We start from the raw sequence: 232,675 nt of genomic DNA, 5'->3' as shown, positions 1-232,675 counted from the left end.
AAGCGAGAGGAAGTCAACAGACTGAAGGAGGAAATGAAGACAAAACACAGAATCTCCCTGAGGGCAGAGTTCACTGAGAGGTTCATCACTTTTGAGGACATTTTGCCGGGCTGTTTTCACATCTTCAGTATACGGCTGCCTCAACTTTTCCACACTCTTGGCTCACTTTAGCCATCACAAGAAGGGAATGAAATCTTTATTCTCATCAGCTGCTTTTACCCTGGTAGAACATGGATGTCTCCATTCAGGCTGGTGCCTGAATCTGACTAGAACTTTGAGCAGCCAAATGAACTGGACCTTCTGTGTGGGGCTGTTCCCTCCAGCGCTGCTGAACTTGGACTGAAACCTGAACCTATAAGGCTCCTCCATGTTGTATCAGCAGAGAAGGAAGAGTCTTGTCTACGTGTGATGCATGTATTCATGTTCCACTCAACCCTGAGTTTTTAACAACCGGTGGCAACCCTAAATATTTCCACTATCCAGGGAAAGCTTGACCTCAGTTGTGAGATCACCATGTTGGGAGCAAGTGTAAAGTGCTGACGCAGAATCGAACCAGACAACTGTACCCCCTTTTCTACCTGTAGAGGGCAGTGCAGACCCAGTTTTCTGTTTCAGCCGACTCTTCAGTTCATTTCTCCTACGAATCCAAATATTTGAGGGACTTCAAGTCAGTAATCTGCGGTCAACCGAAATGAGGCCTCCAAAACATTTGCTCAAATATATTTTATTCAATTTCTCTCAGCACAAAAATAATTTCTACAGTTACATAAACTACAAAAATTGCAATTGGGAAAATAGTAGCACAAAAGGAATGTCGTACCTTACAGAAAAGACAAACTAAAGTGAGATGAATATCAACGCGGTATAGGATGTGTGATAAGATGCGTGTGAAGCCAGCTGATCATGAGATCGCATGTGTAGAAGCCACCAGGATGTGAGTCTTTTAGAAGCTACAGGCTTGTTTTCCTAGTGTCAGCTGTTGAAAGGCAAAAGGGGGGAAGCAGACATGAAAGTCAAAGGCTGGAAAAATATGTCTCGCAATTGAAGAATTTAAAAAGATGAGGCTGGATTGTTGTCAAGGAGGCAGATGTTTCCGCTGGTGAAGCCTCCTCTGTAGCGGCTTCGATAAGTCTGGCCAGTGAGTTTGGTTCACCATCAGAAATACGGTTAAAAGTGTGTTTTAAATCATTGTGCACAAAAGTCTTGGAAATTCCTTGAAATATTTCCAAGCCATAAAGAATTCAAGCATTTTCCAGGCAAACATTTTTGGCAGATTGCGTGGATAAACCAGCAGATTACTGAAGAAATGGAACCATTGAAGCTGTTAGATGGAAGGTTCTGGAATCTTTTGAAGCATGTGACGACAAAATTGTTTGCGGAAACTTTTGACAGAGTGCAATGACCATGAGAGTTACCAAGTGCCACAACGGGACGACGGTGAGGCTGCTGATGTGCAGGAGGAGCCAGGACAATGGAGGCTTGGTTACAAACGTGGGATGTGACTGCATGCATTTCAAGTTTAACTTCAGGGAGATGAACAGTCATTCAAAACAGCTCTCAGCATTTTACGCTTTTCAACCAACCTCTAATACTGAAAGGCACACAACACGCATACAAGTACGCACACACAAGCACACGCACACACACGCACACGCACACAGGTGGTCCTCAGTGGTCTGACTGCATTCCCATATGTGCTTCCCCATGTGTTTAAGGCCAGTAGGAATGAGAAGACAGGCGACTGAGGCAGGGCGCAGGCTCAGACATGTAGACCTGCAATGAGAGGATATTCAGATTTCTGCAACATAAAGGGCCCATATACTGTACTTTCACAGTGTTAGCAAGACCACCTGAGCATATACTCCAGTGTTTCCCATGTAAAAGTTTTGAACAAGGCTGCTCCACTGTAACACAATGCCACTTGGAAGATACATTTGACAGTTTCTTTTGATCTTTTGACACGTGCACACGTTGGTCTTCTGATCTTGGAGAGTACCGCCATTGACATACATTGACGTAACCCTATCCCCAGCCTCTCCCCCTAAAACTAACCATCTAAAACAAATGGCTACATTTAGCCTATACTCTTAACCAAACCAAAACCCAATTATAACAGGCAGGTTTGTATTGTTATCCCTGTGGGGACATTGTGAGGTTTCTCACATAACCCTTTCCCCAGCCCCTCAGCATAAACTTAACCATGGCTAACCTGAACCAGGACTCTGAACCAAACTGAAGCCTATTTACAATGACCCAGTTATTTTGAAGTCTTCATCCTCATGACATATGATCCTCACAAGGACCCTGTTTTGTCAAGAATTGGTACCCACAAAGAAGGATGAACACGCACGTATCGGCACACACATGTAAAATGACTGTGTCCAGTATGGTGAACTGAATTCCATATACAATATGAATTTCCCCACTGTGGTACAAATAAAGTACATCTCATCTATGACTGTTACCATTTTTAGGACTTAGGAGATGAAATATTTCTTCCAAATAACCATATAGACAGAAAAAAAAAATCCACTTACCTTTCTCACTCGTCTCTCCCTGCTTTTCTTGAGCAAAATTAAGGCGGTTCTGTTCCGAGGCCGTCTGTGCCACAGTGTTGACCTCTGGGCTGCTGCTTCGAGATGGGCTTCCCTCCTCAGTTTGGTAGGCAAGGTGCAGTTGCTGCTGCGCAAGCTTGAGGTGCCTCCTCAAGCGCTCCAGCTCTCTGGACGAATTCCCTTCATCCCCTAAACTCTCCCTTCCAGAGTCGCTCATGGGCAAATCCCTCAGGTCTCCCTTTTGCCGCTCCTTCTTCATGGTGGCATGGTACCCTGGCGGAGCAGTGGGCATGGACCGGGTGGGCAGGGGCACAGCGGAACGTGCTCTCATGGAGGGTCGTCTCCGAAAGCTATCTTGGATGCCGCCGATGCCCAAATGGAGGATTTCGAAGAGGGTGAGGAGCAGGCACAGGAAGGACACCACATACATCACCAAAAGAAAGATGGTCTTCTCCGTGGGGCGTGACACAAAGCAATCCACCGTGTGCGGACAAGGGGAGCGTGTGCAGACGTAGAAGGCCATCACATCGAAGCCGTAGAGAACATACTGGCCAAACAGGAAGGCCACTTCAAAAGCAGCACGCCACAGAAGCTGGCACACATACACCGTCATTAGACCATCCCGCAGGATCCGCCGCCGACCGTCGTGTTTCTTCACAGTGCCTTAATGGAGGAGAAAAAAAAAAGAAAAGCAAGTCTTATAAACTACCACTGCAGCATCTCACAAAGCATGAAGGTACCTATTACTGGCTTGTCGGGCTCGATCTCCTCAGCGATCATGGGGTCCTCTTCACCATTGTCTTCTGCCTCCTCATAGTCTCGCACCGCCCCACGAGTGACGATGGGCATCCTCTTTTTCTGAGGCCGCACCTGCCGATAATCGGTATCTTCCATGCGGGCAATTCTGTGCATGGCAAAGCCCAGGTACATGATGGTGGGTGTGGATATTAGGATCACCTGGACAAAAAGCCTGATAAGAGTGCGTCACATGGAACTACAGTCAAAAGCGTTTGGACGACTGACCCACCTGGAAAATCCAGAATCGTACATGGGAGAGCGGTGCAAACGCATCATAGCAGACGTTCTCACAACCAGGCTGGTTGGTGTTGCAGACAAATTTACTCTGCTCATCGTAGTAGATGGTCTCACCACCGACAACCGTCAACACGATGCGGAAGATGATGAGCACAGTCAGCCAGATCTTCCCCACGAAGGTGGAATGGTTTGAGATCTCATCCAGCAGGCGGGTGAGGAAGCTCCAACTCATTTTGCAGTAGCGACCAGGAAGCTAACTGGGCTCTGAAGCAGAGACAGGAGTGAGAGGAGTTAGCAAACAACAATACCAGCCTACAATATGTTCCAGTCCCTCCGAGCAAGACATTTTAATACATTTTTTTTATTATTTTGGTCTGGTGGTTGGACACGGCCAGACATTTTTAAGACATGGTTTGTGGGAAAGTGTTTTGCTGGTTTTATGTCCACTTCCAAACAATGTTTTTTTATAGTCAATTGAAGCCATAAATTCCTCAGTTGGAACTATATTGACCAAGAAATCGCTGACAGAATTACTTCTCTCAAGCCGCAGGCCACTTCACCTTTTAAACAAAGACTCAGAGGACTCTGTCCTATTGTCACATGAGAGGGAAGCTGTGCTTAGATGGCATCCCTGACAGCTAAAAGGATGACTGTGAAACTGCACTTTTCATGGTGCACATTAAAACGAACACTTTTCTCACTTGTACACTAGAGAATGATTTGCTTCTGGATAGTGATGGGCTGATGAGGCTTCATGAAACAGTGTCCTTATTTTCAGAGGCCACCAGATGGCACTCTCTGCTCCAAAATCTTTGGACTTCAACAACCATTCCAATGAAACCGCCATCTGGTGGGCTCTGAACGTTAGGACACTGTTCGTCTTGTCCCCAACGCAAATGAGCCTCACCTCCTGCTGCATTCAAAATTACAAGAGATTACAATTGCATTCTGACTCAAAGGATGAACAAAGTAGACAGACATGAAAAGATGCATCGCGCACAAAAGTCTGCACAGATACAGCGGATGAAAACAAAATTAGGAAGGAGTCATTTCAATGGAAAATCCAAATGATTTTTAAACCAGTGGATGGAAACAGGAGTTGAGACAAATGGGAATGTGGAGAATCCATCCACACCAGAAGAAAGCCAAGAATGACTTCCCATTGTAAACAAAGAGCTCAACAAGCAACCAAAACATGAATCGCGACATCTGGCAACATATTTATCAAAGGGTTTTGACTCCAAAAGGACAGAAGTGCAGTGTTATTGGTTTGAGATGTCCAGGTATAATGTGTATGAAAAACAAAGAGGACTTTAACTGTGAAGAGAACGGAAACTCACATAAAGAAGCAAGAGTTTCCATCACGTTGGCAGCAGGAAGAGAGCTTGAAAGTGCTACTGGCAGCAACAGAACAGAGGAGCAGGGAAAGTCAGCCCAGTGCCAGGTTTACATTTCTTAATGAAGGACCAACAGCAAGAGCGCGTGAAGACGCGCGCGCACACATACGCCGACTGGATGTTGACCCCACATGTGAACGTCAGTGGACTTGGGCTTTGACAGTCGTGCAAGCAGCAGCCTTGAGAAAAAAAAAAAAAAAAAAAAACACTTGGCAGTGATTCCCGCGTGAGCTCCTTAAACATCAAAGTTCTGGCTGGCATGTCTCAGCTGGCTGTGAGGAGACTTGGTGGACCAAGAGCCTAAACACAGTTTATTTGCTGCCATGCTGCCAGAAAAGCTCCCATAAATTCCTCTCTGCCCACAGTGAGATAGGTTAACATGCAAACAACAGATAACATTTCAACAACCTTCAGAGGTGCGTTTCACAGCAAAGAAAATCTGGATTCAATCAATTGGAGTTAGAGCATCCCACTGACTTCTGTGTTCCGACTCGTACAACGTTCAGTCTGAAGCTCAACAGCACAATAAAACACCAGGAGAAAAAGAACAAACACTGAAACTGGGTGGAGCTCTGAAAGTGGACAGGATTTCATGACTCACTTCCACACGGCACAAGAACTTAGAGGCACTGCCTACCCTTCAGGTTACACATCCTTCACCACTGGAACAGTGGATGACCCATTTATCCAGACATGCACGCCGGCGTCTACCGGCAACCTTTGGATGAAGGACTTAGGGTGACTTCCAATTCCTTCCTTAACCCTCAGACCTCAAAACCAAGTGTTGAGGAAGATTTTGTTCCTTAGAAATGGGACACTCCTTAATGCAGGTACGCCCTTAGCCTGGCCAAAAGGCTAAGGCGGCATTCCGTCTGTCAATTCAGAAGAAGAACAAGAAGCATCTACAGCAGAGGTGGGCAATTAAATGTCCCAAGGGGCCTGGTTATATATTGTGACCGTTGAGAAGGGCCGTCAAACACAAAGAGAGGAGAACAAGAGAAAATTGAAAATAAAAATCATGTGTGATTATGAATCTACACTGTAAAAATGCATATAAACTGTTGGTTTGTTGTGTTTTATTTAATGTAAACCACATTCCATTTAAAGATTGTCAATGTGGCTCATACATTTCAAAATTTACTTTCAATTCTGATGTATTTTAAGGGACAAGAAATACTCCTAAAATAGCCAACAGAAAAGATTTAGAAAAATAATTAAACAAGAAGGTTATGTTTCAGTTACATCATAATAAACAAAAAACAATCCATAAGACAAAATGTCAGAGACAACAACAATGTCAGTTTTATAGTTTTGCTCTGACTCCAGGAGGGCCACATAAATACAGTCAAAGGGCCGCATTTGGCCCCCGGGCCGCACTTTGCCCAGGTCTGATCTACAGGATCAGCGACAATTGGCTGCAGCTGTGTCTGTCTTTTGACTTATGTCTATGAGCAAAGAAAAAACATTTGTAGCTTGGTCTTTGTTTTCGATGGCATCTTTGATACTACGCAAAGGATTCTGGGTATTCCTCAGTACCAAGGGAGGTCGCAGAGTTTCTCAAGATTGTTCAGTTTAACTTCCTACTTCTCATTTTGTAGGAATGAGGTTGAGGATTAGGAGGAATTAGAACATATGCTCAGTTTGGAACAAAATAATAAAATGCAATCCTAATTATCCTGGGCTCTGGTCTGGCACTACTTGGTACGGTTGAAAAGGACTGGTCAGCTGATACGAGTTTCCTCATTTTGCATTTCTCATGAGTCAAGAGAGCCACCACTGACACTCTCCGCCCTGGCTTGCTTTACTTGACCCGCTTCAAATGCACCATGGTGCGTTCACTGAGAACTGTTGTGTTGAAAGAGGCGACTCTGCTCCCTCAATGACTTGTTTCTGCTTTGCGGGACTTGCATATTGGGATCCTCTTCGACTGCAACTCCAAATTTATATGCGATTCCTGCGGCCAGCAGTCGCATCATTGCTGTTTTTTTGTGACTCGGTTTTGGTCAGCTGCAGGTCTGACTCGTTTCAACTTGTCGCTACAACGCGTTTGCTGGAGTGTGCAGCAGAGAGTTGGGGCAGATGAGAACAGTAGATGGGATCGGCTTCCAGAAAAGGAATAGTTTTAGAGAAATCGGTGGTGAAGGTTCAGTCGATCGATCAACCAGCACGTGCCTGGTAAAACGGAAGCGTAAGGTCAGTCTTTTAAGAGCCTCTGTGAGAACTTAAAATAATCCTATAGTAAAAAGGGCTGAGGAAGAATTGCTGGCTGATGTAAAAGTAACTAAAGCGTGAGATGAGCATTTTTCTCAAGAGTGAAATTCTCCGGAGATGTTTTTAAAACTGGAGGGTATGTACAAAATCTCAACAACACTTTCCATTAAGTGGGTGCTGTCAGTTTCTCTCATTGTTTGTCAAGACACCCCATAATTTTTTTTGTGTCAGCAAACTGTTTTAGTTATAGCAATTCATTTTAGACTGATCTGAACAAAGCAGAAGGCTATGCTCCATTGACCACTTCACTACATGACTCAATAGTTGCTATTTTTGGACAGGACCTTCGTAAAGACTATACTGTAGACATTTAAAAAAAAAAAAGTTTATTTTGAAATTGTACACTCATTGTCAAGACTACAGGTCCCAGTGTGCTCCGTTGGGGACTGTCCTATCAATATGCTTTCTGCCCCCGACATGCGCACCACAGCTCATCACACACTGAAACAAATCAGACTCAGGAGAGCTCGGTCCTATTGAAATACAACAGTTCTTTCAGCGGAAGATACTTTCAAACCCACAGGTGGGGCACAGCCAGACCCTTCTTGTCCAAGTTGCCACTCGCCAGGTGTCAGTGCAAGCACAACAAAGTGTTTCCCCCACTTGCAGCAGCAAAAACTACTGAAGGCTTGAAGACGTTTCACGAAACAGTGTCTTGATTATGAGAGGCCACCAGATGGCGCTGTCTGCTGTAAAAAGTTTGGACTCAAACAACAAATTCAATGAAACCTCACTTAATTTCTAAACCAAGAGCGCCACCTTGTGACATGGTTTCATCAACCTGACAATACCGTTTCATGATGCCTCATCTACAAAGCACTCGTAAAGACATCTACTTGAGCAGACCGGAAGACTGTGTAATGTTTCAGTTGCTCAGTCGAAATGCATCCAACAAGCAACAACAAGGCACAGGCTGTTTCGATTATATACCGACTTTCATTTCTTCCAACTACCCCTTCTTACTTTCAGGGAAGGTTTGGAAAGCCTTTAAATAAAATGGGTGGTGAAACAATTGCTCCATTAAAATTTACTATCGTTTTATATTGGATATCGTCATCCAGCCAAAATACTGCATATCGGGACACGACTAACATCGAGCCCTCGCACACTGCTACAGCTGTAGTAGGGCGACTTATTGAAAGTGCAACAGCAAGAGAGTGACTTCACAGCCAGGAGGTTTCAGTGGAGCGGAATGTGGCACCAAGACACCCACACACAGTCATTCATCTGATCTGAGCCCTCATAGAGGTATCACCTGCCGGACAAACACGGCAGGCCCGAACCTGCTGTGAGGGGACCCTGGCTGCGTCTGGAGTCTCCTGCCAGAAAGATGGTGGGTGCAGGACCATCCCCTTCCCTCAAGGTTTATGGGAGTTGCAGCAGGTGCCCCTGCCACCCAGCCTTGAAGAGAAGGTGTAGAATGGAGGGATGGATGTTGCGTACAGCTGCTTGATGATTTCCTGAATTCAATCCAAGTAGCACTTCGATCCCCCTCCAGACCTTGAACTGTGGCATGTGGTCAGAGCTCAGTCATTGTTAGTGTGATTAACATATGTGGCCAAACACAGAATAAGAAATGTGTTTGTTACTTTCACTATTGTTTGAAATATTGCAGAGACTTTCCCAATGTTAAATATTAGATAATTAATGTAGGCTACTATTAAAAGAGGGTAGAATAATTTTTATACAAGTTTTTCAAAGAAAGTAAATGTTTCAGTGAGTATTTTGGGTATTAAAAAACAAATAATATCCAAAATACTCAGACAGATGAATGAATTCTTGCCTGCTGCTTAGCTACAGTGAGCATAATGAATCATATAAACAAAGGCTCTAGATAGTTTGGTTGAACACTCACTGTAAACTGCAATTCTATTCTCGCTCTCCAACACGCCAAGACTTTGAATCACACTTTGCACTGAAGCCGACCCTTTGTCACCAGCTGAATGTCACCAACGATATTGGGAAACAGACTCGGTGCATTGCTAACTGATACTGCAGTGAGGTCATGTGACTAGTCACCTTGCCGTACCTCCGCTTTGTCTGATGGAATCTCCCTCAACGCCAGCATCACCGTACAACCTGGGCTCCAGTTGCCCAAGTGAGAAGTTGCCACAACTTGCTAGCTTTCAGCAGCTAATAGCAGCTCCTGGACCCCAGAAACTCCCTGGACATGTAGTCGATGAAAAGAGGAGCTGCCTGTCAGGTTAGTGGGAAACATTCCGCTGTTTAACAAGAGGCTTTGATCGCTTCACCGAAAAAGGGAATAAAATATTTTACATTAAACACATTGCCTTTTATACAGTTTATTTTGCTTTTAAAAGTTGCAATGTTTTCTATGCAGTGCTGTTCAGTATTGCTGGTATTTCGCAGGAAAAAAATTGTAACTTTTGAGTGATTTAGTTGTGAAAAAAGGCAACACACACACACACACACACACACACACACACACACACACACACACACACACACACACACACACACACACACACACACACACTTTATTAAAGCGCCTATTGGCTGAAACCGGTGTCATCTTCCGCATTGAATGAAAGCCACGTACAATACAAACAATTACAGGCAATGTATTTACACTCGAGGTCAAGTTCTCAGTGAAGCTGGAGCTCCATCAGTGCAACTCTGACAGCTGATGACACATATACAGCATTTCCCAAGCACCTGACATTTGTACAGTAGAAAAAGGAAGCACCTTAATGAGGGCTACACTCATTCTATAACTATTGTTCTACAAGTCACAACTAAGACCATGAGTCAGAGAGCAATGCATCTGAGCAGAGGTCTAACACTGAGCCACAAAAGGGCAGCGCTGGGCACAAGTTACGGTTCCAACTGATCACGATGACACCCCATTTTATTTAGGCCCATTTGAAATTTTTTGAAAATTATTTGAGCGATCTGGGGATTTGCTCACATCAGTGCGAGGAAAAACAAATATAACCCAGGGTGAAACTGCCCATTATTTGAGAACAAATGTGTCTTTCACCACATGGAAGTTTGAGATATTCTCACTTGGGAATCAGGTCAGGAAATGTGGACAATTTGACTGGAAATGTAAGTGAACGAGAGGTTCCGTTTCACGACTCTCAACACCAAGATCATTGACTAAAACTACAAAGGAACTCAGTTCTGTACTGGATGGTTCCTAAACAACATGGGGTTACAGCAGGCAAAGGCAGATCACATCCTAAGACCAATGGGGGAAAGGTGTGTGAGAACAGTAGCGTTCTCTCTCAGCTCCACTGAATCCACGGCTTCTTTGCTTCAGGAGTCACCGGCCTCTCGGAGGGGATGGAGGGGAGGAGGGCCTGAGAGGTTTCGGGCACAGGATCAGGACAAAGCAACAGCCAGTTGAACATTCCTGCCTAACCAAAAGCAGAGAGCTGGATTTCAAGGTTCAGGGAGCAGACGCGGGGCACATGAAGCGGCCAGTCCCCGCTGAAAACTCGGGTCACGGAGGGAAATCAACGCCCCGGGTGACAATAAAGCACAGACGGCAGGGGCGGCGTGAAACCCTCCGGTGGGCTGTCGGGTCACTTCGGCTGACTCAGTGGAGTTCTTGAGCTCTGACGCGTCAGAGACGCAACGAAGTGCAAGAAACAAGCACCGGCAGAAGTGTCTTCAAACTATTTACCGGCTCATTCGATTCATGAAGCCTTAAACGCAACATGTTGCACTTGGTCCTCGGAAACGAGGGGTAGCCGAGCGTTTAGTCGAGTGTGAAGCAGAGGAAAAAACCATGGTGCCAACTCACCGTGCTCCACGGCTGCGCCGCGCTGCGTCTGACGCTCCACCGCCGCCAAAACTCTACTGTCCGGGGCAGAAAAACCTGACTTCGTTACAGACTCAGGGGCAGTAAACGTCACTTTTTTCTCTCCTAACACTGAGCACTCGGGTGATCTTCGACTCGCGCTCCTTCTTCTTCCTCTTCTTCGACTGTCGCGCCGCTTAATTGCTTCACCAGGTTTTCCTAATTTGTGCGCGCTCTCGACGCGTCCGCGTCCCCGACAGTGTCGATTCTGACCCCGGACCAGGGGTCTGCGAAGCTGAAGGAGCTGCGCGTCCCACTCTCTCGGTCTCCTCCTCCTCCTGCACCTCCCTCCGGATCATCTGAAACCTGAGCTGCAGAACCACTCGGACCACGGGGCTGCCATCAGAGGGTCCCCTCCACAGAAGGGCCCCTGAGGGGCCGCACACTGATCCACACTGCGAACTATTGAAGAACCTTTGGTCATAAATCCGACATCTTCTGCTCTGCAAACTCTACATTTTTGTGTACTAGTCATCGATTTTGTTTGAATGGTGCACAAGTTCACCTCACTACCATAGAGTAAAACAACACTCACTAGTAGCACTAGTAGACATAGTTATAATAGTAAAAATCTACTTGTTCTACTAGTGAACTAAAAAAAAGTTCTGCCACTTGTAACCCTTGTATGGTGATAAATGGGCAACTACTTGTAGTTCTAGGAAACCCAAAATGTCGTACTGCTAGTGAACTTTTGTTGTTGTTGTACTAGAACTACTAGGAAACAGTTTTACTAGTGGAAGAAAATACCCTGAAATAGTTCTACTCATGAAATGTTTTGCGCATTAGTGTGAGACTAGGTGACACAAGTGAAGAAATATGGTCTACTAGTAGACAGTTTTGTGTCTTGTAAAGGTTAACAATGTACTACTACTACTTCTACTACGACTACTACTACTAATATAATACTAGTTTCACTTCAGTTAAAATTAAGTTTCCTCTCCATTAAATTTAAGAGCGATGGATGTTTTTTGAAATGGAAATGTTTTTGCGCGTGGACTAAACGTGACAGGAAAGTGTAGACTAACTGATATGATGATGACGATGAATGTTAGAATTTTGTTTGTATGTATAATTATTTTATTGTTTTTTTTGTTTTTTTTTGTGGAAAGGCGGTGTGACATTGGCGAGTCATGATAAGATCCGGAGCACTCATCATTTCAAAGGAGGACCAGAGTGGTCCGGAAGGTGAAGGGCAGAGGAGGAAGTGTTGGGCAGGTATGGAGTCATGGGCAGAAATTCTGAGGGTCAGACGGTGCGAGAGGATGGAGATCATGTACATCCAGATGTAAACATGAAGGCAGGAGCAGGATGCTGGATAAAATCTAGACAACTGATGTGGAAATCATTATGTTGACAAGTCACAGGTTCCTGGGATCAAATCACAGCTCGGTGGGAATGTGTGTCTCTCACAGGTGAATGCGTAACACAGATGGGAGTAATGTTCTTTCAGTTTGGCTGCTGCACGGCTGACAGGAGGTGACAAGACCTTTGATAGAGTTTCTGAAACTCTGGGAGCCAAGCTGGCCCGGAAGACTGCTGAGTAACTGAAGCGCTGCGGTGGAAAAGAAGCGAAGAAAAGGCCCATGGTCGAAGAATTCCGCTGCCTTCAACACTAACCAAAACAACAGATTTCTTGCTGTCGTGCACAGAACAGCTGTAGCATTCCGGATTTACTGGAGGATGCAAAATGTTTGGAGGAGACTGTGGGAAGTCAGAGCGGGCCAGATGTCTGCACGGGCCGGATTCATGGCAGCATCCCAGCCTTCTCTCATCGCATCACTCTTCCGTCTACTTAATCACCTGCAACTTTTATCACCGATACAAATGCTGAGACTCGAACTTTGTGGGATCAAAGCCACAATTCTGTTGCTGGATTAGTGGAATGGAAAAAAAACAAGATCCTGCAGTTGTCGACAGAAATGAGGTGAGCGCGGGGCAACGCTTCCATGGGGGATCAAAATTCCTTCCCGGCCTCCTTTGGTGAGGGACTTAGGTAACGGCTTTAGTCATGGTGAAAACTTCTCATTTCACTCACCTGCTGAGGCGGCGGTGCTTCGACATACCTGGGCAGATTGTTTACTTCCTCCCCAACATAAACCGTGGTGATATGAATCCAAGGCGTGCGGTGCCCATGACTCACATACTCTCAGGGTTGGTTTCTGGCCTCGTTAATTTTGCCATGTTTTCAGCCAAAAAAACAAAGGGATTCAGAATTTCCTCACGAGGAGTTTATTTCTGGAGGGAAGGGGAAGGAGGAGGCTGCAAAAAGAAAAGAGCCAGAATACAACTTAATGACAAAAAGGGGAGTCTATTCGCTCCAGCTGTCTGAGGAAGCAGAAATTATTTCGTGACCATGTTCTGTGACAAACCTATGGAAAGGCGCCATCTACTCTGTTCTGCTGTATAAGTACTAGATTTTTGTGTACTAGTCCGCAATTTTCTTCGACGAGTGCGCAAGTACACCTTACTAGTGACACATGTACATTTCCAGTAGAGATTAACAGTGTTCACTAGTAGCTCTAATATACATACATTTAGACCAGTGCTACTAGTGAACTAAAACAATTGTACTTGTTCGACTTGTGAACTAAATCTTCCACCCTTACATGCTAATAGATGGGCAAGGAAAAGTAAATTCTGGCTTCCTATTGGCTTTTGAGAATATTTTAACCAATCAGAGAGTGGGATTTAGCAACATCCCACAGTTCTGTGTCAGGAGTATTACTAGTAACGCTCAAAAATGTACTTGAATAGACAATATTGCTTCACTTGTATCACCTAGTCTCACACTGGTACTCAAAAAAAAAAAAAAAAAAAAACTTCTCTAGTAAAACTATTTTATGTTTGTTAGTTCTAATACATTTCTAGTAGTAGTACGAGTCAACAGTTTTTGGTGTACTAGCACTACTTGTAAAACCGACCCCTACGCTAGTAGCACTAGTAGACCGAATCCAAATGGAGGGTCGGGATATTGGCAAATGCCGCTCTCTTAAAATATTTTCAACAGCCAATAGGAAGCCACAATTCAATCCCATTTATTAGCATATAAGCACAAGTGTGACACTTTTAGTTCACCAGTATAAATGTATGTGTATCAGTGCCACTGCTGAGTATTGTTTAGCGCTGATGGAAGTACATACGACACTTATTACTAGTAAGGTATACTTGTGCACTAGTCAAACAAAATTGAGGACTAGTACACAAAAATGTAGTACTTTCAGAGCAGAACAGGGGAGATGTCGAATTTATGACCAAACGTCTTTCATACAAACCGTCTATTGTAAGAAGACAACTTCACTCTTAGTGCCACACACATTCACCGGTTGGTTTGGAGGTGGTCACTAGCAGGTGGCACAATGAAGCGATGAGTCCAGCGTAACCTCATATCTTTCAGCCGCGTGGCTTTAATAGGTGTTTCTGGAGGTCGCAGGCATATGGCGGACACCTGCAGCACACTGGTGGCTGAAGAAACACAATGTTATAAACATTTAAAGGGACTTCGTTGTTGGTTCCATATACATTTGTAACACAGCGCTTTTCAGAAATAACAGGTGGAAAGATGGAGCTTTATGTTGACATCATGTCAGAGGAAATACTGTAGAGAAAGACAGTAGTCAACAGGTGGTGAAGAAAGCTCCTCCTCATTTCATGATGATTGACAGCTTTATATGAGAAAAAAAAATTATGCGAGTTTCTAACTAGTGCAAGAATGTAAAGAAAAAAAACCCTGCTGCATCAAAGTCAAAACCAATAGCTGAGCAGTAAAAAACATCTCTTGTTGGCTGGGAAGGCAGACGTTTTGCCTCAGGTTGTACCCCTCCTCTCCAAGGTCACATTTTTCACATCAACCTTTCCACAAAGCAGACGATGTGGAAGTTAAATGTTGTAATGAATAGTGACGTGTCACCTTCTCTTGTTCACAGAGTTCCCTCGACTCCCTTCCATTTAAGTGCTTGTCGAACTGTGTGTCTGGAACTCGACTTTAACATTTCTTTTCTTTCCTCTACAAAGCTTCGACACAGCTCGATGACTCCCTGAGCAGCGCATGATTGACAATATTCAGTTGACTACAAAAAAACACAAGCTGTTTCAAGTTCCTGTTTTGGGAGGCTTTGTTGCTGCCAATGTCTTTTTGCCAACTAATGCACTTAAAGCGATGAAACAGAGCTGCAGACAAGTCTTTGTCATTAGTCAAAGCGAGTCAAGAAGAAGAGGCATCAGCAAAAGCAAAAACATTTTATCTACCCAAACACACAGCCCATATTCAAACATCCGTATGAAAATAAGAACTTTATGCAAAAATAAGATGAACAGTACATACATGAACACTTGCCCATTATACAAGTTTAAATAGCAGATTTAATTAGGTTCCTATCTTGAATGTGAAAATGCATTTCCAACGGAGCTCGTTGCAAGTATTGCGGGCTCAAACCAGGTGAGGAAACTCACAAAGACTGTTGTGTGTTGAGCATGTGACGCCACATCTCACTGCACCCAAAACATTTGACTTGTTCAGGGTCTAATGTGCTGGAAATGCGCCGCTCTTGCAGTGAACACTCCAGAAACACTCTGTTTCGACCAGGACCAACGCTCAGATCAAACAGCAGGAATTCCCGGAAAGCAAGCAGCGTGTTCAGAGAATCATGTGCCACAAGAATGAACCATTTCCAAGTTTGGCTAACGAAAACCAAACAGAGACAATCAAAATGCTGCTCCATGTGTCTGCGTTCCTCCTGTTGTTTTCCCGCATCATTTCTCCTGGTCTCGCACGCTCGTGTCCAGTTTGACGCCAAACATAGCCTCCCACTGTGTTCGGATCCACACCACAAGCCCCTGCAGGAGCTCGCTGCTCTCCGAGCGCACACACCAGCTCTTCTCCTTTTTCTCCGTCTTCCAGACAAAACGGTGGAATGGAAAATGGAAGAATAAGGTCAGAAATGAGGAGTGAACTGCGCTTGACATTACTGAAAGTTGCTTGAGGCTGTTGAATGCTTAGCAGGTGCTCACCTCGTCGTAAAGCAGAATCTCCATCCTACAGGGGTCAGAGGTGAAGAGGTTGATGGAGCTGACGCAGCTGACTGGCAGTGACTCCCGCATGGAGAAAGCTCCACTGCTCGGTTCTTTGTCGTCATTAACTGTCAGATTCTTCGGGCTCTTCCTGCGGTGGTGATCCTCTTTCAGCAGATAGAGAGTTTCTGTGGTGGCCAACAACGTCAGCGACTCCCAAAATTGACCTGTGCAAAAAATAAATCTGTGATTCATTCTCCTTATTGTCATAAGGGATACTTATACTATATACATACATAAACTTATATATATATATATATATATATACAGTATATCTAGTCAATACTGGAATCAACTATGTGACTTAGAGCAGCATTGGTCCCATCAATCTCAATGATAAAGTGGCCTAAACAGTTCCCATGTTGCTTTGCAGTCCATTCCACCAATCACAGTGGTTGTTTGCTCCAACATGGCTCCGCCTCCACAGCCGGTCAGCTGACAACGCCCGTAAGTTCATTGGTCTGATGTGACAAGGCTCAATCTTGATGGCATGAAGGTCGTAAGCAAAATTCCATGTTGATGAAAGGACTGTGATTGGTTGACTGGGCTGCAGAGCACCATGGGAAGTCACCGTTACTGAGCTGCCTGTTGAGGGTGATGGCATCTTCACGCGCTACTGCCGTACAGGATGGCTAAATTGGAACGAAAGCAGGGAAACAGCAGTCAGTTGTGATGGTATTTCCATTTGTGATGTCACAGAGCCGTTCAAAGAGCCACATCTGGCTCGCGAGCCATAGGTTGCCGACCCCTGGGCTAGAGGTCATGTGTCTCTGCACAGCGTTCTTTCTGTATTGAGAAAATACATTCATTTCATCAGTGCGGGGATACAGTGACTGAGGAACAAACTTCCGTGTGGGAAAACTACCGTGTAAATATGACACACTTTCTATCAAATAAATCATGGCTGGGCTGGCTGGGAACTAGCAGTGGAAGTCGTAGATCATTCTCCATGAAGACCTCTTTACAATTCACACACCGTTTCAAGAGCCGATACATACAATCGTAATACGCACATGAATGGTTTTTAAGACAACACCAAGCTGTTTCCTATGAAGATTAGTGATGGTGACGGACAGGGAAGAAGTCAGCGAGGATTAATGCTAAATGCAGCAAGTTGGTATCAAGGAGGAATTCAGCCTGTTGGGTTTCATGACAACAAACTGCAGAAAAGGCAACAGAGCGAGACAAAAGGCAGCTCTGGACATGCTCTGAATTACAACCCCTGGAATTCGACTGATGCGCACACTTGTGCTGCCTGAAGGCACATGAGTGCAATATGTGGAATGAGTCGAGGCAGAGAAGTATCCTGCATATCAATGCAGCGAACAGGTTCATGACAACTGAAAATCCTTAAATCTGTCACGTGTCTTGTACAGCTTCTTCACGTTCCTAAATCGTCATGTTGAGCGCTCAAAGATACACCGGGACACAACCTTTATTCTCTCATAATATACACCACATATCAGGTATGGCTGAAACATAACTGGATTTATCCATGAAGAGATTAAAAATGATGAGCCACAGCACTACCTCCACAAACTGACAGACTGTGTTACCTTGCAGGACATAGAGCAGAATGTAGAAGAACTGAAGTTGGCCTTCCTCGACATCGGCCTGATTTTCTCCACAAACCAGTGGCCTGAAAGACAGAGAGGTTGTTGGACTACAAAAGTGTTTAAAAACAAGAAACATTGCAACACATCACAAACAGTGACTGTAACAGAAATAAGCAAATAACATCATGATGTCAAGCTTTTAGCTAAAAGGGTGTCTGCAAAACACGGAAAAATGAACGTCCAGTTTGCCTCAGTAGCCCTGAATGTCCGAACATTAGTGCCCGTATAACGCCCTACTCATAGTGTTTTCACACTGGCTTCCATGAAAAGAGTGTTTCCGTCCGGTACTTTCACAGAATATGACCAAAATTCACAGATTTTCAACCCTTTTGCAGTTGGAGCTTGGCCATCGTGGGCGCCATATTTGTTTACTAGCTTAATCTGGCAGGTATCCACACCTGGTGAGTCACCGCACTTGCAGCATGGAAGCGCTGTTATTGATGGGATTCTTGAAACCGTGGACAAGTTCCTAACTTTAAACGACGATTGTTTACAAAAGTAACTCATAGCTTTTCAATTGGAGGAGTATTTTGGCGTTTTTCTTTTGGCACAAAGCTCCTCCCCCAGCTCCCCCGACTCCCCAGAGCTGTGCAGCGAGCTGCACTGGGGAGCATTGCAGTTTACTGCACAGCACACTGCACTTGTCGAATGCGAGCAAAATAGCGTAACAGGGATCAAGAATGGGCTGGGGGCGGAGCTTTGGATGCCCTGTTTCAAAATCCTAGATAAAAGCCTGATGGTTGTGGCTCAGATGGAAGATACCACAAGGTATCGCAGCACAACGTTTCAGCCCAGGTAATAGTCGAAGAAAACATTTCACCTTCTGTCCAGGAGACTTGGAGTTCAGGCTCCAGAACTAAGGTGAAACATTTCCATTATTCTGGTCCGGATAACTGAGCTCTCTCACAAGAACCTTCGAAGAAGGCGTTAAATAACTTGACAGCTGACGGGTTCTGACCGGACAGCGACCATGGGGCTCACTCCGACAGGTTTATATACTGAATTGATCAGCTGCGAAGCACCATTGCAGAGGTACTTGTCTAGGGGGACAAACATAACAAATAAGGGTGGCAGGCTGGCTGCACCACAGGTCCCACTCGCTGCCGGATTCTGAACGCGACACATGTAACACATTAAGATGTGGTTCACCAGCTAATTTAGCGGGGCACGTTTACCAAATGAAGTCTAAGAAGAGCTGATTGTAATTGACTTAAGATGTGTCAGATACGTGTAACAAGCCTTTCCTCCACCACACACTGCTTACAAACATTTGTCAAGTCTGTTTCACATCTAAAGGTTTCAAGTGTGAGAGTTACTTGGAGGCAGAAAAAGGGTTGTAGAGAGCCTACCAGAGGTGATGTTGAGGGTTGAGTCTGGTGGTAGAAATGGACTTCAGTTTGCTCTCTGACTTATGGGCCATTTCCCGCACAATTCCTTTAGAGAGACAGAAAAAGACAGAGAGAGGGGGAGAGAGAGGGAAATCTTCATTACATTTTGCTGATGAGCCATGCCACAGCGATGACATTATTACCATTGTACATCATCATGAACACGTTCAACAAGTGTCTAACACATGCTCTGACTCGCAACTCATTATTGTGAGGTCGATGTGGGGGAAAAAACAAAACGGTCCTGTCATTTTTTCAGATGTGCCATTTGAGTTTGATTGATTTGATTCAGGAATTTTACGTTCATTCATATTCCAAATAAAAGAAAACCTGAAACTCACATTTCCCGCATGAATTCCAACAATTTAAGGATTACATTTCAATTCATGCCATATTTCTGTCGTTTCTTTAGACATGTAAATGAAACAGTCCCTCTAACCTCTGCAGTACAGATCAAACAACAACAACAACAATAATAATAAAGTGAAGTCTGGTCTTAGCTACAAATGCAAGATCCCATCGGAGCCTAAGTTTGTTCCTGTATCTGCTGGGAGAATGCCAAAATATTCTGTACCTGTGGGTGTTGGTGTAAAATTGCAGCATTTAAGTATGGGACAGTGGGAAACTTGAGGGAGACACAATGAGCCACATCATTGTGTACAGAGAATGCAGTATGTCACAGAACAAGGCTATACATATATATACAATATCGGACACAGACAATACATAAGGTCAAGTTTGAATAGCAAGAGCCTGCATGGAAAAGACGAGTTGAAGTTGAGGAGAACTTGACAATGGCACACAAACCCTTTTGGATCAACAATCTTTTGAAATGGGAAACTGACTGAAAGAACTGAAAGATGACCATTGTGAGAAAGACCTGTCCTATAAACACTGATACTTGTAACTAGCAAACACCACAGTCATCATATAGTACATAGCACACTCACATACCAGTCATCCTGCCAGTGTTTGGTACATTCCAGCTACCACTCTGCTCACCTTAACTTCTGACAACCAATCCCCCTCATCCCCCCCACTTGAGAACAAGACTCTGAGATAATTAACCTTCTCCTGTTTAAGGTTAGAGCAGCTATATGACCTTCAGTTTTGGACCTTGTATTTTGGACAGTGATCCATCAGCCTTAATATGGGTACTCGTGGTGAATCGTGAGGCCCTGTGTCATTATCATGGTCATGCTGAAAGGCAGAAATGGGGTTCGAACTCTGACCTTCCGTGCAGACCCAAAGCTTGTGACCCACAACAATGGTGTGTCAATACCTTACTTAACAGTTTTACTTCTCACACGCTTTGTTCAGACCGGTTGCCGTCATGTTGGGGCCGAGAAGCTGCCTGTAATGTGACGTCATTTCATTTTCATTGTGTCTCACACAGACTTGCCCAACAAAACCAGTTAAGTACTACCCTGGAGGACTGTCATCAGAATTGGCAAATAGGAGAGTTAAAGTGGATTTTCAGTGACTCTACGTCAAACCCCGGCGATAAGAAAAACTGCAGAAGGTTCGAGTTGAATCAATAAAATATTCCTGCTATAAGCAACAACCAAATACTTGTGGTTCCGGAATAACAAATGCTTTTATGAACCATTATGCAACAGCTGGAGGAAGTGAAAAAGACTGTATGAGCATGCTGTATGAGCCAGTGTGTGCTAGTGCACACTGCTCAAGGATTCCTTGGCAAATTTCGCCACATGAAACATTCTGCTCTTCAGTAAACAAGAATTTCCACAAGTCCATGTGCAGAATAGGTTCAAGCACGAAAGGCAACTTTTACACTCAGTTACATAAAGTGCTCCCTTCCTTCCTCCCCTTGAGCTCAGACTGCCATTCCCAAGGCAAGAAATCCCACATGGTCCTGTGTCTGTCCTGGTGTTTCCTCCCAGTTTAATATGCCTCATAAAACTTTCAAAGGAAAGCGATCACAAACAGAGATACCTTTCAATGTGGAGAAACAGTAGCTCTCCACTAAATCTGCCACATGTCAGAAGGCAGGAGTTCTGAGTGGACAACCTCAGAAAACCAAGTTCAGCAACTTTTAAATAAATATTTACAATAAATAATTGCAGCTTGACATGCAAAAAAATGTTTTTTGAAACACCTGCAGCAGAAACGTCAGGAAACTCTCGAAATTAAGATTTGTGTTCCAATGTTTTATGGCAACATTTAACATCTACAAGCTCACACTGAGTCATTTTCACAATAACGCACCATACTCGCTCAAGTCATGATGCCATAGTTCAGATATTTCATTACAAGCAGAGCCAGGCTTTTTAATCAACAGCAACACAACTAGAAAAGCACTGAGGCATTTCAATGGCTTTAAAGAAACAGCGTACAATCAGATCAATAAAAAAACTATTGAAGAGCGATGTTGGCTCATGGCAAAAGTCGAGTTCCTGAACTCAGGCAGCTTGTGTGAAAGTGCACTGTCCTCCAACCAAGGCGCCAGATACACATGGTATGCTGCATTATTTTGCCCTCAAATCTCTGAAAACAACACCCATTCCATATCACAATTCTGGCTAATATTGTGATTCTCCGTCCCAATCAATTTATATCGGGATTATGGTTTATTAATTTAATAAATAAATAATTATACAAATACATATCACAGGTTCCTGCAGACATTTGGTAAAGAAGTGCTCGTGAAACGCTGTGAACGCGATTTAAGTCCTTGGTGGAAGTAATAAACTGCCCAAAACATTGCAGATCGTGGCCAGAGACATATGAGGCATTGTACAAGTGGTGCACACTAGTTATGAGCTGATGAGGCTTCATGAAACAGTGTCCTTATTTTCAGAGGCCACCAGATGGCGCTGTCTGCTCTAAAATCGTTGGATTTAATTTCAACGAAACCTCACATCATTTTTAAACCAAGAGCACCATCGGGTGGGCTCTGAAAATAAGGACAGTGTTTCATGAAACCTCATAGGTCCATCAATAGTGCCCACCACCCACATGGTTGTGAATTAGAATATGAAAGGTGAAGAGCACAAACACTATGCAAATGCTATGTAAATGATGTCCTCACAAAAAGATCATGAACCCACCACTGGACGCGAAGGGGTGAAGCGCACTGTTGAGGCTCTGCTGCAAGTGCAAGCTGGGCAAAAGCACTGAGAGCCACAGCTGCCATGATTTCATCGTGAAATGACTGCAAAGTGCATTTATGGTTCTGGGTTCTGTTGTCCACATGTTGCCTCAGCTGGAGATGTTCCACGTGTCAACAGGCAGCCATAAAACAAAACAGAGTTGTTGAATTGAAGAAAGATTCTTGGCTAACAGGTTTGAAAGAAATTGATATGCTAAAACCATTTTTCTTCAATTGGTAGAAATTAGCATTTCCATACATTTTCGAAATACTGAACTGTGATGAGAAATTGTCTCGACTATTCACAGTATGTTAGGATTTATCTTTCAGTTGTATACATGTGCAATGTGAGCATGAACATAAATGTACAAAACATGAATTGGCATCATAGGTGTTGTTTTAACACATTCTGGATGCTGATTCTCTGTAAAATACCTCAAGGTTTTCAAAACTTTTCCTGAAAACAGAGCTATTTTTCTTTCTCTTCAAAAGACTTATAATCAGTTTCATATTTGTTCTCCAAAATATCCTTGCCTTATCTCACTTGTTTTTCTAAAGTTGCATCACTTTGTTGATGCAAGCTGTCGTGAGCTCCAGAAAACAGCTCTCAACGTCCTGTTTCACTTACAGCCAGCTCATTTTTTAATATTCAAACTTGGATCTGCGCCCACATGCTCTAACTACATTTTCTGTTCGAAAGATATCGATGCATCTGCTTTGTGTTAATAGGGGATATGACGACAGAATGTGCCAAAGCAACTACTATTTCCTTGCAACATTCAGACGATAAGGTATGGTACTTTTTGTTCAGATGCACCTGGAATTACGCAACCAGACACGACCGAAAGCAATCTGGAATCATTTTTGGTGGTAAAGCTGTCCATGAGCCCAGTCACAGAAACAAGAGAAGAAGAAAAGATTCAATGCATGAAAAATATTGCATGACGACGACAAAGCAAAGAGAAAAAACAAAAACATCCATTCGTTTGGATGGGATTCAGTACTCTCTTTCTTTTGGTTTATTTGAAGACACTGTCAAAAAAAAGCCTTTTAAATGCTCTATATTAACAGACTTCTTAATGGCTGAAGCGACAGTTAACTGGTAAAATCATTCATAGCACGTCCCATGGAGCCTCTTTTTCCAGACTATTGAAATAAAATAATAGGAAAAAGAGGCTATAACATAGAGTGTGAAACAGTATGTGCGTTTGTACGGTGGCTGAGAAGTGCAAAACACATTTACAAACTTTTGAAACAAATTTACACATTTAACATTTAAAAAATGTATATTTAAAAACTCCTACAGCAAACAAATTTTTGTCCTAGTTTTGGTAAATGTCTTTCCAAGTTTTCAGCGTTTGAAAATGTGTTTTTTGTGTATGCAAATTTTCTGAAGAATCGTACAGAAAGGGAGGGGACAAAATTATGGTTATTATGGTATTAAGTGGTTGCTGGAATGTTCCTAATGTACCATTCGTGGGGGAATCACCATTGGGAGTTGACTAAATGCAGAAAGACGTTACAACAAATTTACTATGAAGATACATTTACAAAGTTGGAAATGCAAAAAATGTGTTTGCTAAAGAAGTAAATTTGTTTGAAATGTTGTCAATGTGTGACATGATTTTTTTTTTCCCCAAGAGTTTGTAACTTCATTTAGATGATGTAACTTGAAATGTATAATACATTACTTGAATCCCAGCAACAGAGTGACTAACAGCATTAAGTAAAATGCAAGAAAAGCAGCTGCAGCAGCAGACCGCCATATTTCATGTGTTTTCTTCTAAATGCTGGCTGCAGTCACATACGTTTCCCAGAGGATGGCAGAACCCCCTGTCTGCAGACTCCAAACTGGAAGCATTTAGCTCAAATCCATCTTTTATGTGCGGCATGCTATGAGTCAAACTAGCAAATAAACAAAACCATGACAAGCAAAAATACACCAGCTCCAGAATTGGTAACAATGTAAGGCTGGGTTATACTTGATTCTCTATACATGACCCCCAAATTGCTTTCAAATGTACTACTTTGGGACAGGGTCTCTCTTACCGGTCAAGCAGCCAAAGAGGCGGCGACAGCGGGCACTGTCTCTCACGAGCAAGGTGTATGCCACTTCACCGTCGTTGAATTCCATGTGTATGCTCTGAGAGCCGAGGCCCACCTCCAGGTAGCTCAGCTTGATGACTGGGATGCTCTCCGTCTTCTGCAGCCAGTCAGAGAGCTGGCCCTTGCTGGAAAACAACAGAGGCACCGTCACAAATATCCTCTACAGTCGGATGAAAAAGTAGATCAACGTGTATCTAAGGCTAACTGGGTTGGGGGCATGTCTTCTACAAACATTTCAATGAAAACTAACGTTCCAGTGAGTTGGCTGGACCATAAACTTAGTTGTACTGTACTCTTACAGATAAGAGACGGCAGGGAAGAAGGCTTTTAGTTAGGATTTTGAGACAGGGGGTCCCAGTTTAGTATTTTGCCCCAGTTTAGTATTTGGCAGAATTTGTGGTCTTAAGGCAGTCCTCCTCAAATAGTGGGATGGACCCCCCTATGGAGGCATGGAGCGATGCAAGGGGGGCATGTGTGACCTCAGGGAACATACTGTTTTTGCCGTACTAGAAGAAAGTGTAATTGCACATCAACTCATGATTTTTTTTATTTATTTCAGGCAAATTGATGCACTTTCCTCTTTTTTTCTCTCTTTTCTGTTCAAAAAATTAACATGTTAATAAAGTGATTCTTTATTGTAAATTGATCCATATGACTTTTTTCTTTTCTTTAGTGTTAACACGGGAACAATGTTATGTAGAGGTGTATTTATAATAATTCTATAGACAAATGATACTATTTACAGTGGCAGTGTAGAGTTGGGGAGTACGAAATGTACAATATAATTCGGTCAGTATATGGTCACCAAATGACCGGAACTTCCATGGTCTCTTGAGCCAACATGTCCAAGTCTGGTCTCCCTAACTTGTCTCCAAACCACCTCACATGTGCAGCCCTTCCTAAAAAGCATATTCAAAAACAGCACAAATTTACAAGTAGATTTTACTCAATAAGTATCATTTAATGAACATTGAATTGCATGCTTGACTTTCAGTGTCACTATCTTTAAAAAGAATCTGCAGCCCATCCACTCTGGGACAGTTTGTCCAACCGAATTGATTTGTCACGCACAGATGCCACTACAACTAACAACAATGGCATATCGTAGTAATCGAACTGCTAAGAACACAGAGATATCGCTGACATTATGTCAAACGTTCAGGATTGGGAAACAAAAAACTTTGAGATGAAAACTGATAAATTCAGAAGAAATTACTTACTGATCATTTGAAGTCATCTGCAAGATGTACACACGCTTGTCGGACACAACCAGAACCGATGGAATTTCATCCTGTACCCCAAATTTGACAGCGGATATCTGAAACCAGACAAAACAGTTTCCAGTCCCAAAAGGATTAAGACAAACAGAGTCGTAGCCACAGCTTCCAGCTAAATGTTTGGAGCTAGTCCAACTCCAAGATCGTCCAAGGTGAAAAAAATCTAACAACATCTATCTCTTTCTCTTTCTAAGAGAAACTCCAATGAGGATAAGTAAGCAGCACAGTGACGACAGGAGACACTGTTCCACCAGAAGAGAGTTGAATTGCTTCCAGGCAAACATACTTGTTTGGGTGAAAACACATACATGGCTTATAGGTTCGTTCATCCACTCAGTTAGAACTTGAAATCACTCAACAGTTCATACTGTTACCACTATACTAAACTATAAAACTCTTCAATTAATTTTGAGGACCAGCAACATAAGAGAAAAACGTTAGATTGGGAAATTCCAAAACAACATACACGAAGACACAAACCATCAATTTCTGTGATCACTTGTAAATGAGCAGCCTCACGTCTCCAAATCTGTTCACCACATTATGATGTAATGCATGCAGATTTCACATATTTCATAAAACTCACCCAAATGCATGTCAGAGTAAAAAAGTTTGCCATTCAAAATACACAATAGTGGTGACGGATATATCACTTGAGGTCTTGGTAAATATCTTGCAATACAAGACAGTTTTAAAATGGCTATGAGAGAAATACAAACCAATTCCCTGCACTTGCTTCTTGGGCCTTGCTCTGTCACTTCTCATCGCCTCTGTATTTACTACAATCTCATTAGATAAATGATATACGACATAGAAATCTGGATTGTTTCCTGACCACTTTTGATGTTAACGTTTATCGGCACCTTTATAATATTGAGGTTAAGTCAACAATGATGCCAATGTAAAATTCAGATTCTAGCAAGGACCTGGCAAAGAGCTCTCAGTGTTTGCTATATTTATTTGAGGGATTGGCGCCTGCTTCCTCAAGAATAAGTCTGGCGAGCATTTGGACGATATTGTGCACCAATTTGTTGTTGGCAGTTTCTGCTTTAGTGTTGTTCATTGTTCATCATTGTTGCAGTCATGTGGCAAACTCCTGGAACCAGTCTTTGAACGAGTCTTACATGCGTCACACTTTTAAAACTGTGACTCAATAGGTGGAACAGCACTCCCTCTTTGCTCTTTGGCACAACCTACCTTAATAAAAGAAATAAGCTGCTCTTCGTCCTCTTCTTCAAAGACTTCCACATCCAGGAAAAGCTTAAGTCGATGGTCCACCACTTCGTAGACGTCTGACATAAAATCCAGTTCATCTGCAGACATACCACCAAACAGTATCCCTTTAAACGTTTTTGCAATATGATGGACTACATTGCCTGTCCTTTAATGGTAACCTTGAGTTTTCTGCTAGCAGAATGAACAGCTTTTAAATGGCTTTTTATAAAAGGGTATGTTTAGATTTTACTGCCCACAATCCTCATGCAACACACCATTTAATAGCAATAAATCCCGCTGCATAGTTTAGCACAACAATAATGAAGGGTTATGGCTCATGAAAAATGACAGGGAGCGACCTGCTGAGGCAAACAATCCAGACATCTCTCATTTTGAATAGAGCAAAAACAGAAATGAAATTAACAGAACAGAGGGCTCCTTCACTGCCCCTGGTGATGTGGTGTACTCCTCAACAACAGCGAGAGCACAAGGCCAAGACACTATATTTGGTGTCAGCTGGATGATCATATCGAGCAAAAAAACATGATATATGTATGAAAGCGGGCTGTTATTACGTCTCTGCCTTCGCCCTGTTAAGTGTTGCTCTACCATCACTTCCAGTAATGATTTCAATCTGTCTAAAAATGGCAGACAGATGTCGTGGGCTGAAATCAAACAGTCGCAGGGATACACTGCACTTCTGACAATTGCTTAACAACACAACGCTTTCAATCTCAGCTCTCTTTCAATAAGCATGTGTATTGAAAGAGGAGCAACCAGCCGTCTGATACACTCGCTGACTTTCACACTCACTGTGCGAACTGCAGAGAGGGAGGTATGGTTAGTATAGCACCATTTATATTGAGCTACTGTTCCCATTCCTCTCCAGTAACAGTACACACAGGGGTGTTTGCTTTTTTTAATGAGCAGAAATAAAAAATTAACTGCTGCTCTTACAGAGAAATAACATCAATCGGCATGCGTTTGTAAATAAAGCAACATTAAATGGTGCCAATACACAGCACCACAACACACCTTCAGCAGCTGATGGTCCCACATAGTAGACCTGGGGTGTTGAAGTGATGGTAGAGTAGTGGTAACTCCCGGCCAAGCCCTCTCCATTTTGGCAGTCCGTGCTGTAGTTTGAGACACCAGGAATGCGCGGATCATCGCCGATATAGAAGGACGTTTCCTGAGCGCTATAAAAGCCGGAAGCCTCAGCAACACTTGTGGCATCTGCATAGGAACTACTAATATTGGCTCCCGAATCATTGTACTGTAGAGACAATAAATCAGACATTGAAATCTTACATCATCTACAGTAAAAATCATAAAAAAATGGTCAACCTTTGGTGAACTCCCAGTACTTGGGGTCATTTCGGAGCGGTCATCTGGTTGTGAATAGGGTTGGTTTGGAATGCTTCTGGAGGGGCTGGATTGGGTGACGACTTGGATAACATGGTCACTGCTACATTTTGGACAATTGCTACTTTTCCCTAAAGAAAAGAGAAGAATAAACAGATGAATCTACGTCTACTCCTAGCTCTAATTATTCAAGTAATCGAGCTCCAGAAGTTGATCCAAATATATGCAACAACGTAAGTGCTGACCACAGCGAACTCTAAATGCCACAGAGTTTCAATTCCAATCCACATCATCCTATGCCAGATGCATGTTTACACACTTGGAGGACATAACACATTGCAACATCAGTGTACTTTGGCTGCAGGCAACTACGTAGCAAAAATAACAGCGTTGAGATTCAAGACTGATTGAATATTGTTTTATAAAAATAGAACATTGCCCAGAATGTGAGCTGATACTAAAGAGGGTCATGTTGTGAACATGAGCAAGATTAGCTTCAACTCCCGACAAGTAATGCTAAATAATGAAATTCACAGAAAGAAGGTGTCGATTTTCTTCTGAAGGCCATCTATTAAACCTGTGAATAAACAAGGTTGAGCGCGGCTATGGAAGGAGGAAAAAAAACATGTAGCCTGCAGTCACTGTCCAGCAGCAGGACTTGCATGTAAACAAAGAAGCATGAGTCAAAAAAAAAAAAATCTGTCGAACATACCAAGCACCCTGTTCATGCGTGTCAGTACAGGACCTAATTTCAGGTGTCTGGAATCAGTAGGAGGAGTTCACCATATTGTGGGGTATTATCTGTCTTGAACGGATTGCAGAGGTGGGAAATCTGCAGAGCAAACTGTTTGGAGAAAATAACTCCGGGGATGTTTCAGTGAAGCTGTCTAAATCCAAACTCAAGGTCTGGGAAGAAATCCCTGACCAGATACTGATAACCCTGTGGAGGTCAATGAGGTAGGAAGGAAGTACTTGTATTGCATAAAAAAATGTAATTTTGAGAACGTATACCTCACTTTGGCTTGACAAGAGATTCTAGCTAACTTTGACCTAGATAGAACCAGAGACAAAGTATAACAATGTCATGTTATCCAAAGGCCCAGGCGTGATCCCACATTTGAACGCTTGTTTTAGAAGAATTTGGATTCATTTAAATATTTCCTCTCATTTTAGTAGCTGGAAAGATTTTTTGTCAAGCAAAAACGCTTGGCAGACTTTTGTTTTGCTTGACAAGACAATTTGACGGTATATAAGAATATTTTACGTCTTTCTTAGAAGGGCTGATTTTGCGGTGAACTTCTATAATGGTACAGAACAATTGAAAAGGCCCCTCGATCAACAGATATACAGTTGAATACAGTACGATGATGAGGGAAATGGCCAGAAGTACTTCTTTACTGACCACCACATAACTCCCTATGGTATTCCAAGATGACACCAAAACTAGAGGAAACAAATGGAATGAAACCATCAGACTTACTTTTGTAGATGTCATCAGGCTCGGTCGTCACCTCCTTGCTGTCTCCCTCTACTCTGGTCGTGCAGGATGCGCTCCTGACTATCTGTCTTGCCTCACTATCCGTAGGTCCTTCATGAAGGCTAAATTCCGACCGGCACCGAAGGCACTGTAGACGGACACAGCTGGGACGGAACTCAGATTCCCGATGCTCGTTTTCCTCTATGACCCGAGTTAAAATCTCTTGCAGAGCCTAAAACAGCAAACAACACAAACAGCAATCTTCAGTTCCGCTTCAAAACCGACTTGGATTGGGCTGGACTTTCCAACAAACACTAAGCAAGGGCAAGACTTTGATGCTGCTCAATATTTTGATCACCCTTTAAGAGGAAACAAAATGTCGAACACTTTCTTGTGACTTTTCTGAATTCAAAGTTAGTCTAGCTTTGAGGTCCTAAACCTTTTTGATCTCCCAGATGCAAATTTTAGATGAGCTCAGATAACCATGACTGGTACCACAGTGGGGACAGAACTGGAGTGGTTGTCACTCTACATTTATTTGAAGTCAGTAACTATATCGATGTGCGGTTCTGGAAAAACTAAAACCAGCATCACATCAAGACTTGTTCATCAAATGTAAATAAATAAATGAATACAATTTTGAATGGATAAAATAAATACATTCACATAACATGAACACAAAGATCAACACCGAGTGAGAAGCTCATCCACACCACAAATCTCACATGATCCCATGTCATGAAATGATGGCAGAAAACACAACACAATACATATATATCTAGTTCACTCAGCCATTTCTTTTTTATTATATTTCAGCTAATTTCTGCGACCTTTAGATGAAAGCTCAAGCCATTTACTCAAGAGTTTTGATGGTAAAAAACATTCATACAGTCATATCACAGCATGTCCAAAAGAGAGCCTGGAGAACCTTTTTCTATTTCTATAACAACAGATGGCCGACGGTGATGGTGTTAAGATGAGTAGTCATAAATCTTACATACATTACGTACATTTCATTAGCTTTAGGAGTCAATGTCCTTTTAAAAGGAACCAAATTTCTGATTCATATTACAAGCACTAGATTAATTAAAAATGCTGTGGGCAATATTGAAAGAGTTCCACCTGCACTTCTGCACATTCCTCATTGATTTCTGCGTGACTTCTTACATATCACATACTAACCTTGAGCGCCTGCTGTGGGTCATCATCCAGCAGGATGTACCTCCTGTTCTGCCTCTCTTTGCTGATGTAGTCGAACTGCAGCTCCACAACTGGCAAGACCTCCTCATTTTCCTGAGGCAAAAAAAACAAAGTACACATTTGAATTTAGCACAATGAGAGAGGCCACAAACATGGAACAGGACCATCACTGATCACAACAATATGAGTATACTTATTGAACTCATGGAATGAAAGCTCATAAAGATATTGGCCTGGATTTTGTTCACAGAGTTCAACACCTTTTCACTTCCTTTGCTTGGAGATCACAGACAAAGCACCATGATAAAGGGCCGCCTGTAATGTTAAGCTAATGCGTTCGAACAGCATGAAAGAAAGAAAAAACAAAACGCATTTGGAATTACATTGCTCACCGGAGGATATCCAGCACACTGCAGCCTCCAGGACCCAGAACAAGTTTTTCAAAGTATTTCATTTGTTCATTATGTCATTCACTCTGCCACTGTTCTTCCCTCTCTCACGTCACTCTTTGACAACATTTATTTTTCTTTTCAGTAATTTCTATTTAAATGTATTTTAGGTGCCAACAGGCTCACAGAAGCAGCTGGTGAGGGGTTTCTTCTCTTAAGTTAAGAGTCAGATGTGGAAGACCTACTTATAGGATCAGATTAATGTGGAAGTACTGTGGCGAGCAAATAGCGGTCCACGGCCACCGTGTTTTTGTCTTTGACCGATCACTATAAAAGGGGCAGGTCAAGGGAACAGAAAGTCTTGTTAAGACGAGCAGAGAGAAATGATGAACTTGTGTCTAAATATGCCTATACTATTTGATCAAACAGAGGCTACTACATTGCTCCGCTGTGATCTAAGAACTTTAAAAGCCTAATGAAAGTAACGCAATATGAGGCCCTAAACATAGTGTCAACACATTTCCCCGTAGTGGGACAAATAAAGGATTATCTCAGTTACCCCACGCTTCCAGGGAGCTTCGGATGTTATCACCCTGGTAAGACTGTCCAGCTCCAGACGACACCTTTCTTGCCCGTGCTGCATGTCCACTTCAAGCAACAGATGGTGTTTAACGCGCAGAAACACCTCTCTGCCCCGCTCATCCTTCTCGTCTTTGGTCCCGTCGTCTGAATGAGGCAATACACTCACCAGCAGGGGGAGACAAAGGTCCACTGGAAAGACAAAAAAAAACTCCTTCATTGAACCGCATTGATGGTAACTTTGTGTCCAACCCATGTCAAGCTGCTTACCTCCGAGATCATCAGTCTCTTCTTCCTCCTTGCTATATCCACCCTCTGATTTTGGTGAGTGTGATGCCGGTGATCTGACCTGCACGTTGGCATCTGTTTGACCATTCAGCACACTGTCTTCCAATGTGGACTCTGTGTGTTGAGTGTTCTGAGAGGACCACTGCAAAGTGGAATCTGCATCCACATCTATGGTGTCTTTGGACATTAGAGGGGGGTGGGGCGGCAGTCCTCCAGGGACTTCAACGGAGGATGTAACTGGTTGACTGCCTCCACCTGTGGGTAAACCTGGGAGGATGTTCAAACCTTCATGGAGAGCTTGTGGACAAGGAAAGGCAGGCAGCTTATCGCTGACACCTGCAGTCATGATGGAGGGAGCGCTTCCATCTAAGTGGTGTTCATACCGCAACCAATCCTCTCCAAGCAAGTCTCTGAAGCTGGACATGCGCTCAATTTCCTGCTGATGGGGAAGAACTATCTCTAATTGAGAGACAAAAAATATGTTTGTTAAAATGAGCTAACTCACACAGCTACAAACGGAAAGTCTATTCACCCATGGACGACGAGAAGCCTCTTGGTTCATTATCAGTATCACTGGGCTCAGTGATGCTGGCTCTCCTGACTTTGACCTTGCCCTGAAACAAAGCAAATGACTGCTACTTTAACACAGTAAAAGATTTGAATATTGCCTGTCAAAAACCACAACCTTAGATTTCTTCCTGGAAATCCGTGACACTGCCACTTCTCCCACTGACACACTGTCAGTGAGCTCTCCTGCTCCACTGGACATGTCTTGGTTACTCCGTTCAGGTGGCAGAGCAGAAAACTGGCTCCTGTTCAGCTGCCCAGGTTTTGGCAAAACCTCGATAAGGAAGGCAAAATGAGACTTCGGTGAAGCTTCTGCTGAAATGCTTACATGGAATTGATCATATTTTCAAATAACAAATAACAAGACAGTAATAATTTGTTATTATTATTATATAAAGGACATCTAAGAATAAGAATAAGAATTTGAAATTGTCTTTTCTAAAATCAAACAAAAATATGAATATAAATGTTTCAATGACGGAATGTATAATAATAATAATAAGAATAATAATAACAATAATATTTTTTATTATTATTACTATTATTCGGGCTGTATTCTTGAGCATAAAACAGTGGTTTCTTGTTTCTGGTGCAATCGATCCCTATCAGTTAAGGTGAATGTTCCTTTTTATCTGTTCTCATTGTGCATAGAGTAGTAATAACACAGCCTTGGAAACTTACTGACAACTCAGGCGACGACAAGTGAAAGCCATCAAGCTTCGGCTGAGGAGACAAAAAGGACAACATTTGAATAGATCATATGAAGGATTGTGATGATTTAGAAGCCATGTATTCAAGGTTCACAGTTCACTCATTGCGTGCATCTTATTTTTAATGGTGTCGTACAGGGCTGGGGTCCAGCCCAGCAATAGTGGGAGGGAATCAGAGTGCAAATATACAAACCAGAAAAAAAAAGCCAGACAGAAATCTGTTTTTCCAGGCTACAGGTCTAAGCCTGATTCAGAGAGCTGCTCCACAGTTACTCACTCTGAGGTGAACAGTCTTTGGAGACAGATGTTGGACGGTGCAAATGCGATGATTCTTTTGGAAGTACAGGGGGTTCCCCTCCAGGATTAGCTTCAATCAGAAAACATTAAATCAGTGAACTCATTTCTGCAAACATTGATGATGATGCCGGTCTTTAAATGGCACTATTCAATTCAATGTGCTCTTACTGTGTTCAAACAGTGCAGGAGGGACAAAGGGGCAAGCTGGGAATGCTCCATCAATAAATTATAGGCCAAGTCCAAGTGCTGCAGGGAAGATAGCTGCTCCACACCTGAGTGGCAAGAATATTATGAGAATATGAACAAAGGCAACTACTTCTCATGTACATGTCATAACAAGGAATCATGCACTTGGATTATAGACGGGCAATGTTACTTCCTGATCCCACTAACTATTCCTTAACAGACTGGCAGAAACCATAACCAACTTGAAAATGCATGACAGGATTCTGTTCCGCCAGCACTCAATAAACACACACTAACTGTTGTACACATATGGTACATACCCAGCTCTTCTAAAGTGTCAACTTGTAGTGCGATCAAAACCACGATTACATTTAACAGTAGTGTAGTTTAACCTAAGTAAAGTAAGTCTTCCTCTAGCCTTCAATTTATGTTTCCAAACTGTAACCTAACTAGAAAAAAATGTGTGACCTGAATCTATTATCACTTTAAATTCACTTCTTCCTCTGTACCATTAATGGTGTCCAGCTCGTTGTTCCTCAGGATAAGCGTGACTAACTTGGCTCTTGCACCGAGGCCAAGCGAAGGTGCCCTTTGTAGGCGGTTGTAGCCAAGATTGAGGTGCTCAAGTTCACTCAGAGGCTGCAAAGAACCACAGAGACATGAGCAAAATGAGCGTCATACATAACACTATCATGACACAAAGCCACTGACAACATACAACAAACAGCAACATGCAAAAGAGAGGGGAGAATATAGTCAAACAATGTTTAAAATACCTTTAGAAACTCTGCACATTCTTGAATCTTGTTGTGGCTCAAGTCCAAGGATTTTAGGACATTTAGTAAGCTCTATGAAGAACACAAAATATATTTACTGTCTTTATATACATTAGTGGGACCAAGAAATACTTTGTTGTAAGCGCACAAGTGACTGGTCGAGGCAGACAATGGAGTTGTAGCTGAAGTTGAGAGTGTGCAGTTCCAGCCAGGGCAAAGCAGAGCTAAGGTCCCCTCCACACAATGACAGCAGCTCCTGGAGAAGGGCAGAAACAAACCTGAGTCGTGCTTGTAAACAAATCTGGACAAACATGAGCAAATTCAAAGACTATACCCCCAATGAACTTAGGCTCTTTGAGCATGTAAAGACCTCCAGCTGAGAGTAAACCACACGAAGGCCCTCCAGACAATGAGCGGGGATACGTTTGAGCTGAGGATAAAAGCAACACGGATAAGAATACACTTTCACATGCAGAGCGACGGCAGTGATACACACATACCTCTAAATACTTCAGCGATTTGAAGGGAAATATTTTGACTACTGACTGCAGCTTTACTCCGGGAGGGTTGATGAGCTGCACGTAAGAACAAAAACATGGTTTGCATTAAAATATGAATAGACAGTCATTATCACAAAATATAGAATCAGCATTTGTGGTTGTTTTGTGGACACCAGCCCTGTATTTATTAAAGGGGAATCGCAGTGCAGTACATAAAGAGGAGCTAACCTTCAGGGAGACCGTCTTCTGTAAAATGTCAAACAAAAACTGAAGTTGCAGGAGATAGGAAGTGTCGGCAGGATGAGAAGGCAGAGCCAGGAACCCATGCAACTGGTTCCGAGACTGCAGGTGCTGTTCGAATAGCCCGACGAGCTGCTGCAGGCTGGTCGCGTGAAGCGTCAGTGTGCTCCTGCCGTCCAACACCAAATCTCCTGAAGATGCGGTAAAAAAAATTGGCATCCTCGTAAAAACTGAGGCACATTTTAGAGTCGGGAGCTTGTTCCCCATCACACAAGGTTAACGCCAAGTTAGCTGAAGTAGACAGGACAATGCAAAAATACAATTCGATACATTTGTATTTTAGATCAAGACGTTACATCCTCATGTTCAAACTCACCATCATTTCGCAGGAGTGTTGCTAAACTGTTGACAAGTGAAGACCGACCACAATTGGAATCACCCATTATGATGGCAGATAGTTCTCTACGTGTGTGTGTGTAAATACATATGTATATGCCTGTACACAGACATGTATTATCGAATATAACAGTCGTATACAACTACGTTATTCGAAGTGTGCTCGGTCCACACTTCCTGGTAGCTATGCTAACGCAACAACATGTCTGCCAAGTGACGCAAAAGAGAAACAATGTAAACATCGACTGCTGCCTCACTACGTCACAAATATAACGCAAATATTCATTAAACGAGAAAATGTTTCGGCGATTTAAAGGTTTTCAGTTGTAGGTCACACTATTGTTGACGTCCAATTAATCACATGACCACGATGTTGTCGTAGTCACTACGGTAGCTCTAATGGGTCGAAACTGGAAAACCACAACAATAAATGGAATTGGAGAAGTGGCCCATGTCCAGCTGCCCAATTTCAGAATCAGAATCAGAATCTGAATCTGAATCAAATTTATTGCCATGGTCAGTGGGGAGCCCACCAACTAGGAAAGTTGTGTGTTTTGGAATAAAGTGCTGAAATAAAATGACATAAAATAAAATAAAATAAAATAAACAAAGGCTGTTCACAAATTCAACAGTCTGATGGCCGTTTGTCGCATATGCTTATATGGATATATATGAATATAAATAAAATATGACTTATTTTCTTCAATCAAACTGTGTCCAAACATTATATCTATTTAAATGATGAATCACATTACAGTAATATTATAACACCGGTATGTTAGTTCATTACATGACACTTAATTGACTCCAGAAAGGAAGAAACATCATTTTATTTTTTTAATGATTTATTAGAATTTTTTCGAAAAAGTGCTGCAAATCATAAATATGGTACATTTGTCCACTTGAAACCGTTGAAAGCCATAGAGTGCACGTGGCATTTCATCTGCACGTGACATTCTCAGTGTTTACAAGAGCAACAACAAGTTTATCTCGAGCAAAATGAAAACTTAATCAGAGATGTTTGTGCGGATTAAAGACTAGCTTCAACAATTATGGGTCATTGCTGAAAACAACAAAGACATCACAGAGCAGCCAGAGATGGTTGGTGCTCATGCTCTGTGAGCAGCTCTTGGGTTGGTCCCTTGCCACACAAAACTACTGCATGAAAGGCTCTATTACAGGGCATACAGCTCAGTTCTGTGTTTTATTTGCACTTCCAGGAAGCGTGGGAAATAACGTTTGCATTTGTACGTTTTACATAATGTAACACATAGAATCTATTCAGTAATAATAGTAATAGCAAAGTTAAAAGTGAATGACCAATAAAGACTTTCGCGTATGAAGCAAATGCAAATGCGGTTCATTTTGATCAAATGTGGTTGTGTTCCTCAATATTATTTTGATTCATTTAAAAAGAGCGCTCATGGTTCAATGAATACCAGTCATTGCTCCCATCCAGAGACACACATAAAAGTGTCTCTATCTACGTGGGACATATATAAAACGCGTGTGTTCTCAGTACCTCAGTGTTCCGATGACTTCTATCAATGTGAAGTTTATCCTGAGTTTGTGTTTACCCAACAATTCCACTGGGAGGAATTTAAGTGAGTGACCTCGCCTGGGATTACTCCGCACACATGGGCACCTATGTGGCCAGAATGACCTGCAAGCCCTCGGCCACCTCCAGGCTCGACCTTCAAGTTGTATTTAGAAGAGAGTCTGGGCCCTGTTGCTTTCCATCCACAGAAAAAAAAATGACACATGTGGTTCAGTGTGCAAACAGCCTCTCTGGGCATTCTTGGACACACAAGCCAGGGATGCATGACAGGTTTAAATGTGCCATTATTCATCTACTACCACAAGGTGAGTTGTCACATGAATAGCCCCAAACAGTATCACGTGTGTGGAGACTCAGAAAAGGACAAAATGAAATATTTAGCTGATGTTAGAGTAACATCAAGCTGCATCTATTCCTAATTCCAACATTGAGTAAGCCCTGACTTGATATGTCACTTGGGAATATGACTGTATAATGACACTGATATTACTGCAACTGGAGTCTCACTGGACACCAGACCAGGTCCTTTCGCTTTGTGAACATGATTTATGAACATTGTTTGTTGATACATCTAAAAATTAGAGGTGGCCATGACTAAAATGAACTGCGCCCAGAATTCACTCCTTAATAACCACCCTGTTTCACTAAGTATTTCCTTCTCATTTACCACGCATGAAATGTTAATGCCTTTGGGTCAAGAGCTGGAAAGGAAAGGTTTACTTGACAAAACACCATTTCTAGACACTGACGAATAACTTAAGAAACAGGTGTTGCTGATGTTGTCTAGATGCTGTGAGGAGTGACACTTGCATTTTAATACATCAAATATCAACATGACATAAACAACTAAAAATGTGGAAAAAGGCAGACAATTGTTCACTCATTCAGTCGATGGATGTACTGAAACATTTGCCACTTGATCAAAGAAACGAGAATCCTTCTGATTTTTCAATTTTCAGAGAATTTCAGTTCTGATGTGAGAAATGCACTAAAGTGACTGAGAAAAACTGTAGATGCATGTGATGCCAGGACACCGTTGGCTGCTGTTTGAGAAACAACTTTGATTTAATCTCCTCTGTGGACACATCAGAGACACTCGAGGGACAGCTGAGCTTTCGACTGATCAACAACCAGTGATGAACTGGATCAGATGGGGAGAATGCTGCCGCACACATCTGACAGACACAAATGCAGGTTTGTTGGCTGTGTCTGGTGGTGCCCCCTAGCTGTAAGATTTCCAGCTTTCACTTCTAGCAGATGTTTACGCACATTAGCATGGGTCACTGAGTCCGATGGGCTGCCCCCATAGTTGTGGTGACTAGTCCTAGCAGAGGCCATGAGGTAGTTGATGCCACCCATGATCTTAGTGGTGGGGCCCTGCTGTGTGACCATGGTTCTGGCTCCATGGGGGACAGAGCGAGCCCATTCCAGGTGGAAGAGTTCTCGTGCCCTGGAGTCTTCTGAGTGAGCCCCTGATCCTGAGTGTGTTTTGCATTTTGGCAACTACCCATCTCTTTCCTGTGCTTATGTGATTATCAAATTTCATATTGCTTCAAAATATAGCTTGGTGTTTGCCTAGCTCTCCATCTGAGAGCAGTTAAAACACACCTGTCAATTTTGACCGGGGCCACTGGAGTAAGCGGAGTGGGGTCAACTCCAGAGGAAGTTTAATTGTACTGTATGTTTTGCATGTCCACCTTAGGGTCACTCTGTTTCCCTATGTGTCACAGTGCCATTAAATACTTGGTATTCATTTGGAATGAATCCTATTTGTGGCAAACAAATATTTTTTTCCAGTTCAGTCAGTCTCCTCATTATATACTTACTGAATACTTAATAATGGTGAGGTCGCCATGCCATCATTCAATGAAAATGAAACACTCAAAAGACCATCACCAGCTGCACATCAGAATAATGAGGTCACAGTGTTCCTGTCGTATGAGAAATCGAATGACTGTAACCTAGTGATGGCCAGGTGAGGTCTCATGAAACAGTGTCCTAAGTTCGTGGTGCTCTTGGTTCCAAGTTCAAATGGTTGTTCAAATCCAAATATTTTACCGCAGAGCGCGCCATCTGGTGGCCTCTGAAAATAAGGACACTGTTTCATGAAGCCTCATCTGCCCATCACGGCTATAACCCATGTGTTGGACGTCTGCATGTTTCGTCAATTAACCCATGAGTTTGATTCCAAACGTTTGATTGGGTCTCTGGCTCTTGCCTTGCTTCTGCAGCAATAAACCACAGGACACAGAGAAAAAAAAAACTTGCAATTTGAGTATGTAGTTAATTTAGATTTTTAGAATGGACAGATAGAGCTAGAAACTACCTACTTCTGATGCACAGAGAGCAGACGGCTGCGCGTAATGATGATGCTGTCCAAAAGGTTTGCGGTTATTTCGTTCTGTGTCCATATTTAGAGGCAACATTTAAGTGTATTCATTGAAGGAGTGGACCAAACCTGGGAACTTGTAGGACCCAGCAGCGCCCTCAGCCCCCTCTTCACCTGTTCCACATTTCAGCTCCTTTTTTTTTTCTTTAACTTGGGAATGTCTTCCATCGGACACTGACCGAGAGTAACAGCTACTGCCTGACAAAATGCGCTCCACGCTGGTGTGTAGTTTGCTCATCCTTGCCGCCGCCGGTGCCTCGATGGCCTCGATGGTCTTCCGTTGCCCGGTCTGCACCGCGGAACGCCTCGAGCTGTGCCCGGAGCCCGCGGAGCCCTGCGCTGAGATGGTGCGCGAACCCGGCTGCGGCTGCTGCCCCGTGTGTGCCCGGCAGGACGGCGAGGCGTGCGGCGTCTACACCCCGAGATGCGCCACCGGGTTCAGGTGCTACCCGGCGCCCGATTCAGAGCTTCCTCTGGAACAGCTGGTGCAGGGTCAGGGCCAATGCCGGCACAGAGTGGACCCAGAATCCAGCAGCAGCAACGTGGAGCAGCGGGAGGAAAACAGCGGTCAGTGCCTCATTTATTACATTCACACATCACCAGTGTTCAGACTGTGGTCAGAGGTTAAATCTCAAGTTGTATTGACTGACAATGGCAGTGTTGGACGTGGTTGCATAATATGAAGTATCTTATTTTTGACAGTATAAGTCAGTCTCACCCACATTGGAAGGAAAATAATGAAACAACTCTGTGGCTATTGTGTGTCTTACATAGCTCCTACTTGTGAGGGCCAGTTCTTGGAAACACACCTTGTGGGGACCTTCTGGCGGGCCTCATAAGGCTAAACCATAATTTGAGGATTGATACTTCTAAATAAATGGGTCATTTTAATTGACTTAAAGTTTAGTTCAGAGTTAGGTTTAGGGGAAGAGGCTGGGGAAAGGGTTATGGCAATGAGAAACCTCACAATGGCCCCACAAGGATAGAAATGCAAATGGTATGTGTGATAGAAATGCAATGTGGGTGTGTGTACCTGGTTGACGCCATATGCCTTTGTGGGGACATTTGGCTGGACCCCACAAATCGAAGCTTCAGTTTGAGGATGAAGACTTCAAAGTAACTGGGTCATTATAATTGGAGGTAAGTTTGGTTCAGAGTCCTGGTTACGGTTCGCCATGTGTTTTGGATGGTTCGGTTTAGTGGGAGAGGCTGGGGAAAGCATGATTGTCGGTCCCCACAAAGATAGAGATACGTGTGCTTGTGTAGAAATTATGGTCTGAAAAAAGCATAGTGCACTTGTGCTTTGGATCCTCCCAGTGCACACGCAGAGAATGGAAACAAAGTACTACCCTTATTGTAAACAGTAGCTCCCAAAAAAAAATCTGCCTCCAAAAAAGAACAAAGTCTGCAAATTCCCAGAAGCCAGCGGGACACACACTACAAACATACCGTCGTATTGATGTTGACAATTCCCTGTGGGAGCGGACAGAAAAAAACACAGAATTGAATTGAAAAGTAGACTTTAAACTTCGACCTGGAGTATTGGTGACTAGATGAGCTGATGTCCCAGTCTGTCCCAGTCAGCTCGGATCAGGAGGTTGACAGGCCACACAAACCAAGATGGTTCCGTGACTATAAATGCTCAGCGAGAGTCTGTCCCGTAAGCCTTGTTGTGATTTCTACTTGTGTCCAAATCCTTGGCTGACATGTTGATTTTGGCTCCCTGCGCCAGGAACGTAGCAAAACTAACGGAGATGGCATTTGGAGAGACGCTATTCTCTGTCAGGACATCACGGCAGACCTGACCACCAGGACACATTCCTGTGCCCCTCGTGTATCGACAAGAGACTAAAGCACTAGTGCTTCCCTGGATGCTGTCTTGTATTGTATTTAAACATGAGGTCCGACCTTAATAAGGCAAGAAGGGTTATTGACTCATTTCTGCCCCAAATGTTTCTTAGACATTTTACATGGCAACATTTTCCTAAAATATTTAAAGCTCCATAAATGAAGCTCCTCTAACTTGACATGGAACAAAATTGCCCAATTCTTTTCTTTGTTAGGCAGTTATGGAAGGAGTTGAGATTTTTTAAAATCTTGAGATAATACATCAGTCAGGCATCAAGTTTGCCTGCTGGTGACAGATCACAGATTTCACCATTTCCTGAGTGTTCATCATTTAGAAATATGGTGTTGCGCAACAATTGCATTTCTTTAAATGCAAGTAAATTTCACTTCCTCATAGATGGAAGATTGACACAGATGGATGGATAGATAGATAGATAGATAGATAGATAGATAGATAGATAGATGATAGTTGGATGATAGATAGACAGACAGACAGATAGATAGATATACAGACAGACCAACAGACAGACAGACAGACAGACAGATAGATAGATAGAAAGATAGATAGATAGACAGACAGACAGATAGATAGATAGATAGATAGATAGATGATAGATAGATAGATAGATAGATAGACAGATAGATAGATAGATAGACAGACAGACAGATAGATAGATAGATAGATACATAGATAGATAGAAAGATAGATAGATAGACAGACAGACTGACAGACAGACAGATAGATAGATAGATAGATAGATGGATACATAGATAGATAGAAAGATAGATAGATAGACAGACAGACAGACTGACAGACAGACAGACAGATAGATAGATAGAAAGATAGATAGAAAGACAGACAGACAGACAGACAGACAGACAGACAGACAGACAGACAGACAGATAGATAGATAGATAGATAGATAGATAGATAGATAGATAGACATACAGACAGACAGACAGACAGACAGACAGACAGATAGATAGATAGACAGACAGACAGACAGACAGACAGACAGACAGACAGACAGACAGACAGACAGACAGACAGATAGATAGATTTTAATGCAACTGGAACATAGAAGTAAGTAAACCAGTGAAGTCTTCTGGATCGACACTGCCATCGAGGTTGTTGAATGGGGTGGAATGAAGCATCAGGGAAAGCCGAGTGCCATCTGAAACAACATTGTGATATAGTCTGGGGCATTCCTCTGTTCCTGGTGTCCTGTGCCTTCCAGATTGTTATAGCTCAGGCATAATCCCAGGCCAAGCTCCTCCAAAAACACAGGCATTTGTGCCATCTCGCCGCTGGACTCCAACGTCAAGTGTACTCCGCCCCAAAATAACATGATAGACAGCCTGCGTTTTGGCCAGGGATCAATTGAAACAATAAATTATGCAATGATTGACTTTCTAAATTTAGCCTTTCTATCGACAACGTTTTGGAACTTTCTCATCAATGTTGCAGACTTAAGGCGTGGTCGACCACATTACTCTAGCGTGGTCTTATTTGGAGACAGAAGTGTAAAGCTAACTGAAGCCATACAGGGTTTTCCTTCCTTATTATACTAGCTCTCCACAGTATTCACAGTTTCTCCACAGTATTCATGCTGTTATAACACCAAACACAAGAGTTTCATGTGGACACTTTGGGACCTGGCAATCCAACCCCCTACTTCAGCAGTAACAGTGCCTTCCTTGCGGCTCACTGCATGGTCTGTGGATGAGGAGCGATTCAACACCATCAAACATGTCCAACCACTGTCCAACCCATGTATCTTACCTACGTTGGTTTTTATTTCATGACTGTCTTCGTTGGTGTCAAGTCTCAGGCTTGACCTGCACTGTCCTCATGGTGATGCTTTACGGTAAGTGTGAGTCAAAGCCTGCAATCACTTTGATGTCATGCGTGGACCTTAGCCTTCATTTAAGCAGAATTAAACACATGCCATGTGCCATGTGAATGTTTTGACTTCTCCCTGTGCGTTCTTGGTCTTTTCAGATCTTGTGCTCCCTTGCTTCTGTTTTATCCCCAGTTTGGAGGATGTTTTGGTTTTCTGGACTTGTCAGATGAGATTAGATATTGGAGTCCTTGTGTTTTTGGATTGCACAATTGTGTTTTGGATATTAAATTTGGGTATTAAAATTGTCAGTGATTGCTACCGGTTCTGGTTGTCATTTCAACATCCCGGCTTGGGTTCCGACCTCCTTGGTGTCCCTCACACCACGATGCTTTTGTAACGTCCATGGTGTGTACCTCTGGTGCTGACCATGCTTCAGCGTGAGCTCAGTGTGTTCACCTGTGACAATGACTTTTTTTCACGCGCAGGTGTGACTGTGGAGCAGCTGCCAGTTGAAGGTGTCAGTGACATTCCGCTGATCCACAAGCCGAGCAAAGACCACACCTGGCTGAGTCCCAAAGAGAGCGCTGTCCGTCAGCACCGGCAAGAGATGAAGACAAAAATGAAGACAAACAAGGTTGAGGAGGTGAAACCTACGCGACTCAAACAAGTGAGACATCTACTGTAAAAGAAGATAACAAAAGATAAACATTACATTATGACCACACTAGCAGTGATTTGTAGTGCAGGATTTTAGCTACATGAAAAACAGGATGTCCAGTTGTTCTCAGCAGGACGCCATAAATGTCTGATCGTTTTATCTGTGCCTGTATAACGCCCTAGTCATAGTGTCATCGCACAATCGTGTGCAAAACTAACTCCAAGCTTTTTAACCAGGGGAGTATTTTGGTGTTTCTTTTGGCACGAAGCTCCTCCCCCGCGCTCCCTGGTGCCATGCTGCGAGCTGCGCTGGTTAACGGTGCAGTTTGCTGCATGGCACACTGCACTTGCTGAATGCAAGCAAAATAGCTTAGCAGGGACAAAAATGCATGTGGTTTTATGTATTTAATCAAGAGTCAAGCCTTCATATATATTTTGTTTGAATGTTTGAATGTGTGAAAGTTTAGAAAACAGATGCACAGCTGATACCACTGTTGCTTATCTTGCATACATAAATAAAAGAAGATAGAGAAAGCTGTATTCAGCTTGTTGTAAGGAAAAGAATCATGATAAAAATATGTATTTTTCTTTATGAATCAGGGTCAGCTCAGTGAAACAGCTGCCCAGAAGACTCCTGCATCTAAAAGTGTTACCGTGGCAACAGCGGCTGAGTTCATCTCTGTTAACCATTACTTGATTCTGGTGTTTGAACGAAAAGTAGATGTTTGCAGCTTGTTTTTTACAAAGCAAGTCAGACGTTGACGTGGCGTTTATGGAGGGGAATGGGCTGCGGGCAGAGCTTTGGGCGCCCCGTTTCAAAATCCTAGCTAAAAGCCTGGAGTGGTTCAAAGACTGTACTATGTAAACCAGCTGTGTCATCAACATAGAGAGGCGTTTGATATCAATCAAAAAGCTGGTCCTGCGGAGGAACAGAAGAGGTGCAGTCAGCCAGGTCAAGTATGTATCAGTCCGTGGAAGCTGGTCTGCTGCAGGCTGGAAGAGAAACACAAACAGATACAGCACACACAGTCAGTGCTGTGCCATTGTTCAATGCACATCTAGATGTTGCACAGCTGTGGAGAGGAGATCTTCATTCAAGCAAGGGAGAGGCAACTGCTGTACCTTCAACAGCAGAGGCAGAGTATTTGACACTCAAGAAAGCACCACACTGAAGGACAATCAACCAGCCAATGCAATTGCAAAAAGATGGTGTTAGTCAGCCAAGGACCAAGCATGTAGACATTTGTTACCACTAGATTTGTCAATGTGTGGTGAACAGACAAATAGGAGTGTATTGTTGACCACCAGTGAATGTGAAAGCCGATATCTTGACATAGCCACTGACCAAATACAAGTTATCTTCGTAGAGGTCTTGGACTTTGCCATGTTAGATATGCTTCTTTTTATGTAAAAAGAAAAAGACTCGTAAGTTTTAAGTTGAAATTATTTATTGTCATTATCGGACTTATCATATCTGGCAATTGATTTTAAAAAAATTAAAATTCATTTAGCACTTCCATGCCAGTGTACGATTAAGTGGGAGAACGTGAGGATGTGTTATACTGCCCTCTATTGGCTACATCTAGGCCTGAATTAAAAAACAGTAAAAAGACAACAGTAAAAAGAGTAAAAATTAGGGTTTAGTTATTAAAGACATTTTAGTTACGTATCCATAGATTCTTTTTTTTTTTATTTTACATCAATTTTTTTTACAACACTTTGCAGTGTTGGATGGGCAAAAAGAAAATTAAAAACCAAACATTGAATGCAGCCACCGGAATGTTGGCACACAATAGCTGTGACTTGTTGTGAGGTAATGCGTATATAGCCACATAAAAACACTCAAATATACAACTGCAAATTCTGTCCTCCGAGTCCTTCATTGATTTGAAGGTGATGTAACTGATCTAAAACATAGTTCAGTATCTGAGGATGTGATAATGTCCTGAACCATTACCATGTTACATTTTTAGTGTTTTTTTTTTTTACTTTTACGACACATTTTAATGTTTTGTATGACGCATTTGTGGGACTCTGCTGACACATCGAACCTTAATCGAGACCAACTCTATTTCTGAAGTCGGGTATCATGACATGACCGTAACGTATCTTCTTACTGAGCAGCAGATTGCCTCAGCATTTAACACCCACTGTGGTGGCCTGACACTGCACCCACGCAATTTCTCCTGTGACATGAGGGTCACTGAAAGGGCCCAGTTCCTCCTGAATAGATCATTTAGCACTGAGGTTACTGGGGAGGAGGATGACTGAATGGAGTAACCCCCTTGTTTCTTGTGCATGTGTGTGTTTACAGACTCAGTGTCAGCAAGAACTGGACCAAGTCCTGGAGCGCATATCCAAGATGCCCTTCAGAGATAATCGAGATCCGTTGGAAGATTTGTACGCCCTGCACATTCCCAACTGTGACAAAAGGGGGCAGTATAACCTCAAACAGGTGAAAGACTTTTTTTTTTTCTATCTGAAATGCATTTCTCTAAAAAGAAAAATCATTATCCATCAACATACAAAATTGTCTTTTAATATTGATGTTTAATGTGGGACTGAAATAAACTTCTGTTTTTATTAAAAATCAAGTGTCAGTAACAACTTATAAGAATAAACAACAAATATCTCCACAATAATTGGTGAAGGTGAATGTATACGTTTTCAAGAGTATTAAGAGTAGAGTGCATGTATATGAACCCAGCAGTAATAAAGTTGGTACCAGTCAGCCTGTAACACACGGCACTATTTCCCATGCATTCACTGTCTTTATGACCACACTGCAACGCTGCTTTAGCAGAGTAAATGACACAAATACAGCCATGAATGGAAATTAGATGCAAGTTAAAGCAGAAATCATTTTACCATATCTATTTCAATGTCTATGCAAACGCCATCAATTAAAATAATAAATAAATAAAAAATAAATCAGTTCAATATGAGAGCACCAATAAAAATACAGCACATCAAATAATGATGGATAAACAAACCAGAGACATTCATTTTGTTGTCTGCATGCACCTCAAAAAGAGTGACAGTTGGCAGAGTAAACAAAGCTAACATTTCCCAGACCACAGCCCCCCACCATCTTCCCTCCACTGGTCCCTAAAACAGCCTGCGTCCCAGTCCTCTGGCCTCCCATTAAGCCTTCATCACACACTCTCAGCTCAGACGGTTCCTCGACATCAATGAGGGGGATGTTTACAAAACAGGAAAGAAAGCCACCACACACTTGTTGACTTGTTGACATCTTCTCCACCTCACTGGAGACCTGTACCATCAAGCCTTCCACCGTCACCCTGGACGGACTTCATGATTACAGACCTTTTCTACCGACATCTGTCGTCATGAAGTTTGCCGTCCCACCTGAGACAAATGTCACACCTTCTCATGGACCCTCTGCAGTGAAGTGACTCAGCAGAATCAGCAGATCTGGACTGTAGATGACGTTTAAAGATGGGCCTGTCTGACGTCCTGCAACACAATGTGTCTCTGTCCCACTGCTCCTTTTCCGTTCATCGCTCTTCAGTTTGTGGATGACATGAACAGGTGATGGATTGATTGAGCACAGTTGAGTCCCCCCATTGCTCACAGGTGAAATGACTTGTGAACTGGTAAAGGCAGAACACCATGGAGCTCAAACCTCAAGTCATTTGTGGAAATGCGTGTAGTGCTGACCTCAGCGATCTGCTTCAAGAGCTCCCCAAACATATACATTAGCATGCACCACAACTCTGTACTCTGTAGTGAACATTTTTATATGACCCTGTCTTTCAGTGCAAGATGTCCCTTTATGGTCAACGGGGTGAATGTTGGTGCGTCGACCCCCACACCGGTCGTCAAATCCCCTCATCGCCGACTGTGAGGGGCGACCCCAACTGTAGCCAGTACCTGAGAGAGCTGGAGCTGCCGGACATGGTCCAGATTTAGATCATCAGAGAGCTGAATTGTGACCGAAAAGAACAGCTGAGTTAAGCTAAACATGATCTGCCTGTGTGTATGTGTGTGTGTGACTCAAGAGTGGTCATTTAAAAAAATGATAGAATCCAGTTTGCTGTGTAGAATAAGCTTTGGATTGTTTTGAAACGACATGCTACAGGAGGTGAATGTTCCTAGCGTTACTAACAGAGACAGCAGTGTGTTTTGTGAAGTAGAATGGCTTGCATACATGCTTGTGTTAGGGGTGTTTTCCTGTCCTGACTACTTTAACGCCTGTTAAACTATGAGCTAAAGAAATGTTATATTGTCAGTAGAGTCCAAACAAATATGTGTCGAGCATCTGAGCACAGTTTTAGACCGAATCAACTATTAAAGGGATTTTCGATCTTAACATATTTTGGCGTCTTCATTTGGGAGTTTCATTCTCTAAATGCAAAAGGCATTGTCCACGTAACCATCACTTTGGCTTTGAATGTCTTCTCTCTCATGTCTGTTGTCATTGTCATGATGTTTTTCTTGCCCTCTACCAGTCTAGTTTTCAATGTCCTTGCTAATCTCTTCTGAATCAACTAGTCACCACCTGAACCATGTGATTTTGCCTCACGTCTCTTCGCTGACTCTATTGACACTGGCTGTACTGAACACGGTTTGAAATTCTATCCACAAATACTGATTGAAAAAATAATGGTTCTGCAGAAGGGATACTTCCACTTTGTCAACACAAGAGACTGTGAATCATGTAGTTCAGAAAAGTACGGATAAATAGAGTCTCTTCTGAAACTATATTTCCAGCAAGCATTGCATTAATAACAATGCATCATATTACTCAGATTGCTTCTGGAACATTACAGAAATGTAGGCTTTATTTCATCATACATTTCAGAGTGTTTGAAAAGCAGCCGATGGAAGAGCAGTTCTTGTACTCAGAACAGTCCGTGTGTGCTCGGTATTCTACCTTTGTCTAGACTGAAACCCAGAAATTCCACCTCTGATACTTGATCTACTCTATTTCTGCAAATTCCCTTAGATACGATTTTGCGGGAAAAAAAGGAATCAACATTTTGTTTCTAGCTACTTTTTAATTATCTGCCTTTTTGAGTGATCTCAGTCAATGTCTGTGAATCCTAATCCTGCACCTCAGGGGCGTGGGGCCACAAGATGCTCAGTTTGAATACATCTGCCACATTTGGTGGCAGTGGTGCGTCATTCAAAGAAAAAAAATTATAAAGAAAACTGTTCATGACAGAACCTGTTGACGCAGTTTTTAAGATTTTGTGGTGATAAATTAATATTGTAAAGAGATTAAATACAGTAATTGAATACAAATGAAATGAAAAGCAACACTATGAATTCAGTTCTATTACTTGAATGGGCCCATTTGTTCTGGAAAAGGTGGGTCCGGGGATTAAAAAGGTTCAGAACCCCTGGTCGAGACTATGGCTCAGCTTCCCTTCTCAACAGGTGCAACCTTCAACTGACTTCAAAGGGAGCAATAACTCTTTGGGCCCCAAAGTCGCAGCATTTAAACCAAGCAAGCTGCAAATATGAAGCCTGATGTCGACCTCTAACTTCAGTTTAAGCAACATTTGTTGGCCTATTTATTCATTCGCTGGTGAGGATATTCAGTGGTGCTGCCAGACAGGAAGTGATGCTGCTTCTGCACGTGGTCGCAGCACATAAGGTTGTGGCAACAGTCCACGAGGAGGTGATGGAGGCATTGTCAAAACAAAACACTGCTTGTCGGCCATTCAAAAAACAAACAACATAAACAGCAGGCAGAAATAGCAGCAGATGTGGTAGAAGGCACTAATAGATTATTCTCAGCCATCATCATTGTTGCTTGAGAGATGAGGAAGAGTCACCAGAACAACATCAGCAAAATTCATTCATTCACAATGGGTGCCGCCTGGTGACATCATAATATACAAGTTAGATGAGTAAATTTCGTCCCATTCCAAACTTTGGCTCACACTGAAGATTTTGCTCATTTACCCTTTATCTCCAGCCGTCAGAAGATGATAACCAGTGGCCATACATGTCAAAAGGTAGAACGGCTACGGCATCGCATGGCTTAGTACGCGAACGGTTTTATTGGCCACAATCAGCTTCTGGCCCACATCACCATTTGTCAATATTTGGAGGAAGAAGTTATGTACTGCACTATAAGTCTGAGAGTCTGTTGGTTTGGAAATTGACAAACTTGGAAGCAAGTTCTATTTGGCCGTGTGCTATCCATCTGAATGGATTTACGGATGTTGGAAAAATCCTCTGTTGATTCTGTGAGACAAAAGGCCTAGCTGGTCTCATGACTGGCTCCAGTTAAAACAGGCCGATTCTGGACTTTTTGACTGGATAAAAACCAACATAAAATCTCCAGAAGAAATAGACAATAACGTGGCAATGGTGAATTACAATGGATTGACCCAAGTTTTGGAGGTTATCTAAGCTTTGTGACTCTTGAGCTGTGAATGCACAGTTCTGGTCCATTTTGATTCGCTTTTTCACTTGTGTACTATTTTGGGGACGATTTTGGCTCAGTCATGCGTCTTGCAACGTGCAGTGTTACGAGAAGCGATAAACACCTCACAATTGATCAGATGAAACTCAAACCTGTGTGTCGTCCCTTGTGAGGTCATCGTACCGTTGAAGCAGAGTCACGACCGGTTTACCTCAACCAGTCACGCTACATATGTGCGAACATGCGTATAAAAGGGAGTAGAGTTTAATTTAGGAGGTTCTCCAGTAAAATAAAATAAAATACAACAATAGTAGTAGAGGTAACTAATAAATAAATAACCCGCAAACAACAAGGGCTGTTCACGAACTGAACAGTCTGACGGCCGAGGGGAAGACTGTGGCGGGAGGTTCTGGTCTGGATTGACCGCAGCCTCCTGTCAGAGGGAAGAGGGACAAACATATACATGTAGCGCCACAACGACCAGCTGCTGTGCCTTCCAAATAACATGAAGCAAAAGCAACACGATCACACACCTCTGAGTTCAGCTTTATTTAAATAGTGATTTATCAATACAAAAACAGATTACACATCTGATAAATATTTCTCACATATTTTTCACATCATCATAATTCTTTTTTCTAAAGGCGCCAGAATGAAATGTGTCATTTGACCAAGATACATACACACATAGGTAGGAATGTTGAAACTTTTCTTCTGGACAATAATGTTATCCTCCGCAATTTCAGCCGATGAGACAAAAAAGAACCACATGCAAATGAGAATTCAAAGTGTCGTGGAGCAAAAGGCACTTGAATTTACATACAAACTCAACCAGCAACCTTGCTCTTCGCAGAAGGCTGGACACTCACTGCAACCCCAAAGGTCAACATTTGCCTGTGGTGGCAGTGACGACCGAACATGCTCAGAACAGGGGCAGCACCGGGGAGACTTTGCATACAATTTGTGTGCCAAGGAAAATGGGCTACTCACATGTACAAATATCACCAGAGGTTTGTTTTTGACACTTCAAGATGCACACAGATTCAACCAGATATGATGCAACAGCACATTTACACTGACATGAAAGCCAAATGCCTTGAGTTGATTTTACAGTTTGGTCCTTTTCGCTGACCTTCAACGATCCTGTTCAGAGCAAACACATGGAAACTCGTGCTCTGATGTGGGTACGCTACCTCCATCTGAACTGCAATATCAGGTATGCAGACTATAAAAACACCACAGTGGCAAAGTGGGCACCACGATAACTGAGATCCCACGTGTTGATGTCGTACATACAAGAATCCTGAGGAAATACCATTTTTTAAAACAGGTTTCACTGCTTAATAAGTGATGTTAAGTTCCGTATTGTTGCGCAAAGCTTCCTGACTTTAAACACAAAGAAAATAAATTGTGCTGACAAAACAGACACATGCTCTTTTTTTCCCCATCTAGTGAGGACATCCTCCTGATGGGAATCTTGAAAAAGCCACAGAAACCATAAACAGTGGCAGTGTTGATGAGTCAGAATATACAATGATAGGAAGTCACATTTTAATTATGCCTTGTCATCTATATATGTATGTATATATATATGTTCTTAACTGATGTTTTGACGAGGCATGAACTTACAAGTGAGGTGCTAGTATCCGACACATTTTCAATTCCAACATTGTTATCATTCATTGTTGTTGCTATTGCTGTCCAGATCTTTGCACTGAAGATCGCCACTAGCATAGTTGATTCCAGGGACCTTCACTCCAAATCGGTCCACACACCAACAGATGCCCCTTCGGCGACCGCGAGATGGCTTACACTGAAACATGACACAAATGAATTGTTACCGTCTGTGAATCCATGGTTTTTGTTTTCGTCCTTTTTGCTAGCTCTCTGTGATTTCAGAGAGAGCAGCTTTGGTGCAGTGCAGAGGACAGAGGTGGGGCTGGAGCTGGTGTGGTGATGAGGGCAACTTTGTGGAGCTACTGTTTTGGAGATAAATGGAAGTTTTATTTATTCATTTTTTGAGGTCACCACAGGAGAGGGACCAACGGGCTGGTGGACAGCTTCACTTTCAGAGATCAGAATTATCAGAGGAGAAGCTCAAAGGAGCAAAAACAACAGGCTGATGGAGGCAGTTCTGGCAACATGGCGCATGGGATTGAGTCTGAGAAGCTTCATGAAGCATTGTCATTTCAAGAGATCAGTAGGTTGATCAGAGGTTATGAGCAAAGCAGAAGGTGTGTGGAACACCTTCATGAAGCCTCATCAGCCCTTCACTTCTTGATATGTTGGTGGCTGTTTTGGATTTTTTTTCAACATTAGGCTATTCCAGATGGGGAGTACAGGTGAGATAGAAGAAAGTCCATGAACCCTATTAGTAGAGATGGGTTGATGAGGCTTCATGAAACAGTGTCCTAATTTCCAGATCCCACCAGATGGCGGTCTTAGTTTAAAAGTGATGTGAGGTTTCATGGAAATTGTTTAAATCCAAAGATTTTAGAGCGAAGAGCACCATCTGGTGGCCTTGGAAAATAAGGACACTGTTTCATGAAGCCTCATCAGCCCATCACTTCTTATTAGACTTACATTCGGGATTCAATTTGTTCACTCGATGAAACCAAATAAATTATAGGTCAAATATATTGTCAGGAATTCCTACCTGTTTGCGCTTGAAGAAGCCTTTCTTGTCACAGTTGGGAATGTACAGAGAGAGAGCCAGGACTCGAGAGGTGTCCTTCATGCTCTGAATCAGATTATCCAGTCTCCTCCTGCAGGGGCCCTGCACACACACAGAGCCGTGGATGAGTGCATAGTAACAGCAGTTACAATGGAGCAGCTAAAGGCTATAGTCAAGAGCAGCCTAGCTGCAGAAATGGGACAGAGAAAAAGCTTTGAGGAAAGTGTTCACAATCCTGGCACACAGTCATATGTGAACGGGGCCCTGTGGGGCAGCTCTGCTCATTTGTCACAAATCATTTGCTTCGTGGTTAGAGAGACAAACGCAGCCTGGAGCTACAGAATCATATTTAGACATGCCTCTATAATCCCATCAGTCACTGCTGAAGCAATGTGTACAATTAAAGCCAGTCAAATGCTCTCCACTCACAAACTCGGGCTCCAGCTTGTCCAGCGTGTGCAGGGGGAAGTCCAGGTTGCTGCTGGGTCCCAGTCTGGCCAGCTGTTTCTTGCGGTCTTTGGCCTGCTTCATTGCCTGAGCCTTCCGACTACTGATGTGGTCTCGTCCGTATAAGGGCACTTTGGTTTGGGGCATCATGGATTCTGGGCCTGGCAGCAGGACGTGTGGCCCCACATCTGAAATGAAAAATGGAAACCAGTTCATTATGAATTGATTGCAAAATCTATTTGCAGTGTCACCAACAAGTAGTGGAGCATGCAGGACTGAAATGATCATACTGTGTATCGTCTAGAAAGTTGGTTCTGTTGAAATTGAACAGTAAATATTGTGTGAAACTCAATTCAAATTCATTGCAGTGTTGCACTAATGGCAAGAACCCAAAACATGCTTGGATGACATCACTAGAGTCGGATCCTGTCCACTTATCCACTAGGGGGCAGGCAAACAAGCCCACCAGCGTCAGAAAGCACATCCCAGATTCACCGCTGGGTCTTCCAATCATGGCTCTGAGCTTGTGAGCCTGTTCTCCTCCCCAAAAAATACAGAGTGTCATCGGAAATTGTGAAGCAACTACGTCAGCAGTACAATGCTACGATCATATGTATGTACATTGGTACGATAAAGGAACATTTCGGCCCCAATTGAAGATAATTTTTTGGTCCATTCGTCCACACATGACACATTTTGTACAGATGACCCATCTAAAGAGCATTTCACACCCAGCTCATCTTCATTTTAATTTAACTGACCGATCTTAGAAGTGGAACCTCCATCCTCTGAGACGGTTAGGTCGTTGCTTCCAGAAAGACACACTTTCAGCAAACATGTACAGGCTCTTCTTCCTCAAAAAACGTCGACAAGTCACTCAAAACATTGCTGATATCGCACACGATTTCCTCCGCCTCAGTGCATTCAGCCAGCTTTTCCAGTTACTTCTCAAGATGGCGGCGTGTTTGACCCAGTTATGACAGCCGAGCATTGCACTCGTCTGCATCATTCGTCTAATTTATAATATCATATCAGTTTATGGCTGAAGCCGAAAGAATTTGTGGCCCAATAATATGGAATATCCAATGTTCAAAACATTGGATATTCCATATTTGTATTTTTTATATATTTTTAAATATTTCAGACAAAAAAAATCTTCTATATAATTGATGCTTAAGGTAAATAGAATGCTCTACATAGGTTGAACACTCATAGCAAACTCCAATTCTATTCTTGCTCTCCAACACTATAAAAGAAGCGAAAACTTCAACACTGTTAAAAACATTAACTCCAAATTAAGATGCTCGACATCTGTTTGTTGCCTTGATACGTATAAGCGAGCTCGAGTGCCGCTACAATGTGATGACTAGTAGTATATTTATTGAAATGTTTTGTACACATAAGCCAAAAACGTTCTTTAATTATGTGTTGGTTGATATCATGTCAGTGAACCTGAATACATTTTTGTAATTAGAACAAATAGCTATGCAATAAAATACAATAATTCAAAATCTCACTAGCCTTGTCATGAGGGATGCACCCAAAATTCAGCTGCCAAATTCTTTCGGCTGGAAATGGTGGTAAAGTGCATGTGTTTCACTGTTTCATGAAAAACTTTTGTTATGAAATTGACTTCGACGTCATTTATTTGTCCAGCAGTGGAGAAGTTCAACGTGTCACGGCAGCCAATGACAACAAAGACTAAAAACAAGTCATAAAATACTAATATCATTCTGCATTCATTGCACCATTCAGCAGTCGCATTTTCAGAAGAGCTGTCCAAGGCTCCAAATGATGGGGAAGTGTGCACGCTTCCCTTGCCCATGCAATTCCAGTTAAACACCTACAAACCACCATCCAGTGCACACAAAGGTTCACACAAGGATCTTTGTGAATCACCTTGTTTGTGTTCTTCAAGACAGAGTGGGAAACGCTTGTGTAAAGAGACACTTGTGCCAAGGTTTAACTGTTCAATCATACACTGCAGTGCAACACGAAAGAATGCTACAGACAAGAATAAACAGGTAAATGATGTAGTCACCGAAACCTGATTCCAAGAATTACCATCACCCTCCTCTGTGTCTTCCCCAAAGCATGTAGAGTAATTTTACCTCTCAACTTCACAAATTACCAACATGGCAGGATTAATGATACAAGGGATACACCAAACTGGAAATTGGCTGAAGCCGAAAAAAAAAAAAAATCTTTATCTTTTATATCTTGGCCGAATAATACCAAATATCCAATGTCCACTTACACTATTTAAAAAAAATGCATAAATAGTTGAGAACACATTTATATATGTTTGTCAAAGAAAGTTGATATTTGGATATTTTTTACATATTTTTTTTAAATATTCCAGACAAAATTCTCGATCTCCAACAGTATAAAAGAACCCAAAATTTCAACACATTAGCTCGCGTGTCGCTACTACATGACGCTTGTGATGCAGCGCAGCACATGATTTGATTTATTATTTGGTTAGAGCATGTTCTGAATGATAAATGTTAAAAAAACGTCAACAAAGATGTGATGTTTGGAATCTCGTGGCTGCTATCCAGTCTTGATGCACTGGTGAGGCTTCATGAAACAGTGAAACAGTGTCTTTATTTTCAGTGCCCACCAGATGCTGCTCTTGGTTTAAAAATGATGTGAGGTTTCACTGAAACGGTTGTTTAAATCCAAAGATTTTAGAACAGAGAGCACCATCTGGTGGCCTCTGAAAATAAGGACACTGTTTCATGAAGCCTCACCAGCCCATCAATACTATACTAGGCCATATCGCACATCACTATTACGTCCAGGGCTGGAGCCCTTGCATCATCATACTCTTCTTTAATGGGAACATTTGCAAACCGATGTTTTTCCGGTCATGGAACCGATGATATGATATATCTGCAGGTTATGCAAATCCTCATGAAGTGAAGCTAAACGTTCCATGTTCCATGTTTTTTCATTAAAATAACTCTGGACTCTCATTTAAAAGGAAATCTCATGATAATATGTGGCCAATTTGAACAGACAATGAAAATGTGAATTATTTCAGGAGTCCATAGATCCCACTCCACCACCACAAAACTATTTTTGGATTGTGATTCATATTGCATTATTTTTAAAAACAAATAAAACCCTGCATTTCCATAAAGTTTTAAAACAGAGCACTGCTCAATTATGGGGAACCCTGATGTTCCTTTGATAGCTCTGACCCCAGCCTCTCTTCCAACTGGCTGCGACTCTGAATCCCAAAAGCACTTTGAAACGCTCTTCCCCTTTATTTCTCGCTGCCTGCATTACCCTGGTACATGTCCTAAGCCAGCGCTGGCCCACTTCCACTGCTGTGTCACGCACTATTTCAGCTTCAGTTTGTCAGATTTGCAAACTCTACATGTAAACCCCTCTGTGTGCAGTACTGACGTGATCACTAAGCTACTAAGCTAACTGGGGAAACAAGGTCAACACTTTGTTGAGAATGGTGCTTAAAATCTCACGAGCCCCCCCCGCCGGGCCAAAGCCCCTTCATAATGACAGGAGTGATGATGTCATATTATTTCTGCAATGACAACTTCTTGGAAACAGATGAGATTTCCTGCTCACTTTCTCCCTGACAGATTTTTTTCCTCCCCTTTCAGGATCAACCCAAGACAGATCAGCATTATCAGTGGCAGCAAGTCCTCACTTGCTTATCCTTACTCTTGTTAAATCCTGCATGTACTGAAAGAACCTCCGCCGTCTTCTGTTTCCACTGTGAATCACGCTCATCTCTGAGAGCTGAATTCATACAGGAGGATGAAAAGCCTCTCAAACATGCTTGAGAACATCACTTTCAGTTTTAACTATTACAGCAGTGTAACTGAAAGGGCCATTAATCTGGTTTTCGTTTTGTTTGCAAACCAATCTGACATATATTCATGGAGTGAATATATATATATATACCCAGCAACCAGTCCATAGTTGGTGTTTGGAAATAAAAGTCTGTCAACAATATTAAACTTGTTTGTTTGATCGGCTGCTCTGTTGAGCAGAAGTGGATATGACATGACTATATGAGACAGATATCATGCTTATTATGCAGTCAATATGTGTTTAAAAATATTGGCACTTCATATTGTCAAGAAAAAAAATTTGAGAAACTTTTTTTTTCCACCTCTGTGAGCAGAATTTATACAGGAGGATGAAAAGCCTCTTAATTCTGTGCTTGAAAACATATATATATATATATATATATATATATATATATATATATATATATATATATATAAAATGAGGCACATCCGTGTGAATCAAAATACCAAGCTAACAGGGATGGGCGATAACTTATCGCGATATACCGATAAGTTATCGCCCATCCCTGGTATACCGCCAAACACAATCTCCACGATGACAATTCTGCATCTCACGATAAATTTGATAAATACACGGCTCACTCGCTGCATTTGACCTGCATACATGAACATGACCAGACCGTGATGGCGCACTGCCCTCTCCGGCTCTGCTGTGTTTGACGGCTGACACCGGCGTGTGACAGTTGTGGAGAGTGTGGTGTTGGTTCATGATCGTAGTTTTAAACTTGTTTTTAATACAGGGAACCTTTGATCATCACATTGGTCGACTCTGAGCCTCTGGATCCCTGTTTATTTTATTATGGAGTGGTCCTCATAGGTTCTCTGACGCACTCGTCTGCCTTGGTTCACACCAACACATGCAGGTCTCCTGCTGCGCTGGAACCTCGGCGAAACACTGTGGTGAAAATAGTTGGATATTGGACAGAGCTCCGCCTCGGTATTGGCGGCCGCATCCTCTTCTGCGTCCCCATTAGGGTTCACTTATCATTGACACACTCTCAAAGGCAGCGCTAATTCTACGACCATCAACAAATACTAAGACGGTCAAAGTATTTGTGAAATCTTCAATAAGGCAATGAAAAACAACCATTTTAGGAGCGAGAATTGCAAAAAGGCTTTTCATCACACAAGACAAAGGACAGTTTGTATGATGATTTGGAGAATAGTATATGACTAAATGATCATTTATTCACACTATTTCTAATGTTTCTTCAATAGCATCTAGGGAATGTGTCCAGACTGGTCCATAGTTAAAGACAACTGTTAAGAGGCATGAGATACTGCAGACATACGGCTCAATTTAACCCTAAATAAAGCCGGCAGAGCAGTCTGTCAGACACCAGCACCTTCTACCAGAGACTTGAAACATTTAATTATTATTATATTTAAACATAAACAAATAATGATGCTGGAGACAAACTCCAGTAATAAGTTTTATCCCAAAACAGTTCCAAAACAGCTAGAGGAGGTCTCTGGGGACAGGACAGGCTGGGCCTCTTTGCACCAGCTGCTGCCCGTGCAACCCAACAGCTAAGGGCCGGCCTTTTAGCTAGGATTTTGAAACAGGGCCCCGCCCCAAGCCCATTCACCTCCCTACACACCATGTCAACGACTGACTTAACAACTTGCGTTGCAAAAAACAAGCTGCAAACATCCATTTGTACAAAAATAACATTTTATAAAACAAACACTTGAGTCAAATAACGGTTAACAGAGATGAACTCAGCAGCTGTTGCCACAGTAACACTTTCAGATGCAGGAGTCTCCTGCGCAGCTGTTTCTCTCAGCTGACCCATTCATAAAAAAAAATACATGTTTTTATCATGACTCCTTCCCTTACTACAAGCTAAATGTCTACAGTTTTGTTCATCTTCTTTCATATATTTAAGCAAGATAAGCAACAGTTGTAACAGCTGTGCATCTGTTTTCTGAAGTTTCACATATTTAATCATTTATTAATTCAAACAAAAATATATATGATGGCTTAACTCTTGATTAAATAAATAGATCCACGTGAATTTTGATCTCTGTTAAGCTATTTTGCGGCAAGCGCTTTGCGCTGGAGCGAGTGGAGGAGCTTTGTGCCAAAAGAAACACCAAAATACTCCTCCGATTAAAAAGCTCTGAGTTACTTTTGTAAACGATTGTTTATAGTTCGGAACTCGTGGTGTCTTCCTGTCACCAGCGTCAGACATCCCACCAATCACAGCACTTCCATGCTGCGAGTGTGGCGACTCACCAGATGTGGATAACCGCCAGATTACGCTGGTACACAAATATGGCGGTCAAGCTACAGGTCGAGGATCAGCGAATTTCGATGTTATTCTGTGAAATTACTGGGCGGAAACACCTTTTTCATGGAAACCAGTGTGATGACACTATGTGTAGGGCGTTTTAAAGGCACTGATGGTCGGAGATTCAGGGCGTCCTGCTTGGAAAAACTGGGCGTCCATTTTTTCAAATTCAGCAGTTCAGTCCTCACGACGTCCAGACGCCCTCCCACCTAAAAGCCTGCATCGGGGGTAAGTGGCTAGACCAAGGCCACTGCAGACATAGCAACACTTGTGAGCCAACAAGGAGCCTCAAAGATTACCACCTATGATCTTCTCCCTTGTTCCATGAGGAATGGGGCCCTGGGGCGATGGGCCACTCACGCAAAACCTACTGATTTACCGCTCCGTCTTTTTAAACCTAGATGACAGGTTGATCAGCACTCTGCACCAATTGTTGAGAGAGTTCACGGGGTCAGACGCAGGTGGGCTTTTGAGTCGTGCGCGCTGGTAATTACAGGTATCAGGCCCTTGAAAGAGGGCTGTGACCCATATTAGTCTGACTTGCTCCCATCAGAGAGGTGTCACCGAGGTTGCCATGATTCATTCCTGTCTGCTTCAAGTCACAGACAGCTTCATTCCCGAAAATACAATAATCATATGGTTGCCAAACTATTGAAGAAATTAGTATGATAGTCTGCTTTTCATTTGGTTTTATTTTGTGAACTTCCTTCAGCTCTCGTCATGTAAAGTTTGCATCCTGCAAAACATGCATGGGAAAATGCTGTGCAGGGAAGCACCTTTAAATTCAATACGGCATTTAAAGCACCAGCACCTGACGGTGCACGGAGAGTTTTCCAGGCTCATGAAAGTGAGAGCGCTGGTTCAGCAGGCTGTTAGTGCAGCTAACGCTTAGCAACACCCGCCAGTCCGGGCGGGACATTCAGAGCGATAAACTAATTGCCAAAGAAATAATTTTGATTGATTTCACCGAGGTAGACGACCAGCCTTTCTCGGGTGTCGATTACGGGGTGACGGAAACGACCGAATCCGTCGCGTTTTGGAGTCGGGTGCAGCATTTGTTGGCCGCCTGAGTCAGTAACTTTTGAAAATGTCCGGAGTGGAAACTGTCATTGATGCAGTGCTCTCTGTCTCGGTGTCCCGTTACAAGCGGCCAGTATGTCAACTTCTCACGGACATTGCAGAGTCTCTCGAGATTTACCACACCGCGACGTCTCACATCGAATTAAATGTTTTTCATTTGTCGTTCTGACAGAATAGTCGCTGCATTTTGCAAGGTTTTTCTACTTTTTTTTTACCTCCTGGAAGAGGTGTATAAAAACCTGTTTGAATCAAAACAACTTAATGGTTCGTTTTTTTTTTTATCTTGTATGCAGAAGGTTTTATCATTTTCATTACAAATTCATTGACAATCCATGTGACCGATATCGGTGATCGGCATTCCGGCTGATCGGTATCGGTAATTGTGAAATATATTCTATTTCACATAATTTCTTGGTTGTTTTATTCATCCAAACTTCCGCTAAAAGTCGTGAAAAATGAAGACTCATGACAGCCCTCAACGTTTGAGCATGAGGGACACTGAATCATGCAACATTAGAGGAGCGTTAACAATGCACAGCCTCTACATTGACGCAGGGGTTCAGGCGTGTTACATTCCAAACTGGAGTATTTTAGTCATCTCTACATCACATACTACCATCAGCCAGAAGTACCGACGGGCATGACGAATGTGACAGGTTTAAGTGGACCTACCCTTGGAGGGATGCAGCAGTTTGTACAACTTCTCGTTCCGACACACGCCGCGGCCGTGCAGCAGCGCGTGTAGCGGCTTCTCCTCCCCGTTCTTGGGCAGGCACCGCAGTCCACGCGTGCACGGCCCCGTGTACACGCCGCACGACTGTCCTTCGTCCAGGGCGCAGGTCAGGCAGCAGCCGCAGCCCGGTTCCTTGACGACCACCTTGCAGCTCGCCGGCACCGGCGGGCACATGGCGCGGGCCTTGGAGTCGCACAGCTCGCACGGAACGTACGACGACCCGCAACCGCTGATGCTGAGAAGAGCCATCATCAAGACGGAAATAATGAACGGCATGACGCCGGCTGGTGGATGGAGCTGCGACTTATCAACTGGATTCTGTCTGAGCTCCGAGTCCGAACATCAGGGGGCTGCGTGACGCATCCACAGGTGCGCGATATCACCGCATCCACAGCCAACAACCCAACCGAGCGACGCCGGTGGAAAATCACCGGCAGAGCGACGGCGTCTAACGATCCAGATACTTTGCGTCGCCTCCTCTCGCGTCGACAGCGCGGGATCTCCACAAAAAGCCAGCAGGCAGTTTGTCCTCTCGCTCCCGCTGCGGTTTGACCCTCACGGCGTGCGAGCAGAATGCACGATGTGCGGCTTCGAGTTTGCCTCGTCAAAAAAAGAAAGAGCCAGAGGCGAAGCCTTTAACGATGGGTACATGTCAAAGAAGGTTTGGAGGGGGAGGCGCGCTTGTGATGCTGATGTCTCAGGGCGGGTGCTGGCATGTCTCCAGACTGGACCGCTCGCACATCATCTTGCTCCGTCGGACACACTGACACTGATGGAGAGGAAATGTTTCAGTGGTAAAATGAGTCATTCAGTGATGTTTCCCCGACACTAGTAGGGGAGCAACCGAAATCTTAACAACGATTAGTATCATGTTATGACATTTTTTTTTGGTCGTCTATATTCAGGCTCGTGGTTTGAACCTTAAAATTCTAACCGGTTAAATAAAAAGTGAAATAGTGACCCGGATACTCGACCAGTGCTACCCAAAAGGATAGTGTTTTCCTCCAGATGTGACGAGAAAATAAATGTGTAATTCAACGTTTAAAAAAAGTCTGTGCTTTTTGTGAAATAACAGCTGTAGCAATAACCCTTATGTATTGAAACATGAAATGCTATTTGATGCTTGAAAAGATTCAGATTAATGGCTCCATATTTGACTGGTTTAGAACATTAACATAAAGTGGATATGAAGCATAAAATGATGAATTCAATAACAATGTTTTAAAGCCCACATCATTTCAATATCATATGATTGTTTTTATTCTAACCTTTTTTTTTTTTTATCAGAACATCACTTTCACCACAGTAGTTCTGATTCTATGTCAGTGAATGCGCCACAAACCCAGGGGTGATAATTTGCTGTCAAGAAAGTCTATGCTTGTGTTGGCTAAGGCAAACTGCAACATTAACCACATGATCAGAGAGAAAAAGGGAGACCTATCCTGACTCTCCATTCTAATCATTAGCCTCAACCCAATCAGGAACACGAATAGCACCAGCTGCAGACCCTATTGTTGGAACAGCACAGCATCATTACGCCTCAGACTCTCTGAAAGGATACGACACTGGGTGAGGACGGGACCTGGAAATTATCTTGCCCATTATCGCCCACAGTGGGCGCAGTTTTTGTTCCCACTGTCACTGCCTGATGTGGGCCAGCAGAAATTCTGGTGCCGTAAAATGGAAGTTGGTCACAGACGGCTATAACACATGGCAGTTCTAATCACCCCAGTTATTTTGACGTCTTCATCCTCACATTGAAGCTTGGATTTGTGGGGTCCAGCCAAGTGGTCCCCATAAAGGCATAAGGTCCTCACAAGGAGGTGTGTTTCCAAGAAAGGGTCCTCACAAGGACAGGTTAAAAAGGTACACACACACAGACGCAAACCCAAAAAGGGGCAGATTTATTAGTATCCCTCTGAGAGTAGAATTTGGAATAGGAGCTCCCAGCAATTTCTTCTCATTTGTCTTTCACCATTTTGCATTGGACCAGAAGGATGATCCATGGAGATCAAGATTTTCTGTGGCTGGTGTCTGACTGTGAAACAGCCTCCCTCTAACTGTGGGAGCGGCAACACACTAGGCCTCTTAAAATCCATGAGGTCTACGTGCAGTGTGGACTGGTCTTTAGAAGCTTTTCGTTCATCGTGGTTTTAGTGAGGCATATATTTAGGATTTTAATCAGGATATTTTAATCCTGTTTAACTGATGACTTTTTAAAATGAATAATGTGTAGGTGTTGAAAAGGTTTGAGTCGAAACCAGAAACCTGGTTCTGATCTTGTTCTGGTGAAACCACGTGACTTTTAAGACCAATGGGGTATTTGAATTTGTATTTGTATATATTTATATCCACTGACTATATTTAGTTTACATTGAACATCAATGATATGTTTAATGCTTTGGATTGTGACATGTGCAGCAGAGATAACTGAAAAGCAGAAAGAAGGACAAACCAGGCAGGGCTTGGGGAAACGTTTGTGTAAATAAATTGGTAAAATTGTGGGCAGGAATATTGATATTTGTTTTTCCCTTAACTTTTAAAAAAATATATAATTCATATGCAGAAAAAAAAAGTCATACGGGTTGCTGGACAAGACTGGAATGCAATATAAATAAATAAAAATAAATAAATAAATAAAAAAGCAACGTGAAATGAAGACAGTAAATGTTAAAAAAGCCCAAGTAAACATGCGGATGAGTGGATTGTACACTTGTTTCGAGATCACATTCCTCTCACTTCCTTTTGAGAAGGGGCCCTGTGGTGAGAAGAAAACAAGCTGGAGGTCACCTGCCTGAACTTACAGGACTCAGTCACCGTCCGCAGACTGCACAATGGCACTCTGACAATGGGTGTGTTACTCAGGTGAACCAACCAGTCAAGAGACTTCTGCAACACTGCGAGCTCTCACTGCAACAGTTTGCAACATCTGGTTTTACTTAGTGAAAGCTTTTGTACGTTTTCAATATGAGTCCAGCTTTAGTTGCGCCTCCGAAATGATCCAAAATGATTTCAGCTCAAAGTTGCACCTGCAAAGACAGAAAACACTTCTGGAGACGGTTAACAACATGTATTTCTCAGAATTGCAGACTTGTGTGTGGAAGTCGTAAGAAAATATGAACACATTTGGCAGAAGGGAATCCTCAATGGGATGATTTGGATATTCTGCGAATCCTCAGCCTCGTGGAGAGTTGATGCTGCGGTCACGCTGTTTTTTGTTTCTGGCTTCCCCAGAGGAGCAAAGAGCTGTTTGCAGAGCCCAACTTTTATGAAGCACCTTCCCTAGAATAAGTCCAGTTTGCTGCTACAGGGTCAGTATGACCTCTTGCTTCTAATGTGACCTTGCAAATCATTCGCGTGACCGTGTCAAAATGTCAAACAAACATTAGCTGCTGCTGCTGCTGACATCCTTAAACCAGAGTGTTTACACAGATGCACTTGGGTGGATGGAGCAGAAACATCTTTGTGGATTTTGGTATGCCAGATCATGTGATACTTGATGTATTTATAGAGACCAATGTTCACATTTGAAAACTGTGAGAATTAGAACGATCGGCAAACGATGTTGATGGTAGCAGTGAGGAGGCTTTGTGTTTTGCGGCAAACTAGTGGTCTGGAGTACACAAACACAAACATGTGCAAATATTTTCAGTTTTTATTAAATGTCGACACTGTTCCCTTGAAATATTGATAAAGTATTGCGCCCAGTCAGTCCCGCTGTTGACCTAAACGAGTGATACGTTTTGTACTGCTGACCCTTTATGTTCCATTTACGTTAGCATTCGGTGTTTGATCCATTCAGACACTTCACCCTCTCACAATAGTGTGAATCATTGCTTCCACAAGGACGTGGTTGGCATCAAAACAACTTCTTGGTTCACATAAACCTGCTCTTCTTCCCCAAAAACATTTGACAAATCCCTCATTATCGGCTGATATTGCAGATACTTCTACCGCTTCAGTGCACAGTGCCTCCAGTGTCATCACAAGATGGATTGAGGGAATTCGTACATGTCTATTGAGATGCAAACAGAAGTTTGTGTTGCTCAGTCCATTTTATCTGTCCAACATGTTGCACCATTGTTTTAATGGGAAGCTACTGCAGCAGTGTGAGATTGAATTAGAAAGATAAAAATGACCCAGCAAGTCACCTTGTTTCCTAACTGTGGTGGTTTCTGGACAAATGTCTTCAGCCAGTGTCCCTCGGGTGCATCGGTAGTGGTGCTTGTCTTGTAAGAGTGATCGAGTGATGATGAAAGTGTTGGCTTAAAACAGATCCAACATGGACATCACAGCGACGGAAACTAACTAATGAGACAAATGAGAAACAGAATAAGAATTACTTTATTTATAAATAGCTTTTTGTCACAAAAACTCCTGCCCAAGAATAAATAGATAGAATACAATGTTACTCAAAAAACATACGAAATAAAAATAAATAAAAATAAAAACACACTGATATATACACTAAGCGCTAAGATCACAATAGAATAAAATAGAACATTATCATCATCTGAACATATTTACAGTGTATACACATTGAACAGAGTTCCTGGCTATAGTACCCGTCATCATAACTTACCCAAGGCTTTGCCTGGTCGAAGCCTGACCTTGAGCAATGGAGCCACAGTGTATAACCAGTTGATTCAAATATTCAAATCAGTCGGAGAATTTCGCTTACACACCTTTTCTGCAACCTTCAATCAAGCAGTAAATATGTCAGGTCTGAAGGCTCATAAAGAAAGACGGGTAATTTCACCTTGCAGTCAGGTATCGCAGTGGAGGCACTAGCTGACTCATAGAGAAAATGCATTAAACTAAAGCGAATGAGTTGGGGCAGGTGCAAACAGCAACAAAGCAACGAAGACGGCATCAACTGGGAGGCAGTGAAGATCTCTGTCTGTCTGTCATGATTCCACTTTTTTGGTCCCTTGAGTCCTGTTTTGCTTTCTCCCTCCTTTCTTCCGTGGTAAACTGGCTCTCCTCGTTCGTTCTTGCTTTCTGTGCGCTTAAACCCTGGTGCCTGAGTTAGTGTTTTGTTTCTTCCTGTTTCCGTGTGTTTCCTGGTTTATTTTGTGACTGACTATGTCTGTTCATTGTGCTTTTGTCTCTCTGTTTCCAGATTTGAGTTAGTTTGATTCTCTCGGTTCGGTGACACTTTTTGTTGGACTCTTATTCATGTTTATGGACTTCTGCCAGTTTGGTGACTCTGTTTGGACATTCAGACTTTGCTTTGATTCTCCCGCTTCAGTGATGCTTTCTGTTGTGGTTTTATTGTTATTAAAGATACTTGTGATTTCATCACTGCACTTGGGTCCCACTCCACGTCTTGACTCGTTACAAGGTCAAAGATGCTCCCCACACACCTTCGACTGTCACCAGTAATACCAGCTTGTCACCCACACATTATAGTTGATCTGATTTAAACAAGACTAATGTGGAGGACTGACCAATGAGTTGGTAGGTCGGGGAGACAATTGCCTTATGAAGGGGAATTTGCACTTTTCAAGACTCATTTTTGGATGGATCCCATATCATTTTAAAATGTAAACAGAGCTTAAAGTTGTTATATTCCTTTGCTTTAAGCGGCGCGCCCAAAGATTTTTATTTATTTATTTCATTTTGAACAGTCAGGAGAGTCCCCTCGTCCTTCTTTTTAACCATGCCTATCTCATACAGGGACCACTACGCTGAGGCGACCAGCCTGGAGGACTTTCACTGCAACACCCCTGACAACAAACTTTACTGGAAGCCAGAAATGACAACATACGCCAACATTTAGTGTTAGTTACTTGACACTACGCTGATATTTTAAATAGTTTTTTTACTGTCATTATTCCACAGTCAGAACTGCAGGAACATTAGCTCCTCTTAGATGTTTAGTGGATAAATCAAACTCCTCTGTGTGTGTGTGTGTGTGTGTGTGTGTGTGTGTGTGTGTGTGTGTGTGTGTAAAAACTATATGAAGAGTGCTCAAGCAAGAGAGTCCTCTTGGGGAAATAGGGGAAAAAAAACGCCAACAACCACATCGCCGATGAATTTGTATTCTGCACATTGAAAAAAGAAAAAGAGCCCATCTTTTCTCATGCATCAGTTTTATCGGCTTCAACGCTCTAAGCCTCTCATTTATACAGTAACTGTTTCAACATCCCTGGTGCTCTCTTAAGAGACTGCACACCCTCAAATGCTTTCTTGAGGCTGAAATGCTGTGTTCCACATCCAAGCCTCTTTATTTGGTTGGGAATACTTCCAGCAATAATTTGGTTCAGTTGGATCAGCAATGATTTGATTTTCATGCCGATACTGTCTGTAGGATCTGTGTGGTGAGAACACAATGATGTGAATCAGCGTCTGCTGGGATCTTGCACAGCGTTGGCGAGGACACAGCATGACGTTAAAACCGTCTTTCCACGAGCTGGGCAGATTTTTATCAGAGATGCTGAGCTTGGTGTTCGGCACCATGATGCCAGGATCGATTGCTACTGCGATAGTGGACTGGTCGGAAAGTGACAGACTGCCCCTGAATGGTCGTGCACCACTAGCTCACCTCCATCCAGATGACACCTCCAGGCTCCTGTCTTTCAGCAGAACACCTGATCTACTGTAACAGAGGTGCGTTGTCAGCTGGGAATGAGTCACAGGGTTTCTGTTTTGTAAACAGAGAAGAGAAGCAAAGCACACATTTGGAGGTCATTGAGGGAAACACACACAATATTTAGTGGTTGTCGGGATTTGGAGATAAGTAAAATGCAGCTGGAAATTGAGAATCATGTAGAACCAGCCCAGCATGTTACTGATAAACTACTGTGCAGAAGGTAGAGAGCAACCTTAAATGAAGGAGGGATGTGAACATTTCAGCTGCCGCTTGGCGTTTCATAGCTAGATTATGTAAGATAACGTTTCATAGCTAGATTTGTGCCTACAAATAATGAATCTATGTCAAATATGTCCTCCCAGAGGACATGGACGCCACCTCGTATTTCGTTCAATGTCACTTCTATACCGAAGACATAACAGGCCCACATAAGTACTTAGTTTCTACTTTCGTGATGAAGGAATTTCACCAAATAAAAAAATAAAACATGGCGGCATGTGATTCACAAGGTGTTCCTTAAAGTGACTCTGAATTTCTAAGTGAAGGTTCCGAGCCCCAATGTGTAGCCATGTGCTCATGCATGCTCAACACTGCAAAGAAGAGGTACAGTTCTCCCACTTTCTTCTGAGCTCTTGTTGAAACTAACTGTTCATATACAGTCCCTGACTAAAGTCGTGTCGCTTGGGTACAAGTTGACTTTAAGTGCCCCTCAAATAAATTGCAAATCTTTTTTTTTTTCATAAAAAAATGGCTAATTTCCACCCAGAAAGTGTCAATGCTTGGTGGCGGAAAACTCACGGTCTGGATCTACATCCGGTATGGAGGTGTGCGAGAGATTTGAAGGGTGGAAGGAAACATCAATAGCCTAAAATATAAAGAGGCATTAGCTACCTCTTGCATTCCCAACCACAAAAGGGATCAGATTTTGCAGCAGGATGGTGATTTAGTGCACACTTTTTTGTCTGCATCAAAGTTCCTCAAGGTGAAGAAGATCAGGGCCAAATGAGCCACCAGACATGGACATCATTGAGCATGTCTGGGAAAAATGGAAGCATGGAAGACTAGATCTAAGAACCATGATAAGCTGTTGGAGGCATGGAAGACTGCTGTCTCTGCCATCCCTGATGATTTCGTCAATTAGTTGTAAGAGTCATTGTCATGAGTCATTCAAGGTCATGGAAGTCCTACAAGATATTAAAGGAATCGCACCAATGTTATGTAGCACTTTGTTGTAGTTCAAGTCAACCTTACTCTCTGTGGGCGACAAAACTTTTGTTTTGCCAAAATGTGACATTTATGGGTTCATTAAATGATCAATATCTCTACAGTCATTCAAATTTATTTTGTGATATTTGATCCAAGGTGGGAGGGTTTTGGCATTCATATGAACCGTTTCTAAAATCAATGGAATGCTTGAAAGTGAAGTTATAAGCAGCTGTTTCTTCAAGAGGGATAAGCGACAAGACCTTTGTCAGGGACTGTACCATAACCCAAACACATCACAGTTGTGCGGGTTTTGGGGTTAAACGTGACACCATCGATCTCAATATTTTGTACATTCATCCAACTGCAGGATCTTCATTGGATTCCAGTACTGAACCAGACTTACCTTTTATAAATCAAAATATCACTGTCATGGTCCTTGGCTTGTTCTGTATTGGAAGCCATGAACTGCGCAGGTCAAATGTATTGCAGGAGCTTAAAATGATCATTGATTCAATAATAAAAACTAGAATATATTCTATTACACAGAATATATTTCCACGTTACAATGTTAAATGTACACTATTTACATACATGCATGACATAACCGACATAAACATTAGTGGCAGAACTTGCGAATGTATGTTACTAACTTCCGGTTCCAACACCGGAATTTGCAGATCAGGCACTGACAGGCATTGAACTATCAAAGGTAGAAGCTAGCAAACATTAGCTGACAAGGTTGAATACCGTGACCCTGTAGAGCTTGTTGCCTCTTGCTGGTTCTCACTCCACCGACTATCAAGTGCGAGTAGTTCGCTATTACACACACAAAAAACCTAAAGTAAAAGGAAAGGACAAACAGCGCTCTCACGGTGTTAGAATAGATCTTTCAAATTCCCAGACATCATATGAGAGATCCATGGCATATTTCAAGAGGAAACAACTTTTATCTGTCCACTGACTCCTGTTGATGTTTTTTGGTTAGCTTAGTTCCCCTGAGGTGGAAGTAGACGGGCGTGACTTCTGCTCCCCCTGAGGACGGCGGCTGCTCAAATGTAGCCAGGAGTGCACATATTTTGATGATGTAATAACTAGTTCCTAGAATCGTGTGCTGATGTAATCTACCAGTTAGAGAATCAAATATGCAGAGACACTGACGCTGTAGTGCTGTATTGTTCACATCCACTTTTGTCTCACGTCCTCAACAATGGACATTGACTGGACGTTGTGTGTTCGATCACAAGTGTCGATATATTGCAAAGGTACAGTTTTTCACTCGAGGTACTTTTGTTTCTCCCACTGTCCCCTTGTCCTGCAGCAGGCTGTTCCAGGGATGCAGCTCTTTGCTCTGTGCACATAAAGAGATGTTCCAGTTTCTGAGCCTGAGCCGGATGTGCCTCATGCACAGCAGTCATTGTGTAATGGCTGCATTCCTTACATAAGCAATCCAAGGGGGGGAATTAGACTAAATTGCGCTGCTCCAAAGATTACTCTAATGCATACACCAAATCTGCATGTGATGCCTTTATTTAGCGTGTAACTAATATCTTCACAGAGCTTTTTGTTGAGTCTCAAACCCATCCAGGATTAAAGCTTTCATCGGGGGCATTTCTTGGGGATTAATCTTTGTATACTGCTTGCACTTGTCTCCTTGCCAAAACCACAAAGAGCCTTCGACAAGTGACTTGAACCCACTGACAGTTAAGATAAGACGACAGTTGCACACACGCACACAAACGCACACTCACACGTTTGTTTTGCTATTTTTGTGAGGACCGCTCACTGCCATAACCCTTTCCCCAGCCTCTCCGTCTAAACCTAACTATGACTATATAACCAGGACTCTGAACCAAACTTGCGCCCGATTATAATAAACTATTTTTAGTTTTTATTTAGTATTTTCTCTCTAAACCTTGTGAGGACAGACCGAAATGTCCTCACAAAGCAAAATGTCCTCACAGGAAGGTGGCTTCTGACTTGGAACTCACACGCCGAAACGGTGCGTTTAAGAGGACTGTGAAACTTGGTTTAGAGTCCTGGTTAAGGTTTCATCAACTCTGCAACCTCATCCACCAATCACCATTATATATACGTACTGTTTACCCTACTTTCTGGGGACCAATTCTTAACAAAATACTGTCCTTGTAAGGACTTCATGACTTTGTGGGGACATTTGGCTGGACCCCACGAGGCAAAACCTCAGTTTGACAATGAAGACTTCAAAATAACTGAGTCATTTTAATGATAAGGTTTCAGTTTGGTTCAGAGCCCTGGTTAAGTTTATCATTTGTTGTAGATTTTTAGGTTTAGGAGGAGAGAAATACAAGTGTTTGGTCCTTGTGTATAGCTGTACTTGTGGGGACAGATTCTTGGGAACACACCTACTAGGGCCCTTTTGCTATTTGTGGGGATCTTTGGCCGGTCCCCACAAGTTTAAGTCTTAATTTGAGGATTAAAACTTCAAAATAGAATTGGTTCAGGTTAGCCATTTGTTTTGGATGGTTAGGTTTAGAGTGAGAGGCTGGGAAACACATGACAGTGTGTGTGTGTGTGTGTGTGTGTGTGTGAGAGAGAGAGAGAGAGACGATTATTATAGTACATAATGATTCGAGCGCACAATATATCCCTATGTGTTTTACATCCAATGTCAGTCAGGTATGATTTTCAGTCGACTTCCTGTTCCCTACCCAGATGCCAGCGCCGGATCCTGAACACAATTTTGAGGCATGTTCAGACACAGAAAATAACTGGGCGGAGCCTGAAAAGTTGACATCATCAGTGAGTATGTTGTATTCTATTTTTGAATATATACTGTATATGTTCAAAATGAGAGCCAAGTAGACAGAAGTGTTGGGAATTCACTTCAGTGAAATGAAAGTATACGTGTGATTTGGCCTGGTCTGAGGCAGCTACATGAACAGATATGTTACCGTTACACACACACTCATACATCAGACACTCCCAGCATCAAAAGTTTTCAGAGCTCAGGGCTGCCAACTTACTCGGTGTCGATGAGGAGAGGGGGGGAGCATTGATACGTTTTATTAGGATATATAGCAACCTGTCGTCACTCATTATACTGATGAAAAAAAGAAACATGTTTTGTTATAGCTGCCGTTGAAATTTCCCCCAATCCTGGAATAATCCACAGCCGCAAGGCAGTCTTTTGGAGAGCAGAGTCCTCAAGAGCTTCCTGTGGGAAGAGTGTGAGATGTGACACTCTCATTACATTTTCTTCTTGTAAAATCATTCTACAGTGGATGTTCCAACTGAATTACAGTCGTAATTTTATTTTTAATTTTTGTCAACTTTATATGTCCGGAATCACAACAGAGTATTGATGGTCCAGGACAAGACTCCGAAATGTGGCCATCTCCAAGAGCTACAGATTCTGAGAGCAGAAAGTTATTGTCCTGTCTGAGTGAACACCCATGAGTCCCAATGTCTTTTTTTAAAGTCCCTGAAATGGATCAGAGGCTGCCTGATTGGCGAGTCCAAATCCAAACTTACTTGGAGATAGTTGGTGCAGATGTGGCTATCCTCATGCTGTAGTGGTGGTGGTGAAGGTTCAGTGATGTCATGAGTCCTCCAGCATTTATTTTTTGAGGGACATTTTCATTTTCTGTGGTACTGTAGTGTAGCGACTAGGTGCATTGTTAAAATATGCCGAGACTACATTATGCTTCACTGACCCTCTTGTGAGGACATTTGCTATGTCAGAGAAGAGCACAGCCCATGAAGGAACAGGGAGACACGGAATACTACATGTCAGTAGTAATACATGTTTGTAGTAAAACTTAAACACTGAACACGTCCTGCTCATGTCGGGTGACTAGTTCATATATTCTTTTATATCCTTCCTTAATAAACAAAGTGAACAATAGTCACCCACGAGGATATCCAGCATGTTGGTAATACCAAACATTCATGTACGAAACATGTTGGCCTTCATTTCACGATTATGGTTGCAGTTAACTTTGGATGAGCTGCCTCTGTCCCAGCAAGAGCCGGTGAGGAAGCAAAGTTCCTGCCTTTGCGGAGCAGCTTCCAAAAGACAGCAGGCTGCTATGAATGAAATATTATCCTCTGTGGGAGGTTCACGACAGCAAAAGTATCCCAAGCAAACAGATATGACGAACAAGTAAGCCCAGTGCCTTGTGCAGCTGTCAAGCCAAATCCAGGCCCACAGATCCTCTTACAGGAGATCAGAAAGTGGGAGGAGGGGAACTCTGCTATCATGCATGCTGCAGCATTATAATTTCCAGTTTTCACTTCTGACTGAAAGTGTCAGGAGAGCGCGCTGGCTTCATTATTTAGAGACTTTAGAGCCGAACTTGTCTTTGCATTTCCACAAGAGTGCCGGGTGCATGCTTTCCAGCGTGATAGCAGATGGTTGTGTGGGCGGTGTGGACTTTTTAAATATGCATAACACCAAATCTAGAAAAATAGCTTGAATTGATGGAAAGAGAGAAAAGGGCAAGAAAGAGCTGATCCCAAAACCCAGCCTTCCAGTGAGTCTCATTTGTTTGGGGTCTAGCGATGCCCTGCGGGGAAGACGCCCGGCACACGTTAGAGGGGCGATGTCTCAGGCCTCGTGGTCCCCCCAGAAAAGCTGGAGGAGGTTTGTGGAGACAGGGGCGTCTGGGCATCCCTGCTGAGAGTGTTGCCACTGGATGAAGCAGAGAAGTGGAGAGAGATAATCTTCTGCTGACATAAATAAGCATGAAATAATAAAACATTTCAGTGATTTACTGACATGCCTTTCACCTGTTATTTTAAAGGAGAAAACAAATCACAAAAGCAAGAATCAAACCAGTCTGCTGTGATGCAGCTCTCCAGAGAGGCAGGTACAGTGGGGACCGTTCCCAACTGAGGCATCACGATACAGCAATACAGCCAAGTGAATAAAACCCTTCCACTTGTTTGCTACTTCAAATGAAATGAATATTTCTGAGAGACAGAGAAGTTTGGAGGAAAAGTCACCCGTTCAAGCAGCGCAATGTGCAGATGCCCCATAGTGTGCAAATGGATTTCCAAATGTATTGCAGTAATGAATGCTGTTTCTGTCTCTTGAAGTAGTCTATACAATTGGAATGGTCAAAATAAGATCAACAGTAATTCATCTTTTTCTTTATTAAACACCCAGGTAGCGTTCCACTTGCGACACGCACATAAAGTTGAGGCGACGTCTTCCTCCCTTGTCAGGAGCATTGCTCGAACGAATGTCTCAGTTCAGTGAGTTCACTTGAGGTCGAGGTTTTTCATCTCCCCTGAGAACGGCAGAGCGTGCGCGCAGTTCTCGCTGTGTCATCCAAACCACATGTCTTCATTGACAGGCACCGAGCAGATGAGGAGGCAAAGTTGTGTTGAAGAATGTTTTAGCTAAAGGGTACTTCTGTCAGTACGTGTTGAGAGCCTTGTGATTTATTCTTTCACACTCAGACTTGTGTGTTTATAGGCCAGTGATTTATTGTTGCCTGCAGACATGACAACTGTGTTAATGGTGGGCTTTTTTTTCTTTTCTTTTTTTTTTTTTTTTTCTCAGAGAAGTTGAGATTACGGCTGTCACGACATCAGATGATTATTGTGGGCAGGATGTGTCACGGTTACACTATGTATCTTTATAAATAAACTTTATTAATGTTGAATATTTGATCTCAAGTTACTAAAGGAGTGAAAACTGTAAACTCTGATGAATATTTTTTTTTTTTTGCAACTGTAAGGTCTGCTCTTTACAGTTCGTCTTTGGCCTGACCAGCTGTGAACAGCACGGTAAGCAGAGGGCCCCATAGGGCCAGGAAGGAGCAGGTTTTTGTTCCAATCGATCAAGCACACGTACACACAGTTTAACCGATGAGGCTTCAGCTGAAACAAGCAGCACCAGACTGACAGCTGACGACAGTCTTCAAACACCTGATCGGAGAAACAGTGTCCTCCTGAATGGTTGGAATGAAAACCTGCACCCACCACAGCCCTTTGTGGAACTGGTTGCTGAGCCCTGGCTTACGCGCTCAGCTACCTGAGCCTCCTCATAAAGGGAGTCCCATGAAAATGACTTGTTTCTCACTGTCCAACCTTCCATTCGAAGTGTAGATGTTCAGTCTGCTCGTCTCACCTATGGTTCCAATGAACATCCCTTTTACGCCAAAGTTCCTGCACAAAATAATATTTTCTTTCCTTCCAGAGACGTGTTCCAGAAAGCCCCACAGTGGAAGAGATCGTTTCCAATTTTATTACCATTGGCAGAATCCACAGACTAAATAATGGCCATGTGATTGAATCACTGCCGCTCTAAAGACAGGAAATAAACGATGGTGGTCGTGTTCATTCATGCTGGTAATTAAGAAATTAAAGAGGAAAAAGCTCTCAGCACAGGAGAAAGTTCTTCCTAGCGTTGGAAAGATCAAGTTATGTGTTACACCGCAGCCTGCCTGGATCTCTTCAATGGCTGGACTTAAAACTGAACGTTCACATTGTTAGTGCTTGTATGCTTTAGTTTGAAATAACAGAAAATAGAGGCACATAATGCTCGGATCTGTAAAAATGGGTTAACTGTTAAGACTAGTTCCTTGTCCTGCTGGAATGTAAACACTTGACCTTGACAGTTTGTGCTTTGCCCTTGAACACCAGGTATCATTACAGCCATTCTTTGAATTCTTTTCTACTTGTGCAACAACAAGAGTATTTGTTTTTGAGAGGGGCTCTCATTTACTCTCTCAGGTCTTAACCCTAGAAGGGCCGACCAGCCAAGTGACACGCTTGCTGCTCCACAGAGAAGTTCATGTGGAGTGATGATGTCTTCTCCACAGCTATGGCAGGAGAACAGCTGGGGTGCGTCGCAGACCACCTCCTGACCAAGCATGAGGAAGTGTGAGGAAATGTCCAGCGTGAACTCAATGCTGCTGTCTCAAGGAATCTCTTCCTGTGATGCGAATGGCTTGAACTGAGGATCTAAATTTTGCTGAGAGCAGCTTCAGACGACAAAGGGACATTTGGGATTAGTGAAATTATTGTGGTCGATCAACTGCAAGCACAATAATATTGCGCCGTGCCATGAAGTGCCACGGCATCAGTGCTGCCGCCTGCTCGCAGTTAGACAAAATTAAAGGTTCTCTCCAATGTAACCGGTTCGGCCAGCTCAGGGAGCCAGAGGAGAAGTCACTGTGAGAACCAAAACAAATAGGTCGACTTTTCCACTTGATAAGAGATGAGTGGAAAATTTCCCTTGTTTGAACATTCACACTCCAGTGGCATCTGCATGTGCAGCCGGTGTGTGGGAAGGTCATTCCGGGGTGGCATGCCTCTCACTGACTTTATACATTTTCCACTGGGCCGGCTGGGCCCCGGGAGACGTTCTGCAGCTTCAGATTCATGATGTGCTGCGTCACAAGTGTCGCAAACGCATGACAGACTTGTGAGAACCACTGAATCTGTGCGCGATGGAATATGCCACTGGTGCCGCCACCGAAAAGGGAATTAAAAACGAGTCAAACACACACATTGTCTGATTTGTATTGCTTTAATGTTTTTTGTTTTTCTTTCTCAGGTAAGCCATGACGTGATCATGAGACTGAATGACATAAACAAAATCTGAAAACTCCTTTTTTTTAATGGCAAACCAGTTCAGAGCAGATTCTTTTGGATCCAGGTGCCAACAGGTACAAAGCATTGGAACCTGTGCATGTTGTAGTCATTGTTTTTGTTCGAGCATAACCAGGCTTTTTCATATCGTACTTGTTGGCATTTGACCGAGAGCCGTCACACATTCCATCACTTGACGATGACATAAAATAACAAGTCGACATATTGTCATCAGAGAAACAAACCGATAAATCGGAGAAGTGGGGGAGGAAGGATACTCAACATCTGGAATCCATGTCACTGCTTTGTATGTGAATGTAAGAGCTTCATGTAAACAGCAGCGTCGTGAGATTCAAAGCCAAACAGTAGCTTTTGGGCCGCTGATTGGTGGGAAAGTGTGATACTCCCAACATCGACCAAAACAATTCCCATGAGAGCAAACTGCTGTTTTTATATTGCATTCGTGACATCCTCTTTTTTTTTTTTTTTTTTTCCTGAAATCAGCTTAAAAGTCTATTAGCTACTTTATTTTATTTTTTTGTCTCGCGGACAGATGCTTCAGTCCATGCAAGTCACTCCTGGTTTCTATTTCGTTCATGCCCTACCTCTTATGGGCTGAAATGGGGAAACAAAAATGATGATCCAAAACAAACATACACATGTACAAAATAAATGTACACCATATATTCAAACACATTTCAAAGTCCTCAGACTTTGAAATCATTAGCCAAAATAAGTCTATATTTTTTTTTCTCAACCCATAAGGTCATCTTTATCTATCTAGACTGTACAATATATGTATATATGAGTAATCATGAGGGACCAAAGCAACAAAAATAAATACTTTTTCGCTATGTCACCTTTCAAAGTAGTATATCTATTTACATTTACATCAGTTTCTGTTTAGCTTATTGTGAACGGTTTTGTGAAACAAGCAGGCATTTGAGCATTTGTCTTTTTTTTTCCACCTAAAAAGTGTCTAAATATCAACTTCTGGACAACACTGTGGAACCAAATACACAGACAGTGAAAGGTAACCCTAGCTCAAGTCCACCAACATGGAGAAAAGAAGAGGGAAGACAAAATAAGTCACTTGAAAGATGCTTTTTCTACATCTGAGAGGAGTACAAAAGGGCTTTTGTCTAGTTCATGCAGTCTTTGACAAGTCATACAACCGCTAAAGGGTTTGGAGCATTGAATGTTTCAGTGATGCTTTGAGGAGGGATTGGGGACAACAGCATGCATAACGAACAGTGCATAGGTCCAGGTCGTGGGGTCAGTCCCTGGTCAGTTCCAGTGTGGCTCTGTGGCAGCAGGTCGTCTACAGCAAGCAGGTAATGGTTTCAGAGGGCGAGGCTTGTGGCTCCATCTAGTGGATGGTCGCTGCCAGGACAACATCTTGAGCACAGGTTGCAGATGAGGTGAGACAAAGTGCTATGTCCTAATTGTGCCTCTTTTGTCTATTTTATTTCACTGTATTTTTTTTTTAATGTCTGGTCTGCTATGTGCAGCTTGAATCAGTCTATTTTCACTGCAGAGCCCTTTCAAAACACGCAGCAGAGCCAGTATTGGCTAGGACATGACGACGACTTGTGGAAGTTAGAAGCTTAAAGATCAAGCTAACATGCATAAAGTCTTCAGACACTGTTTTGCAAAAAAGCCGTCAAGGCTCCTGTTTTTTTTTTTTCCTGAAGATGACAAGATTTTTTTTTTTCTTCCGTAGAGGGGACATTGAAATGGCTTAATAGCGAGATCATTCTTGCACTTGTATTGCAACATCCTTTGGTAAATCATTCAACGATAACAGAAAACCCTGAAAGCCACTTCCAAAGTTTTCTCATTTACTATTATTATCTCCTCCTGAGGGGCTTGATCCCTCTGAGTACATGTTCTCCATGTCAGTCACGCTCACGCTTCCTAAAGACGGACCGAGTGTAATGACCGACGTCAAGAGAAACCGTCTTGAGACAAGTAATAGTACAAGGGAAACAAAGATGAGGGGAAACCATCAGCTCCTGGTGAACAGAGGAGAGTTTCATCGTAGTCACTTTCATCGCTTCATCATTTGGCAGACAAAATTGACGATGGCGGAAGCGGGCTGATCCTGGTCCAGCTCAGCAAACAGGTGGCTCACGTTGTCCGTTGTGCTTCCTTGTTTTCTTGCCACAAAACCGAAAAGCCTGAATTGCAAAGGGAAAAAAAAAAAAAACAAACATTCCTGCTGGGAAATCCAACATTGACAAATGGCCTAAATAAAGAAGTGTGAAGTCTCATGTTCTAGTCCAGAACTGGAGACTGAGGCGAGACCAGAGCAAACAGAGATGAAGTCCAAGACCAAACTCTATTTGTCATACAGGGAGCCATATTTCTTACAGCAAAAGAAATGTTGGCTGTATTTTTAAAAATAAAAATTGAAATGCTTTCATTGGAACAAAATATTATTTAGTTTGTCTCAGACTTGGTCCTCAACTCAGTCTCGTGGCCTCAAAGTCATAGTCTTGCTCTCTGTATGTGCTGTCTCGACTCACACTGATCCCTTAACAGGGACCTTGGAGACCCAACATGGTGCTCAATACCAACACACACCCGACTACCATCAGGACGTTTGAACCTCTTCATTGACTGAAGGAGGCAAACAATTCACAATACTGTCACAAAAGCCGAACCTTTTCAGAGGGGAATGAGTGCAACGTAAATATTAGTGATGGGCGGATGAGGCTTCATGAAACAGTGTCCTTATTTTCAGAGGCCAGATGGCGCTCTCTGCTCTAAAATCTTTGGATTTAAACAGCCATTGCAATGAAACCTCACATCATTTTTAAACCAAGAGTGTGTACCAACCTGACTGAACCACCTCCTTCTTTAACCCACCTGTGAATGGAAGAACAACAGACACAAGAATGAGGGCTTGGTCACTCAGGATGGCAGAGCACGTTTAGGATTTAGATGCCGCCTTACTTTCTTTCCTGGGGGTCTAGATTGCAGTAGGTTACAGTGTTGAGAGGATAATGGCGTCTGAAAAAAACTCTGTGGAAATGTAAACACAGATAGAAATTAGATAGACTTGAGAGTAGAATTACAAATGACAAGCATATCCTCCCAACAAAGCCTAAAAAAATAACACTGTGAATTTTTTATTTCCGAGTGTTGTGATTTCCTTGTTTGTTGTCTGTCTCAGATCTTTTCCCTCAGTCCCGTTCATGTCCTTCTTTCCTGGTTGGATGATGCCCTCGAGCCCCTTTCCCTCAGACTCGGTTGTTGTTTAATAAACAACAAGGACTTGGGTTCCGTCTCATCCCCATTCAGGTTGGTGTCTTCCCTTGCCCTTTGTTTATGTTGGAAAACCCTGGGCAACTTGCACTCGGTTCCCAAACCCGTTTGAGGCAAACTTTCAGAGCAAAATTATCCTGCATGGCAGCGGAATGCCGGTGGCCGTCACTTGTCCCTCATTCTTTAACTGGCTTCACCTTTTTCTGATGACGCTCTTCATCTTTTGGTTGGAAGAACAGTGGTAGCAGTAGCTCATCCAACGGTTTGGCATTTCTATTGATGTTTTTTTTTTTGCTTTACCTGCATTCCAGATGGGATCCAACAACTGGAGTGACATCACAAAAGCATGTTTCTGGTCCTAGCTAAATTTGATTTATTTTGCATTGAAACAGGACCAGCGTTGTAGACTATATATGTCGATTTCATACAACATATTGCATTGTGCAACGAAAAGGCCACGCGGGGCGGACACACTGTGGGTTATCAGTCATTCCTGCACGTTTACATGATATTTTGACTGAACCTAGTTGTGTTTTATGAATGCAGTTGTGTGCATGGCCTGTTAATGCAGTAAATTCCTCTACCTACAGTTGGGTATGCAACTCAGGCAACTTTCAAACTTGTCCCACCTTCCAGACATAGCTCAGACCTGAACAACTACCTTGAAAGAGACACTTGACAGAAGGACAAATTCCATGTTTAGATTCAAACCAATAATGGTCTTGGTCTGTGTTTGACAAAGGTTTACTCACTTCCTCAGACTGTCCGTCAGAGTGATACCCTGTGGGGACACTTTGTAGTGGACAGCCGTGGCGGTGGGCAGCGGGTTGGTGGCCAGAGTCTGACTGATGGCCTTGGCGATGGCCTGAGGTCCCGTGAGTGACTCCATGTCCACAGAGTTGATGTAGAGAACATTGCATGCTGGAGGCAAACATAGAAGAGTCAAAAGACTCACCAGAGAAGAAGGTGCTGCGTTCAAGGCCATGCAGTCTCTCACGCTCTCACATGGAGTTGACATGCAGCTATTATCTTCCAGCCAGATCTTAAACCATTACAGTTTGGGGTGGGCGCACATGCAGGTGCAGTATTTACCATGGGCTTCCTCTGGGACCTTCTGGACTGTAAGGTAAAAACAGAAGTTTGTGAAAAATCCCCTTCTCAATAAAGAGAATTTATGAAAGAAATGTTGACTACCATTTAAGATGAACAAAAAACAACAACATTTTGATAACAAAGCTTTGAGTAGCCCCAGACCTGACATGGTCTAAACCGTGATCACAAAACAAGCAAAACATGCATGTGAAATACTATTTGAAGTACTCATTCGTGGGCACGAAATGCTAATTCAGGGGAACTAAATACTAATTTGAGGGAAAGAAGCAATAATTTAATTTCAAGAAATGAAATATTAATCAGAGGGAACAAAGTACTAATTTGATGGAAACTAAATAAAAATTTGAGGGAACCGAGTACTAATTCGACTTTGCATATGTCACAGAAGTGTGACAGTGTGGGTTTGTTTTGAACAACACTGTCCACTTCCGCCAGTCAGACGAGGATCCTACGGTTTCTATTGCGTTGGTTTGTTTTTCCGCGCTCAAAATAACTTGAAATGTTATGGACTGATTAGATGATTTGGTTTTTTTTTTACAAGGATTCCTCAACATTAGGTGATTGTGTGGGACGTGGACTGAAGCTTGACGTACATATGCGACAGATACAGTATTCAATGGTCGGAAAAGCACAGCTTGGAATGTTTGTCACGTGATCCCATGGTTTGTAGCTATGATAATTTCTCACCTGCTCCCTGCTTCAGAAGCTCCAGCACAGGGTCGGTGGGCGTGGCCAGCTCCTGCGCCTCTTCATTGGGGTCTGTGACGGGCAATATGAACACGTGAAACAGCGAAAGACAACTATCTTGCGTTCAATGGTTATGATGTAATTATGTGCTCAGTGAGTAGTACTTTTTCTGTGGCTACTTCTCAAACTATTTCCATCCCTCACAGTGATGTATCATCAATTCACGTATCTTTTCTTATATATTTATTTCTTTTCTCATTATATTTTATTTATTAATTGTTATTATTATTGTTTTAGTGTGTCAAGTGTTGTTAATATGAGTCAGTGTCTTTGTTGTCATAGGCTGCTGTGACATAATGAACACTTTGTTTTTCCTAATGCTGGTCAATGAGGCATCATGAAGCAGTATTGTCGGGTTGATGAAACAGTGTCCTGATTTTCAGAGGCCACTAGATGGCGCTCCTGTTTTAGAAACGATGTGAGATTTCACTGAATCAGTTGTTGAAGTAAAAACATTTTACAGCAGACAGTGCCATCTGGTGGCATCTGAGAATCAGGACTCAGAAAACCCTTGAAACTCTTCAATACTGTGTCATGAAACCTCATCAACCCTTCAAGTCCGTGGCATGAAGCCTCATCTAGCCATGACTAGCTGTTGCTGCTGGTATGGCTGGCTGTACTACAGTGGGGCACCTTTGGTGGGGATCATCAGCTTGCAGGGCAGGGCCAGCGGGGTCATGGAGTGTTGGTACACCAGAGCAGACAGACAGCCTGCAAAACAAAGAGACAGCAATGCCATCGTCAGAGATTTGGAGTTCTGATATCGAATATGTAAATATCTCTGAACGTGGACATCCCCGGACAGCTGGGACGTGGACTCACCGAAGTATGGTTCATTAGGGCAACCCTTCAGTCGGACGCCTTTGGGACTGGTCTCGATCAGGAAATGTCTGACCAGCTCATTTGTGGAGTCTCCGACTGAAAACACAGTGACCTTTACTTACACCTTTACTACTTACAGAACTGCAGTCACATGCTCAATTTCATGTCCATGACAAAGCTACCTTTTTTGCTCTGCTGCACGGTGGGTGGGGGGCAGGCCACCTTCATTGCCAGACCATAGGCGCCACGGAAGGAGTGACTATCCCTGATGATGAACGCTCCGGGCTCCCGGTCCTTCAGCAGACTGATAGCTGAGAGACAGACGCAGACGCATGTTTGTGTCTTTATCCACTATGCATTGCCAATGCTCGTCAATGAAAGAACAGATTTGCGGAAGCACACACTTTCAGCTGGACAAAATGTGGATGAAACGTTGTACCTTGCTCTCTGGAGATGTCCGGCTTATACCAGAACTTTGATGTGTCCTGGACAAATTTGACATTCATCTTGATGTCTGGATAACCATCTGAATCGAGGAAAGACACAACAGGCCTCAATAACAATAAATACATAAATTAAATAAACAAACAAAACTAACTAAAGTTTGTTGTCAATTTTTAACAGGACAACATCAAACGGTGAAACTCTGTAGAACAAGACACTGTTAGATATATTTGCATGCTCCAGAATGAAACAGTTACAGGCTGTTTGCCTTGTTTATTATAGTGTTCTGTTGCTGGGAAAACTGAACTGACAAACTGCACCTCAAACTAATTATTATTATTATTATTATTATTATTGCTGTTGTTGTTGTTGTTATTATTATTATTATTATTATTATTATCAGCTCCACCAATCAGTGGACATGATACAGAAAACCTCAAGCGTCATAAAATGGGCAAACTTTGAAGTGACTTAATTTGGCTGGAGTTCTGTTGATTCACTCGTATTTAGAAAGAAAATTCCGTTTCCTCGCACCTCCAGTACGCATGTTACAGGCGCGCCAGAGCTCTACTGCCACCTGCTGCCCCATTATACTCATTGCAGTCAGTGACATAACTCAGTATTCTGGCATTTACCATCGGGGTAACCTTAAGGTGGTAACCTCCACGACCCTGCTGTTTCGCGCCCCCTAACTCTGTAAATAATATTGTCTATAAAATTATCGTAAGTACATCTCTGCATAACACATCGTGTCCTTGTTAACATTAAAGAAAAGAAGAAATAAAATAATATAGCTACAATAAAGAATAACTTTATGAACAATGTTTTGTCTGTAGCAAAAAAAGACGTGAAGTGGATCAATTTGATCCAAAAAAAAAAAAAAAATCATGAGTGGATGTGCAATTAGACTTTAAGGCAAAAAAGTATGTTTCGAGGTCACATTACTTTATAAACAAAATAAATGTGGGGGCAATGACAGGACAGCAGTGAGTAGTGATGGGTCGATGAGGTTTCCTGAAGCAGTGCCCTGACTTTCAGAGGCCAGCAAATGGCGCTGTCTAGGACTTGAAGAATGAATTCAATGAAACCTCACATAATTTCTAAACCAAGAGCGCCATCTAGTGGCCTATGAAAATAAGAACACTGTTTCACCAACCCTGCAACACTGTCTTATGACACCTCATCTACCCAGCACCAGCAGTGAGGCCTGCCATAATATGTGGTTGGCAAAGTTTTTGACAGCTCCCCTGTGTAGAGGTTGGGAGACGAATGTAGAGAGGAGAGCTATGTTGGATGAAGAGCTAAGAAATTAAAAGCTGAAGAGAAATAATGTGGTTCATGCTTCATGAGATAAAGGAGGATAGGAAAAGGATAGGTGAGAGGATGCATGTCACCTTTTACCTTTTACCTGATCCTATCATTTACAGAATGATCTTTCAGTTGAGAGAACATAGTTGCTCTGTGGTCAGTTGTCAGCATTGTTGGCACTGGTGGGTTCAACTCATTGCTATGATTGAGTTTTAGCTCATTTGCAGATACACAAGTTTCAGAATTCAGAATTCCATCTGTTTTTTTCTCTGAACATTCCATGAAGAATGTGACAGGAGGTGAGCGTAACACAGCAGACCCAATACCACACTGACAGATTTCTCTCTTCTCTGAAAAATGTTTAGGTGCTTCATTTCCTGAATGATGGCAGGACGTCGGCACTGACCGTAGATGGACTTAGAGATGTCCGGGAGTGTCCCAGTCAGGTTAGGGGTGCTGCCACCGCTGGCGGGTGCTGAGGTCAGGTTCCTGTTCTCCATCCTCTCTGCGTCCCCGCTGGACATGTGCCTCTTCTCCGGGAGCTGTGGGGAGACTGGGAACGTGGGCGTGTAGGGGGGCTGAACGCTTCCCTGTCGGGACGCAGCCCCCAGCTCATCCGGGGTACAGTGGCCACTCGGCACCATGCGGCGACCCATCAGGGGACTCTGAGGAACAGCCCCGCTGGCTGTCTTGCGACTGATGAGTGGACAGGAAGGTAGAGCATCTCTGTTGCAGGCAGCTGAGGGTGAATGTCTGGAAAGGGAAGGGCTGGCCTGCCCCAGGCGTCTCTGCAGAGCAGGGCTTGGTGGAGTATTGGTGGCCACTGTGCGGTGCAGCGTGTTGGGGCTGCCAGGGACGGTGTGGACTCCCATGATGTCAACCTGGGCCCCTTCAGGGGAAGCGGGTCTGTGCTGCGAGGGGCCGATTCTTCTTCTGCATCAAAGTCATTGCACATCAAAGACTGCTCGGTTTCACTGTCACTGATAAAATGGGACTACTGACCCATCAGCACCATGGCCTGAGCCACAGGAGGACAGTGGGGCGTCGTAGGCTCGTGCTCTGGCGTCACCAGAACCGTGAATATCTGAAGGAAAAGAAAAAAAAAAAATCATAGTTCAGAACTTTGTGATGACGCAGAGATGTGATGAAGCAGACGCAACGTAAACACAATGGAGGTGGAGGATGAAAGAACATTGCAGGGTGACAGAAGTGTTAACTGAAATTGGTGCGTCCCTTACCTTCATCGCCATTAGAATCAGAATCTGACAGTGGACGGAAAAGCACAAGGGAGGAGGACAGAGTGACAGACGTAAGCACAGCATGAAAATGGTTGCGAAGCGTTACACAAGAACACATTCCACCAGCAGCGGGGAGCAGAGACGAAACACTGTACCGTAAAATAAAAAAAGAAATATTTTGCCAAGTCGTTTAACCAGTGAGATTTAGGATATTATTATTATTATTATTATTATTATTATTGGGGGAATTATTTTTATCACCTTACTGAACCTTATTTTTATCACCTTACTTAATTGTTTTATTGATGTTATTTGGATTAAATTGCAGCAGTAGTAGTCATAGTAGTATTCTATACTTTCTACAAAGTACTATAGTAATAATAATAATAATAATAATAATAATAATAATGGGGGGATTATTTTTATCACCACAAAAACTTGGAAATTGAAATAAAAGTTAAATGACAGTAAAACACACAAACCTATCAGGCGCCATTGAACACACAGATTAAATGTACAGAAAATATTGCAGATACAGATAAACATTTCAATTAATCAGAGATTCTTGCAGCTTTTTAAAAAGTTATTCTCACGTAAGGTAATATTGAAGTTATTCATTTTACTCTCTAAAGTGTATTAAAAATAATGGATTCTTATTGTTATTGTTATTCTTTCAATTCACAAAATCATTTATCAACTGCGCGTGCATCAGACGAACCTGATCCAGTGTGATGATGGGACCTCAGCTGAGTCTTACTCAAACCAGAAGGCGAGCGAGCTGAAATAGAAAAAAAGTGAATAGGTTTTGGCAAAAACGGATAAACTGAGGCAACAATATATACACAATTGGAGATATCAATGCGAGATGTGTGAGACAATAGTTCTGCAAGCAGGTCCACGTGACAGGGAGCTAACACTTAATCTCCTGTTGGTCATTCATACCTTAGTTTAGATATTGACGGGACCAATGCTGTATATGTGCCACAACATCTGCAACCTTCTCCAAACACGCTTGGTTTGTCTCAGTGGCGACAATGGGAGCAGCTTATTTGAGAGGAGCTCTCACCTGAGCATCCAGAGGGGGGATTGTTGGGAAATTCATCAAGCATGTCCTCCTCAAACGGCTCCCGATAGCTGTGTGTGTTTCCCTGGAGACAAAGACAATGGAAAGGTGTGTTTGTCATGAAGTGTAGCCCGCAGCTTCAACACAGCGGAGAAATGAGCCACATCTAATAATACCGCAGTCAGTGTGCATTTCTGTTCATACAGGGCTTCATCTCACTGTCATGCTATCACCTGTCTCATTATCATTTTCTATCATTTTCAGTCTATCACTTTACATTCCTGAATGTTGTCTTCTGCTGTGTTAAGATTTAGGCGGCTATTTTCAGATTTCATTTTCAGGTTTCAGAAATAATTTACATAAAATTTGGCGTTCACACCAACCGGTGTATATTTTTTGCTGAGAGCCACGCTTGCACTATGAAGGTGCTTTTTCACAGACTCTGAACTATGATGTCAGGATTTGTTGAATCTCTTCACTGGAGCTGCTGTCGCTAATGTAAAGTCTGTGATTTTGCTATATCCTAAGGTTAGATTACTGAAGAGGAAACAGTGGAGCCGAGGGGATCTTGCGGTATTTTACTGCCATTACCCATAATTTGGGGTAAAGTAAAAATAAATTAAACTATGTGGTTGATGCTTCTCATTTGTAATGAAAAATATGCGTACATATTCACAGAAATGATGTTGGTATGAAATATGTGACACAAAGATGTGTCGAATACAACATAAACCATAATGTCCCCTAGTCGTAACTTGGAGCAGCAAGTGTAGTGATTGGTAGATGAGGTTTCAGGATACAGTATAGAAGGGTACATGAGGTTTCATGACACAGTATTGAAAGGCAGATGAGGTTTCATGACACAGTATTGAAAGGTAGATGAGGTTTCATGACAGTATCGAAGGTACAAGAGGTTTCACGACACAGTATCGATAGGTAGATGAGGTTTCATGACAGTATCGAAGGGTACATGAGGTTTCATTACACAGTATCGATAGGTAGATGAGGTTTCATGACAGTATCGAAGGGTACATGAGGTTTCATTACACAGTTATGATAGGTAGATGAGGTTTCATGACACAGTATTGAAAGGCAGATGAGGTTTCATGACACAGTATTGAAAGGTAGATGAGGTTTCATGACAGTATCGAAGGTACAAGAGGTTTCACGACACAGTATCGATAGGTAGATGAGGTTTCATGACAGTATCGAAGGGTACATGAGGTTTCATTACACAGTATCGATAGGTAGATGAGGTTTCATGACAGTATCGAAGGGTACATGAGGTTTCATTACACAGTTATGATAGGTAGATGAGGTTTCATGACACAGTATAAAAGGGTACATGAGGTTTCATGATACAGTAGTGAAAGGTTTGATGAGGATTCATGAAACAGTGTCCCATTTTTCAGAGGCCACTGCACACTGTCTCATCACTCTGGTAATACTGTTTCATGATACCTCACCTACCCAACACTAAGCCGACAGGAGAGAAAAAGAGCTTTAGCGATCACTGTGTTGAGTATTTTTTGTGAGAAAACAATTAGGATTGAGATAACTGAGAAGGGCACTGTACTGTGACCAAACAGCATTCAGAACACCCCACTGCAACACTGTGTCAACGCATGCAGGTCACTCTGGCTGGGGCCAAAACGTACAAACATAATTCCGTTATCTTCTCAGGATGGAGTGGTTACCTCTCGAGTTCTCCCTCCTGGGTTCAAGGCAAGATTGTTGGCGAAGTCTGGAGAGTGTCCGACAGACTGGCTGTCGTGGCTGCTCTGGTACTGACCCTCACTGGTGGTGCGACGCCGGCCCATTGGCTCTGGCGTCACTTCTGGGGTCATTCCTCTGGATCGAACCCCTGGAATAAATTGTGCATGAGAATATGGTGAAACAAAACAAAACAAACAGACCAAAACGTATCTTCTTCTCCTTCTCCTCGATTGAAATGTTTTGGATTGGGGATCACAGTTTAACTTATTAACTGTTCATTGTCAGTAGTGATGGTGTTGTTTGGAATGAAACATTCCAGGGCAAAATGTAGTCAGAGTTTATATGTTGTTATATATGTTGCCTGGTCTAAAGAGTAACCAAATCTATAAATAAATAAATAACAATCTACAACAATAAGATTATGAACATTTATTTGCAATCTGGGTCAAAAAAAAAAAAAGAAATTGTGAATGAAGCTACACACATTGTGTATTGGTGTTAGGCAGAAACTCCATGAGTGAAACATCCAGAAACCACAAAGAAATTGAGAAAACTGGACAAAACTGATAAGATAAATTAAAATGCCACACCATTAGAAGGCAGGGGACAAACCAGAAAAAGAATAGGAGCGGTGACGGTCAGATGGTTGCGGGGTTATGCTTTCACTGATGCCCCGGATTCGAGCGTTGTACTCTTTCCCGGGAGGGAGGTCAAGTTGATGGATAGAGGATGAGGAAGGCGGAAGGAAGTGAGAGATGGGCAGAAGGAGAAGTAAGAGTAGAAGGATTGTCCAAACGGTGGAGTGAAGAATGGAACAGAAAAGAAAACAAAGGAAAAATGAACAGGAAATAGAAACAAATTTGTCCAGTGAAAGAACTGTGTCATTCCAAATGAAAGCATTTTATGGCATGATGGAAATCAATGACTGAACATGTGGTGTTAACACTTGTGTCACAGCTGTGACTTGTTTCTGCACCGTGGTCGCTGCACACATGGAGTGTCTCTCTTGTCTATTCTGATTTCCTTTGCTCAGGTTGTAGTTCTATTTCAGACACTAACTATTCCTGTGCTGCACCACATAGGATGAGCATGGAATAGAGGCGACTCACGTGTATCATTGACAGCTGAAAACTCCACCATCCACCGGAGCAAAATGATGATGACAGGCCCAGACAAAAAGCCGCCTTGCTTGCACTGACTTACACTAGATATCATGACTGAATGCCTTCAATGCGCAGAACTGTCAGTAATAATACTATAGTTACTGAGATTGGAACATAACAGCGCTAGGGTGTAATAAAAAAAAAAGCTACGCTGTGCTCAAGCCACAGAGACTATGGACTGAGACCTTGAGATTAAAGGAAAATAAGACATTAGTTGAGAAGACGAAATAGTTGAATTTTAGTTGGATTATTTTGTTTTTCACAGTTGAAATAGCCTTTAATTCTGAGCCACAACAACATGCTCTTTCAAGTACAGCTCCTCACAGATCCAACTCCCTGTCACTAGCCTGAACTCATGTCTGAACACTTGATATACGTAGGCAGCAGAGGTTGCCACATCGCTGTTGCACATAGCAACATTACTAAAACTCCAAGGCTTCATTTTACAATTCACTTGCAAGTACGTAGCTGCCTGTTGTAAGACTTCAGTCAACAAGACAAACATATGAAGGGGTAACCTGTCTTCTGAGGCTTATCTCTGGCTTCAATAAGGTGTCATGTTTATTTATTTATTTTTTTGCTGCTTTTTTGCTGCTCTGAAGCCTAGGGACCTGATCACACTACTCAAATAATCTTCTCCCTTCTCAACTTTAGTTAAGATGGCATTTTTTTAATACTAAAATAGCATTCAGCCTCTTCTCAAAGATCCTGAATTTGGACCAGCAGGAATTGGATCAGAAAATTGTTTTTTTTTTTAACCATTTGATCATCTGGAGGTTCAGATGGACAGAAAAGAAGTGAAATCAACATTTTACAATTTGGGGCATATTTCAGAAGCACAATTTTTCAGGGAATCCTGGACTCTTTGTCACAAAGGGACAGGAATGTTTCGGTATCCAAAATGGGAAGCCACAAGTTCTTAGGCATCTAGTGAATTATTCATTATACAAACAGCCTAATCTTCTCGAAGTCCTGGTAACTAAACTACACGCGACTATTACAATTGATATCGAAATTGTGAATTAAAAAATCTTACCAGCGATACGATGAGCCACGAGCCCTTCTAGGTTTAAAGGTTCCTCTTCAGCATCTTGCTCCCGAGGTAAAGAGGTGGATGATGCATTATTGGGCTGAGGGGTAAGTGTTGGGAGCGGTGAAGAGGAGGCACTATAGCCTGGATAGGGAGAAGAACCTTGGAGGTCAGGGGATTGGGAAACCCTGCCGCCCATGTAGGAGTTCCCAGGCTTACTTGGCACCTGGTGGTTGAGACTGGACGGGGATTCTGTGCAATTGTGCGGGATTTGTCTTGTGTGAAGGCAAGGTTCGGGCGTATGTGTTGGGGTGACATTTTGCTGTTGATAGGAAGGGATAGAGCGGTGGGGTGAGAATGCTGGAGACTCGACTGCCGGGTTTGCTTTTGGCCCAGGCGACCTCTGTGGCTGATGAAAGCTGTTGTGGACTGCCACAGAATTGTTGTAGCTTTGAATGGCAGACTCTGCTTGGTATGAGGGTCTTGAAAGGGTCTGGTAGATGGGTGCTGGTGATGCGTTTAGGCTTCGGTCACCAGAGGGCGCACTTTGTGACTTGGTCATGTGTGAGTTGTGTGGGTCCAAATCGAGCATTAGCATGTTGAGCGCCTCTATGGACTGCTCGATGTCTCTCTGGGAGGCCGGGGTAGGGAAATGGGGTAAGCTATGGGTGGTTTGAGGAGGCGGACCAAAGGGGTCATCTGGGAGGCTATACTGGTGCCACGTATTCAGACCTCTTTGTACAGCCTCACGGCTGCTAGTGCTCCTCTCTGGAGCCCTTGGCATTGAATTTGTGTCAGGGCTGATCACTGGTGGGTTTTCAAAGCTCTGGGGCTGATAGGTTCCTTCACCATTTTGATAGCTGTTATATCGTCCTCGTGGTAAGGCAGAGTCTACGCTCCGCTCCTGAGTCTCCATAACTATTCGCACTCCATGTACCGGCATTTCACTTGATTGTTCACTGGGTCCTCTCTCAAGGTAAGGCCCGTCGTTCTGTCCACTGGAAGGTTTCTTTGCTTGATAGTAAAGGTCGGGTGGAGCTGCTTGGCCTTCAAAGGATGAAATGGTTCCCAAACTATCCACACTATTGCCCTCCTGTCTATTTTCTACCTTGTCATCAAGAGTCTCACTTTCTTTTTCTCCTGTTGCTAGAGAGCCGACGGTCCTGCTATGGCCCCCGTTGACATGAACCTGTGCGGGGACCAGATGCCGCACCCCTCCTCCAGGACTGGTGGACAGGTACGCTTGTCGCTGGGTGGGCGCTTCAAGGCCACTAAGGAGCTGATCAAGTTCTTTCTTCTCTTGAGGGCTGAGTGAAGGATGGCTTGCTAGAGGGTGACTATGGCTCATAACACTCTGCACAAACTGGCTGTGCTCATCTGTGCGGTCAGTCTTGATGGATGCAGTGGAGTTCCCGGAGTCACTGCTCACAGACAGGGTGTGGTCAACTGCAGGGAGAGAGGTGTGGCCTGTGACAGGAAGTGTCTGCTCAGTAGTTTGATGGTGGTTAGTGTTTTGAAGGGGGATCTGAGAATCTGTTAGACGGCTCTCATGGACTGGAAGGCCGTTGATAGTGACCACCCCCTCCAGGGAGTCTTTCTTGCATATTCTGGCATAAAGGCTTCCATCAATTGGCCCTTGAGTGTGAACAACATCTACGGAAGCAAGAAAAAAGCATTAATGTAACTTTTAAAAAGGACGAGCGCATGTTAGGAATGCATGTTAAAGAAAAAAATGTGCAGATTATGTGTTTACTCCATTGAAATGCCTGGGTCGGTGTCAGTATAGGCCACTAAAGTCCTCTTTCCTAACATCAATGTACTACTGCTTGGGAGTGAGGATGGGTTGAACAAACACATGCTAGTGTGTGTGACCTTGGTCGATACTGAAATATAAAATATATATATATACAAGTAACATCCGACTTACGACCTGCATGACTTATGTACTTACGACCACGGCCAGCAGAATCTTATTTATTTTATTTTTTTTTAATTCAATGTCTGGCACCGCAGCACGTAGCAGCCCGGCAACGCGTACGACAGTTGCGGCAGCACAATATCCCAGCATCTCACTCTCACAGTGATCTACCACTACAGAAGCACCTTTAACCTTCGTGTCGGCTATTTTGAATGGCATTCAACATAGGTCCGATCTAACTTACAACTGCTTGGTCGGAACTGATCCCGGTCGTAAGTTGAATGTTACTTGTATGTATATTATACAGTTTTATATATAAAACTCTAAACTCTGTTTTACACAAATGAACATTTGCATATATGTTACAAATTTTGATAACAAAAGGTGGTCCTGTTTGGGCAATAAGTATAGTATGATGAATGTTTGGCACTGTTCATGGGGGGCGTGAGGACAGAGCGTGTGTTTCTGCTCTCCACTCATCGTTGTTTGTACACGTCAGTACGAATTTAATGTGTCCATTAATGAAAGCTGGAAGAGGGTGGACACTGGGTCAATTGACTTTGTTTCCATGAACGGCGTGAGCAGACGATTAGAGGCGCCAGAAATCCCCCAATATTTTGTGGTCACCAAGCATATTTACTTTAAATTGTCCCATTTGAAGGACATTGAAGTTTGTGACATGGTTGTTAAAACGTAATGAGAGAAGAATAAATATATGTACGATTGCTGCAACACTGGACATCGAACACCGTGCGTGAGTTTTCTTCTTTAGAGTCTCCACACCCGCTGCCCGTAACGCTGGCCAGATCAAGACGGAAGGACATTGGTTCCACAGAACACTCTTCGAAACAAACTTGTCGAAGCTAAACACTGCTTGAAGCTGGGATCTTGTTTCGACTGCTCAAGCCTTGCAAGTATTGGACAGATACTCTCACACAGCAGGCAAAGTGACCCCACTCTGCACCCATCTTTTTTTGGCGTTCAGTATTCAGCAACCAGCAACACAACCATCGGAAGCGCTATTAATAGACGATTTGCAGGGTGAGAGCCCCTGTCACATTGCATCACTGTGGATCCCACATGGTCTTATGTAGACCTGCCTGGAACCAGGCCAGGCCCCAGAAACACACGTCCAGAGTTCAGAAACCAGGTTGGAAACATCCAGTCCAGGGTTTTTCTGTTCATCAAGAATAAAAATAATGGTTGCTGCAGTTCACCCCAAAATCAACAACACAGATGTAAACAATACCATTGCTGGGATATAAAAAGTCATAATTTAGTCACCGCTTAAAAGCTTTTGGTCTGGCAACTCGTCTTATGACTATAGCAACTGCAAAACAAAGCAAAAATCCCACAGAAAGGGAAGAGGTACATTTGCCATGAGCAGGATCTGCTAGTATTATTTAAAGCAATGATGCCCCTATTCTACGGAAAAGTCAGTGTATAGCTTGACTGAGGAAACAGGAGAAAAGCACAACAGCACCGTTGCTCATCCTGAAAACAAAGATTTGCCATTTAAGAGCCTCCTGTCAAAAGTGTACGCCTGTGTGTTTTTGTTTTGTAGCGTACAGATGTAATGAATCCAATGCTCACATTCACGTGATCGTCTCTAAACTAAGCAACAGCAGGCGGATCACGGTAGCTATTTTGACGATGATGTAAACAAGAACTCGGGAACAGTTTGTGGCTGAAGTTGCTTCCATGGACAGAGGAGATGATGTGAGTGGGAGCGGGTACAACTTCTAACTCCATCTCATCGACATATTTCAAATGTGCCTGCTACCTAAGAATGTTGCCATACCTGATGGTCAGCTGTCTGTTGCATGTCCAATAAAAATTCACATTCCTTTCCAGCAAATCCTCATCAACCGTTTAGTGGGCTCCGAGTGACTGAACTGCTGAGCTGACCGCTCTAATTTATATCCTCCAGTGAGCCAAGGTTTGCTTGAATGGCGGGAGGTGGGGACTATACCACTGCTCCCACAGCGGGGGAGAGCTGGTGCGTTGGAGTCATCACTTTTCCTGACAGCACCACCGGAGGGGTGGCAACTCCTTGAACTGAAAATCCCATGTGTCTGGCTATAATAGCGTCACCTCTCTGGGATGCCTTACCCAAGCGTCACAAGCTTTTAAATATCGAGGCTGAACATACCAATGATTCCTTCATGACTAATCTAGTTTGAAAAGTCTAACTTCATTCTGCATCTGCTTTCATGCCTTCACAAGAAATAAAAGGTACCTGAAGTGCTTTACATGAGCAGCAAGAAAGGAGGAATCCGGAAGCACACAGCATTTCCAAAACACGTGAAGAGGAAAGAAATTCCAGCAAGTAGGTCTACAATAGGTTTAGATCTACTGTGGTTGAGCTCTGAAATGGCGTGGCCATCTAAGGGGCAACGTAGCGAGGACCTCCAGCACATGTTGCTCTGAAGAGCGCACAGCCGTTGGCCTACCACACGGGTTTGAGTAAAGTCACTATCATCAGGCAAGGGTGGAGGGCACTGAGAGTCATTGCAACCGCCAGCAGCGTTTCAAAAGTGCAAGAACTTCCTCTCAGGTCAAAAGAGAATGAAGTCTTCAATATAGTGAGTTGACAATTGTTTCATAACAGCGTGTCTGCTGTGAAATGTTTGGACTTGAACAACTAATTCAATGAAACCGCACATCATTTCTAAACCAAAAGCGCCATCTAGTGGCCCCTGAAAATTAGGACACTGTTTCATCAAGCCTGCAAGACTGTTTCATGACGCCTCATCCACCCATCACTACTAAATGTTTTGAATGAGTAAAGAATCCAGGTGGCGTCGCCCAATCCCAGTAACTGGCAAACACTTTCATATTATAGTATCCTACACGCCCAGAGATGTTCGGAGCCTGGGGGAGTGAGAGGACGATCTTCAACAGGGACTCTATGGAACTGTCTGAGGAGTGGCTGATTCTGAATGAACTCAGTTCAAGTCAATGCATTCACACACACATAGAAATTGAAACACAAACATAGTCCATATGTTCCTTGGTGCCTAAAAATGTTTGTTTCTAAGATGTTTTTTTCTCAACGAAACAGGAGTGAAAGGCCAGTAATTAATCTTTTAAACAGTATAAAAACAAACACACACACAACAACACAGCGGTAGTAACTTCATCACACAAATCTAGTACAACAAGAGTGTCAGAAAGAAAACCCATGTTCGCGAGCAAACTCATTCTCAAAATGGCAAATGGCTTTTGGCGTGCCCAAACTGCAGCCTGCCCACTAAATGTTCCACACATAAATTGTTCCATGAGTCATTTTGAAGCATGAAGTTTCCAAACACAGGAGCGCTCTACGCTGACATGGAAACTGAATAAACATGTAATTTTGGTCCTCGGCTTCTGGACAGAGGGAGTCCGTATACACACGCAAGTTTGCCATTTTTGTTCACTAAATATTGTCTGAGGAAGTGTTGACTTCATTCAGTCCTACTCACCAACAATGGCTCTTGGTCTCTTTACTTATTCTCTCCTTCTTGAACTCAGAACTTAACTCCTCTTGTCGTCTTTCAGTGTTCCAACTCCTGCTTCTGACTCTTTCTGTCTCTGTGCAACTATTCCAGACACGTTTCAGGGCTCGACCCCGCTAAATATGGGAGGAGGGGGCTGGTAAACAAGGCAGACTGCTGCTCTGCTGCATGACCACACACACGCACTCTCTCTCTCTCTCTCTCTCTCTCTCTCACACACACAAACACACGCACTAAATGGTAAGCTTTTAATCAAGGGAAAAACATCCATTCTGCTGAATCATGTGCATCGAATGATGAGTGAGGTTAAAAGTACAATTTTCACTGTCAAAATTTCTAAATGCATCATTCATCTTTAAACTGAAGAATGAGATTATTTTTGCAACATTATGTGAAATTGTTGTCATCATTATTTCTCCCAAAAGCGAAGTATTCCTTCAGCCTTTGTAGAAATAACTGTATTTTTAAATTAAAATCAGACAAACCTTCCAAGTTGTAAATGATTTTTTGGTCCCGGCACTGTCAGTGATTTGGTGCAGTTGAATATAAACATCACATGCGAACTCTGTTCCTTTTCATTAGCTATGTGCATCTTTTAAAATCATGTGCTAAGGTGATAAATGTCTCTGTAGGAGAACTGGTGGCGCTCTGGTTTGACACAGGGGGGTCGACAGCTGCCAGACCGCACGGCTATTAGTGGAGTGGAGCCAGGGAGCGACACATTCATGGGCATACCACCTGAGAAACCGGTAAAGCTATGGAAAAACTGCGCCGATGCCCCCGAACAATGGCTTTCAGTACCAAGTCCTGATGGCCTGAAGTGGTTCATACAGCCCTTGAACTTAAACATAGTCAAGGTCGCTGATCTTGGTTGCGAATGGTGGCGGCAAGTGTTAAACCAAACCCCAACAGCCTTCAGACATCGTTGCCTGCGGTTGAAGCGTTGCCTTCATGTCGGCAGAAATAAACCTGGGTGCATTGTGTGAATGAAGCTGGTGAGTGATTTGTGCCGACTCGTCACAGCCGAGTGTAAAAATAGGGAATTCTGTCAGAGAGCTTATCAGCATGTCAGCCATTTTTACACCTGATTTACATTCTCACTATAGGTTGTAAGGTTTATTTCCATCAAATGTTGACTCACAAATAGTCAATGAGCTGAATAACTGGGAATCAAAGCAAAAAAAAAGAAAGAAAACGAATGAAATATCAGATGCGATATTGATCATCTGCAGTGTTTCACAGTTTTCATTTCTCCCGCTGCCTTGTGCCTGACGGTCAACGTTCTAAATTTTATTTATCCGTATATTTAATGGTTTATCTTTCTCTCCTCACTTGATGTTTTCATTTATAGACTATAGCGCAATATATTCAGTAAAATTCCAACTTTTTTGGTAGTTTCTTTCGGATCCGATATTTTTTAAAAAATATTACATTAAGCAAATAAGTATTTTTGCATCTAGAGGAGGAGCTCTCATCTCATTTTCAAATCTTTCACACCTGATACACAATAAACCTTCGACTTTGGCGCTGACATTTTTTCTGTCTCATTTTACAACATAGGTCCCTGCATTATGGCGGGTGACATTTTATTGTGGACTTGCACAGAGAAATGAAAGTCAAGACTTCTGACCCCTGCGGGTCCTTGGCATGTACTTACATGTATATATTCATCAAGTCAGACCATTGAGGTGCATCATTTGCTTGGCTACACGGTATCCTCTGCAGAGGAGTGGGTGTACTGCATAGGAGCACCCACCCCACAACCCTGATAACTGGTTGGACTCGACAGTGACTAGACTGACAGACTCTGGGACTGTGGTGCTAAACCATTGTGCACTACAACCACACCGCTGCAGCTGTGAAATCAAGTGACAGGAAATCAAAGTGTCGTAGCCTGTTCACTACAGTCACAAATGAAGACGCCTCCAGTGATGAAAGCCGCCGCCCACAAGGAGACGAGCTCATGATTCAACACGTGTATCACTGCTGCGTGAGGCAACTGTTGCTCTCTGTCCCATGCATGGCACCTGTTAGCTGTGATCGTTTCAAAATGTTTCTATTTTGTAGTCATTGTACCTCGCAGTACTCCACAAGCAGTTCTTACATTCATGAACATCCTGGGATTGAACTAGCAACACTCAGGATTCAGTGCAAAGAAACCCGTGGGTAAACAATCGAAGAGGGCAACAGTCAGTCAATATATAGGGGGAGATTGATATCTATCGCACAAAGAAAAGGAAGTCAGACACAGACTGTGGATGGAGGAGGTGACAATCATAACTGGAAATGTTTCAGGTTACTTCCCATCAGAAAGGGGGCAGCCAGGAGCCAGGCGACTGGCGCCCTCCATATTTCAGCACCAGCTATTTAAGGCCACAGCTGAGAGACATAAACCAAGACTCTTCTTTGCTGTGGAATGCAGAGGGGACCCAGCCATAGATTGCATTGTATGGTGACTCTGGAATTCTAGTGGATGAAGTCAGAATTATTATTATTTTTTGTACTATAAACATATTGAAACCCTTTATTTCCCAAAAATGTGACACCACCTACTTTGATGTCACCAAAACCTGAGTTAAAATGTTACATCTCCCATCTCACCGAAACACCTTCCTCATTTCACAACCAACCAATAGTAGTGATGGGCTGATGAGGCTTCATGACACTGTGCCATCTGGTGGCCTCTGAAAATAGGGACACTGTTTCATGAAGCCTCATCAACCCTTCACTACCAAATAGCATATTAAGCAATAGCTTATAAATAGCTGATTACTCTAAATAAATGACTCTAACTTGACAAAAGTACACACAATTCATCTGATGACAAGAAGCAAAATACTTGCAATATATTACCGATGGCAAGTGCCATGCTGTTTCCAACACGATCTGCATTTGCAGAGCGCATGAGTTTGAGAGTTTTTAGTCTTTACATATTTTAATGAAATACTCATCCTTATCATTCATTCAGTACTTGTTTAGTGAGGCTTTATTTTTGCTTATTTCTCCAAATTTCATGCAGCTCTGAGACTTTATCGTCACAGAATATTCTCCGATTCTGCTGCCCTCCCTGTCCTCCCTATTACAGGGCTGCCTGTTCAACGATGGTGTCTCACTGCTGCTGTCATCATTTGGACTGATGTAGCTCCTGTACTGAGCGCTCCCTGCTCGGGGCGCTGGATCAGTGCCATAACAGCGCACACCTGTGTGTGTTTGTGTGTGTGTGAATGCAGTTTTTTTATTTATTTTTTTACCATGGCTGGCATCGACGGTGTCATCGCTGTGCTGATTGCAGTTCTCATAGGAGTCCCAGCGTATCAGAGGGTCCTGGGTGTTGTAGTCCACAGAAACACTTGGCCCATTCTCCAAGTGGCTGAGACCTGAATGGGGAGAAACAGAATGCTGAATCATGGCAGGTGACTCAGCATTCATAATAATCGTAGAGATATTGAGTCAATGAAGCAGTGTCTCGTCCTGACGGACTGAAATCTGTCGTGGATTAGTACAAAGCAGAAATATATATATATATATATATATATATATATATATATATATATATATATATATATATATATATATATATATATATATATATATATATATATATATATATATATATATATATATATATATATATACACACAAACTGTGGAGTCTATTTGTTTTACCTGTCGCTTTGTACATCAGCTCTTTGAAACATTTGAAACATTTTTTATACCGTTACATGAGAGGCATAGCAGTATGTTACCTTTAATTTTTTCTGGTGCATAAGAGAAAACAAACTCCACCTTTCCGTATTCAGGAAACCTGTCATCTGCAAAAAGGAAACCAAAGGAAGGTTATAAAATGGATCAAGCCCCCAAGCACCAAATATTGAGTCCATAAACAGTGCAGGATGGAGGTTTTTCGGACGACAGAAGAATTTAATGCAAATATTAGAAGAGGAGGAAACATTACAGTAAAAGTTGACTTGGTCTGAGGGTGACCAGCTCCTAGTCCCTCGTGAGGATAAAAATAAAAACGTTTTTTTCGATGTTTCATATTTTATTAATCCATTTATTTAATTGTTTATCTTCCTTGTTTGTAGTTTTCATTCATAGAGAAACACGTTTTGTCAAATTCCAACTTATTTTGCTGGTTTCCTATGGTTCAGATATATTTTTTTAAATGTTACATTAGGACTGTTTTTACATCTTGAAGTAGTGCCCACATCTCTTTTCAAAATCTTTTCTGTCTCATTTTGCAACATGGCATGAAGACAGACGGTAGTCCCTGTATTTTATGTGGCCCTTTGGGAAAACACAAACTATTGGCGTATGTGTGCCACAAGATGTCGCCATTTTTACCACATAACTGGTGTGGTGCTGAGTCACAAAGAACATGAAGGACAATATGAAAGTATTTCGAAATTCAATCTCAAAATGGCAAAATCCATGTTGTTTGCTCCACAATGGCAAGCGTATTTACACTCTTGTTACCTTTGAAAGTCTCATCCAACTCATTCTTGGTGAAAACCACTCCCAGGTCGTGGATTGCACATGTGTGAAACTGCACCCTGAAGACCACATCTCTGGTGGGGTTCCTGAACCTCTTGTGGTAACACTTGAGCTTCATTTGGTGGGAAAACAAACAGTAAATTCTGTTGTACAAAATAAGTAAGTGATCATGTTTTCATGCACACAATAGTGAGCAATAGCCTTTTTAAAGTTTGGCTGCTGCCATTATCCCAATGTACAGTACAGTCCTGCATTTTATACATGTACAACAGTCGCCTCCACACAGTATGAATCTCTGTAGATCCCAGAACCTTTCCTTCAGTCATTCCAGCATCCAGATCCAGCCTTTCTAGCTTCGCCTCTGAAGTGGCCTCTTGTGAAGTGTGAAAGCCAAACAAAGCAGAGGAGAGAGTCTGGAAGACTTTAGCAGTCACTGTAGTTTAACACATCTTTAATTTTCATACCATTATCATATTACAGGGCTCAACCCGGTCACACTAGTTTGCTCGTTGGCATGGCAACAAGGGTATGATTATTATGAGGCAACTGGCTCCAAACTGATGAATACTGAGTTCATTGATTTAATGTGACTATTATTGTTTGGGCCTTAATTCATCTGCTTAACAACGTCAAAGTGCGATGGTCATTTCCTTCACTTTGTGATGCGCATGCAGAGACTTGACACCAGCAAACCAAACCTGTCGGCACAGCTGAGAGAAAATGAAGTGGCGGCGATGAAAGTCCTTATTACACTGTCACGCGGCAGATTTGTCTCCTGAGTTACGAGCCATCATCCTCTGTCTCTGCCTGGCTAATATTAGCAGCCACTTCCTGTTTATAAGGAAGTCAGATTTTAATTTGTAATTGGTCCTGCTTCAGTGCAGCTTTGTGATCAGTGTCAGTGCCATGGTTGCGATCAGATGCGTCTGGAGACGACAGTTTTCTTAAAGGGGACCATGCCCAGTAACTGGTGAGGGGCTGAAGAGGCTTCGTGAAACAGTGTCCTTATTTTCAGAGGCCACTAGATGGCGCTGGCTAAAAATGATGTGAGGTTTCATTGGAATGGTTGATTAAATCTAAAGAGTTTCGAGCAGAGAGCGCCATCTGGAGGCCTCTGAAGGTAAGGACACTGTTTCATGAAGCCTCATCAGCCTGTCACTAGTTCACGGCACGACAGTAGATGAACTAAGGCAGTTTTTCAGTTTTCTGAGCTGCTGTGTCTACATGGTCACATGATCAGCAAGTCATGGCAGAACTAAAACTAATAGTGAACTTATAACGTACAGATATATTGCCTCTGTTACTAATACATTCTTTACAACACAACATTTTAGAGGGAGTACAAAACAATGACCACCATATTCAGTTTCAGGAGAGAGAGGACTTTCTCACCAAGATGTCTCCCTTCAGCAGTAAGCCCGGCTCAATGGTGATGCAGATACTGGTGTTACTGTCTCCCTGCACATTGCTATACAAAACAGGCAACATTGGATCCATCACATTCATCATCTCAGAAATGATGAGGATCTGAAGTCAAAGTTGCCCTACTATATTCCCGAGGTGTAGACGGGCTGCATGGCCTGGTAGATCTTCAGGAAAGGACGACAGCCTGCGAGGAGAACGTGCTCTGTGAAGCGAGACAGCTCTGAGAAGGAGCAACACGCCGGCCTTCTTCGGAGGGACACTCACCTCCTTTCGACTCAAAGTTGGGAATGCCATGCATGATGACGTGGTGGAGGAAGAGCGGCTTGTTGTTGATCTTGATGTGACCAGACAGGAGGCCATTGAAGTATTTCACATACCTGGAGAGAGTGGAGTGGATTTGTATGGATGAGATCGTTGAGTAAATACACACTTTCGTTGGTTACTAATGCAGAGTTTTTCTGTTTTACATCACCTCGCTGGAACCATTCTACCTATATGTTGTAAACCAGTGGGTCTCCACTACTGGTTTACAGCTGTGCTGCAAAACAACTTGTAAAAGGAGAGGATAATACAGTGGATGGTTTAGAAACAGGAATTGCTTGTGGTTCCATATAAAACATGTACCCTGTGAGTCCAAACCATCTGAGTCTGGTCTCACAACCGTCATCTCCAAACTATTTGGCATGTTATCCAAAACAAAGAGCAACATGCTACTAATTCAAACTTTCTCTGGGGGCGGGGGGAATCCACTAGTGATGTCCTGATGAGGCTTCATGAAACAGCATCCTTATTTTTCAGAGGACACCCTTTGGATTTAAACATCCATTTCTATGAGACCTCACATCATATTTAAACCATGAGCACCATCTGGTGGGCTCTGAAAACGAGGACACTGTTTCATGAAGCCTCATCAGCCCATCACTAGAATCCATGTCCCCTAAGGGCTCCATGCCGTCTGTGTATCAGGCGTAAAACCCAGCTAAAACCAACCATTCTAATGCAGACATGAAACATGAACAAAGAATCTTTCTGTCAGAATTTTGACTCAGGCAGGATTAAGTGACGTGGGAACCAGAGACCACATCCAGCCATGTGGTTCAGCTCCTGCTGCCCAGACGGAGACTTTAAAACCACAGTGGGAAATGTCAAGGTGAATTGCTCTGTACAAAGGCCAGTGGGGGGTGTGTGGCGTTGGTGTGATCTCCCTGTTAGTAATGATAATGACCATAATGATGACTGTAGTTAACGCGGCCCAGACTGCAGGGGTCTCCTGATGCTGCTGCTCTGCTTGCTCTTGTGTCTGTGGCCATATGGTTTTGTCTGTTGCAAATTCTGGTCCAGAAAACTGAATAGCTTTGCATGGCAGCCAGCTACCGACGAATCAATGGTGCACACATTTTAGGGAATTATCGGGCAGTCGAATACGAAAAATGAGTGAACCATCGCTGAAGGATTTCGCAGTTCAAGAAATTCAACAGAGGCACGATTGAAGAGGGTCACGACTGCCTTTGAAGAAGCATGAGGTTGTCATCATGAACCACTTGTGACCTTCTTTCCCGCCAAGGCTGAACCTCAGTACAGGACTTTTTGTGTCCTGATTTACAGAGGCCACCAGATGGCGCTGTCTTCTGTAAAATGTTTGGACTTGAACAACTCATTCGATACCTCACATGATTTCTGAACGCCTGAGCGTCATCTAGTGGCCTCTGAAAACCAGGACACTGTTTCATCAACCCTGCAATAGTGTTTCATGATGCCTCATCTACCCATCAGTAGTAGACAGGACATACTGGCAGCTAGTTTCTTCACCTGCTCTTCTATATCCCAGAATATTCTCTTGTTTTGGGGCTGGAATTCTTTTTCATTGGCGAGGGTTTTCTCTTTTTTTCTCTGTCAATATTTGTTCCCATGATCAAGCTAAAAATGTTTTTTCCTTTTATTATTATTTTTATTATTTATTTATTTATTTTTTAGCACCATCATTTCATCAGATGTCTTTTCCTTGTCCTCATTACAATTCAAGTGTGTACGTGTGTGGGATGATTTTTCTTACTGGTCAACTTGTTTCGACAGCAAATGTACTCAATTCAGAGGCTTTTGCTGCTTGCAATTGTTTTGCTCTGCACCCGTTTCATGGCTTTCAGAAAGCTATACTGAAGTCAAGGGTGACGTCACAGTCATTGAAAGAAACATGCAGAGATCAACGGGGGGATTAAATGCCATAAACTCTCCAGAGAGCAGTGGACTTTCCGCCATGGGCACGAATCATGACCTCGCTTTTCTGGTGAAATACTTTCTCACAATTATCCTCCTTACAGATAAACAGCAACAACTGTGCGACACAGTGAATGACCAACTGGCCAAGACAGATGGAAATTCAGGGTAAAACCCTGTTTTTAAACCTTATCTTTCAGGTGGTACAGCCAACAGTTTTTTCTTTTGTTTTTCATAGCTTGATGCAGTTGATCCTAATTCTTATGGCCACCCACCTCTCTCTGCACAACAATTTTGACTTTTTTGACACCTGACTTCAAGCTCTGCCTTCACTGTCTTGGTCAGCCTCATGTCTCCTCACACCATCAACAGGTAGCTTCTCTCTCACACTTCTGTACAGGATATAAACATCTTCCAGTCCACCCCTGCACGTGACTCTCTCTTCTGGAAATATGTGTTCACCACAACCATCTCCATCATCCTTTCACCAAACTCAGTTGTCCCTCAGCCTTTCTGTCCTCCAATCTTGGCCACCGCTATCTCCAGTTCACACTATGTGGTCTGCCGTGATTGATACTTTTTTTCTCAAGCGAACAAGGTCTTTCCCATATGTGCAACATTTTCTTGAACACACAATATTAAAGCATCATATTAACAAAAGCCTTTTCCTCATCAACTCCTCAAATTGGCTTTATTAAGATATTATTATTATTATTATTATTAGTCAGTATTTTGTATTAGGATTTGTTTTACATGAGAAAAAGACATAAGATGTCTGGGTGTTGTTGATACTGGTTTTGGAAAATACCTCTGTTGGGATGGCTGGCCCACAGGAAGCGCCTTGTCCTCGTAGAACCGTCTCATGGCAAACCGGTCCAGTGCCTGGTCAGCACTGCATCAAACACACGTGCACACAAACACAGAAATACACACAATATTAGAGTGCCGGTGTTAAGTTGGTCCACCTTGCTACTTAGGTCTCATTCGTCCACATTGCTGGAAACATTCTAAAGGCATGAGATCAGATGAATATGATGATTCAAGCCGTATTGTGGACCACTGTGCTAATGGCTTTGCTTCTCTGTCTAATCCTGGAGGTGAATGTCAACTATTACAGTCTTGGGCGCGTTCAAGGAGAGCCAGGCCAGCCGCAGCACTGATCCATCCAGCAGCCGATTGTTGGGCAATGCATTGTGGGAAGTCAGGCTACGCGGATAAGGTTAGGAGTGTTAGGATAGGAGTGGCATTCCTGCCAATCAGAAGCGAGGAAGGCTGCACTTTCCCCTACCATCCTGGGATTCGCAAACACATATCTGGGATCACACAGTTCAGCTCTGACGTCATCATCGACGCTGCCGAACCCCGAGAACAGGAGTCTGCCTCCTGTTCTCGGGGTTCGGCAGCGTCGATTTCAAATGGAGTTGTTTTGCTGAAGAATTAGGAACATTTGCCTCTGCTCAGCTACTTACCTGAGTTGTACAGTGCTGGGTGAGATGATGGCTCAGCTATTTACAACATGAATTTTCGTGGCCAAATGAAATAGCCAATCAAAGATAAGCTATTCTAGCCAATCAGAGGGCGAGTAAGGCTCTGCCTTCCCCTACCACCCTGGAATTCGAAACTTCCGCCTACTTTGTCTTCACCTGAGGACGCCCTCATTCTGCGGCCACCTGGCTCTGCCTGAATGGATCCCCATGTCACATTGAAAGCCACTCAAGAAGTTCAAAACAGATCTTTGTCAATGTCCAGCAACAGAGAAGGTCAACATGTTGACATGCATGGATTTATGGGAAAAAAAAAAACACCTTCCAAAAGGTACACCATTTCTTATCGCATTTTTCAATAGAGCGACAGTAAATGTGGCACAGAATACAACATCTACCTTCCAGATATGTTGCTGTAGTGCATGTACGCCGCGACCACCACTCCTGTTCGCCCACGGTTGCCCTGCAAAGGAGAAATAAATGTCAAATTCCAGTTTGTGGACAGGAACTACAACTATACTAATGGTCGTGAGAAGAAGAAAATAAATCCAACGCAGGAATATTGAAAATACTGAATACTTTCACTCCACAAGTCATAAGCCTTTGGTCATTTTTCATGAAGATGGTGAAGATGGTGATTCATGAGGTCATCTTAAAAGCATATATGTCATTAAACTACATTGTTTATGTTTTACAATTATTAGCAACCATAAGTCATTGATAATGATGCTTTGCTCACATTTTATATATAGATATGTACCTTCAAAATAACTATACCCTCACTAACGTCTCATGCTCTGTTGCCTTGCTCTTGACTTGGAAAAGTCCAGGTTCCTTTTGTCTTTTGTTGAATTCTTCTTTGCAAAGACGGGCCTTGAAAATAGGATTCTTTTTGGTGGGAACTCGTCTGACTGTGATCTCTAGTCACAATTCAGTGCCAAGGAAGAGAAGGCCTCCTTTCCTGAATGTTAGTTCACATGCACGTTACTGGTCTTCCTCGTCAGAAGCTTTCTCCACCTCCTCAGCTTTGTTTTTCACTTGCATTTGTTCTTCTAGTTCTTTCAGTTTCTGTGTCTTTGACGTAGTTGCCTTCCTCCTTTTGCTTTACTCATTCATTCACAGTAGTTTGACCTGTCAGTTGAGTCCCACAGCTGTGTAAATTTGTGGACTCTGGATATTGGGACTATTGGACCTTCTCATGCTGATGCTGAGTCTGCTCTGGGGTCGCTCCATCAGCTGTTCTTGACACCACTCTAATGGCTTCCGTCTCTTCTTAGCCGTGTGGCTTTTAGATGTGTTTCGACTACCATGGCTTTCACATCAGCTGTCATGACCATCTCTGTGTTCCTCTACCTTGTTGTGTAGCACCACAACGTTGTGTGGTTCTCCATTGAGCCAGGCGTCGATGGCCTTACACATGCTGCACATCTTGTCCAGTGGGGGAGCATGATGGTCTGGCCAGCCGAACTCTAGCACCTGAAGATCAACGGCGGTGGCTTAGAGAAAATAAAATCCAAATACATGTAAAACTTAGGTGTTTACCTTGTGGTTCAACTTGGCGATGTCACCCCTCTGCTCGCTAAGGTTTAAGACCTGGAATAAGACAGATCTCAGTCCATTTAAAGGGTTTTTTTTGTCTCGCTAGAAAGACTTACCAGGTAGTGCTCGCCGTGTTTGGAACGCAGCATGGCTGCCACCTCTTTAAGGTGTGTGCTGTATGTCCGCTCATCGGCAGCAACGGGGAAGGAGACGGAGATGATCCGCTCTGTGATGTAGACCAGGTCCACGTCGTAACTCTCCTCCATGGCCAGCACTACACTCTGACTCCTGCGTCAGAAAGAACGATACTTCAGCTCATTTCTGTTCGAGCATACAGTGTAAAAAACAAACAAACAAAGAGAACCACTAAAATATGTCACGTTTGTTGGAGGAATGGAGCCTGATTTATCAAGATTCTTGTTGCTGTATTTCCTGGAGACAGTAAGGGATTTCTAAATGTCTCCTGCCTCAGGACATGGCCTCAGCATTTGCATTGTGGCATGAAACTGTTCTTACAATGACAAAACAGAAATGTGCGGTGAGTAACTATATTTAGCACAGACCATCATGCGGTTCAGGGGACATGAGGTATCATGAAACAGTAGTGCTGGGTTGATGAAACAGCATCTTAATTTTCAGAGGCCACTAGATGGCGCTCTTGGTTTAGAAATGATGTGAGGTTTCATTGAATGAAGTTTTTGCAGCAGAGAGTGCCATCTGGTGGCCTCTGAGAATCCGGACACTGTGTCATGAAACCTCAGCAACCCTTTAATACTGTCATGAAACCTCATGTACCCATCGATACTGTGTCATGAAACCTCATCTGCCCTTAACTAGTTTTGAATCGTATTGCTTTTCATGAGATGTGTATTCCAAGTGTACTACTTGTCAGGAGGAACAAATACTGAGGCCCATATTGCATATTAACAAACCTATTACTAACACAACAAGGCAGTAAACCTAAGAAATGTGTCCTTTCCTCACTCCCATAGAGCAATGTACTGACGTTGACTCATAGGCGATCCAACGGTGATGCAAGATCCAGCGTGAAGACCGAGCGTGGTATCAGTAGCAGGAAGTACAGCCGTTTGAGGGGCTTCGAAGTGGAACAAGAAGAGTGACATTCCATGCCATTCCTAACTCCGACCTCTTCTTCAACCTTTTCTTTTATGTGACGCGCTGCCCGCGCCATCAGGATGTGCAGAGGAAGGCGGAACATGTGCTTCAATTGAAAACCTAATGCGTCCACATGCTACACTGAAGGCTGCCTGTGGTGTCAGCATCGGATGCAACTGTCCACTTTCCCAACGTCAGTACATTACGCCATGGGAGCGAGGATGGGTTGCATCATGAACGGAGAAGTCATGATATTGAACAACAAAGATAAAAAAATATGTCTTACTTTAATCATGACATGGTTTTGTCTTTCCGTTTGCAAAGTGAACCAGTTGGCAACCGTAAGAAAATAGTGTAATTTTTGTTTCTAAGATAAACACTGAATGTTTGTTTTGGGTCCTCCCTGTTCACATTTGTGGTGGCAGGTACCAGGATCGCATGACCAAGGCTGCTTACCGTGACTGCTTTCGCAAAACCTCCACACTCTTGCAGGACCGCGCTGATCCCTGGAGACAAAACACACACGCAGGCAACAAAGATTAGAGTGAGGGTCATGCGATGATCTCTAAAACCTACCCAACCCAATTCCACAGAGACAAACTGAGATCGTGACATGACATGTCAGGAAACATGCTGTACAGAGGGGTACACAGGGAAGTTACCAAGTGATGGGTCGATGAGGGTCCATGAAACAGTGTCCTGATGTTCAGAGGCCAGCAGATGGCGCTGTCTGCTGTAAAATGTTTGAACTTGAACCGCTAATTTTATGAAATCTCACATTTCATTTCTAAACCAAGAGCGCCATCTAGTGGCCTCTGAATATTAGGTCACTGCTTCGTCAAGCCTGCAACACTGTTTCATGATGCCTCATCCACCCATCACTACTGAACGCCGCATATAATCCTCCGGCAAAAAGAAGAGAAAGCAAAGCATTTCAAGAGATTTGTTGGTGTAAAGAAGTGAAATATAATCGAGCCGTGAATGACTCAGATTAGTATGGCAGAATATTTCATTAATTTGCTACCACAAGTCAAAAGTTAACTTAAACACATTTGTTTATTAAGACAGACAAAAGCATGTTCACGCACAAAGGTCGATCACCCCTGTCACAGAAGGAAAGGACTGTGTTGAACACGTGTCACCGTGCTTCTTAGAAAATACAGCTCCGCGTCCGCTCTGCTCCAAATCAAAAGCCATGGTTCTACTTTTCACGTTTCCAGTTGGAGTGGAGAGGCTCGTGAACAGTGTGCAAGCTGTTGGCTGTGATGAAGGCGATGAAGGTTTAAACCTACTGAGGTGAACAATTTTCATAACTGACACTGAGGAAATTCACAGAGGAGTCTTTAGAACAAGAAAGTCCCTGTACTGATTGGTAGTTACAGATTCAGTCTTCCCTTTGTAAGACATGCATGTCGGGGGCATTTCAAATTGGCTGTGCGCATAATGTGTGTAACACTGAACATTCTTCAAGGTTTAAAAGATTACAATCTCAACTTTGTTTAGTCTGTCACAGAACATAAGACTCGGCTTGTGCCGTGTGTCTTTCTTCAGTGGCGGCTGGCAAATGAGTACGTAAGAAAGACAGCTTAAAGCCGAGCAAGTGAATGCGTCCTTCAAAACCCTCTTAACTACGGATGGTACATGAAGACATCAAAACTTCTCTTACTGTACTTCTCCCAATATCAATATTTGCTACAAGTGGCAATCAAGGTTTTTAGTTTACTCAAGTATTCAGTAGGTATGCAAGAAGTATGCTACTAGTGCAGTAGGTATATACTCTTCATCCAGATTTCAATTAGTCAATATATATTTAAAGTTCACTTTACTTACAGACGAAATATTATTGTCAACCATGTTCACCTTCCGGACACAGACACAACTGGCAACATGCCTATTGTCCAAGTATAACTTATGTCTACATACATGACTCGACACATCACCCATGGCAGACAGCAGAGGGTCACACTCACAGTGACACAACAATTATTGAGCTATCCAATGGGAGTACTACTCAACATCGGTCAAATGAGTTTCAAACAATATCAAAGCAAAAGTATGTGTAATTAGGAATGTCTGTTTTCTATACCCCATTCATCCACTTCCACGATCCTTTGCATATACTTCAAACCCTGAATAAAAAAGTAGTACACTTGAAGTTAATATTATTCAGTATACTTGAGTATAAGTATGAGCATACAGTACTTCAGAGTGCTACTTTGAAGTATTGCAAATGTATTTCCATAGTAAACTTCCTCAACTTCCTTCTACTTCCTCAGTTTTAGTATAAAATAAGAGTACTCCGAGGACACGTCTTTGTGCTAAAAACAAATGGCACATCCATTTACCAAAAGGCTGTGACTATCGATGCATCATGAATATTATGTAATATAGTACCTTGCTGTTCAAGTACTCTGTACTCCATGTCCAGGACGAGCGTAATCCAGCGAATCGCTGTCGAATGGAACGTCCCAGCGGCATGGCAGACTGGGGCTTTCGTGTTCCGATAAACAACCTTTTGAATCAACTTTAACAGCAGCTCCAAATATTCACATCATGAAGTAGAACCAGCATGACTTTCCTGCTGTATCTTTCCATAGATGCATCTTCTATCTGCTTCCTCTTGTCCTCAAGCTTTGCTCTGCTTACAGTACAGTACTCCTCCCTCCGTCTTGATTATCTCTTCTTAAATACTTCCTTCCATTCCATGGCTTTGCTTCCCAAAGTCACAGACATGACACACTAGTCTCTTTCCTTTTTTTCCTTCCAGGTTAGTTTCATCTATAATCTGGTTGTTGTTGTTAACATGTCAACATGCCAAATCGATCGATCTTTTGTGTATCATATAAATTCAAGTGGCATGGAACAAATCTAATTCAGTACCAGCTGCTGTCAGCTATGGTCAGAACCTAAGGAGGAATGCTATTTTGGAGAGTGCGTAATTACGCCTGGGTGACACACACAAACACACGTTCCCCATGTCACAACACTGATGAAATAATAGAAAACACTGCACATTATTCAGCCTCTAATGAGGAAATTCAGTTTGTTATCTGGAGCGGTGCTGAGGAACTGCCACTCCATTATAAGCGAAACTTCATCAAGGAGCGGTTTATTTGCCAAACATTCGATAGTTTATGTGCGTTAGTTACAGGAAGTAAGTGGCCATGTTCCACTGTCCTATTTATCCCGACTCCCTGTGTTTCAGCCTGACAAGCATGAGCGTCTCATCCTGGCCAACATATCACATCTTTTCCAGCAGTGTTTTTCAACCTTTTCCAGTTCATTGAAACAATCCTGTGGCTCATAACCAAAGGAACCTCAAAATCCCTGTAGAAAATCCCTTTTAATTTGTGAAACATTGTAGCTACTATTTTTTACAAGCTATTTGCTATGTATTTGTTTAAATGCCTCCTCAAAGAGGTGGGCAATATGGCAAAAATATACCATGATTCATTCCTTGCCCCAGTTTACTTCATAGCAACAATGAATCTTTCTCTCTAATTATTTTGGAGCAAATTAATTTTGCTGTGCATTTAGTTTTTAGGAAACTGTTAAACCGTGAAGCAAACTTTGCTAGTGTCAATAATGTATTGAAGTGAGACATCAAGTTAGCTCTGCAGAGCAGACGGTCTTTGGTGTCACAGGAAGGTGTGTGGTCAAGTGGGCGCATTAAAAACCACTGGCTTTTTCGCTGTGAGTGAGTGGGAAGAGCTACGGATGAATCAACGCATCAGTCTATAGTGTATAGGAAGAATGTGACTGAATCCATGTGATCTGCTCATGTTGGTAGATTGTCAACACGTTGTTGTTGTTCATGATTTCGTGTCATCCATTTGCCCACCTCTGTCTCCTGACAAATGAGGTGAAACTGGATCATTTCCAACCTGACACTCTCTCACGTGTAGCGGCTCACCAGTTGAAAAACGGCGATGTAGAGGATGTGAGGTGAGACGACGATTCGTAGCACCTGAGTCCTTGCTTTCATTTGGTCTTTGAGAGTTGGAAATGTGCAACAGGTTACACACTACTTGTGTGCCCATTTCCCGTCATCGTAGTGCCTTCAACGTTCAATGTTAGTCTTCCTCACGTTGTCACATTTGTTTGGCAAATTGAGTCCAAAACAGCAGGCAGAGGAGGAAGGAGCTGACTCCAGCAGCAGCTGCATATTCTTCACTATCTGCTATCAGTGTCAATTGTCATTACAGATGGCTCATTACACAAGGCTCCTCAGTGGTCAGCTGCAAAACATAAATAAGTGTTCGCATCCAATGCTGACTCACACCACAGACAGTCTGGTTTTCTTTTTGGAGCATAAACATTCATCTATTTCTCCAGCTTTCCAGCTTTATACCTGCATCACTTTATAGGAATTCAGCAGATTCATTGGCCCGTCTTGGCCACTGGTCTTTGCATGTCATGATAGAAACATTCTTTGAAGCACTTTCCCGGTGCCCTTGACCTTCTTCAATTTGCTTTTGTTTTCAACTTCAATTTCAATGGGTTTGTCATGTTTGGTCCTTAAAATCCACAAAGCTGCTTAAGAACTCTGCATTTCTGATCTACAGTGGGGCAAAATGGACAGCACCTTTGGCACGTTCTCCTAGACGTATGAGAGGGGTCTGTAATTTTACTTCCCTTTCCTCATTTTTTAAAGAATATATTTGTTCATTATTGGTGGAAAGTAAGCACTTGGTCAGTAACAAAAGCTCAACTTGCAAGACCTTGTGACAGAACCTTCTGTTGGCAATGACAGAGGTCAAACGTTTACTGTATGTCTTCTCCGTGTGTGCACACACTGGTATTTTGGCCTGCTCCTTCACGTAGCTCTCCTCTAGAGCACGGATGTTTTGGGGACCCACTTTCAACTCCCTCCACAAATTTCCAGTGGGGTTGAGGTCTGGATGCTGGATAGACCACTCAAGGAAAGAAGAAGTTACAGGTCTGTGTGAGCCAGAAATCTTGCTTATTTGTGGGTGACCAAATACTTAAGAAAATGATGGCAATTTACTTATAAATATTTTAGAAATCCTACAATGTCATTTCCTGTTTTTTTTTAATCGTTTTATCTCTCTCATCTTACGGAGTAACGGTACTTGGAAAACCAGTGGCTGACTCTATATATGGTAGCGCCTCACTGCGGATCCTTCACAAGGTTCTAAAACAAAATTCGAATGGATGAGTTCACTCTGTCGCAAGAGTGGAGTGCCGGACCTACTCACCGGTGTGTCTACATGCTTCAGTGGAAGCTGGGGAGTGGGAGGCTGTTTGGAGAAAGAGACACATGTTAGTTGTTGTTAAACTCATTCACAAGCCATTTGAGTTCTTGTTAGTAAACAACCTTCAAGCTACCACGAGGCCCATATATGGAAACAACTTCCATGTTCTCTCTTACTTGCCACCACTCACCTATGATCTATTTATTTTCAGAACATGTTCGGCCAAAGTAAATGTAGTTTTCATACATGGATAGTTTGATAAACAAAAACTGATTGTGTTGCTTAATAATGCTGAGAGAGAACACAATTTTTGTGTGTTATAATTTCATAATCATGGATATTGTCTTGGTTTATCTTGTCATTAAAACAGTATATTATAATACATGATACATAATACAAATGACAATGTATGTTATCAACTATTGGAACTGCTGCATGCTTTACTTTATATGTCATTCCAAGGATAAAGGGTTATTGCAGGGCAGGAAGCGGACCCTGACTAGTTTGACTTCATTTTAGAATGAGGGTTACAATAATAGTTACCGTAATTTCAGGACTATAGAGCACACCGGAATATTAGCCACTAAATTTAAGAAGGAAAATAGATCTTGCTCATAAATAAGCCGCAGTGGTCTATAAGCCGCAGGTGCAGTGGTGCTGTCTGTGGCGTAGAAAGATCAGTGGTGCACCCGGCTTAAAAGAGGTTTTCAAAACTAGTTTTGAAAAAGGGCTTTGACATCGAGACTGACTCATGAAAAAAAAATGAACTTGAATCATGATCTCCTCACATCTTTTATTCATAGTAAAGCGTGAAAAATGCGCTGTTTTTGCCCGCCTGCCCGAAGTTCCGACACCACAGCCAGTCTCAGCAGCTGTTTCTCAACTCCAGACCTCCAGGAGATCGGCTATGTAGCTGGAGCTACGGACATGCGGGCAAAAACAGCGCATTTTGAGTGCTTTATGGGTAAATAAAAAGCTTCTGATTTCAGCCTGTAAAAATCCATATATTAGGCGTGCCATTGTATAAGCCGCATGGTTCAGAGTGCGAGAAAAAAGTAACGGCTTGTAGTCCGGAAATTAAGGTAGTTTTTGCTGCTTCGTAAGTTCTCATCGTTGGAAGAATCGTTCCTGTCATTTTAAAAAGATAGCATTAGAAATTGGGCAGCATCATAGTTGTTGGTGTCAAGTGGGATCAAGGAAGTGGCATGAAATAATGAGAAAATTATATTGTGCCATAAATGAGTCATTTTTAATGTATTTATTTGTTGTTGTAGCTGACATTTGTTTTCTTACAGAGTTATAGAAGTGCTGTTTTTCAATGTCATAATGGACTTATTCTTTTTGGGCACAGTGTTAGTTGTGTTTGCAGTTCATACGTTGTCACAAGCCACACAAAAGTCTTGCTCACCAGCTCATAGTTGGTGGATGTCTGACACGCCGTGGTGACCTGTGGATGGACAGAGAAACAATCTTCAGTCAATTTTCAATCTTCCGATACACAACTCAAACAAAGTGTGAACTCTCTGGAGTTATGAAGTTATGAAAAGTGGCATCAGGTAAGTGTGACGTCACGCCAGTTAGTCTTTTAACTGGTTGAGTGTCACTGAAACTTTTTGCATGCAGATGTACAACAAAACAAGTTAAAGATCAAATTCGAATGACAGTGTGGTAGCGATATAATTTGTGTTAATAATTTGATAATATCACAATTGTGACATTTTTCAGCCTTGATAGTTGGGAAGAGGGAATCTAATTCTGTGATGGCGCTGGTTCCATTCCAGTTGTTACCTTTCCAACACTGCACTCACTCATCCCCACCATGCTGTTGTCCTACAGCAGGCTACACTCAACAGGGGATTTGCAGCAGCCAAAAACATGGCTTCATTTTGTTTTGCAAAGCTGCTGCACCTCTAAAATGACCTTTGCCAGCATGACATGATGATAATGAGGAAGTGTGGAAAGTACCCTCAAGCTAACAGCTAACATGGTGGTTAGCATGTCTCCCCTCTCTTCAGGGGTCGTACAGTGATCAGTTTAAGGTTATGAAACTAGGTGTCATATTTTCTCATTTCAACAACACGTATCAAATGTGAACAGCACTCTTTGTTGTTCATGTGGTTACATAGTAGAGCATGTTGAAAGTTAGTGATGTGCTGTTGAGGCTTCATGAAACAGTGTCCTAATTTTCAGAGCCCACCAAGTGCACCATGATCTTGGTCTAAAATGATGTGAGGTTTCATTGAAATGATTGTTTAAAGACAGAGCGCCATCTGGTGGCGTCTGAAAATAAGGACACTGTTTCATGAAGCCTCATCAGCCCATCACTAGTCTCAGGTGTTTCAGACTCAAAGAGTCTCTTAAAGAGGGTTTGCATTTCATGGTGGATTCTCAAACACTATATAGTCCCTGGCTCTCGAGTGTGTGAGAGAGTGAATTTTACGGTACACATTAACAGCAGAAATATGTAGTGAGAGAGGCATTCAACTTTCTCCTGAAATGGCATCATGCAATGTGTGAAAGGTTGAGTATGCCACTACTTATAACTCATGTAACTGGCTTCAGTAAATAATCATCGTAGAATTCAGTCAGGCCGCACTCTCAATTCCTCAGACACTCCGGCTGCCCACACACGAGCAACAGCCGCTTCCATGGCCGTCTGCCTGACAAAATACATTCCTGTCTTTTTCTCACTGCAGCCAAACATGGGCCGAGGCCCAAAAGAGCTGTTTGAAGGGATACAAACATAGCTGTTTTGCTTGGATGGCTACTGGATGTGATATCAAGTATGGGGACTGACGCTAAACGTATCAGTGTTTTGTCAGGGTGACTTCATTTCAACCTCCTACTATGAATCTGAATTCTCAGGCTTGCCCTGACGTCATCATCATGGACGTGGTTCACTGAAGATTTAAGGTCAACAACCTATGGTTGGGTTAGGCACTCAGTGCTGAGTGGTGATGGGCTGATGAGGCTTCATGAAACAGTGTCCTGATATTCAGAGGCCACCAGATGGTGCTGTCTGCTGCAAAACGTTGAAGAAGTCATTGAATGAAACCACACATCATTTCTAAACTAAGAGCGTTGTCTAGCAGCACATTTATACATTTTATTGTTTTCTATTCTGTTTTCTAAAGAGCATTATAACACTGCATACACAACTGGATATGTGTATATAGAATTATTTCCACCTTGTTCCACCTTGGCAGCATTGGTTTGTTTGTCGGTGTTTATAATAAGTTAAAAAGTTAGAGAAATAACATGGTGACTGTTTCTATAACACAATGTAAACTTGTTTAGAGGCTCGACGTCGAGTGGGCTCCTAGCATTAGCGATGAGCAGTTGCTTCTTTCTGAGTCTTCTGTGAATTAACTTTTGCTTTTCAGCATTTTCAACTAAATCAGGTGCTCTATTTACTGTCCTACTGACTGAGGAGTAATTGCTCTCTCAAGTCAATCGACTTCTCTTTCACGCATTCAGTCGGTCAGCACTTTGTGAATGATGCACTTCCAGCAGAAGTTCATCTGGCTGAATACTGTACAGCACAAGTGGCAGAGGATCGGTAATTAAAACATGCTTTCTGAAGCCACACAGCAAGAGTTCAGAAAAACAAGAAACTGCATACAAGAATGTAAAGACAGTCCAAGCTGAAATATGAACATGGTTGAACGAAATAGCCTTTTTTGAGGAGCATTAATGCAGTCATATTTACGTACATATGCAACTTTTTATTGCTAACCTACCAAGTAGCTTCTGATCAAAAATGTTTTCAATATTTGTATCAAGTTAAACACAACCTGTGGTTCAACCTGTGGGGTGGTGATGACGTGCAACGAAAGATGACTAGTGTTTAAAACCTCTGTGGTGTGGTGGAACTCCTGTCACTGACGTCACTGACGTCGAGGTGGAACACGGCACAAACAATCTGGCTGACCTCCAGCTCAGACATGTTTACCAGCCGCCCTGCTGTTAGCTCCGAGTCAAAGGTGAACGAGTACCGCCAACAATCCAGATGGACCAGAGTCAGTGAGAGCCAAACCTTGCTCCTTCTCACCGCACCTGGACAGACCAGCTCCCCAACCAAACTGAACTCATTCATTCAGGAAAAATGACCCGACAGTTGCATATATATCTATGCAGACAGTCTTACCTGCTGCTCCCACCTCCTCATTGTCCAGTCCTCACCCCCTAATCCAGTAGGGAATGTAAGAGGGAGAGCTGCTACTCTCCTCCTCTTTGCTCAATCAAAACAGCAGCCATAATCCAGCACATGACAGCTACCAAACTTAATTTTGTCCATCCCCCTGACTCTACCAGGACACACTCTTCCCTCCTCCAGCTTTCCCATCTACAGCCACAAATTCCTCTGCAACAGGCTATATAAGGTCAGGAAACTAGCTCGGAGCCTCTGTTTGATTCTGGTACCCAAGAGGAGAGGTGTTCCGGGGAAGGCAGTGACTGTGTGTTCGGCTTTGTATGGTCGTCTTTCCATGACCACATGAGACCTCACCCTCACGCACATCGCTTTGGATGGACACACAAGTACCGTACGGATGCATGTACTCCATTTTGACCTCACCTCTCAGTGTATTTGTGTCGAGTGCTATTAATCCTATTTGTCCTATTATTTGTCAAATGAGATGGTTTCCACAAGAAACTCGAGCATATGCTTTGGTACCTTTCCATGGTGCATATGAAAATCCCAACACATCAGCGTTGGCCACGCCTCCTCCAGATAAACAAGTCATGTGTCTGTCAGTGAGAGGCAGCTGGCCAGACAACATGCGTGTCTCTGTTCTGTAGGAATCTGCAGAGGAACTCAAAGATGTCTTCACTGACACTGTCTGGGGTCTGTCACAGCTCTTCACATGTTTCTGCCAGAGCTGTGACCAACATTCTTACCAAGTATAGGACTAGCCATTACGACCTACTGTAGGATCAAACGTCAATCTGAAATTTTGTCCATTACTGCAGTCAAAATAAATACACCTGCCAGAGCAACACTTTCGTGCTGTAAACAGAAATACTTAGTTTGTTTTAAACCCTAGCAGAACGAGAATAAGAGTATGCAAGATATATTAAATAAAAATGAATATCAAAGAAGAGGTCCAATCGAGAGTGGTCAATATAAAATGCAGTATTTGTGAAATATCCTTCCATGTCATGTCGTATCGATTGCACCAAGACAAGTTCTCTGTGTCTATGTGACAAATGCTCTGGTTGCTTCAAATCTGACTGGACTTTTGGTCTCACACTGACCCTGTGGTGCTGCCAAAAGCCAAAACCAGCAACGCCACATTTCACCAACACATGAAGGAAATAAATGAGGCAATAAAACCAGGGTTTGCTGCCCACGTATGCACACGTTTTAAAAACATATTGGCTGTGGTAATATTTCTGGTCATGACAATACTCACAACAACAAAAAAACGAATCCGTCAAAAAGTCTTAAGCCTCTTTCATTTTTTTAACATTAGATCAGTGTTACATTAGGTGTCTTGACCAGTGTCAGCTCATTATATTGCACAGAAAAAGCCCTCAGCTGCACGACTTCTAACTTGTTCTAACAGGTGACAGCTCATCACCACAGTGTAGCCTCGCTGCGCTGGCTCCAAGCCAAGTCCTGGGTACCTCTTCACCCCCTTAGATCCTTTGGTGGGTCCTCATTGGTTCTTTAAACTGAAATTCAAAGTCAAGTCATAAATCTAAACGCCTAAACATGCGCTTTGGAATACATTTTGACAATATGAATGAGAGACAATGACACTGTTTGCTAACTGCCAGCTCTCATTTATGACGTCGCCAAGGCTCTCCTGGCTCCGTCTGTGTCTGTTTAGTGTTGGAGTCAACACCGAGACCAAGAGGATGGAGGGTATGGCGACCATGGCAAGACCGCTACATTTGGAGATCAAGATCAAGACAGACAATATATACAACAAGTCTCAAATTCATGAGCTGCAGTTCATGGTTTTGTTCGAAAGAGACAAACACACATCGGTTAACCAATCTGGTGGCAGGTGAAGTAAGCAGCACCAACCTTATTGGTTAGCTGCCACCAAAGAAAAAACGTCGGAATCCATCTCATGCTTACCAATTATGACTGTATCCAACTAGTGCTGGGCTGATGAGGTATCATGAAACAGTGTCCTGATTTTCAGAGGCCACCAGATGGCGCTCTCTGCTCTTAAATCTTTGAATTTAAACAACCATTTAAACGAAACCTCACATCATTTTTAAACCAAGCGCGCCATCTAGTGGGCTCCGAAAATGTGGACAGTGTTTCATGAAGCCTCATCAGCCCATCACTAGTATTCACTGTCGGTCTCGACCAGTCTTGAATAGAAATCCCAAGTCTGTCCACTACAAGACTGAAACAGGGCCGAGTAAAAATGCATTTGAGACGGAGACCCTATAAAAGTGGTCTGGAGACCAAGACCAATCTAGAGCAGTGGTCTTTTCCGATATGCTCATGTTTGGAAAACAAAGGACGCTAGATTAGGGACGACACTCGAAACAGCATTACCTTTCTTAAACTGTGTTTGTTTTAGAATGAGTGGATGTGAGATGTGAAACTGAGGGCCGGTTTCACCTCAACACCAAATGACCACCCCGCACCACACTCAACTGCCTCTTTTGCTTCCAACATGATTGATGGTGAAGAGAATTGAGGCTGCCATCTCAGCAGTCCCAGAAGCCCGCAGGAACTGATCTTTACTGATGTCTTTCGGCATCCACGAACCTGAAACGTGAAGGGAGGAACTCCCAAAACAAGTCACGACCAAACGCTCATATCTCATGTCTGTCGCAAAGAACTGACTCATCCAAATCAAATATAGCAAATCGAAAAGCCCTCAGATGTCAAACAAAGAATCCTTGACAATCCCGAACAGTGCTGAGTCCAGATGGTGATCCGGATCCCTTCCAAAATTAAATTGTTTGTCCCTCGTCCCATGCCACATACTTCAAGCTATTTTGAACACAGACCAACAAACATAACCTCCTTGATGGAGGACATTATTAGCACACCGCCTGCCATGTGGAGAAATGTAACAACACACACAGGATCACGTCTTAAGTCTCAATAATATAAGGAACAATTCTTACCTTCACCTCACATTTTTTATGACAGGACAGACGGCATGCTGCAGGAGGAGACAAAGAACAAAAGGTGGACGTGATTAAACGCATGTGAAAAATCCCAAAACAGACATCTCTTTTTTTCACCTCACACTGAAAGTGAAACTTAACTTTTTTGTTTTTTTTTAACTTCTGTAAATATCTATCCTTTCTCATGACTCTCTCTTCAGTGAGACTTACTTTTGTCCACTTGAGGCCACCATAGATCAAGCAATTTGCGCTACTTGCTGGAGTTGATCAGGTTGAAATAAACAGATTTTTTTTTTTCATTTCTTTGCTCTTTTTCAATTCTTTCTCTCTCTTGGATAAAGCACCAATCTTGTAGGCGGATGGTGCTTTCAGGAGTATTGGAATTTTATATACTACTGAACAGGACCCTTGGCAAAAGGTCTCCCCAGCCTCCCCTAAACTGACATATCACATGTCACCATCACAGGTTGAAAACAAATATATTGTATTGGTTGTCCCGGTTTGCTCCCACAAAAACTGAAATACATCCATTTGCCAGTTGATTTTGACTAGCGGAGACTAGAACTGGAGATGTATGTAAGTCATGTTTACCACAGTGAGACAGGGTCCATGTTCAATAATCAATCACATTATGCGGTCACAGTTAAACATCTGACTTGTGCTGAATGTTTTGCACCCAAGGTGGACTTGAGCTGGAGAGAAATGGGAGAAGTGAAACAGGAGATGACAAACACCCAGCTGCAGTTGCTGGGTGGTCCAGTGCGCAGAAGCGCAGTTCTAAGAATCCTCCAACAATGACTTTGACTTGATGGAGGAAAATGGTTGTAGTTACAAAGAAGCACTCTGAGACACATTTACATGTGACTTTTTTCCCCTGTCATGTACTTGGAGATTATCATGTCTTATTTTTAATACTACTTTGGGCTGTTTAACTGCAGTGTCCACATTTGAAGGTGCTCTAAACAGCCATCTGTAGCACCTCTGTTTTAGAACTTCAGAACTTATGACTGAATATTTGTCCCTCCTTAGGACAGCAGTTTCATGGAAGTATAAATCATAAATATTTTATGATTCAGTATAATTTTTCCTCCACATTTGTTCCTTGTATAAAAACATATATAGAGAGACAGAATTCAAAAGAAGGGACAGTGACATTTTCACCACCCTGATACTTCTCTGTGACCTGCTCTCTGGAAGTGTTGGCACTGTCTCACTGAGGCGAGCATCACAGCCTTCAGGATCAGTGCATCTGGCTGCAACGCCAGCAACCACAGACAGGAGAACGTGTCTGTATGCACGTTCGGAAACATGCTTTATCCCACCGTGTTGGTGCAGAGCTGCAGACTTTTCGCTGGGTCGTGGAGGCCAGGATGAAAGGGAAATGACTGTTTCCTTTCCCTCCATTTTTTTTTCTTTCAAGTCAACCGGCTAATCCGTCCATTCCCTGATTTTCTGCCCCCTCATCCCTCACCCCACTTCCCCTCTTATCTAGGCTAATGCAGCAGCAGCCGCCTGTGCCCCTGCTAATTTTTACCATAAATCCTCCTGCCAAAACCCCCACACGGCCTGGTCCCTGCCTGCCAGGTTCTATTTGTCAACACAATTAGAAGAAAGTGAATAGTGACTGGTGCTAGGGCTGTTATGAGCAGTGTGTTATCTGCTTTTGTCCATAATGCCAATAGCATGCAGGCTAATGTCCTGCTATAATAGCACGCAGGCTAATGTCCAACTGATCTGAACGCTCAATACTCATTTAGAAATCAGTCGATTTTCAAGACTTTATCAAACATTACCAAATCCAGATGTTGCAGAACTATATTCCAAAGATCTACCCACCGACACTTTTTCTAAGGAATTTAAATCTGCTATATTACATTGGAAGCTGCTATTAGAGTAGCGGGAAGTTTGAGTCATAATTTGTGTTGTTTTTTGTGATGAAAAAAGTTTATATTTTGTCGAAATTACAATAATTGACAAACAATATTTTATTTAAGTTAGGTAAACATGTTTTACTGTTATTGTTTTGAGATGTGCAGATGTAGATGGATGGGAATACATTTTTTGTTCAGTTGTGTTGTGGAGGGACTCAGAGTCAGCGAAGCGCGAGGACAGCGAACCAGGACCCGTGTGGATGACTGTGCAGTAAACAGACTTCACCCTGTTGATGAGGCCAATGAGGTTTTTTTTCATTTTGTTGATGCATGTATGTCGGGTGAATGCTTTTCAGTTAAGAACAACGCGAGCCCTTGCTTAAACTCGACGGGCGTATCAACATTAGTAGGCAAACAAGCGCTCACTAGTGATGAGGCTTTATGAAACAGTGGCCACTAGATGGCGCTCTCTGCACTAAAATCTTTTGGATTTAAACAACCATTGCAATGAGACCTCCCATCATTTTTGAACCAAAAGTATCATCTGGTGGCCTCTGAAAACAAGGGCACTGTTTCATGAAGCCTCATCAGCCCATCACCAGCGCTCACAGAGCGTGAAGTTTGTGCACACTCACCTTTGCAGATGAGACCCTCCTTGGTGATGGCCTGCTTGCATATATCACAGCTCTTGGCCTTCTTGAATGGCTTCAGCTTGAAGGAGTGCGTGTGGACGCCCTCCAGCTCGTCTGGCTGCGGAATCAAGGAGGAAGAACGAGTCAGAGGAGAGTCACGTAGTGTGGACGCCTGACATGTCGACAGTGAATGGAAACAAACTTTGGCATTGAGTGGAGTTTTTCGTTTTGTTTGTCTCTGCCCTTTCCACTTGCTTGTTTTCATTTGAAAGCCACACAGTTCAGCTATGTGTGTCCCCCTTGCTCTGCCTCCTCCTCTTTGTTGCATACCCAGGTCATCTGCTTTAGCTTGGTTCCTCTTTTCATAAGTGTATTTTACTACAATTACAACATTTCATATTTTTGGTTACTAGTGATGGGATGATGAGGCTTCTTGAAACAGAGTCCAAGTTCTTGTAACAACCATTTCAGTGAAACCTCACATCATTTTTAAACCGACAGCACCATCTGGTGGACTCTGAATATTAGGACACTGTTTCATGAAGCCTCATCAGCGCATCACTATTCTTAATATTCTTTCCACATTTCAGTCATTTAATGGGGTATGAGAGTTCATGTGATTTTCATGTGACTTGATCAAGTCCCGACCACTATTTAAAAAACAGACCATCACCATCACATGAGACGTATTGATTCCACTGGTCCACCAACAAAGCATGCGTTGACTGCGACGTTTTCTAGTTGAGTGACTGTGCCATGTTTATGATGAGACAAGAAAAAGGTTGGACCCGCAACTGCTGCTGTTGTGCATTTGCAGCACAAACAGGAATGCAAGCAAACAAATTGCAATGTCAGCGTAAGCCTGTACTACGCTATTCTGCATGATGAAAGCAGTTAAGACAATCAGAACTAGGTCACCGGTGTTGATGATCATCCACTGCCTTCCTTTAGTAGGACTGAACATAGAAACATGAGAAACCCTGATGACAATAAGAGCTTCCATGGCCCTTGTCGTCCTTTGATAAAGGATCAGAGGAGGCACAGTACGCCAGGTATGAGAGAGGAGCTTCAGTGCTTCACAGCTCAATTTACATGCCCATTTTTTTTCAGACAAAGTCGTAGTTATTCTAAACTGAACTGCAAGGTCACCCATTTATGGTTAGCTAACGCAGCATGATGATACTGACTGAAAATGTATAGTGTACAAGCCTCAAGTGAAAGAGCCTGCTTCATTTTGCTGAATGAAAGTGTTGAAGAGTTAAAAAGAAAAAAAGAACCTGATCCAGAACGTCCTACAGGTGTCACACTGTAAATGTCTTTCTCAGTCTATTGAGAACTGCTCAAGAGTGTGCATGTTAATCCAAGCCCGACTGGAGATGCCAGTCTTCTGCCCACCTCTCTGACTTAAGGTGACTTAACATCAGAAAGAATCTGGATAGATCTTTTTGGAGAGAAAGTCAGTTTCATCACAGAACAACTCAATAAAACACATCATACATTTGAATCACTGAAATAAAGTGCAACTTCAATGAAGCTGGGCTCGTCCTTATTTTCAGGAACACAACATTTAGGAACCAGCCAGGAACAATCGGAATATCACGGAAAACATGATCCTGGAGTGGTCAAGAGCACACCTCAAATTTTATCATCCGTTTTCATCAGACCCACACCTGTCTACAGTCACCTGACCAATAGTACTGTCTCCAGCCGCTATTCTGCCTGTCAATATGTATTTTCATTCACTGGTCTCCCCGGCACAACAACTGCTTCAGAATGAGTACGTTTTGAGAATGAATTTAGTGTGCATGCAATATGTACAGTGACATGGACATTTGACTTGTATTAGTTATTAGAGAATTATTATTCATAACAGCTGTATATATATAATATTTCCCCACAAACAAGCTCATTCTTCTTAGCTATTATCCTTCTCAGTCATTCCTATTGTAAATAGCAAAAACCAAAACCCGACCCCTTATACAATTAATGCTGGAAATAATGTGGCAGCCTTTAAGGTAAAAAAAAAAAGCCCTGAAATAATGAGCTTAAATATGTCTTAGACGTTCTCCATGTGCAATATTTAGACCTCAATAGATATGTCAAACCAGTGGCCTAGTAAGTTTGGTTGCCGATTCACGTCAGACCTAAGACTTTTAAATTAAATGCATGGAACAGATGAGAAGGTGACTATTTTTTTCTGAAGGTCTGAGAATGAAGAAAATAAATGGGTTCAAGACAGTGCACTTGTATCATGCATGGAAGAAGAGGGGAAAAGGGCTAGTGCTCGAACTCCACTAGGGGTTCATCTTATGTGTGGGTCCCATCGTGTCAGCCCCCACCTTTATTTACTGGTAGAAAATATTGAAAAAAGAAAATAGCATCTACACTCACTAATAGTAACAGCTTCAGAAATTTTTGGCAGGGCAATACATTTTCACAAAAGGATCAATTGATGCTAGTGATGGGTAGATGAGGTGTCATGAAACAGTATTGCCAGGTTAATGAAACAGTGCTCTAGGTTTAGAAATGATGTGAGGTTTCATTGACTTGTTCAAGTCCAAGCATTTGATATAAGATAGCACCATCCAGTGGCCCCTGAAAATCAGGACACTGTTTCATGAAGCCTCATCAACCCATCAGTAATTGAAGCCACTATAATGTGTTTCATCTATGAAAAGGTGGAGAGCTTTAAGGGAAAAAAAGAAAAGTAAATTCTTATATTTAGAATCGAGTTTCATAATCTCAGTCTGACTTCATGAGGGCCACATAAATACAGGCAGAGGGCCGCACTTTGCCCAGGTGTCACCTGTTCCCGTGGTGTCACCTGACCACACATAAAAAGTTTTTTCAATTTTCACACAAACAAATCAAGTGACATTGATTAAAACTACAAGACATGTTGGATATTTTCACATTTAAAAAAATCAAATTTGCTGCCAATTGTCACTTCCATAAATAATACCTAAATGTCCTCCACATTTATTTTTTTTTGCCCAAGATCAGGCTTAGCGGTTTTCACTGGCCTCGCATGCCGCAGTCCCTTTGCCTCAATGCGTTGGACAAAGCCGTACACCCCTCCATATCTTCCCAAATCTTAATGGCTTTTGTCACAGTGGCCATAAGCTGCAGTGAGGAATGGTTGCTGACCTTGACTGCAGAGCCTGATGCAGCACACCACGGGAAAAAGACACTCACTAAACCAATGACATCATGTAAGAACCGAAGCATTTGTGTATTTTGTCATTTGACCTCATTTCACGACATACAAGATGGGACATGTTTCGTCCTCGAGCAAGCAACTCTCGGCAAATGCTAACTCACCGCACGACTACAGGTTTGCATTTGGCTTCACTTGTCCTAATCATGAAGACCTTATTCAATGACCTTCACAGGAATCTGAGAACATACAAAAACATCAGGTTCAACACGTCTAGCACGACAAGCCTGACTTTCCTGAACTGTGGTAACTCCAACTACGATAGACTTGGAGCCCAAGGCATCTTCAACTACCTATCAAAACTTCTGATTCACTGAGGGGAAGACATTCCTTAGCCAATGTGGAGGTGGAATCTCCCAATATGCTCCCTGTTTTGTTGTCAACAAGGTGTTGTCTACGGAAGGGGATGGATTATGTTTAAGCTAGTGATGGGCAGATGATGCTTCCTGACACAGTATTGAAGGGTTGTTGAGGTTTCATGAAACAGTGTCCTGATTTTCAGTGTCTGCTGTAAAATGTTTGGACGTGAACAAGTAGTTCAAACTAATTCATATCATTCCTAAACCAAGAGCGCCATCCAGTGGCCTCTGAAAATTAGGGCAGTGTTTCATCAACCCTGCAATACTGTTTCATGATGCCTCATCTCCCCATCCGTTGTGAATAGACATATATTTTTGTCGCGATGGACACGTTAAAATTGCTTATTTCAGTGCGATTTTGTCTTTTAACACGTTTTAATTTTATAATGTTTGAAAATCCAACCGACTCAACATCTTTTGGGTGTCCTTTGAGCTGAATGACATGTGGCCAGTTTCGCACTATGCTGTGATACTGAAGACACATTTGAGTGTACATTGTTAATGCTCACTAGGTGTCTGCTGTTAAATTGATAATAAATGTATGTTCCCTCACTGATTATTGATCATATGAGAGTCACCTGGACAGAGTCACCAACATGGTGACTGCCATAGCAACAGGGAGCATGGTGGATGCTCTGCTGAAAACACATTCCGCTGCTTTAACATGCTCATACCGTCATTTTAATCTATTCAAATCTTGTTAAATCAGAATCACTAAAGTAATAAAGGTCTTTGATGAATGATATTTACCATTCATTATGAATAGATGATCGAGAAAAAGGCGTGTACCAGGCAGTCCGACTTCTGGAACCCTTGGAGTGGCTTGCACTGCCGTCATAGTTGGTGACCACTAATCTGAATTTATGCAATTTGATAAACCTATACCACTTCACTGTCAGACAAACTGATAGATCATCTGCCACCAATTTGAAAAAAAATTCAAGAATTCAACAAGTGCCCTGTTGTCTTCAGGTTTGGACTCACAGCTCGGGGTACAACTTTAGCGAGTGACAACAGTGTGGCAAGGAAACAGATCACAGCTGTGAGAGATTTCTCTGATCCTTGCCTACTCTCTTAGGTCTTATGGACCAAACTTCACACAATTCAAGGGGAAAAAAAGAATCATATAAAGGAGAGACAGTGATGGTAATTGCTAAAAGATAAAATAAAACACTGCGTGTTCATCCTTAGAAAACACTGAAGTGAGATTTAAGGTGCTTGAAAACGATTCACTTCGTTGTAATGTAAAGATCTTCGGACACAATTGTGATGGTTGGTCATGCATTGCATTTTATGACAGTTACTCTAACAAGTATTTTGTTTAGAGGCAAACCTGAAGCACAAACCTGCACAGATACAGAGACAGTTGAAATGTTTCATTGTGCTGGTGACACTACACATGCACAGACAACCAGTCTAAACATTGAATTGAGGAATGTCAGCTCTACTGGGATAGTTAAATACACAATTTGAAATGGATGAAACCCCCTAAACAAATCCATGTTCACTGCAATAAAAGCTACTGTGTTGGAACTATCACACAGAACTAGATGCCATTGCTGCAATGTTGCCATGGCAACTGGGGTCAACATGGAGTGCAGTGGAAGAAACAGGAGATGAGAAGGAGAACCAAGACAAACAGTGATGTAAACAGTGCTGTGTCCTTCCACAACTTGGCTACATCTTCACTATGACTGAATCTTTGTTTGCGACAATATGCGGCCATAAAGGGAATGACCCTTGACCCCACTATAAACTGGTCGATAATCTAGAATTTGGCAGTTAAAATGTTAATGGATTGGGATAATAGCGTCATGAAAAAATAAAGAGCGTTTTCATCCAGGTTCTTTCATCACTCCTTCAGCATATGAGCAGTTGGAGGATGTATTTCCACAGCATTTTTAATGACTTAGAATCTGTGTTTATTTGAAACAACATGAATCCACACAGTCAGAATCCAACTGAGTTTGGAGAAACCGCTCAGAGCTGGAGGCTTGGAAAATTTTTGTGGCAAGAGTAGACAGGAAGCAGAGGACAGGTGTCTTCTGTTGTTGTGTGTTTGTGTGTGTGTGTGTCATCTGAGAGACAAAAGGGGCAGTAAATCACGGCTGCACTCTTCCTTACTAACGGTGCACTTAGCTAATGAATAGCCTTGTTGTGCTACTGTGACCGCGACCCCACTTGGTCGCAGAGACCAGCGATGAGGGACCAGGAGCTCAAAGGCACCTTTCTCTCCTTCTCACAAATAAGGTGCGACATCTCTGATGGTTACAAAACACACAGTCATATGCTGTGTAGACGACTGATGAAATGAGCCAGAAACTACCTTCTGGATTTGTCTTTACTCATGCTTACAGTGCAAGCACAAGCAGGCGAAACAGAATCACTTCTTCTATAAAGTACTGCACAACACAGGGTCAGTCCGAACATCAGCAGTTAATATGAAAGATGGCTTTATTTTAGTTATCTACCATGACCATCACCTGCACAGTACTAACAGGTAGAACAGAATTAAGGTTAGAGCTGGAACCGACCAAATGAATTCCTGTCAACCACCGCTGACTGTATACAGTACAAAAAGTGTAGGTAGTGGTCAGTTAAATATCAATGCCTTAATGATACAAAATGTTGATGAATGCCATCTGTGCTGAGCTTGGAATGGATCATAAAACATTGCATGACTTATAACGTCAAGAGTTGAAATGAGTTAGGAATTAGGAATGGAGACATCAGCCAAGAGAAGCGGGGTTGAGTAGTGGCGGGTAGATGAGGTATCATGAAACAGTATTGCAGGCTTGAAGAAACAGTGACCTGGTTTTCTGGTGGCCTCTGAAAATCAGGACACTGCGTCATGAATCCTCATCTACCCTTCAGTACTGTGTCATGAAACCTCACAATATGTTTCAACCTACGCAGGTACATCAGCAGAGCCACACCTGCCCAACTTCAAACACAACACAAAATCAAAAGGCGGTTTTGCAATGTGATGCCAGGTGAGACATATTCTACTGAGCTGAGAAAGACAATAGTCCAAAGGACTCGTTCCCCATCTTTGAGATGATATTTGCTCTTACTCAACTATTTTTAAAAGTAAAATGAATCCAAAAAAACACTGTGAAGCTCTGAAGCTCACAGAGTTAAAACACATTTCAAACATTTGACCACAGACCAAGATTATATTCTTTTCAATTCCTCTTTATTAGCCTTTTAGGTACCAAAGTTGCTAACGTTGCAGCACTTACAATAGCCACGCTGCCAATATGAAGCCTAATGTAGTTATGACCTGACATAAGCAGATGGTGAGAAACATATACGGCTGTTTCCATCAAAGTTTAGGAGTAATCAGAGTTTGAAAACCCTTGGAGACAAGGGTGGTAGTAGTTATCCAGTCGGAGAGTTACAGAGAGCAAGAGGGCAAATTTGACTGTCTCAGATTGAAGAAGAAGAAGAGCGGAATGTGAGACAGAAAGTGAGGGCATTGTCATTGCTTGAGAGGTGAGGATGAGCATCACTAGTGGATCAGAAAATCATCTTCAAAAGTGATGTAATCCACTATGGCCAGTCATAATACACAGATGAGTGAATTGACTTCTATCATCTATTACATCTATTACAGGATTCAAGCTGCAGCCTTTTGAAATAGGCACATCGAAATTGAATAGTTCACTGAGAAAACTCTAAAAGGTTCGTTGCAAATAGCTCCAGAGGTTTTGACTATGACCACATCCACTACCCTACAGACAAGTTTTCAGGGGCCTGTTGTGTCAGTAGATTGCCGATGGAGAGGGTAAGGGTTCAAGACAAATGAGAGACGAGAACAACAGGTGTCCAGAAACGTCTCATGACCTTTATTGTGGTTAGTCATTCTTCATGAATACAGTTCCATCTGAAGAACCAGTGAATGGAAGACTTTCTCAAAACAACTGGTAGTTATGGTTTATAACCTGCTGTTTAGCCCAGACTTCAGCAGTGTGAGTGTGTGTTTCGGGTGGTTAGATTTAGGGTGAGGCTGAGGAAAGCAATGTTTTTGCACTGTACGACACTTTGTTCAACTGTTTTGCGCAGTGTGCAACATACAGTAAATAAGATGGCTTGGAAACGTGCTTACGTTTTAAACGCCATGCTTTCAGAATCAAATCACCTCCTCCAGCCTTAGATCAATGCGATCCAGTCTTGCAACATGGGAGTATGGATAAGTGTACCAGAACAAAGATGGGATCTTTTATTCATGGAAGTGAATCAAATAAATCCCAGTGGAGTGACTGCACAGGCCGGTCGCCTGATTGTTGCAGATCTCTTCCTCCTCTCTCCGCTCTCTTACCAGTGAGTCGAGGAATCCTTTTGACGGATTGTGAGGCTGAACTGAAGCAGCAGAAATCCCGCAACAACAGATGTGTGTGCGAGGCTGATGTTGTTTGTGTGCCGCTGTGTGATCAATAACAGGTTTACGGGAGACACAAAGATCAATGAGCTCTGATCATGAAGTCACTGCCGCTTATGATTCATTAGTCCGTCGCTAATGAACTCCATTGTTGATTATCACCCACCAATGTTGAGGAATACTGTTATTAAAAATGAATTTCTCCTGTGCACTAAGAGGGAATCCAGAAAAAGTAAGTAAGTATGATAAGGGGGTATAGGCCATACACTGCCCAAAACCAATATGGCAACTTTGGAAGAAGCATTGTTAATGGTCAATAACGGAAGGAGCGTCAAAATATGAGCGTATGCAACGTTGAGCGAGCACTGGGATTATTTTGAGAGCAAAAAAGGTGATGTGATCAGAGAAAAACCTGTTTTTGAGTCATCTAGCTCTGTAGAGGGAATGATAGGGGAGAGGGAAGGGGCGGGATTTGCGCTGTGTCTGCAAGTCATTTGCATATTAGTATAACGTTCAGTGTTTGGTGAAGCTCATGCCTACAGAACCCCAGACCTGACACAGCAAAAAATAAACAAATAAATATTAGCCACAAAATAAGTAAAACGGAACAAAGTACTAAATTGTGGCCAAGTACAGTGAAACCTCGGTTTTCGAACGTCCCAGATATCGAACAAATCAGAGTTCAAACGAAAATTTAGAGATTTTTTTGCTTCTGATTTCGAACGAAAATCCAGAACTCGAATGCCCCCGAAAAAAGCCGGAAAAAAACATAATGTGCGCGGACCGATCAGCTGACCCACGACACGCTTTGTGTATAACGCAGCCTCTGTATGCAGACGTGTCCCGTTAGCTACATTTACTGACTGCTTTTTCTTCATATTGAGGTGTAAAACCTTTCCTGTCTCCACACTGGACCGTGGTAGAGTGTCACAGGGGAGGTGCTCTCCACACCTCTGAGGCTGGAGCGCTCACTCCAGGGTTTGATGTCCTGTTGTGGGCTGGAGCTGGGACAGGGATGAGGCGAGTCTGGGACAGAGCGTGACTTGGTTTATGACTTTGTCACAGCCAAACTGCACAGAAGCGCACATTCAGAGCTGGACACGCACCGGGCACCTCTTCACTTCTGGAGAGACGTCACTCACTCGGCAACCCCTCCCACATGCAGCGGCCACACACATAGAGGAACAGCGCACCTGCAGCAGACACTCTATATTCACTCCTACAAAAGCCTACTTTAAGGCCTTCTGGAACGCATAATTTCTTTTTCCATTGTAATGGGAAAAATTGATTCAGATTTAGAACAATTCGCTTCTCGAACGGCTGTCTGGAATGGATTGTGGTCAAGAACCGAAGCTCCACTGTTCGTGCAAATCGAGTGCACCTTCTCTTGCGGCAGCAATAGCCTACTTTTTTCAATGCCTGTACCCTTTTTTTCAATTAAAAACAGAAAATAAATTTTCAATGTTCTTTTATTCAATGCCAACGTAAGCTGTCCCTGTTCTAGCCCCATAGAAACACGGCCGGAATAAATGTAGAGCATGGAAAGAAGTATAAATGGGCCATTATGGGGACCTTAGAACAACCCTGTTTTTAAATCTATTCTTACATTTTGAAAGTGCATCCTTTGCTTTCTCCACAACACTCGAGCGTGGGCTCATCACAAAGCAGTGCAACCGTCCATGGTCGTATTAGAGAGGGGACAGTTTTCCTCTTGCACATTGGCCATACACCCGCATAGAGTGGCGGCTCTCACCGTGGTGCAGCAGTGACTCCAATCAAAGCCTAATTGATTTTTCGAGTCACTATGGGACACTGTCAGACAAACCGTAGACATGATGGAGTTACCATACATCCTGGTCTCCAGTGTTTCAGCTGCTTTGTGCCGTGTAGCAACAGCAGGATACACATAATGACCCATCCAGCTCTTCCGCGAAAGAAATACAGCTAAACACAGACATAAATAAAGAGGCGCTGAGGAGATGACACAACAGTGGTTACAACAGGTTAGGGAGGAGAGATCGCTGGCCATAAGTCATGGACAACACTCTTGTCAGCTCGTGGTAGAGGTTAGCTGTCACTGTGAACAATGAACTGTTCTTTCTCATACCAGGAGCATCGGTCACGTGACCCCATAATCCTGTCTTTGTGAGTGTTTCCGTTTAATCCTACGTAGTAACTCTGACATTAAAAAGTATCTGTTCCATGAATGCAGTTGTCTCATTCTTTCTCTTTAAATCAAAGTAACATTTCACAACCAGTACCTTATAGTCTTTCAAAGCCTGACACCCCTCAGGTCATGATCTATCTCAATGAACTTCACCTGGATTGTGTTCAGTCCACCATTGCTCTAGTTCATACCATTTTTTATTCATTATTTCAAGTCCTTATTGCATTTGCAGGAGGGAAAAAAAATGACTGAATGTGACGTTCTATAGTCACATCAAGAAGAAAGGAAAGTCATAGGGAAAGTTGTTTGTGGAGGATTGTTATTCACAAAGCTGTGATGAATAACAGTTATTTTACAGCTGATATTTATCAGCTTTCCATGTCATATGAGGCTTGAGACTCTATTGAACATGTTGCATGTACATTAGATTCGTCATGTACTGTTTCCATTCAGACGTAGTTGTGCTTGCGTTCCTTCCTTCTAATGTTGTTGCATCACTACAGGATGTAGCTGGTGGATCAACATTTAAATGAGCACTATGGCAGTGGAAGACAAAAAATGTTAAAGGTGAAATCTAAGAGAAATGCTTTGGCAAAAGAAACAAAATATATCTCTTGTAGGCAGAAATTATGGAAATGATAAGCTTGTGTACAACAGTCCAGGCACTGCATTTGTGTTTAAACATTTAGATCTTGACATACTGTACTCTTGCTTCACTGGGGGAAACTTTCACTTCAATTTAGAGATAGATATATGGATATAGGTTGTGACCTATGTGGATAAAACTACATGAAAAATATGGGCCGGACATCTGGGGTAACCTTGTCTTCACATGGGAAACACTGATTCTCTCTTTAATATGTTAATAATCATATGGCTGTTGTTGTTATTCATAGAGAAGCTGATTTGCATATGATCAAGCCGTAATGAGAAGGCAGCGTTATTTGCCTGCATCTGTGGCTGTTTCTGTCAGCATGTCAAATTCTTTATTCTCTCTCTCTGCGAAGGGGGTGAGGATCAATTATTCATCACATGTGTTTGAGGAGCTTTCGCTGAACCTCTGTCTTGTTGCCGCTGACATCCAAACTCTGGTCACTCGTCTCCATGCCTGTGTCATCGATGAAATAACGCTGCCTTTACATCTGGACGAGTCGTCGATGCGCTTTGCATATGAACTGCGTGGGAGCTTTTCTTCCACCCTGCTTCTTTTCCCTCACATTCAAGTGGCTCTTTCCTCCACTGCATGCTACTGAAAAGTAGGGCAGATGCCTCATTTAACAGTTGGGCATGAGCGTTATACAGAGCAGAAAGAGGCAATAGTTCCACCTACGTCTTGAGAAGGACTCGCGTTATGCTGCAACCTGATTTGAGCAAAGCTTGTCTCAACGCTGGACAAATGTCCACCCTCACCTTTAACGTCAATATTTACAAGCAACAGTGGTGAGACAAATCATTTGTATGTGCAGAGGGGCAATGTTCTTTTCCAACCCGGGACAGCCTTGATGCTGTGTGGCGAGCCCCGGTCCTGATGCTCCCAGGCAGTCCCAGATAGCAGGAGAAGCAAGCACCAGTAGATTAAATTATACAAGAGAGAACAGAAATAGCTGGAGTGCGGAGTGGACTTGATGCAGGAACACACTGACACGAGTTGCCACAGTGTGGTCAACTAGATCAGCACTGCCCCAAGATGACTCTAAACTGCCCATCAAATACTTCTTTAAAACAGCTTCTTTTCCTGCCCCTTTGTCCTCCTCCAGGTGCTAGTTATTGGAGGGTTTCATAGCCTACGTTAATCCTGCCACGACATCCTTGAGAGTCTCTCGATATGCAATAGTAATGGGATATAGTGTGCGGGTGTGATCACGCGAGGTCTGTGAACTGCCCACCTGTGTCATCATGAATGGCCACTCACATCATTCCATTTAGCACAAGCTAGCGAATGTATTCCGCATAAAGCCGAAAGCTTTTGTCACATCTATCCAAATTTCTATCTAGTATCTTACCCAGAACATGCAGGAGAGGCAAACCCAGGTCCTCGCCCTCCCCGCCAGAGCAGAGGGCATAGACAGAGAGACAGAGGGCATCCTGAAATGAAAGGCTCCTCTGTCGAGATCTCTGTCTCACAATAGAAATCCACGATATTCCAAGAAATTCCTTACATGCAGAGATAAATCCATGCTAGAGGTAAGGTGCACAAATAGATGGGACAGAGATGCAGCTCTCGCTTTTCCTTTTCTGAGTGCCTCCCTCACTCCCAAGCTTGTTCCACCGTGTTCTTCCTCCCTCTCTCTCACTTGTTTGCTCAGTCACTTCCCTCTCTCCTGATCTGACAGAACTTTATTCCATGCAGGGTGAAACCAGGGAAAGGGAGAAGTAAAAGTCGTGCTATTACTTGTCCTCCGCCCCAAACACTGGCAATATGGTCGTTACTATCCCGTTCCATGCACGTGCACACACAATAGACGGGAAAAGCCATCGCCTCTTCCTCCTCCTCAACACTCACCTTTATCTCTTACACCCCTGGACTCATGTTTTCTACAACATTACTTCAATATTCCATTGTCATTTTCCGTTCCCGTTTCTTTGTGCAGCTGCACCAACACGGGCTCAATATACCTTGAATATCCTCCTATGTGAGCCATCATGGGAGCTGCGGTCCCCAGACTCAAGTCACCCAAAATGAGTTTGGTAACTTCACCTGAGTTCAGCTTGTTGTCTCTGTAAATTTTGTAAAAGGCAAAGCCAAAGCCAAATAAAACGTGACTGTAACAAAATGCCCACCACAGTCACATTAAGTACGCCGTTCAGCAGAGGCACAGGGATGAGTTCAACACTGGATCCAGAGAACATGTGACCAATTGTTTTAAAAATGTGTATCATAATAACTATATAGCAAAGCAAGAACTGTATTTTACACAAACACACGCACAGGCACACACACACACACAGGATGGATACAACTGGCCGAGGCAAAAGAGGCACAGTACTCACAGACTGACTTCCTGTCAGGTAAGTCAACTTCATGAAACACATGACAGACAGCAGCATGAGGTCATGCTTATGACATAAATAACTAATCATAATCAATAAATAAATAAAGCTGAAAGGTTTAAAAGGGTTGAAATGGTGAAACCCAGTTCTGAAATGTGACAGAAGACGCCAGTTTATAGCTCCTCAATGTCCATAACCCCATGTTATTTTATCGATAATGTATTGCAATGCTGCCTCTCAGCAAGAAGGTCCAGGGTTTGAATCCAGCTATGAACCATCGCGGATGGAGTTTACATGTTCTCCCTCTGCCTGTGTGGGTTTTCCCCGGGTCTTGGACTCACTAAAATTGAATGGTGTGTGTGCTCTGCCATGGACTGGTGACCTGTCCTGGGTGTAGTCCTGCCTCTCACCCAGTGACCGCTGGCATAGGCTGCAGCACTGCCTGCAACCCTCAACAGGACTAAGCACTGCTCAACTGTTGAAATCCAAGCACTTTGTCAAGTCAAGACGACTGAAGACCGAAAATCCTTGTTAATGCTGAAATAAAATCCAATCCTTTCAAAACCATTAACTGTCATGACATACTTTTTTTCTCTCACAAAGTGTAAATTGGGTTTTTCCCACTTAGTGGCAAATGGCTCACGTCATTTTTGAATATCACTTTTATTGTTTTGAATCTTCTTGCAATCATTCTGTGGATTGTTTTGCTTATAGCTTATAACTAGTGCAGTTATAAGATAGTATAACTAAAGTATTGCTTGTCTTTTCTTTTTTTTAAAGATATTTATGTATTTAGTTACATTTCAACAGCATATCCAACCAGTACCTTTTTTTGTTGGGGTGGGGTGGGGTGAGTGAGGGAACTGCGACACAGGTTCTTCCCTCCGTAAAGGGATTTTTTTTTAAAAAGCACCCGACAAACTGTATCTGAGGGAGTACAGCAAAGTGTTTAAATTCCATGCGGCGGTGAGGCATATTTTATCAGACCACAGTGGAATCCATAGCAGGCTAAGAGCCAATTCATTTTGAAAAAACAGGCTTTATTGATCCGGGGTGCTCTCCATCACTTCCACTGGAACAGTTACCTCGAGCGATAGGTAAACTTGACACGGAATCTGCGCTCGTGTGTGCGTGCTCTATTAATATACTGTCAACAAATAAGAGCTATACTGAGACTAAGCTGTTCTTAAACAGATTGGTTCGATATACAGCCTACATCATCGCCATCCAGGTTCAGGCATAGTTGCCTCCAGCCTCCACGTGCGTGAATGTCTGAGCGATGCCATTTGTTGCGTTAGGTTTGGTAAGGCTCTTGGATAGTTCAAGTGGCTTCTTCTTCGGTGAAAAGCATTGATTTCAGGCCTGCCGTTGGGAGTGGTGTATTTCTCAGTACAACATTTCTACACAGTAAGGTCAGATTCTTAGTCCCTTATTCCCACTGCAACAGACTGCAGCTCAGTATAAACACAGAGTCAAGCACATGCACTTACACATCTATAAAACTATACCAGTTGCAAGATTCACACAGAGAGCAGGAGAGGGAAGAGATGTTGAGTAATTCCACAGTAGTTAAAACTTCTGGCGCTGAGCAATCCATCACATGAAAACTTAATGCTACAATAACCCGGGATCCATCTTGGGGAACGTCGTCTCAGTGAATAGTGACGCACCAAATGCGGAGGACGGCGACTCTTTCATACCTGTGGACAGCTGGCCCTCCCTCGTCCGAGACTCGCCATGCAAATGCAACCGGGAATGAAAGGGATTCATATTTTAGCAGCCGATACACTGACAGACTATTTGTAGGTTCCCTTCTTGGCTGTCTGCAGCATTGCCTGATCGGAATTTATTGGCCCTGAGGACTTTGGTGAAACGAACGAGGGAGTAAACACTTAATAGCGAGAGAGGAGCCAAGGCAATGAGACACAGAGCAGAGAATAGATGGTGAACGTGCGGTGGAGTCTGTTGCCATAGTAACACAGACTTTGAGCATCACCAGCGTCCCTCAGCGTTTCCTTCGTGTCTCTGCACATTCACCGTCAAATACGCAATTGCAAATTACGCAGTCCATCTCCTGTCGCTCTAAACTGGTCCCTGTATGAGGGGACGGCTTGAGCTTGGTTGCCATGGAAACTGAAAACCTCACAGCTGCTGGTGTGGCGAAGGCAGACAAGCTTTTACCTCGCCACTTTCAACCTCCCATGCCATGTGACTGTCATGTGACTGTCACTAATGCTGCAGCTGGGGCGAATACGGTACATGCTGTGAAGGAGAAAAAAAAACATGGAAAAAAGGACTAAAATGTAAGAGGATCAAAGAGAAGAGAGCCTTGACAACAACCTCCCCAAAATACCTAGCTCTGTAGACTACAGATAAATAACTTGATGCCAGTTTAGGGGTTTCAGCAGGGAAAATCTCAATCGCTCTTCTGGCCACCACCAGAGTTCAGTTCATTTAGAGGATGCCTGCTGAAGTTATTGGTATTCAATCATCAACATGTGGGAGGTCCATCCAAAAGTTGCTCCCCACTTACTAGCAAAAGACTGTTTGTGGGTTCAATATTTTTTTTTTTTAAAGCAACTGATGTAGAGGCAATTTGTGCTCGCATGAGTCTGCACAGTCTTCCAGCGTTCAGATCGCACAACACCACAACCACTTACTGGAGCAGGACTGGTATTACGTGCCATGTGTCATGTCCAGCCAAAAACACTCTTCTCCACAAGACGGCACGCGCACACACAGCCCTACACACACACACACACACATCTTCACACTCAACATTCATACAATAATGCAAGCGCGTGACAGTGGTCGGATGGCGCACGGGTGTAAAGATAAGGAGCTGCGGCAATTGGGAAAGGGGGTGGGGGTTTGGTGTCGGGGCTTAGACTGACGGGCGGCTGCAGCACCACACTCCATATGTCGACAATGGCAGAATTCAAAAGGAAAAGAAAAAAGGAAACGAGGAACAAAGAAAAACCGTCACTTTTAATCAGCCGTTTCAATGGTTGACATTTGTAGCTGCAACACAGACGGAAGTTTCGAAGCATGCAGCATCACCAACACTGAATGATGCTTCGAGACAATGATGGGGAAATTTGTTGTAATGTTAAAGTATGGGCCAGTGATGAAGGCTTTGTTTTCTTGTCCAAGGCTCACTTCTGGACCCTTTCAGGTAAATCCATCTCCTAATGCGAGTCCAACACCAATATCCATAAGAGGGGAGGCAACTTATTCCTAATATATCATCAAGAGCTAGTTTGGTGTGTCAGACATGAGCACAGGTGGAACAACAACAACAAAAACATTCTATAGAAATGAAGCAGGAAGAAGGGGATTTAGAGAAATGGAAAGTTTGAGATGGGCACGGCCAATCCCACCAAAGGATGGTGCGTTACAATTCTGCAGTTGTGAAGACAAGGTGACCCAATGTAGAATGTTCACTCTTGGTAGTTCCCTGGAGTGCCAGCGGGCACCAATGGTAAATCCAAATTCTGATCCCAGGGCTCCTTTTGTATGTGGAGCACCTGCCTGGAGACCCTCATAGATGTAACACTGACCTTGAATCAGCACACCAAGCAGTCCACCAGAGCCGATGGTCCATGACCAGTCGCCCAGTTCATTTTCGCAGTTACGTCATGTGCGGGTCTTGGTTAAGTCAGCAGTGCGCAAAGTGACAGATAATGGTTTGATGAAGTTCCACTGGCTATGCATCATGCAGATGAGGATTCGGAATTCTTTGGCTGCCTCAAAGAAATTCACCCGCAATGGATGAAGTGAACATGTGCAGGAGTCATCCGGTAAGTTCTCCAGCCCTTCTGTGATGTCTTACCTTCTCTCGTTTGGCCCCCCGCAGAGGAAAGAAGCAGGAAAAGAGGAACTTGCCCCAGCTAATGACGGCAGCCAGGCACCAGTTGAGGCGAGCCATGCCTGCGTCTGTCCCGTTTTGTCTTCCAGCCTCCTATTTTGCTTCAGCTCCAGAAAAGGATCTTGTCAACCCCACCAAAATAAATCCCTGCAGAAGACAATCCCCCCCTTTCCCAGATCTGGGAGCCAATGGCGCTTGAATTCGGTGGGAATTTTCCTCTCTGAGCTGGAAGGAAGAATATTAGACTTTCTGTCTGGCTGTGTCTGTATTTCCAATTTGGGGTGAAATGGTGGTGGTGGCGGGGGGGTGTTGCGAGGCCACAGATGCCCCACAAATGGACTAGTCTCTGGGAAAGTCAAAAGGGAACCAAAGGCTAGAGCTGTCTTCCTGTCCTTTCATCCATCTGCTTTTTTTCCCTGCAAAGCCAGGTCTGGAGGAGTCGATCCTCAGAGTGAGATGAACACTGGTGGCTGCGTAACGCAAAGAGCTCCTCACTGCTCGACGACAATGTTGCACACACACATCAGCAGGCACACACACTCATGAACGCTCTTCTGAAAAAAAAAAAAAAGAAAAAGATTTTTTTTAAAAAAGCACTGTCCTGGCTTATACATCCACAGAAGAGCCCCCTCTCATCACACAGCTCCCCTCCAGGCTCAGGATCCCCGGTGCTTCGCTATCACACACTCCTCTTACACACTCTCTCTCTCGCTCTCGCTCTCTCGCTCTGTGCTGCTTTCTCACACATACGCACGATGCTGCAGCACTTACTCAGCCAGTGAGGGTGGAGGGGAGTCAAAGTGTGAGGAGGGGGAGAAAGACAGAAATGACTTGAAGCAGAACAATTGGAAAGATTGGGGAAAAGGAATGATCGGAAAAGGGAAGGGGGTGTGTACTGAGTGACGCTGCGTGTATTCAGCCCGCGTTCAAAGCAGACCAGGAGGTGTGCAGTGAAAACCAAAGTGCGTATCAAGTAGTGATCACGAGGACGTGGAGGAGATACAATGAATGGAGGGAGAGAGGCAGATGAGAGACATAAGGGAAAAAAAGGAGACACAGCAGGGGTGTCTCTTGAGTGCAGACCATTCACGCACAAACATGCGCAACACACACAAATGGACCGGCAGCAGTTGTCACGATGGTGCTCAAACAGCGCCGAGTGAGATGATTGTGGCGTGTCTGGAGAACTGGGTCGAAGGAGGAGCAGGAGGAAGGAGAGAGAGGAGTCAGAGAGGATGGCAGGTGCACATTCTGAGCAAATATGCTGCAAAGACTGGTTCACTGTGCTGCAGTCTCTCTACGCTTCAGTGGGAGCCCATTTTCACTGCAGAATGCTTTTCTCTGCTACACCCCTCAACCCCCACCCCCAACAACACGGCACACCGCCGCCGTTACACCAACGTAATCACAACACATCAAAGCAATGACTGAGGGAGCAAAGTGTGGGGACTATGCTGTTCTGATGTCCACAGCCTGAACGTCGACTGAGTGACACAAATTTCCTCCGTATTGAAGGTAAATCTATCATACCAGACACGGCTCTGGCTCCTTTTTTTCTCATTAACCTCTCATGACACCCCTGTGTCCTTCATTCACAGCAGTTTAAAATGTTTATCGTCACAAAAGCGCAGAGGCAGACGTGGGAAATTGGGCAACTTCAGTGGACTATGTCAGCTTTGTCAAGTAACCAGCTAAACCTTTGTGCTGACTGAGTGTTTTTTTTTCAGAAACAGAACACATGCTTACATGCCTTAGATAGAACCAATGATTCCCATAGCAAGCAAAGACTGGTCCTGTGAAAGAGCCCAACCAGTATAAAACCATTTAGAACAGATATTGGATCACAATGAGTTGTGCTTCAGATCAAACTACAAAACATGCATTTGCCTTGCTAAACTTTCATGCTCTCATAACCAGGGTAGGAGTTAAGTCAGCCATTCATTTGCTTAGGAAACTATTGTTTTGTCATTGTTTAATAGCTTTGGTTTTGTCACAAAACCTGGAACTAACTGACTGGAGACAGGGTGAGTTGATTTAATAATCTATACACAATAAATACAAACAGTCAAACAACGAGGAAAGACAAGGGGATTGAAGGGTGTCGTTGAACCTGGAGGAAAACACCAACAATCGAGGATAAAACCTGAATTGAACTCAAACTGGAAGTTAGAGACAAACACGGAAGTAAGAAGTAGAGAAACCTCAGTGGAAGTTGAAATAGCAGAGCAAACAGATTCTCTGTTTGGTCGTGCTCAGAACACACTCACAGAAGAAAACTAGCAACTCAAGCACCAGAGGAATAACAGGAGAACACGGGTAAGCACAAATTTCATCCAAGGAATGAGGACGGTACATATTGAACATTGTAAGAGAGCGATAGAATGTGGAGCGCCTCAAGGCTCAGTTCTGGGACCCAAATTGTTCATGCTATATATTGTGTGTGAGGTGTCAGAACAACTGAACCATGTATTGTTTACAGATGACAAATTCATTTGACATTGGAGAGTATCTGAAAGCATTAATTGAGAACAGTGAAATGGAAAAAACTAAAAAATGACTCAATATGAATGGACTCTCCCTGAAAGAAAAAACTAAATCCAAATGCAACAAATGAAAAGATATTAGAGCGAGTATAGACAAGTAGTTGACATGGAAACAACACATAACAAACAGCAGAATGAAAATATCCAGACAGCTGTGTTATGTGAACGTATGCCAACTCTTCTTGAATGAAAGAGCATTGAGAACACTGTACTCTGGTACTCCCACACCTGTTTCTGCTACAGACAGCTATTAAAATCATACAGTATGTAAGGCAGATTGCAGAGCACATACCAAGGAACTGTTTGCTAAAGCAAGAATACTGAACTCACCTGAGCTAGTAGAGAGACAAACACTTCTGGTCACGTGTAAAGCCAGAAATGGACTGCTACCGGATCATCTCAAACAAACTTGTGACGAAGAGGAGCAGAGAAGAACCACACTGAGACGCATGTTCCCTGCAATAGTGGGAGGGAACATGTGGGACTGACTGACAAGGGAATGAAAAACCTAAACAACAGGAATTTGCGACAACGTGCTGGCACTGAGCACCAGGTGCCACCACCTTTTAGGCAAAGCAGGAAGCAATGGGTAGATGACCTTCAGTTGCTGGGCTACATCTAGTGGGAGAGGAAAGAAAAGATGACCAAGTGAAATAGGAAGGAAGAGGAATCATGAGTATCTCCCCTCAAAAGGCGTCTCAGGAGGCCTTACTGGGCTTATGGATGAGGGAGTGGGACATGCAGGGATCCTCCCCCAGACAATAACCTGGCCAGGTAATGTGGTATTGGATGACAAGACCCCACGAACTAATATCCATTCAGTTAACTTTGTGAGTGGGATGACTGTCAATGATGACTGAAGAGGCGGAAACGTTTCCGAGTATGTTCGGCCACCAGAAACTTTGAGACCGTGGATGGTAGGTAAGTTTGGATGAGTGTCCACACCGAAGGATTTAGGAGTGGACGGAGGGAAGAACATAGAGATTGGGGCAAGCTTTGTGCCGGTCCTTGGTCTCTGCTGGACCATTCTAGCAAGTGCTTCAAGTCCAGAAGAAGGAACAGGCAAAAACTGGAGAACTGGTCTGATGACAAAATGGGTACATGAACACAAACAGGACGCAGCTCAACAATGAAAAGGGGAATAAAAAGGAGTGGGAGGATGAGAAGTCCAAAGTCCATACATAGTTGTTCAAAGTTCTGACAGGGACCTGCTCTTTCAAGTGGGAGCAGAGAGAAACGGGCCAAGAATGGGAAGTGCACTTCTAAAGTAAAGTAGGAAGGAGCCATACCAACTCCGTATCTCTATGCATCGTTGAATTTAGACATTCAGTGTGTGAATACATGACGAGAGCACATTTCGTGGTAAGAAGTTTCCATGATGAATTCCTGCACTCAGACATAATAAAGCAAGATAATGACAGAACTCATCCCTCTTCATCCCAGCTAATCCCAAAGACAGTGCTGCAAAGGCAGAGGTGACCTGCGTGGCCCCGTGATCAATGAGAGAGTCTATTAAGTGAAGGTGCTTTGATCCGTAATTTTCAATGACACTAGATCATTGTAGCTCAGTGATCCTCGGAGATACAAATGACTGGCCGAAGCAGGAGTAGACAATCAGACTGACGCAGACCACGGGTGACAGGTTTGTTTTTAGACAGGGCAAAGTATCCACTGGGACACGAAGGTGTTTAGAGTCGCGGTATATGAGCGTTGACACTTCTGGGGCCGGCTGCCAGCAGAAACTCAGTTATCCTCCATGTTGACCAACCTCCCCCCAACATACACACGCTTCCCACCTGTCCTGTGGAAGCAAGAGAGAAGTAGAGATGCTTCTGAGCTGAGATAAACTGGGCACTTTCTGCTGCATCATACTCTAATTCGTTGAATCGGAGCGGATGCAAATTATAGAAGGGAAAGTTACGTAGGAGAGGTTAAGCACAGGGGTCCATGAGAGAGTGAACGTCGTACTTCATGCAAATTCAACTGAATTACATGAATATTAGTATTTCATTGTGTAAAATATGGCAATATCTAAAACTGACCTTGTGTGATCCATCTAAGTTGTACGAAAAAGATAAAAACAAATAACGTGGCCTCACCTTGTTGCGGTGTGTCTAGAGTAAAACCAGGTGCTGAAAGAATGAGGTGACAAAAAGATGATCTCTGTCTCAGATCTATGGAGTGAGAGTATCAGCAATGTCAGCAAGGGAAACAGTCACCTGATGAACAATCCACTGGATGTTTTTTTGAAGAGCAACTGCTCATTCAGGCAAGTGGATACTGGCCAGCGCTGACGAAAAGTGCAACCGGTGACCCTGACACAAACTGGAATTGTCACTCAGCTTGACAAATGTCAATGGCAATTGTTTAAAATGAGGAAAGGCCAAGCGCAGATCACCTGTCTGCACAGACACCCTCACTCCCATGGCGTAACATTTATTGACATTGGGAAACTGCATCATGACAAAGGCAACTTCTGCGTTGCATGTTGCAGCATATGCATTGGCGTTTCAATTGAAAACGTGGGGTGGGATCATAATGGATATCAGTGGCTATTGATTTGTGATGGGCTAATGAGGCTTCATGAAACAGTGTCGTAATTTTCAGAGCCCACAAGATGCAGCTCTTGGTTTAAAAATGATGTGAGGCTTCACTGAAATTGTTGTTGAAATCCAAAGATTTTAGAGCAGAGAGCACCATCTGGTGCCCCTTAAAAACACCAGATGGTGGTAAAAAAACATGGCTGTTTGACAGGCTTTAAAGAGCAACTGACATGTTGTTACACATAGAATGTATGGACTATTATTCTATGCCTTACCTAACCCCAACCTCTGTCTTGAGTGAGGATGGGTTGCAAGCAACGGGAATTTCCTGCCCTGCTGGTCTGAGTGAGAGTGTCAACGCCGGAGTTAAAGCAGCTATAGCTGTGGACAAGGCTCTGTAACAGTCATCACAAAGAAGATTTCTCTCTTGAACTTGTACTTAGAATGCAATTTGACAATATAAATTGAAGTAGAAATGCCCAAGACTCCTTGACAAAATTTGTCCAAGATGGATGCAGACCATTTTAAGAAACGCAGAGATCTAATCTATTGACATAAATGAAATAGAATGGCTTCGGTGGTTGGCTGGGCTCCAGCATTTCCAGCATTTTACTCTTTTTCTGAATTCAACAGGTGAAATGAAATGCATTGTGAGGTGATTGTTACAGAGAGGTGGTGTGAATGACTATTCTTGTGGGGAACAATTCTTGGAAACACATTGACTTGTCGGGACATTTGGAGAAGTCAGGGACTTAAACCTCAATTTTGATTTAATCTAATCTTATCTCATGCACTTGCACCAGCACCGGGAAGGTGGTTTTGGACTGTCAGTCGGAGGCTGCAACATCTGGAACACTGTACTGCTCAACAACAGAGAAGGCCTCTCATATAACACCTTCAAGACCAAAGTGGCAAAAGCAAATCAGTCTTGTGACCATAACTTAAACATAACTAAAACATAACTAAACTTTTGTCAACAGTATTTTTTCCTCCACTGTCCTGTTCTTTGTCACTACTTTTCTCTGATTTTTACACATTTAATGCGTTGTTCATCAATACGCACTGTACTGACCAAATAAATGAACAAACCTCGAATACCTTGATGGCAGTGTGAATTAGAGTGTGTATGTTCTGAGAACGTTCCTTGAGGTACAATTGGAAGCACAGCTGCACAAGTTGAAAGTGAAACTGTGGTTGCACATCTTGAATCAGTCAGCCATAACCTCACATATTGCCCCAGTTTATCCACACTGGTTCTATGACGCTTCATACTAGCTGGCTTGGCATACTGTTCACCTTTAAGCGGACACTATTGCGTGCAGCATGAGGGAGGAGTGAGCGGCGATGTCGATGGCTCAGATAAGCAGCAATCAGGTTTCAGCCAGACGACAGCAGCTCAACAGCACTGTTATCCCGCTGCATCGTCACAATCAGCTGTGGTCCATGGTTAAATTAGAATCGACCCCTGACTCCCATTCAACTTCTTTCAGTCGTTCAGGATGGCAGATTTTCTCCTTCAAGGATCTTCCACATGGAGACATGAGCATTAAAGTGGTGATGCGGCATTAAAACACTGCTGATAATTGTATATATCTCACAACGCCTGGACTGGATGTGATTGAAAAAGGCCCACGGGGCGAAACTCCTACGGTACTGGATGATAAAGTGCATCAACAAGAATTGATCTTTACTTATGTCAGCATCACGCTACTGTCCTTACCCCCGGCAAATAAAGATGTCAAACAATGCAACCTGCTATTTCTATCTGAGCTACGAACAAAAACCCTGAGGGTTGCAATCCACCCCCCACCGCACCGTATGTCCCAACATGCAACTCATAGCTCACAGCCCAGTGCTGACTTGGCTGTTTTCCAGTGAGCGTCTCTGGCATGCTTTTAGCCCTGCTAATGCAACTACCTATGTAGGTTAAAGAGCACCTTGTGGCAGAAAAACACACCAGTGCCAGGGGAGGCATCTCAAGGTGAGCAATTTGTTTCAGATGCTTCACTCACTTTAGGCAGATGGTGGTCAACTATATATATATATATATATATATATATATATATATATATATATATATATATATATATATATATATATATATATATATATATATATATATATATATATATATATATATATATATATATATATATATAAATCACAATGGTGGCTATATTCAAGTTTTTATATCACCCTATTTAAAGCAAAGCTCTTTTAATGTCTTGAAAATATATGTATAAGAATTTAAATTTTATAAGAATTCCAAGTGCATTCAGAGTAGTGGAAACTCTGGCCATTGTGTCGTGAAAAACATCCCTGAACAAAAGCAAACAGATGCTTTTGTTTGCTTTTGTTCAGGGATTCCTCCATGTTTGTTGTTGTTGTTATCATCCTAGCTGCCACGTGTCTTGTGCATCAGTGTGATCAGTGGACCAGGAACTCCTGCACTTACAAAGGTTCCCAGCAGCCTTTTTGTCTGGAGAGCAAACTGTTCAATTAAATTAAATTAAATTATTTAACAGATTTTTTGTTGTAATGAATTTTATATATATACACACACTAATATATTCCTAATATATATACAGTAATATATGTATATAAAAGAATAATTACATTAATTAAATTAGTTAATGAATAATAATACCATAACCACCATTTTGAAAAAAAAAGAACATTTTAAAGTATGATTTTAAATGTTCTGTTCTTGTTACTGATTTACGTTTCCAGTGTTTTCTTGTATATTGCAGGGGGTACTTTGTGGGCCTCACCCAAGGTGAAGCTTGAAAAAACTAAAGAGGAGAGTGGAAGTGCGGGTACAAAAAAACCCCAAAATAATATAGGAGCAGATCACTCCACAATTGTTATTATTGAGAGTTTTGTTGCATTACACACTATGATCGGAGAAAAAAAATCATCTACTGTCTGCAGCCTTAGCTTTGCAAAAAATGTACGGACGCACGCTCCCCAGGGCATCCATAAACGGGAGACCTAGTGAACGCGGCTTCTTTAGTTCGTAAAGCAGGCCCCAGACCTCAGTGCAAGCCAGTGTCTTTGAGACGTGGTCAAACAAGAGAGGCGCGGCAGCATCTTGCAATCACGTAAAACATTTCACTTCCTGACAGATATTCCCTTTACTTAATCACCCAGTCCTGTCTCATGTCCTGAGGAATTTGCTGACATCTCTTCAATGAGCCGAGCAATCGATAATGGCTCCCACTCACTATAATTATAAACATTTATAACCAATCACACCATGGGATCCGAATAAGACGTGATGACGCCGTGTTTAGCCTCGAGGCTTTCACAGTCCAACTCACCAGTGGAGGAGAGAAGGGTTTGAGGGAGAATCAGGGGCAATGTCCAGGGCGAGAGATGAGATGAGGGAAAATAATGATGAATGCCAAGCGGAAGAAAAAAAACAGGGTGAGGTCGCACCAAATGTATAAACACACACAAACATAGGATGTAAAAGACCAATCCCATTACCAATCGCTGACCAAGATCAGTATAGGACAAGTACCAGCAATTCTCTTCATCGTGGTGAAGAAAATGCCACAACAAAGCCTTGTCTCTATTGAGGACTCTCCGTGTCTTCCTGGACGCAACTGCTGCGGGAGAGACTTGTGCAGCTGCACCATCTTTACCAATCCATGGAGCACGATGTCCAACAGGGATGGGTGGATGAGGTGTCATGAGACAATGTTGCAGGGTTGACAATGCTGTGTCCTCACCACATTACAAGAGAGGCAGTTGAAGATGGACAGAGCAAAGCAGACAGAAAAGCAATGAGTGAGCAAATGAACAACACAGTCTCATGAAAGAGATGTCGTGATCGACATGGAAATTGATCACAAGGCGTGATGTACAATAATACATGAGTGACATTGACCCAAAATATTTCACTCTGGGAGCAGGCCATCGTGTCCAAAGTTGGCTCTTGCATGTGTCGACCAATGGGCTCTTCACAAACAGCAGTTTGGGTCATGCTTTGCCTTTGACTGAATCACTCCTGCTGAGGAAAGATTGTTGCCTTGATGTTGGTTTGGGTAGACTGGATATCAATCTCCATATTTGTACATGTAGATCTCCTCCAGTCTTCCCGTGACGGGCCAGTTCCACATTATTTGCTGTCTCCTGGCAGACTAACCTCTTCTGCCCACTAGAAATGTCAAGCAGATATAAGCAGAGACAGAGACAGGAAAACACAGCAAGAGAACCTGACTCCCCCTCAGAGCCACATCCATGGGAGTGTTGTGAGCAATGCAGAGCTCCAGAGGGAATTATGTTGAATGAACCGCTCAGAACGTGTTCACCGAGATGCAACTACAGGCGTTGGTGCCAAACACTAACAATAATGGCAGGACGTACGAGTGTGTGACAAGGAGAAACAAAGAGGAAGATGGCGATCAGGTAGTTGCTTTATAGCATGTTGCATGTTTCACCTTCCTTGCGAATCATCACCTGATCGTGGTGGGCAGTGATGTGTTCAGCCGGATCAGCTGTTGCCTGGGTTAACACGGGGTAACAGGATGAATACTTTGGAGACAGAGGGAGAAAAAGAAGAGCACAAGAGTTGATGTCAGTGTAGCGACCTTGAATGTGGGGACCATGGCAGGGATTTCGCTGATATGAGGATGAAGAAGGAGGATCGGCATTGGGGTTGCAGACATGAACTAAAAGGACATCGGATGATGTTCCTTTACTAAAAAATGTCTTGTGTGCAACCCTGCTCCCTGGTGCCAGTGTCATTAATTCCCTAGTTACTCATAAACATAGGTACAGTTCCCTCTAGTGAACGATGATGTTTCATGACACAGTATTGAAGGGTGGATGAGGTTTCATGAAATGATGTCCTGATTCTCAGATGGCACTGTCTGCAGTAAAACGATTTGACTTCAACAACTAATTCAATGAAACCTCACACCATTTATAAGCCAATGGCGCCATCTAGTGGCCCCTGCAAATGAGACACTGTTTCATGATGCTTCATCTACCCATCACCACTACACACTGACCACAGCACCTCTCAATTGGCAACGGAATGACATGTCTGGTCAATATGTTTGGGGATATAGGTTGCACATTCATGACAGGCAGTAAGAAATACATGAATGTTTTGTAATAACATTCATGTCTGCACAGAATGTCAGCTGACCACAGTGATATTCCAGCTGCTCTCTCTGCCTGAGCCTGGTGCTGCTGTCACACTGTTGCTATGGGAGACGTTTTGTAAGCCGTGGCTAATGCTGTTTACTGTTAGTGCAGCTGCACAAGTGTACACCAAAGACTCGTAAGAGATTTTTTTGAGTTCCACTTTCATGGGTCCTTCTCACCTATTATTATCATTATTATTAGATACACTAATAATAAGAGAAATGCATTATGCGTTTTGTTTGTTCAGAAAAATGTTTTTTTTATTAGTTGATGGCAAAAAGTGCAGTGGTAGATGTCGAAGTTATGAATGGTTAAGAGTGAATGTACAGTATTTCAAACATGCAAAAGTGGTTTCGTAACGCTGTGCAGAGTGAACAATAACTTCCTTGCTGTCCAGACACTTTATTCATCCATCCATTTTCTCCTGCTTACTCCCAGATCTCCAAAGGCGTCAGAGGCTTGATCCAACTCCGGTTGGCCAATAGCTGCTGTCCAACCTGGGTGGAGCACAAGTTCACTGACATCTGCTCCCAAACACATGTTGGTCACTAGTTGGACACTAGAAACATGTTCATCTTGGGCAGTCAAAATCCTCTTGACATGATTTCCCTGCACTGAGACACAGAGAGCAAGTCAGTTGAGCAGCAAAGAAGCTGGGACACACTCTCTCTGGTATGAGGATAATTCAACATCAGTCTTTAAAGCCTACACTATATCCTTGTCTGGTACTCACTAAGTGATAATAATATTCAAATATTGGTGAAACATAGTCTGGCGCCTCTTAATCTTGGAGTGGGAATACGGAGAGTCATAGCTGATATAACTGCGATTATTAGCGTGTCAGAAGAGGAAGGACGGATAAATGATGACGCATCCATCCAAGCCTAACCAAGCTCAACATACAGTCACCAACTGGCTTTTGTTCTCTGACATCACAGCCCATAAACCATCCTCACATGTCCTTAACTGTGACCTTCACTCTGCCTTCTCAGTCATAACCTCCAAATAACTTCTGCGATGATCACGCCTCTGTAATAGGACAATCGTTTATCACTAAAACATGGAGGGAGATCTCAAATCATTCTCAGAGACAAAGCGTTTGACCGTCACTGAGGAGGATTGCAGTGGCAAGAACGGTGGGAGACACAGCTCCTCCCACCAGTCCCCTAGATCAGGGTTACTTGCATGTCTTGTACAGTAAAAGTCAAATAGAAAAGCTCTCCGAGAGGCAGCTGGGAATGCACTGATCTATGTTTCACAGGCACTACAAAGATCAACAGATCACGGATGCACTCTAGCAAAGAATCCAAAGATCCACAACACTCCATTAAAATTTTATCAGGAGTCGGTGGTCCCATTATCAACATTCCTTGAGTGAAAAAAAAAAACAGACGGCCACATGACCTCCTATAATAATATGACCTTTCATGGAAAAAAAAGAGGCTTTGCACATTACTTTTTTTCGAACCCCGCTCATGACATTTCTGCCTATCTGTCCATCCAGGCAGCTGACACATGGAGAGCGCACACGAGTGATGGGCTGATGAGGCTTCATGAAACAGTGTCCTTATTTTCAGAGGCCACCAGATGAAGCTCCCTGCTCTAAAGTCTTTGGATTTAAACAACAGTTTCAATTAAACGTCACATCATTTTTAAACCAACAGTGCCATCTGGTGGGCTCTGAAAATAAGGACACTGTTTCATGAAGCCTCATCAGCCCATCAAGATGAAGCATGAACAACATAGTGTGTGGATGGAACATAATGGCCAACATAATTAGCATTTCTTGCCAAGAAGAATCGCTTGTCTCCTCCATTTCATTCAACACTTCACTGCTGCATTCAGACATACGTGTTTGTCATATTATTTTTTGTTGCAGTAATTTCAGATGTTTCTGTTGAAGATCATGACCTCTGAATCTTGATCATAAGCACCAAGAGTGAAGAGATGATGAAGACATATGAAGTTATGGTGTAGGACCATGTGGGAGCGATGCCAAGAATTCACCACCAAAATGATTTGGAGAGGCCCACGACACATCGAGGCATGTAGCAGTGAAGCAGTGAAGCAGTGGCGCAGTCGATCTCACTTGACATGTATTTCAAGGTTTGTATGACAACTAGAGCAGTGATTCTTAAACATAGGCCAGAGGCTAGAAATATTTTGTTTTACACCTCTGGGCAATTTTAATACACTTGCCACATATGGTGGCAGTAGTGGGTCACTTGACTTGACAGCTTGTGATACTTTTCAAGTTGTTGAAAAGAAAAAAAATAATAGAGTGGTTGTGTCCCCAACAGTAAACACTGTTCATGAAAGCACCTGCTGAAGCATTTTTAAAATTAATTAGAAAATTTGATGGCGATACTTTTCATTTACACTACTTATACCTTTCTTAGCTTATACTTTGAAAAATATGTATTATTTTTTATTTCATATTTTGAATTAGTTTTTATTTTATTCATGACGTGTACAGTTTTTCCAATGTTCAAAGTGTATTTTTATCTTTTTGTCTTTAGTAAATGTGATGAACATGACATGCACCTGCTTCTGCTGCTGGTTGGACTTTTCTTTGACAAATAAATATTTGCTATGATCACGTGGTTTCATGTCATTTCACAATGTTTTGGTTTGTTCACACGTAAGTAGATTAAATATGGTTACTGACCACAAAAGAAATTCATATTAAAGGATGACTTCTATCGCTTGAATGGGCTCCAGGCCCATTTGTTCTGGAAAAGATGGGCCCTGAGATCAGAAAGGTTAAGGGCCCCTGACCTTGAGGATCCAAGGACACATCGGTTGTGACTCACATCCTCAGCTGTTGGGACATTCTGCAGGGCCTCCTGGAGCTGCTTCCCATTCCTGCTTATACATGATATTATATGTTCACACCAGTTTCCCTGAGAACACAGTGATATGACGGGTGACCTGAGACAAGAAGAGGGTAAGCGGTGTGACAACCTCAGGGGAAGAGGGGGGGGGTTGTTCTTTGAAGTCCTCTTTTCCAGTTCAGACAAGTCCCTGGATGCTGGGAGATTAATGAAGCTGCACTGGCATCCTGATCCCGACACACGCGGTGGGAAGCACACACACTATTAGTCTCACATGATGACAGTTGCCATCTACCTGCAGCAGGTGCATGTGGAGGTGGTTCACCCTCGTGATCGCAATCCAATGATCTCACTGCAGTTAGGTTGATCGATAACGAGAATCCAGTGGGGTGTGTGCGCGCGTCTTGATGGGCTTTAATACTCACCCATGGTCGCTGTGTTCACATTAAAGTGTGAGAAGGACAGTCTGTGGAGAGGACGACACAAGACGGAGCTGAGAAGGATGTCGCATTAACACGCCAGGGAAGGCGCCTCAGCTGCAGTGGCGCTGTTTTCCGCGGCATCGCCGCCTCCTGGTGGTGGAATGCGGTATGGTCACAGTGGGGGCTGCTGCATGGGACCTGCAGTACATATGATGCTTGCAAATGGAGGGTTGCATTTTCAGAATTCAGTTTGAAATCGTGAATATATTTACAGTCCAAAGTTATCTGAAGTGTTGCAGGTGAAAGGTTGGTGGATTTTAAATTAGATTCTGAGATCAGTCAAGTATCTTTGATCTCTGAGGGCACTCTAAGGTGAAGACCATTTTATCCAGGCAGTGGTCCTTGCTTTTATCATGTGGCGGCTGGACCACTGCCTCCTCGTGGGAGTCAGCCAGGCGTCCCTGTCTCATCTGCAGCTGGTTCAGAAGGCTGCAGCCAGGTGTTTAACTGGAGCACACCACTCCTGTTTCAGCTTCTCTCCACTGGCTGCCTGGGACTTTTAGAATTGCATCTGTATCTAGCGGAGCTTTTAACCCACTATGTTCCTCCACAGCCCTTAAGGTCAGCTGCTCCTGGAGGTGCTAAAAACAAAGAAGATGAGAGGAGACCCCGGCTATGGAATGCCCTCCCTCCTCCTGTTAGGCAGGCGCCATCACTGTCCATTTTTAAAACACTTCTTAAAATGCTTTTGTACAACCACACAGCTTATCTTGCTAGTAATTTTATCTGTACAGTTTTTACATCTCAACTGTTCTGCTGCCTTTCATGTCTTAATACTATTTATTAAGACATGAAAGGCAGCTTTATTGTCATTTTTATTCTGATTTCACAGTCTGCACTGTACTTAGTGACAATCTCGTGCAGTTGTTTTTCAAAGTGCTTTATAAATAAATATGCTATGGTTGCAAAACGGGAAGCTGCCCACCTTCCACATCATATAGTTCTTCCACCTGGCCAAGTGTGGACTGTTCATCAGGCCCTCTTATATGCTGATGCACCAGTCCAATATGGTCAATATGGAGAAGCGGCAGGCCTCTTCCCATTACAAATCAGGTTGTAGAGGACGGCGTGCGGAACATTCTTCAGGTTCAAGCTGGTGGGTCGGGAGTTTCTGGGCAGCCACTTCCTATTTGGCTACTCCCTGGCACCCAGAACCTCCACCTAGTGTGTTGAGGTGGCTCTGGATTCAAACCTATTTAGGAGTGATGGGTAGATGAGGTGTCAAGAAACAGCACTGCAGCCTTGATGAAACACTGTCCTCATTTCCAGGCTGCTCCTGATGCGGGACATGAACCACACAGAGCTTCTTCCCTTCGGACATTGCCGGACCGAAATGTGATATTTTGGAACTTAGCTGCTCACCTAGTCTGATACTCCCACACCTGCTCCACGGATTGGTGGTGTGGGGGGACACCTACCAAAGTAACACCAGACAACTGCTTCTGCTACAGAAAGAGACTGTTAGAATAATGTACAAGGCAGATCGCAGAGCACATACCAGTGAACTGTTTGCTAAAGCAAGAGTACGGAAGTGACCTGAGCTAGCAGAGAGACAAACACTGCTGTTCATGCTGAGAGCCAGATACTGACTGTTATCATCTACAGAGACTGTTGAAACTCCAGATGAGGAGGAGCAGAGAAGAAGAGGGAACTTCTACCAAGCACATGCTAGAACCACACTGAGACACATGTGGACCGCAGTAATGGGAGTGAAACTGCGGAAGTGACCGAGAAAGGAAATGAAAAACCTGTCCAACATGATGGTTTTCAAGAAGATGGCTCTGACATAGATGCTGCTACGTTACTCTGGAGACGAAACCTCAAAGATCAGAAGGGACTGAAGGTTAGCAACACAAAAAGGACTAAAACAACCACACACACACACACAAAACTGAGTGTAGCACTAAACTGATAGATAGAAATACTGGCATTACCTCTAGGCTGTGTTCTTCGTGTCACTCCTGTCAGGTTGGAATGGCTCTGGTGGTCACGTTAGCATCAGTGTTCTGGCACATCAACCTTCAGAGCATGTAAAAAGTTTAAACCCCAGGTTGACAGTTATTAAAAATGTCTGTCCATGCATGGATATTAAAATCTCTAGCACGCAACTCAGCTCTGAACTAGTTAGTATTGAAAACACTGTTCCGGCTCCCTGTCTGCTGTCCACGTAAAGATTTTATTCTTCTCATTATTATTATTGTTATTATTATTATTATTATTATTATTATTGTTGTTGTTGTTGTTGTTGTTGTTGTTGTTAGTAGTAGTAGTAGTAGAAGTAGTAGTAGCAGTAATGCTCTGCCAAAATGAAGGTCATTTAAGCGATATTATGTATATATCCGAATTTTAATGGCCATGTCGTGGGAAGTGAAACTCCAGCCGGTAGATGGTGCTATCACTTTCCTTAGGCATTACCTGAACACGTGACTGAAAGCCAGGCGTGCTGGTGCTTGTCATAGGCAAAACGTGTGTGGTCTCATTGTTCGTACGTCGGATTGTACGGCAATGAATCTCGGTGGCTAGAATCATTCGAAGTGGTTTCGAGCTGAACTGGAGGGAAGATCCGCCCACACATGGCGGAGGTGTGTTGGTGACACCATGGCTCTTGTCCCGTACGTGGAAAACTCCCTGCCTTTGCTCGCCAAACTCCACAATTCGACATCGCACTTTCACTTTGCCGAACGGGACATCCGCCTGTCACAGGACTGGAAGACTCATGGAGTCGCTGCGGTCGTGTGGGACGCGGTGAGGGGCGAACGCCAGACTTGTTGCAAGTGGCCGGTGGTCGCTGAGCGCTGAGTGTGTTTTGCAGGCTGTCGTGCTGTGTCTGTACCTGGAGATGGGTCTGGTGGAGCTGAAGGGGAAGAAGACCATCGAGCTGGGAGCTGGAACTGGACTGGTCGGCATCGTCGCAGTGCTCTTAGGTAAGCGCTTGGTTTCACCCTTAAAACAGATGAGAAGATGATGGCTTTTCTCCACATTCCGATGTTAGCGCTTAAAAATGTTTGTGAGAATAGCGATTTTGGTTGACGCATAAACCATCCCGATTTCAAAATCTTCTTGCGATGTCAACATTAAAAAGAAACAAGTCAGTATTTTTTATTGTGAAAGTCAAGATTGAGAATCAGGTGTGTGTTGGAATAAGCTTGGAATAGCGAGCGGTGAACACGAACCACAGCCTGCTTCGTGAGTCAAAGCCCTTACTTGCAGTGATGTACACCAAGACCTCATCTTTGTTTGCAAGGTTGAGCCACGTTTTTTTAAGGTAAGGTAGATTTATTGTCAATTAATTAATTAATCGGCGGACCGTGGAGTGACATATAGGATATTGAACTATGTCTAAAAACCAACATAACAAACCACAAAACATGTTTGGATCCAGGAAGTAATAAATATTGCATCAACAACATGGATGGAAAATGATCCAACTAGACATGTGCTCCTCTTCTAGGTGCCAAGGTCACCATCACTGACCGGAAACAAGCACTGGATTTGTTGGCCTCCAACGTTAAAGCCAACATCCCCGCTCACCTGGAGGGATCAGCAGTTGTGTCTGAGCTCTCCTGGGGAGAAGGTCTCGATTCCTACCCGGCGGGAGGATTCCAGCTGGTGCTGGGCGCTGACATCATTTATCTGGAGGACACTTTTGCTCAGCTCCTTCAAACACTAGACCATTTATGCTCTGACACGACCCTGGTCTTACTGGCCTGCAAAATTCGCTATGAAAGAGACACAAACTTCCTAAGGAAACTCCAACACCACTTTACTGTGGAGGAGGTCCACTATGACGCAGAGCGAGACATTCGGATTTACAAAGCCAGGAAACTTCTCCCACCAAAGGATTTGTGACAAGTCGACACCTACAAGAAACACGTTTATTAACAGCTGCCAAAATTCCAAAGCCTCTAACATTTTTTCATACACAGATTGGTGCTGGCATTTTTTTTAAACTGAATAGAAAATGAAAAGCAACATTGAAAAAAAAAAAAAAGCATACTATTTCAAGACTATACATAATACCTTACACAGTATGGCAATTCCAAAATAATCCACTTTGTTTTCAGATGTGTAAGATTTTTCTCAATAAAAATTCAACAGAAATGTGTGAACTTCCTGTTTTGTTTTTCTTTTCTCGCCATTCATCAAATGCAGGATTGTTTTTGCACGGAAATTGCACTTTATAACTGTAAAGAAATTTGGAGAGGAACTGCAGATGATTAGAGCTGCTGCGGCACCATATATTTTAATAAACAGTATGTTTTCATCACTGGTAAACTTTCATGTCAAATTAAAAATGTAACTTGAAATAAATGCAAGTTGAACCAACTCAGAGTTACTCATTTTGGAAGCGAGGGTTTCAGTGAACTTGTTTCATATTTTAAAACATATTTGGCAAAATAAAAAGAAAAATGTAAAACACATCTTGTGTGTTTCAAATTTTAAAAAGTCATTAAAACTGTGATATACCCAACTGCCATGATGCATCACCACTGTATGTTTTAAAGCTGCGATAAACAAACTTGTTACAATCCAGCATTAATATATTTGTTCATGTACAAGGCAAAGTAATGCAGTAAAAAAAAAAAAAAAAAGGTCAATAGCATTACACGAGCAGATAACACCGAAAACGAAACAAAAAAACAAAAATACAGCTCAGATAAAACGGTGATGCAGCTCTCTATGTTTTGCAAGCCAAAAAAGTAACACAGTAACGTAAAAGTTACAATGAACACATACAATAACTCCTCGGCATGTGTGCGAATATGTAAAAAGTCTGCGTGGTGGTGATGTGGCCAGGTGAGTCCAAGCACCTTAGACTGGAATGCTTCCCTTTGGTGTCGCCCAATATCATGACCACGAAGCTCCATCACTTACACGGACCCTGCAGGGTTGAGCTCCTCCTCCGTTTTCCTCATTGTTGTGCGAATTGCCATGAAAGTAGAATTTCTAAAAAACGGTCTTCGTTGCTTGAGTTTTCTTTTTTTGTGATGTGTCACTTGAATATTTGTCAGCAGTTTATTTTAAAAAGGAAGCAGAAGAGTAGAAAAGGGAAAGTGGCCTCCAGATGCATGGCTCTGCGCCGAGTCTCTATACATGGGGGGGCGGAGTGGGATGGTGGCTGCTCTCTCTCTACTCAGATTTGTGGCAGTACAAGTCTTTGAGGGCTTTAAGTTCCTCAATGAGGGTTTTGTTCTGGTTCTCCAACACAGCGACGCGGTTCTCCAAACACTTGACGTACTCTTTCTTCTTCCTGCGACACTCGCGGGCTGCCTCCCTGAAAGCGGCGGAGAGAGCATTCAGTTCTGATCGATCATTGGTCAATTAACATCAAAACATTGCTGAGACTTTTGAGAGGATTTTGTCGGAAACCCGTTTAAATTGTGGCTTTAAACAGATGATGCAAGAGCAGTGAGAAGCTGCAGACCACCGTTTGTTAAAAGTTCAGTCAGTGGCAACATGTTTCCTATGTTGGCTGATACTGCAAAGGAAACCATTCACTGCCAATAGGGTGTGCTAGACATGAATGGGTAAAGCACAGTGTGACCTGATACAGCAAGTAATGTAGGTATGAAAAAAAGCACCGATCCCAGGAGACTGCGGTTTTTAAACACGTATCACAACCTAATCCATTACTAAACACATATGACTGCCACATTCAAACCAGCCAAAGTGAGAGCACACATACCTATTTTTCATCAGGCGAACCTCCCTCTTGCGCGTGACCTCCTCAGTGCCTGTTCCGGTGCCCATTGCAGGTGATGTTGCCATAACAACACCAGGAGTGATAGCGCTCGTCGTAGCTGTGCGGATCTGATAGGCCTGGACATCACCCGAGGCAGCTGAGACGTACAGAAATATTCATTCAGCGTTTGCCAACAATGCATGTTCTAAATGTTGAAAGCTGGCAAGAAAGAATCAAGGTTGATCACAATACCAGGAAAAAGACACGCCGTTCAAGATGTGGGACTCCAGAAAATATTGGACCAAAATGTTCTGTCTTTCACAAACCTCACAAAGTCTACATTTTTTTTTGTCCTGATCAGTTTCTTATCACCCACTCAAAGGAACACTAAAAAGTATAACCCAACTTACTCGTGATGGGTAGATCATGATACATCATGAATCAGTATTGGAGGGTGAATGAAGCAGTGTCCTAATTTTCATACACCACTAGATGGTGCTCTATGCTCTATGATGTGAGGTTTCATTGGGTAAGTTGTTCAAGTACAAACATTTTACAGCAGACGTGCCTCTGAAAATAAGGACTCTGTTTCATGAAACCTCATGTCCCTATGACAATGAGCCGAGGGAGCGTGCAAACTAAAAGGTTTCCTGCCAAGAAGGAGCAGTGTGCCCACACGGCTGTTTCAGACATTTCAGATTGTGCAACCAAACTAGTGTGTTCCACCAGCCGTGAGCCCCACAAAACATGTTGGAGCACCAGGCACAAAAAATATATAACAATAATAATAACAATAATTGAAATTAACTATAATAACAATTAAAATAAATAAATGCCTGCCTTGACCAAACTCTTGCTGCAACAACCACAGTATGCGCCTGCTATCTCTAATGGAAATTAAAAATTAGAGTAGAGGGAATATTTAAAGACTGTAACCAGGAGGTGATATGTGTGGTAACATGAGTGTGTAACTAAAGGGTCGAAAACAGACCTTGTACGGTATTTGGATTGTTGTTTTTGGGTCAGTGGTGCCTCAACATGTTGAGTTAGATTCACAGTTCTGAGAGCATCCTGCTGTGAAGCTTCATGATCTCGTCCCCCTTTTCCTCCGACAGAAAAACATTTCACAAGTGCCATCCCTCTATCATGAAAATCTGTGCTGTGATGATCTGTTGAACTCTTTTTCTGTTTTCAGTAAAAACATTCTGTTTAAATGTTCTTAAACTTTCCACTTTAGACATTTAGTCGGTCACTTTATACATCACAATTACTGTTTCTGTACAATTCAATTCACCTATAGTACAGACTATTTTCATATTTATAAATTCATTTCAAATATCATGACTGATTACAGTCTTGTAGCACCTAAAAGGTTACTACTTTTTCAAGTGACTGAATAGGACTGTACCTTGCATGGTTATTTAAGTTATTTCAATATATTTCTACGAAACAAGTCAATAAGAGCGGTGTACCAAAACAGTGAAAGGCTATTATGAGATTTGTTCTCGCTCTAGGTTGATGCAGTGGCGCCAAATATTGGCTGCAATTCTTTAAGATTCCGCATGATGGCGCCGCTTTGCAGAATAAGAGTTGGTATTGTGGCAGACTCTTAGAAAGGACATAAGAAGACGACAATGGCGGGTAAATAAAGGTGGAGGGTTGAGTGGAAAACAAGTGAAAGATGCATAGTCTGATTTCAAATCTAATATGCAGCAAATGGAACAACAGTCCAGGGTCTGTGTCAAAAAGCCTCAGACATTATCATCATCCGGTGCTTGTGCAGAAGACAAGGACATTGGACAAGTTGTGGTCAGTGTGTAAGTAGTTTCACCACTTCTCTTTAAGTTCTAAAATTTCAACTAGCTTTGCGTTGACGCGACAAGAGAAAAGCCTCACCTTGCACAACCACCTGATTACTTGGCACCAGGATCTGCTGCCCATCGCTGGTCTGGGCATACTGCAGGATAGTGGTGCCTGGCTGGGCTGCAGCAGCATTGGCCATGGTCAGCGTCTGCAGGCCTTGCACACCGTCTGTGCCGTTGTTGGCTAGTTGGATAGCGCCTCCTTGGGTAATCGCAACTGCAAGCCACGTGAGAATGGTGTTAACATTCCATGCAAAAACGTGTGGCAGGTCCAAATAAATGCATGAACTTACTGTACTGGCCACTGCTGGTCTGATAGATGGGAGTGGGCATGGTGACTGTGGTGATGGCAGGGGTCGAGTCATCCTCTGACTTCTCTTCCTCAATACGAGGGACTGCAGGAGCGTCTGATGACAAATCGTTCAGGATTTTTCTGTCGGGAGAGAATTTTTCCATCAATGATTCGTTTAACTAAAACCATGCGGCAAACCTCTTCCAACATGGATGGAAAATCAGGATTTACTGCATATTGCTCGATATATGTCATGACATGATATAAAACAAATCACTTTCTTTGGTCAATATTTTGTATTCTCTGTCACTCTCAAAAGACAGTTGAAGCTACTGGATGTTTAGAAGGAAGTTCTTGCTTCACTGATCATAGTAACACATTCTATCCAAAACAGGTGCAAGCCACTGCACACAGAGGAATGTACACAACCCCTATGCAGAACTTGAGAGGGTCATGGAATCACTTTTCGTAAGTTTAGTTGTTAATAAACAATTAAACATAAATAGAATAACGCAAAAAACCCCAACTGCATCAAATGGGCAGCACAGACAACGCTTTGTGAGCATTAACGTGGCTTAGAACCTGCACCATCTCTGATACTGTTGGGTCTCATTCACAGAAGGCAGTACTGTCTAGATGTGAAAACTGTTCGATCACACAGTGTAGACAGGCTAGTGTTGATGTGGAATTTACTCATGCCATCTTCAGTCACGACAGGCAGAACTATTCTATTATAGTCTGGGGCTTTGAACAATCTTTCTATCCGCCTTGAGTCATACATTTATCGTGAGATATAAATATATATTGATTTTATTGTTTCATTGCCCATAACACCTTAACATTTAACATCACATTCAATTCAAGATGACAAAATGAACTGATGTTCCGAACCTGTATGAGGGCCGCCTGGAAAGGATCTCCCGCCTCTTTTGAGAATCTGTGACACTGTCGACAGACTCTTGAGAATCCTCACTTTCACCAACAGTTGATATCTATCATTAAACACCAACAAGTTAGGTCATGTAATCAGAAGGAAAACTGCGTGTGACTACTACTACTTGAGCATGCACTGCTGAAATGACTTCCTCACCTGAACCGTCTGGACTTGTGGTGACTGGATGACTGAGGGTTGAGCTGCTTGGATTACTCCATGCACTTGGACAGTCTGGCCGTTGGGTAGCTGCACCAGTGTGACTGTGGGACTGCTGGATGACATCTGACTGGCTGCTATAGATGCCTTTGAAGCACAGAGAAAATAAACATGGCTGTCGTTCCAGACGCTTCCTTTATTTGCACAAATACTTCAACTTCACTTAAAACCAAAAAAAGGAACACCGACTACCTGGGTCAAGGTGATCTGCTGGACCTCAGATTCCGAAACAGCCACCTCACCACTTTGCCTTGTCTCTGCACAAGCCTCCATGGTCATTTAAAATCTGCACAAAAACACTGCAAGCATTAATTGATATGAAAAACTGCAGAGTACCCATTTGTTTGTAGTTCATTTAAGCGATGGTAAATCCTACCCCAAACCTTTTAGAGGGAACGCCACACAAATACTTCAACAGATGAAGTATTTGAACTTAGCGTCTGATGCAACTACATGTTTCTGAACGCCAACCTTCAGTTTATAAGGGACAAAACAGACCACAATATAATAGCATACGCTGATAAAACTGCCTGGACACGATGTTTCTTCACAAGAATTAATAACCATTATGGTGAGCAGATCGGAAGAGAGAAGCGGGTCGTTACCCAAAACTTGGGTGTGGCTTAGTTTAACATACTTGTGTATTGGAATAAAATAAAATAAATCATGGATTTTTATTAGCGCCACAAAAATATATCTGCAAACGGCAACTACGCAATTTGCTAGCGAAAGAATAACTTTGCGGTAAGCATAGTTAGCATGTAGCTAACGGCATTAACGCACAGCGCTTCATTTAGCATGCTAGCAGGCTAGTGGCTTTTAGCAAAGGATTCTTATATGAAATGTTTGATTTCGGGGTACTTCCAGCCAAGAGGCAGGATCTTACAATGCCATTTTACATTACATCCGTAGGCAGATGACGTTGGTGATGGCGATATAAAGTGAAATAGCAGATAGCGGGCTCAGAAAATTTAAGGAGGGAAATGTCTGCATGTTCGCCAGTTTTTTTTCCCAGTACTTTCACTGACGATTGTGTGGGCTAAAATCGAAAAATGAAAAACAGCTACACGTTCACTGACTATGCCTAATCGTTCCGATGCAACAACATAGTGGGATATTCAAGTCCCGTGCTCGTACAAAAGTGTCTGTATTGCGAGCATTGCAGTGACTGACTCATTTTCTGAGCCTGTGCAACCCCGCCGCCATGATCTCTTTGTTGGCTTTGTGCAGTTATACGCCACAACTAATGTCTCTAGCTGTTTAGCAAACATCGGATGCGGATCCTCTTACCAACACAGACTCGCTTCGTCACTCCCGGGTCTACGGAGCTCCACTTTTATTCAGACCGACACGTAAGAGACCGCGTCAGGCTACACCTCCGTCGCGTCACCGAGAACAACAACACGGAGAGGAGGACGAGGGCAACGACGACAGAGGGAAAATCAGCTCGATTGGCAGGAGACGAGTGGACGCGATAGAAGCCGGAAGTGCCCGAGACTTGCCGAAGACACGAAGCCACGCGGAAGGTGACGAAGACACGACTGGAACCGAACGTTAAAGGGGTTCTTTTCCTCACCGGAAGAAAGGGCCGAACTAGAGTAGAAAATCAATATTTCACAATATTTCAGTTTGCAGAGTTTGAGCTATTTAATTTCGTTTAGGCTAATACAAAAACGCCGATTTAAAATGTGTAAAATGTGTATATATATATATATATATATATATATATATATATATATATATATATATATATATATATATATATATATATATATAGTAGTCAAATGTATTTATTGATTTATTGATTTATTAAATATGTTTTATCACTTAATATATGTGCGTATATTAAGTAAGTAGTCATTTCAAACGCAAAATATTGGTACCCGTGAAGTATATCTTCAAATTATATGGTGGCTGCGAAAGTTACAGTACAAATACAAACTTCTTTTGCAAACATTTTTTTCCTGAGAGTAAGTTTATATATATATATATATATATATATATATATATATATATATATATATATATATATATATATATATATATATATATATATATATACGTAGTTGTTTACCACTTAAGTACTCCCACTTACATACACATGTTTTAACTTTCTACTTTTCGTTAACTCCCAATGGCGATGCCCCGCGAATGATGCAAGTGGAACATTCCAGCAACCACGTCCAGATCACGTTCGTAATTTGGTCTACTCCCATTCCGTGCGAGTTTTCGGCAAATTTGCATACACTAGAAACACATTTACAAACTTGGAAATACACTTACAAACTCAGGAAAAAAAGAGGTTTGTACGTTTGTACTGTAACTTTCGCAGCCACCATACAGGTCACAGTGTTTTGCGTTTGAAACGACGACTTACTTCAAATACACACATATATTAAGTGATATAAACATATAATGTAATGTAAACTTGTAAATAAAATTACACTAATGTTACATTTACAATGTTAAAAACGGCATTTGAAATGTTTCTTCTTGTTGCACCCACTTTCTATCTTTTATGATCCCGTCTCAAAGTGTTGGCTCATTGAACATGCATTGCCGCTGTCCTACACAAGGTGGCAGCAAAATACTGTAACATTTACTTCCCTCCCTGCTAACGTCGACTCCTCCATCGTGACACAGGGATGGACTGAGTAGCTGCATCCTCCCTGCTGTAATCAGAGCACCAGCAGGCCTTGGCATCACCTATTATGCACTATTTACAGCTTTTTCCACAGTCATATGTGCCTCTCCTTGGTCGTTGGCTTCAGCCATAAAACCGACTCATTTACTCCGTCCTCCTTACTAGCGGAAATGGGTTTTAAGTGGTGGCAGCTGGTCAAAATCTGGTCGGGAAAATGAGACTTCAGACCAATTTATGACCATGAACCCAATGCACGAGGTCGCAGCAGACACACACACAAGCTTCAAGCATAGCTGGTGTCTTCTGCTCAGCCCTGGACACCAGCAGCACATACAGTATTCACTGCTGACCTCACTCGTGTCCTATATGATAAAACCTTCAGAAGAGTATCAGGGAACAAGCAGGCCTCCCACTTTCTATTCATGTCGAAGAGCAGGTAATAAATATTTATCACAGAGGAGCTTTAACATCAGTCATTTTCACCGTGTCTGTTAGACACTCGTTTCTCTTCATAAGTAGCAATAGTTGCCTCGCCACTGCAGATGAAGGTTTGGTTGCAACCAAATTGTCATCATTTATTGTCCTCAGTCGGGCTGTAATATATTGGTGGAACAATCAATCGTCTCAGTAAAGAAGAGAATGACTCTTCTTTATCATATTAGGGGAAAAAAGCTCTTCATTTATGTGTAGTAAACACACGGGCACATGGCATCAATCACTTTTTGAATGGAGCTCTCTTCTATCAGGGATTTTACAGTCAAAAATGCTGAGTGAAAATCTCCCTTTTTTCATTAATCTTAGCCAGGACAATTGTCTTTACCTTCCTTTCTCTTAGTGTCTGATCTATCTATCTATCTATCTATCTATCTATCTATCTATCTATCTATCTATCTATCTATCTATCCACCCATCCATCTATCTAGGTTTTCAATTCTTGGTGGTTCTGAATGGATGATAGTCAGCTACTGCCACATTGGAGGCCTTGCCTCATGGGCCATCACACAGGATCTGAACTGCCTGTGTTTGCAGGGTTGAAGCAAAAACCTGCGTCACTGTGGGCCTTGTGTGGCTCAGTTTGACACCCCTGACAAAGGGGGTCATTTATGTTTTTATGTGCTATTTTGTGTCACAATTCTTCTCAGGTGAACATCTAAATATGTTTTATCGAGTGACAGAACATATGGATCTGTTTGTTTAACTCTTGCAAACCAGGGAATTAGATTGTGTAGCATAAAGATTGCATGGAATATGTGACTTTACCACTGACCTTGTCAGTGTTTATTGTTCCATTTATCTTCTGCATTACATATATGTGAAGGGTTGCCATAGCAACCACCCCCCACAGGCTGTATCTCATGCACTGAACAAGCTGCTCAAATGGGTAAGTTTTCCTAGCAATCCACTCTGTCACATTGTGGTACTGAGGTGCAGCTGAAGGCAGCAAAGTTATCTAACACACAGGGAGAGATTGTGCTGACCCAGACCCGACGCTAATCTAGACCGCAGGCTACGTCGTGTATTGGCCGAATTCAATCAATCCGTCAAGGTGTCAGCTCCACCTCGCTCTACATTTTCCTGCTGGAAGGTATTTCTCACTACCACACCCTTCTCCTGCTGCATTCTGCATCTGACCTGTTTCCTTCTTCACTTTATTTGAGTATCATATCATTGGTATTGATTGCAATACAGATGAAAATTAAAATCTATTTGAGTTTGAGAAATATTAAAGATTCTGTTTGAAAGTCACAGACAGAAATGGGTATCAGCTGCTGAAATATCTGTTTCAGAACACTGGTCAGCCAACACATGTGACCTTACACTATAGTTTCATTTTTTTCTGGAGATACCTGATTTTTTTTCATCATCGCTTTGTATCAAATATCATCTTAGTTAATCTATTGAGGTTTTTTCAAAGAAATATTCAACTTTGATAACACTTTTTTGAAAGTCTGTTGCTTGAAAACTGTTACAGATGAAGGCAAAGTGTCTCAGAGAAAAATCTTGTGACTCAAAGTTTGCCATGGGAGTAACTCTCATCTAATTTGTATGTGATGATGTCACTAGGCACCGCCCATTCAGTATTACATCACTTTTACAGTTGTTTATCTGATCAACTCATCCTCACTCCCATAGCGTCAGATATTGACATTGGGAATCCTATACTGACGAAAAGGCAGCCTTCATGTGGACGCATTAACAGCTTGACAGCTGAAAAACAAAAGTTAGGGTCAGCTATGGGATGGTGCTCCATTCATCGTATGTTGCAACACGTGTCAAGTGCTATTTAAAGGCCATCAAACGTCATGCGTTTCAGTACTGTCACTGTGGAGGAGGGCCACATACCAGTGCAATTCAATGAAGTGAACTTCAGTATGTCGACCTGCGAGCCGCCGCCTCGCACTGTCTCGATCCCTTGTTTGTGCTGCACTGCTATACGTATTCCACAGCTGCACCTGGAGTTATATAGAAGCAATTTTTTACATTTTTTTTTTCTTGTGCATGATGTGTCATGTGGCTGCGCCAATCCACACCTCCCCGCCTGGAACGCCACGGAAGAAAAAAATTCTTTTAGTCCACTGACACACCAATGCATAGTATTCTACGCTGAAGGCTGCCTTTATCATCAGTGTAGGACGCAAAACTCCACTTTCCCCACGCTAATATTTTACGCACACGTATGTTTGTGGATGGAGGTAAAAAAAAAAAAAAAGGTAAACAGGAACAAATAAATCGCATTAAATTCCATGATAAAAATACATTAGTTTCACTGAACAAATTCAAAAGCTAAATCTGCTGGATGAGAGTTTGTTGGAGACGTCTGAGAAATTCAAGTCATCTGTTTAGGAGGATATGCTGCGTGCTTCATAGATGAGTCATCCAGTTACTTGCCAGGTAACCATTACCACTGAGGACGGCCCAGATGGTGGTCTGGGGAAGCATCTGGCCTCCCAGGTTCATCTGATGCTGACTGTCAACTTGTTGTGAAAGGCAGTTGGACGTGCAGGTCGCAGCTATTGAAGTCATAAACCTGCTTTAAATCTTCTGTGGAGACTAAATAGCCTTGTTAGTTCACAGTCTCTTTTCTCTCACCGTGAAATACAAAACAAATGTTCACTCCTTCATTGCTGTCTTTTATGTACACTTCTCAAAAGAAAATAAGCTCTCAGTCCTCACTGTGTTCATCAGAGCTGTTAGCACCTCAAAAAGAATAGTTTGGGTAATTATGGTTCTGTGGAACAAAGATAATGATGTTCTTGCTTGTCATGTGGCTGCAAAGTTGACGTTTGTCTGTTGTTAGAGAGACACAAAAGTGTCGTGTGTTCTCTCCTGTCACAACATGTCATTGTGGATGCTGTTGTTGCTCCGGGACACAGCGTAAGGTCACCTGTCAAATGGCGTCAAGAGTGTGTCTCTCACTCTCTGGGGTTATGTTTGTTGGGCTTGCATGGCCACAAGCTAGACAGTCACTCCTACCCAGAAAACCAGAAACTCCCACATTTCCCCGAACTCAAGCGCAAAGGTAGCCATGGTTACTGGCGTCTCAGTCCCTGTCCTGGAGCACACAAAGGCCCTGGAGTCACTGGAGCAAGCCGGAGAGGTGGGTGGGGAAGAGACAACAACCTTTGACCTGTCAAGGCCTTACGAGCAAAAGCAGTGGGGGTTAGACAAGCAGTGTCGCACCAGGTTGTAAATTTCAGTGAACCAACTAAGAAGCAGCAAAAGATGGTGGGCCGATTGGCCTTTTAGCCTCTGAGCCAGGGCGACTGATGCCGACTGCCTCCTGGGTTTCAGAAAGCCATGGGCAAGAGAGATAGCCGCTCTCTAATCCGCAGACTCTCTCTCACCTTGCCTCCCCCGTCTCCCTCTGATAATGCATCTATTGTGTGTGATCTTTGCAGCTGTCACTGCAAGCGCCGTGCCAGCTTTGTGTGGGTTGTGAGAGGAATATATTTACTGTAAATTCCTACGAGGTGCTTTCACAAACTGCCTGTGAAAATCGAAAAAACTATGGCACCCATGAGACATGGAAAGTCACACACTTTATGCAAATGTGAAACATTTATTCTTGACATTGAGAGTCGGAGAATTTGACAAATTCTCTGCTGGTGGGTTGAAACTCTTAAAATGCCAAGTTTAGAAATCAGCCTGTCTGCATTCGATGTTTTTGTTGAGTGTATGTTTTAATTCATTGTTATAAGTGTTTATTATTATTAAGGTAGTTGCCAAGGTCAATGGTGTCAACCAACATTTAGCATTGTCCTCTATTACACATCACAGTTATCTTACCAGCTGCCTTAGGACACAGCTTTTCATTTGTTTGTGATCACCACTCAGTCTCACTCAAAATTCTGTCATACTTAAGTTTGTTCAGAGGCTTGACTGGATTGAAGATGTAGCCATTTTACAAAAATGCCTCAAAACAATGGACCATTTTTTTAATCCTCTTGATAGGTCAAGTTAAACGACACTTATGAGAGATTTTTAGACTTTTCTACATAGTTTTTTCTTTGGTGCAGGAAGAGATGGTGCTGATGTGATGCACTGATGTTGTGATTTCTCTGGAAAGTGAGAAATATAATGATCCTCCGGCGTGATGGGCCAAAATCTCAACCTAGTTTTAGATACTTTTTCTGCAGGAATTCTGCATTAATCTAAGTCATTTCTTTATTTAAAGGTAAGATGCTAAAGGCAAGAGGTGTATGTATATAGGTGTGTGACTGTGTGTCTGTGTGCACATGTGCTTGTGTGTGTGGGAAGGTGGGGCATGGGGAATTGAAGGGGACAGTTGGTGGAAGGGTTATTTACTCCATGCCCCAGGCGACCTGTCCGTCCTCACGTCCAGCTCCTGCAGATTAAGATGCAGCCACTGACTGCTGCCAGAGCAACCAGAGATTGATGGCAAACAACTATGGCCACAGACGCCCTGCAGAATGCTGAGCAGATCCTTCCTGTTCCCACCAGCCACATTGCCAACAGACAAGAGCATGCTCCCTCGCTCCTGTCACCATTTTTTTCTATCATTTCTTCAGTTTTCTTTATTGCTTTGCTGGTCTCCCTGGTGCTTTTCTCTCTTCCTCTGTCACTTCTCACGTCCATGTGTGTCTCTCTGTCACACTTACCTCCCCATAAAGACGCTGATTCAGCAGCTTTGGCCAATATGGATGTCATGAAACTCCAGGTGTGTCAGCTGCGTCAGGCCAGAGAGAAAACGTTATGTTCACACACAATTCATTCTCGGTATAAATCTAATTTCAGCAGAGTAAATGTGAAGTCACCACTCTGAAGATGATTTAAAGATAAAGTGTAGTACACCATAATAATGGTAATAATAATGATCTATAATAAGTACTGTGCATGATTCCCATTCCAATATGGTGGAGATCTTTTGGAGGCTGCAACAGGAAATTCCTACTCAGTCTCTTTCACACTGTATGGAAAATAGTGGGACAAGCCAGTAGACAAGCTGCTTTTTATGACCCAATATCTTTAATCATCACAGAGTTGCAGTGTGTCAGTTCCATCTCCAGTTCTGCCTGGTGACTCTTATTTGCCACGTTGAACAGAATAATAAATGTGGTCTTACCCACATTTCACGTGCCTAACAAGGAAAGGTGAGAGGTTTTGTTACTCTGTTTATTTTTCATCATCAACAACAAGAAAACAGTGAAAAGAGTTGCCAGAACCAACAGAGATTACTGACAGTCCAACGTGTGGCAGAAAAACAGTAACAGCAATCCAGCATAACTGAACCAGGTTTTTATCAAATGACTCCAAAGCCAGGCATGTAAATGTTAACTGAAGATCTTCAACTGAAGCAATAACAGCATCAGTCTGTCCCTCCCCAGTCTTCTTCTGAGAGCTGCTCAGTTCGAATCCAACACTGTTAAATGAAGGAAATCTACTTAAGTTGAATCGACTTACCAGACAAGTAAAAGCTAAAACACTTTCATGATCTTTGCCCACACGTTTGATGACACCAGTTGTCTCTCAAACCCGCATGGCTGTGACTGAAAGCCTCAATGTTCGATGGGTGCCTGGTGGACTCCAGGTGTTCCTGACGGATTTTTGAGGTAAATTGACTTTTTCCTGCAAGAGAATCCAAGGACTGAAAGCTCCAAAAAGAATGATTTTTCTTTTCCCTTGAGTATTGGCCACTGTTATCGACAGCCGTCACAAACGCTGCATACATTGAAATAAGGTCAGTCTTGGCCCAATACCGATACCTGGTATCGGTGCTCGCTCATCCATTATTATAATTGGCTGTTTACTTCCAGAGGTTTATGACTGCTGCAAGGGCAAGTGCCAATGCAGATCAGCCAGTCCAACCTTCACCGAGATAACAGTTACATGAATTGAGCTATTATCTAAGTCGCTCAGTCTGACATGCATTTCAAAGATTCTCAGTTGGATGGAGAAAGGAGCGTTCTCTGCTTCAATATGAACTCAGACACCTGTCACTGAAGAGCTCTAGTTTATCCCCCTCCCACATTAAACAAGAAGACTTGAGATTATAACAGTTTATTCATACAATAAAAACGATAAGACAAACAGAAAACTGAGGGTATCACCGGACCAAAACCGAGGAGGAAATCTGAAAACAGGAAGCAAACACTAATCAGAAACACAGTACACACAGCTGTCGGACGTGCTTGAGGAAAATAGATGTCACCAAACGCACAGAGCAATAGCATAGAAGATGATAATGAGGAGGTCCGAACTCTTGCATGGCTGAGCAGAGGAAACAAAGGAGAAACAAATGAGAGAAAAAAGTAATAAGAACTAAACCACAGATAAATGCTACAAAAAGCTCAGGTACCAGGGAACAGACTGCAAGAGGACGGGACACAGACAACTGAGAGTCCCAGTCGTTCTGACTGGAGCAGCAGCCCACATGAGCAGGTGCTCGAGGCGTCACAGTCTGGAAGACAGCGTGCGGAGAAAACTGAGGGAGTACTGACAAAATAAAAGCTGATCACGACAGATCATAAATATGTGTTTGATGATTACGAGGTACTCTCTGTATAAAACTAGTAACAATGAATCAATTCATACAGCACAGCTGGGTGACGCACCCCACACAAATGTGATTTCTTTCACCTGACCACAAACCATATCCAGTGCTAGGCTGATAGTTGCACATTGATCAGTTTAGACTTCCTCCACAGCACCATATAAAGGAGCACACTAGGTTCTCTGCATTTAAAATACAATGACACACATTCCTCACAAGTACAGACACTTTAATGTAGTTTATTTTGTTGCCTATTGTTTGTTGGAAGGGTGGTGGGCTGTTAAAGTCAGCATGTGGGAAGTTCTGTGATAATGGCTCTCACTTATATTGTTACGGGTCAAGACGTGGAGTGGGACCCAAGTGCAGTGGTGAAAGTCACAGGAGGCAGGAGCGAGTCAAAAACAGTATTTTAATCATTAAGAACAAGAAAATCACAACAGGAAGCGTCACCGAACTAGGAGAAACAAAGCGAAGTCAGAATTTCCAAAATTCAGGCGTCATCAAACCAGGAGAAGTCCACAAGCACGAGTACAAACAGAAAGCGTCACCGAACCAGGAGAGTCAAACAAACCTAAATCTGTAAACAGAGAGACAAACACACAATGAACAGAAATAGTTAAATCACAGAATAAACCAGGAAACAGAGAAAGGAAGTAAAACTCTAACTCAGGCACCAGGGTTTCAGAGAGAGTAGTCAAAAATGAACAAACTAGAGCACAGAGAGACAACAAACAAGGAGAACCAATTTACCACAGTGGACAATAGGAGAGAATCTGGCACATGTTGCCTGAGTCCAGGTGCTCATATACTCAGGTCATCAGGGGTTGTTTGGCTCCAGCCGTGTGCCACAGGAACAGGAAGAAAGAGAGAAAGCAAAACAGGACTCACGTGATCAAAATGAAAGCGGAATCCTGACATATATAATGCTTTCCATGCTTATCCAGCAACCAAAGTGCTTTACACCAAGTCACCCATTCACACACACACATTCACAGACTGGTGGCAGTAGGCCGCAACGCAGTGCACCATCTAAACAGTCAGGAGCAAACCAGGGTTAAGTGTCTTGTTCGGGGACACAATGACGCAAACTGGTCAGGAACAGGGATTGAACCAGCCACCACTCAGTCACAGGATGAACTAGATAAACCATGCTCATAAAAACTATTAATGATGAAATGAAAGATAACTGGCCTCTGGCTTCTGAACCAGTCATTTCAATGATAAACTCAACGGGACCCATCACAGGATTTTGGAATGCACTGTGGCTGATCTGGAAATGAGTTCCGCCCTAAATAACACTAATATAGCAGTGATAGATGAACAGAGAGGTAAGCATGATGGATGGATAGGTGAGTGCGTGTATGTCTGCTGAACAAACTGCACGGGCAGGTGTTTTGTCGGGGTCCCCAGGGCAGAGGACGCATGAGTCAGCGGCCAGTTGGATTTATGGCCAATTGATTATATTAGCATTTGTTTTGCGACCTGGGCTGCAGCCTGTCAGTGTAAACATACACAGATACACTCCAAACTTGTGCTCTGGTGCAGCTGCACAGGGCTGGGAAATTCACCATCCACACAGTGTAGAAGACAGTTGGCATCACTGGGATGTTGATAAAACTCACACGCTGCTGCCTTAAATACATCCTCACCAAGCAAAGCCTTTACGCAACACAACGAATGAGGGCCGCTCAGACTAGGAGAGCTGACAAGCCTTTTTTTATGATATTCATCAAAGCCATCTGCCATTTTCCGCTCAATTAACTTGCTATGGGAAGTGGGATCAATTAAGTGCGCATCGTAATGGCTTTATATCCTTGTTTCCTTTTTATAGCCCAATATTTTCTGTGCTCCACTCCGGCATGAAAAGGTGAAATCGTTATCTTGATCTATTTTCCTCACATGTGGACTCATTTCACTTCCCGACAGGATAAACCAACCGTCATGAGTTTGCTCAACCGCAGAGAGCAAAGCTGCTTTCAAGCCCATCCGCCAGTCACTTTGGATTGTCTTATCCAGCCAGAGTTCATCCGTACTTCTGCGAGTTTGTCAGGATTGACCCTCACCCTGTTATCATCCTGCATCCCAGAGTGGCTTAGGAAATGATAGGAACAATGATAAGCTCATTTGGGACAGTGGGTTCAACAATGACAGACTATTGGTAAATGTGTCATGGCCGTTACTTGTGTGCTCACCTACACCGCTCCATTGTATTGATCTTGTCCCTATTAAGCTTGCTGATGGGGGCTGGGGTGGGGTGGGGTGAGGGGGGTGCATCTGCACGACCTGGTTGAGGGCACATGATTACTCCTGGAGCCTAGTGACATTGCCATATCGATTTTGAAATTATCTACTTGGGCTGAGCGTTCGCGGCTGGCTCTTAAACTAGTGCAACCTTGTTTGTGTCACGGCACACGCGGCCGTCAAGGACTCATCATATTGATGTCAAGGCTCGGTCTGATTTGATTTCCTTTGAATATGTTACCAAATCATTCCGCATCAGTATGTTGCTGTCAAGGCCTGTCACTTTAAAACAATTGTCACGATTGTAAATGGCTTGGTTTAAAATACGCCTACTAATATTACGTGGTGAATCTTAGGTGTTCGTTTTCACAATTTTTTTAGTAATATAATGGTTTATATTTACATATACATATTTTTCTATATGGTTTATCAGTCTTTTACATGGAGCTCACTAGTGATGGGCTGATGAGGCTTCATGAAACAGTGTCCCTATTTTCAGAGCCCACCAGATGGTGCTCTTGGTTTAAAAATGTTGTGACGTTTCATTGAAATGGTTGTTTAAATTTAAATATAGTAAGATTCTAGAGCATAGAGTGCCATGTGGTGCCCTCTGAAAATAAGAACACTGTTTCATGAAGCCTCATCTGCCCATCACTAGAGATCACTTCAGCTCATCGATGCATCATACAGAACTGCAGGTAACTGTGAAAAAAAAAAAACTCTCCAAATCAAAATATGTTCAGAAAGTTTTGCAATTACTCTTTAGACCTTTGAGTTTACTTGGTATCACCAGCCTCAGTTGCAAGTCAAGGGAACTTACAATACACAGGCAGCATCGCAACAAAGTGCAAGATAGCACGATGACGCCTCATTTTGACGGCTTGGCAACAGCGGTGACAATAGTCTACATACAGCGTCATGGAGAACTGAACAGTTGCATCAGCTTTGTCATTAAAACAGTGAGTGTCATGCTCTGTCTTATTGTGCTTTATTTTATAAAGGGTAGTAGATTAATGAAATTCTTTCGTCTCAATTAATCACACTTGAGCAGCGTTAACTCGAACGGCAAATGACTCAAACAATTTAATTTAATTTCAAAATTTTACCTGAAGAGGGATCATTAATGACGACAATCTTATTCTTTTATCATGTTGTCGAACCCTTTCCGTGTTTCTAAGGTTATTCAGTAGAATGTTCTTGACAGTATCTGTTTTGTTAACCCAGCTTTAGTGCGATTAATAAATACATTTTTCATCTATCAACGGCCCTAATTTTGTTACACGTCCTTTTGCTCCCCACTCTCTTGCTCACACCAGGGTTTTCAGAATCCTCTGCTTTTTTTGTTTGTGCCTTCATCACAGTTCGGTGACTGTTTTGGCGTGGGACATCTGGCCTCTAGTTTTTGTTTAATTGTTTGTTAAACATATTATATTTCCTATTTGAGGTCTTGTGAGTTATTACTTTCTCATAGCGTCCGAGTTCATGACATGATACTATAATGTCAGACACTTTGACTTGTCTGGTCATGATGTCTGATCCTGGTTGGAAAATAAAAGTTTGCTCCAAATACGACAAATATGAAGTTTGTTTCTGTATTGGTTTGAGTGATTCTTTTCAGCTGAATAACTGACAGTGGTGCCAAAGATGCTTTGTTAATAGTTCCAAAAATATGCTTTCTGCTGTTGTGAAGTGATGCTTTCTGGTTTGTTTTTATTTTCCAGAGAGCAACATGCCTTGACTATAACGGTTTGGTTGTTCCATTGTTGTTCTTGTGCATGGGTTGTTCAAAATAAAAGGAAAGGTTGTGCTTGAAATCAAACAACCATCTCTATGATTTACAGAGGCCCAAAATGTGTTTGTTGATGTCAGAGGTCAGGCAAGAACGGTCAGAGTAGGATGAGATGACCGAGAGTAACTCAAATAACCTTGTAACAGCCAAGATCTGCAGAATTAAAATCTCTGAACAGGTCGAAAGTTCAAGTGGATGACTGCTCTTGTCAGCTGAGAACAGGAAACAGAGACTGCGTTTCACACACAGGCTCACATGTATTAAACCATATAAACCCTTCCTCACAGAGAGAGAGAGTCGGTCAACATCCGCACAAGGACTGTGTAGGATAGACCTTTGGTCCACTTAGATCCTTTTCATGAACAAACAGTCGTAAACAACAACAAACGTGTGAATAGGTGAAATAGAGATGCCAGTCACAGTTTAAACCACAATCAAACTTTTAGAAATAAAATTCATGCAGTACAGTTGAAAACAGACATCATATTTGTATGATTGTTGGAATTGTTTTGTTAAAAATTAGGAGCGTCCGACAATGACTGAAAGCGTTTGTTGTTTGTGTCTCCAGCAACTGCACCTGCCCTACAGGTCACATCGAGCTATTGTTCTAAAAAATACATTAAAAGAGTCGCTGTTCCACTGGCAAACACAATTCATCACATGATGGATGACGACCCATTTCATTTGACCAAACCAGCTCTCCAGCCATACGAAGTCACAATCGTTCCATTTGTATCGCAAGTCGGGCCATTGTACTGAAACTGGACGTGTAGAAATCGATGCATGTCGTCATTTGAATTTGCCTGCCACTCTGCCCCAAGCCTTTGTTTTGACACTTCATTGCAGCTAAAAGAAGTATGTCATATCCGGGCGAAGAAGGAAAATTGAAAAGGTAGACATTAATGGAGTTTTAGAGACAAAAGGAGGCCAGGAGCTGCAGAGGAAGGACGGACTGAGAGAGGAACGGCCATCCAGTGTACTACCTGACCTGGTCATTATTCTAAATGCAAGACAAGTAAGGAAAACTGGGCTTTTCACCCTCGAATCAATAACTGTTTTTCAATTCACAGTGAATGACTTTTCCTTTCCACACACCCTGTGGTCAATGAAGTACGGATAAGTTACTTCATCTGTGCAAATGAAACAGCAACTTTATTTTAAAAATGGATTAGATTAAAAGATGAAAAAAAGAGCTGCTGCAACAGGTGTTTGATGGAGGTATTTTTTTCTTTTGTCTGTCTCTTTGTGAAAGGAGTCTACAGCTGACTATATTTGGGAAAAAGTTGTTGAGGTCAGAGGTCACCAACAGTGAGCAGTGAACAGTGAGCAACAGTAACCTATTGAAGATGTGCAAGGAAGTCGGGTGAGGAGTGGGTTAGGGTTGTGTGGGACGTGTATGAAGATGGCCAGGTAGTAGTAGGGTGTGCTGTCGGAGTGGGAGAGTTTACTTGGAGTGTGGGTGTCAGGGAGAGCAAGAGGTTGCATAGGCAAAGGCAGTGGCTTGTAGTGAGTATTTTGAAAATCTGGACAGCAAGGCTAGAAAAAAAGGCCGTGTTCAGGATCGAAAACAGGGATGGTTGAGCAACAGGTCGGCCTTATCAAAGTCAGGGATGGAGACGCATTACTAAGAGCAGCGAGCATGAGAGAAAGATGGAAGCAGTATTTCAGTGAACAAATGAACAATGAAAGTGAGCAAGAGAGGAGGAGAGACACTGGTGAGACGGTAAATTTGGTAGTCAAGGAAAGGAAGCCAGCAGGTGGTGAGGGATGCTGTTAAAAGGATGAAAAGTGGGAAGGCAGTTGGCTCCGATAACATTCCTGTGGTCCTGGCAAAAAATGGTCAAACTTCTGGAGTAAACTCACCTAAAAAGTTATTTGAAACGGCTGTTGGTGAACTTAGACACATAAGTCAGAATACGCACTGCATTTCAGTGCACGTCTTTATGGTCCCCAGTCTCACGTGTATTATGTATTTATTTTATTAAAAATTCAAATTAAACTAATATTGTCTGAAAATCATCTGTTATCGAGTTCAATCCACAGTCATCATGCTTCTCTTCTTAACGGTTTTCTAAATTCAACAGTATTTTCTATTCGTCCCTTGTTAAGTTTATTTGTAAATGTTCCACCCTACAAGTCAATTTCTGTGACTGAACTCTGTTTTTCTCTAATAAAGAATCTTGTGCAATGCTAAGACCACAACATATATGGAAGTGAGTAGGGTGCCGTCTAGTGATGGGTGGATGAGGTATCATGAAACAGTCGTGCAAGGTCCTAATTTTCAGAGGCCACGAGATGGCGCTCTTACTTTCGAAATGATGTCAGGTTTCATTAAACGAAATGTTCAAATACAAACATTTTACAGCAGACAGCGCCATGTGGTGCCCTCTGAAAATCCGGACACTGTTTCCTGAAACTTCATCAGACCATCTCAAGTGCTGTGACTGTGAAAACCCAAGGCCTTCTCTCCACCCTTTAGACTTTGAAGATTTTCTTTCTTTCTTTTACACTGCATCTTCAAAAAACCATGAAGGTCTTGCACTTCTTATAAAATCTCAAAGCTCTTGGCATTCACATTATTTTCCCTGTTCATTTGATCTCCTCTTCCCAAACCGACAATCTTTGGGTTGCGGCTTTTCCTTGCTTTTCCAACTTTTTTCCAACCCAAACCATGCCTACGCACGGTTCCTATCTTATCACCACATCAAAGCTTCCTTTCTTCAGATCACCAAGCCATCTTCTTTGCTGCCTCCAGTAACATATGCATCTCTGAAAACTATCATTCTGCGAACAGCAAAACAAACACACACCGTATCATGTTGCATCCTTCCTTTCCTTTCGACTTTTCTCCCCGTGAACCACACTCACATCATCTTCCCCACCCTGGCTCCCTCACCTCATGGTCCCCTCTCTGCCATCGTCCTCACCCTTCCCTGAACCCTTTTCATGACCGGGCGTGTAATCCAATTAAAACCACATTAGGGCCAAATGAATTGGGGTAAATTAAATTAGTGGCTGACGAAGGTTGGTGAATGACTTGCTGGCAGCCATGTGCAATGGAAGGGGCATTTTATGGCATGTCTCCTACCGGTGAAAAATGTGAAAGTGCCAAAAAGGTTAGGCGAATATGCCATTGAGGCGTGGATTAGTTTGCACGCCGCGTGTGTCCTGCTAAACCAGGAGGTTGAAGAAACTGTTTTCTCTGACTAGTGGCCTGTTATTTGGAGCAAGAGATGATTTTGTAATATTATCAATGTTTTATTTGCATTTACAAGATGACCGCATTTTTTTGTGAATATGTATTCCCAGCACTCTCCGTCCCTGACTGTGTGTTCCTGGAGCTCCTTGCTGCAGCTGAGACTGCTGTCCTCATCGCCAAGTTTGTCGTCTGTGATCAGTGTCTATGCTGGACCCAATTTCAATTATGTTATGACGGTATGAGGGAATCACGGACCTTTCCTTTTGCACTTATGTATATATGTGTATGGCCAGGACAGCTCCACTTTAGTGTGTCCAGTTCATCTAGTGAACAGGTCTTTGTGCTGAAGGAGGAGACCGGAGTACCCGAAGAAAACCCTCGGACGCATGGGGAGAACATGCAAACTCCACGCAGAAAGGTCCAGAGCTGGATTCGAACCCTGAGCTCTTGCTGAGAGTGCTAAGTGCTAACCTTTGTGCTACTGTGCCGCCCCGAACCAAAAGTAATACCCATAACCATCTGTACATATTTTTTCATTATATTACATAATTGGAAGAAAATCCATTCATGACTATCATGAGGGGTTGTTTTATTTTTTTCTCCACACTATTGTCGCAAAACTTCCTCCTCATTGTCAGTTATGCAAATTGCTAAATTCCAGTCAATATTTATAAATCTTTACAAAGTATCACAACATAGGTTTGGTACAGCCATTGACCAACCACCACGCAGCTGAGATGAGCCATGTGTTGGTGTGGCCAGATGATGTTTCATGGCACATTATTGAAGCATTGATGAGGTTTCATGAAACAGTGTCCTGATTTTCAGAGGCCACCAGATGTCACTGTCTGCTGTAAAATGTTTGGACCTAGACAACTCATTTCTAAAGGAGGTCAGGAATCGAGAAGAAGCCGCTGAAACCGACAGTGGTGTCAGAACTTTGGGCACGCCTGGGAAAACAGTGCATTTTGAGGACTTTAATGTGAATAAAAGATGTGAGACGCTGTCTCAAGATAAAGTGAGTTCGGCTCAAAAGTCGTGAACACAAGCGAGTCGGGTTTTGGCCGCTGACTTGATCGCGACTGGAGAGCTGCACCTTGTCTCTTGTGAGAGCAGTGTGGATAAATCTAGACTCTCCGTATTACACAGTTTATTTCCGTTATTTACTCACTGTCGATGCTGGACCCGTGTTCAAAACTAGTTTTGAAAAGCATTTTTAACCACTGACCTGTCCACAGTGCACACTGAACCTGCAGTTATAGACCGGTGCGACTTATGTATGAACAAGATCTAGTTTCCTTCTTAAATTTAGTGTGAGTGCGGGTAGTATTCATGCGCTCTGTCCGGATTATGGAAAATTCCGGTACATATATATATATATATATATATATAATGTGATAACCTTCAGCCCTTTTCTTAAGCTCCACATCTCCAAAACGCGTGAGCATCAGTGTGCAATGAAATCCAAGTCCCGGCATATCCATTTCTCTTAGGTAATAAAAATATAGAGTGCTCTCCAGATCCCTTTATAGAGAGAGAGTTGAGACCACAGCGAAATCTAGGACAGGCTCCATTGATTTGGAGGCTACAGTATTACTGGCCATCACAGGCGGGGCAATATGAGAAGCCGCTTTTTTAAATCACACCGTCACCTCAAGCCTAGGGGGACCGAAAGACAGCTCACGGAGGGATGGATAATTGGGAAAACGAAATCCTATTTTGTTTCCTTTTGTGTTCTATACTGTCGCCTTATTCCACAGTGGACCTTTAACTGTCCTGCTGATTTGTCAGAGATGATGGTGTTGGATTCTCTTGTAGCTTTGTTGTTGTATTTTGGTTAATATGTATGTCATTGTGAGTTTTTTATTGATCTCACATAGCTGGAGCTAACTTTGGACCACTGCACAGTTGGTGCGCTCTTAATTTTATATTTTATTTTCATGAATAAATATTGCTGATTGACATACAGACAGACAGACAGGCGTTCAAACATACTCAACATACTCAACATACTCATACTCAAACAGCTGCAGGAAATTTTGTTAAAGCATTCACTGCAATATGTTTTCCTCATATTTTATCTATTAACAGACACTTCAGTAAACGTTTCTTGAAACTGGTGATAAGAAAACTGCCAAAGCAGTACAAAGCCTGTACTCGCCTTCTGGACTTGATGCATGATTGGAGAATCACTTTTCTTTCCCTCCGGTAGTGACAATGCTAGTGCAGAGTATAAGGCCCACCTGGATTTGGCCTTCTCAAAATGCTGTAGTTTCCTGTCACACTAAAATACTGTGTGGCGGCAAAAACACACAGTGGCGGTTCTAGCCAACATACACTGCTGTGGCCAGGCTTCATTGGCGGGGTCACATTGAAAACAAGAACAAAATGATCCTCAAACACACACACACAAAAAAAAAATCTTTGATTTTAAAAACATTTACTGTGAATCAGAGAACAAACCAGCGTCAAAACAGTAAGTCATTTGTGTGATTTATACTACCTTGGTCTACGACATATGATGTTGAGGTTCAACCTCACACACTCATTGTTTATGAGGCAGAAATTACACAGCAAAATGATTCACATTTCATGCTCCCTTTTCACTGACAATGTCAGACTGGACAGAGAGTTGATTCACTTGCATAAAATGTCAATAAAATTTGACTTCACTAATTCAGGATTCCAAAAGAATAATTTACATGAATGAACAAATTACAGGAGAGGCTTTTTAATTGGCAGAACATCTTCCAGGCAGTTTGTCTTGTTTGGGTGAGACATATTAGTTCTGGTTTTGGCGCGTATAATCAAGATAAGTTTCTGTTGCCTCATAGGACGCGTGGGAGGAAAGAGGGCGCCGGCTGGCCACCGTGTTGAACCACCCCTGACTACGCAATTTACATTTCAAACAGACTTGACACTGAAGTCAGCGCCATCACTCATAGAATTATTGCTACTGGAAGAAGGTAGTCGCAATAAGATAGAACTCGTCCAGTCAAGTTCGACAAGTACCACTAAACAAGTCATATGTGGGCATCGCAGCTGTTGTACTTGTTCGTGTGCTTCTTTATCACATCCATGTGCCTCACTGTTTACCCACCTCCACATCATCAGTGTCTGGCCTTCTTTTGTCTCCAAAGCTCTATACCAGAGGAGGGCTAACTGTTCCATGACGGACTGCAATGGCTCCAGATTTTCTTTCCAACTAATCAAAACAACAGCTTTTCACCAATCAGGTGTGTGAAGACTGTGATACCTTGGTTGTCAGTCTGGTGCTGCTTGTTTCAGCTGGTGCCTCACTGGTGATCTTCAGCTCTGCCTCTTGGCAGCGTACGTTCACGCCAAACTCTGAGCATCAAAAGCTGTTCAGTTCAAAAATCTGAACTTGCTGCTTGTAAAACCAGTCAGACAGGAGTTCATGGAGGTCATGGTGCCACCGCTCTTCACAGAGCGACGTAGTTCGGTTCGCTCTCCTCTGCATGTAAATCAGGACGCACTACTCCAGTTGGACTCAGCGGCTTAATTGAGCTGGCACCACTCCACCTCAAGGGGGTGAATGAGTCGCGCACGCGTGAAGCGACATCCTTGATATCCAATAACCATCCAATAGTGAACGTTTCTGAGGAGTCGGCAACACGGCTGGAATCCCTCCGTCACTCCTGTCCTGCACAACCTTCACATATTCATGTGATGCACCGGAATTCCTCACTCTTCTGAACGGCTGATCAGAACGTTCACAGCTCTCTCTCCGAAACACTCGACTGGGATGCTGTCCAGGCCAACTACCTCCCGCCCTTCATCATCTTAAGAGCTACCCACACTTTCAACTTTTGCGATTTAGCTGCTCCACCTGCTCGCTTTTATCTGTCTTGTCTCTTTCATTCTCTGCTTTTATTAGCTCCCTGGTGCTCCTTCCATCTCTGAACTCATTTCCATCCTTATCCTTGATCAGTCTGCGCATCCCATCCTGCTCTCTCTCTCTCTGTCTGGCTACCGTAAACACATCCTTCTCTCTGTCTTTGCTATACAGCCTCTCATACAACAAGACTCTGCAACCTAAATTCCCCAAGTTCTTCTGGCTTCAATCGTTTTTCCCATACATTTTTGAACTTCATCTCTCCACCACCAACTATCCTTGTCCTCTTTTTTTTTTTCCCAGACACCGAGTGCCTCATTAAGTTTCCCTCAGCAGTTTAGCTCCAATGTCTCTCTGCTCAGGTAGCGCTTTCTCAGTCTTGTCTTGAGAACTTAAAAGTCATCAATGACTCAGTGACTTGAGAAGTTGCTTTTGAACAATGTTGTCCGCCCAAACATTTATCAGGTTTGTGTGGAGTCGTGCTGTACACGTAGTTTCCGGCATCTAGCGCTGAGTCGCCAGAGGTGTGAAGCTCACCACCCGCTGAGCCACTCACTGAGAGTTTCACGAGACAAAGTGCAGGTCTCCAGCGGGGATCAAGTCTGCGGCCAAAACCCGACTCGCTTGTGTTCACATCTCAGACTTCTGAGACGAAAGAGCTTTGTCTCGAGACAGAACCCCTGGTGTGAAAGCACCCTGAAAGCACAAGTGTTTTGCCAGGAAATAAATTCCATTTTGTGGAAACAAGCAGCAATGATGGTGAACAGAATCATAATTCAGTAAAAGTGAATATTTCATTCAGGATATGTGGCGGAGTAACAATGAAACTTGTATAAAATTGATTAACTAACTGAGTATCTTTCTTTGATGCATTGCAACACTGTGCTTTCAGTCTGTGCACAGCCTGTGTTAACTTCTCTGTTAGCGCTGAACAACATACTTCCAGTAGACGCTTCCCTCAGGTCATCTCAAGCTCAGCCTTCTCTGCCTTCCTCGTACTTATCTCAAGCCTCATTCTACAGATCAGCACCTAGGCCACTTGGCACCACCTTACAATCTCTTCATAATGTGACCTGTGTGTGATGTAAAGTACCTGTAAACTCCTCCTTCCATTTTACCGCATAATTCCGACATAATTCCCTTTCTTTCTCATTTATTGTATGTGTGTTTTTTTTGCTTTTTTTAATGACCAGTAGAGGGCAAATTAGTGATGGGCTGATGAGGCTTCATGAAACAGTGTCCTTATTTTCAGAGCCCAATAGATGGTGCGCTTGGTATAAAAGTTATGTGAGGTTTCATTGAACTGTTTGAATGCAAAGATTTTAGAGCAGAGACCGCCATCTGGTGGCCTCTGAAAATAAGGACACTGTTTCATGAAGCCTCAACAGCCCGTCACTAAGTTCAAATCGTTGCCAGCACCGATTCAGAAGAACCAGTGTGAACTTTTTTTGCTTCAGTATCAGCATTTGCAATTGAATTTGATGAGGCGCTATACTCTTACATTCTTGCTTGTATAAATTCACTAGTCAGTTACAAAGTTGGAATTTGCCCAACTTGATAAATACACACTCTAAAGGGTACAATAGTCGGATAATGATAATGTCTCAGCATTTCTGTGTATAATGGCTTTCTTTTGAACACCCGGCTGTGTTATTCTGCAAATTCAATTAGAGTCTGACAGTGACCATCCAGACGGAGCATCATCCTTTCAGCACTTGAAAGGTGAGGACAGGTGACAAACACCAGCACAAATATATCTTGGATTGGACTCTTCTGGACTCAGGAGAGTGGTGGTGTGTTCCAGATTGGGCTTTGAACCATCCCCCTCTGTCTGGATAAATAAGATAAGACCCTGTCATTGTATCCCCTCACTCCACAGCCCTGACCTCATTAAATATTCATGGCCCACAGCAGACTCTTAAGTAAACTGGCCAATTTGTTGCGGAAGATGTGCATTAAGATTGGCTAGGGCGATTTGCACTGGCCCCAGGGGAGCGTCCAGACGGGGGTGGATGGTTGCCATTTTGGCTGTCCTGTTGTCCATTGTTGCCTCCTGTCAAAAGTGCTGAGCTGAGGGGGAGCAGCACGCGTCTGAAGGTAATGGGCTGGGTGAACATTTTCGGGGAACATAGGAGGGAGCAGCCGTAAACTCAGAACAACAAGAGCTCGCAAGATGCTCCCCTTTTTTTGCCACACCAGAGAATGGAGGTGGACTTGAGTTTGAACATCGGGGTGCTGATTTGTGACTGGCTGTGGATCGGTGACTGCAGACCACATGTTGCGAAGGAGGCTGAAAAGCACATGGACACACAATTCATGACGACAAGCAACATTCTTTCTTTTTCAAAGCTCACTCGCACAAACAAATAGAGCCTCTCAGCATCATATCTCCCTGATACGGAAGAGGATTAGGGCCAGTGAAGAAAAAAAATGGCAGAATTCTGATTTTAATCTCACTTTAGAGTCAGAATTCTGAGATTAAAGTAGTCAGATATATCTTTAAAGTCAGACTTCAAAGTGAGATCTCACTTTGATCTCTGAATTCTGACTTTGAAATGAGAATTCTGACTTTGATCTCGGATTTCTCACTGTAAAGTCTCACTTTAAAGTCAGATATATCTTTAAAGTTAGACTTTAAAGTCAGAATTCTGAGATTAAAGTGTTACTTTAAAGTCAGAATTCAGAGATCAAAGTCAGAATTCTCATTTTAAAGTCAGAATTCTGCCATTTTTTGTCTTCACTGGGCCTAAATCCCCTTACCCTGAGGATGCCATCTGACAAATCGCTAAAGCACATTTTTATTTTGCTTAACGGCACAGGAGTTGAGAGGTGACATAACTTTACGCTTGGTGGTTTCCTGTAGGGCACGTGCTGGAAGCAAGAAGTTAAATCTGTCTTGGAAAATAACTGTTGTGGGTGAATAATTTAAACATAAAAACTAGAGGAGAACAAGTGAAGCTTCTTCAAGGCGAAGTAGGGCGTCGGAGTCATGGCGGCGGGGGTGGAGATCACCATCTGAGTCTGGAGAGCGGGCGACAGGGACTGACATGGCAAGGCACAAAGAGGACTGGCACTCATTTCAGGTCACTTCCACCGAGTACCAAGCGTTCAGAAAGTGACCTTGGTTGCTGGGTGACCCCCGACAGTCTGCTCATCATCTGGTGCATGGCAACTCTGGGGGATCGGAGCCTTGCTGCGAATATTAAACATCATGCAGTTTTAAAAAAAACGACATCACGGTAATTCAAGTATCATTGCCGGATTGGATTTTGGCTATTTTCTCAAATTAGTTTCACCAAACTGCTTGTGAATCGTGCAGGCGGCTTATGTTGTCAATCCCTTCCGAGGTTCTACTGTGGCCTCAGTGGGATCTCGATAGTGGCGCCATTGACATGCTAATAACCTGCCAGGCAATTTGCTTATCATCTATGTTAATGAACGGATTTTCCCAATCCATGTTGGCCAAAACACAAACAACCGGCAATATGCTGACTTCATGTTCTGCTTTATTTGCCCGTGCTGTAATTAAACACAAGTGACACGCGTAATGCCTGGCTGATACGCCTCCATGGCATTCATTAGCCGTAATTAGGAAAACGAAGCAATCCATCACACCTGAGCTCCGACTTTCTTCGAGAGCGCCACAGCTGTAGCGTGCAAACCTGCCCGGCTTTCAATACAGCAAACGGAGCGGAAGCGTGTGGGAGTTTTGGAGGCCACGCTGAGACGGCAGCAGTTATTAAAGTAAGAGTAGGAATGTGAGAAAGCAGAGAAAAAGGAAGGCATGAAGCCAAAGCGTGGGGGCGGCGGAGGAGGATTCTTTTTGAGCGTTGCCATCTGTAAACAGGCAGACAGGTTTGTCTACAGGAGGGTGAGATGGAGCAGAGGCAGGGAATCCGGCAGAATGCACTGTTTAGATGAGAATGATGGTTGTGTTTGTGCATTAAGTTGTGGGTTTTTCTATCAAAGGACATGAATAAGATGCTTTTTTTTTGGCTGGTGCTGTGGCCTGACATGAACCCAAGACTCGCAGTTCAGATGCCATGTTAATGGATGAAAGTACTTTCTCTCTCGTACTGAGTGAAGATGCTGAAAATGTGCATCTCGTGGCTCATGAGTTTACCACCTTTGATTTGTTAACAGAAATAAACACGGCAAATACATTTTGTCACAACTTTATAAGTGATAAACCAAGCATCCGGGCAGGTTGTGCAACGTCAATATATTGGTATATTATTATTAACGAAAATATTTTCTTTTTAAAGCACAATGTCAGCTCATATTGATGCACCTAAAAATATTGACTATGCATATCCAGTATGATTCAGCTGTCTTGAGTTCTTCCTCTGATCCACTAAAACGTGTCTAAATAAACAGGTAAACTCAAAGAAAGAAAGTTTTGGACATGCAGTGCGACGATGGGAATAGACAGGACTACTTGTTTGGGGTGTTGCTTTGGACAATCTGGGCGGTAGCAAGGTTAGTGGGCTAAGTAGTTAAAGAGACTGGAGTGGAAGATGTGTTCACCAGAGCAGGAAAGGAAGCGGGTTAAATTGATCAGTGACAAGAATTGTCATCTGTTATCAAGTGAAGAAAGTGTTGGAAGTACCTCACATCTTCACTGAAGAAGGGTCGGTGAGGGCTGGTTCTGCTCTCCATCTGCATCTCCATTATCAGACGAATCTCCAGAACACCCACTCAATCCAACGTTCCATTGAAGAAGAAGATGTAAACTGACTTACAGCCTCCAACAGTAGCTCCGATCCAGGCACGGTGACAAACTCGCAGAGTAGTTCAGGGGGAGTTGAATACGCTATTCACAGCAGTGAACAAGAAATGAGCCCACAGATTGTGACAGTGGTGCCTCAACCTTGAAACCATAGGTGGGCGCACAAAGAGCCTGAGGGGGCTTTATGTTCGTGAAGGAGAGAGTGAGGAAGATCATAGACCTATTCTCACACAATGACAAGAGTTTCCAAGCAGGGACAAGGACACGCAGGAGTTCTTTTCCTCAGCTTTTCTGAAAGTGATGGAACGTGGTCTGCCTCGTGTTCATCACCCACGGAGTGCAGAGGATATATATATATATATATATATATATATATATATATATATATATATATATATATATATATATATATATATATAATTAATGCAGGAGTTCCACTGATCACACTGATGCACAAGACACGTGGCAGCTGGGATGATAACAACAACAACAAACATGGAGGAATCCCTGTCCAAAAGCAGACAAAAGCATCTGTTTGCTTTTGCTCAGGGATGTTTTTCACTACAGAATGACCAGTGTTTCCACTAGTCTGAATGTACTTGAAATTCTTACTAAATTGAAATTGCTATACAAATATTTTCAAGGCATTAAAAGAGCTTTAGTTTAAATAAGGTGATATAAAAACTTGAATCGGCATTTATTGTGCTACTGTCAAACTGATGCAAAATAAACCATACTTTGTTGTTTAAATGTATGTATGGGTATGTATCATTTGATTCAGTAATATACCAAATTCATTCAAAAATATTTAATATTAAAATGAAAAAATGTGGCTTCTTGAGGCAAATATTCGCGATTAATTGCGATTAATTAATGTATGTATATATATATATGTATGTATGTATATGTGTGTGTGTGTGTATACACGCAACTCATACTTTTGTATTTTCCCAATCAAAAAAAAAAAAAAAAGAATAAAAAAATAACTGATTTGAAAAATGTAAAACTGAACAGGCGGGATGGCCTAACGGAAATGTGAGCTATTGTAGTCTGCTGTCGTCCCTCCGTATCTATTGTCCCAGGTGATACCGGAGATGGGGGAGGCCATATATCCAGTGTGTGATGAAAAGCTTGTTCTCAAGCCTGATGTTGCTTCTCTTTGCTGTCAAAATGAAAGACTCTTGGATTGACAGACACAAAAGGGCTTTTTGAGATTTGTTGCAACTGCAGGAAGCTGCCTCTCCCCTCAAATTTACCACTTGACAGTGATGGAGTGTCTGTCTACTACACTGATGTGACGGTCTGTACACGTGCATGGCGTAGGCAGTGGTTCAAACACAAGCAGTGTTGAAAGACGAAAAGTCAGTCTGGCATCATCTTTCTCCTTTTTTGTGTTACGATTTGTGTGTCTCGTTGCCCTTTCACTCAAACCTCTGCTTTCTGGGAGGTTTATCGGTGATGCCTTATACTCCAATCAAATGCACCAGACAAGATCGCTGTTATAGAATCATTCTGTGGCCAATGAATCGGAAAATATCAGGCTTGTCGACAACAAAGAGGGACACAAAATGGTCTTTGTTTTTCACATTCAAGGCGTTGAGGGCTGTCCGGCAGGCGAGGAACATCAGGTCGAATGACCAAACCAGTATCACATTCAATCACGACTACACGCAAAAAGTATAAAAGATGGTGGATTGAAAGAAACAAGAAACAAGTGGCATGACATGCGACTTCGCCTGTTGTGCCGTGACAACAGGGAGACCCTCACTCAGCTTGAAAGTACAAGACTAGAATTGTGTCGAACAAGCTGCTATGAAATTGATCTTCGGAACCTTTCTAAAATGTCAGGCAGTTCTGTGGAGCATCTCAAAAACTTCAAAGACTTCTCTCACAATTTAACATGATCTGAACCGACAACACATTCAGTGTTGAGGTCTGTAGACTTATTCACCTAGCAAATCACATGACTATATAATGTGGTAGTGCAAATGGCTACATTAAAGAGTAACAATTTATTTAACATTGTTAATCTATCAACTGTAAAAAAAAACTGTGAACATAATACTGGCAGGTAATGCAATGACATCTATGAAGGAAAATGGTTAAATATACTGATGCGAAATTTATGTCTGGATTTTTGAAAAAATAATTGTTTTGTTATTTATTCTTTAATTTATTTGCCAAAACTTTCAGAGAATATGGATAGAGAAGAGACCACCATTTCTCATCATATACCCCTTTTTCAAATGTGTTTCACTTTGGGAAGTGTGGACCTTGACATAACCAGCACGTATATACACACACCAAGAGCACCATCTAGCAGCATCTGAAAATCAACCCTGCAATCCTGTTTCATGATGCCTCATCTACCCATTAGTACTCAAATGCATTTAGGTCGAATTGATGAGAAATTCCTGACACAAATGTACACAGTGCAATTTCCTCCGGTTTAAGAGAAAAAAAACACAAGCTCTGTGAGTGACTTGTTATTTGGATTTGCTGTACAGCGCCTCAGGGTAGGTTGCTAATGCAAGTAAATTATTTCATACCTTCCAAGTGAATGTTATGGATCATTATCCACATTATTAAAACAAAATTGAAACCTGTGTATTAAGTATTTTGCCCTGTAAAAAATATAAGAGCTGAGGAACAAGGCACTATGAGCCTGCAGTGAGTCGTCCAGCTCAGGAAGCCAGTGGTGATAAGAAGGAGGCAGTTGCTCAGAGCGCATGGACGCCTTGCCTTGATTGTTGACTCAGCCACATCCTGACTTCAATTGGAGCCTCAAAAATTCAAAGGCTCTCAGATCGACTGGTTCAGACCGTTGAGCACTTAGCTTACAATAGCATGGCCCAAGTGGAGCAGGGTGCTTCCAAGTCTCTGGCAGCAGGATCAGGCAGGGCCAGGTATGATCCATACTGCTAGGAGGACCGGCTGGAAAGGAAGCTTGGACTGCTGCCCCGGTAAGAAGTGGTGAGACTGTCTTCTGCCAGGCTCCCTCTTCGGATCTGGACGCCAACAATCACTCCACAGTGCAGCAGACAACCATGCTTACAACCAAAGCTACATGGATTTGTCGTGGACGCTTCCATTGCTCCGTTCAGAAATTATAAATAAAAAATGTAAGAATAAAAAATATAACACAAATACTGTCCGTGCTCCGGACACTATCCAGCATCAAGCCGGTTCAGTTGTGCTCCATCAGAAAGACCAGGGCAGCTCAGTGGCAGGGACAATGACTGCTGCTCCGTGCAGGTTGTCCTCTGCCCAATCCACATTTTCCCATGTCATGCAAGGCAATGATGCAGATGGTGTAGGATTCAAACATATGATAGTTCTAAGGCCAAGAGTTCATGGTGAAAATCTCAGCAAAACGGTAGCTGCTAAGTTCGTGATGACTAACAATGTTAGTGATGGGCTGATGAGGCTTCGTGAAAACAGTGTCCTTATTTTCAGATGGCGCTTTCTGCTCTAATACCTTTGGATTTAAACAACATACCTTTGGATTTAAACAACAGTTTCAATGAAACCTCACATCATTTTAAACCAAGAGCGCCATCTGGTGGGCTCGGTAAACTAGGACCCTGTTTCATGAAGCCTCATCAGTCCGCCACTAGATCAAACTCCTCAGTGTCATGAAGTCCTCATCTTTTGCCCAACTCCATAATCCACTAGTCATATCCAGAGGAGGTGTCTCACGCCATCCATCGCCAGATAAGGGATTTAAAGAACGTTCTAGCTACCTCCAAAAACATCGCTCAGTGAATATATTCAGATAAATATTCAATAACAAGAAGCACAACGGACATGCAGATGGGGGTGACACGATAAAGGGCGCATAGAGGCAAGATTGGAAAAGACAAGGAGGGAAAATAGTGTTCTTCACTGGTGCCCCTTCTGTCCACATAAGAGGAGGGTCTCTGATGAGGTGTTGATTGCCTGCAGGCACAAGTGGTTTCTCCAAACACTCCAAAAGTGGCCTCTCACTGATTAGATTTAAGTGTTATAATGGCAAATAGGAGCAGCAGACACTCCACCATAATTCTCAGCCCTCAGCCCTCGGGGTGAGGACTTCTATATATATCACGCTATAATAATGCATGTATTACATATGTACATATATATATATATATATATATATATATATATATATATATATATATATATATATATATATATATATATATATATCACCAGCCTCCTGCAAGAGAATGGCGATGGAACAGAAACAGTTAAAGGAGATAATGCTGGGCACCAAAGCATCTCCCTGTATTTTCATCAAGAGGTCTGAAAATCGAATGAATATAAGTAGAACCATTAGCACTTCAAACCACACACTTCAGAACACCCTTTTTCATACTTGTCTGAAATTGCTTCTTCCTCGCAGTTTATTGTCCCTCTCCTCTTTATGAATTATTGATACTCATTTTCTGGCATGATTCACCCCAACAAGACAGGCACTTCTTTGTTTCCATTCCAGCTCAACAGCCACAACCTTGACCCCTAGGGTTTCACCCCGAGGTCAATTGCGGGTCACCTTTTATTTGTTCACTCTGACAAATAATGTGTGGAAGCAGCACCACTGACCTTCAGTCTATGATCCGCTTGGTGTATTAATGCACATGAAGACAACTGGAAACTGAGATCTTGGATCAATGGTGTATCTCACAGACACAGAAAAACTCTGCTCCCTTAGTAAGTTTAATAAAGTGGAACTACAGCAAGAGAATGAGTGAGTTATCCATGAAGCCATAAAGCTACTACACAGTCATCATTTCCGTGATAATATAATGCAGCCATTAGCACAGTCATGTTGACATTCAGAGCACGTGAAAAAAGCAGGAGGTAATCTAAATATTACTTTTCTTTTTTACCCTTTGGATATTTGAGATGGTTCGAAATAATAGTTTAGATGAGCGACTGTTTAATTAAATCTGTTTTTACCCGTGGGCCATGAAGAGCTCACTGATGACAAGGGCTGCCAATTTATGAAAATTCTAGTGCATTGGCTGGAGGCACTGTGCTGACTAGTGATGGGCAGAAGAAGCTTCATGGAACACCGTGCTTATTTTCAGAGGCCACTAGATGGTGCTCTCTGTAGTAAAATAAACAGCCATTTCACCAAAACCTCACATCATTTTTAAACCAAGAGACACTGGACAGTGTTTCATGAAGCCACATCAACCCATCACTAGTGCTGACAGACCTACCGCTGACCCTCCACGTTGAGTGCATTTGAGTGAGTCTAGTGCCAATTGTGTGAGAGTGGGCAGCCCTGGCTTTCATACACCTCCCCACCATTTTATTTTGGTGGCAGTAGCACATCATTAAATTGATAATAGAATAAAAGATAAGCCCCGAAAATGGTGGTAAAGGTGAAACATGTTAAACATATACAACCATAAAGCCTTGCGCTGCTGACTGAACTGTGACATGGAACTGAATTGGTTATCCAGATGACTCTGACACCACAAAAGTGTTAGCATGTCTGGCCACTAGCTACCATTTCAGACAGCTGTTCACTATTTAATTTAATCAGACAGCGAGTGAACTGAGTGAGACTTCTGTTGTCGTTTATACATTCTGACTGCTAATCGCAGTATGTGTTGTGTCACGATCACCTGCACAAATACACACATGAACATAGAAATGCACCTTGGCACACATCTAGCAACTTTTCTTTAGTTCTATATTGTGTGCATTCAGTGAGCAGTTTTGTTGTTGACTTGTGACTCCCATCTATCATGACCAGTCAGTGGCATGTTACTAAACTTGCAGCACTGGAATCAAATGTTATTTTTCTCTGTTCTACTCTAAACATGTGGAAATATGAGGTCAGTGCGCGCAGTTTCACAGCTAGTCCTGACATCTGTTTGGAGACGTATAGATGCACCCCATCTTTCGCTCACTCTCTCTCTCTCTCTGACACACACACACACACACACACGTATCTGTAATGCAGAGACAAGACATGAATATTTAACAGACTTCTGTCTGCACATGTTCCATATATGTCACCATCAGCGTCTCAAGAGCTGGTTGGAGGGCAGGGGGCTGATGAGTGTGTATTAGTGTGTGTGGGGGGGTGAAGAGGGAGTTTGATGGTGGGCTCAAAGTGGCCATCGTCATATATCATGCAGCTCCTCCTTGCCAAAAGCACTGCTTCTGTCAAGTGTGTGTGATGAGCACCCACAAGACCTCCCTGCTCTACACCTCCTCATCTGTGTGTGTGTGTGTGTGTGTTTGGAAGGGAAGCGAGGGGCAGAAAATGGAACATCTTGTGCATGTGCTACATTAAGAAAGCAGGCCAGTTGGGGAGGTGGCTTGAGTTTTACACTCTTGTCTCATCCATTAGTTCTATCCAAGAAATTTGTTGCATCCACCTGCATTCATTGGTTAAATCACTTTTGGAGTAAATCACTTGAAATCTGCATTTGACCAAGCGTCTTGTTCATGTGAAGATGACTGGGAACTCTCTCAGATGCGCACGGAAACCTCGATTCAGTCAAGGAATGTTCTTGTTGCATTGGTAGGAGATAGTCATGATAACTTTTGGCAAATATAGCACCAGTTCTTTCATTCTGAAAAGTACATGTTGGGTGCAGTTGCAAGTGGATCATGTATCATGGGTCATCTAGCAGTATATAGTACAGCTTTCCAACTATGCAGTGACAGAGGCATGATGTGCTCCTTGTCCATTTGAGATCAGTACAGATGTGCCACCCCAGGACCTTGCTGCTGTTCACTAGTGATGAGGCGTCATGAAACAATGTTCTAATTTTCAGATGGTGCGCTCGGTTTAAAAATGCTGTGAGGTTTCATTGAAATGGTTGTTTTTGATCCAAAGGTTTTAGAGCAGAGAGCGCCATCTGGGGCCTCTGAAAATGAGGACACTGTTTCATGAAGCCTCATCAGCCCATCAGTACTGTTCACTCCGTCACTAGTGGCACCGATGATGGTCTCTGGGGAATGTGACCACTTCTGAGGTCAACAACCATCTCTTTGGTTATCTCCACACCGAGGGAAGGATTGTTGGATCACTCTTGTGTTGAAGACTGATGATAAGGCCCTCCTCCGTCATGTCATCCATGAGGCCTTTGGCTTTTCAAGGATGCTCCATTGCTGTAGCTCAGCCAGGCCTGCTAGATGGCAGCGGCCATGGCGTCGTTTGGACGTCTTTAGACAAAATAGTAAGAGTGGAGGCCACAGAAATAATGTCGCCAACGACCTGAAGATCTTTGTTAAACTCTTTCCACCATTCACACCCACACTCACACTCAGTCTGCTGGACCTTTTCTCCTACACGCCTTGCTGCTATGCTTTGCTTTTGAGAGTTCAAATGAATTTGAACATGAACATCACAGCCGCACAAAATGCAACTGACGCTAAAATGTTTTGCAATTCATTCATTGAATATCTTTTTGTTATTGTTTAGGATGTGCTATTATTCTATGCTTTGCTTTTGGCATATGTAGAGAATGCTGCAGATATCTGGATTAAACCAAGGAACCATAGCGTCACAAGTTTGATCAGTGTTTGTCTACAGAGTCTTCTCTGATGGCAATAAACGAGGCCAAGTTGATGTTGACAAGGAGTCACATGAGGATTGTTCACAACATCACAGGCACTGATGGCTGTGACTCCACCCCCTGCAGAGTTTAACTAGAACTCGTGGCAGCCTGTCACCTCATGTCCGTGCTCAGCGTGAAGCCGTGCAAATAGGGTGTTACAGGACATGCACTCAAAAACCAAAAGAACACACAGTTCCCTCTGATGTGTATGAGTCCAGTCATTAAAAAAAGAAAACCCCCCACTCAGCAGACGGAGGATATAAACAAGGTGAAATGTATGTTGACCCTGTCCACAGGGAGGTGGACTGGGTCGTATCCATACATATTCCGTGTCGGAAAAGCCTTTTGTTCACACAGACCTAGCATTTCCAGTCACCGTATCCGATAAACACTGGATCCATCTCTCTGTGTGGACAGTGGATCCAGATATTTTTAAAAACCATGATGCCACTTCATAACAATACTGCCCTACAGCACTACACAGCACTACAGATTACTGTACATTCTGCAACAACTGTTCATCTTATTGTTTATATTAAGACAAACTTTCAGCTACTCTGTCAGCTGCAGACAGGCTTCGAACATGGGAGCAGCGCACACTCCACCTAGAAGCCAGTCGTAAACACATGGGTAATATTTTCAGCAGTATATTTCCTTGAACTATAATCGCACAAGAACTTGTGGCACTGAAGTCCATACAGATTACTCCCTGTGGTGTCGATGGAGCAGGAAGCAGGTGACTACAGAGAAGCTAATAACATTCAACCGTGAGAGACAAGCTTCCTTGGACAGTGTCTCATCTCTCTGAAGAATGTGAATGACCCATTTTGTTCCTTTTTTTTGTTGACTCCAAAAGGTTTCTGAACATGTAACCCTCAGCCATTACTCTGCATTGCTTGTTTCCTGTGATAATATGTGATAATAAAAAAAAAAAAAAAAGATTGGTACTTAAAGACCTTCACACTTGATCACTGTTAGTCACTCCTGACATTAGCAGGTAATTGAAATACAATCTACGAAACCAAATAAAGGAGGTGTTGATTTAGTATTCAGTAACAAATATATGAGTAACTTCAGTGAGTTGGACTTCATCTTCAGTACTCTCTCTCTGTTCAACCTGTTGTGAGAGCAACATGGATAATCAAGATGCTCCGTATTACGGAGCTAGTTTCCGCTATTGAATTTTTTTTGTAAAATAAACATGATAACGCTCCTTCACACATATTTCATATCATATCTGAGGTGACGACAACTTGTAGTATTAAGCAGTGACAGAGAAATAAGGAGGTATAACCGACAGTCGTAGGTAAGTTCGGGCTCATGTCGGTCGGTCGATGACGACTTCCTTGAGACGTGCTTTGTTGTGTGTCACAAACCAGCTATTTTGCGCAGAGCGCTGCCGACTAAGGAGGAAAAAAGAGACATCGCCTGAGGCACAGAGTTACGAGGCTGCACACTAGGGGGCGACTCCGACTCAGGCCACCCGAGACAAAACCTGCATTGTGAAAATCCACGAAATAACTTCATGCTACATTTATTAGCACCTCTGCCTTTGTGGCTATAACTGTTTGCCTCACTAAAACCAAGGCATTACAATTGCAAGTAGTCTTCAAGATTTGAATGACAAAAACATTTAAACATTTAAAAAAAGTCAAGTCGCACTGACACATCAGCAATAACTACACAGTATATAAAAAATTGAAAACAATATGTTTTGATGTCAAAGAAGAGAGGGATCAGTTGTTACTCCTTTTAGGTTATTCCTATCCCAAATTACACAAAGCTCAAAAGCTCAAGATGATCTGACTGATCATTGAATAAACCTAATACAATAAAACCAAAACTACAAAACCAAACTCTTAAATTGTGACACCATAACACCAAAATGCAAACAGACTGCACTGGAGGTAACGTATATGTGATTTTTAAAACTAAATGCATGAACACTTCACCGTATGTCATGGTGAGGCTTCATCTTGCCAACTCGATAAATGACTCTTAAAATATGGGCGAGCATAAAGCGCCCCCTTGGATGACTCGGTCCTCACTCATTAACAACGTCCAGCCGGACCATAACATAGCATTTCATGCATCTGTGGATGCTCTATAAAAACAAGCTCCACAAGATGAGATATGAGGCAGAAACGGCCATGCGATACATTGCCACCGTCCGTCGGGCTTGTCTCTACAGTGCAAGCCTCTGTTACACAGCAATCTATAAGTACTTAGCTGCTAAGGAAATTAGCCGCTCCGCTGGGTGGAGAATGGAGAAATCATTGTGCGGCCTGGGATGCTTCCCTGCTCCTATGTAATTGTGTTTCTAACAAATGTGCTTGCACACTCAAAGGCTGTAGACCTTGTCCTCTCGGCTCCCTCCACCTTCTCTCGCGACTCCAAACAGCTTTTCGACAGGCAGGCGGAAGCTAGCGGTGTCCCACCAGCGCACCGCCGCCAGCCTCATTACCGTGTTATTATGCAAAATCAACGGAGGGAGCCACGGAATCAGAGCTGCCAGGAGAGATGAGTGAGTTGTAGGGTAAGTGTCCCAGCCCCAGCCCAATTGGTCAGGGAGAGATTAGAGAGCCAGCTCCCGGAGATCGTATTCTCGCTCACTGTGCCTCCCACTTGGGAGTCAAAGCCACTTTCAATGATGGGTCTGCTGGCGAGGTCCATCCTCCTGTTGCTCTGAGGGTGGAGAAGGAGCAAGTAAGTTTGGAAAACAGCGGAGATCCTCCCGATGATAGGGCAAAGAAAATCTTAGAGAGAGGAGTGGAATGAACAAGGACAGCTGTGAGAGGAGGAGTGGGCGCAAAGTCAATGTGGATGGAGCTTTACCTCATTTCAGCTGTGCTTTTTATTCATGCTGTAAAGACAAGCATGTGTTGAATCCCACAACAGACTTGTACACAAAAAAAGCAGTGTACAAAGCAGTGCTGCACCAGATAACAAGTCCATATTGAGGATGACTCCAGGGATGAAGAAGTGACAGATGAATGAAACAGTAAAATAGTGGTCACGCTTTGCTTCCTCCTGCCATGTAGCAGCCCCTATCTCTCCGCTGCACTGACCCCCTACACCACTCACTCTTCTTCTTATCAGTGTTTTCTTCGGTCTGAGGGTCTTTTTCCCCTGGCGTGGCAGCGAACGTGATGCAGCGAACGTGGCGGCAGATATAGGTTGAAGTCACAGAGCAGCACTATCAGCACCGGACAAGACGCCCGCTGGCCTGGAGACATCGAGTAGTTCAAGGTGTGATAGAAAAGCGCAGATTGGACCGTCCCTCAGGCGAGTGTGGACGGACGCATGATCCCAGATTACACACGTGCACACGCTCAAGTGTCCACGCACGCTTGCTGCCTCTAATTGCAGAAGTAGTTTGCAGGTAAAGACCTCATTAAAATGTATTTCTTCAGCCGGTAAACAGTTTGACACACGAGTGCTTGCACACCCACACACTATGGCAACTATTCTTATTGAGTCTGACTCGGGCCTTATCTGCTTAATCCAAATTTACATACAGCACTTCCGCCTGGTATTTTCACAAAAGCATTAGCACTCCCCCACACACAGCGCGCTTATAACCTTCATGGGCGACGCTGGCAGGGGTTGGATTTTTGGACAAAAATGCGACTATGATGCGAATAAAAGTCAAAGGATTGTCAACACAGGCAGTGGGATTACACACAGGACCTCCAGCTACGCAAAAGCAGCAAGTGTGTGGCAAACTAGACTCAAATATAGAAATTAAAAGATAATTTCTTTACATTTTTCTGCAATTGTGAAGTTAGTCATAGCTTTACATAAACTTGCTATTAAAGTGACATTTATTGACTTTAACCTTGACATTAATGTTAGGAAAACTACTTTGAATGCACATGACCTGTTATCTTACTTTTCAAAATTTCTGTTATGGTTGTTCTTATATAATGTTTATATTTTGACGTCACCCAAACGTGAGTGTGCGTAAGTGGGTGTCAAACTCATACAGACACGCACACATCCTTGACACCCACATGAGGCTTCTCATTGTCATAACCCTTTCCCCAGCCTCTCTCCCTAAACCTAACCATCCAAAACACCAAAAACCTTGACCAGGACTCTAAACCTAAAACCCAATTCTAATGACCCAGTTATTTTGAAGTCTCCGTCCTCAAATTGAGGCTTAACCTCATGGGATCCAGCCAAATGTCCACACAAAGACTTCAAGTGCATCAATTTGCCTGAAATAAAAAAAAAAAAAAACACACGAGTGAATGTGGAATTACACATTATTCTATTACGGAAAGAAAGTATGTTCCAAGGTCACATGGGCCCTCATGGCATCTCTTCACCCCCCCCCAACGAGGAGCGAATGCCACGTGTTGAGGACGTGGAACTGGACCCAAGTGCAAGTGGTGAAGGTTACAGTGAGGCAGGAGTGAGTTAAAAATAATATTTAATAATTAAACAAACAGAAACTCAACAGAAAGCGTCACTGAACCGGGAGAAACTAAGCAAAAGCTGAATGTACAATGAACCGAAATAAATTACAAAAGAGAACAGGAAACGCATGGAAACTGGGAGAAAACAAACTTAAACCTCAGGTAACTAGGGGAGATGAAAACACAATGGACCAAGAGTCAAGCACAAAAGAAACCAGGAAACACGGATAGACAAGAAGAAACAAAACACTAACTCAGGGCACCAGGGTTTAACACAGTAATCAAAAAATAAGCTAGCGCACAGAACGAGAGACTGAAACAAGGAGAGCCACGAGAACCAGGAGTTACCACGGGGAACAAGAAGAGTCCAAATGGAAATGGAAGACACGATCTGGCACACGTTGCTGGAGTCCTGGTGTTTTTGTAATCAGGGTGATCAGAGGTAGATTGGCTCCAGCCGTCTGCCAAAGAAACAGGAAGAACGGAGGGAGGTAAACAAAACCAGGACAAAATAAAAGCAGGATCATGACAGAATCCGTGTATCATTCGTTCATTTGTTTTTCATAATAAAACCAAAATTACAGAAATGAAAAAACAACTTGTTTTTTCATAGTTTGTTTTGAGGACCAAAATGAAAAAACGGAAAACGAATCGTTTTTCCGTTTTCCGATTTTCTGCACAATTGGAAAATGGAAAGAACGAATAACGGGGTGATTGTTACTTTTTCATAGTTCCATTTGATGTTGACCGCATCACCCGGAAGTGAACCTTTCAGAAACGCGAGTGCACAATGGCGGCAACCTCTCGGCGGTCAAGCTCACAAAGATGAACGAGAACACATTTGTGCTGTTTAGGGAGGGGAAAAGGGTCACATTAAGGCCAGAAGACCTGAGTACAGAGAAAATAGGTGTCATTTTCCAGGTAAGTCGTTGTATGGAATGGGGGCGTTTCTGTAATGCGTTTCGTTTCTGTAATTTTGGTTTTATTATGAAAAACAAATGAACGAATGATACACGGATTATGACAGTTTCCCCTTCCCCTTCACAGCAGACAGCTCTTTTGTTAACTGTTTTCAACTGTAATAAACCATAAAGTGAACAACTCAAAACAAATACAAAATGGCAGAGTGCAAGGTTGATCATTTTAACACGTCAAAGATTTGCTTGCTTTTTTGTCTAGAAACATTCCGTATGTTGTCAAAAATAAAGGCTTCTTTAAAATCAGTTTGAAGGCATTAATACTTGTAAGTGTTTGCTATAGGTGTTTGTCCCTTATCAAAAGAGTAGTACATTTCAGTAGTTTGTGTTTATTAAATATCGAAATGTACATGTAGATTTCACTGTCTGTTTGTCACACGCTTATGGATTATCACGAGCTTTGCAAATAAGACTCTTTTGGATATTTCTCTGTGTCGAGTTTTAAGAAAACTGGAGACATTCTATCTATTTTAGTTTCCTGTTAACAATTGTGAAGCCTGCTCCTCATATCCAGTGTTGGGACGAGTGATCCAGGCATGAATAATTTGGAGTACCCACTGGCCCTCCTCAGGACTAAAGAGGGGGGTGTTGCTGAATCAATAGCCATAAGGATTCTGCTCCTCATTTGCTTTCAAGATCTACAGCCAAAGGAGGCTGTCATCAAAAGTTAATGAGCTATTTAGATCATGCTGTTTCCTCTGCTCTCTACCAAGGAAACACGGCTGGACCAGGGAGTAGTGGGTCCCCGCGCTCGTGTGCTTTATGTGCCTCATGTTTCTCTTATAGATCTACAAAGGGAGATTGGCAGCTGCCAGTCGGACCAAGCAGCAACAGTGGTTATCGTGCATGTGCAGTTGTCCTCACATTATTCCGTAGAAAACGCTTGACATGGGCCCCAACCCTTTTTTCTGGCCGGTAATATGCGAACAAAGCCTCTTTAACTGGTGCTGCTGTGTAACACCACGGGGGGAAGTACTGTTCAAGCTTTGCAGCAGAAACGTTGGCTCGGCTTCTCGTGCGTTCGGGGGAAAGTAAGCGCGTCTGAATTGCGTAGTTTTTCCTCGTGTGTGGAGCCAGGCTTCAAATTGTGGAGGATCAGTGTGCACAGTTTGGGGTGATTCTTGTCTAAAATCTACACAATATTCATGATTAGCATCACAATGGTCTATAATCACCTGGAGCAGGGGATTGTTGTATTTCGGTGAACACTGAATGAGCCCATCACCCTTTATGAATAATTACTCAGCTGCTGCCATCCCCGGTTTTATTTGGTTCGCCATTCCCGAAATGTCCGGGCAACCAGTGCAGATTGAAGAATTCTCCTGGCAGAATCAAATGACTTCATGCCAGTGAGTGCCTTGTACATGCTATTGACATGACACGCCTTAAATGCAACCTGCATTCAATACTGTATATTTCTGAACTGGACAGAGGAGAGAGTGCTTCTCATGGCAACACTTTGTAGCTCATACACAAGTACCAATGTGTATGAAAAATATCATAAAAATGTAGGTGTCCCAATGTCCCCCCAACCGCAACGTAAGTGGACAGGAGCGCTGGAGCTGAGAGATTCATTTCCCCGTCCCTGAACATGCTACATTCCGTGGTTCCTGGAATCCTTAAAACAGAAAATATAATACAGTGTGAAAGCGCCTAATGTGATCAAGGAAGATCAGAATCCTTTTGGCTTTGTGACACTACCTTTAGGAACTTGAGTGTTGTGCCTTTCTTCTACTTCCTGTGGTCAAATGTCAGTCAAATATCCCTTTAATGATGGAATCGGTTGGGATGGCGGGTGAGGCTGGCTACACCAACAGCTATAGATATGAACTCTCGTGGATAGTGATGGGCTGATGAGGCTTCATGAAACAGTGTCCTAATTTTCAGATGGTGCTCTTGGTTAAAAAAGATGTGAGCTTTCATTAAAAAGGTTGTTTAAATCCAAATATTTTAAAGCTTTTAGATCTGGTGGCGTCTGAAAATAAGGACACTGTTTCATGAAGCCTCCTCAGCCCATCATCATTCACAGTCACACAGCTATTGGAAAGGCGATATGGGTTTCATTTTGGCCCCCCGCTGCTCCATTATGGCCCCATTCTTTTCTCTTCCACCTGGAATTGGCTAACAATGCCCGAAACAGAGCAAGTGACAGCTCCCTTTCCTGGTCACTGGCTTTGGTAAAGGGACAGCACGGCAGCCTATTAGGGCTGGAAGTTATGGCCGACCACATCCCTGCTGGGCAGCGATCCTCAGGGAAGAGGAAGTGCTGAAATCTGCGCTGAAACAAAAGACAAAACCAGACGAATTTACCGACAGTTGTTTGGATTATTGGCGTGAAATATTTCAAACATGTATGGGCTATGCTCTTCACAGAACAAAGGCGTATCCTTGTGTTACCGACAGATGCACATTCACCTCAGACTCATACGCTCAAATCCCAGCAGACTCAGAGCTCATTGCAGCTTGTTAATTGGTCCAACTCTCTGGCCGTGTCTCACTCCACCAGTTTGCCCAGCAGGATTCCATCTTGGCTCTTGTCTCAAGCTGTCAGTCACGGCACTGTCCGCAAAACTAAAATCCTGAACTGCTACATTTTGGCACATCAAATAACCATTTTTACATCTGATAAGCAAGAAAAGTATATGATTTATTCATTACACAGTGACATAGTAGTTAGTCATGTAGCCTCAACTCTTGGCAACCCTTGTGTTGTTGGCAAAACTGTGTTCTGATTCACCTGTTCAGACACCACAGAGCAGAGAATTATCATGACAGGTCTCATGCTTCAACAGCATCAGCTGTAAAACTGTTGGGATAAAAAAAAAACAAAATAGAGACTGGTAATAAACATTATTATTATTATTATTATTATTATTATTATTATTATTACTATTATTTTAAACATTAGGTGATAAAAAAAAATAAAGAAGTGTCTCCAAAACTCTTATTTAACCTACATACCTGAGCCACTGATTATTATTATTATTATTATTACTATTATTATTTTAAACTTTAGGAGAGAAAAAAGAAAGAAAGAAGTGTCTCCAAAACTCTTATTTAACCTACAGACCTGAGCCACAGATTATTATTATTATTATTATTATTATTATTATTATTATTTTAAACATTAGGAGAGAAAAAAGAAAGAAAGAAGTGTCTCCAAAACTGTTATTTAACCTACATACCTGAGCCACTGATTATTATTATTATTATTATTACTATTAATATTTTAAACATTAGGAGAGAAAAAAGAAAGAAAGAAGTGTCTCCCAAACTCTTATTAAACCTACATACCTGAGCCACTGATTATTATTATTATTATTATTATTATTATTATTATTATTTTAAACATTAGGAGAGAAAAAAGAAAGAAAGAAGTGTCTCCCAAACTCTTATTTAACCTCCATACCTGAGCCACTGATTATTATTATTATTATTATTATTATTATTATTATTATTATTTTAAACATTAGGAGAGAAAAAAGAAAGAAAGAAGTGTCTCCAAAACTATTATTTAACCTACATACCTGAGCCACTGATTATTATTATTATTATTATTATTATTACTTTTTTTAATGATCAAATGAGAAGAGTTATGAGAGTTATGAGGTCAATAATGCCATTTACACATCTGATCCCTCCAATACTGCGACTTGACATCGGGACTGTGTCAGGTGGTTGATGTGCTTCTCTCTTATGAAATTTCCTTCCAATCACTTGGTGCAATCACATGATCAAATGACAATTGGATTTTTGTCTCCATGCTTCGCTTGAAAAAGGAACATATGCCAGGTATTATATACATTCATAACAATGATGTTGATTTTTGCAGCGCAGGTTCAATTCATTTTGGACGGAGCTTCTGCGTCAGCTCATTTCATTAAGTCAGAATGAATAAACAGCTCTAACAGCCACTAAAGTGCAAGTCAATGTGAACAGACAAAAAAAAAACAATCTGAGCTGCTGACTAAGAGCTTAATATGTTTGTTGGGGGATTCTGGTTGTTTACGGGACTGTGGGAACCTTGAACCTCAACATTCTTGTTTTTGTTGAGCATATTACCATTTGAAATACCCGCCCCCCCATATATATATATATATATATATATATATATATATATATATATATATATATATATATATATATATATATATATATATATATATATATATATATATATATATATATATATATAAAAGTCAGGTACTGTCAAGACCGGAAGATTCAGACGCAGACATTGATCACAGAAACTTGTTTAATGGAAACCAGACCACCACTGCATTAACAGTCACTTAAGATGAGTTTGTTCTCACAAATGTGTCTTGAGGTGTGGAACAATCCAGAAGAGAGAAGAAGAGTGATGGTCACTGAAATCAGAAAAAATTGACATTTTTACACAGTACTACAGTGATATATATCTGTATATCTGTGAATAATCTCCTCAAACAATGAAATATGTCATATTTTTAAGCAAATAAAAAGAAATAAAAGTCATAAAACACAACAGCTGAGCGACTCACATCGATAGTGTAATAAACCTCTTAAGCGTCAATAAGAAATCGCAATACAGCTCTAGCACCTAATACAAGAGTTGATTCCAGTAACGTCAATCTATTGATATCAATTCAAGGGGAATAGATGGTTGTTTTTAGAAAGTGATGTAGATATCAGCCCTACTCTACGCATTCTGATGTTTCTTCACGAGGCATTCAAAAATGCATGACTTGACCACATTTGTTTTGTCTTTTTTCTTCGTCCCTGTAGTTGATGCAACCATCTACACCTCAGATTGTTAGAGGACAAGTTTGGGAAGACTTGAAATGAAGCCAATTAAAAAAAAAAAACGTCCCAGCATTCAGAATCTCTGAAAATGAAACACAAAACAACAAAAACAGTTTTCAGTTGTTGAGGGGTTCATCAGTATTTCATAACAAGTGAAGTCAATCAAACAACAGTTCTCGACATTACAGAAATGAAACCCAAAATAAATAGATGTCATCATGAACTCTGCATGAATTAGACAGTAATAGCTCAAATAAAATCCAATTACATTATTATTATGCAACACATTTTTAAATAATGTGGGTTATCAATATTCTTTTTTTATGATGTTTCATCAGACACTTATATGGCTCAGCATAATGCAGTGTTGAGAATTGTCTTTTATGAATTTTTATTGAAGAATCTTTGCAAGGAGAGTGAGAACACAAGTCCACAGTAAGAAGTTAACACTCTCACTGAGACATTCTCAGTGAGCATACACTTTAATCACTGGATGGGAGGGGTACACAATAACATTGAAGATAGCAAGCAAGAATGTATCAACAAGCTTGAGCATCTGTGAGACGTTCTGTCCGCACTCTGAGTTGTGAAAACAAGGAGCAATGGTGCAACCAAAAACAATGAGGCAGCCTTCACCAGAAACTTTCCACTAGTCTGAACAGTAACAATAATTTTTCCTGGGAAGGTCCGTGACTTTAGAGTCCTAGTCAGGGAGCCCAAACATGAACTATGTTCTTGTTGGGACTCACTTCTGCCCATTGCCCACCAGCCCACCATGTCCAGCCCCTGAAACGTACTGTACAAAGTATTTGGATTATTTCTCTATGGGATTATCACAGGTGGGAAAGCTGAGTATCTTGTTGAAACAGCGGCTGAACCCCAGTACACTGTGGATCACCATGGCTCCGCAGTCAGGTGGAGATGCACAAACACATATTATTCTGAACAGACACTATCAACCCTGATCACAGTGGAACCGACCAGGTGGCATTAATCGCTTTTACTGATGGAAAAAATGAAAAAAAAAAAAAAAAAAAAAAACACAGTCGATGCTTGCATACGTCTTTCAGTGTAACAAGAAGACAAAGCCTGGGATAATGGATGAAATTGGATAAAATGTAATGTTACAATAAGAAGAAGAAGAATGAACAAAAACCAACATTGTCTAGATATTTATTTTCTTTAATACTCCTCACACCTTTTTTTCTATATGTAGCATATATTCAACTTGTCTAACTTACCTGTCTTGAAGGTTTTGGGTTACAAGTTGCTTCAGCACAACAATGTATCTCCTCATCTGGTGATTCTTGGTCGACTCTTTCTCAAGCTATTGTCCTCAACCACTGAGCAGACACATGCTAATGGGACGACCTCTCTCACTTCTCATGAGATTTAAAGTAACTCTACTTCTGGTCCATTGGCAGGCTACACATTTTTGCCCAGTATAATCCTCTTTCCTTCCATCGCCGAGGCACATATTCCTGTCATTTAGTTAAAAGGCTGGACACACATGGATAATTTGTGTTTAGCTGGCCACAAAGTTGTGTGTGATGTGTGAGTGAAGGGGGGTCAGCCTCGGCCAACTTGTTACAATGTGACCGCAGCTCAGAGGTCTTCCACATGTAGCAGGGCGCAGCTAATACTTTTAGAGCTGGCTGCTTTCCATGCAGCAGAGGAGGTTTTAAGGTGTTGCTCTCATGGTCACTCTCTCAAGGGCTTTGTCATGGGAGGAAATAGGAGGCTGTTCAGACTGTTGTGCAACGAGAAATACATGCCATTTATTTGACTTCTCTTAATGTTTGATTCTGTGACGACATGAAACGGAAAAAAGTAAAAATCAGAAACAAATTTCATTGCATCACAAATGTCTTTGGGCCCCAAAGTGTGAAAATATTTACTAAGATTCTGCGATCTCACTGACTACACATGGTCCATGTGTCTCTCGTTTGGTTCTTCTAGAACTGTGTTATTGTTTACGCTTTGGTCAGCCGGTCCCTTACTGGCCACAGATGTGAAAGATGTGTCTTCACTTATTCCATGCAAATATGAGCAAGTATTGCAGCATCTGAGCCTGATGCTTGGGCCCGACCCAGCGCACCAGTGGTAATACCAGCAGTGCTCCCCCACCAAGCACCTGTTTTATTACATTACACAGCACTGATCCTCTAGCAGCATATGAAACCTGATAACAATCCCCGGCCATTGATTTACTCCACGCTAGCTCCCTCCGCAGCGACGCCGGCCTCACTGAAGACAATGCACTGCGCAGCAAGCACGTTGTATATTGAGGTATTTCCGGGTGGCCTGTGCATGATAACGCTCCAAATGAGCTAGTTAATGTGCACATGTTTTATAGCGCAATTAGTTAAAAGCTGCAGATCGAAACAGACATGAAGCGCGCTGGAGGTGAACCTCTGGGATCATAAATGTGCTGTACCGCCAAGGATGAGATGCAAAAAAACATTGGGAAAGTCCAGTCACGTAGCACAGGGGCTGTGCAACTTCAATCATCTGAAATGGCTTTGGTGAGCATATAAAAGCAGCCTTTCAACTCTGCGTGTGTGAGTGGAGGTCATGATGTACAGTCATGCTAACGCTGCTTAACGGTCAGATCATCTGCTGTTATCGTCCTACTGCACGGGCGTTAGCAAGTAGTCAACACCTCTGGTTTCAAGTGGTGTGTGTCTGTCACTAAACCAAGATAAGTACTGAACCGCCAGCCTACTTTGCCTTGTCACTGCCTCATGTGGTCCGGCGCCGGAACCGGAAGTTAATAGGAGGAGAACAATATTTTGTCGTTCTCAACTCTTGTGCTTTTACTTTGAAAGCGCAACACTGCGTCCTGTCACAGGACCGCCCCCTCCCTTACCTCTCTCAGAGTGGGAGATCGCAGCAGAGCGCAGGCTGTCTGCTGAGAGAAAATCCCCTCATCAAGGTAAAACATTCTGTCGGGAACATTGCCAGGAATATGGCTAACGTCATGGTGTTAGTTGACGTTCATATCCAGAAACTGCTTCTGTTGAATCGAGTCATCTTGATCCTGGGCGTCTAACTTGACGCCAGGTGACGTCATTGCTGGCCGTCATTGTTGTCTCATTTAAGTGGAGTAGAGATGCATCCACACTGAATAAAATGTTATGTTTTTCTGGTCGAGCTCAGTCAGGGACTGAGGCAGAGCTGCGCCCAGCATTCATTTCTTTAAAAAGGAAGAGGGCTCAGGCGTATGGCTTCCAGATTAGCTTCCGTCTGGACAATTTTCCATGAACACACGCCCTCTTCCACACAAAAACAGCCCATATTATTAAATTCCATGATATTCCCATCGTATTAAATCGTAGATTCTGTTTTTATTGACCAGTCCCACAATTCCGTGACCACGGAAATCAGAAGGACGTTTCTTTTTCTTCAACAGTCTGTGTAGGTTTTCAATAGAAAGTGCAAGGCAATCGAAGGAGGGAAGGGAAAACAAACAGAGATACACCTGAGCAACAAGGAAGAATTGTTTCTCTTCTGGTTTTCCGGGTGATGGATGGGGGTTCTGGCAATAATGTCCCAGATCCGTTGCCTCCATCATCTACCTGATGAAGCACTCAGGATCTCACTCTCTTATCAGGGGAAAGAAAGTCTGGAAAGAACAACACATATTTACTCCATTCTGTGTATCTCTCCCGCTTCATCTAGCAGAGATTTGGAAGGTGAAAATTGGAAAACGGACTAAATGTTAGGGAGGCTTCCCTCTCCCCCTGAAAGAGGTCTCATTACCCAACAGACACTCCACAGCAGGACAAAAAAAATCTCCCACTAGCTCCCCCTCCCTCGATGATGGTCTCATCAGCAAGAGTAATTTAGACTCCTGGTTATCACGTCACTTCTGATGGCGGCACCAGAGTGAAATGGGAAGAGATGTAATTACTTCTCTGGACAGACGGAGAACAGATGAGAAATTGGGGAGTAATTAATAACCGACTGGAGTAGACACTGCCCCACGACTGCCGCTTCCACAGAGAGAGTCTTTACTCAGTGTGAGAAACGAGTGGGTACAGACAGTGGCTGAGCGGCAACAGGCCTTTCTAAGAGGAAAAATAAGAAAAAGAAAGGTGAAGCCAAGAGGCAGAGGAGGACGAGGAGATGAGATGGAGAAGAGGTGGCAGCTGAGCGAGAAGAAAGCGAGAGCGAGGAGGATGTAGCAGATGGATGAGTGCAGGGACAGGTTTTAGAGGCTGTCTTTAAGACAGGGTGAGAGAGAGGTAGGCAGGTCACTTTTCATAATTTTTTTTTTTAATCCACAAAAAAAACTATCATTGTAAATCCATATGCTAAAGATGAAAGTGGACTTACCAACATGTAATGCTTTTTTGTTTTTCATCATTAAAGGAGTAATATTTGACTAATATTACCACACATATCAAATGTTATGATCATTATCACTATTGTTTTAGACAGACAGACAGACAGACAGACAGATAGATAGATAGATAGATAGATAGATAGATAGATAGATAGATAGATAGATAGATAGACAGACAGACAGATAGAAAGATAGATAGATAGATAGACAGACAGATAGATAGATAGAAAGATAGACAGACAGACAGACAGACAGACAGACAGACAGATAGATAGATAGATAGATAGATAGATAGATAGAAAGACAGACAGACAGACAGACAGACAGACAGACAGACAGATAGATAGATAGATAGATAGATAGATAGATAGATAGACAGACAGACAGATAGAAAGATAGATAGATAGATAGACAGACAGATAGATAGATAGATAGAAAGATAGACAGACAGACAGACAGACAGACAGACAGACAGACAGACAGACAGATAGATAGATAGATAGATTGATAGATAGAGATAGATAGACAGACAGACAGATAGAAAGATAGATAGATAGATAGACAGACAGATAGATAGATAGATAGAAAGATAGACAGACAGACAGACAGACAGACAGACAGACAGACAGACAGACAGACAGATAGATAGATAGATTGATAGATAGAGATAGATAGAAAGATAGATAGATAGATAGACAGACAGATAGATAGATAGATAGATAGATAGACAGACAGACAGACAGATAGATAGATAGACAGACAGATAGATAGATAGACAGATAGATAGACAGACAGACAGACAGACAGACAGATAGATAGATAGATAGATAGATAGATAGATAGATAGACAGACAGACAGACAGACAGACAGACAGACAGATAGATAGACAGACAGACAGACAGACAGACAGACAGATAGATAGATAGATAGATAGACAGACAGACAGACAGACAGACAGACAGACAGACAGTCAGACAGACAGACAGACAGACAGACAGACAGACAGACAGATAGATAGATAGATAGATAGACAGATAGATAGATAGAATGAATGATAGATAGAATGATATATAGATAGATGGATGGATGGATCCCAGAACTGCATAGCTGATTAAGCTTTGAGATCCCACGAATCCCACGGACCAGAATTCTTGTCTTATCTCAGCCGTCTCTTCGCCTTCTGTCAAACATCTATTACTTTCAAGCAACCTGACTCTAGGAATAATTTGATGTCATTATTTTAGTTGTATTTTGCCTCCCCCACCTCTTCCACGCCCCATGTTGATATAGAAGAATGAGTGGGATTCTCTCTTCTCATCCCCATCACTTCCTTCTTTTAATGAGGCAGGGTGTCAGGTGTCAGGAGCAGAGTGAAAAGATCGCTGCTTGTCAAAAGTACAATCTCAACGCAGTGGTGAAGTCAACAGAACGGGAGTCAGTATCATAGTAGAGACGAGGGCAAACACGTTGAGGGTGTTTACCTCTCTCTGTCAAGTGAAAACACACATTCAAACACACACACTCTCTGGCGGTGATAGCCATCGACGGAACAGGAGAGCAAACGCAAACAGATAGCTATCTTACAGAATTGCATGCATTAAAGCACATGAGCCGGACTTGCATATCCATTTATCACGCACGCACACACACACACGCAACGATCCGATACACACACACTCAACGACATGACTGACCATTTTCCCACTTGCCGAGTGACTCATCTCCATACGGTGATGAATGGTGCGTTGGCTTTCAAAGCTGCACTCTGATATTCAGAGACAATGCGTAATGGCTTATTCAGGATCCACCCAGACAAAGCAATGTTTTGACAGAGACTGGGGGGAAATGTGGTGGTTTGTTGGAGTGGGGTAAAATGGACGGCACTCTTTGGCTTCAACCCCCCCCAAAATAACCACCAATAGTACTCAAATGCAACACTATATAATGGAATTATTAATAATTTCCGAAAATAATCCATTTCATTTTTCACTTCAGAGGACGCTTAAACTGAAATCCAAGTCCAAATCCATTTAAAAAGCTCAAACTTTTCACGTGACTAACTCCATTGCCTGGCTTGCACACGTGCCCTCGATGGAGTCGAGGTTGTACCTTTAAATATTTGTCTTGAACAATTGAAATACAGCTTCACACTTGCCACTGTAGATAGTGGATTTCTGCCTTGCAAAAAAAGTCATTTTTATCAAAAGCTGGCTTGCTGTTATGAGGCAATTCAGATTAGACATTTTGTATTCAACTGTTTTTTAAGAAAATAAGTCTTAACTGTTGTCAGCTTTCACTTAAGTCAGGCATCAAAGATATCGTTGAGCGGATGTGGACACTCACCAACCTTCTCACAAGTCAGGGTAACTGCAAACGGAATTGCCCTCTGAGGATAAATGAAGCCATTTATCACATATACCTGTTCAACTGCTCGGCCACAAAAGTGCTCATCAAGCGGGTTCACGGCGTCTAGATGTGGAGAAGACATCTTGAAGTTGAACAGAGCGTCAGTATGGAGTGTAAAGAGGAATTAAGTGACTCACGTGGAATGGTTGTTCCAGTTCCTGAGCCAGATGATCATTGCAGAAACTTTACTGGGCTTTTCACATGCAACCGTCTCAAGGTTTCAAAGAGAATGAATTGACAAGAGAAAACATCCAGTCAGAAAAAAATGTGTGGACGCATATTTTTGGTCATTTTCAATTTCTGTTGCAACAATAGAAGCAAAGTGCTTGATGAAGTGGCTGGAGAACATTTGAACAAGTTGGCAAAAACCTCTCTAGGATGTGACTGGATCACCTGCAAAAGACTGAAATATATTTTGTCTGAAATTGTTGAGAGACGTTCACCAGAATCAAATCTGAGTGGACGCACTTCTGTGAACCAGTAAACATGAAGTGATGGTGTTTGTGAGCAGGCTCCTCTCCCCTGGGCCGACATGATGACGCAAAATGTGGTTGCTAGGTGACTGGTGATGCAGCTGCCTCCATGACACTTGAGAGCGCTTATACAGCGAGGTCCAAGTCCCGATGAGCTGCAGCACATCAGGTGAGAGCGGCGTTTGTCTGGCCGCCTCCTACATGAGCCTTTATCTGTCGCCGACACCTTTGCACAGCAGCTGCTCGTGTTGCAGGTTGCTTTACATGCAGGGAGAGCAGCTCTCGAACCCACGGGGGCTACACATGATGTTTCACACTATGACAACAGTCAGCTAACCCCCCACTGATGCAACCGGCCACATGGGATGATGAAAACGAAAGGGAGCCAGAGAGGTGTTAGCGTGTGTGAACAGGTGCGTGTGTGCGCCAAGACGGTTTTGTACACGTGTTGGATAAATATGAGAATATGTTCATGCTGGACAACAAACAGCTACCAGAGAGAGCCAACGGTTTGGGAGGCTGCAGCTCTTTGGGTTTAAGTAAATGAAAACATGGCACATAGTACCAATAGAAATACAACTTTTTTTTCTTTCTGCTAAATACTGCAACTCATTGGTCATATTACAGTTTAATTAAGAATCAGAATCAGCTTCACTGCCAAGGTCAGTGAGGATCTCACAAACTAGGAGTGCTTTGGTACATTCTGCAAAAAAAAAAAAATCCCACAAACAACAAGGCCTGTTCAGGTATTGATCAGTTTCCTGTTCCTGTGACGGGAGGTTCTGCTCTGGATTGGCCGTAGCGTCCTGCCTGAACAACCATGCATCCCACTGACAGCAACCGGTATCATTACTGCCTGAATGCGTGAATACAGTGTCTTTAAAATGGTTTGGACCCATCTCACAATGTTTTGTCTCGACCGTCTTTCCATGCATTCATTTCAGCCAGAAGTGAAACTAAGACAACAGCTCAGTCAGGCCACCAAACTGTCATTCAGTTCCAGTCTTTGTTTGGTTTTAGTTGGCAAAGATGATAGTCAACAGCAGTAGAGCTACTCGACTAAAATGATATTCGTAAAGTGTAATATAATGTCAGGTTTTCTGTGGCTACAATGACGAAAATGAAGCAAGAGTTGATTGTTCATGTCACACCAACAGTGGGACAGTATCTGGGCCATTCCAACCTGGTGTACCACAGGACCAGCTCTAGTCTGTCTCCAGTCCTCCGGAATATATTCCGGATCTGCTTTCACTGCAAGTGGATATATGTGTGTGTGTGAGCCTCACGCTCTCTGTGTGTGACATCATGTCACGTGAGGATTCCGAGGCAAGAGTTGCATTTTCTTCTCTCAATAATTCTTTACACCAGCAGAGATTCAGACACAGTCAGGAGGAGACCGGCAATTCAAGGCATGTGATGTGGTTGGAAATGACGTTGTTATTCACACACCGTGCGGTGCAGTTGTCAGAACATCGTCCCAGAGACAAAAGTTTGTGGTAGGGATGGACACTCTCTCGGGACTTCAACAGCTGGTGTGAAAAAGCACATGAGTATCAACGTTTTCCTGTCGAACAACCGGGAAATACACTGTGTACTAACCACTGACTGATTCATCAAAGGCTTCTGGGAAACAAGTATGGTGGTGGAGAGAGTGGCCAGACGAACAAGTTTCGTGATAAAAGTCACACTTTTAATGTGGGGATGCACTGATTGATCGGCCACTGGGTGATATCCGTGTGATCAGCGAATGCCGATCACTACCTGTTATTGCCGTTCGCAACAACCAATCACATGTGACAGCCGGCGCTCTGATGAAGCCCTGCTGGTTGCGATGCGTCCGCTCCTCCCTCTCTGCTGCTCACTGGGCAGCAGCGTGTCTGCTGTGGAGGTTCTTTCAATCTGTCCTTGCTAGATGGGCAGCCTTTCTCAGGTGTCGTTTACGCAGAGGCAGAAATGACTGAATCAGTCGCTGTTTTGGAGTCGGGTTTAGCCACCTGAGTCTGAAACTTTTGAAAACACAGACAGTGGAAACTTTCATAAATGCAATGCTCTCTGACGCGGAGTCCCGCTACAAGTGGCCAGTATGTCAATAATTCATGGCCGGAGCAAAGTCTCAAGAAACTGCGACGTCTCACATTGAATTAAATGTTTTTCTGTCGTCCTTTAGACAGAATAGTTGATGCTCTCCCCAAGGTTTTTCTATTTTCCTCCTCCTTGAAGAGGAATCTCAAAACGTGTCTGAATTATTTTAACTATTTTAATAACGTAACGGACTTCTGGATGACTCAGCACTAAATGTCTCTTCAAGTTGAAGAAATGTTTTTTTTCTGGATATTAGATATCTTTTATAAGGGAAGAACCAAAACTTATTTGTTATTCACTGTTGTGTCAAAACAAGGACAACCGAGGACGTACAGAACCGAGGAAGGAAATCTCTAACAAACAGCAAACGAGAAGTTCAGCGCACAAACACGGAAATGAAAGACACAGCCGTCAGTACAAGTGCGTCAAAGAAACAACACAAACAGCAATACTGCACACGCAGACGAATATACACTTGTGGAAAATACAGAAAATTGTAAGAACAGGAGCAGATGGCAACGCAGTGGTCAGGACTCAGGTACAATAACAGAATAAAGGGCAGAGTAATGAGGACAAAAGAAGCATGGCAGACAACACTGTATCGATAACGCTCAAGCAGTAGGTTTGAGCTCAGGAGGAAAATCATGAGAGCGGGGATAGGGACAGAGCCATGTCTCTTACAATAAATAGCTTTACCTCTGTAGAAGTACACGTTACAAGGCTGTCCCTGAACACATGTACTTGCGATAAACAGGAGACAACTACTCAAATCTATTTTCCTATTAGGCAACACATTACAACTCTAAACTTAGTCATGTTTTTTTTTTTTTTATTGCTGTGGTGAGATGGACTTAAAGATCATCCCTGGATAGTTGTGCTTCACAGTTCTATTACTTTTTGCATCTCAGTACTTCTATAGTTGTGTGCATCTCTTCTTCCCGTCCTCATTGTCATTATGCCGTTGGGGAAACACCACCGGCGAGTGTCGTTCCTCTATTTCAGACTTCACCACCTGTCAAGTGCTTATCGAACGGCCGGTGTGGATCAGGGTGGCTGGTTAGGTTTGTGTATATGTGCATGCCTCATTGGGCGTCTGAAGAATCCTCGCGCCGCTAATCCACTGTTTTATATCTTCCCTTTGAATCAGCCCTCACCAACGCCTCTTTGCCAAGTATTCTTTGGTCCAGAATGATTTGGAGCCTAACAGTCTTTTTACAGCCGTTGGCTAATGTTGCCATGGGGAGCTGTAGCAGCACCAACGAGACAATCCCATCCCATATGCAGCGGGGATATGCGGGGGAATTTGTCTGCTTCACCAGTGACAGGAGCAATCTGTACAGTGGTTCCAATGAAGAAAGAGAGAGAAAAAAAACTGTGTGTGTTCAGGATTATAGTGTCGGAGCCCATTGAAAATCTAATGGGCTAGTCACATCGAATAGACTCGGAGCATGCTCAGATGAATCCATGTGTACTATAGTACACTTAGACGCCGAAGAGAAGCCATTACCAACACGGGTCGGACCATTACTCTCTGTCCAGTCCACTGGAAATGTGTGTGTATATGGAAGTGTGTGTGCCCAGTCATTATATTTTCCAGCCCCCCGTGGGATCTTGAAACAGTACAACCCTCCTAAATAATTACCCAAAGCCTTTTTATGTCAGAGGAGGGAAGGCAATAAAGAGACATGTGATACTGCATTGTGAACGCTGGCACAGATATGAAGACAAGTGGGGCAGTCGCATCTGCACTCAAGACTTAGAGCCAGTGATGGGCTGATGAGGCCTTATGAAACAGTGTCCTTATTTTCGGAGGCCACCAGATGGCGCTGTCTGCTCTAAACTCTTTGGATTTAAACAACCATTTGTTGCCACCAGGTACATGTTGGGAAAACAAAACAATGAAAAATCAAAAAAAAATTTTTTTTCGGGCTTCAACAAGCAATTACATTATTCAAAACTTAAATCTGCGATTTTAAGAAAAGAAGAAAAAATAGTAAAACCACTAAGAAAAGAAAAGAAAATACAGTGAACTGATGTCATATTTCTGATCACTAGCGTAGACTTCTGCGAAAATCATACAGTGCATTAGTGAATATTATTTCAGTGGTTATCTGATCCAATATTGATGTCTTTAATAATGCAGAAATAAATGAAACAGAAACTGTGGCAGAGAGCAGAGGAGCTCATGTTGAATCGTAAGAGGTGAGTTTGTGCTGAAATGCCAGCAGGGCCAGACACTGAAGCAGCAGATATGATCCAGCTTGTGTTTTCTGGTGTGGATGAGGAAGACTCAGCATGGCTGCAGACAGGATGTGAGGACACCGGTGAGAGGGTGGTTTGCGACGCTCATTGAATGTATTGACAAAAGTGTTTGTGAATGCAGCCTCCTTTCTTGTCAAGAAAATTCAATGATTATTTCGCTGAAAACTATTCTTATAAATATGAATATTACCTTTCTTTTACGTCCTCTAGATACTGTGGGGGCAAAAAGTTTTTGTGGTCAAAAAAGCTAAATTTACAGCTGATGCAACAGACATTCCACCGTTATTCAAAATATATACATAAAACTGCTGTTCAATAATCCTGTAAATAAATATACCACGTGACATCATGAAATGAAACAAGTTATGGAAATGCTTCTTTTACTGAAAAGTAGTGGCTTCATGAAACAGTGTCCTTGTTTTTGGACCCACCAGATGGCGCTCTTGGTTTAAAAATGATGTGAGGTTCCAATGAAATGGTTGTTTAAATGCAAAGATTTTACAGCAGAGAGCGCCTCTGAAAATAAGGGCACTGTTTCATGAAGCCTCATCGTGACTGAAAACACATCCTGTTGGTCCTGTTAAGTAAAGCCCAAGGCTCTGTGACACATTGTTGACTCTTTTGTTTTGGTAACTGTTTTTTTACAGTTGAGAAATCATGTCACCGATTTGGCATCAGGAGTCGCGTTTCCAAAACAACACACCAAGACTCTGAGACTTGCAGAGACAGAGTGTATCTTTGTCAAGCACATGTCTGAACACTCTCTTATGCCGTAGGTTGATGCACATTTATATTCGTGGTCCCCAGGCCACATCGAGGAGGAGATAGGGGCCTGTCAACGTGACACATGCTGCCTTCTATTCCTCCCCCCTCTCGTCCTAATCTGTGTAAGTCATCCTTGATTAACCCCTGCTGAATGACTCTAATTAGAGCCAATTAGCCCAGGCAGAACCAGACGTTGTCCATGCAGATGAGTGGTAAAAGGATGGATGGAGGGATGCAGCGAGGTCGAAATGGAGGTGTGAAGAGCTGGGGATGATTGAGGAACCGAGGTGCTTGAGGCATGGAGCGAAATCCCAAATGTGGTGGGAGGACGGACGGCAAAGTGAGGGAGATAATGAGAGGATGAAAGATAAAGGCCAGTGGAATCTCAAGATGGTGTGATGCCCACTGAGCTGCATGAGCTTCCAGCCAGGGAGTCGCCGAGCAACAAGGCCAAATAAATCCCACGTCCAAGGGGTGAAAATGCTAATGGACGTCTTTGAAACCGACGCTGTGTCGATCTCAAAGCTACTTTCATGTGACTCTCTGAATGAAGCACAGATCCGGGAAAGCACTGTGGAGCTCAGACTGAAGTCAAAAGACTGACACGCACGTCACCATGTAGGATAGCAAGAGTACATGTTAGTGATGGGCAGATGAGGCTTCATGAAACAGTGTCCTAATTTTCAGAGGCCACCAGATGGTGCTCTCTGCTCTAAAATCTTTGGAGTTTCAATGAAGCCTCACGTCATTTTTAAACCAAGACCACCATCTGGTGGCCTCTGAAAATTAGGACACTGTTTCATGAAGCCTCATCAGCCCATCACTAGTACATATACAACATGCTCTGCAGTTAAGGCAGAAAACTGCCAATGTCGCGTTCCTGTCGAAGAGTTTAGAGCTCTTGCTTCAATGTCACGTTTTCTGTTCACCGTGATGTTTCATTTCCCGTTTTTGGCTCTTTTGTTCGCTGGTTGCCAATTTCACAGTGTGTGTTGCTTTGTGTCGCTAAGTTACAATAATGGTGGTTCCGAGACTGTGCTTTTTAAGATCACAGACCAAGTGAAGCAATTTATCTTACATCATCATGTTTTCAAGTGCCATAACCTCCACCTGCTTAGACTTTTGTTGCACTGACAAAAGGCGCCTATCGTGCCAATTCCTTGGGTTTTTACGATGATAGGACTCCAGTGGAGCGTTGCAGTTAGGAATAGCTAGAGTGAAATGGGAGATTTCAGGTTGGGCCTGCCAACTCTTTGCTGATCGTTCAGGGTCACGCATCAATCATGCATGCATGTGTGTGAGCCTGTAGGGGGGAGACTCACTGTGCTGAGCAGGTCTGTCAAAATACATGTTTTTCTCACACGTTTCACTCAGACCGACACTCACCGAGTTTCAACCTGGTTTGACTTGTTCTGACTATGTCCATCTGAATTTACAGTCTGGTGATGTTTTACAACTGAGTGGCATGACTCAATTTTATTTTCCAGTGAGAAAAGATTCTTACTCCATCAGATCCACAACAGCAAGCATCTGCTCGCCCACCGTCCACGCTCCACAGCTGACCCAGGAATGGCATAGAGCCTGAGCAGTGCTGGATCATCATGAGTTTCCAGGCCTAAGGCAACATTTACATGACACAACAAGCTGCGGTAAACTTCACACATACATAGGCACCCTGGATCCCGTTTTCAAGAGTCTGTGACTTCGGGCAGCACAGACACTGTGTAAACAAATGTTATGTACAGAAAATGGTGGCAGATTTTCCGACTCATTTTAAATGGCAGCAAAGACACAGTGGTGCTCCTCTCCAGGTCCGCTGACACAGTGTGGTGATGGGCTGATGAGGCTTCATGAAGCAGTGTTCTTATTTTCAGAGGCCACCAGATGGCACTCTCTAAAATCTTTAGATCTAAACAACCATTTCCATGGAACCTCACATCACTTTTTAAACCAACAGTGCCATCTGGTGGCCTCTGAAAATTAGGACACTGTTTCATGAAGCCTCACCAGCCCATCACTAGTTCAGTGTTTGCGCACCTTACAGTTACTTAGAGATAATGCCTCAAGTGATCCTAAGATACCTGATTTCACTTTGACATACAGTGCATGAGTCAAGCTCATGGCCACTTAAGGTACGATACATCAAGTAACATCAAAAGCATAATAACAATGTGAGCTCACATTGAACCTTGTGAAATTCAGCGGCAGGGAAAACATTAGACTAAATTGAAATGCATCAATATGCAATGAGGGTGGTTGACTTCTCCATCCACATAGCATGCAAAAGTCCACTTGACAATATGGCACTAGGTCAATATACCACACCCAAAGAAGGAGAATGTGCTGGTGGGATGGCGATGTAAAAGGAAGCAAGCCTGCCTGGTCTACACTTGTCAAACAGCTTCAGCATCAGGAAGCATTTCCACCACTTCCCGCACAGAAGCAAAGTAACCTGGAACATAATTCTACCTGACTCACAACTGCCTGATCTGGTGTCCCCCATGAAACTGCTCCTTTGACGGCAGGTGCCAGTTCTCCACTCAGATTAAGACCTCTGATGTTACACACCACCCCGACACATTCAGCTGTCACCGCCAGTGACTCACTCTGACCACACTTTTAATCGGCAACTTAATTATCTGGCATGTCCGATTCATGACATGCTACATCATCCACAACTCACTGATACCCTGGTGCAACAGTGCAGGACATTCCATCTGAACCTAGTGATGGCCTGATGAGGCGTCATCAAACAGTGCTCTAATTTTCAGATCCCACCTGGTGGCACTCTTGTGAGGTATCATTGTTTACATCCATAGATCTTAGAGGAGAGAGCACCATCTGGTGGCCTCTGGAAATAAGCACACTGTTTCATGAAGCCTCATCAGCCCATCGCTAGGTTCAGATGAAATGTCCTGCACTGTTGCATGATGAACATCCTGATTATCCATGGCAGGAGGCAACAACACCGCACAGCAGTGACCGGAAAAATCAGGATTTAATTACACTTCTCTAAAGTTACTCATTTTTATCTATGGGTCAGTTAATTTCCCAGGCCCTCACCCCAGGCTCTGACCAAAGATGTTCTTTTGTGGTGGTTGAGAAAGGAACAAATCCCTGAAGGGAAGTGAAGGAAGCATAAGACATGGGAAAATATCGGCAAAAACATAAAATGAATAAATGAAACAGGAGATCAAAGCACACATCTGAGATGGTTACGGAATTGATGCTGGAAAAGGTCAAAGCTGTAGAGGTCAAAGAAGAAATGTTGACATTCAAGTGGGAACTGCAAGATCAGGATATGCAGCAGCGGTAGTACCTGCAGGAGTTAAATGCCCGACAGTAAGTCTTGCTAAGGTGGATGGATGAGTGAGGCTTGTGGTGCCCTCTATTCCCAGCCATGGAAGATTTCAAGCACACAACCTCTTTTGAACTCTTTGTAATGCATCTTTGTGGACTTGACATGATAGATTCGCCTGTCATTTTTGTGTATTCAATAACATTTTTTATGATGAGAATCACAGTAATGTTTCTGTATTTTATTCTATTTTTATTTTTCAGCACAGGCAGTTAGTTGGAAGGTTTTATTTTTCTTACATTTTCACCGAAACAGATGACTTATAATGAAGTAGGGTGTTTGTCCCTTATTTTTGGAGTGCCTCCCTAGTTGCTGATATGCTTGCCAGCCTGCACCCCAGAGGCCACCCCTAACTTTGGGTGGGTGGGGAGCCCGGACTCAAGAGGCCACTCAGCTTGCACAGTGATTGCCTGGGTCTATTATCAGCCAGAAGATTTCTATTATTGCAGATGGATGATTGGTCTGGCCGGATGCCGGCCTGGCAAACGCAGCTCATTTTGGAGCCTGTCTGTGCACCACTGCATCCCGTGGCTGGGGGGGGGGAACAAATAGAAATTGGGGATTTGGTGATGTGGTGTTCCAATAATAACGCGTAAACGGTGGTAATGACAAGGTGCGTTGTCACTCGGAACATTACTCACATAAGACAAGCTTGTTTATGCAGGCCGCCTCTATTTCCGTTGGTAATTTGAACACAAATGGAAAGTGCTTCTTGGCTAAATAAATGGACGCCTCACTCTGAGGAAAAAAAAAAAAAAACGTGAATTGTGAATCATCCCATTGCCAGGACAGCTATCACATTAAATGTCACACAAGCGCATTCTGATCGCAGGCTAAAAGTTGTTTCATTGTCAATTCTCAAACTGTCTTCAAGCATGACTTGCCACACTGAAGTTGCAGGATCTCGCACTGCTCTCCACCCAGGACTGTCAGTTTGAGTCAAATTACTGTCTCATGATTTTGGCCTTGTCTTGTGGTATTCGATCCAAAATCTGCTTCAGATCAACGTATCACAACACTCACACATATCAATTCTTCAGCTGGAGCATTGTGAGTACTTCATGGCCTGAATTAGCGTCACTGGTTTTGCTTTGTTTCCCCCTCCTGAGGTCAGTGGGCACACTTGTTAAGATCACTGAACTCTGCACAGCAACTGGAATCGATAGTCTTAAGGGAATATACAGCATCTGACTGCACGGCCTCTTCACTTTGTTGATTGGAGAAGTACAGGGGAAATGCAACCCCATTTTACAGCCGTATTGATCTTTCTATCTGGCCGTCTATAAATGCTCTTTTTAAATTAGGTATGAGGTACACGCTCCAACTCTCTGTCCATGTGGAGTGTCTATGAAATCTCAAATATCCAAGTGTTGGCAAAATGGACGCCAAATTTAGGGACATCACTACATTAAAAAAGTGTAATATCAGTGGTTTGGGTTCGTAGTTCTTTGTAGATTTTGTCGGTCAATGACTGTACTGTAAAGGTAGGGTTTCTCTAACTTTAACTTATATTCCCGCTCAAATTCATTGTATTTAATACTTTAATTTGGTGCTCAGCGGCTCTATTAGTATGTATGATTTCATTACTGAGACTAAAATGCCAGGCCATTGGCCTTTAACAGATGTTTTTATTTTGTTAATTTTTGTTAATGTCACTGCAGTCACAGCATCTCAAATGAAGACGGATTCCCATATTCTGCATGGCACATCAGTTGAGATGATGAATCTGAAACATGGAGTATTTTTTGTTGGGGCCATATTTGCTATTGAATAAAAACAAAAAAAAGGGGTAAACATTTCGTGCCCCCCAACTCTCCACCGCCTCTGTAAGTAGCATCATGTGTCTGTAAAATGATAATCAGTACACCTCTGCATAACATTGTAACATTAAAGAAAAGCAAAAAAATAACGTAATATAGATCCAAATACAATAAAGAACAACTTTATTAACATTGTTTTTGTCTGTCACCGAATAGACTTAAAGTGCACCAATATGCCTGAAATAGAAAAAGAAGAAAATCATGAGTGGACGTGCAAGTGTGGGGACACTTTATTATAGTACGTGCAAAAAAGTATGTTCTGAGGTCACATGCATTGGCATTCGGGCATTTTCTCATTTTCTGACTTTTTTTCATCTTATTTGTTGTTGAAGCTGGTGCGCTTTGAACATCGGCTGCCGTGGCTCTTCGGCTGTCACCTGCTAATGTCAGCGGTAATTATGTGGCGCTGGTTTCCTTGAAATGGCGTCATAGAAACAGGACGGACTCAATCACTCCATTTATGCAAAGCAAAGTGCGACAGCAACAAGAAGCGAGGGTGAGAGAGAGAGGGAGAGAGGAGCGGCGGTGCTTTCCTTAACAAATCACCGACACCTTTGAAGTGGTGACATGTGTCTGGAAAATGAGCCGTGGCGTTTTTTCAGGTGATGAAAGCGGAGTCAGGTTCTTTCAACTTTTGACCTTGATATAGAAGGGCTCATCCCAGGGATTTTTTTATTTTATTTATTTTGGCCACTGTCTGCACTGCTCCACAACTGAGGTTGATAAATTACTTTTTCTGACTGAATTTAAGCGAAGAACTCAAAACCTGGAGTGTAAATCATCATCATAGTACTGAAGTCAACAAACAGAACCAGATCATACACATCTCAAATTCCACCACTCTGCGTGTGAATCTTCTGTGTAACCAATAGGGGAAGTTAGGTCCCCACAGTAACAAGGCTTGAGAAAACCTTTACTCTCTGATCACTTGCCTGCTTCCCTTTTGGTTAGGTATGTTGAATTTTGGTCTGTGGGATGTTCAGGCACCGCATCGTGAGTGTGGAGAGATATTTGTTTTGTTGTTCTTAAAACGTTTTCCCGATCTGTCATTTCCATTTAGATGGACATGCAGACTTGTGTTACTCGAAATTCATACTGTACATTATATAATGAAGTTGTATAAAAATTAATTGATTTAAAATGACAACTCAAGGGGCTTCATATTGCATACAATACTTACAAAATACACCTTTCAATGTGACAAAAAGAGAACTGATTAATCCAATCACCATTACAAAATAAATCAACGTTCTTGCGTCTATTGTGACAAAATGCCAAATCACAAGCTGTTTGAATGTTTTGTGATTCGTCCGTGGCGACCGGTTGGTGGAACGCTTTTATGCTACTGTGACTCACTATTTAACATGAATTACATTGGTTAGGAAGAAAGTGGCTTGGCAGAGGCATGCACTGTCCCAGTGCCTTTTAGAATGTGATATTAAACCAGATGAGGATGCTGACCAAGTAAGGGATTCGTAACAATATTAAACAAGATCTTGTGCATATGGTTGGTAAACCCAAATGTTTTTGAGATGTTAACTATCTATTCAAACTGATAAGAATTCATCATGGGCCGTCGAACAGCGGGGCATTGGGCAACATCATCCACTTTCCAATGATCACTGCTGACATCTTAAGAGCGATGCTTAGCATTTGCATAAATTCTCCGTGCGTATTGTTTTCCAACACACTGCTTCTCATTGAAGCAGACTTCAAACGCCAGCATCCAGCGTGCGCGAAACCTTTACAATGATCGCTGATGTGGGGGGCGGGCTGTCAATATTGGCCCATTCACTGGGAGCGAGCAAATCTCCCCTTGACATGGGCAGCCATGCGAGTAATAGCTAGGATTAAGATAGGAAGGTACACACATGAATATACAAAACACTGTGTACTGGGGGCAGTCAGAGGAAATTACCTCAGACGTGCGTGGAAACAAGATTGACTGCGTAGCTTGGACATGAAAAGAATCATTCACTGTCGGTGACCCTGATGATGAATGACACTTTTACATTTGCATCCATTGTAAATGCATCATGGTAATTTGGGCAAGGGAGCAAAGAGGGGAGAATAAGGCTGCAGAAATACACAACACATTACTACAGTGACCTCAGATCTTGTTTTATGTCAATGTACAAGCATTGGTCACGAACTGGGCCGATGGCAATAATTCAGTTTTTGTGATTGTTTTGAAAACACAATATACAATGTAGAATAGGTGCAGCATCCGGGCAAGACAACCGTGTCATGGGATTTGTATTTTTTTTTTTCTCGCCATTTCATGGCACATCATTCCATCTAATACATCCTTCACATGCAGCAGCCAGGCTGATGCAGCAGGGTTGCTTTGTCTTTGCCTGTCTGTGCTGTTTAGTGATGGGTCGACGAGGTATTGTGAAACAGTTTTGAAGGGTTGATGAAACACAAACACAGCTCTGCTGGTTTAGAAACAATGTGAGGTTTCACTGAATTAGTAGTTCAAGTCCAAACCTTTAACAGCAGACAGTGCCATTTGGTGGACCCTTAAATCAGGACACTGTTTCATGAAACCTCATCAACTCTTCAATACTGCATCATGAAACAGAACATTTGTCCATTTCAAGATGGATTCAAAACAGTTCATTTTCATTCCTTTCTTTTTGAAAAACTACACTATGTTGCAGTGACCCTCAGAAGAGGAAGTGGAGCAGCTGGGTGAGTTTGAACCTGGGTTCTGGTTGGACCTGGTTCTGCAGCGACGACTCTTTCGATTCATCTCATTGATCAAATGCATTATCAGGCTGCCATCCAATGCTTTTACCTAAACACCAAGCAACTGAAACTGTTGAGTGTATGCCTGGATTGTTCCCAGTTCTTGCCACTGACCTGGATCGTCACAGATATGAGCATGGATTCACAGGCTTCTCATACATGCTTCATCCTCTTCTGACATGAAGGTTTGCACTGCTTTAAAACAGCCAAAGAACACGCAAGATGACTCTGTAAAACATAGCATACAACCAAATCACTTCGAATTCGGCTTTTCTTGCTAGTCATTGACGTTGTTCCAGGGTTGCTCCAAGATTGCTAGAGGCTTGCCAACTCAGGAACTCAGACGTTCTGTCCCCCTTTGAATGCCCCAGGGCTGAGACAAAGCAAAGGCTGCAGATGATTTCAACTCACTTCATGCAGCATTGTTAAGTTGTCTTGTGTGTTAAATAAAATATAGAAAATTATGCCCCTTTACTCTCATGATTCCCTTCATTCTACTCAAATATAAATGTGAGGTCAAACACTCTGTTATAGTACTTCAACACAGCTCTATTGCTTATGCTTGAGGATGAATGCGGCGCAGGAACATTAGGTCAGATGAATGCAGTTGACAAGCGTGATCTCTGTGGAGCCGGTTCAGTAAGGACCACCAGCACCTGCCTTTACAGGGACAAGAATGATAGAGTTCACCATATATCAGGGCCAAATGGGCAAGAGGGCAAGAGCATTGGTGCTGCTTGAATTCCACAGCTTTTACAAAGTCCAGAGTGGAAACTTTGTCAGCAATGGCGGCTTCATCACTGTGTAAATATTCCATAGGACTCAGTGTACTCCGATACTCTTCACACAGTTATTGCAAATAACTTGATCCTTGTCAGAAGAACCATCTGCCATGACTTTAAAACCATAAAACCAAACTTGCCATTTAAAAGGCTGCCACCTTTCATCTCTGCTCTTGTCTGAGGGAAAACCCTGAGCATTCCACTTCCTCACGGCGGCGGGCTCGGAGAGGAAGTCGGCGAAAGGCAACCCCGGTGAGGACCTGATTCCCAGACCCTGCATCCAAAGATCAGGAGGAGAAATATGAAAAGCTCTGGTAATGATATTTGTGGTCTCTCACCACCTTCGTCCAGGTGGAGAGCAGCTCGTGAATTAAATGAGAGAATATGGTGCTCTCCCTTTGCACCTTTTCATTTCTGTCCATTGTTTCCTCAACCCCTTGCCAGCAGTGATGTCGCAAGAGGAAGACCTAGTGCTGCGGACAGCCCCGAGCCCTCATTATCACTTTTCTGAGCGGGACTCTGTTTTCCTGCCCTGTCTCCACCCTCTCCCTGCTCCCATGACTGTTCCACATCATGAGAAAGACATCAGGATCAGGAGGATGTTCTGTATCCAGGCTGTGAGCCAAAAGAGATGGCGCATATGGCAGACATATGGTCGTGTTTTCAAAATCTTATCTTTATTTAACCAGACCCATCAGTCACTGGGAAATCCCCTTTTCCGATCTGAGTATATGACAGAAGGAACACTCAAGGACAGGCCGCAGGAGAATGTGTCGCTTCACTGTGATTGAATTCCCTGCACAAACAAAGGACAACACCCTTCATTTGACACATGCACCGAGGCTAACGTCGGTGAAGCACATTTTAATTGACATTAGTTCATCCGTCATGGAGCAGAGGAATTGAAGGACGTCGTGCTGATGCCTTGCTGAGATGTTCAGGTAAGACTCGTGGAAGACTGGATGACACATCGTGTTGCCTCCAGCACAGCTTTGCTTTGAAACACTCACTCACCCGGATTTCTGACTGATCCCTATTATTTAAATGCAGTCAATTTGTAAAACATTCACTAACCAACAAGTTAATTTGATATCATGAGTGGATGTTCAGTTTACATTCAGCTCGATGACCTGCTGAGGAGTTTTAGTTTTTCTGAGCTGTGTAAAATCGTAGTGATGGGCTGATGAGGCTTCATGAAACAGTGTCACCAGATGGCACTGTCTGCCCTAAATTCTTTGGATTTAACAGCCATTTCAATGAAACCGCACCATTTTTAAACCAAGAGTGCCATCTAGTGGGCTCTGAAAATTAGGACGCTGTTTCATGAAGCCTCATCGGCTCAACACTGGTGATATTTAAGTGCTACAACATGAGGTATGTGTTTACTTTATTCAAGGAGTCCGATCAGAATTCAAAGTCTCAAAACTACTCATTCAGTCTTCACATCATGTCACCTCTTGAATTCACTTTCTCATTTCTGACAAGTGATTGTAGACAATAATGTGCTGCTCCTGTCTTTATTCACATTGATCAAAATGTCTTATACTCTCTGTTCAATAGAAACTATAAGGCATTTACATATAGAATATGTAGACGGTAATTTATTATATAAGTCTGTTCATGGTGGCATGTTTGTTGTTTCCATTAGTCTTTCAGTATTTTCTGTCCAGGGTTGCCGCAGCAAGTGAGCCTCCTCCACCAGAATCTTGTGCATCCCCTGTTGGAAATACACCTGCCATGAATCTCCGCGCGTCCGAGAATGACTACCAAGAAACAAACAAGTTACATCCAAGAAATGTGTTCAATGACAGAGAAGTCTCATACATACGCAGAATTCTGGGTCAGAAGCTACACCTGACTTAGCCTTAGCAGTAGTCCGACTTCTTCACAAAACTACTTGACAAAACTTCTCCACGTGGACTCTGTCCTCGTCTGATTGGTCCTCAGCCATTGATGCCAGTGCCGGTCGCTGGGTCCTTCGTAACCATGGCAACGACCACAAGACACGTTCCCCTCCTTCGGAACCAGGTGGCTCTTATTGGGACCAGCTCCATCCAGCCCCGGAGAAGATGAAATTTTCCAGCCTCCTCTGACCTTGGAGCCGCCAACAAGTTACATGTCTGCACAGGCCTCCAGTGTGCTTCACTCCCGCCATTGTACTCCAACTGTAACCTCTCCCTTTCTCACAGACACTCAACCACACTGTCCTTCCATGCTTCCTCTATCATTCAGCATTCCTCCGTATGTGAATAACTTCTTTATTAGTAGCACAAGCAGTTTCAACAATATTAGTATTGTATCACAAATGCACAATTCCCATTACTAGTTCCACCTCTCCTATTCCTGTCCTCTTGTATCACATCCATGAACCTCAACAGTTGTCTACATAGACTTCTTTGGCCCAGAACTCCGAGCTCTAATGTTCTTCATCCTACATTTCTCCTATTTCACACCCATTACAAACAAAATCATCCCATTTGATGGGAGTTTTTTATCGTCCGTATCACCCATTCAAATGAGCCTCCTGATCTTCCTACTGTGCGTCACAGTTGGTAGAGTAGGCAGCTATCACATCAAAACACGTCGCAAAACACGTGTTTTTCCCTTAATAACACAGCCTGAGAATTAGTTATTGTCATAAAACGCCTGGTCAATCATGATGATGTTTCAGAAACATGCTGACTGAATCTTATGGCTAAATGTAGTAGTACTGTACTAAATACAGTATGTAACAACTGATCCCAAATTCATAACAAGTGAGATGAACTTGGTAGCTTGGAATAAGCCCTCATCCTGATCCTAACCCTAACTATCATCTCATGAAATGGTTGTTGCGAAAAGGCTGCAGCATTTGGAACCAACTAAGAGGCGCTCAGAGAATGGGCCTTTCGTACCAACCAGTAGGCACAGGAGGATATTGTGTGACATGTCCTCTGAAAGCCACCTGGTCAGTGGGATGATGAATTTGATGTATTTGTACATCAAAAATGTATTTGTATGATGTATTTGTCTTCTCTTTGTGTTGAAACCATCTGAATCTGGCGTCCCAGACATTGTCAATGCCTTTCTACAGTATATAAACTGTCCCTCTGACATACACTGATACACAAACCAGAGCATTTTCAGCTTTGCCACTTCTAACTCTGCTTCTGGTCTTTGTGTGAGAGCCACTGTGTCTAACCAACATATCATGGCTGACCTCACTACTGACCTATAGAGCTTCCCCTTCACTCTAACCACCACTCTACTGTCAAAGAGTCAAAATCACCCCTGACAGGTGTCTCCACCGTTCTACTCTGCCTGCTGTCTCCTCTTTGTCGCTTTTAATCACTCATTATGACTGATGCCAAATACTTAAATACTCTCTCTCTCTCATGTCCACACACTTGGTTCAAGTGACTTTCAGTCCTTCATCTCATTTTTTCACTCATCCGTGGACTCCTCCCTAACCTCAAATCTGTTCTTTGTAAATTGTTCACAGGTGACTCCAGTTTCTCTACGTAAGTGCAGTATTAGATCAACTAGATCGACATTCAAACTGGTGCACGCATCTCATGAGCATCCACTGGCAAATGTGTGGCTAGGTTGCCGGATACAGTGTGACGTTGCTTGAAGATCTACAGACAAGTCATTTGACTGGTCAATAGCCAGAGAGAACAAGAGGAAGAGGAGGGAGCAGTGGAGGTGCCACACTCACAGACCACATTCTCAGTCACGTGGAGAGGCTCATCAAAGGGTGTTGACAGAACATGTATGTCATCTAACTGTCACGACACCAAGCTGACAAACCAATGGAGGATACATTTCAAGTATTTAATTCACACGTATGTCACAAGGACAATAAATAACAGCTTTTGAAGCAGGTGGAAGAGCACTGAGGTTCATTGAGTTCCTGCTGTGTTCTGCTCCCAGTGAAGCTGGAGGATGGAGGAGAGAGTCATGAAGGGATGAAACAAAGTACAAATGAATGACACTAAACGGCTTGTTTGCTTGTGAAAACATTGTTCGTTTTTTTTTTTTCTAAGAAAGCGTCTAGCTTTTTCTCGAACAGTTTTTCCAGTGTTTTTGAAAATAGAGGTTATAGAAGTGACAGGCTTCATGAAACAGTGTCCTTATTTCCAGAGTCCACCAGATGGTGCCGTCTGATCTAAAATCTTCAGATTTAAACTACCATTTCAATGAAACCTCACATCATTTTTCAACAAAGAGCGCCATCTGGTGGGCTCTGGAAATTTGGACACTGTTTCATGAAGCCTCATCGGGCCGTCACTACTGTTCTCTAAAAGGGACTTGCAGAATTGCCAACATTCTTGAATCGTCAAGTGAATTTCCAGGTAGAATTGATATTTTCAAACAGGAATTATATTAAAATAGAAGTTACTGTCTGACAAGCTACTTCATATTTGGATTAAATATGTTTGGCTGAACAGTTGTAAAGAAAAGCAATGCCAGAGTTTGTCCCCTGCACAATCACTGGGCCAGGAGTGCAAATTTGGTCTTGGTATTGTATGAAAATGGACGTTTAAAAACCTGTGTCAGCTCACCACATTACCACCCCCACATTTTTGGGGAGGAGGGCGTCTTCAAGTTGAACTGGTGCAGTGAGGAAAAGGAGGTAAGGGTCCCATTTGTCTTGTCCTGTTTAAATACACTGGTTAGCTCATGCCAACAGAGACACCATTCAGCGAAAGGCCAAGGGCATCTGTCATGTGTTCAGCACATTGATATGGTCCGCTCTCTTTTTTCCCATTCACTTCCTCACTCCTCGCCAGTTTCCCGTCATCCCTCCCCCCCTTCCCTGTATGATGAAAGGAGAGAATATTCGGGAGCTGACATGATTAGCAGCCTCATAGCCGTGTGATGGATGCTTCCTGTTACATTATTAATATAGTAAAAGCACCAACTGCCAGGTAAGAGCAATGTCAGCATCCACAATATAACGCGCCATGCCCACAGATAATGGCCAGCACTTATTTTTTCTTCTATGATATGCAAAAGGTTGGAGCAGTAGCAAGGGCAGGAGTGTGAGAATAGATTCTTCAAACAGAGATATACACAGTGCTTTTAGTCCTGCAACTTCCCGCAGTGGTTCCACTGAACCAACTGTCTGATGTTTTGGTCACATGTATATAGCAGACTCAGTAAAGTGTAGACGAGAGAAGAGAAAAGCCGAATAGATCGTAACCTGAGTGGTGACAAAATTCTTTCTAAAATGATGATTGATGATGATGATGATGATCATGTTGTTAGCGTTGTACCAAGCACATGATATTCAAGACATTCTGTGTGTTCAGTAGTGATGGGCTGATGAGGCTTCATGAAACAGTGTTCTTATTTTCAGAGGCCACCAGATGGTGCTCTCTGCTCTAAAATCTTTGGATTTAAACAACCATTTCAATGAAACCAAATCATTTTTAAACCAAGAGCGCCATCTGGTGGCCTCTGAAAATAAGGGCACTGTTTCATGA

The 232,675-nt window shown here is 42.8% G+C and overlaps 7 protein-coding genes across 16 annotated transcripts; 2 read left to right on the top strand and 5 right to left on the bottom strand.

Moving 5' to 3' along the window:
• Positions 1-718: 718 nt before the first annotated feature.
• Positions 719-11,291, bottom strand: LOC128752237 (gap junction gamma-1 protein-like). The gene is made up of 5 exons (XM_053853231.1): positions 11,028-11,291; positions 3,583-3,854; positions 3,296-3,512; positions 2,538-3,218; positions 719-1,773 (listed from the first exon to the last, which is right to left on the bottom strand). Exons 2-5 carry the CDS (start codon positions 3,820-3,822, stop codon positions 1,760-1,762), a joined length of 1,152 nt encoding a protein of 383 aa, XP_053709206.1. The 5' UTR covers positions 3,823-3,854; positions 11,028-11,291; the 3' UTR covers positions 719-1,759.
• Positions 11,292-15,305: 4,014 nt separating this feature from the next.
• On the bottom strand, positions 15,306-36,213 carry stk11ip (serine/threonine kinase 11 interacting protein). Of its 4 annotated transcripts, XM_053853432.1 has the most exons (25): positions 35,816-36,213; positions 35,428-35,630; positions 35,200-35,274; positions 35,034-35,129; positions 34,848-34,955; positions 34,700-34,771; positions 34,433-34,562; positions 33,906-34,009; positions 33,718-33,807; positions 33,412-33,453; positions 32,849-33,004; positions 32,696-32,777; positions 32,146-32,622; positions 31,856-32,067; positions 30,890-31,000; positions 29,711-29,939; positions 28,213-28,361; positions 27,901-28,141; positions 26,848-26,963; positions 25,594-25,691; positions 24,317-24,498; positions 19,117-19,201; positions 17,708-17,790; positions 16,092-16,318; positions 15,306-15,974 (listed from the first exon to the last, which is right to left on the bottom strand). In XM_053853432.1, the coding sequence occupies exons 1-25, from the start codon at positions 35,880-35,882 to the stop codon at positions 15,834-15,836; spliced, it is 3,576 nt and encodes a 1,191-aa protein (XP_053709407.1). In that variant the 5' UTR covers positions 35,883-36,213; the 3' UTR covers positions 15,306-15,833. The 4 variants fall into 4 exon arrangements, with proteins under 4 accessions (XP_053709407.1, XP_053709408.1, XP_053709410.1 ...); XM_053853433.1 differs by lacking the exons at positions 15,306-15,974; positions 16,092-16,318; positions 17,708-17,790; positions 19,117-19,201 and adding an exon at positions 25,179-25,272 and having other exon boundaries at positions 24,324-24,498; XM_053853435.1 differs by lacking the exons at positions 15,306-15,974; positions 16,092-16,318; positions 17,708-17,790; positions 19,117-19,201 and adding an exon at positions 25,152-25,272 and having other exon boundaries at positions 24,401-24,498.
• A 3,681-nt stretch (positions 36,214-39,894) lies between these two features.
• On the top strand, positions 39,895-48,451 carry igfbp2a (insulin-like growth factor binding protein 2a). Of its 2 annotated transcripts, none has more exons than XM_053877800.1 (4): positions 39,895-40,349; positions 43,960-44,117; positions 46,446-46,586; positions 47,912-48,451. In XM_053877800.1, the coding sequence occupies exons 1-4, from the start codon at positions 39,989-39,991 to the stop codon at positions 48,062-48,064; spliced, it is 813 nt and encodes a 270-aa protein (XP_053733775.1). In that variant the 5' UTR covers positions 39,895-39,988; the 3' UTR covers positions 48,065-48,451. The 2 variants fall into 2 exon arrangements, with proteins under 2 accessions (XP_053733775.1, XP_053733769.1); XM_053877794.1 differs by having other exon boundaries at positions 39,903-40,349; positions 43,960-44,141.
• Positions 48,452-51,067: 2,616 nt separating this feature from the next.
• Positions 51,068-62,346, bottom strand: LOC128752225 (insulin-like growth factor-binding protein 5). The gene is made up of 4 exons (XM_053853205.1): positions 61,541-62,346; positions 53,635-53,840; positions 53,188-53,307; positions 51,068-52,344 (listed from the first exon to the last, which is right to left on the bottom strand). Exons 1-4 carry the CDS (start codon positions 61,875-61,877, stop codon positions 52,207-52,209), a joined length of 801 nt encoding a protein of 266 aa, XP_053709180.1. The 5' UTR covers positions 61,878-62,346; the 3' UTR covers positions 51,068-52,206.
• Positions 62,347-76,395: 14,049 nt separating this feature from the next.
• On the bottom strand, positions 76,396-141,110 carry tns1a (tensin 1a). Of its 6 annotated transcripts, none has more exons than XM_053861182.1 (34): positions 140,357-141,110; positions 123,413-123,527; positions 120,904-120,941; positions 115,211-115,249; positions 113,806-113,847; positions 109,043-109,092; positions 107,587-107,758; positions 107,474-107,524; positions 107,285-107,407; positions 106,330-106,394; positions 105,256-105,339; positions 102,498-102,610; positions 102,357-102,435; positions 102,201-102,276; positions 100,791-100,920; positions 100,061-100,126; positions 99,567-99,692; positions 90,904-92,550; positions 88,686-88,852; positions 86,992-87,073; positions 86,644-86,703; positions 85,926-85,949; positions 85,690-85,771; positions 85,094-85,620; positions 83,375-83,461; positions 83,118-83,246; positions 82,936-83,031; positions 82,747-82,824; positions 82,054-82,125; positions 81,346-81,372; positions 81,006-81,174; positions 79,942-80,010; positions 79,825-79,854; positions 76,396-79,163 (listed from the first exon to the last, which is right to left on the bottom strand). In XM_053861182.1, the coding sequence occupies exons 1-34, from the start codon at positions 140,450-140,452 to the stop codon at positions 79,034-79,036; spliced, it is 4,941 nt and encodes a 1,646-aa protein (XP_053717157.1). In that variant the 5' UTR covers positions 140,453-141,110; the 3' UTR covers positions 76,396-79,033. The 6 variants fall into 6 exon arrangements, with proteins under 6 accessions (XP_053717157.1, XP_053717166.1, XP_053717159.1 ...); XM_053861191.1 differs by having other exon boundaries at positions 102,357-102,417; XM_053861184.1 differs by lacking the exon at positions 140,357-141,110 and adding an exon at positions 135,537-135,830.
• A 15,246-nt stretch (positions 141,111-156,356) lies between these two features.
• mettl21a (methyltransferase 21A, HSPA lysine) lies at positions 156,357-158,291 on the top strand. Its single transcript, XM_053886895.1, has 3 exons — positions 156,357-156,696; positions 156,764-156,875; positions 157,403-158,291. The coding sequence occupies exons 1-3, from the start codon at positions 156,550-156,552 to the stop codon at positions 157,798-157,800; spliced, it is 657 nt and encodes a 218-aa protein (XP_053742870.1). The 5' UTR covers positions 156,357-156,549; the 3' UTR covers positions 157,801-158,291.
• Positions 157,797-164,387, bottom strand: creb1a (cAMP responsive element binding protein 1a). The gene is made up of 8 exons (XM_053886893.1): positions 164,229-164,387; positions 163,131-163,224; positions 162,879-163,025; positions 162,680-162,780; positions 161,790-161,929; positions 161,531-161,713; positions 159,638-159,791; positions 157,797-159,226 (listed from the first exon to the last, which is right to left on the bottom strand). The coding sequence occupies exons 2-8, from the start codon at positions 163,215-163,217 to the stop codon at positions 159,082-159,084; spliced, it is 957 nt and encodes a 318-aa protein (XP_053742868.1). The 5' UTR covers positions 163,218-163,224; positions 164,229-164,387; the 3' UTR covers positions 157,797-159,081.
• Positions 164,388-232,675: the final 68,288 nt, after the last annotated feature.

Source organism: Synchiropus splendidus, chromosome 1 (genome assembly GCF_027744825.2).
Source record: "Synchiropus splendidus isolate RoL2022-P1 chromosome 1, RoL_Sspl_1.0, whole genome shotgun sequence".
NCBI classification, from domain to species: Eukaryota; Metazoa; Chordata; class Actinopteri; order Syngnathiformes; family Callionymidae; genus Synchiropus; species Synchiropus splendidus.
The sequence above is the reverse complement of the archived record's forward strand: the minus strand, read 5'-3'. Positions and strand labels throughout refer to the sequence as shown.

Coding starts and splice junctions, on each gene's coding strand:
- LOC128752225 (XM_053853205.1), bottom strand. CDS start 61,877: ATGCCGTTCATTATTTCCGTCTTGATGATGGCTCTTCTCAGCATCAGC. Junction 53,841..61,540: donor ACTGCTGCATCCCTCCAAGG/GTAGGTCCACTT, acceptor TTTTCATTTCAG/ATGTGGGGCCACACGTCCTG. Junction 53,308..53,634: donor ACAAGCTGGAGCCCGAGTTT/GTGAGTGGAGAG, acceptor GTGTGTGTGCAG/GGCCCCTGCAGGAGGAGACT.
- mettl21a (XM_053886895.1), top strand. CDS start 156,550: ATGGCTCTTGTCCCGTACGTGGAAAACTCCCTGCCTTTGCTCGCCAAA. Junction 156,697..156,763: donor CTGCGGTCGTGTGGGACGCG/GTGAGGGGCGAA, acceptor TGTGTTTTGCAG/GCTGTCGTGCTGTGTCTGTA. Junction 156,876..157,402: donor CATCGTCGCAGTGCTCTTAG/GTAAGCGCTTGG, acceptor CTCCTCTTCTAG/GTGCCAAGGTCACCATCACT.
- tns1a (XM_053861182.1), bottom strand. CDS start 140,452: ATGGCTCGCCTCAACTGGTGCCTGGCTGCCGTCATTAGCTGGGGCAAG. Junction 92,551..99,566: donor CACCGTCGATGCCAGCCATG/GTAAAAAAATAA, acceptor TTGCTTCCGTAG/ATGTTGTTCACACTCAAGGG. Junction 88,853..90,903: donor CGTGGCTCATCGTATCGCTG/GTAAGATTTTTT, acceptor AATTTATTCCAG/GGGTTCGATCCAGAGGAATG.
- creb1a (XM_053886893.1), bottom strand. CDS start 163,217: ATGACCATGGAGGCTTGTGCAGAGACAAGGCAAAGTGGTGAGGTGGCT. Junction 162,781..162,878: donor CACAAGTCCAGACGGTTCAG/GTGAGGAAGTCA, acceptor GTTTAATGATAG/ATATCAACTGTTGGTGAAAG. Junction 159,792..161,530: donor TAATCAGGTGGTTGTGCAAG/GTGAGGCTTTTC, acceptor TGTACGTCTCAG/CTGCCTCGGGTGATGTCCAG.
- LOC128752237 (XM_053853231.1), bottom strand. CDS start 3,822: ATGAGTTGGAGCTTCCTCACCCGCCTGCTGGATGAGATCTCAAACCAT. Junction 3,513..3,582: donor TACGATTCTGGATTTTCCAG/GTGGGTCAGTCG, acceptor CTTTTTGTCCAG/GTGATCCTAATATCCACACC. Junction 3,219..3,295: donor GCCCGACAAGCCAGTAATAG/GTACCTTCATGC, acceptor TCCTCCATTAAG/GCACTGTGAAGAAACACGAC.
- stk11ip (XM_053853432.1), bottom strand. CDS start 35,882: ATGGGTGATTCCAATTGTGGTCGGTCTTCACTTGTCAACAGTTTAGCA. Junction 28,142..28,212: donor GTACTGGGAGTTCACCAAAG/GTTGACCATTTT, acceptor TTGTCTCTACAG/TACAATGATTCGGGAGCCAA. Junction 19,202..24,316: donor CCTCTTTGGCTGCTTGACCG/GTAAGAGAGACC, acceptor GTCTCTCTAAAG/GAATTGTGCGGGAAATGGCC.
- igfbp2a (XM_053877794.1), top strand. CDS start 39,989: ATGCGCTCCACGCTGGTGTGTAGTTTGCTCATCCTTGCCGCCGCCGGT. Junction 40,350..43,959: donor GCAGCGGGAGGAAAACAGCG/GTCAGTGCCTCA, acceptor TTTCACGCGCAG/GTGTGACTGTGGAGCAGCTG. Junction 44,142..46,445: donor AACCTACGCGACTCAAACAA/GTGAGACATCTA, acceptor GTGTGTTTACAG/ACTCAGTGTCAGCAAGAACT.